Source organism: Haliotis rubra, unplaced genomic scaffold (genome assembly GCF_003918875.1).
Source record: "Haliotis rubra isolate DU_JTF1 unplaced genomic scaffold, ASM391887v1 Scf242, whole genome shotgun sequence".
Classification (NCBI taxonomy): Eukaryota; Metazoa; Mollusca; class Gastropoda; order Lepetellida; family Haliotidae; genus Haliotis; species Haliotis rubra.
Window position 1 is genome coordinate 1,169,257 of NW_025766470.1, and position 252,875 is coordinate 1,422,131.

Genomic DNA, 252,875 nt, shown 5'->3' on the forward strand with positions numbered 1-252,875 from the left:
CGTGCCCAATTGCAAAGTTGCCAGTCAAAATCACATCACTTTTCAACTAATCCCAAAACACCAGTTGTTCTTTCTTTTGTACGTCAATTTACATGTCAGAACATCTTTCTTCATTCGAAGACTAATGAAATATATCCACAGAACGACATTCACAACAGTTGCAGGTTGAAAAAGCGACGCTCAGGTATATACTAGACGCCAAAAGAAACGTTACCCTCCTTTCTGAATGACGGAGGTACCTATCTTCAGCTGGCGTTGTGATGCGTGGACGTCCACTTCTTGGCCTGTCTACGGTGACACCACAATCTGTCTTAAGCCCTAAATAAGTCTTATAACCGTGATACCGTGGCATCCGAGGGCCTTGGTAACTGCATTGTATGTCGACCCCATCTGCACCATCCCAATGGTTCTTTCTGTCCCTTCAGCTGTTAATCGTCGCACATTTCTCGTACTTGTGTATCAGATCATGTATTCTAGGCTCTCTTTATACCCTATAGAATCATTCAACATGTGAAATGGATGGAAATACTGCTTGAATATTGCTGCGTTTTGGCGATTGATATTGCTACGTGTAAACAGAAAATGGAAAAGTGTTACTTTGCAAGCAAAAATATTAACAAAGATAATTTTATATGTTCCTAAACATTTTTTTTCAATATCAAAGACACGTTGTACTTGTTTTCACTAATGCAAATCAGCAGAAAATGTTTTAAAAGACTGAAATCATAGGAATGATTATTTTACAATTTTACACACACTACAACAGCTGTTTCTTGTTATAGTAGTTGAAAAATGGTGACTTTAAATGGTTTATCATTGTCCCAAGGCAGAAGATTATTTCAACCTTTCTTTTGGACATCACTATTATTGGTTTATTTCGGCATGGACGAATATAGGACAATTTAACTCTTCTGAAAAAGATGCATTTCACTTAAATATGAATGCATTTGAGAATTTCTTTTCGTGATTTGCATAAAGCTGTGTTGTTAAGCTTTCTTGTAAACTAAACCTTCTGACATATCTTTGATAGTTTTTCAGTAATTCATACAGGTAGGAGGGTAACGTTTCTTTTGGCGTCTAGTGTACATTTTTGAGACAAAATGAACTAAGATGCACGTAATGTAGTAACCATTAACATAGACGTTCATTACCACATACATACAATATATCACAGACATACAATATATCACAGACATACAATGTATCACAGACATACAATGTATCACAGACATACAATGTATCACAGACATACAATATATCACAGACATACAATATATCACAGACATGCAATGTATCACAGACATACAATGTTTCACAGACATACAATGTATCACAGACACATAATATATCACAGACATACAATATATCACAGACATACAATATATCACAGACATACAATATATCACAGACATACAATGTATCACAGACATACAATGTATCACAGACATACAATGTATCACAGACATACAATATATCACAGACATACAATGTATTACAGACATACAATGTATCACAGACATACAATGTTTCACAGACATACAATATATCACAGACATACAATATACCACAGACATACAATATATCACAGACATACAATATATCACAGACATACAATATATCAACCTATGATACTTTTTTTTAGTTTGTTTGTAACTCGCATATAGCAGTACTTTAGTTTCTCGGCAGATCAACGTAATATGGAAGGGAAGACCGAAGAGAGTCAATCCTAACAACATAATCGGCAAAATGGGTTTCGATCCACAGACATAGGTTTCTGTGGACCGCATAGTTTATTGCTACTCCTTACACAATAGGGCATGTTTGTTTAAACATTTTGTTACCTATTGTACTCCTAGAATTATAAACTGCTCACTATATTCTTTATATCCTTGTGAAAAGGATTGGAATTGCATGTATCTGAGCGACATGTTCGAAGTATCCTTTCTCTTAGTGAAAAAAGGCAAATTACCTTGTAGGCGTGGCATCTGTGTGCCTAGAATCACTCACCCTTTAACTGAAATACGATAGTGCCAATGCTAATCTTCATTGTACTGTCAGCCAACTTGATTAGCTTTGCAACTGTGTCACTCCTCGTTAAGTACTATAGTCTGTATTTACTAGAAGACGTCTTGGACCAGAGACAACATATATAGGTATGTTCACCTTCAGGCTAGGTTGTGTTAGACTACGTTGTAAATGCTGCTGCTGCTGATGCTGATGATGAGGCATATCAAAGTAAAGGTCACTCAAACACAAGTAAATCTTACAAACAGGACAAACCTCCTATTGCATATCTTTTACCCCAACGTATACTAAGCTTAAAAGATTAGAATGTATTGAATTTGTGGATATGTTTGGTGATGAAGGCTGAACAGTTAATTTCAAATAACATGATACATTTCCTCGTTTGTTCATCACTGTCAGTCTCATCAAGTTTGAGTGCACATGCACTTGCTGCACGAAATACTCAACACACTTGCAGGCACAGGGCAGCAGAAGCTTAGAGAAAGAAGCGATTCATTTTTGTGTTAGGTCGATACACTAACCATGACATTGTCTTTTAATGGGATATAATGAAAATAGCCACACTAAGCGAATTTTCTAAAATATTCATACTCTCTTATCAGTGAATAGCTTGACGTTAGATTCTTTGATATTTTTTACCCTTTTTAATCGACAGATACAAATCTGTTTTCTGATCGTCAACCATTACAACGGTATTTCATTATTATCAATTATTTACTTATAGATTGATAAAATAAAATAATTAGTGTAAAATAGATGTCATATATCTTTATATTTTTATTTTACATACATGCATCTTTCTTTATGTATTAATTATACACAAAATTATAACCGACCCGTTAAGATCCGGGTTAGAGATCTTCAGTAACCCATGCTTGTCGTAAGAGGTGACTAACGGGATTGGGTGGTCAGGCTCGCTGACATGGTTGACACATGTTATCGTATTCCAATTGCGTAGATCGATGCTCATGCTGTTGATCACTGGATTGTCTGGTCCAGACTCGATTGTTTATAGACCGCCGCCATATAGCTGGAATATTGCTGAGTGCGGCCTAAAACTAAACTCACTCACTCACATATTATAACCTTGAACATCTACAGTTACTGCACGTCGTCTTGAAGAAATAAAGATATGCTACTTTCCAAGTGGGTCAGATGTATTGGTTTAAACTTTAAATGTGCAGACACATGTGGGACAAGTAATATATATGTGTCAACGCGCTTCTTGTTTGAGGAACTCCTTTCTGTAGTGTATAATTAAATTAGTGACACAGAAGCTTGGCATTTCCAGAATGCATTGGAATACATATTCTTATTTGTCAGTAAAGTAGCTGTCACGACCATCATTAGTTTTAATCAGTTCTGCAGCAGGACAGAGTAGGGTTGAGCCCATTTTGAACAACACATCTTTATTGTGTATCAGGCCTGAGCAGTCCTGACAAACGAACTCTTTTACGATATTTCTGCTCTATCACTATCCGATAAATGTGCAATTGAGGTCATTCAGACCTCTTACAATAAGCTCCATACATCGATTACTTGATTGTTTGAAATAATTTTGCCTCAGAAATCATCTGGAAGTTAGGAAACAATTTGGTTCACTCCTATTCCAGCTCAGTTTTTAAAGTTACTTTTGTAAATGAAAACGAGGCTAAAAATGTCGCTATGTTTGAATAAGAGAATATATAATGTATGAGAATTTGACATATAGCGTCCATTTTCCAAACTCCATTTATATCAGAGGGATCACTTTGGTGTTTCTATTTTCAAAGAACTCATGTTGATAATACTGCTATGAACTCTTTCAATTTGCCAATTGGTCTAGTCACAGCAATGAAAAAGCCTTGAGTAAGAGTGACCTGCTAAAATCTGTTGACAGCGAAGGAGCAGTAATTCTCATTCTTTAAGACCTTTCAGCTGCCTTCATGATGTCCTGTTCAGAGTTCTAGAGAACAGAATCGGTGCCACCGGAGCTGCACTTGGGTGGATCAGGTCATACATGTCAGGTCATACATGTCAGGTAGACAGCGGCCAGTGTGTATCGACGGCCAGCTGTCAGAAAAGACTGAACTCTCATTTGGTGTACTCAAGGGATCTGTTTTAGGCCCTGTGTTATTCACCGTATATACAATCCTCTAGGTGACATTGCAAGAAAGCACAACCTCCAACATCATCTGTACGCTGATGACACGCAGATATACATTGCCTTTAAGCCTCTCCAAACACAGTCCGTTAAAGCATCGTTCCAGAAAGTCCAGGAATGTGTTGAACAAATGAGAAGTTGGATGACATGTAACTACCTCAAAATGAATGAAGACAAAACAAATGTTGATACTCTGTCCTAAACATCTTCGACCTAGAGTCTCACTGCCACAAGTCAAATTTCGCGATTGTGAGATCACACCAAGCTCTGAAGCACGTAACCTCGGTGTCATTTTTGACAGTCAGGTCAATTTTGAGTCACATGTCAACCTCAACTCCAAGCGAGCCTACCATCACATCCGCAGCATTGAACTTATCAGGCGATATCTCAACAACCACACAGTTGCATCACTGACCCAAGCACTGGTAACATTACGCCTCGACTATTGTAATTCTCTTGTCTTTGAAATCACAAATCAACAAGTGAAGAAACTGCAAAAGGTCCAGAACACTGCTGCCAGGGTGGTTATCAAAAAGAGGAAGTATGACCATATAACACCGGTCCTGCAGCACCTCCATTGGTTACCAGTGAAGTACCGTATTCATTATAAGATACTGGTACGGGTGTTCAAGTGCTCGGATATCGGCTTCGCGTTACCTGCCCAGTCTTATTCACAGATACCAGCCAAGTCGATCACTCACATCCAAAGAGGGACTCCAACTACAGGTACCAACATCACGCACAAATACCTTTGGTAAAAGAGCCTTTGAATATCCCGGACCATGCTTGTGGAATGAACTGCCAATCCATATCAAATCCCAGACCACTCTCACTGGATTCAAATCAAAACTCAGGACACACTTTTTCAACTTAGCTCATGATCAGTGAAATTCTTTTTCTCAGACATAACAGCGCTCTTGAGCAGTATTTTCCTGGATATCAACGCTTTACAATTTTAGCATAGTATAGTATAGTATAGTATAGTATAGTATAGTATAGTATAGTATAGTATAGTATAGTATAGTATAGTATTGTATAGTATAGTGTATAGTATAGTATAGTATAGTATAGTATAGTATAGTAGTAGTATAGTATAGTATAGTATAGTATAGTATAGTATAGTATAGTATAGTATAGTATAGTATAGTATAGTATAGTATAGTATAGTATAGTATAATTATAGTATAGTATAGTATAGTATAGTATAGTATAGTATAGTATAGTATAGTATAGTATAGTATAGTATAGTATAGTATAGTATAGTATAGTATAGTATAGTATAGTATAGTATAGTATAGTATAGTATAGTATAGTATATGTATAGTATAGTATAGTATAGTATAGTATAGTATAGTATAGTAGTATAGTATAGTATATAGTATAGTATAGTATAGTATGAGTATTTATATATAAATGTATAGTATAATATTGTATAGTATAGTATAGTAGTATAGTATAGTATAGATATATAGTATAACCATAGTATAGTATGGGTATAGTATAGTATAGTGTATGGTATAGTATAGTATAGTATAGTATAGTATAGTATAGTATAGTATTGTATAGTATGAGTATAGTATGGTATAGTATGTATAGCAAACATAGTATAGTATAGTATAGTATGGTATATGAGTATAGTATATGTATAGCATATATGGTATGGTATAGGTATGGTATATAGTATATATGTATAGTATAGTATAGTAGATAGTATGAAATGTATAAATGTACACGTTTTAATAGTATCTTATATAGTAAATGTAGAAAATATCAGGGCGATCCAAGTATCCGTAGGGCGTTCCCCTGAACCCCCAGTGGTGAAATGATTTGTGGTCTTATAAAGGCAGATAAGAGTGTGAGTACCTCCTAACCCCCATCTGGATCCATAATGAAGCATCAACAGAAATGTTTATCGGATCATTCCCTAATAGTTAAGCAATGAAGTTATATGTACTAATAGTACGTCCCCACACAAACATCTAACATCGATATCTGATAGTCAAACTCCTTGTTAGGCGATAAATAAGAAGGACGATTTAGAAATGTCAGATATCAATTACAACATTACCATAGCTAATGTGCAAGGAATATGGGCTGTTTTGAAAGTAATATCAATACTTTCCTAAAAGTCAAATTTTACAATGTTTTGGGGTTGGCATTAAAACATATGATGATTGATAGGCGATTGAGTGAACATCAAGTTCAAACGCATTATACAAGGCAAACATGAAAAGGCTTAATTCGCATAAGGTTCTGAGTGTATTTCTTGTGTATACATTCAACTGTGCAATCCTTTGTCTACATCAAGACGTGATAGCAGCCTGTAGACGCATTTCCTAGTTTGGCTCAAAATGGATTTGCTACAAGCTTGAAACATTAACAATTCTATGAACGGCATTTCAGCAGTAAAACGAGAAATAAAAGCACGACCGTCGAAGTTATTTGTTATGGGAAATCACTGTTACGTCATTCTTGAGAAGACCCGTGAAGATCCGGGGTAGAATAAGTCACAGAGGCCAAGATAAGCTGCGTATCCGGGTAAAATACGCATAGAAAATTTCCAAATTACGCATTGAAATTAATTTGTTGCGTACCAATTACGCATTTAAAATGTTAGATACGCAAAAAGTTTAAAACAAATGCGTACGGAATATATTTATAAAAATCGCTTGCGTAATGAAAACGACATCGATTGCTATCAAGTTGTACTGTTAGTATAGGACAAGTGTTGTACTGTCAATATAGGATGAGTGATTTTTTATGAAATCATTTCCATTATATTAAAGTTGGTTTTGATTAGGTATGACATAAGGCAGAACATACCTGCTTAGTAAACTTACTCAGTCACATAGTACTTAGGTGAGTAAAATGACTGAAATACGCACATATTTGAAAGCAGTGGGTAACGGAAAATGAAATACCCACTCAACATTCATAATACCTACTCCAAAAAAATACAGTGGGTACAGTACCCACATGAGCTAAATCTTATCTGGAGCTCTGTCAGGTCTTCAGCAACCTATGCTTGCCACAAAAGGCGACTATGTTTGTCGTAAGAGCCGACTAACGGGATCGGGTGGTCAGGCTCGCTGGCTTGGTTGACACGTCATCGGTTCCCAATTGCGCAGATCGATGCTCATGCTGTTGATCACTGGATTGTCTGGTGCAGACAATATTATATACAGACCGCCGCCATATAGCTGTAATATTGCTGAGTGCGGCCTAAAACTAAACTCACTCACTCACTCACTCTAACTTGCACTTTATGATAGGTTCTGGTTAGCAAGGTTCTCTTGTTTACTGGCTATTTGATGCAACACCAAATTCAAAAACACACTCCAACCATGAAACCTCTATGAGCTGACCATCATGGACATCACCAGTGACATTACTGCCGCACTATGGTCACTAACATGAAACTTCTATTCAGTGACAATAGTGGACATCACCAGTGACATTACTGCCGCACTATGGTCACTAACATGAAACTTCTATTCAGTGACAATAGTGGACATCACCAGTGACTATCGCACTATTGCCACTAACATGGAACTGCAATTATAAATATCAAAGATAATACACGAAAAGTAATCTATCCAATTCACACTTTTCATTAGAAGACTCGTCTTAAGAGACAAGAGAGATTGGAGAAGATTGTCCCCTGAAGAATGGGCTGTCGGCTGGCATGAGACTGACAGTTGGAACCCATCCTTCACCTTCCGATTTCATTATGGGCGATGATCAATCACTCAGCATTACACTTCATTGTCTATAAGAATACAGATGTTTGGAACCATATAACTACGTCAAAAGCCAGAGTCACGACAGTCTCTGTTCAAAAGCTCACCTCTCTACACTTTTTTCCAAGCGGATTACAGTTCCCTCTCATCGATCTTTCGTACTGCATCCGTGATGAAGGTATCCGCTAATGAGACTGTCTCTGGTTTCCACTATCATCAAGAGTTAAATAGTACATATGTGTGGGTTTTGTCGCACATTATTCTGCCCACGTGAGGTCTTATTGTTGTTGTTCAATTACAAACTAACCCGAGAAGGTCCGGGTTAGAATGAGCCTTCAGTAACCCATGCTTGTCGTAAGAGGGGACTAACGGGATCGGGTGGGCAGGCTCGCTGACTTGGTTGACACATGTCACCGGTTCCCATTTGCGCAGATCGATGCTCATGCTGTTGATCACTGGATTGTCTGGTCCAGACTCGATTATTTACAGACCGCCGCCATATGGTTGGAATACTGCTGAGTGCGGCGTAAAACTAAACTCACTCATTCACTCAATTACAAGCTTTTACAAAAAACAAACTGAACATTCAACTCGGTAAAGTAAATTTGTGACTGCACCTCATAACTCAGTCAACTATATCAGAGGTATTTTCATGATCGTTTTAACAAATGTTGCTTGCAAACAATGAACGAAGGAGACCATCTTTGAAAGAGTCCTTTTTAGCTTGTTCGTGAAACCTCTTACCCTCTCGCTATGTCTAGTACAGATTGTTCATCGAGAGGTATGGAAGAATAGTGTCCCTATTGACTTTGTATGGTTTCAGGTTAGATACTACCATAAGTATTAGCCTCTACATAATAATGAAACCATAGTATCCCTTAGCCATGTGTACAATATTTGCAATACTGCTTGTCATCGCCGGTGTTCAAGGTAAGAGGGTGTTGTGTTGAAGGTGCTCGTAATGAATTCAGGTATTAATAAGCTGACACAAGGCATTGGTCATCGACGATGATGTCTTTCTAAATATAGATGTATTCTTCTCAGAAATTACTAAAGCAATGATGCTGAAATGTCGCCAGCTTAAAACATCCAATACAACGATTTACGGCTATTACTCAGCCATTCTTTTCAAAAATATATCAATCTCTGAAAATGTACATTTAACGTTGTAAACACAAACATGAGTCTCATTAACCTATTCAGACAATAACCTACTTTTCAGCCGATCCGAATTGTCTCGTGTGAAAATAAAAAGAGACACCACAAACAACTATGGTTACACTGAATTCCAATTCCTTGTTTCATAAGAAAATGGTATTTACAAGGTAATTTTAATTTTAAACTTTAATAACATCGTATTTCTATATTTTATGGCGAGGTGCAGTCAGCATGACCTTAACTAAGACGTCACAGACTGCCCCTGTTTGATGAGATCGTAAAATGATTTACAATTCATCTGGCTCACTGGTTACACCTGTTATGTGTTTTGGCGCTTATTCAGTGTAGTTTTGGAACGCACAATGTGATTGATATAATATCAAGGCCGTACTAGACCGTCAAACTTTTCTAGCGGCAGAGCCTCGTTTTGAGATTTCCACGATTTCAAGATGTCCTTTTGTCAGAGCACGCTGTACGACAGAGCACGCTGCACGACGTGTTTGCAAGGGTTAGAAGGAGCGTAGTGTTGCAATATACAAGTAGTTAGTTGTATCAAATAATACTGATTAATATTTATGTATCCATTTCAATGAATTGGTCTCAAAATTCTGGACTGGTTATTGTACTAAGTTGCGCAATAGGACGGAACCCCGTGAGCAGGAAACGAGACTGTTGTGTAAACAATGTTTTGACTTGGATTTACATACAACCTATTCAGAATGAACTCTTATTAAACAGGGACTTATAAATACATGGCATGTGTCAGTTCTTGAGATGAAACTATTGATCGGCATTCCAAAGTGCTTAACGTATACAACTTTTGTTTCAGAAACGCATATATCACTTCAGAAATACAACGCCAAAGACACTCCTGTGTTAGAGGTGAGGTGAAATGGGATTTAACGTCGTTCTTAAGAATATTTCGCTCATATGACGACGTGCATGCGTGTGTATGTATGGCTGCTTGTACTATCCCAGACTGAAGCTGGTTTCATAGTGCTTGCTCACTGAGATACCATGCCGCAGTTAACCATGAATACCCCACTCAGACACATTTTATTGACTCCAAGTTCTTGCTGTACCCATAAATGCCGAGCACCAGGCAGGGACCAACTTGTACCATATTTGGTACCCGCAACCTACCGCTCTAACCACTACACCACGGAGGCGGTCCTCCCATGTTAGACAACAAAGCACTGCATACTGTTAAATATATAGCTGAAATGGTACACCATTTTTGTGTGTGTGTTGTCCATTTGTGACGTGCAGGTGGGTACTGAATCTTTAAAATCATTTTTGAAGTTTGGTTGAGCTGGACAAGATCATCCACAGAGATTATTCGTTTTCACAAATATGTGAATAAGAGAGTTGAAATGGAACTAAAGTCATGAAGCTTTATAGGAACAACGCTAAGCACGATATGATTATTTGAACCCTGTTATATGACCAAGAACGCATTATCCAGCGAATAACTTCAAGCAGAAAGGCGTGTATCTACATTTGATGTTCAACCGAGCATGCTCTTTCAACGCAGATTTTAAAAGAACGTCATACGACTCTGCTGAAGACTGACTGACTGACTGAGTTTGGTTTTACGCCGCTTTTAGCAATATTCCAGCAACATCACGGCGGGGGACACCAAAATGGGCTTCACACATTGTACCCATGTGGGAATTCGAACCCGGGTCTTCGGCGTGACGAGCCAACGCTTTAACCATTAGGCTACCCCACCGCCCCTCTGCTGAAGATATAGTCGGAATCGTGCAATGGACTCTGCTTTTATAATTATGGAAAAGTATTTATTGAATGTACTTCTACAACTGAGCCCTTCTACACACTTATATGTCTTGGTGGTAGTTTGCCCCCTCGGAGTAATATACATATGTGTCAGGTTTATGTCAGATGCTACATGTAGGCGATACGACTTACTACATCATTCCCATTGACACCATATTGCTGTTTCACTATGAAGCACTGGAACGAAACGCGCATATGTATATCTGAATTTCTTACTTGTATCATTCACAGATATAATTTGCTTATAAATATCCCTGCCATATGACGGTGGTCTGTGAATTATCGGATATGGACCAGACAATCTATTCACTGACATCATGAGCCTTAATCTTTAATTTCGGTTGTGATACCACACTTGCTGGCTTGACAAAATTGTTGTCATTGGCATGAGCTGCTAAAGCCCAATTCTAACCCGCATCTTGAACTAGGGGTGAAAAATGAATGTCCGTAAAGGAACTTACAGAACTACCTTAAAGACGTTTCAACCTGTATCTAAAATGGGTACATCTGTTATGATCAGTAATATCATGAAGCCCCGGAACACATTTCTGAGAAAGAATATGACAGATCTGTCAGAGACCGGAGGTCATTCAGGTAGTGGGATGTGTGGGACTAGGCCTTTTCAGGGAATAAACATTTTTGTCCCAAAACATCCGAAACGAAACAACAATTTGTCCCAGACCACAGCATACACGCTCCTTCCTTCCACCCTAAAATATTCTTGTTCTTAAATTGTCTATTATGTTGAGTAGCTTAGCACTATCCTCTGTACATCATAAGGCTTAGTATATTATTTATTTGTCATTGCTTATACCTGATACTTATACCTAAATTTCTTCTTCCAGATACGCACGTTTGTCCTACTTTCGGTCACCTTCACGCCCTCGTAATGGGTGGAACAATAGAAAAAGGGGACGTTACTCTAGGTGAGGATAGTTGGTGGTTACCTCCCTTTTCTCAGGAAAACAACGTTATATATTCCTGTTCGTGCAATGTCGTCTTGCTTCTTGAAAACGATTCTTCGTGTCATGTGGTAAACTCATGTCCAATATGCAATAATTCCAAATGGATGTTATTTGGTACGGACGTATTTGCATCTTCAAAAAAAAGAGTTTGTGTAGATGGAAACGCCACGGAACGATGCCAGTGCCAATTTTCATATCAACACTTAGCAGCACATTTTGAAGATTCTTTACCGCCACACATTTCAGGTCAAGAGGTTATGTTCATGACTATGGGTTATCTTCATAATTCATGTCCTAGATTGTTTTGTAATGACACACTATTACGATTGTCGTTTGTTACTTCGTCTACGCACTTTAAAAAGAGAGTTTTTTGCTATCTTATGGTCTTGTATTTGATACATACGTGATTTCAGATCTATCGTAACCCAAAGCTTGTTTGATCGACTCACTCTTCAGTTCATTTCGTTTCAAGACCAATCAAATGTCAAAAGCATTAATTTCCTTTCATGATTATTTACAGAAACAGAAAAATCATAACATCATTTCACATAGGGCATCAACTTTTCACATAAATAAACTGTAATTTGGGTTATACTGTATGTAATTTAACAGGCTTTTGAAGCAGATTATGGCGGTGGTATCGCTTGGATAATACTTGGACATGTAACTCTAGCCATACGGATTTAGGCTCAGTTTAATCAATACAGATATGGACCTGTAGTTTTCATACTGTGTATGACAATTCCCGACATCACCAGTTCCATAGAGTCTGCCTCTTTTAACTGAGCCATGTTTGACGTGAAGACCGAAGACCCAGGTTCGATTCCCAACATGGGTACAATGTGTAAATTCCATTTCTGGCGTCCCCTGCCGTGATAGTGTTCAATATTGTTAAAAGCGGCGTGAAACGAAACTCACTCACTCATTTATCTAAACTTGTAAGATGACACCCGGAGGTACCAATATATCGAACTTGAGAATGTAACAGAGGTTACTAAGTTACCAGGGTAACAAAAACTAAACACATGTACACGTCGGTTGTAGAAATGGAGGATTCAATAATTACATATATTACGTTACATACTAACATTTGTATAGCGCTGATATCCAGCTCAGCTCAGCTGCTCAAAGGCGCTAATTAGTTTTTCCCTCGTCCACTGGATGTCAATCTCAACGGCACATCGTATTGTCAATCTCAACTCCCTGGGGATCATACAACTCTTGCAGCCACTAGGCGCACCGAGTTATTGTGGCATTCCTATCCTTACGAGGTACCCATTCACAGCAGGGTGGAATGGGACACATAGTCACAGTACTTTGTCAAACTTTACTGCACGTTGCTGTACCCGCTACTAGGTGTTTGCACGTATTCATGTGGCCACCATCTGGTCATATACCAACGGATTCGTGGGTTCTTTTAAGTTCACAGGGTTGTGTACTATACACTAGGGGTTGTGACAACACTGAAAGAGTCTGCACACAAAGTTGACTCCAAGGTTTGTACACCCGGTCACAATTGTCTTCCAACATAGGTCATCTAAATTTACCCACATATGTAAGTATAAAAGGATTAGGTTGTCAGATGTCGCTGACTTCGCTGCTTGCGTTTCACTGTGCCCCGACGACGTGGGTTGTTGCTCCTAATATAAGTCACGGGGTGTAGTATTCAGCTGTATGCGAAGCTAGGCATATGGGACGGTTCATAAATTATAATATAATTTATAGGGGGAGGGGGGGATGATGATTTTCATGGAGACGCATGTACTATGTGAATGACCCACCCACCCCGACCCACCCTAAAGGTTACGTACAAATAAGTGACCCCGCCCTGCTTGCCATGTACAAAATCAATGAACCCCCTCCCTTCCCATAATTATCAAGCATATTAATTTCTATGTACAAAATTGCTGCCCTCCATAGTACATGTGTACAAAATTGATGACCCCCTGCCTCCCCAGAACAAAATCATCATCACCCCCACCCCTACCGTAGCCATACATTATGAACGGTCCCTAATATACTCATGCCAATAAGGGTTGTCACCCCCCCCCACCCCAACCCCTACACACTTCACCCCCCACCTCTCCAATTAAAAAATTGAAGGGGGTGACAACCATTATTGGCATGAGTATATTATTTAACAAAACTTACACCATGTAGCATTCCCAGGTGTATTATGGAAACATGCTGCAACTGCGTGGACCTGATGTTGTTCTGCCTGTCGCTTTACATGATCTTATACTTTGATATGTGTATCTTGGGTTAAGCTCTGGTGTCGCTCGCACTGATACTGCTCTAATGTCGCCCAAAGTGGCATAAAACATAATCACTTACAATATTCTTACAATTGTGATTATCTTACATCATACATTTTGTCACATAAAAAAGACACGAAATTGTTATTTCCTGAAATGGCAAACTTCACATGATCAAAACCTGTGCTGTTCCAACACGAGTGAGTGAGTTTAGTCTTACGTCGCACTCAGCAATATTCCAGCTATATGGAGGTGGTCTGTAAATAATCGCGTCTGGACCAGACAATCTAGTGATCAACAGCATGAGCATCGTTCTACGCAATTGGGAAACGATGACATGTGTCAACCAAGTCAGCGAGCCTGACCACCCGATCCCGTTAGTCGCCTCTTACGACAAGCATGGGTTACTGAAGACCAATTCGAACCCGGATCTTCACGGGTTGTTCCAACATGAACAGTGAGAACTTTGTCAGTCAATACCATCATAAACCGTTTCGAGGCAGGATACTTTATGTCTAGTCTGTCGTACAGACCCTGAAGTAAATATATCCAAGAAAAACCCACGCAAGTCTAGAAAATGTGGCAAGTCTAGATTTCCTCAGCTTCTGAAAATGAAGAAAGTCTCAGGGCTCCTTTTCATTATATATATATTTTTTTTATTATGAACTTTTTTTCAGTAAAATATGTTCATTTCAGAGACTAGTTGTTAGTCTACTTTATGTCTGCTCTTCCGAGGAACTAGGTACAGCCCCGGAGGCCATATCCCACAGTAAGGTTCCAAGTGTTCATGTCTGGTACATTTCTGACGTCATGATGTTTCCTCAAAGAAAGAAGTCAGTCATTCACTGTAGAAAATATTGTTAGCCATCAGTGATCGCTAGAAGTCCTCACCTGAATAACAATCAGCGTATACAAGATATTACAACTGGTACATGGCGATGGTTTCCGTAGCTAGCTTGCTGGTTCCACACGCTATACAAGTAACATTTACTTAACATTAACAATTTGGGTACTCTTCGTGAATAGCGTGTACTGGTTCTTGACACAACACTCTGAAAACTATCCGCCCAAAGTGGGACAGAATATATCGACCTGAATGAATTATTGCTCAGTGCACTGTACCGTACCCACAGCTTATCATTAAAACCACTCAATAATCTTCACATGGACCATATGAGTGAAGAATGGCTGTCGTGAAACCTCTTGTTCATTAATAATTGAAAGTGTAACCATAAACTGCAAGGCCTCCCGTTATCTGTGTGGCAATCTGGGGCAAACGAAAGAACTGTATCGTTCTCCGCCCCCCTGGGAGACAAGCCTATATACTAATCTCGCTACTGGGTTAGCGGGTTTTTTCCATATCGGTATGGTCGTATTCTCAAGTGCCAGTATTGATATAGGTCATTGTCAGGCAGACTGAAGTGCACCTAGAACTGTCAAACGAATGGGAGTAGCTGTTGGAGTATGACTGGTTGAAACCTGATGTAAACCCTCTAGAGACAAAGTTGTGCATAGTAATTATTGTTGTTGTTCTAACATTGAGAGTATATTAAAATCACGTTTTAATCATGATGTATTGCATTCTCTTCCCAAAGAGGTTCCCACGTTACGTAGGAGGATATGACTTGGGACACCTCTTCGGAAAGAGAATGGATCTTTTATTTCGGATTAATGTAGTTATCCTCAGCATATATGCTCATTATCACAAACAAAATATGACACTTTGATGCTCAACTGAGCGAGTTAGTGAGGTAGTTGGGTTTAAACTCTATTCTAGTTACATCACAGCTTGTCAGTGCAGTACGGGGAATAAGCCCGATGTGATGCAGGTCTCACTTTGTTGAACAACTTCTCTGGGTAGGGTTAGGCTAAATGGTTAGAGGACATTATGTTCAGGCATACTTTACTTACTTAGTCCTTGCACCCCTCGTGGGGCATAGGCCGTCTACTACAGATCTCCAGATCCCCTGTCCTAAGCTTTTCTCTCCAACTTGTTCCAAGTAAATCCATTTTTTTATCAAAGCAAAAAGCAATTATACACATACGCATCTTACAAACAGGCAAATCTTCCCTTGACGTATCTTTCACCTCAACATCTACTGAACAAAATCAGATTGGGATATTATGAATTTGTGGCTATATCTGGTTGTGCAGACTGAGCACTTACTTCTTTTTTACTATAAAGACATGTTCTCGTTGCTTGAACATAGGTTGTCTCATCCAATGAGAGTCGTGCGGTCGTGCACGCAAGTCAAAACATTGATTACACAACAGTCTCGTTTCCTGCTGACTGGGTTCCGTCCTATTGCGCATCTTAGTACAATAACCAGTCCAGAAGGTTGAGACCAATTCATTGAAATGGATACATAAATATTAATCAGTTTTATTTGATACATCTAACCACTTGTATATTGCAACAATATTGCAACACTACGCTCCTTCTAACCCTTGCAAACACGTCGTGCAGCGTGCTCTGTCGTACAGCGAGCTCTGACAAAAGGACATCTGGAAATGGTAGAAATCTCAAAACGAGGCTCTGCCGCTAGAAAAGTTTGGCGGTCTGGTACGAACTTGATATATTTTATCAATCACATTGTGCTTACATTACTACACTGAATAAGCACCAAAAACACATAACAGGTGTAACCAGTGAGCCAGATGAATTGTGAATCATTTTACGATCTCATCAAACAGGGTCAGTCTGTGACATCTTAGTTAAGGTCATGCTGCCTACACCTCGCCATAAAATATAGAAATACGATGTTATTGAAGTTTAAAATTAAAATTGACTTGTAAATACCATTTTCTTATGAAACAAGGAATTGGAATTCAGTGTAACCATAGTTGTTTGTGGTGTCTCTTTTTACTTTCACACGAGAAAATTCGGATCGGCTGAAAAGTAGGTCATTGTAAGAATAGGTTAATGAGACTCATGTTTCGGTTTGCACTGTAAGAGTGAGTGAGTGAGTTTAGTTTTACGCCGCTTTTAACAATTTTCCAGCAATATCACGGCGGGGGGACACTAGAAATGGGCTTCACACACTATACCCATGTGTGGAATGGAACCCGGGTCTTCGGCGTGACGAGCGAACGCCTTAACCACTTGGCTTCCCCACCAACCCCGCACTATACGAAATGCTCAAAACACTTGCAGGCACAGGGCAGCTTTACTTAAGAAGTGATTTATTTATTTCTAGATCGATACACTAACTCTGGCTTTTTCTTTTAAAAGGTTATGATGAAAACAGCCTCGCCAAACCAATATTCTAAAATATTCATCATCTCTTATCAGCGAATCTCTTGACGTCAGATTCATGTTTTCTTTACCTTGTTTATTCGAGATACGCAAAACTGCTTTCTCGTCAAATGATTACAGTTGTATTTCATTATCAATTTAATGTGTTAGTAATTTGATTATAAAATAATGTAATATATCCATATATATTTGGTTTCTTGTAAAACTTGTATATACCCGCTAGCCGTTGAGGTAAACCGTACATCGACCCCTCGCGTATGGAATATGGATAGTATAATTATATTGTTTCGAGTCTGTACAGATAACAAGATCCGGTTTAGAATTGGTCTTCAGTAGTGAGTGAGTGAGTGAATTTAGTTTTACGCCACACTCAGCAATATATTCCAGCTATACGGCGGCGGTCTGTAAATAATCGAGTCTGGACCAGACAATCCAGTGACCAACAGCATGAGCATCGATCTGCGTAATTGGGAAACGATGACATGTGTCAACCAAGCCAACGAGCCTGACCACCCGATCTCTTTAGTCGCCTCTTACGACAAGCATGGGTTACTGAAGGTTCATTCTAACCCGGACCTTCACGGGAGGTCTTCAGTAACCCATGCTTATCGTATGAGGCGACTGACGGGCTGACTTGGTTGACACATGTCATCGTATCCCATTTGTGTAGATTGATGTTCATGCTGTTGAGCACTGGATTGTCTGGTCCAGACTTATTTACAGACCACCGTCATATAGCTGGAATATTGTGCGGCGTTAAACAACAACCAAAACAAACAGAAAACTGAAGATTGGATACCTCCTATTTATACATTTGAAAACAAATATCAATTATGCCAGTGTAGAACCCCTACAACAGTACAAACTTCCTATTACATACCTTTCACCCCAAAAATATACTGAGGAAAATAAAATAAGGACATCTGTTTGTGGTGAAGACTAAAGACTTATTTTTATAAACACACACACATACCCATTTTTTGTTTGTTCATTCATGCCCACATTTGAAGCACACAGACGTGCGCGCTCGCACGCACACGCACACGCACACACTTACAGAAACAATTATATCGTTAAAAAGGCTGAAAACAGCCTCACCAAACGAATTATTTAAAATATTCAGGATCTCGTATCAGTGAAACCATTGACGTCAAGCTGGTTGACATGGTTACGTTCTTTAATCGACGGACGCAAATCTGGTTTCTGGTCGTCAAACCGTCACCAAACTGTATTGCACTTCTATTTTAATGACTAATTTATTTGATCAATCGATTAATACAGTATAATAAATAGCGATTTAAAAGAATAATGGTATATATACCCAGGTCAATTTATTATTTATACATATATTATTTAATATATGATATCAAATTTAAGAATGTAATGAATAAGCTGTTGAATTTTCAATCGAATTCTTGATAAGAGGACATAATTCGTATTAATACCTTTCACCGCTAAAAATATACAGAAAAAAATAGCATTGGGGTATTATGATTGGAACATGTGTTTGTGGTGAAGACTTTAGAATTAATTGATGTCACAAGTGTATTTGATGATTTTAACATACATGTGACATTAGAGATGACTGTCAAGGAGAACTTGTCATCAGCAACACAAGGGTTGACTCAGAAGGAGATTAACGGAATTGGGTATTATTATAGGATATTATATAGCGCACATATCCAGGCAACTAGTGCATGCTCAAAGGCGCTGATATTTTTTCCCTCGATCACTCGATGTCAGTCTCAAAGGCACATCGTATTATCAATCTCAACTCCCTGGGGAGTATAAAACTCTTGCAGCCACTAGGCGCACCGAGTTATTGTGGCTTTCTCATCCTAACGAGGTACCCATTCACAGCTGGGTGGACTGGGACACATAGTCACAGTACTTTGTCCAAGTTCACTGCACGTTGCTGTTCCCGCAACTAGGTGTTTGCACGTATTCATGTGGCCACCATCTGGTCATATACCAGGTATCTCACTGACTCTGTTGAGGCATATCATCGTATGTTAATTTCGTCGATCGATGCTCATGATGTCAATCACACGCCTCTCAGGGCCAGACTGGATAATTACTGACCAGCATTCATAACATTTGTTGGTGTCCCCCGCCGTGATATTGATGAAATATCCCTCCCTCCCTCCCTCCCCTCACTCACTCATTCACTCAAAACCCACGCATCCACCCACGTTTTTGGCTTTTTAGTTTGGGCTTTTACTTAAAAGCAGCGTAAAACCATACTCACTCACTCACTCACCCATTTACCCAGTCACTCACTCACCCAATCACTGATAACTTTTATTCATAAAAAGTGATAAAACAGTATAAATATCATAACAATTGTCTTCAAAGGTAGTTTGTAGTACTTATTTTTCGGAATGTTTTGGCTTTTTAGTTTTGGCCTGTACCTATGACAATGTCAAGTTTGTTTTTCTGGGAAAAAGATGACTTTTCCCATAAATTTCATTTTATTATTAATTTGTGTAAAGTATAGGGTCGGTAGATCAGTGAACGAAATTAAAAAGAACACCAGTTTCAAATACTTTGTCAAAGTGAATTAGTTTCATGTTTCCAGAGAATGTTATTCAAGTGAAAGAGGACAGATATAATTACGTTGTTTTTCCTCTGTGGAAGATATTACCATGTATCGAGTTGTCCAGTCAGGTCTAAGCTTCAGTGCATTGTATAGGAAGTTACTCGTCGGTTCTCTGGACAGAAGTAAATACTGCAGTTAGATTGTGAAGGGTGTCATTGGAATATATCCCAAAATGTACCTCCTCATAAGTGAATGAGACGCGTTTTACGCCGCTTTTAGCAATATTCCAACAATATCACGGCTGGAGACACCAGAACTTGGCTGCACGCATTGTCCCCATGTGAGGAATCGAACACGGGCCTTCGGCATGGCGGGCGAACGCTTTAACCACTTGGTTACCCCACCGATCCCTAGTATTGTGTGAGTGGTTGAGTGAGTGAGTGAGTTTACGAGTCACAGTTGTTGTGAGGAATAAAGCTCCGGACAAAGACCATATAACTGAATTATTGCAACCAACCTACCAACCGGCCACACACCCACCAACCCACCCAATCAACCAACCAACCAACATGACGATAGGTTGGTGGCACACCACAGGGGTATCCTTGTACGGGGACTAGGAAGCCTCACATGACCAGTCCTCTCACGCCTCCATCGTCTCGGTATGGTTGATACACATATTGTCGATGCGAGTCCAATAATGAAGCAGTAACGTTCACGTCGTCCACGTGGTAAAGAAGTAAGTCGTAAACGTGGTTGTTCCTGTAATACAATGAAATCAAACTTGTGTGGGTGATAGTAACAATAAATATTTTCATACTGGAGCTGTGAGGAGTCACAACGAGAAGGGTGAACAAGGGGAACGTCTTTATTACAGAGAACGGTGTTTATGGTCCAAAGAAGCATGCCTTTGTGTGTGGCAAGCTTACCCCGTCTGAACGACAACAACATTATGTACAGACACGATTGTTGTGTACACGGCGACGATGCTGTATATAGTGTGGCACTTCAAGGCATTGCAGATTATGAAGCTCTTGGAACTAAACATTATGCAACATTTTTATGAATAAAAAACTCTTTCAACATCCACAAGAAATCTTTGCAAAGAGCAGAGTTGATTGTACGGCTATATCCTGAACATATGTTTATGAATTACACTCAGATAGTTACGATACCAGGGCCCCGTTTCACACAGCTCTCGTAGCCCTACGAGTATCGTGTTCGTGCAGGTTGCACAACACCAAATGTTTCCCATAGGCTTATATAGTAACGTTATATTTTTTTAAAATTCACCCAGGCTGTCAACAGCCATTCCATGTACACATGGGTGCAGTCTGGCCTTTAAACTATTAAAATAAAAACACAAATTCCATCCAATTTTCCGAGCACAGGAAGCGGAACACATCAACACCAGTTCCGCACCAAACGTCACCTACTTGAAAATGTCTGTACATACATTAAGCATAAGTCATGGTGATAAAAATGACAGCACTAGATACTTAAAATTGTGGTCAGCTTTAATGAGTGGAATGATGTGCTTTTAAAAAATATATAAATCTTACACTATTTCATCCAATCACAGCTGTCACATGTCTCTGTCTCTTCAGATGTCTACATACGCTACTCGCTCAGGGGAGCATGTGATTCTGATTTAGTGTAGTGGAACCTGCCAGGGTTGAGCGTATCCTGCCCCACCAGTGGCGCCCGTCATAAACACACGCAAAGGCCACTCACTTGTTCACCTGGTAAAATAACCGAGAACGTATGGCACATGTCATTTACAAGTGTCTTCTACATGTCTTCCATAAAACGTTTTGAACGTTGTGACACCTTGAATGTTGTGACCTTGATGGAGCAGCTTCTGAGCCACAGTCGTATGAAGCCCTTTAGAATTTGGGTGAAAAGAATATGCTCGATAGTACCTCAAAAGTTGTGAAATATAAACACCAAAGACTGGAGATAAAGAGATAATATTGCTCGACATGACGAGAAAGATGACTAAAGACTGGAGATAAAGAGATAATATTGCTCGACATGACGAGAAAGATGACTAAAGACTGGAGATAAAGAGATAATATTGCTCGACATGACGAGAAAGATGACTAAAGACTGGAGACAAAGAGATAATGTTGCTCGACTGGAGATAAAGAGATAATATTGCTCGACATGACGAGAAAGATGACTAAAGACTGGAGATAAAGAGATAATATTGACATGACGAGAAAGATGACTAAAGAGATAATATTGCTCGACATGACGAGAAAGATGACTAAAGACTGGAGATAAAGAAATAATATTGGTCGACATGACGAGAAAGATGACTAGAGACTGGAGATAAAGAGATAATGTTGCTCGACTGGAGATAAAGAGATAATATTGTTCGACATGACGAGAAAGATGACTAAAGACTGGAGATAAAAAGATAATGTTGCTCGACATGACGAGAAAGATGACTAAAGTTTGGAGATAAAGGGATAATATTGGTCGACATGACGAGAAAGATGACTAAAGATAGGAGATAAAGAGATAATGTTGCTCGACTGGAGATAAAGAGATACTATTGTTCGACATGACGAGAAAGATGACTAGAGACTGGAGATAAAGAGATAATGTTGCTCGACTGGAGATAAAGAGATAATATTGGTCGACATGACGAGAAAGATGACTAAAGACTGGAGATAAAGAGATAATGTTGCTCGACATGACGAGAAAGATGACTAAAGATTGGAGATAAAGAGATTATATTGGTCGACATGACGAGAAAGATGACTAAAGACTGGAGATAAAGGGATAATGTTGCTCGACTGGAGATAAAGAGACACTATTGCTCGACATGACGAGAAAGATGACTAAAGACTGGAGATAAAGAGATAATGTTGCTCGACTGGAGATAAAGAGATACTATTGTTCGACATGACGAGAAAGATGACTAAAGACTGGAGATAAAGAGATAATGTTGCTCGACATGACGAGAAAGATGACTAAAGACTGGAGATAAAGAGATAATATTGCTCGACATGACGAGAAAGATGACTAAAGACTGGAGATAAAGAGATAATATTGCTCGACATGACGAGAAAGATGACTAAAGCGAAAATCCCTTTTATCATTCCTTATGCACATATCTAACTATGAAACACACGAGGTAGTTTCACTGGTCTACGGTATTTCAAGTTCATATGTGAAAATCAGAGGATGAGAATTGACTGTTTGATGGTTATAGGATGGTTTGTTTAACGCCGCACTCAACAACATTCCAGTCTAAGTAAACTTAGGCTCAGTTTTATTCGTTACACTGCTATACTGAGTCCAACAAAACCTAGTAGAAGGTCGCGTCAGCTAACCTTTGAGGAACCGTCCAATCAAACGCGAGACGGCCGAACGGATTTAACCAATCAGACAACGACTACTTGTTAGGGTTCGGCGGGACTTACAAAACGGTTTTTGGATTTTCTCTTCCCTGATCGCTGACACTGATCTATCAACAAACGAAAATCCGCATGAAACACAGATATTTGACCTGCAGTATATACGCTTAGGGGTTTCTTATGACATGGTTACTATTAGCTTATATTTCCGCAAGATGACATCCTGGAATATTGACAATCATTTTCAGCGATTGTTTACTCATTGCGTCCTCCATGTGTATCACTCGGAAGCGATCGTGCGGAAAATAGCATTCAGAATCGTTCGAGTTTTTGAGGTAAAGGTTCAAACGGTATGTGCGAATATGAACTTTCGCGATTTGGTAAGCTGTGTTCTGATTGGTCAGTCCAGAAAGTTAGCTGACGCGACCTTCTACTGGGTTTTGTTAGACTCAGTATAGGAGTGTAACGAATAATACTGAGCCTAAGTTTACTTAGACTGGCAATATTCCAGCTATATGGCTGCGGTCTGGACCAGACAAGCCAGTGATCAACATCATGAACATCGATCTACGCAACTGGGAACCGATGACATGTGTCAGCCAAGTCAGCGAGCTTGACCACCCGATCCCGTAAGTCGCCTCTTACGACAAGCATGGGTTACTGAAGATCAATTCTAACCCGGATCTTCACGGGCCGATGGTTATAGGTCGAAACCAGGCCATCGACATATCTGAACTTTTTTTATTTTGCCGAACCAAGCAGAAATTCAGATTCGTATACATCAAGAAACGGATCCGCAAGAATGGCACAATTGGTGCCCATTGGGACACCAACTGCTTCTAATGTACCTTCTATAACGAGGTCATCTTTTGTGCCAAAGCACTGCTGTTATTTAAGTGGTTCTCTACGTCCACCACCTCCCACACCGGCGACCACACCGGTGATAACAACAAACAAATTGCGCACCACTTAACCATAACTAGGTTACTGCCACTCTGTCAAAGTTGATTACCTGGAATAAACTTCCCAGAGCTACTTTTCTGTTGTCACAGAGAGAGAAAGAAATCCATCTAGAACTTATGATGATGTATTGCGCTCCTTTGAACACATCTGTTTTTAAAATCCTGCCAATTTCGGAAATTAATTCTTATTCAAGTTGTTGGTGATTAAATGTGGGGGACTATGTTCAGAAGCGTGTAACGGAAAAAGATATTCTGGTTAAGGCTCAAACAAAGGGAGGGCTCTCGCTGACATGTGTCGTCTTATAAGTAAGACCTTGAACGAGATGCTTTCAACAAAAATGGATAACCAAATGTCCCTGAGGACCTGTCCTTCTTTCATCCTGGATGGGGAGGAAGGACTCACATCCCGACTCTTGGAACCAACAATAATTGGTTCAGTGCCACAGTTCTGGCTGTTGATGGTGGGTTGTGGAGGTTCTTGAAAATAACCTTCCTGGTAGTTGTAAGTCAGGATCATGAGTGAGTGAGTTTAGTTTTACACTGCACTCCTCAATATTCCAGCTATATGGTGGCGATCTGTAAATAATCGAGTCTGGACCAGACAATCTAGTGATCAACATCATGAACATCGATCTAAGCAATTGTGATGCGATGACATTTGTCAAGCAAGTCAGTGAGCCTGACCACCCGATCCCGTTAGTCGCCTCTTACGCCAAGCATGGGTTACTGAAGACCAATTCTAACCTGGACCTTCACGGGTCTGTCAGGAGCAACATATTACACAGAATGCAGGCATTTCTCGCTCGATGTAATACATTTTATTTTAGGAGAGGGTTGGGGGTGTACCTGGATTTCCTCTGTCTCTTCTTCACAAGGTGTGCCTGTAACAGTTTTTATATTAGATTGTTCTCATTTTTCTTTCTTCAAATGATAAATATTGTCTTTTTACAATACAGTCTCGCTTCAACAAAGGAATACTTACCGAGATTATTTTCAAATTACATGCATATCCTTTCATATTTATTTTTGTTAGGTTACTGATAGGTCATTAAAGCCAAGCATGTTTCAGCGCCTGCTGTAAAGGCCCTATATCCCATAATGAGTGGAGCGTGTTGTGAATGTACTGCAGCCTTGTTCCCAGTTCCACTGATTTCCTGAAGGATAGATTCCTGGAGAAGGTAACAAAAACACAGTTTGCAGCTCACAATAATGACGATATTGATAACGATGGTGACAGCGTCCTTCGTCCTGACAATTCGTCTAAGCTGCTACGTGTTAGTGGAGACCGCGCGACCTTCTTGTGGTTTCGCGCGAAAGGTAAAATACATTAAGTCTAAATATGTGAAGAAAACCTAAACAATAGGTCTTTGATGCATGGCCGTGCGCAACTGACTAATCATTTTTATTTGCAAATCCAAATTCAGACGAGAGTTACCTTCCTAAAATAACATCTGTGGGTAATTAAAGACGTTCTTTGTGGTTTTATAACGCAGTGAATGAAGAATTATTATGCAATATTTTCTGACATGTTTGCATATTTAAAAGAAATTAATAATTGAATTTGTGTTTCTGTTTTGTGAAACGGCGAGCAGATTATGAGGTTGGAAGATAGTTTTTGCAACCAGTCGAGTTCAGCCTTGACTGCGTCCTGTTGTCATCAAAATGCAAATAGATACTTGTTCATCTATATATATTTGCTGATCTGGTGGTATGTGTGTTTGTACGTGCGTGCGTGTGCGTGCATGCGTATGTTTGCTTATTTGGGCATGTCGCTCATACAACAAGCATAGGTCGGTCATGGAACACACATTCTGAGTTGTCCAAATTCAATTTTCCCATGCTGTCCCTTCACCGACAGAACAGGACCTGGATAGCCAGCTGACTTTGGACACGATATCTAGCGAGGTATCGAATGGTATCGTCAGGATATGCGGTGGACTGTCGATGAGAGTCGTCTTGACATCTGGAATGTCACAAATATCATGCAAATGAATATTGCAGTCACTGCAACCGTCCTGTGTGACTAGATAAAATGGCTTTACAAGGGATTTACGTTACTTTGGCCACATTCGAATGAGAAACTGACAGACTGGTGGCTTACATTTTTCAAACGGCACATAGCGCGACAGACAGATCATATTATGATTGATGATAAATGTTTATCCAATATTCTACCATGAATCAAGAAAATACTAGATTCTGATTGGTTGTTCAGAAAAATCAGACGGCATCAATTGTGGATTGACGCTCATCTGATTGTAAGGCCGCTTCACCGCGCATTAACGAATCTTATTGTGAGAACTACTTCCGTTTGACCATAATGATGGCGGATCATAACAACAACTCCATGGATTTTGACGCTGACTTTCGAATTTTCCGCATAGGCAATTGGAAATTTTTGGATTAAAAATGCGTTTGATTTCATTGCGCTTCACTGCGCACGTATAGAACACCGCCGCACTACTTCAGCTTGACCACCAACATGACTAATATCAACACAAAAGACGTGATGGAAATGCTGATAAAACATTTATTTAAACTCGAAAAATACAATTATATGATTTCCCCCACACAATTATGAGGGAACCTCACTATCATATTACCTTCTATTATAAAAATATTCAAACTCAGTTACAATACACAGCCCCAAACATAAACAAAACAATATCTAACATATAAATCAGAAAGCCTTGTAAAAATACATCCCTATCTATACAAAATATGCAGCAAAACATTAGTAAACATTTACCTACCTGGTAAATGGTATATTTAATTCCGTTTAGAATGGGAAATTTACAAGATAGATCTAACGGTCTGGCGAAACACCACATTTATGCCACTCATAGTCATACTCCATCATATCCCGTTGGCGTTGCATCGTTCACAAAATAATTCTGCTCTCTGCCAGCTTCCCTGCAAGGTTGTCACTGTTATGTTCATCTACTTTGGAAATCGCTTGGACACAGTCCAGTCCCAAACGACGAAAACAAAGTTCCAAGGAATCACAAGTTAGTCGCATGTACACTAAGCAGCAGCACTGTCACTCTGTTGTCGCATGCCGGGGTGGAGGCAGTACGTGAAATCATGATCGGCCGGTCATAAAAATCAACAGTCTTTGATGAGTTACAGGTCGTAGGTTGATCAGGAAAGGATCTATTCTTCGATTCTGCAGGGTTCAGATTCGACAGTCAGTCAAGTATTGTCCACTGTCACTTCAAATTTCAACCTTTCGCAAATGTAAACACTGGCTCGTCCGCCATTTCAAACTGTTGCGTAACTGTCTACTTCGAAGAAAATAAGTAGGTCAGACGATTCCATTATAGTGTGGCCAGGGGCTACAGTTTCACGGCACACAAAACAATAGGCTGATTTTAGTCGTGGGAGATGGGATGAAAAACACAAGATCTTGGATATTACATAATTGCATTGAATAAACAGTAGTTTGATTTCTTTGGACAGAATATTGTTATGTTGTAATGTTAAAAAATACGAACGGCACCTACCGCTCCTTCACAGACGAGTTCAATTCGCCTCTCGTCCCATGCCGGATTACGCAGTGTCTTCCGCAGAGCGAGGAAATTCGATTTTAAAATGGGTCATAGAATGGAGATAACTCCAGGTGTTTGAGATCAGAGAGTTTATTGACTGATGGCGACTAAATATTTCAATTGAAACCTCACGCTACGCGTTCGGTTCCAATTGAAATTTAGTCGCCATCAATTCAGTAAAACATGTCTCTGATTTTCAAACACACTAGGGTTATCTCCTAAATATAATATTGAACTCGTGATCACACGATTAGCACAGACAATGTTTTCAAAACATACGAAAGATTGATAAAGTTCTGAAATTGTAGGGAACATTGTACCATGCATCGTAAGGACGGATTTAGATGCACGTGCACATTCTGCACAAAATTGCCTTGCACGTGTTTTCCAAGGCCAGTGACGGAGATCTGATAGCGCGTTGAGAACTGATGTTAATCCAACTTCTCCTCACAGATTGTACAATGTTTCATGATATTTAAGGCACTGTTGCTTCAGGTCTGTTAGCTATAAATCAATCACTCAACATAACAAATAGCGTTAGGGCCCCAATCAATACTATGCTGTTATCATCATTGCTTTCAGCGTCAAACATAATGGCTTTCATGAGAGAACCACATACATGGAGTGATATGTATTCTTAGAAATACTGGCGATGGGTGAGAATAGTGGTCACTCACTCACTCCAAAGCCCACACACTCACTCACTCAATCGGTCACTCGTTCATCAAAAGTGAAAGACAAATTCACCTTGTTGAAACATATACTTCAACAATATTCAAATATCCATACTTCGTAATATGACGTAGAAATTAAATTATAAATATACCCCCACCACCACCACCCCACAAAAGAAAGAAAACAACCGCCGCCCCCAACAACAAAACAAAAACCCAACCCAACCAAGAAAAAACACACAATAACAACGAACAAACAAAACAATGCAAAAGAGCAAAACAAAAGACAAACAAAAAGACGCAACACCCCAAACCCCCACCCCACCCCCACCCACAAAACCAAAACCCAGAAAACATACAAAACCCCAAATAGTAATAATAGAGAAGAATTAAACCAAACAAAAGCAAAGAAACACAAAGCGTTTGCACATGGTCAGTTGTGCCCGGATGCACTGCTCGTTCGCTTATGTCGAAGATGATTCATTGTTGCCAATCACTGACTAGTAGCACTGCTAAAAAAATGTGATTTTTCACTAACAGATATATGCTGCAGGGCGAAAGAAAATATATGCGTCAATATTTGATTTGCAAACATTTTATCAAACGGTACTTTGCAAAAATAAAAAACCCAAACAAACAAAGACCAAAAAATCCCACAAAAACAGGGTCCATGAATTTTTTGTTCATTTTGGCAATCATCAAACATGGGTGTATACTTTCTTTAAGATTTCAGCATGTAACTTTGATTGCCAAGATACGAACTCACGAAATTCTACACAAATCTCCTTCTAAGTCGAGCATTGTCAGTGGATTGTGTCTGACAGCAATAACACAGCTATATGACAGCCTATAAATAATCTCTGGAACCCGAGAAACCAAAGACTGATATTAAAAATTAAAACCAGCGTCAGCGTCACGTCGTAGGACAGCCTTCTGATGCATTGATACTAGAGGTTATCACTTTGGTGAAAACCACGAGTTTGCTGCTGACAAACCTAGACAAACATCAATTCGAATCCAAAATCACGGATTCCTGGCGTACCAAAGGGACGCAACTCTGCACATTGACTGAGACATCCGTGCCCCCAACTGCGACCAAGGGTTCTCTGATAATGAAATTACCATTAAATTCTTTTTTCTTGAGATGGTATCTTAATACCTTTAGAGGCCCCTGTTTCTGCCTTCTTAACATCCTCTCTCATGCTGAATTACGGAGCAGGTGAATTGGTTTTCACGTCGTGTTCCAGTCTTGTCACAACGCGTGCAGCTAAGGTGAGATGAAAGCCCGATAGATGAAGGTCTTAGATGTTTAACGTTTTTGGTGAAACCCATTTGGGTGAAACACACGAGTATGTTACTTCCAAACCGGACTTCCCCGACCGGGTCACCTCGCGGGTCCCTTTTCGTGTGGATAACAGATAAGTGTGATCCATTCTTCACGGATTTCCATAAAAATGAGATGATTGTCTCTGCACGGCATTGTATGTGCAACTCACGTTTACAGACCCTCGTGTATCACCGTCTTAACGTTCCTCCTCACACTATCTGATCTGGTCGTTCTCTTAAGAGAAGGTCTCTCTCGTCCATTACAGATTTACGCAACATTCAGTTAAGAGCTGACAGCCATTCCTACCACAGATCCACACTTGCGGACCGAATGAGGACTGGGTTCTGTATTCGGCTAGTCGTATTAATCAACACAAAAATTGCGGCATCGTCCCGTGAGGCTAAAACCTGTGTATAACGATCCATCATGAGCTTAGTGGCCAACATTTGACTGTAATGTACAGGCTGGCTGCAACAATCCGCACATACCTTTTTTACTGTTACAGCGCAGATATATTCGTTCTTTAGGGTAATTTTATATGTTTTACATGCGTCGTCTTTCAAGCTCTGAAACACGTTAAAGGGTGACAAAGTAGATACAGTTTTAATGTTATATATATTTCAACGTTTTGGTATAGATCCTGGGATCGCTGTCAAACAAGACTAAATAGTGTTATCATGGAACGGAATGAATCATGATTGGTGAAAGATGAACAGTAACACCAATGTACGTATTTAAATAACATGATTAGGTTGAATAATACTAACCTGGGCCTCGTTTCACAAAGCACTAAGGTGATCGTAAGTCACTAAGGTAACCTTAGAGCAATGTTAAAGAATGGGAGTTAAGGTTAACCTTAGTAAAGGTTGCTTCGTGAAAGGAGACCCTGATAATTATGTGTATACCAAATACGTTCTTAAGTCAACCACCAGAAATTGCATGCTTTTCTTTTATGATCTCTAGAAATGATACCGATATTTTGCACCTGTCCATATAGGCATCAATCTTAATACATGAGGTATTAATGAATATGGTATGTCCAAATTGATGCAATACTGCATGTAACATCAAATTATGTAAGTTATGTATACTTGGTTTACTCAGTGTAGTCCTAAAATAAATAAACTGTTTCTTGTTCTAATCACATGATGGACAGAGAACACATGACCAGGAACACGGATCAGAAGCTACTGCTTGATGAGTTAACAGGTGGAAGAAATACCGTTGATCTCTTTTGATGGATGGTATGGCGGCAATAGTGGACTGCTTCTAGATAGGATGTATAGGATTTTGAAAATACTGGACTCATGTAGCTGCGGCGTTAAACAATCAAAATATTTTATTTCTTTCCAAAACGTCATCTTTGTGTGATTGTAAACAGCTTCAGCGCCAAAACGCGGCAATTTTTACTTTTTTCTTTTGTGCGATATCCTGAACACAAAGATCTGATTTTGTGGTGGTTCAGGGGAATTTGACAGCAAATCGGTACATCAACGAAGTTCTTGCCCGTCACATGCTTCCGATTATGGACCGACAGAGGGATTTGTTCCAACATGACAGAGCTATTTCACATACAGCACGCGTAACGGTCCGCTACCTTGCCAATTCTAACATAAATGTCTTGCCAAGGCCTTCCCGATCACCAGATCTAAACCCGATAGAACACCTATGGGATGAACTCGATCGACGTGTACATCAACGTCAAAACACGCCTCAGACACTTCCACAACTGGCCATCGCATTGCATGAAGAGTGGGCAAGAATTCCGCAAGAGCGACTTCGTCGACTTATCCAGTCTGTGCTGAGTCGGTGCCGAGCAGTAATTGCTGCCAATGGAGGCCATACAAAGTACTGCCTTTGATGCCATCTTGTGGACTCACGTAATCAGAAACACAACAATACAGGCTGCTGTTGTGTTGGCGAACCCCTTGTGTATAGACGTGTGCATTTTAACCTTTTTACCATTGCATTGACATGAAATAATTGCTCTTAAACTAACGCAACAAATTCTTTTAAAAATGACTTATGCGTTTCTTTTTTGAAGGGTGTATATCACCGACCACTCATTTCAGTTACTTGTTTTGTGTCAGGTGTTTGATAATTACTCCATGGAGATGACCTAATGTCAGATTATGACGGACTATTTTGGAATTGTTATCTATTCACTTTCATCAATGTCGGAACGTTAAGATTCATACATTGTTTTGGGGCTGTGGGGTAGCCTAGTAGTTAAAGCGTTCGCTAATCATGCCGAAGACCCGGGTGCGATTCCCCACATGGGTACAATGTGTGAAGCCCATTTCTGGTGCCCCCCGCCCTGATATTGCTGGAATATTGCTAAAAAGCGGCGTAAAACCATACTCACTCACTCACTCATACATTTTCTTACGTCTTATATAGTTTTCTTGTCATCTTCACTGCGGTGATATTTGCAGGTCTTCAGACATCCGATACCACAATACATTTCGTTTTAATTCCTTTGTTACACGATATATGTATGGACACATGCGTGTACAGTCTGTTAGATAGACGTGTTGTTAATCTGAATAAAATATTCTGGTATAGTACGCTGTAGACCTACTGCAAATAACAGATGTTTGTTATTTTTTACGCAAACGGATATTTGATAAGAAGTATAAAACACATGAATTCTTTCAAAGAGCTCAATCAAGAATCGCAACGTGATGACGAAGAACGAAACCGTTTGTAATCACAATGACTTCAATGAAATTCTAGATTGCAACTTACGAAGAAATTGTTATGTCAGCCGTACGAGAACTGAAAAACATATGGCTTTGGGTTTACTTTCCTCCATGAAGTAATACATCAAAAGTTTTGTCCATGCTACCAGTCAATGTTAAATGTTTTTATGCGATCCTTGCCCCAACCCTTCACCAAAATCCTTGCTTGTAGAGTTAATCTGATCAATCTGTGAAACACATGCTGATACCGATTATAGTAGTTCTACTGAGTGTGTATGGGGTAAACTGTTCACGGTTGAATGTAATAATGTGCTGCAAACCTTCCCTGACCATTGTATTGCAAGCAAAGAGCGAGCCAGATCAAACATTGACAATATGTTTATTTTATAAGCGCTGAATATTCAAAAGAATTTTAAAAGAATATGCATTGCATGTTTGTTGATATTAGTAAAGTCTTTGCTTTGCTCGAAGACATGGTCCGTGGAACAATTTGATGAAAAAACCCCTCAAAGGAACATATCTTAATGTAACATAAATATGCTTTAGAATATTATGTATTTCTCACCATGGAGATGTCATGGAGTTTGTGACATTGGTGTACCACAAGGCGGACATTTCTTACCCCTCTAGTTTCGTGATCTGGAAACCTTTATTGTCACGTCGTCCACTAATTTTAGGCCTTGAGAATCAATGCTTTTTATAACGCGTGCATCTATAAAATTTTAAATAAATCAATATGCTAAAGCTGTTAACGTCAGAGTATTTGGCGTATGGTGAAGTGGAAAGAAATTCACTTTACATCCTCATAAAAGTGAGAATTTAATTATTTATCATCAGAATACTCTCTCAAGTAAACTTGTACAAATTGATGACATTTTTATCAAATCAACGCTACAACCTTTTACACTTCTGAATGAAATCAACGTTGTTCTGCACAATTTGTAAATTACATTTGGTTAGCCTAAAGGTTCTCTACTTCGCCATGGTTGGAACTAAAGTTTAATACAGTCCTGACCGATCAGTTGTTTAAACGTTATAGAGTTTTCAAAGCAATGTGTGATACATTTAGACCTTCTCAGAAATACTAGAATTCGTGACGTCTTCTTGTCACATATTTTGAAGGGAAAGATGAGATAACAGAATCAGAAAGCATCATCTCAAATTACAGCAACAGCAGACCCCAAATCATCTTGGGAACAGGCCTATTAAATATAGCTGAAATATCACGCCTGATAGCACTTACAATCCGAGCGAGTCTGTTGTCTGATCTTGTTCTAACGGTGGTGTCTGGGCTGTTGCGCACATTCGCTGTAGATTTCTTTGGTTGTCTGTTGAAGCATACTGTTGCATTAAAGCAGTCGTGGAAAGGCCGTCTCAGCATTTTAATCAGATCATTCAAAGACCACATTGCATGTCTGCTTATTCATGCCTGATGATAGTATTCAATAGGGAATAATCGAACGGCTGATCCTAGGTCAAGGGCGGCGCCATAATTCTTGAGTTGGTTGCCTTATTTACTGCTAGTAATGGTTTCAGGTTTCTCGTTATCCTTGGCCTGCCAGCCCTATTGTCCAGCTCGCTCAGCAGAGTTGTCTCCCTTACGTGTACCAGAAACCTATGAACATGGGTTCGAATCTGATAATTTTCGCATGGGCACATTGTGTGAAGCCCTTTTCTGGTGTCCTCGACGTGATATTGCCGGAATATTGCTAACAGCAGTAAAACTGAAGTCACTCATTCACTAATATTTTTCACTGATTATGTGTCTAGGTTCGACAGCTCTGCATACTTGTTCGTGGATATCATGAAAGTGGTAAACACCTGCAACCTGTATGCTCCATGAAGATCCGGGTTAGAATTGGTCTTCAGCAACCTATGCTCGGCGTAAGAGGCGACTAACGGGATCGAATGGTCAGGCTCGCTGACTTGGTTCATGCTGTAATCACTAGATTGTCTTGACCAGACCAGTTTATTTAGAAACCGCAATCATATAGATGGAAAGTGAGTGCAGACTTGACCTTAAATCCCGAGTGAGTCAGGCATACCATAAAGTGGCAGTTTAAGGGTGAGTGAGTGAATTAGGTTTAACGCCGCATTGAACAGTATTCCAGTTATATCACTGAGTGTCAGTTTGATATGGGGGAAAAGTCGGAAGTCGGTTGTTGGTTGGTTGTTTACCGCCGCACTCGACCTTACTACAGCTGTGTGTTCTAACTGACCACTGTTACATCTTGGACCCGTAAAGATCCGGATTAGAATTGATCTTCAGTAACCCATGCTTGTTGTAACAGGCTACTAACGGGATCTGGTGGTCAGTCGCTGACTTGGTTGATACATGTCACCGTGTCCCAATTGCGTTGATCGATGTTCATGCTGTTGATCACTGGATTGTCTGGTCCTGACTCGATTATTTACAGACCGACGCCATATAGCTGGAATATTGCTGAGTGTGACGTTAAACTAAACTTACTCACTCACTCATAGTACATTTTGAGTATGTTCCCAATAGTCGACCAGCTTTTTATCATTATTTCAAACTGTCTTTTAGGATTTCAATGGAACATGGAACCTGTTTTGTCTGTCGCACAGTTGTGAAGCATATATTTCTTCCTTAGCTTTGAATTTAAACAGACATTACTTAAGATCAGCGATGCGAGATGCCATGAACTGTTAATTAAGCTGATTAGGTTTTGTAATGTTGTAATACAATTTGAAAAATATAGAATTAGATTTGGAAATTTCAAATCTTATTTTAGCAGACCTGTTCGAGATTTTTTAAAATTTCACTCATCAATGACATTTATAAATCCCCTCGTTTGATTTGTATAGTGGTTTCGCTTTTTATTCAGGCGAATAAAAGACATGCCTTTGCAAGTGTTTGTGACAGGTTACACCGTTGAGACAGGATACGCTCACCTGTCGCGAAAACCTAATATCATCACTATTTGATGGTGATTAATAAACTCATGCATCGTTCCATCGACATATTTGGAAAGGTTCCAACATCGAGCCAGTTGTGCACTTTTTGCCCTGTTTACTGTTGTTGTCTCCGACACGATGTCGTCACAAACAAAGGGACGTTACTCTGATGTGGACACATGTGTAAGTGGGGAGACCGCCTTAGGCTGTTGACAGGGTCGGACGTGCTTGTCAGCCGCTCCGCTGCAAGGGCCTGTGTTGGGTCTAGAATTTCATATTCATAACTGCGTTTGGCTTATATTTCTGTATTATGATTAAGGTAAGTGATTGTAGGCTATCGAGGGTCAAATATTGGCTTATTTTGCCATATTTGTGTGTTTTGCTGTCTCGCTTTGACTTACCGCACCACGTGGCCTCGGTTTTCGCGTATTGTGTCTGCGTGAAATTTTTCATTTCGTCCTGGTCACAGGAATATTTGGGTATGGAGAGCGACACTGATGGAGATGGGGGTGATAATATTCACTCTACCTCATTTGAGGAAACCTCGACAGATGCTGAATTTGCAGAGAAATACGTGTCAATGATTTCCAAACGTTTGAAACGAAAACATGAGGATGACCGAGTTGTAAGTGATACGACTTCGTCATTACCTATCAAATATGTTGTCATTCTTACTTCGGTTGACCCAAGATTACGTTTGACAAACTTGAGTCCAATTGCTTTGGCTCGGGATATCCATATTGTGGAGTATATGAAAAAACTGGAAAAGGGAGATTTAGTGATACACTGCAGGTCTGCTGAGCAACTTAACCTTGCACTGAATGTAGCGTGTGTCTGTGACGTTCGTGTCAAGAGTTCTGTCCCAAAGAGTCTTAGTGAATCTAAACGAGTTATTTACAATTTTGACACAGATGTAAATGAGGATGAGATAGTTGAGCAATTGAAAAGTCAAAAGGTTAAAAGTGCCCAAAGACTTTTGCGTGGAAAAGAAAAGGAACTTACTACTTCCATTCTTCTTACTTTCTCAACCCCACATTTGCCTGAACGTGTTAGGATGTATTATGAGTCCTTTCGAGTGCGTCTGTATATCCCACCAGCCATTAGATGCTACAATTGCCAGAAATTTGGCCATGTTTCAACCCGATGTAAAAGTAAAAAGCCTGTATGTCCCAAGTCAGTGGTGAGCACAAAGTAGAAAATTGTTCGGAAACAGTATCGAAGTGTTGCAATTGTGGTGGTAGCCACAGTGCTGCCTACAAGGGATGTGAGAAATACAAGGAGGCAGTATCTGTGCAAAGGGAACGAGTAGAGAGTAGACTGTCTTATGCTGAAGCACCTCGTATTGTCAAGTCCACTCCAACTCCATCTTATGCAGTTACTGTAACCGCCGCTCAGAAATCACAATCAACAGTTGGAACCCGTCCTGTTCCTCTTGCAGCTACATCTGGGTCTAACCCTACCTGTATTTGTAAATGTCAGTCACGAGAGTCAAATTTAAGCCAGAGTGTATCAAATCCACCTGTTACAGCTCAAGTCAGCTCTCCACAGGTAGCCAATCCATTTCTTAGTACTTCTCCTCAAACCTTTTTAACGTTCTTGTTTGAGGTGATTTCAGGATGCTTTAATGCAACAACCAATGAGGAACAGATTAATCGTCTTGTGTCGGCGGCAAAAATACATCTTCACATCGATGTTCCTAGTGATCTGTTGACTGAGGTACATGTGGAGATGAATGATGGATAAAGCTTTAGTATTCCTGACCATAATGCAATGGAATGCACAAAGTCTTGTTGCACATGGGGATAATTTAAAGCATTTTCTATCAAATAGGTCACCACTGCCGGATATTATTTGTGTACAGGAAACTTTTCTTTGGCCAGAGAGTCATTTTAGAATTAATGGCTATTTTGGTCTACGTCAGGACAGACTAACCAGCAATCCGAATACTAAAAATCCTCGGAGAGGTGGTTGTGCTATATTTATTAAGACTGATATGTCGTATCAGGTTTAACAGTGTATGAGGCTAACGCAGTAAAAATTCATTTTGAGGAAGATAAAGCCATTACTATTGTTAATAATTATAATACAGGTAAGCCAAACGTAGATGAATATCTGAAATTAATTGATCCCAATGGAGGCCCATATTTTATATGTGGGGACTTTAACAGCCATAATATGTTTTGGGGAAGCAACAAGACGGATTATAATGGTCAGATTGTTGAACAATTTTTAGATGAAGCAGATCTTGTCCTTTTAAACGATGGTAAAATGACCCGCATGGATCTTGGCAAATGGACCTTTTCTCCTTTAGATATATCAGTGATATCATCACACATAGCCAGTAAGTGTAACTGGGATGTATTTCAGGAAGATGCGTTAGGTAGTGACCACTTTCCTGTTTTTACTGAAATTCAGGTTCGACCATATCGTGATTCTTGTGATAAAGTCCCTCGGTGGAAATTCAAGAAGGCTAATTGGGCACTTTTTTCTTGTCAGTGTACTGAACATATCACATCCGATCTTATAAATGGTGATGTTAATATGTCTAATGAAAATACCACAACACAATTAATAAGAATTGCAGAAGAGTCCATTGGAAAATCGTCTGTTAAGAAAGCTGCATTCCCGCCAAAGTCCTGGTGGAATGACACCTGGGAAAAAGCCAATATCGCAAGGAAAAAAGCATATAATAAGGTTCGCCACTCGTCATTGCCATGTGATTTGGCTGATTTTCGTAAGAAACGAGCTACGTTCCAACGTATTGTACGGAGTACGAAACGATTGAGCTGGAGGGAATATATTTCTAATATTAATAGATTTACATCATTAACTAGTATCTGGTCCAAGGTGAAAACGATCGGTGGAAATAATATTCGTTCACCTATGCCGGTAATGGGAGAAGCTGGAGAACTCGTATCAAAAAGTCAGAAAGTAAATGCTCTTGTTAAACAATTTAAATCTGTTAGCAGTTCTGAAAATTATTGTCATGAATTCAGAGAATATAAACAAGTCTTTGAAACAAACTTTATGCCTGAAATGTCTTCTGCCATGTTGGAAAGTAGCTTGGAAATCAATACAGCTATCACTCATGATGAACTTAAGGCAGCCATATCAAGAACACATAATTCGGCACCAGGCGCGGATGAGTTGTGCTATGAAATGTTTAAGCATATGCCAGATTCTACTCTAGCTGTTATTCGGGAACTGTTGAACTTAAGTTGGTGTTCTGGATCCTTGCCTAGGACATGGAGACATGCAATAATAGTTCCAGTGCCCAAACCAGGAAAAGATCCATCGCTTCCTGCATCGTATAGACCGATTGCTCTCACTTCTTATTTATGTAAAATCATGGAGAGAATAGTTACTAATCGCCTGAACTATTATCTTGAACGAAATGAGCTTCTTACCCACATCCAGTCAGGATTCAGAAAGGGGCGTTCATGTATAGATCAGCATGTTCGTCTGGAAACTGAAGCACAGAAAGCTTTATGCAACCAGGAATACATGTTGTGTGTATTCCTTGATATCGAAAAGGCTTATGACATGATTTGGAGAAATGGTTTGCTTTTTAAATTGTGGAAACTTGGAATTAGAGGCAACATGTTCAAGTGGATATGGTCATTTTTGTCCGAAAGAACCATTCAAGTTCGCATATGTCAAGAACTGTCAGGCGTGCATATGATTGAAAATGGTACCCCACAGGGAAGTGTAATAAGTCCAGTTTTATTTAATATTATGATCAATGACATTTTCGAGGACCTGCCTCTAAACATAAATGCAGCACAGTTTGCTGATGACGGATCGTTTTGGAGACGCTTTGGTAATTTTCAGTTTGTCATAGAATCTATACAAAACTGCTTAAGTAAAGTCAGTACATGGTGTTCAAAATGGGGTTTAAGATTTCAAAATCAAAATCAGTGGCAATGATGATCACAAGACGTAAGATCCCTCATGATATCAATTTAACTCTTGGACACCATAAACTGGAAATGGTGTCAGTGTTCAAATTTCTTGGTGTGTATTTTGATCAAAGATTAACATGGTCTCATCACATCACACATTTGTATAACACATGTAACAAGATCATCAATCTATTAAAGTGTATTTCAAAAACAAAGTGGGGTGCTGATAAGTCAACTATGTTATTGCTGTACAAGGCCCTTATCTTGTCCAGACTTGACTATGGTTGTCAGGTGTATATGTCGGCGGCTAAATGTCATCTTAATAAGCTTGATAGAATTCAGTCTAAAGCTTTGAGAATATGCACTGGGGCCTATTGTACAACTCCAACCTCAGCACTTCAAGTTGAGTGTTCAGAAATGCCCGTTCACCTTCGAAGACAACAGGTATCTTTGAAATATTTCTTGAAAATGAAAACCAAGAACAAACACCATGCAGTCACTGAGATTGTTAATGACTGTGTGGAATATGTCATGTGTGACTGGACTCATGGCAAATTACCCTTTGGCTTGAATATTCAGAGATTAGCTGATCAACATGGTGTTTACAACTGTAACCCAGTTGATCCTTCTGCTCCGCCTGTCACACCTCCGTGGCTTCTGCTGAAGCCTGGATTGAATTCTGAACTCAATTTAATCGTGAATAAGAGAATGGACCAAAACATAATAAAAGTGATAACTCAAGACTTTCTGTCTGAAAATTATTCTAATTTCACACATATATACACTGATGCATCGAAAGAACCATCCAATGATCGTACTGCTGGGGCTTTTTTGGATACCCAATTTATCGATCGCTAAGGTGTTCAGATTCCCTGATTATCTTTCTGTTTTTGCAGCTGAACTTTTGTCCATTTTGCAAGCATTGAGATGGGTAGATGAACATGACCATGAAGCCAGATTCCATGGCAGCAATCAAAGCTATAGAAGCTGGTGCAAATGGATCTAGAGATGACATTGTTCATGAGATATTAAAGTTGGATACATCTTTAAACATGAAGTACATTGCATGCGACATTGTGTGGGTCCCAGCACATGTTGGAATACATGGGAATGAGATTGCAGATAATTTGGCCAAATCCGGGTTACAGTTTCCTGAAGTTGATTTATTTAAATTTCAACCAATCCCTAAAGATTATGAAAATGTTTTATCGAAATCTGTTACAAGGAGTTGGCAACAGTTGTGGGATACAGGTACTACCGGCCGACATATGTACAAACTTAGACCATCACTAAAATCTGGTCATAAAATTCGTCGTCGTAAAAGGCGTGATGAGGTTATTCTTTCACGTCTCAGACTTGGACACTGTGGGCTAAATGCTTACAGGAGTATTATAGATAAGACGGTCTCTTCTAAATGTGGCCATTGCAATTTGGAGACGCCTGAAAACATCGAACATTATCTAATTACATGCCCTGGGCATAACAACATAAGACATAATCTCAGAAGTGCTGTACTTGAGGTTGATGATGTATTTTCATTAGAAACAGTTTTGGGCCCCAATATCATGTATGGGTCTGTGCAACGGGCAGTTTTAGATTTTGTCTCGTCATCTGGAAAATATGATGTAATCTAGACAGGCTCTCGAATGGCTTAGACAGATTTAGTTCTGTGGTTTTAAATCATTTTAACACTCTGTCATCTGAACCTACTGCTTTTTTATTGAATGAGTATTTCATGTTTCAGAAATGGAAGTGATTACTTAAGGTTTTTTAATCCGTAACACAAAGCAGAGGTTATTCGACATACGTATACATCTATCCAAATTAATAGTGTTGTCGTTTCTTTTATCTTAACTAAACGATTCCTTTTGGCAATGAAATTACCTATGATTGTTTATTAAATCAAGTTAATGTGTTGGGCGCAAATAGGCCTCTTATTGGCCCACGTCGCCCTAAAACTATAAAACCAACCAACCAACCATGTGTAAGTGATTTGACAGGTCAAGAGCCTGCGACTTACGGTACAAGTCTCATAACTCGACTGCACATTGTTATATGCGATTAAATATACTACAGCTATGTGACAACCACCCCACCCCCAAACAAAAGACAAAAAACCCAACAACAACAAGAACAACAAAAACCAAAACAAAAACAACAACACACAAAAAAAAAAACAAAACAAACAGTGAGCATGACGCCATGAGCATCGCCTTCTCGGTTAGGATACGATGAGAGTTGTCGGACGTTGGAACTGGGTTGCATGCTACGAGTTGTCACAACAAGCCGCACAATGAGAACGCACCCACTCTGCTACCCCTAGGTTTCACAATCTCAAGTAAACACATCGCCTCCGTCGAATTTAAAATTATCCTTGGACAAATTACGTGAGTGGTATTACCGATTGTTCATCCCTGCTTGGGAAAGTTCAAATACTATTTAACGTCTCGCTCCTCGTTGACGGAATGCCTGACGTCTACGTGAGGTATAATCACCTTAAAATACCCGCGATCAATTAATTAAATATATTTTGCGTTCTTTTGCCTTTCGGTGTTCACAATTTCAATGAAAATACCTTTCCTGTCAGATATATAACTGACAGTGTATACTTTGGAGATATATGTGAGTATGCAACTGAAAGTCTTAATATACCATTCAAAAAACGTAGGGGATATTCCATTTTGCGAGCATACCTCTAGCCAATGCATATGAGAAAAGTAATATATATCCATACAGATGAAACAATTCCAAAGGAATGGAATAAATTGTCACATTTTCCCTTAATGTTTCCTCCTTGGCTTCATCATTTGCATTTTATCAATCTTATAAATCCAATATCCCCTATTTTTTTTGAATGGTATAGCTTTAGGAAGACGACATAAGAAGTAAGGCTTGTAAATGTTAATGCATTTTGTCGGGTCTCGCATTTGATCACATAGCTTGATTTCATACAGTGAACTTCTGTCTAATCTCAAATTACATACTCAAGAGGATATATTACATTGAACAGCGTCTAAACAATTCCGAAATGATGAACAGTCTTTGTCAGGGTGATGACAACGAATGGACAAATTTTGGCTTAAGGAAAAACATTACGAGGGGTGCACAGATTTCGAATATCATGTGCCAGTTTTGTGAAAAAAAGTGTTTATCATTTAAAAATTCTATAAAAAGGTTCTTTTCAATATTCACAACTCTACATTTGAACAATCTCTTTAGGGCTGAACAGACCGATGCGCAATATTATTATCGGGCATATACGACCACTGTAGAAATCTTTGTCCAAAGGGTTTGTTTGTTTATTAATGTTTGTTACTTAACATTCCAGCAATACAATAATAATGAGTCAATTTCTATAGCGCAATATCCACGCTGAATGACACGCTCAAAGCGCTTTGAAGTAGTAGGAAAGAGTTTTAGAGATGTGCAACTCGGAAGAGATGGGTCTTGAGTAGAGTTTTCAAACTTGAGAAATTGTCACATGATTTCAGATTTTCTGGCAGTTAGTTCCATTTGACTGCTGCTGGGTGGGAGAAGGACCGTTCACCATAGGCCTTTGTTGTTGTTCTTGGGACTTGCAGCCAGTTGTTTGTATGGGATCTAGATGGAAAGTGTGGCTTGAGAAGCTCTTGTAGATAGACTGGTGCTGTACCCTGGATGCACTGGAATGTTATACACAAGGTTTTGTATATAATCCTCTCTCTTGTATAGGTAGCCAGTGCAGGCATCGGGGTATTGGTGTTATGTGTTCTCGTTTGGGGCACATGGTTACAATTCTTGGTGCTGTGTTTTGTACACGCTGTAGTTTGTTCAATATAGAACAAACTTTATGTTTGTTGATTAGTGTTCTCGTTTGTAGTTTGTTGATTAATCCCTTGGGAGATCCCGTTAGTAGAAAATTGCAGTAGTCCAGACAGGATAAATAAAGGATACTAAACGACCTTCCGTGTAATACCATTTTTATTAAACGAGTTAATGATTTGGTATCAAACGGGCGAAAGCGAGTTTGATGCTAAATCTTTCACGAGTTTAAGAAAAAATGGTATTTCACGGAAGCGAGTTTAGTATTCTGTTTATTACTCTCCAACATAAACTGATAGAAACTGCCTACGTAGTGTGATGACTCTCAGCTTTCCACGAGTCAAGCAAGTTCTAATACCATTGTGACAGAGGTATTAGCATTGTGACGTCATAACTGTGAACCATTATGACGTCATACGTCTAGCGGTATTACACTAGTGTAATATTGCCGTAAAAATATTACACTGCAGTATCTTCCACGGGCGAGTAAGAATATCAATGACCTTACCTCAATATGGTTGCAGTCAGTAAATATTAGCGTTTGGACCATACAGTCCAGTGATTGACATCATGAGCATCGATCTACCCAAATGGAATACGATGAAGCATAAAAAAATCAGCGAGTCTGACCACCTGATCCGATTGGTCAATTCTAACGCGTTCCTCAATAGTGCTTCCTCCTCAGATCGAACATCTTGTTGCACCAACACATCTAACAGTAACAAAGATTATTCTCAGTTATACCAGGGATTCTATATAAGAACGTTTCTTATATACATCTCTGGATTTAATCGTGCATATCGAATGCAAAATACGTAGACTGAGTTAATGGGTAACTTATGCTGCATTGGTGGCCTAATTCAAATGACTTCTTCTTATCCCAGAGTGCTCAATGGAACAGTTTACTATAAAAATTGGAAACATACTTACATGTGTACAATATTACAGTTTAACAGATGCTTTATTTTAAGAGCAGAAAGGCATTTAGTTAAACAGTGATCCTTAAAGGAACCCTGCCATCTCAAGCAACCCGCCCTTGATATTGGTTGTTGACATGTTCCCGACCAATCGGACGCTGAGGGAAAAGGTAAGGGCGGTGAGTGAGTTTAGTTTTATGCCGCACTCAGCAATATTCCAGTTGTATGGCGGCAGTCTGTAAATAATCGAGCCTGGACCAGACAATCCAGTGATCAACAGCATGAGCATCGATTAACGCAGATGGGAACCGATGAGTCAACCCGGATCTTCACGTGTCTATTCAGCATTGAAAAACTTCATGACACACGATGGAAAGCCCTAAAAATATAACTCTTGGAAAGGAGTCCTTCATGTCCACCGTACCCGTGAAGATCCGGGTTAGAATATTGATCTTCAGTAACCCATGCTTGTCGTAAGAGGCGACTAACGGGATCGGGTGGTCAGGCTCACTGACTTGGTTGACACATGTCATCGGTTCCCAATTGCGCAGATCCATGCTCATGATGTTGATCACTGGATTGTCTGGTCCAGACTCGATTATTTACAGATTGCTGAGTGCGACGTAAAACTAAACTCACTCACTTACTCACTCAGTGTTGGATATGTCGTAAACTGAGACTGGCTGCCACGTTGTTGATACTGGCAACTCAACATAGAGGCTGGTTTGTAAATTGCATTCCGATTGGTTCGTTAGACTGAGTAGCAGGGGCGGATACTCTGAGACAACAACAACAACAAAAATTAAAAAATCAGGATTGGATCCAGGGGTTAGTGTAGGTTTTCCAAAATGAGACACTGGGGATATAGAGGAGCACAATCTCCTGAATGCCTTGTCTGTAAACGAAAAAACCCCAAGTAAATCAACTTGTAAATCAACAAACCATCTTTTCTTTGACACGTACTCATTACGTCTGCCACGAGAAAAAGGCGGTATGTGTTTATGTGAATATATTTTCTTTTTATGTTGACGTTAAGTTCTTAAATTATCAAGTAATTTCTGTTAAAGTATCATTTTTCAGGCTTGTATTGCATTTCGAGTAGCTAAAACCTATGGCACAAGACTTTCTTTTGCGCGTCTCTAAATTTGATAATTTGAATCATGAATAACTCGCCAAACCGTAATATACTTGCACACAAAAATGATAACTGAAAACCAGTACTATTTGTGACGACAATAAATGGTTTGCGAAGAAGAGTAATGTGCGAAAAATATCAACAGCATGAACATCGATCAACGCAATTGGGATACGGTGACATGTCAGCGAGCCTGACCACCCAATCCTGTTAGTCGCCTCTTACGACAAACATGGGTTGCCCGAGATGGGTATCCAGTGGATAGAGCTGAGCACAAATGAGAAACGATGGTGGTACTGCATGTGCATGTTTGTTTGCCTGTTGCCCGGTGGTTCGGATTCAATATATTGTATCTGATATTGTCATCAATGTTATACTGCGACATTGAAGCCACTCTCCTACCCAGAGTTCCATGCGGCAAGCCAGCATAGTACCTCTGCCACAGGCCAGAAAAATGTGACGATTCGTCACATCTTGCACAGTCCATTCAATATAATGTACAGAATTCTTTTACTCTCTTATTTTTGACGAGACTACACATCTAACTAAACATCTTTAATAGAATGAATTAGTTTCACTGAGAAAATATCCCAAAATATGTAACACTATTTCGATTTGCGTAGCGATCCTTTGTTTACATAGGTTGTACGGCTCCACGTGCTGTCATCGAAGCCGACGGAGAGCAAACGATGAAGCCAGTTTGATGTCTAAATATGTACTGTCATAGACCTTACTGTCGCAGTTGTGGAAGAATATATATGTAACAATGTAAAACATTATGAAGAGAGCGCCGAAAAGCTTTCGTGAGTCCAGTCTCTTCTAATTATGAATTAGACTAAGGCTTAGTCTCTGAATATATATATATTATTTTGATAGGTAACAAACAAGCCAATTTATATTGAAAAGTAGCCCTAGGGAGACCAGAGATTCAGAACCTGAGGATATCTAGACTTGCTTTATTTAGGGCTTTAGCACTGCAGAGAGGGCTTGGCAGTAGGGAAATTAATGTGGTTCAGGGACTGTGAGACAGACTTATTATGAATATGCGCGTTTGATTACAAACAAGAGAAAAGTCCGGTCACGTGATATGCAGATTAGCCTGTGGAAGTGATGTTATGTTAAGTCATCGCTTTGCCGGAGTGTGCATTGAAGCTAGCTCCTTAAACTACTTCCGGTACTAAGTTGGCCCCCGGCTCCCCTTTGCGCGCGCCAACTTGCGATATGCGAGACGGGATCCGGTTTACTTACGGTACCAGATTTCCGGTGACCAGCGTATAATTCAAGAACCAGTTCTGGTTCCAAATTGCGCGACCGCCAAATATGACTTTACTAGACCGGACCAAGTCAAAACATTGATTACACAACAGTCTCGTTGCTGCCTACACCTCGACATAAAATATAGAAATACGATGTTATTAAAGTTTAAAATTAAAATTACCTTGTAAATACCATTTTCTTATGAAACTTATTGGAATTCAGTGTAACCATAGTTGTTTGTGGTGTCTCTTTTCACTTTCACACGAGAAACTTCTGATCTGCTGAAAAGTAGGTCATTGTCTGAATAGGTTAATGAGACTCATGTTTCGGTTTGAACCATGCTTGGCTGTCAAAGCTGTTGACAGTCGTAATAGTGTAACCGGGATGTGTATGGATAACTTTAGACAATCACAGATTTAAATAAACCAAATCTTACATGAATTCATACCAACCACATTAGTTAGCTAATTTGGGAATGGTTAGATCGGAAATTTATTGTTCCTGCAAGGATTATCGGTTCCATGAGACCATTCCAAAGGTATGAAACGTTGTTTGTCACCGGAAGTACTGAGGTCTAACGAAGTGCCGTGACCTAATTACTGGCCTTATGGTGTAATAACCTTGAACGCGACATTAAACCCTATATCGTCTCTTCTCAAACTAATTATCTCTTATGGGAAACAAACATAACCAGACTGTGTAAATAACACAAGAAATGAAGCAAATTAAATTTGACATTTAGATTCGTTTGAAGTCTGAAATTGGAATATCTTTAGATGTTAGCGGAGTTGATAAGCTGCCGTATTAAACAGAAGTACGCGTCCAATCTTTAGAACACATACAAGTAGAACTGTTGTCAGGTGCTTCTACATTACAGCAATGTTAAATGTGTTTGTTTGTTAACACAGCACGATATTCCAGTCATGATACGATGTCCTGTAAACAATGCGCATCGGACAATCCAATAATCAACAGCATGAGCATCCGTCGACATGTAGCAGGGCGTGGAGTCATCACAGATGACATCCTTACCGTGTCAGCTTGCTGACGGGGTTAACCTCTTTGATCATATGGACAAGGCGTCCTACTATGGATCAGAAGATCCGTGGTTCGAATCCCAGCACGGGACTCGGAAATGTTATGGCCGCTACAGGCACAAATGGGATACGATTACTACATCAGCCAAGTTTGCATGAATGATTAGAATTGTATCCCACCATTTGTCCTTTCGTTGAGAGCTAATGTGGTTCAGGAACTGTGAAACAGACTAGCTTTAGCATTGCAGGGAGGGCAAGGCAGTAGGGAAAACAATGTGGTTCAGGGACTATGAGGCAGACTATTTCTCTCCTTCAAAAGCTAGACTTTCCTGATACTTTCATTTGAAATTAGACGCTGTTTCACTGTTTAAAAAATGTGACTTAAACGTTTTTATAAATGCCAAGATTGTGAAATACAGAAGCATATCACCAGACAGAAAATAGTGAACAGACTGGCATTTCAACTTCTCATTTCATTAATGTATACTTTGCAAGTAGTCTGGAATTTTTCTGATAATGATGCAAAACCTTTTAACCAATGAAAAGGTATGAAGGTATTATCTTGTCATGAGAGCCACTGGAAGAGTGACCGGAAAAGGCTACCTGTGTCCACCCGATCACACAGGTCAACTTTCCTGAACAAGTTGCACAAGAACTGTCCTAAATGAGGAACGTGATAGCCAATAATCGTTTTAGGCACAGGTGAGGTGAGGTGAAATTGGGTTTAACGTCGTACTTGAGAATATTTCGCTCATATGACGACGTGCATGCGTGTGTATGTGTGTGTGCGGCTGCGCTTGTACTAACCCAGACTGAAGCTGGTTTTATAGTGCTAGCCCACTGAGATACCATGCCGCAGTGAAGCATGAATACCCCACTCAGACACATTATACTGACTCCGAACCGACCAGTCCTTGTTGTACCCATAAAGCCGAGCGCCAGGCAGGGACCAACAAGTACCATATTTTAACGTCTTTTGGTATGACGCGGTCGGGGATCAAACCCGCGGCCTTCCGCACTCCGGGCGGACGCTCTAACCACTACACCACGGAGGTGGTTGCCAGCTTAGGAGCATTTAGTAATTGTGGTCTTTATCCAGGTTCAACCTTTGCTCTTCTCTGTTGTGAGTTTAGTGTGACTGCAATTCGGCATATCCCTTAATATTGAATACAAGTGTCAAGTATTCTCTGTAGAATAGGGTCGAAGAATTCTGAGCCAACTCTAAACATACTGAAAAGGCAACTTTTCGCTCATTTTTCAACTTTTGTGGGTATCATTATGAGGCTTGTCTTGAACACAAATACCTCATAAGTTTGTGCACGTCATTTTTTAGCAATGCACACTGTTGTGCCTACCGAAGGTTTAATGGCAATCAAGATCAGCTCAATACCATGATTCTGCATTGCCAGTTGTTAGTTAATAAACTAAAATCATTCCCATCATAAATCAGGTGAGCTGCAGTGCATTGAGACTCTGTTTCATTGAACCATCGAGTAAAGACAGAGACTGACTGACTGAGTTTAGTTTTACGCCGCTTTTAGCAATATTCCAGTAACATCACGGCGGGGGACACCGGAAATGGGCTTAACACATTGTGCCCATGTGGGGAATCGAACCCGGGTCTTCGGCGTGACGAGCCAACGCTTTAACCACTTGGCTACCCCACCGCCCCTAAAGACAGAGAAGCGAGAGTGATTATACAATACCATTCTATGAAAGAATAGCAGTAATTACTGTCCTTTCATGTTAAACTGTAGTCCGTCGTGACGGAGTGGTTGCCCGGGGCACTGTCATAAGAACGCCTCTCAGACGTCCAGTGACGCGTCCGGTGCATAGGAATCCAATGGCAATATTGTGTGCTTTTGTAGCCGATCACGTCCACGCTGGTGTCTGATATTCGCAAAGCCGTCTTAGCGCTACGCTTGCTGAATGTTGATGTTAAATAGTGGAAGCGGCAATCGACTGGAGGACGCCTTATTGGAAGTTGGCAGGTCTTAAGCAGTCCCGAACTCGTCCAGTGAGAATGGCTGGAGTTTTATATTTGTCAAATGTTTTACATATAAAAATGCTAACTCGACATTCCGAATGTCTCGCAATTGCTTCTGTTTCAACTATTTGAGAAAATATGATTTAACGTCTTTCAACAAAAATCACAGGGCTCTCGAAAATACAGTTGGCAATGATTAGCTGTTGTGAGCTGAGACATATTTGGCCCTTTCAATGACAGGTATATTTAAATAATGATGCAAATGTACATGCTTGCAGGCAAAATCTGCACTTCTTGAACACAACCCACCTTTCCCTTGTGACAACTGCAAAGCCACCAATTAGAACAAAATATAACAAAGATATATTTTGATTTTTTATTCCATCTGTACAAACCAAGATTGACATCTTCTGGAGATGAGTCATTCTAACTACATATTATAATCAGTAGATTAAACCAAATAAACTAAAATCTTACGTTAAGGATACAAGCAAGATCTGCATGTTTTTAAGTCTTTCATTTTTAAACTTAGTATCACAATACAACTTAGGTACCTAACTGTGTTAGTGTTGTTTCAAAGACACAGGTTGGTCTCCACTGATAAGACTGTCTTTACAACACTGACACGTGTAACTGATATTGATGTCCAAATCTACTGCTATTTTATGTTCTTGAAAGTCATATTATGTCTCATCGTGGTACATGGAAAATACATGCAAATCCAATCGTGCACCTTTACAACAGTGTTTAACCATGTAGATATACACATATATACTGAACATCATTGAAAACGCACCACTTATAAAAGTTCAGATTATTAAAAACACGTAGTAAGGAACTGATATTATTTTAGTGGATAATAACAGATGGACGACTGACAAAAACAACAACACAGAAAAGACGATCATTCATTGAAATGTTCCACAGTCAGAAAGGATCAAACACACGTGGGGTCAAATCGAAAAGTCAATATCGCGTTTGACCGCCATTTGCATTGACACATGCAGTTCAACGTCTCCTCATTGAGTCAATAAGCGTCAGAATAGAGTTCTTGAGGATGGCATTCGACTTCTGCAGTAGTGTAGCCTCAAGTTCCCGGATGTTTCGCATCTGTTGTCGCCGCGAAAGACTTTGACAAATTTCGTCCCACAAGTGCTCCATGGGGGATACATCTGGTGACTGTACTTGCCAATGAATAACCTGGATGTGTTGCTGGGCCATATACTGCATGGAAAGTCTTGTTGTGTGTGCCCGTGCGTTGTCCTGTTGAAAGTATGGACATCTTGGTGGTGATTGAAGACAGATACGATGTGATTCTGAAGAATCTGCTCACGGTAATAAAGGGCATTAACTCTCCCTTGACAGACATGAAGGCAGTCCTGTGATTGTAATTTATTCCACCCCAGACCATGACACTCCCACCACCCAAAGGTCTGTCCGAACCAAACACTCATCAGCATAACGTTCACCAAGTCTACGCCAAACACGTAATCGGCCGTCAGCATTACGTAGATGAAGACGTGACTCGTCAGTGACTACCACACCATGCCATTGTTGTAACCTTTACTGAAAATGCCTGCTAGCCCATTGTATACTCTCATTACGGTGTCTGTCAGTCAGAATTGGTCCAACGTAAGGACGTCGAGCATGGAGCCCTGTAGCGTGTAGACGGCGTCGCATGGAATCAGCGCTGATGACCCCCACGTCAACCTTGAACTAGTGCAGCAGTCCTGGCAGTCGGCAGTGTTCAATCACTGATATGGTCAAGGTCAATATGGCGATCCTGATGGAGCGTCGTAACACGGTGTTGCCAAGGTCATTGAAGGTCACGGGTGCTGCCTGTCTACTGATGTCGTCTATGAAGCCTAACGATGGTGGAGTGGCCAAGTCCAAGTTGTCGAGCAATATCCCTGCTGCTGGTGACAACCTGAATCATGCCTAGTGCACGTTCTCTTCCGTGAGGTGTTAACCTCGGCATCTCTGTCCTCGTTTCACAATCGTTAGTGAAGCAATGAGAATCGGTTCTCATACACCTGCTTTTAATGTCACAGTCAGTATGATTTCCGAATGAAATTCGCGCTTTTTTCATGGCGTGGCTGCATGTTGATGCATTTTGGAATTAAGCGTCAAAGTGTGGACATGAATTTGTTTCTAAAGCATTTTTCAACTGGACATGGAATTCGACTTTATGTTAGTTATAGTCATTGATCTTTGTCATGCTGAAATCCACCTTGATAAAAATATGGACAATTTTAGACTGGTGCGTTTTCAGTGATGTTCAGTATATTTAACAATAATGGAATATACCCACAGGCACTTGTTGAAAAATATATATTATTGACTTTGGGTAAACTGGCACAAAAATAAATCACATTTAAAACTGGCTTTGGTCTTCTAAAATCAGACAATACACACAAAAGGACAATGGAACTTTCTCTGAACTAGTCAAGTGCATGGTGAAATCTGGTTTATGGCATTATAGAGAGTCTAGCATAGTGAGGTGAGGTGAGGTGGGGTGAAATTGGGTTTAACGTTGTGATTGAGAATATTTCGCTCATATGACGACGTGCATGCGTGTGTATGTGCATGTGCGGCTGCTTGTACTAGTCCAGACTTAAGCTGGTTTTATAGTGCTAGCCCACTGAGATACCATGCCGCAGTGAAGCATGAATACCCCACTCAGACACATTATACTGACTCCGAACCGACCAGTCCTTGTTGTACCCATTAATGCCGAGCGCCAAGCAGGGACCAACAAGTACCATATTTTCACGTCTTTTGGTATGACGCGGTCGGGGATCAAACCCGCGACCTTCCGTTCTCCGGGCGGACGCTCTAACCACTACACCACGGGTTGTCATTACAGAGGATTGGCATCACATAGGATTGGCATTACAGAGGGTTGGCATTACAGAGGGTTGACATTACAGAGGGTTGGCATTACAGAGGGTTGGCATTACACAGTATTGGCATTACAGAGGGTTGGCATTACACAGAATTGGCATTACAGAGGGTTGGCATTACACAGAATTGGCATTACAGAGGGTTGGCATTACACAGAATTGGCATTACAGAGGGTTTATTATACAGAATTGGCAATACAGAGGGTTGGCATTACAGATAGTTGGCATCACAGAGGGTTGGCATTACAGAAGGTTGGCATCACAGAGGGTTTGCATCACAGAGGGTTGGCATTACAGAGAGTTGGCATCACAGAAGGTTTGCATCACAGAAGGTTGGCATCATAGAAGGTTGGCATCACATAGGGTTGGCATTACAGAAGGTTGGCATCACGGAGGGTTGGCATTACAGAGGGATGGCATTGCAGCGGGTTGGCATTACAGAGGGTTGGTATTACAGAGGTTGGCATTACAGAGGGTTGGCAATACAGAGGGTTGGCATTACAGAGGGTTTGTATTACAGAGGTTGGCATCACAGATGGTAGGCATCACAGAGGGTTGGCATTACAGAGGGTTGGCATCACAGAGGGGTGGCATTGCAGAGGGTTGGCATCACAGACAGTTGGCATCACAGAGGGTTGGCATCACAGAGGGCTGGCATTGCAGAGGGCTGGCATTGCAGAGGGTTGGCATCACAGACAGTTGGCATCAGAGAGGGTTGACATTACAGAGGGTTTGACATTATAGCATGTCTGGTACTGTAGAGGGTTTGACATTGTAGCATGTCTGGTACTGTAGAGGGTTTGACATTATAGCATGTCAGGTACTGTAGAGGGTTTGACATTATGGCATGTCTGGTATTGTAGAGGGTTTGACATTATAGCATGTCTGGTATTGTAGAGGGTTTGACATTATAGCATGTCTAGTACTGTAGAGGGTTTGACATTATAGCATGTCTGGTACACAGAATTGGCATTACAGAGGGTTTATTATACAGAATTGGCAATACAGAGGGTTGGCATTACAGATAGTTGGCATCACAGAGGGTTGGCATTACAGAAGGTTGGCATCACAGAGGGTTGGCATCACAGAGGGTTGGCATTACAGAGAGTTGGCATCACAGAAGGTTTGCATCACAGAAGGTTGGCATCATAGAAGGTTGGCATCACATAGGGTTGGCATTACAGAAGGTTGGCATCACAGAGGGTTGGCATTACAGAGGGATGGCATTGCAGCGGGTTGGCATTACAGAGGGTTGGTATTACAGAGGTTGGCATTACAGAGGGTTGGCAATACAGAGGGTTGGCATTACAGAGGGTTTGTATTACAGAGGTTGGCATCACAGATGGTAGGCATCACAGAGGGTTGGCATTACAGAGGGGTGGCATCACAGAGGGGTGGCATTGCAGAGGGTTGGCATCACAGATGGTAGGCATCACAGAGGGTTGGCATTACAGAGGGTTGGCATCACAGGGGTGGCATTGCAGAGGGTTGGCATCACAGACAGTTGGCATCACAGAGGGTTGGCATCACAGAGGGCTGGCATTGCAGAGGGCTGGCATTGCAGAGGGTTGGCATCACAGACAGTTGGCATCACAGAGGGTTGGCATCACAGAGGGCTGGCATTGCAGAGGGCTGGCATTGCAGAGGGTTGGCATCACAGACAGTTGGCATCAGAGAGGGTTGACATTACAGAGGGTTTGACATTATAGCATGTCTGGTACTGTAGAGGGTTTGACATTGTAGCATGTCTGGTACTGTAGAGGATTTGACATTATAGCATGTCAGGTACTGTAGAGGGTTTGACATTATGGCATGTCTGGTATTGTAGAGGGTTTGACATTATAGCATGTCTGGTATTGTAGAGGGTTTGACATTATAGCATGTCTAGTACTGTAGAGGGTTTGACATTATAGCATGTCTGGTACTGTAGAGGGTTTGACATTATAGCATGTCTGGTACTGTAGAGGGTTTGACATTATAGCATGTCTGGTACTGTAGAGGGTTTGACATTATGGCATGTCTGGTATTGTAGAGGGTTTGACATTATAGCATGTCTAGTACTGTAGAGGGTTTGACATTATAGCATGTCTGGTACTGTAGAGGGTTTGACATCATACCATGTCTGGTACTGTAGAGGGTTTGACATTATAGCATGTCTGGTATTGTAGAGGGTTTGACATCATAGCATGTCTGGTACTGTAGAGGGTTTGACATCATAGCATGTCTGGTACTGTAGAGGGGTTTGACATTATAGCATGTCTGGTATTGTAGAGGGTTTCACATTACAGCATGTCTGGTATTGTAGAGGGTTTGACATTACAGCATGTCTGGTATTGTAGAGGGTTTGACATTATAGCATGTCTGGTATTGTAGAGGGTTTGACATTGTAGCACGTCTGGTACTGTAGAGGGTTTGACATTATAGCATGTCTGGTACTGTAGAGGGTTTGACATTATAGCATGTCTGGTATTGTAGAAGGTTTGACATTATAGCATGTCTGGTACTGTAGAGGGTTTGACATTATAGCATGTCTGGTACTGTAGAGGGTTTGACATTATAGCATGTCTGGTATTGTAGATGCATAGAGTCTCTAGGGGTACAAAGCATAATGCTGCAATAAGACAGGATATCAGTTATATAAATAATTATGTATATCATTTGATCTTCATAATAGTTTTGGATGAACTGAAAGGCTACTATTTAACACATTATATAGTTGATAATGCTGTATGGTAAAAAAATCTGGTTATCAAGGCAACAGAATTTTACAAACTAGTTGCTACAACAACAATACATATTATTTACATAAATCTCAGTCTGGATCAGATCATTTTGGTCAAATGAAGTGGTTATATCAAAAGGAAGCACTACGATCTGATTTTAATCAGATTATCAGGTGCTAGACATTTACTGAAACTGGCATTCATATGTTACCATGGCTACCAGTACCAACCATTCCATGCAGAAATATCTCAAATAATGGCATCAATTTGCCCCTGGAAATACCAGTCAAATTACACCAGTTAATTTCCGTATGCAAAATAAGCATTATGTTGGAAACCGCACATAAAATTCCCAAATCACCATCATCATCATCATCATCATCATCATCATCACAAGTTAAAATATTTCCATCCGTCACTGATGCCACTCAGTCAGAGCAGCAAGCTTCTCATCTTATTCAATATTCCATCATCATCTCTCGGTGAAGTTGCAATTTCTTCCGGCTGTCAAAACCTATATTAAATTTATCTCTCACAACTCAGCACTGCACATATTAAAATCTCCAAGATGAAATCTAATGCCAACCTTATTCTACTTGAAGATCCAAAGTTAATATCTGCTCACGAAATGAAAATTTGATTCCAAAGAGATTTTTATTGCGTGAGGCCTCCATACATAATCAGTCACATGTTGTTGGCAGTGTCACGGGGGTAATTAGGTATTTGAGACACGTATTGGGGTTCAAACGGCACAGTGAAATATGGAGACCCAAAAAATTGGAGAATACAGACACAAATTCATTACGTCTTGATTATGGAGGACCATTTTAGCAATAAATGCCAGATTCCTTACTGTGCAGTGCAAGAGACAGCTTCACATTGTTAAATTCAAATATATTAACCTTTGTAAAATAGGTAACAAAAACCATATCATCAAATCAATCACAATCAACTGATAAATACAACCCACAACAATGGATTAAGGCTTTTGTGCAATATCACACAGAATGTTTGCTTTAATCATCACTGTTACAATGAAACCATTCCCATTGCACAACATGCTGAGGAACTGTAGCTCACCTTCCTTCACATTTGTTTCTACTATAACCTCTGTTTCACCACTAAGGTACACAAATATATGTCTTCTTTTAAATATGCAAAAAATTATAATTTTTTTAACAAATTTTTAAAAAGTAATACAAAGTGGTAATCTAAAAACACTGTTAGTTTGTAAGAGGAAATGTTTGAAAATTTCATGTTTGTTTCCAACTGTAGTTGCATAAGGATCAGGATGGATTTACAAGAGACTCAAATACTATTTTGATTTTCCCAGGAGAAGCTGTTGCTTGCAAATACAGTTTGAATTATTGTGTTGGATATGAGATCATGTTTACATTTTGACATTTACTCAAAGTTTATGCATTCATTTTGACAAAATATAAACTGAAAAATATCTATTATTTTATTTAATTAAGATTCGATATACAAATGTATATTTCCTTACAAAGGCTACAATGTCGGACTATGGCAGATTTCTACTGATACCTGCTGTAGACCAGTTTCCCCACAAACCACTTCCAGGGATCACTGGTTTAATTAGGGCATTGGTCTCACAACCGTCCTATGCTATGAATTTTGGTCCTACTAACTATATCCCATTCAAAGGTAGGTAATTATCAGTGGTTGGCGACTGACAAAGTAATGGCTCTCAGTGGTTCAGTCTGGCTCTGTATTAATTTCTATATCACAGTAGGGGACATGAAGTAGAGTTAGACATTACAAAGTAACTACAGCGCCAAGACGTAGTGTAGTGATTTGACCTTGAAACTCTTTCAAAATGAAGGGCGATTTCCAAAAGTAATCTGAATTTTTATATTTGGGATTACATTTTCTTCGAAAAAAAAGTATAATTTCCTACATTTGACCATTATTTAAAAGGCACTGTGTGTTTTAGAGGCATTTGAGTAATCATTGGATCAACTGAAAGTGAATGTCTTTTTTATTATGACATAGTACTACACATAATCATACAGATTGATAAAAACTACTATAGTTTGCTTACATCTACCAACCATCACGTCGGCCATTGTTTGGAAAGGGAAGTAACTCTGAATCAGTATCGTCGCAGGAATGTAGCCACGCCTACTTGTGTAGTTGTAGTTGCAACTGACACATGGGATCTGGAGTTTACATTATGTGTTTGCCATTCCTTTTTCCAGCTGAGTGGGGACTGTGGATTGTTATTTCAACGTCACGTGAGGATAACATAACGTTGTGTCAAGCTGTCCAAGTGACAATTCACCCACATGAAAGGAAATTTAGTAGTCATATAATAAATATCTTAATCATTTGTGATTTAACCACTGTTACATAAACAAATACTGTTAACACAGCTAGAATGACTCATCTTGTACTCCATCACGCAAACACATCATTTACCTTTGAAATATCACAGCCGTCAACAAAGAGCAAAATATCATATAGCGGTGTAATTGAGTTTCTCAAACAGCCTGATCACTCCAACAATATGTCAGCAAACTGATACTGAGCTGATGCAGATCAAAGCCATCTGAAGACACGATTTCAATGTGGTTGTCAGGTTATTGATTGTCTTTGATAAATCATAGAGTCTACAATGTGAGTGTGTTTGTCATACTGATGATTTGACAAAGAGCTTTTGTATTCAATCACGTGGGAATGGTGAGTTTGGTTGCTTTGAACAGTATTTCAGCCAGTGTGTCAGCTTAATATGGAAGGAAATCCCAAAGTGATGCTGGTCTCAGACGTTTACCATTTTGGTGAAACCTAGGAATACAATCATTTTGAATCAGGATTTGTAAGTGTGATCATAGGTTTATGGCATGTCTGACCCGTGAAGGTCCGGGTTAGAATATTGATCTTCAGTACCCCATGCTTGTCGTAAGAGGCAACTAACAGGATCGGGTGGTCAGGTTCGCTGACTTGGTTGACACATGTCATCGGTTCCCAATTGTGGAGATTGATGCTCATGCTGTTGATGACTGGATTGTCTGGTCCAGATTCGATTATTTACAGACCGCCGCCATATAGCTGGAATATTGCTGAGTGCGGCATAAAACTAAACTCACTCACTCACTATCGCATGTCTAGCATATGAAACTCAAATTGCTGTGGTGTTGACAAACAGACTCCCATGTGCTCACCAATGGAACGGAGGGAAACGATGTTTAATTTCACAGTCAGCATTATTCTTGTTGTGTCACAAACGACTGTAAATATTTGCGTCTGGACCAGACAAAACAATGCTTGAAAAACTAAGCAACAGTCAATGCCATTGGGGCAAAAACTGCATCCAATCAGTCAAGTCCCAAAGTCTGACCACCTGATCCAATTAAGCGGCCTCGCACAACCAGCCATGGGCTGACAGGGATCAATTCCAGCCACAGTCCTGTGAGCATTGAGAATCGTAGACAATACAACAAGGGTGTGTTTGTATGTTGCTGACTTTATGTAGCATGCAGTATTTTCCTGCGTGACATTATATATAGGACGCATACTTCCTCAATAGTTATGGAAAAAACTATGACTTTTGACAAAATACAAACAATCTGTTTTGAGGTAATGAATTTGTAAGCAAAAAGCTTTTGATGAAGAACTTAAGGCATTCATTCATGAAGGACAGATAATATGTAATTCTGAGGAAGAAAATAAACAGAGGTTGTCAACCCTACACAGAAAGTTCACTGAAATCTGAGTGTATTGTTTTGATGAGAGAGTATGGTTTTACGCCAATTCCGCTAAAGCAATATTCCAGCAATATCATGGTGGAAGACACCAGAAATGGGCTTCACACATTGTACCCACATCGGGAATCGATCCCAGGTTTTTAGTGTGATGAGCGAACGCTCTATCTACTAGGCCATGCATCAGTTCATGATGCCAGTAGCTCTTACTACATTCTGCTGAGAAACAACCAAGCAATGTGACATTATATCACTTCAACTGACAAGTCACCACAAACATCCCCAAAGCATACATGCGCAAATATCAGTTATTACAAATGATCTTTCCACCCAAAATATTGATACTGTGTAACACTGCATCCAGAAACAGTTAATCATAACACTGTTTTTCAAACATCGGAGAATATAATGTCATCACAACATACATCCTGACACCGAAGACAGGAACACACACCAATTGCAAATCACTTCAAAAAGATATTACATATTTAATTTTCATTTACTTAGAAAATATTAATATGGAAATCTTAGAAACTATATATATACATACAGATATAATGGGACAAAATATATTGGACATATACTGTAACTTTGTTTCATTACATTGGAAATTTCAAAATCATGAAACATTTGGAAGCCAGTTTAACTGTAGATTCCTGAATATTTGACATAAAGCATTTAACAGCAGCGACAATGCAATGTTAAAGGCATACATAAAATGTTTTGAAAGTAGATATGGTTTTATGGTATTTCATATAATATACATGCAAAATATGTATATATACTCTAGATATAAAAAATACCATTTGTTTGTCTTTGCCAAAACTATGAATTCCTGTTCACATAAAATTATAATTAAAATAATACAGAACACACTGTTCATCATAAACACTTACAGTCATTTCCTGATAACATATTAAAATTGTAATAAAATCACTGTACACAAAACAATCTAATAGTATCTACAAATACAATCATACATTTTCCCCATAAAACTGTTTTTATCACAAACTGCACAAAAACCACACATTCCCATTTTAAATATCCTTATCATCTTCAGGCGTCTCGCCGGATTTAATGATCTCATCCACATTTGCTTCAGCTGTTTCTATCACAGACTTCACTATCTGGATGGCTGTATTCGTGCGTGTGACCGGAGCTGGGATGCTCGCGTCATCTGCAACTGATGCGTCTTCCTCAGCATCTGACTTCTCTGATCCAAAAGTTGGAGCATCTTGGTAGGTATTCTCTTCCTCTTTGTTTACCTGATTAGAATCATCACAACTGGACTCGTCAACTGGCAGTTCATCATGTGGGTATTCAGACTCTCCACCTCTCTCTTTGTCAGATTCTTCATCTTCAGGAGGTGGTGCAGTTGCATCTACAGGTGGCTGCTGATCCAGGGATCCTGCTTCTGAGTCATTGTCTTCAGTATCAATATATGTTTCCTCCATATCTGGGGTTTCTAATGGAAGCACAGTGGACTCTTGTTCCATTTCAGGTTCTTCTGGAGGTGGAGCTGATGCCCCTACAGAATATTCTGCCTGATTGTCAGCAGGTTCTGTTGATGAGGTGTCCTGTTCACTCCCTTGAGCAGTGTTGTAATCAACTGGGTCAACATCCATAATGCCGGAAAGATTCAAAGGATCTACCTCTTTACTGAAACCAGTAGTTTGCCTTGACACCTGTACTTCATTCTTGTCTTGAGCATCTCTATCTTCTCCTACTCTCTGATCTGAATCCTCAGCATCTGATCTCTCTGTCCCAGGCCGAGATGAAGCCTCTGACGTGTATGTATCCTTACCATCAGGTTTGATAGCATTCCTGTCAGCCTGGATATCAACATTAACAAATGTGTCTACAGAAATAACCCGCTTTCCACTCTTTGGCTTAGGAATGACCTCACAGACAGTTTTCATCACTCCAGGGTCATGAGAGCCATCAAGACCATGTGACTCTCCAAACTCACTCTCTTCATAGAGTGGTGCCATGGACAGAGACTCCCTGGACTTAACATCCTGCAGCCTTTTCTCCTCCAGAGTCCTCTTCATGTCCTTGGGTTCAGGAGATGGAGGAGGAGGTCCTGGAGACTCTGTCTTCACACTCTCATCCATAAGCAACCTGACCACAGAGCTCTTATCAGATTCCCGACTTTCCAAATTTGATCTTGACTTCGAGGCTGGAGTCTTAGAGCTCCTTTCGGCTGAACTCAGTCCAAGGCGATCGGAGTCTGATCTCAAGCCAGTGGAGTGAGGATAGGGAGCCGCTTCAAATGCAGCTTCATTCACATTTGGCCATTCTTCATTGGATGAAGCAGAAGCAGGGGACGTGATGCCTGCTCTGGAACGTGTTTCATGACCTCCTCGTCTTTCAGCAGCACTGTTGTTGGACCTGTCCTGCTTAGAGTCCTGCTTAGAGTCCTGCCTACAGTCCTGCTTAGTGTCACTGGAAGAATGGTCTGGATTGCTCAGAAAGACTGTGTAGCTGTGTCTCTCATCAAGAGAGCCAGGAGGTGGTGGTGGTACCTCTCCGACAAAGCTGACCATCTTGCCCCGAGATGACAGACCAATTCGTATTGCACCATTCTCCATCATCGTCTCGGGGATGGTGCCAAGACCTGAAAAACACAAAGAAAATTACCATCTACTTTATCATGCTTAATGTCAAATCATCGGATAATGGCAGTGGGTTCAGGATTACCATTTTGCATGGCTTCAGCTGTTTCCTTTGTATATTGATAAGTAATGCCAGCAACTCATAAGGGTGAGAAGAATGATTGCAATGCAGACAAAGAACATACCTCGTGAGTGAGTGAGTGAGGTTTTATGCCACTTTGAGCAATATTCCAGCAATATCACAGAGAGGGACACCAGAAATGGGCTTCACACATTGTACCTGGGTCTTCGGCGTTACAAATGGATGCTTTAATCACTAGGCTTCCCCACTGCTCTCATATACCTTAGAGCGTCCGCCCAGAGAGCGGAAGGTCATGGGTTCATCCCCGACTGCGTCATACCAAAAGACGTTAAAATATGGTACTTGTTGGTCCCTGCCTGGCGATCGGCATTAATGGGTACAACAAGGACTGGTCGGCTCGGAGTCAGTATAATGTGTCTCAGTGGGCTAGCACAATAAAACCAGCTTAAGTGTGGGATAGTACAATCAGCCACAGATACACACGCATGCACATCATCATATGAGCGAAATATTCTCAAGCACAACGTTAAACCCAATTTCACTTCACCTCATCTCATATACCTCAGGAAATGCAGCAGAAACAAATTCACTTGTGATGCACCACAGATACACCATTAAATGTCTTCATGATAATGTCAGGTTAGTATATATACTTGCGTGTGACCTAACAATTAAAAGTTCATCACAGTAATGAACTAATGATGTTCAAAAGTTTCTTCCATTATGCCATATTGTTTTAAATTTTCGTTAACAGATTCACCTGACTGAAAGGATTTGGGGTTTTCCCTTAATCACGTCCAACCAATCAATTTTAACATTATATTATTTAAATTTGACTTAAACTGGTTGGAATTCCTTGAGAAGGACAGCACATCACTGCAGTCAGTTTACATTATGAAGTCCCTTAGAGTGAATCAGCATGTGGAGGGTTAAATTCTTCCTTCAACATCAAAATGAACTATACTGTCAGGTAATCAGACAAAATTAATCTCTGTAGCATGTGCGTGTTTGGGTTTTTAGGCTGCCATCAACAATATTCCTTCCACATCACAGCAATTTCCTCATGCCATATGCCTGGTTTGTTTCAGGGGAAATACAACATGGCATCGCAGTTCAATTTATATTCATGAAGTGAATATACAAGAAACTTAACGTGAAATTAATTTGGAGCTTTCACTGATTTTGAAAGGGTAGCAAATTTGATTTTGTTACATGCTCACACAGGACTTCATGGCTCCAGAGACACAGATGAAAGTCAGGGGAAAAAAATGAATATGAAGTATTGTATGTGAAATATGGCTGAAATCCAAAGATTACTGGAGCTGAAAGTAATGTTGAAAGGCACCGTATTTCAGATATTGATGTGATGAGATAAAGTCATAACAAAATAATTTGAAAATGAACACAACAGCAGATATAAATGGAGTAAGATAAAGTCATGACAAATCAGACCTGATTTTAGGGATGTTTATCAGAATATTTAGGAGGAATATGCTTTTTTTTCACTTTTGCTGGAATATTTTACGCTGAGATTAATAGCTACATTTAACAAAGTTTCCTCTTTTATTCTGAAACATTTTTAATGAAAGGAGAACTTGTACAAGTAGACAAATATATGTCAGGAAAGTTGATGATATTTCTGTGATAATGAATATAAATCTTGATTTTTAATTGGTTCTGGACAGTAAATTTTCAGTATTGCTCAGATCACTGGACCAGCTGAATTCCCTTTTAAACTGGGAACTGGTCCTACAAATTTAGTCTTTGTAAACACAAAATATTTTCAATTAGTATAAAGTTAATTTATCCTCTCAAAAATAAAATCCTAATGTTTTATTGGTCAAACATGTAAATTTACAAGAAAATCTTTTTTAGATTGTGTTTTGCCCCATATACACTTCATAAATTGCCAAAAGTAAAATACTTTTAGTATTTATTTATTTTTGTAAAAGTTTTTTTCCCTCCTGCCTTTAGGTTTTCTGAGGACAAAAATCCATAAAACAAAAAATAAAATTGATCTGGCCTTAGAAGAAGTGTCTTTCATTATGCCACACTGTTTCAATAGAACTAATCGTCCAATCACAGACAGTTTCCAGTGTTAACCTGAGTTTATGTATTTTATTCCATCTACATGACAACCCTGGACCTGACAAACCAGTGACCGACATCATGAGCATACATCAACCAAGTCAGCAAGCCTGACCACCTGATTCCTCTAGATACAAGCATGTCTCCCTGAAGACAGTTGCTGTCCAGATCTTCATGACAAAGAATTACTGTCATCCATTTGTAGCTCTTGTGGCCAGGGAGTTATATCTTTGGGGAATCAGAGGAACTAACCATTTTTTTCTTTTGTATCTAAAGTGCAAGCATAGTCCGGTGATCCAAGCTGCTACATCTCTTACTCACCATGTAGTGAGTGAGTGAGTGAGTGAGTGAGTGAGTGAGTGAGTGAGTGAGTGAGTGAGTGAGTGAGTGAGTGAGTGAGTGAGTGAGTGAGTGAGTGAGTGAGAGTGAGTGTGTGTGTGAGTGAGTGAGTGAGTGAGTGAGTGAGTGAGTGAAACACAACCACATGAACTATAATACAAGCATGTTGTCATATTCACGATTTACAACAAAGGCCAATGTACATCATATATTTCCAGTCAGTTTGGATAAACAGCTGGACAAACAATCACCATGCATTTGTTTTGAATCTCATTCACATGAAACAATGCTGAAACTATCTCCATCAAATGACCCTGTTCTTTTGTGACTGTTTTGAGCATCAACGCACCAAAGCTCGATATGGCTGTTTATTAAAGTGCCACCTCTTGAACACATTCAGCTGGCATCAAAAATCGGAGATTGCATGGGAAACTTCAGGTTTATTATACAATTGGTTTCTGAGACAACCACTGTAACAGGCATTTAGAAGCTGTTATGATGACCGACTGACTGACTGTGTTTTGGTTTTACGCCGCTTTTAGCAATATTCCAGCAACATCACGGCGGGGGACACCAGAAATGGGCTTCACACATTGTACCCATGTGGGGATTCGAACCCGGGTCTCCCGTGACAAGCCAACGCTTTAACCACTAGGCTACCCCACCGCCCCCTGTTATGATGAAGAACTATTTATGGATAGACAACTTCTTTATATATGCGACGTTTTGGTGTAGATGCTAACACTGCTGGATATCATCTATTGCAATATAAAGAAGTCTGTCCATAACAAGTGTTTTTCTTCATGGGTTACGAGATGTTTGAAAAGGTTGCCATACACCAAACACACTTCCCAACCCTGCCATGGCCTGACATTTTTGTAAGGCAAGACCTCTAATATTTCTTTATTTAATTAATAGGAATGTGTGGCACCAAGGGAGTATTAACTCTTGGTTTTATGCATAAATATCTTCAGATGACTTAATGTCAGTTTGAATTTCACCATCTTTGTTTTTGACAATATTAAAATCTGATTAAAATGTGCCACTACACCTCGATGTGGGAACATCCTATTAGAGGTCATGGCCTTTTATTCAACCAATCCGAGTGTCACAAGGTTGTGGCGGGAAACTTTTAATGTGTTGTATAATCATGCTAGTTCTGTAAGGTTAACACAAGCTGGCATAAACGACATTTACAGCTGGTGTCTGATTCCATCAACATCATTGTCTGTGTATTGTTTCAATTGGATTAACATTTGAAATGGATGAGATTTTCCATTGCCCAGGGGAAGTACTGCCACACAAAGTCAGTCATTAATTTGACATTCCAGAATTCTGTCAAAATCTCTTTCAGAGCCTAGTCTGGATTGAAGTCACCTAGATTGAAACTGATAAAACTCAAGAAAGTTGCTTTCTGATTGGTAAATCTTGACTTCTTGAAGTCCTTCATTTGTCTGTAAATACTGTTTAGCGATCGTTCTCACATGACCTACAATGGGAGATTTTCAGATCTGTATGTAGTGGTAGCAAACAGTCACATCTGATTTCGTGGCTGTACCCTCAAAGGGGGTTGAAGTAGCGTAAAATTATTGTCCTCCTGAGAGGGTACGTAAGTCCCAAAACATTTAGTCAAAGAGATCAAGTGTTTGATGGTGCAGGAACCCTTTGGTACATGGCCATCTCACTGAGAACAGACTGTAGGATTCGCTTGTTTAAAGCAATACTACACCACACAGATGCAACAACCAGCATATCCTGGTAAAGTCAAAGGATGCACCTCTCCAGAGCAATTGGTTGGTCACATGAAAGGTTTTCATGAAGAAGGTTAAATTAATTCATAAGAAACTAAGTAAGTTGGCAAGGCTAGTTGACCTGCCTTAGATCACTATTTGGCTATATTGTGCCATGCCATACTCATATGATACACCTGTGAAGATCAGGGTTAGAATTGATCTTCAGTAACCCAGGCTTGTCGTAAGAGGCAAGTAACGGGGCCGGGTGGTCAGGCTCGCTGACTTGGTTGACCCACATGTCATCATTCCCAGTCTTATCTCAATTGCATAGAATGATGCTCATGAAGTTGATCACTGGATTGTCTGGTCCAGTCTCAATTATTTACAGCCACCGTCATATAGTTGGAATATTGCTGAATGTGATGTAAAACAACAAACCAACCAACCAGTACTGAATCTCTGACAAAGACATAGACCCGTGAAGATCCGGGGTACAATAGGTCTTCAGCAACCCATGCTTGCCACAAAAGGCGACTATGCTTGTCGTAAGAGGCGACTAACGGGATCGGGTGGTCAGGCTCGCTGACTTGGTTGACACATGTCATTGGTTCCCAATTGCGCATATCGATGCTCATGCTGTTGATGACTGGATTGTCTGGTCAGAACTCGATTATTTACAGACCGCCGCCATATAGCTGGAATATTGCTGAGTGCGGCATAAAACTAAACTCACTCACTCACTGACAAAGACATAAGGTTACTGTGGATATTTACCTCTAGTTCCAGGTTCCGGGGAGGCTGCAGGAGACTGGTTTGGGGAGTTGGCTGGGGCAATCATCTTCTGTATGGGTGACATAGAGATGTCCCGTGATGGAGGCGGACTCTGGGAAGCATTGGGAGCAGACATGTTGGTTCTGTCTCTTTGGAAGGAAGTTTTGGTTGGCGAGGGATGAGTTACTGGCGTGGCCATTGGTGTTCTAGGTAGTTTGGCTGAAGTTGATGGGGAGATGCCTTGAAGAGCAATACTGTTTTCGGTCTGTAAACATAAAGTCATCAGTGTGGCCTGTATACATGCTGCACATAGACTAGTCTATAAAAACTTTGAAGAATTGTTTAGAAAAGTTATTTGTTTATGTTCATGTGTTTGACAACTGGGCAACTACCACACATCTTATATTTATACCTCTTGTAACTTTTGAAATAATATCATGATATTCTGTAACTAACACAGAAACACACAGGACTGTACTGAAACACCTACTGCTACCTGCCACTGTGTCGCTGTCTGGTGGATGAACCACAGATCAGAAACACACAGGACTGTACTGAAACACCTACTGCTACCTGCCTCTGTGCTGCTGGCCGGTGGATGAACCACAGATCAGAAACACACAGGACTGTACTGAAACACCTACTGCTACCTGCCTCTGTGCTGCTGGCCGGTGGATGAACCACAGATCAGAAACACACAGGACTGTACTGAAACACCTACTGCTACCTGCCTCTGTGCTGCTGGCCGGTGGATGAACCACAGATCAGAAACACACAGGACTGTACTGAAACACCTACAGCTACCTGCCTCTGTGTCGCTGTCTGGTGGATGAACCACAGATCAGAAACACACAGGACTGTACTGAAACACCTACTGCTACCTGCCTCGGTGCTGCTGGCCGGTGGATGAACCACAGATCAGAAATACACAGGACTGTACTGAAACACCTACTGCTACCTGCCACTGTGTCGCTGTCTGGTGGATGAACCACAGATCAGAAACACACAGGACTGTACTGAAACACCTACTGCTACCTGCCTCTGTGCTGCTGGCCGGTGGATGAACCACAGATCAGAAACACACAGGACTGTACTGAAACACCTACTGCTACCTGCCTCGGTGCTGCTGGCCGGTGGATGAACCACAGATCAGAAACACACAGGACTGTACTGAAACACCTACTGCTACCTGCCTCTGTGCTGCTGGCCGGTGGATGAACCACAGATCAGAAACACACAGACTGTACTGAAACACCTACTGCTACCTGCCTCTGTGCTGCTGGCCGGTGGATGAACCACAGATCAGAAACACACAGACTGTACTGAAACACCTACTGCTACCTGCCTCTGTGCTGCTGGCTGGTGGATGAACCACAAATCAGAAAATACACAGACTGTACTGAAACACCTACTGCTACCTGCCACTGTGTCGCTGTCTGGTGGATGAACCACAGATCAGAAACACACAGGACTGTACTGAAACACCTACTGCTACCTGCCTCTATGCTGCTGTCTGGTGGATGAACCACAGATCAGAAATACATGGACTGTATTGAAACACCTACTGCTACCTGCCTCTGTGCTGCTGGCTGGTGGATGAACCACAAATCAGAAAATACACAGACTGTACTGAAACACCTACTGCTACCTGCCACTGTGTCGCTGTCTGGTGGATGAACCACAGATCAGAAACACACAGACTGTACTGAAACACGCACTGCTACCTGCCTCTGTGCTGCTGACTGGTGGATGAACCACAAATCAGAAAATACACAGGACTGTACTGAAACACCTACTGCTACCTGCCACTGTGTCGCTGTCTGGTGGATGAACCACAGATCAGAAACACACAGACTGTACTGAAACACCTACTGCTACCTGCCTCTATGCTGCTGTCTGGTGGATGAACCACAGATCAGAAACACACAGACTGTACTGAAACACCTACTGTTACCTGCCTCTATGCTGCTGTCTGGTGGATGAGCCACAGATCAGAAATACATGGACTGTACTGAAACACCTACTGCTACCTGCCCCTGTGCTGCTGGCCGGTGGATGAGCCACAGATCAGAAATACATGGACTGTACTGAAACACCTACTGCTACCTGCCACTGTGTCGCTGTCTGGTGGATGAACCACAGATCAGAAACACACAGACTGTACTGAAACACCTACTGCTACCTGCCTCTATGCTGCTGTCTGGTGGATGAGCCACAGATCAGAAATACATGGACTGTACTGAAACACCTACTGCTACCTGCCTCTGTGCTGCTGGCTGGTGGATGAACCACAAATCAGAAAATACACAGACTGTACTGAAACACCTACTGCTACCTGCCACTGTGTCGCTGTCTGGTGGATGAACCACAGATCAGAAACACACAGACTGTACTGAAACACGCACTGCTACCTGCCTCTGTGCTGCTGACTGGTGGATGAACCACAAATCAGAAAATACACAGACTGTACTGAAACACCTACTGCTACCTGCCTCTGTGCTGCTGGCTGGTGGATGAACCACAGATCAGAAACACACAGACTGTACTGAAACACCTACTGCTACCTGCCTCTGTGCTGCTGGCTGGTGGATGAACCACAAATCAGAAAATACACAGACTGTACTGAAACACCTACTGCTACCTGCCACTGTGTCGCTGTCTGGTGGATGAACCACAGATCAGAAACACACAGACTGTACTGAAACACCTACTGCTACCTGCCTCTATGCTGCTGTCTGGTGGATGAACCACAGATCAGAAACACACAGACTGTACTGAAACACCTACTGTTACCTGCCTCTGTGCTGCTGGCTGGTGGATGAACCACAGATCAGAAACACACAGACTGTACTGAAACACCTACTGCTACCTGCCTCTGTGCTGCTGGCTGGTGGATGAACCACAGATCAGAAACACACAGATGGTACTGAAACACCTACTGCTACCTGCCTCTGTGCTGCTGGCTGGTGGATGAACCACAAATCAGAAAATACACAGATTGTACTGAAACACCTACTGCTACCTGCCACTGTGTCGCTGTCTGGTGGATGAACCACAGATCAGAAACACACAGGACTGTACTGAAACACCTACTGCTACCTGCCTCTGTGCTGCTGTCTGGTGGATGAACCACAGATCAGAAATACACAGGACTGTACTGAAACACCTACTGCTACCTGCCTCTGTGCTGCTGACTGGTGGATGAACCACAGATCAGAAACACACAGGACTGTACTGAAACACCTACTGCTACCTGCCTCTGTGCTGCTGTCTGGTGGATGAACCACAGATCAGAAATACACAGGACTGTACTGAAACACCTACTGCTACCTGCCTCTGTGCTGCTGGCCGGTGGATGAACCACAGATCAGAAACACACAGATGGTACTGAAACACCTACTGCTACCTGCCTCTGTGCTGCTGTCTGGTGGATGAACCACAGATCAGAAACACACAGGACTGTACTGAAACACCTACTGCTACCTGCCTCTGTGCTGCTGGCTGGTGGATGAACCACAGATCAGAAACACACAGATGGTACTGAAACACCTACTGCTACCTGCCTCTGTGCTGCTGTCTGGTGGATGAACCACAGATCAGAAACACACAGGACTGTACTGAAACACCTACTGCTACCTGCCTCTGTGCTGCTGTCTGGTGGATGAACCACAGATCAGAAATACACGGACTGTATTGAAACACCTACTGCTACCTGCCTCTATGCTGCTGTCTGGTGGATGAACCACAGATCAGAAATACACGGACTGTATTGAAACACCTACTGCTACCTGCCTCTGTGCTGCTGTCTGGTGGATGAACCACAAATCAGAAAATACACGGACTGTATTGAAACACCTACTGCTACCTGCCTCTGTGCTGCTGTCTGGTGGATGAACCACAAATCAGAAACACACAGGACTGTACTGAAACACCTACTGCTACCTGCCTCTGTGCTGCTGGCTGGTGGATGAACCACAGATCAGAAACACACAGGACTGTACTGAAACACCTACTGCTACCTGCCTCTGTGCTGCTGACTGGTGGATGAACCACAGATCAGAAACACACAGACTGTACTGAAACACCTACTGCTACCTGCCTCTATGCTGCTGTCTGGTGGATGAGCCACAGATCAGAAATACACAGGACTGTATTGAAACACCTACTGCTACCTGCCTCTGTGCTGCTGGCCGGTGGATGAACCACATATCAGAAACACACAGGACTGTACTGGAACACCTACCATGGGTGTCCCTTCTCTGCTGTACCTCTTGTCATACTGATACAGATCTCTGTCCTGTAGTCTGGTTGATGCTGAAGCCAAGTTAGCCCTCACTGTGGTGCCATGGTCAGACCCCGGGGTATCTGAGCTGCGTTCAGTGGACATTGGGGTGAAGACTGGACCTGTATGTAGTGGATGAAGATGAGGTACATTATCACAAATATATTCCTAAATATGATAACTAAAAATGCTCAAATTATTCTTAATTTGAGATTCAAAACTTCTTCTACAGATAACTGTTACAGTCTATTATGGACTGGTCTCATTTGTCCGGATTGTAAAGCAGTCCGGATTAGACAACTTTTGTCCATTACCGTACACACTGCCACAATGAGTTACCATATATTACTGTAGATAGGACGAATTTTGAGGACCCAAAAAACAAAACAGTCTGTAGCAGGTGGTTGGCTTATCTATGGGCTACACTTTCCAACTCACTATAACTTGAAACTTGTAACCAATAGGAGCTTGTTCTGTATTTAATTTCTTTTAAGAACTATTATGTGGAAATATGTAATACAAACTGAAATAAAAGTAAAAAAAGTGAAACCTGATATTGATGTATTGTTTCTTTCCCCAAAGTTTACGATTCTTGAATCTGTATTTTATTTCATAAAAAAACTCTGGTGTCAACTCTAAAGACAATTTTAAAGGACCAGGGTTCAGTCTCACAGAGAGTTTGTAGTGCTAAGTCTCTTGTGACTGTGAAAAGCTTGGGTTTGCAATTGTCTTAGAGCTATGATACTGTAAGAAGCAGGATTTAGGGTGAGTATAGTTTTACGCCGCTTTTAGCAATATTCCAGCAATATCACGGCGGGGGACACCAGAAATGGGCTTCACACATTGTACCCATGTGCGGAATTGAACTGGGGTCTTCAGTGTCCCAAGCGATCGCTTTAACCACTAGCCTACCCCAACGCCCCAGGATTTAGGGAACAAATGAATGGTCTTGTTTCCAGTGAATTGCTTAACCATCCCTTCAGGGCCATGTACACAAACTCATCTTACCACTAAACAGTGTGGGAAATAGTTTCCAAATTGTGCTAACAAGTCAGGCTAGCTGTGCCTGAAGTTATTAGCACACAAAATAATTCAATAGCCCGAAATTTGAATGTAGAAACTAAGCAAAAGATTACGAAAATAGATGAGAATAAGATACTGTCGACATGACACAGGTTTCATCATTAAACCGCTAATATGAGGAACATATTTATTAGGCCATAATCTTGCATGATTTAAAAGTATATTATAACTTAAAAAGTCAGAGAGTGATATATTTACAAAATGACCCCATGAAAATTCACTAGCCAGTCGGGCCAGTGAGTGTGGAGATTTACTGGCCCGAATGTATTTTTACGAGCCACGGGCTAGCGGGCCAGAGGCTATTTTGCACACTGCCACTAAAACAGTCATAAGTCTATGATAGAATATGTGAGCAATGACAGTCATGGAACTAAAATCACGTTGTGGAACAAAACATTGTGTGTCTTCTGAAAAAGTCAGTCTTTCAGTCTTTTAGTGGGTATATTCATGTCCAAGGAGTTTTACTTTCATCTGCTCACATTAGTGACAGTGTCCGTTTAGTTAATACAGTCACAGTTTGGGACGTGTCCGACTGTCATCCAAGCATGTGTAAGGAAATATTGGAACCCCTAAACTTGTACCTTTAAATTAACATGCAGAGGCAGGAAACAAAAAATATCAAGTCTGTGGAATTAAAGTCAAACTGAAAAGTATGGCACATTTTTTTGCACTATTGAAACATTTTTTGGACAGGATTTTTGTGATTGCTGGACTGCTTTTTACTTTGTCTCACAAATAAATTGTTTAATCAATTTGACCAGGTCAAAATTCTTGACTGACCTAAACTGAAGTCCATGTACTGCTGCTTCTTGTAGGCGAAAGGTCGAGTCTGTCTGATGCCGGTGGGCAGCTCAGGGAGACCCAGCGAGATCGAGGGGATTTTGCTTAGTCCTTCGTACTTTGGTGCAGCTGCAAAAAAGCACATATTAACACAATTATTTGGTTCAGAGAAGAGCAGATCTTTAACAAAGGGACTGTAATAAAATCTGAAGCACTATTTTATTTACAATCAGGTTATATGTTTCATGTAAACAAAGGGAACAAATTGTGAAAACTTTAGCACTGACAAGAAGAGCTGACAGACATTACCAGGTACACAGCTTGACAGACATTACCAGGTACACATATTGACAGACATTACCAGGTACACAGCTTGACAGACATTACCAGGTACACATATTGACAGACATTACCAGGTACACAGCTTGACAGACATTACCAGGTACAGATATTGACAGACATTACCAGGTACACATATTAAGAAACAGACATTACCAGGTACAGATATTGACAGACATTACCAGGTACACAGCTTGACAGACATTACCAGGTACACATATTGACAGACATTACCAGGTACACAGCTTGACAGACATTACCAGGTACAGATATTGACAGACATTACCAGGTACACATATTAAGAAACAGACATTACCAGGTACAGATATTGACAGACATTACCAGGTACAGATATTGACAGACATTACCAGGTACACATATTGACAGACATTACCAGGTACACATATCGACAGACATTACCAGGTACACATATTGACAGACATTACCAGGTACACATATTGACAGACAGTACACATATTGACAGACATTACCAGGTACACATATTGACAGACATTACCAGGTACACATATTAAGGAACAGACATTACCAGGTACAGATATTGACAGACATTACCATTAACTGTTTTCAAGAACAGACCAAAAGTCTAGACATGTTTTTTATCTTCTGTTTTTACCAACTGACAAAAGAATTGAATGTATACAAAAATCGGTTTACATGTAATATTTGATCACGACTCCTATGTTAGATCAAAGTACATTTGACCAAACAGTTGCAATAACGACATGATGCTAGGGTACTGTTGCTCACCTGCTACAAACGTGATGAAAGTTACATGAAGTAGACTATTTGGTTACCAACAAAGAAAACTGTTGTCCAGTTACAGGTGTAATATTTGTCGTATTGACTGGTTGTGTAACAAGGTCTGTTTGTATGACAGGACAGTTGGAAAACCAGGAATCAATGATTTTAGTCAGACATGGGTTCAATTACTTTGAAATGTAATTAATTAAATTACAATTACTTTGATTTTCCTCAATTACAATTACAATTACACTTTAAATTAAAATGTGATTAATTAAATTACAATTACATAACCAATGTAATTAATTACATTACAAATTACATTTTTTTAAAACACAACAAAAAACAAAACTGATATATTTCTGTATTCCTTTAATCAACAAGATCAAAATCCAGCTTGTCATCCAAATACCAGGACAAAACAAGCTAGTCATGCCTTTTCTGTCTCTGCCCCAACCCTCTGGAACTCCTTCCCCCTGAAGATGAGATGTGCGGAAACAATTGACTCCTTCCGCAGACTGCAGAAAACCTATCTCTTTTCAGAAGCCTGTCCGTGCTAGACTTTGTAATGTGCCATTGAACAGCTTCGAGTTGGATACCAGGCGCCATATAAATCCATTATTATTATTTATTAGCTGGAATATTAGTGAGTACGGCATTAAACAACAAACACATGCTATAAAACAATAAGAATGCCTCTACAAACCTTTAATATTTGGTAATGGCTTTTTTGAACTTAGGGAGGCCTCTAAGGGATTCTTCATCTCGTGATGAACCCACATCACTGGCCAGGTCCTTCATGGGTGTGACCACCTCACTTGACCTCTCAACACCACTGTCCAGCTGGAATACTGGCTTCACCATCATCAGATCCGGATTGCGCATATTCTTTTCCTTGTTTCCTAGGAGACGGAGCTTCTTCTGTTGCAGGAGTTCTGATGTTTCTATAGAGACGGGACTAGGAGGAGGGTGGAACTGCCGGATGATGTCATGAATTCTTTCTTTGGATGTGAAGTCGCTGTAAAAGATTGAGATGTTCACTTGGGCTGTTTAATGTTGAAATTACTCACATCTTAATATTCTAACAAGTTGGTCCACAAAACAAGGACAGAAAAAGAAATTGCTGAAAAGTAAATAGATGTTTTTAAAGAAAGCAACTGTTTTATAATTAGATTTAACACACTCTTTCTATCTCATTTGTACTCACAATTTAGGATAACATCACACAGTGAAACAATAGTCATTTTCATGTCATATAAAAACATTTAAACTGAAAATTTAATTAATTTACATTCCAGTTCTTTTTGGGTCTGCAGCAATAAATGGGGGGGGAAAAATCAAACCTATTCCAACCTGGAATCCCACAGAACAGTATGATTGGTGCATTGTGGGTAGAAACACTGTACATTTTATATACTGTATCACGACAATACACTTGCTAAAATATTAACTACTTGTTTAATTGACACAACCCATCAATATTTTGTGAGTAAAAACTTGCAAGAAAAGTTGGTATTAGCGTTTCAAGTATATTACTTACTAAGAATTAGCTGCAACAAACATGGACCTGCTTTGAAATATTTATAGTCAATAAGTTCATAATATTCATATGTGTTTAATGATATTTATCATGATCTATGCATCATCATATGTACGGTCTGGCAACTTTTCTGTATCGCCTCACCCCCATAATTTCGTCTGTGATAGCCATGAGAATGTTGTTTATTTCAGAAGGCATAATCTCGATATTTTGTTACTGTGAACAGGAATGTATTCAAACCTGAGATATATACTACAATGTAAACACAGATTGATGAAATACAATAGTAGATAAAAAGTTCACATGAAAACACAGTGAAAGAACAAAGCATAACATATGTAATCAATACTAGCTTGTTACTGTTTCAGGTAAATCATCTTGGAGGTTTCCTGATTCGAAGATATTTGATCTATAGTGGAATTTATAACAGACGATTGACATAAAATCTGATCTAAAAAACAGCATGAAATCATACCAGTTCTTAAAAGTACCGTATATTACCATAGATAAGCCAACACCCCTAACTTGACCCTTAAAATCAGTGTCAAAATGGTATGTTTCGTGCATAAACCGACCCGTGATGGGTGTCCTAATCGCTGTATATCAACTCAGACACAAGACAACTGACAGTTACTGTCTTGGATGTAAAAGGTAAGTATGTTTGGTGAGAATAGTATCTAATAAAGATTTTACTGACCCATAATGTGGGAACCTGTGTTTGTTATATTTTTAATATCAATCTGATCACTGTTGGTATGAACAACAAGACAGTAAATTTGTACTCATAATGGAGTGCAGTTTTGATTAGCTTTTCAGCTTAAAGTCGTCTTGGATGTTTAACTGAAACCCACATGCATGGGTATGAAGATGTAAAGCCATGATTTATTCACTGCATACCTGTATGAGAAAAACCTCCAGTTAGATGAAAAATACTTTATTCTTGTCTAACATATATCAGTGGATGAAGTGAACATTACAAAAACAATTCATGCTATCTCACATGCTAACAACTATATACCTAGTTGGAAAACATTTTGCATTAATATGGGGTTTACCAGAAACACGGAGCACATGGCGAACTACAAAATGTTTTATTCTTTGATTAACACAGCTTTCTTGTATTCCTAAAATGTCAGTCATGGCTTTTAAAAGGCATGGAGTGGTGTTCTTTTAATCTTTAACAAAGATATTGTCAATTTAAGACATTTATATTTGTGTAGAAAGTAATGAATTTGAATTGTTCATGAAAATATGGGAATATTTCATGGAGTGTCCTGTATAGGCCCCATGGGGTGTCTGGATTAAGCAATGTGTGAACTTCTGGTGATGAAGATTTAATTGAACTGATACAAGTTTACAACTGAAGAAACCCCCTCAGTTGATCCATGCATAGAGAATACTACACGAGGTCTCATTACACACGAATTATACGAAACGAGTGTCCTTCCTATGGTATCTGACCGAGCGAAAGCGCGGGCAGAAACCATAGGAAGGTCACTAGTTTCGTATAATTCGTATGCTATGAGACCGAGTGTGGTATTATATTTATTACCCATGTCTTACATGCATTAAATTGACAAAATAGTGTATTTTTGTTACTGTTATGGTTTCAAACCGAAACCGGTTTCGAAAAGAGGTTGCGGAAGAATTTTGTTCTGTAGTACACTGTTTGCATGACGTCACACTGTAATGACGTCACTACGCCTTGCTCGTCTGCCCCATTGGTAACCGACGTCACGATGCATGTCAGTTGTCATCGCCTCAGACAGCCTCCTACATTAAACTACTCCGTAGCACCCCGTTTCTTAGTTTGCAGTTGCTTCACTCGGCTAACATCACTGGTGGAAACATTGCGTTTACGTTTTTTGACGGGTATAATGTCTCAGTTCCACTCACAATTAAACAGCGACACGGCAACGTTCGCGATGTTTACATTCCCACAATGCATATAAGTTGTAGAATGAATGAATTCATGTGTTTGTTATGAATGAAAAAATAGTTACGTCAGAATGTGACCTAATTGAGAGGTCATCGGTTATCCAATCAAATCGCTAAAATCTCAGGTCAAATCATTACGACACAGGTCAACGCGACACGACACTCGTGTGACGTACGAGATTAGAATGCAACTACCCATACGTTGACCACGTGGGAGACAAAGGAGAGTTTTACATGAAGAACTGTGAGTCATGTCTTTCTGCTTCACACAAACTGAATGTAGTGGTTATAGATGTATACTAAATTACTCATGGCCGTCCATTCTGCTCTAATCCTAATATATATAAAAAACAGGTACATGACGGCTCTGTTGTGCATCATCGACCACCAGTTAGTTAGCATGAAGTTAATGGTGCATCTATGACAACCAGTAAGTGAGTGAATTTAGTTTTACGCCGATTTTAGCAATATTCCAGCAATATCATGGTGAGGGACACCAGAAATGGGCTTCACACATTGTACCCATGTGGAGAACCAAACCCGGATCATCGGCGTGAGGAGTGAAATCTTTAACCACCGTCCCATAACAACCAGTGAATATGAATTGTACCCATGTGGGGAATCGAACCCAGGTCATCAGCGTGACGAGCGAATGCTTTAACCGGTGTCCTCCCATTACACAGACAGCCAGTTAGCAGACCCTTTATAACAACATTTACGGTTCAGTGAACAGATTAGCTACTACCTGTTACCTACACATTATAATGGAATAGTCCAAATAAAAACACAAGAAAAATACTGAAACTATAACATTTACTTTGAAAGACGGCCCAAAAGATGTTAATTTAAATTTTGATTGAAGCAATATTTAATAACAGTTGATTTTCATAAACATTTCGGTTTAACCTTCTCGTCTAACGGGAGATGGCATCATCATATTGAAAACATTGTCAAAAAGACATCTAAAATAATTGGAGCATTTCAGAAATTTTAGAAGTTGCTACTAAACAGAACAACGCCAGTTGTTCTACAGGATTTACTCCCACCTGTAGCAGTCAACCGAACAATCTATGAGTTAAGAAACTCTGATAATTTTAGCCAACCATGTACAAGACTGAGGTACTCAACATCATCTTTTATTCCATCAGCAGTTAAAATGTGGAATAATATTCCCTTAGCTATTAGAAATTGCAACTCTGTTGCATCATTTAAATCTTATATCCACGTGAAAGAAAAATGTGCACCTAAATATTATTCATATGGAATAAAGAAGTTAAATGTTTTGCACACCAGATTAAGATATATGACGAGTACACTTAATTATGATTTATTTAGAATAAATATTTACAAAATGACGCATCATGTCAATGTGGCCATGGATGTGAGACTATTCTTTGTTACTTCCTGGAATGTCCATTCAAATCTATAAACTGTTACAATCTTTAGAAAATATTGTTAAAATTAGAAGATTGATATACTATTATTGGGAGAGAGCTTTTTTTTTAGTTGGATAACTTGTGCCCAATCATTTTCTTGAATGAATAAAATATATTGCAATCAATAAAAAAATCAAACCTCTCAGTGACAAACCTGTTTTTATATTCGATAGTAATTGATAGTTAAAGAATTCTGAGAAGAGAAGACAGATTATCATTTAATCACAACAAAGTTCTATTTACACACAATCAAACTTCTCAGTAACGAACCTGTTTCAGACTCACCCTACTCTATTCACTAGCCAGTGGACTGTTCCATTATACCCCCGTAGGTGTTACCCTAATTAACCTTCTAGTTCAGTGTCTGTCAAATGGGTGTCTGTCAAATGGGAGATAACCCTTTAACCAGTAGGCTACCCCTCCGTCCCATAACAACCAGTGAGTATGGTGAAGTCTTCAGCCATCAGGATAAGGAGCATCTGTGACAACCCACGAATGTGGAAAAACAGGTGAGTGTGGACAATTTGGTTTGTTGACAGTGAGACAATATCATCATCACTTCACTTTCATAGTTTCAGTCATTCATGGACAGTTGTCACATTTGGTAATGAGATGAAAGATACTTTTGCATCACCCCTGAAGCTGAGTACAGATGATGAAGCCCCAAAGAGACATATAATCAGGATGTTTCAGGGATTATAAAGGGAAAAAGCACCAAACACTTTAATCATTACACTTGCATGACCAAACCTGAATCCCGCTGCGCTGCTTTACATCACATCAATGTTTCACATTGCTTAAGACAATATGGTTTCTTAAAAGATTACTTCTGAATTTATTTTCTTTCTCCCTTTTTTAAAAGTCGTGAAAATATTTAACCAATAAGAAAAACCTAAACCAATTTATTTATGTAAATAAAAGAAAATAACCTATATTAAAGATTTTATAACCAAATGTTTATCCTTTAGAGAAAACATTCAACAAAACCATTTACACCTATAATGAAACTTTCAAATGCTTTATTGAAAATTCTCTGTTGAATGTTTAGAGAATTCTAAATCTTTTGGAATGGTCATAAGACTTTGCCATGAGATGACATGTGTTATTATGTATTGTAATGAGGTATCCTTCCCATTTTTTCTCCACATTGTCGATCTATACAACTTAAAGGCACAATGTCACACATTTTCGACAATATTTTAGCCTATATTATACATATTGGGGTCTATGCACACACTTTAGCTTTCTATTGATGCAATAAAAGACTAATTATCCTTTACAACTTGCCTGAAACTGATAATTGAAACAAATAGCTTCCAAACAGAGAACACTTGCCAAATAAGGAATGTAAACAATTGCTCCGTACATCAAAAACTGTCGCACGTGGTGTTATCGGTGTTTGCTGAACTGGTCTCAATACAAGTTAAGTGTAGGATAATCGTAAAGAACGCTCCAAGGGACATATGGAGTTCGCTTGAAATAATGTTCAGCCGGTAGAGGGCGCGAGAATCGATTTAATGCAACGTTTCATTAATTCATTCATTAATTTGTTCACTAATTTTTTTTTAAATCAATTATGTTGTAGCTTCCCTGAGGGCTGATAGTTAGTCTTATTGAGTGAAATGCATTATTTATTTTTAAAGAAGTGTGGCGTGATACAGTGCCTTCAAATATCCAAATATATAATAAAGCATCAACCTCGATTATGGAGTGGAATGTCCAGTCATTTGAGATAAATACCCCTGAACATACCCAAAAAGACAATGATATTATTACAAGTATTTTAAGTTATTCTAACACAGCATTATATTTTTTGCTGTTTGCTGATTGGCTAGTTTGTTCCAGCTGTCCAGTTCTTTTCCTTGTTGGTGAAGAGGTTCTTCTAAAGCAGCATCATTTGAGTGCATTGTCGCAAATAATTGAAGATGACATTATTCATTGTTTATGATATCACAAGTGATTTTATGTGAAACCATTCTAACACTGAGCTGGAGTCTCTACATGAAATCAGAAAATCTACATTTTTACATTTTCACAGAATAAAAATGCTGAACAATTTACATAATTACCCACTCGCAACACAAAATCACAGATGATTTGAAACTCATTAATTAATGTTAAAAGTTTGCCAAGAGTTGGAACTAACAACATTACTTCCCTTCAGACATAACAATCTGTAGTATGTAGGTTACTGTGTAAGTGTATCTCAGAGGAAGCAAATTTATGTCAGTTTGAATCAAACTAATTCAGTTGCAGCCTGTACATTACATTTTACTGACAATTATATTCTCACTAGAATTTCTGCCTATTCATATCTTATTCAATTCACTCTAAACATTAGTAATGACTTTTGTTTCCAACTTGTGAATTACCTAAATATATTAATGCAAGATGTCACATGGTGGACATTTTTGATGATATTTTTTCAGCGGGATGTCTGATCTAACTGCTGGGATCTTCCAAAGGTAGTTTATAGTGTCAACAGGATTCATAATCGGATGAATAAAAACAAAACAAAAATTAAGAGATTCTGTGGCTTTTGATTGGATAACCGAGCAATTACATTTGCTTTTAGGCCACACCCACTAACAGAATACTGTTACTGTTACCTGACTGGCTGATACAGTGTGTAGGACTTGGGTGCATTATCGTTCAGTGTCACTAACATTGTTTCATTGTCTACAGTTTTTGTGTTAATTATCCCATGACTAGTTGTGATGTTATTATAGTTGACATATTTCCCAGCTAAAATTTACTTAGTGGTCTTCAGTAACCCATGCTCATCGTAAGAGGTGACTAACGGGATCGGGTGGTCAGGCTCACTGACTGGGTAGACACATGTCATCGGTCCCCAAATGCGCAGATCGATGCTCGTGATGTTGATCACTGGATTGTCTATTCCAGGCTCGATTATTTACAGAACTCTGCCATATAGTTGGAATATTGCTGAGTAAGGCGCAAAACTAAACTCACTCACTACTACCACACAGATTACCGGGAACATGTTTCAAGATGGAATCCTCAAGGAGCGCTTACACAAGCAGGTCAGGATATATGTACGTACATATGAATTTCAGTCAAGGTGAACAATTAGTCACATCAAAAAACACACTCATCTCATACATAATAACTTTGTTTTTTTGTGTTCAGAGATCCTACTTACATTGAACCTATCAACGCGAAAACTATGCAAGACAACATCTATTGTCAATACAGCGCATATTGATTTTCTTGACAGCGACATAACGTTAATGTCATGTATCGAATTTGAGCAGTGTGGAAAATAATCGATTGTTGTGCAACCATGTTTGTGTGGGTTGAATCTGAAACCTGCATTGCCATACAAATGTGAAAGCTTTACTCATGTTATTTGGACATGTAATTGGATATGCTTCAATATTGTCATGGTTTTTATTCTAGTTTTCTTTATGTTTTGTCACCACCATCATCATCATCATCATCATCATCATCATCATCATCATCATCATCATCATCACCACCAGCACCACCACCACCACCATCATCATCATCATAATCATGGCATCATCATCATCATTATCATCATAATCATGGCATCATCATCATCATCATCATCATCATCATCACCACCATCATCATCGTGGCATCATCATCATCATCATCATCATCACCACCACCACCACCATCATCATCATCATCATCATAATCGTGGGATTATTATCATCATCATCATCATCATCATCATCATCATCATCATCATCATTATCCAAAGTCATACAGGTCATAGATATTACCACTTTGATGAAACCTTACACAGGTGATACTGACAATCCAGAATAAGAATGAAGTGATCAAATCTGGGAGTCAGCAAACTGCAGCATCTTAGATAACTGAGTCTCCCACATCTCATGTCATTTCAATATGCCACATTTGAACATTATCAACAATGATAATAATTCTAAGAATACTACCACTAACACTTGATTGCCTTTATTCCTGAATCTTGTTTCTGAATCCACAAAATTTCCACACATCTGTGTTGGCTTTCTTCCTTGTGTTCCACCAAAACACTATGTGCTGGAGTAAATATCTCCCTATTGGAAGTGCAGGGAAACCTCATAATGTTTTCTTAATAGAAGGCACTCTAGGATTCCTGGGGGATGGACGTGTAGGCATTTACCTCAAGGATTAAAGGTTGTATCCTAGGAGTTGTTAATGATGTTCAAAATTCTTACGAATACATTTCTCTTACAGTTGATTGCCAAATACCACATAAGGCTTGGTGGGCCCAGAGTTCCCTTACATACTGAACACATTTTGGCTAAAGTGCTGCCTTCTCCAGATGTACTAGGAATCTGGAAGGTAGCGTCTTTGAAACTGGCTTCTTCGTCTGTATTTGGAGAAAGCAAGTCATATAGATATCCATGAAATCTTATGTGTTGTGGAGCTGTGATGACTGTGAACAGTCTGAGGGAGCTATGGATGTCCTGAAAGGAAGAACCCTGAACAGGAAGAATCACCTATTTATGCGAAGATGGAGGGGTCATCTCAGGTATTCTCCTGTTGAGTATCATAAGGTCTATGATCATCGAGAGCTCCGATGAGTCCTTTTGGGGACCAGGAATGCCAGAGAGTAAAACCCTGGTCCAAGAGTTCAACTTCATGATTTTCTTCATGTCCAAGAGCTGTTCTATGTCTGTCATTGCCCCTGAAAGCTTGTGGTTCTGGAGTTGAAGTCCTACTGGGTGTGTCATCAAAGGGGTCCTCTTGTTGAACTATAGGCAGTAACCTAACCCTTGATGACTGTGAGGATCCACTGGGTGGTCATGGCAATTGCTCAGTTGTCTGTGAATGCTTACAGATGGCCACCAGCTGGACCAAGAGATAACGGCATAACAAAAACTGGCAACCTTACAGCAACAAGAGTTTTGGACATAGCATGAGTTGTGTCCGAGAGTCTGAAGTAGGTGAATTTTGAATGCAGTCAGAAAGGCTTATGTAGGTTTCAGCTCCATCTTGTCCGGATATCCCTTGTCAAAGCCCTTGGAATAAAGTTTGGTCAGCTATCTTGTTGGAAATCAACAACCCAGAACTTCTTAGGGTGGATTTCAGGGAGGGATTGTGAGACTGAAGTCTGAGTTGCCAAGCTGTTTTAAAGTCCTCCTCTGAGACTTCAGTTCAGGGCTTCTTCGCATCTGCCTTTAAAAAGATGGTCAGATTATAGCCATGAGTAAAGCATATTCTGAGATCTCAAGGATATAGATGAGCAGAGCTTATGTAAGTAATGGTCTCATCTCAAAACTGTCCTGCTAGATTGTCCAGGAGTAACTGAGGGGCATAAATGGCCTTAGGCATCATAGCTGTCCAACTATCCATAGAGCATCTGCACTTTATTCCCAGATATTTCCATTTTCACAATAGAGGGATCCTCCACGGCATTATCATCTTTTGTAGATGGAAGCATCTCTCTGGAAACAAACCAGTAGTTGAACTCTTGGATATTATCAATCAGACACATCCTACCCTCATTTATAAATAAATACTCCAACTCATTTACAGGGAAGCCATGACCCCTTGTCTAAGGTTGGCAACTTGCCCAGTAAATTAGTGTTGCACATATGATATATGTCTCTCCCTTACAGCAATCAAGAGTGATAGGCTAGCATTCAGGTCCTTGGTTGAAAGAGTAACTGTGGAATCTTCGTTTTAGTCTGCACCTCAATAAGGTTGCAAGCTTGTCAGCAAATGTGTAGTAAGCAGAGTTATGGTCCGTAGATTCTGCCTTCAAGTTGAAACCATACAGTCAGAATTCTCATAGCGTAGATCTTTGAGGCCAATGCAGACCATGCTCTGACTACTACATCTGAGGTGGTAATCCTCAGTATGGCTTCTATGGTCTATATGGTCCGTATGGTCTGTGGTCTGATATTTTTCGAAAGGCAAAGGTGAAAGATGTTGACAGGCCTCACATCTGGAGACATGGGGAGTCCACACATTCCCAACAGTCAGCATGATGATCTTGAAAGGACATTTATTTACCACAAGCTGCACAATTTCTAGTGCCCAATGGAGATGATATGAATTTAGATCCTATGATTTACCCATGTTAGAGGAGAATAAATAGCCAAACCTTAGAATATTTACTTTTTTTAAAAGAACAATTAAACCTATGATCATGTGTGCCACAGGACAAAATTATGAGTGTATCATAGTGTATGATATGACTCCCACAGATACTGTTTGGTGGACAACGAGGAAGAAAGACAATGCACATCCTTGGACTTTAAATATTTATTTCACCCAAACCCCTGAATTTACAAACAAGTTTCAGGAAAAAAGGCAATCAAGTGTTCGAGGTAGTATTTCCAAAATTATTATCCTTGTTTATAAAGGCATCTTGAAATGACCCTTGAGACCTATTTATCTAAGATGCTGCAGTTTCCTATTTTTATTCTTGAATCATGCCTGTAGGGTTCACCTGTTCAGAAACAAGATTCAGGATAAAGGCAGTCAAGTGTTAAGAAGGACGTATATATAAATATTTGTTTCAGAAACACCTACACCAGAAAACAAGCACCATCTGTGTACATTAATATGTCTCCTCTATCAAAGACAATTACAAACCTAATTGATACAGAATGCTAGCAAAATATGATATTGAAATATAATATTGCAAAACAACTGGTTGAAAATGTTTTTATTCAAAGTGATAACAGACTTCATACAAGATAGTTCTAGAGTTTACAGCCAGTTTTAAATGTCATTAAATGTCTTTGTTTTTAGACTAAGTCTTGAAAGATTTCAGCATTCAATTTCAACTTGTTTACTGAAGGATTTACTTTTTAAAATTGTTTTCAAATTACATTTATTTTTCTAATGATATATTTATCAGATGTGAAAAAGTAACAAAACAGCCAGAAAGATCAAGATTCCAGTGCAGTGGTAAGGCGTCTGCCTATCAAGGTGATGGCCTGGGTTCGATCCACAGTGGAGGCACCTAGGTTCGGGTCACGAGGTGGGCACATTTGCGTAGTATCCTTGGACAAGATACTTAGATCCACAATGTCTCAGTTCACCCAGCTGTAAAATGGGTACCCGTGAGGATGTGCTGGCAATGTGAGTGTTAAGTTCATTGAGCCTAACAGGCAGCATGGCTGTATGTTCCCCAAGTATCGGAAAGTACGATAGTGTCCTATGACAGGGGATAGTAATGTACGTAGCACCGTAAGCAGGTAATTTGCCTGGATATGAGCGCCATATAAGTGGACTATTACTATTACTATTACAATTACTGTTTGAACATTGAACTGTTGTATCACAAGCTCGAAGCACTGCGCTGACATATATTATCACTAAAACAGCAACACCTATCAATGAGCGGAGTTCTGCAAACTGGAAACACTGCGTTGACATATATTATCACTAAAACAGCAACACCTATCAATGTGCGGAGTTCTGCAAACTGGAAGCACTGCGTTGACATATATTATCACTAAATCAGCAACACCTATCAATGCGCAGAGTTCTGCAAACAGGAAGCACTGCGTTGACATATATTATCACTAAATCAGCAACACCTATCAATGCGCAGAGTTCTGCAAACTGGAAGCACTGCGTTGACATATATTATCACTAAAACAGCAACACCTATCAATGTGCGGAGTTCTGCAAACAGGAAGCACTGCGTTGACATATATTATCACTACAACAGCAACACCTATCAATGTGCGGAGTTCTGCAAACAGGAAGCACTGCGTTGACATATATTATCACTACAACAGCAACACCTATCAATGCGCGGAGTTCTGCAAACTGGAAACACTGCGTTGACATATATTATCACTAAAACAGCAACACCTATCAATGCGCAGAGTTCTGCAAACTGGAAACACTGCGTTGACATATATTATCACTACAACAGCAACACCTATCAATCCGCGACAGTTCTGCAAACTGGAAACACTGCGCTGACATATATTATCACTAAAACAGCAACACCTATCAATGCGCGGAGTTCTGCAAACTGGAAACACTGCGTTGCGCTGACATATATTATCACTATCAAACAGCAACACCTATCAATGTGCGGAGTTCTGCAAACTGGAAACACTGCGTTGACATATATTATCACTAAATCAGCAACACCTATCAATGCGCAGAGTTCTGCAAACAGGAAGCACTGCGTTGACATATATTATCACTACAACAGCAACACCTATCAATCCGCGGAGTTCTGCAAACTGGAAACACTGCGTTGACATATATTATCACTAAAACAGCAACACCTATCAATGTGCGGAGTTCTGCAAACAGGAAGCACTGCGTTGACATATATTATCACTACAACAGCAACACCTATCAATGTGCGGAGTTCTGCAAACTGGAAACACTGCGTTGACATATATTATCACTAAATCAGCAACACCTATCAATGCGCAGAGTTCTGCAAACAGGAAGCACTGCGTTGACATATATTATCACTACAACAGCAACACCTATCAATGCGCGGAGTTCTGCAAACTGGAAACACTGCGTTGACATATATTATCACTAAAACAGCAACACCTATCAATGTGCGGAGTTCTGCAAACTGGAAACACTGCGTTGACATATATTATCACTAAAACAGCAACACCTATCAATGTGCTGGAGTTCTGCAAACTGGAAACACTGCGCTGACATATATTATCACTACAACAGCAACACCACCTATCAATGTGCGGGAGTTCTGCAAACTGGAAACACTGCGTTGACATATATTATCACTACAACAGCAACACCTATCAATGTGCGGAGTTCTGCAAACTGGAAACACTGCGTTGACATATATTATCACTACAACAGCAACACCTATCAATGTGCGGAGTTCTGCAAACTGGAAACACTGCGTTGACATATATTATCACTAAAACAGCAACACCTATCAATGTGCGGAGTTCTGCAAACTGGAAGCACTGCTTTGGCATATATTATCACTAAAACAGCAACACCTTTCAATGCGCGGAGTTCTGCTAACTGGAAGCACTGCGTTGACATATATTATCACTAAAACAGCAACACCTATCAATGTGCGGAGTTCTGCAAACTGGAAGCACTGCTTTGGCATATATTATCACTAAAACAGCAACACCTTTCAATGCGCGGAGTTCTGCTAACTGGAAGCACTGCGTTGACATATATTATCACTAAAACAGCAACACCTATCAATGCGCGGAGTTCTGCAAACTGGAAGCAAAAGCGTTCACTCAACATGGGTACAACATGTGAAGCCCATTTCTGGAGTCCCCTGTTGGAATATTGCTACACATGGCACAATGTCTCAGTGAGTGAGTGAGTTTGGTTTTACGCCGCTTTTAGCAATAGTTCAGCAATGTCACAGCGGGGGACACCAGAAATGGGCTTCACACATTGTACCCATGTGGGGGATGGAACCTGGGTCTTCGGCGTGATGAGTGAACACTTTAACCACTAGGCTACCCCACCACCCTAGAAGTGGCATAAAGCCAAACACACTCAATCATGATCCTGCACAGAATTTATTTTGCTTGTGAAGGTGAAATTTGATGGCTATCTTTAACTTTGTGTCACCGGAATAATGCTCAAAATGAAACTATTTGCAGCAAATAATTCATGGGTAAGTATCCTAACAGAATGGAGACAAAATTAATATATGCTTAAATTGCTATAGTTGTTTGACTGTTTAGTAGAATATTTGTGTAGTTACTACTGTTTCTAAGATGCTTCGGTGAAAGATCAAAGGCGCCGACAATACTTTATGAGACGATAATGTGCACTTTTTGCATTATGTCACAATGTAGTGGCGTCACTGCGCCATTCTAGTCTGCCCCCTCGCTCGTAATCGAACCATTTTACATTACGTCACAATATTAATGTAAGTGACATCACGATGCATGTCAGTTGTCATCGCCTCGTACGGCCTCCTACAGTAAACTACTCCGTTGCATCCCGTTTCTTGGTTTGCAGTTGCTTCACACAGATAACATCACTGGTGGAAACATTACATTTATGTTTTACGACGGTTAAAATGTCTCAATTGGACTCACAAGTTTTCAGCAACATGGTAACGTTCGCAATGTTTACATTCCCACAATGCAATCGTGGAATGTCGCTTGACTACTCAGCTTCATCTGGATGAACTGATCTAAACTTACGTTGGTAGTAGAAATGCGACGTTCATATTGCCCCATATGGTTTACGTTAATCACAGATGTAATTAAAATAATTAAGAGAAGATATTTAATCCGAACATAAACCGTCATCAAACTGTTATCATTTGTTTTTTTCTGGTAACGTTCGTCTTAATGTAGGGGGGCAGACACATCAATAGTACAGCACGCCAGTTAGCCCTGTGCGAGGATTCTTAATTTAGGTCACCGACACCGTCGTTTGTTTTCTGCCTTAAATTAATTGTAATTATCCTTAGAAAGTATTAAATTTGGCATCTTAGAAAAGAAATACAGTTCGCTCTACCACCATGTATAGTGTACTAAAGCACACTTTCGCCCTGAACTATTATAACGTTAAAGCACTTGGACGCAAGCGTCCTCGTACTTTAACTATAATAGTTCAGGGCGAAAGTGTGCTTTAGTACACTATACATGGTGGTAGAGCGTGGTGGTAGAGTGTAAAATTACCACAAAAATAGAACTGTTTCACTGCCGATAGGTGAATATGATTATGTTAGTATGAGTTTCCATGTCTACAAACAATTAAATGTAAATTAGATTAGTTTATCTGGGAAAGCAGACCAGTAGTAGTTCAGATAACAAGAGGTGAAATCCCTCTGGCAGAATGGTGATTGCATCTATCAATATCGTATCCTGCTGCAGGGCTCCAGATAATTTTTTCAACATCAGGAGTACGTACTCCTTATTTTTTCAATATAGGAGTACTGGATAAACTTAAGAGTACATTTTGAGTACTGAATGGAATTTAATGGCGTATCAGTAATCCTGTGTTTCGTTTCATATATACACCACAACATTGCTACTCTTGTGTAAACAGGTCAAGAAACAATAAAACAACACTCTTTCAGATAAATATACGTCTGTAAATGATTCCAAGACCGTACAGCATTTTTTTCGTGCGTATGTGCTACGTTTTCTAAATTATTTCCTACCGTATCGTGCATATTTTTTATACATACATACGCCCCTTATCTGGAGCCCTGCTGTTGCAATGAAGTTATCCCAAACAAACAAAACCAAACCAACATCCTAAGCAGGGTCCATGCCAGATCGTGGTTATTAAACAAACAAACAAATAAACAAAAATAAAGGGTCCATGCCAGATCCTGGGCCTAGATTTTTTAAGCTCTCTTAGCGCTCAGATAGTCGCAAGTGCCATACATTAACATAACTTACGACAATCTTAGCACTCAGAGAACTTCGAAAATCTAGGCCCTGGTTATCAATCAAACAAACAAACAAATGACAAAGTCAGTACATTACAAGAACCAAAGACAAGTGACTTTTTCAAAAGATAGCTTACACATCTGGATTTCTGGGCAAAAACATTTATACTGAAACATTTTTATAGCGAAAACGTGTTCTTGTGTTTCATCTTTATACGGCAAAGATTTGATCCTGCAGCTGGTAGAATTTCTTGTTCAGTTCATAAACTGGGCAGCAGAACTTTGCCTTGGTATCACTCTGTCTCATCTCATCCCTAAAATCCCACCTCCTCATACATCCCCCAAATCTGGCTGTACTTTATACATGAGAAAAAGTAAAAGACAAATTAAATACAACATAAACATTTTTATCATTTGAAGGTTTGTTTGCAGCACAAAAGAAATATTAAAAGTAAGAACTGACCTTTCCTTGGCATGTTCAAGAACGCTCATGAGAATCTCCCTCGGTAGTTCCAGAAGTTCTTGCAGGCTGCAAGAGTGACAGCATCAGTGAAAGAAAGTGGTAAGTAACAGTTGAGGAACCAAAGTACAAAGTAATGTAAGACTTGGTAACACTATGGGGAACTCAGACATGTTGTCAGTAACAAAAGAAATTAACTAAAGGGTTCAGTAACTATAGCAACTAAAGGGTCAGTTACTATGGAAACCAAGAGGTCCAAGTGAGTAACTGTAGTGACTACAGTCTGTTTGGGTAGAAAAGATACCGATAAATCACAATCTAGCTCCAAATTGGTTCATGATCAAACATTCATTTCATCGCACAATGTAATGAAAACATCAGAAAAAAGAGTCATAACGTCTGCCTCCAAAATCTAAGTTACTTAACAAACTATCATCATTTTGTTTTGATTTTCCGTGTGAAAAGTATACAAACCAAAACTGAAATTTAAATTCTCTGATGCATATCAGAATATATATAATACTATGCAATAACCAAAAGGAAAACTGGGATCAGGGGATCAGGCCCGCTGACTTAGTGACCCAAATTTAACAACAACAACTAAAAACCATATAATATTAACAATATTAAGTTAATTGTATTGATTGAAATGCTTGTTGAAGTGACTAATGCTTCCAAATGAATCACGAAATATAACTAATTTGCCTAAATGATGATGCCACTTGGGGACTGCTAACCAGAATATGGGATTCTGTGGAAGTCAGCTTGGGTTAACTGAAGTATGTTATAGGTTGGTTGGTTTTACGTCGCACTCAGCAATATTCCAGCTATATGGCAGCGGTCTGCAAATAATCCTGTCTGGACCAGAAATCCAGTGATCAACATCAAGAGCATCGTTCCATGCAATTAAGATACGATGACTTGTGTCAACCAAGTCAGCAAACCTGAACACCAGATCCTGTTAGTCGCCTCTTGCGACAAGCATGGGTTACTGAAGACCAGTTCTAACTTGGATCTTTATGGGTTCGCCTCTTACGATAAGCATGGGTTACTGAAGGCCAGTTCTAACCAGGATCTTCATGGGTAGATCCAGGTTAGAACTGGTCTTCAGTTACCCATGTTATAAATCTGTTAGTAAGACTACACTGTGAACCTAGGTTAACTTAGGCTATACCTTGATCAACACAGAATCATCCTGGGTTAGAGAATCAAACAGAAGCACTGTAATTATATAGGCCTGATGGTACTGGTTGCTTATTAGAGGGAGACAAAAGTAGTCTCCCTTTGTAAGGTTATATTCCTCTTTTCTCTAAATTAGTGTGGTGATTTTATCTCTTGCATGAAATGAGTGAGTGAGTTTAGTTTTACGCCACTTTTAGAAATATTCCAGCAATATCATAGCGGGTGACACCAGAAATAGGCATGTGGGGAATCGAACCCAGGTCCTCAGCGTGCCGAGCAAACACTTAACCTAGGCTACCTCGCCACCCCCTTGCATCAAATGGAATCCTGACAACTGGAACACAATTAAATGGTCAGACCCAATGGGCATTGGTCATTTGTGATAAAGCACTCAAGCCACTACACTCTGTACAACCGGTGCAGAAAGTGAGAGGTATTGAAAATATTTGGTGGATTTAACAAATCATTAAAACATTCTGTTCCAAATGATGTTTACACGTACTGAGTCTATGTTTAAACACCTCAAAAGAAAAAACTTGAAAATTTTACACTAATTGTATATTTATATACTTATCCTATCTCACGGTATGCACCTCTCTTCTTCTTCTATGAAGGCCAGGAAGTTTTGATTCAACTTAGCCTACAGCACGTTTCCACACATGGTCGTGGAAAAAGAAGAGAGGTGCAAAACGTGATATAGGATAAGTTTAAAAATACTATATTTATCTCCTTGGTGGAGAACAGGCCAGCAGGTGTATGTCAATATTGTCCATCATGTGAAATACAACTCAAGGTTCGCTTCATACATCTCTGCTATCAGTGAAAAACCCAAGTACTTGGCTGTCAGTGTGTCTGTTATGTGGTATATACCGGACTTTGACTGGTACAAAGTTAGAATGTCCAGTAATTTCAAAGGCTGTCGGCCATCGTGTTCGGCAAATTGTAAATTTTCTAATTACCTCTGTCAATTTTATTTCTCCTCGAAAAAGATTACGTTTTCACAATGTCATCAAGGTGTTGTCAAATAAAAAAATAGCAGTTTGGAAAACCCCAGGCTAAAGATAGTGGCATTGATGCATTGCAATACCCTCTACATTTTTGATTGGTTACTAGGGTGCAAGGTGTTGCACACGATGAAAAGCATGATCACTTGACCTGTAAAATTTACAAATGACCGGTATTTGAAATGCTAGCCGGTCACAATGTCCAGCTGTAAAAAATGCAAGTGGAAACACTGGCTGTGTCAAAAAACAGAGAACTTGTTGGACGGATTTGTTTTGTTTGGTACTTAACGCCACACCCAACGACATTCCAGCTATATAGTGACTGTCTGTAAATAGCTGACAATCCAGTGATCAACATCATAAGCATCGGGATACGACATCTGTCAGCCTGAGCAACTGATCCTGCTGTTAGAGCTTTATCAGAATGAAAAGAAACAGTTGCAAGAACAATAGGGCTCAGATCATTTCACACATTTGTAATTTTGCATACTGATGAAATAATGTGACCCATTCTTGATAATATATTACATTGATAACATTCCTTACTGTATGTCTGGGATAACTACTGTATCACTTGGAAATAACCTACACGTAGAGATGGGGAATAAAATGTGGGTCAGTGTCCATAAGAAATCTTCCACCTTTTGAGAAGAAAGCATTATATGTTCCTACAGTTCACATTAAGCAGTCACCCTTACTGGTGCGAAGACATCTAAAAAAAGTAAATAACATGTTTATGACAGTGAATAAATATCTAGGAACTTTTGACACATAAATGTCACAAGTGAGATTGTCCATGATTGCCTTGCTTCCATCTGGATTGTTTCCCCAATCTTTTTAACTTCACAACTTCTCACATTCGTCATCACTTGCCCCTTTCCATAACCTCCAAGAAGACTCGTCCCCATCTCTATGCTTGTTATATGCGAAAATACGACAAACCAATCAGAACGCACGTAATGAGTGCGATGCTTTGATAAAAATAATTCCCAGTACTTAAATCAATTATGGCATTATGTGTTTGTTTACAAAATCATGGAAAATATGTATTGTCATATTAAAAGTACAAAGAATGTAGCTAACAGAACTGTGTTGCGTCATGTAGATTTTAGTAAGGATAATGCACATGACGGTGAGAGATTCAAATACATGCACGTGCGTTTGTTGACACAACGACTCTCAAGGGTCCAATTGAGTGTATTTCTGATGATCTTGCGGGCTTGTTTTGGAGATTGTACGTGCGCTTCCATCAATTTTAGGAAATGTAAATCGCTATGAGATTCAAAACAATCATATTATATCTGTAACTAATGAACTTTAATCATTAACATTGGGCATATATTTTTTCACATCGGACACATATTTTAGTCTGACTTGTGTTTGGTCATTCATTTTTTTATTCAGCGAATTCATTTAAAATTCCACCATGGATATGACAGCAAGGTTACATGAATGTTCAGTCTGAGAAATATTTTAAAGGCGTTTTTGAGTATCTGCTTTGGGATTTAATGTACCTGAATCTTTTTATATTTTATTTGCACATTCAATAAAACAAATCTCATTTGTGATTATCACACCCTATTTAGAAATATATAATTGGAAATATAAGGTGAAAAGCTGGTAATAGTTACGTCAGAATATGTCTTTAAAAATATGTTTTTATCCTTCTTTTAGTTGTATCAAAGAGGTTTAGTACTTCAGAATAAATAAGCAAAAACAAAAAACAGCAATACAATGTACGAGTGCTTCGGTGATATTAAGTACCAGTGGAGGGTGAGGTGAAATTGGGTTTAACGTCGTGCTTGAGAATATTTCGCTCATATGACGACGTGCATGCATGTCTATGTGTATGTGCGGCTGCTTGTACTAGCCCAGACTGAAGCTGGTTTTATAGTGCTAGCCCACTGAGATACCATGCCGCAGTGAAGCATGAATACCCCACTCAGACACATTATACTGACTCCGAGCCGACCAGTCCTTGTTGTATCCATTAATGCCAAGCGCCAGGCAGGGACCAACAAGTACCATATTTTTAACGTCTTGTGGTATGACGCGGTCAGGGATCAAACCCGCGACTTTCCGCTCTCCAGGAGGACGCTCTAACCACTACACAGAAATGGTCAAGTACCAGTAGAATCAAACAGGGATAAAGTTATCGTGTTTAAAGTAGTTCTGATGTTCCTACGCCAATATGAAATCCTTCCATAGGGGCACGAGTCGCTATTTGGCTTGTCCCGGGAATCATTTAAACACAAGTTGGTCACGAATGCACTTCTCATGGACAATATGATTTTAAAATGCCTATTTAATATGAATGCACTATGTGTGATATGATTCCAGTACAAGGTGATCATTCCAAAACAGACAACATACTGTCAAAATTCCTGCCTGAGGGGTTTGCAAGTGCTTTAAAAAAATGAATATAGACCCTTCATCTCCATCTGTTTAATTTGCTTCAAACTTGTAAAATATAAATCAAAACAGCTTTACTTTCAGACTGTGACCATCACCAAGACCATTTGTTATGATCCAACAAGTCTCAGGTTTCTACTAGTAAACGTGCTGTAACTGGCTACTGGCGATACAACCATGTTTCAGGATACCCTCCAAGCTGACCATGACCTTATGTAGACACAGCTTTAACATGAGATGAGCTATGAAATGTAAAGCTACATGCAAATATTTCAAATCATGGGTACAAGGTACCATTGCTCAGTAACCAACATTAATACAATAATATCTTCACAAAACCCTGAACAGTGACAGTGATGTCTTACTAATCTAGGGGTTGTTTTCCATCTTGTTTATTTTTTTCACATGTGCCAAAACAATGACACATGACCATTTAGAAGAATGTCTCAGAAAGAATAACTTTTTGACATCAATAATTATATAATAATAATACCGTATAGTAAATGATGAGAAAAATCAAATATAAAGAGAACCTTAAAGGTCACATGCAACGTAAAACACAACTTTGCAGATTCTGATACCTTTCGGTATGGACTTACCGAAACAAATCGTCAAAAATGCAAATTCAACTTATAAAGTTGAAAAATAACGCGATGAAAAAAAACGCGCAAAATCGTGAGTTCAAACGTTTCACTAATTTTCCCCCGACTTTTCTGGGAAAACGGGTTTCAACAGCTGGGCTGCGCTCATAGCATGTGAGCAGTGAAATAGGTTCGCCCAGCTCGGAAGCGGGTTGTCCGGTGAATACTCGGTGAAGGCTTTGGTGTGAGCTATTTTTCTAATGTTTTGTTGATATCTCACAGGCGCGAGCTTTTTATATGTTATGACAGTAAATAAACTGTTTATATAATTTCATTTGTCTATTTCACAACACGTTCTTCTTACCAAGTCACTTTCTCAGTTCGATACTTAAAAGCAATGTCATTATTTAGCGTTGACAGAATTTCTAACTGTGATATAGATATGTCGTTGTCACAGACAAAACTCAATGTCTTGTTTTATTGACACCTGTGTGTCTGCCTGCCTGTCTGCTAATGACAATATTCAATACACAGCTGCTATCACTGACCACATGCAATTTGAACTAACACCAATCAGGCTATACACCATAAACAAAATGCATTGATTTATGGCCCGAGTTCGGTCTCTGTCACATTATGTAATTACACAGACAGGTAGGTGTGATACTTGAACACATGACATGTTATGATGTCTGTTGATTGCAAAATGTTATACACAAAAAATGAGCATGTATTTACAAAACCCAACATCTCTATATATACACACACAATAGCTGTGAGGACATCTGCAAATGAACCAGCGGTTACACTTGAGTACACACCCACTCGCTCTGACTGGGTTCGGTATCCCGGCTGCTTCGTTTCTTGGGAAGTAAACCGAAGTACACAATATTGCACTTTTGATTTGCGATTGTACGCTTATAATTTTGTTTATATGTTTTTTCATAACCAACAATGTATATTATATGTCATGAATAAGTGATAATTGTGTTTTAATTATGTTTGATTTTTTGGTTGCATGTGACCTTTAAAGCCTCAAACAAAATGCTAACCAACAACAAATAAGCAGTACATGTAGTCAGAAAGTCTATACACACACACCTGTCAGCATCAACATATGGTCTGGCGGATCTCTGATTACCGGTACCACCACGGCTGAAGCCAGTCCCACGACTAGTTCCCGAGTGAGCACTTGCATACTTTTTCTGCAAATACAAACATCAGTTTCCATAAATTATTTCTGAGGCAGATATCAATGATTGTTTATTCAGGTTACTTATCTAAAAAGTCAAAACATAACATAGCAGTCAACAGTGATGACAAGACTTAACAGAACAATTACAAAAGTAAAATTGATAGGATCTTATAAATGTTTTGTAAAACTTGTTAAAATTTTAGAAGATTAAAATATACAAATATTCCAAAATTATCTTGCTTTGCTTTAAGTTTGATGTAAAACGACTAACGCTACTTCGCTGTTAGAGATGTGGCAAAGATTTTGTGAATGAAATTCAAAACATATCTTGTAGAGGATTTTACTGCCCTATTCAGTCAGTTGATGAAGGGAGACAACTCATGTTAGCTTAAACCCATCCCTAACATCTGGAACCAGAGACCATATAATAGATCTATATGGTCTCTGCTGGAACCTATTATCTTCAACTGCAATTTTTACTGAAACTGGAACATAGGTTTAGGGAACTTTCATGGTTAAACTGGGCACTCTTAGTCATTAGTGTGATGAAATCCATAAACAGTGAAATGTTGTTAGTTTGTATCCTTTTCGACTAGAGACCAAACATTTTGGATAATGTTTTAAATGGAATATTGAAAATCTGGATGGAAGAAAATGACATGATATCGCTTCGCGTGAACGTCTTTGTGGCAACTGACTGGAGTAAAATTATGAAGAGTACAGTCAAATCCCGATGAGTCGAATCGCTGGGGACCAAGTAATAAATTCGACTTATCGATGTATTCGAGACATAAGTATGCTTATGAGGGTAGAAAAAAGATGATCCAGTCCTAATTTTTCCGCCTAAGCATTTGTTTATCTAATGATTTCCATATAACTAATAGGGGCACCTTATCAGTTCCAGTCTGATTAGCACTAATCTGCCTTTTGAACTCACCCGTCAATGACGGAAAGGTGTGAGCCGCGCTGGTTTTTTAATTGGATCAGTTTGCTACACCAATCAACTTCTCATTGACTGACTTCGGCTTATGTATACAAGATTGCTGTTGTTTGAATCTCATGGGACCAAATTTCCTTTTCGAGTCATCGTGTGTATTTATGAGACGAATTCGTGTAACCGGTATTCAAATGATGACAACTATAACAGGGAATGGTCGGGACCGACAGGTACTTCGAGTTATGCATAATATTCGAGACGCCGGCATTCGACTCATCGGGATTTGACTGTATGTTCAACAGAGGCAAGCAGTTTTTGAGGGACATTACCTCAGTGTAGTTTATACTTCTTTTAAATCTAGTGTTAAAACCAATAATAACGCATACCATAGGAACAACAACAGCCTGTTGTGGTGCAGTTTTGGGACTGTAAAATTATATTTGAATTCTGTGAGCAGAGTTTAGAAACATCCTTAGAAGGATATTTATGCATCAGTTTCAAAGGCAATGTTGATTAGAGGAGCTACTAATGATGTAAAACTTAACATTGAACAGATAGATGGAGCTTGCCACAACATAAATTCTCACTCGACTTTCAGTCAGGTGAGCTAAGAAAATTGTTACAGGTGGAGTCACTGAGAGAATGGACTGTTCGACATTGCTGTCAGTAATATACCAGCTACATCATCATTTCAACCCATCAATCATAGAGTCTCTGACTGAAAACCAGTGACTGACAGCATGAACAAACATTACTGCCATTAGCAGATTAGATCATAATCTTCATTTCATGTTTACAAGAATGGGGACAAAGTCCTATTCAGCACCAGTCACTCCCTACACAGGTTTCCAAATATTCAACATGACAACATTCAAATATAACTCTCCAGTAAATGTTCAAATAATATTTATCACATTCACATATTCATGAGAATATCCAAATACTTTAACCTGAGAATATTCAAATACACAGTTGAATATTCAAATATTGCTTATTGTGATTTTTGAAAACTTTTGTTTAAACATTTAAATACTAAAATACAGCACACAAACACAGCACAGACATGAAAATACAAACATAGCACCAATACAATGATAATATATAGTAATATATATGTATAGAAATCCAAGAATAAGGGGTTAATCTAGTTGGAAGATATGAAATGTGTTAAAAGTAATGAAGCTGCAGAATATTAAGAAAAGTTAGAAGGAAGCATGTACGCATTGATATGACAGTGTGGGATATGCTGGGGCTTGTACTATTGGTAATGTGCTTTATTATACATTAACTGAACATCTCCACTAACAAACTAGTGATTGATAGTATGAGCATGTGTCCATGCTTCCCACATGGTAACAAACACTGGATACTATAGGCGCATATTCTACCAAAGCTCCCCACAGGAGATCCAGCAAGGTATTATTGGGATATTTTCTGTCCAAAGAGTGTCATGGAGAAACAAATATAGCATATTTTAGACCTATTTTACCCCAAACTTCTCATGGAGAAAAAAACATAGCATATTGGGATTTATTCTACCCCAAACATCTCATGGAGAAACAAACATAGCATATTGGGATTTATTCTACCCCAAACATCTCATGGAGAAACAAACATAGCATATTTTAGAACTATTCTACCCCAAACTTCTCATGGAGAAGCAAACATAGCATATTTGGGACCTATTCTACCCCAATCTTCTCATGGAGAAACAAACCTAGCATGTTTGGGACCTATCTACCCCAATCTTCTCATGGAGAAACAAACATAGCATATTTGGGACCTATTCTACCCCAAACTTTTCATGGAGAAACAAACATAGCATATTGGGATTTATTCTACCCCAAATGTTTCATGGAGAAGCAAACATAGCATATTTGGGACCTATCTACCCCAAACATCTCATGGAGAAACAAACAGAGGATATTTGGGACCTATCTACCCCAAACATCTCATGGAGAAACAAACATAGCATATCTGGACATAATCTACCAATAACTTCCCACAGAGAAACAAACTGGGAATCCTTGGGACCTATTCATCTTAACAAAATTCCTCATGGAAACAAACATTGGATACTTAATAATTTAATTAGGAAAATCAAACATAGGAAACGTGGAACCACCTGTACTGGCCAAACTTTCCACAGAGAAACAAACATAGGGCACATGGAGCAACATTCTGCCCACAACATGACATGGAAAAACAAATACAGGCTACTAAAGATGAGACATATTCAACCAAAATATACCAGCTAAGCAAATAATAATACCATAAATGAGGACTTATTCTGCCCCAAAGTCACATGGAAAAACAAATACAGGATACTAAAATTGGGACACCTTCAACGAAAAAGAACCAACTGAACAAATATTTGGACGTACTCTGAAGTCCCAATCTGAAACAAACACAGGATCCCTAGAACAAACATCCAGAGAGATGCTGCATTGGTTGTTGGGGACTGAGGTCATTGGTATATAAAACTCTACAGAATCACCAGTCGTATATCCTGCAGCATGTGTTGCAACTTCAACCTAATGTTTAAGAATGAAAGGGATCTAGTATAGCAGCACTGATGATGATGATGATGATGACTGACTGACTGAGTATGGTTTTACGCCGCTTTTAGCTATCTTCCAGCAATATCATGGCGGAGGACACCAGAACTGGGCTTCACACATTGTGCCCATGTGGGGATTCGAACCCAGGCCTTCAGCGTGACGAGCGAACGCTTTCACCACTGGGCTACCCCACCGCCCCTATGATGATGATGATGATGATGATGATGATGATGATGATGATGATGGTGGTGGTGGTGGTGGTGGTGGTGGTGGTGATGATGATGATGATGATGATGATGATGATGATGATGATGATGATGATGATGGTGTTGATGATGATGATGATGATGATGATGATGGTGGTGGTGGTGGTGGTGGCGATGATGATGATGATGATGATGATGATGATGGTGTTGATGATGATGATGATGATGATGATGATGATGATGATGATGATGATGATGATGATGATGATGATGATGAAGAAGAAGTCCTCAGACATTAGATCATGCTTTATGACAGCTGTATAGGCATATGAGTTTGGTCCAATTATATATTCAGCAATTGTGTATATATCGTATTGATTTTCCACTTCAACAATCACTAACATCCAATATAAGGATGATTCATCACATTCCCAACACTGGACACTAACAGCTTGACTCGGTCAAACAGGACATTTCCCAGCACAGCAGGAGTCCATATGAAGAGTGTATGTTACACTCTGATATGTTGCAAAATATCGTTAAACTGGATATGAATCATAGAAATCTTTTTATTTCCTATAAACACTTTTCTTGGAAGCATCCTCACTATCCAGAGTATTTTGTCTGATTTGCTGTTGTTAGCATCATGCTACATAAACTGGGCAATTGTGGTGACATATAATGTACTGTACAACACAATCAAGCAATGATGGAGGGGGTAGGGGAGAGGGAAAAGACCGTGTTCAAGAACTTGACTTCTGAGAGTTTCTAGGACTTCCATCATATCCTACTCTGCAGCACAAGTAGTGAGTCAGGGGTGGAAATAACCCATTGCCCGACGTCCGAGTCCAGTGTTGTTTTCTGTCGGGCAATCTAATTTGTATATCACGTTGTACCGGTGTCCAGTTGACTTTCCAATGTTACTTATGTTGTTTATTTAACAGATCAACAAGAAAATCGGCCGGTATAGTGGAAAAAATAACAGGGCAAGTGATTTTACATGTGCCACTGTACCAGAGTATACTAGCAATTTTAAAGTTATTTCCACCCCTGTGAGTGACTTAGCCTCTGCTTACCAAGTTGTGACTGGGTACCCGGTAGGATAAGATAGCATATCCCACCAATATCCCACCTAAATGTGGAAAGTACAATCCACCGATTGTTTGTTTGGCTGTTGCTTAATGCTGCACTCAGCAATATTCCTGCTGTATGGTGGCAGTCTGTAAATAAGGACCAGACAATCCAGTGATCAACACCATGAGTATTGATCTATGTCGTTGGGATACAATGACATGTGTCAACAACAATCCACATTTGTAGGCAATCGACGATTGACATTCAATCACAAAGTGAAAAAAACTGCCCCCCCACCATCCCTCAACGCCCTAGGGACCCCTCCTGAACTATACTACTCACACTTTGCTGAGGATCACAAATATTCACAACTTTACTTAAACATAGATTTATGATTTGAAATTGTATCCATTTAAAACTGAATAAATTTGGAAAATTTAACATAAATTGTATATGCACGCTTATGGAGATGATTGACAGGTGCTGCCATGGAGTGGGGGCAGAGGTCAGGGGTCAGAGGCCAGAAAGTTTGATTCAACTTAGCCTACAGTACGTTTCCACACATGGTCGTACAAGAACAAGAGAGGTGCATACCGTGAGATAGGATAAGTTTAAAAATAATAATATGGTAACCCTTCTTTTGGCAAACAGTCACTTTAATCTAACCTTATGCACTTGAGACATGAGTAACCATAAAAATGGTTGTCATGGTACCAATCAGCCATTTTGCAAATCATGGAACGAGTCATTGACAAGTACACAACACCTGTCAATAGCAGGTATGGGTTCCACAAGATGAAATGACATACTGAAACCTAGGATCCATGCTTACAATAAGCTTAAATATTTAAACCAAATTTGACCCCACATCATAACTTTCTGTTGAATCCATGATTTGATTCTTAGCAAAGTGTGAATAGTATAGTATACCAACATGCTGTTGACTGTAATTACAATTATGGGTACAGGTGCACTCCCCGGGATCTCCGTGATGTACTGTATCAAGGAAAGAGAAATGAAAGTGATATATCACAGGGTGTTCATTCTGAAATGTCTCCACTATGAAAGTGTGCCATCTGAAACTAGAATATTTGCGGAAGCAATGCATGACTCTGTGAGAGGATGTTAGTAAGTTTAGGACAGTTACGGAATCATTATAGATGAAGCTACAGAGCAAGGAGAACTGTGGACATAAAGCAGCTTAGAGCTTCAGTGGACCACCGAAGTGCCCTCTACCTTCAGAACAGGGAAATCATCAAACTGGAAGGTAAAAATTAGAACAATACACAGTCTATTGTCAAACATAATCAGATATCACGATTGTATGTACTCTAACTACACATACCACACCTCCGACAACCAATGTTTTTTTTTGTGTTGGTTTATTGACCATGTGAAAACCAGCAAAATGAAAACAAATTGAATACCTTTACTGATAAATAATATAAAACTAAAACATAACTCAACTAGGTCTGTGTTGAAAAGAGGATTTACTGTCAAATGATTAAGCTGAAATCAATGTGGATTATTTAAAGTGACCATTCCATATGACATATCCAGTAAACTTTATGTGCCTCATGACAATTTAAGTATCTGACCATCCACATTGTATGAACAAAGCAAAATTACGCAAACCAACTAAAAATAGTATTAATCGCCTGAAATGCCAAACTTATATCATATTGCATATTGCAGAATTTTTCACACATATTCAGATTAAAAATTAAAACTAAAATTTAAAATAACAATTTAGCTCAGGTTATTAACCATCACTTTCTAAATTACATCACATGAATAAAATGATATTTTGTCAGTAAAATTTCAAAGTATAGCTGTACTGATATTACGTAAAAACTGTACATTTATGTAAATAATTTCCTGCAATTCTTGAAATAACATTAATACCAAATAATTTTGATAAATCCTATCACTGTCAATTGGTTTCCTTTGTAAATTTTAAGATAGACATATCCTTATAAAACTTGAGCCTGACTTTAAGAATGTAAACCATTCTTAAAACATTTTGAAAGTGAGTGAATTGGTTTTAATGCTGCTTTCAACAGTATTCCAGATATATCATGACATATAAGTATGTGTGAAAAGAGTCTGAAGTTCAGATCTCAGACAATTACGACTTCGGTGTAACCTATGAGCACTGGCGCGATGATGACAAATCAGAAACATTATCAGGTTAAGTGTACTTCTACAGAACTACATGAAGTAGATTGAACTTACTAATACCAAGACAAGGAGTCACCGAACAAGAAGAGTACTAAGTAAAGGTCTCACACTCAGTTAAAGATGAGGCATATGGTATGTTAAACTATTCCTAATTAATCCACTTGAAGTGCAAATAAACATCAGTAGACACAATAAGAACACAATCAAGCTCTGGGAAAAAAGCTCTTAATTTTTTTTCTATTCATTAAAATGTCAGCATATTTATTGAAAAACTATCCTGATATTGGAATCTTGTCCAGTTTACTCAAAGTGCATATAACAACAGAGAACACTTCTCTCCCTTTCCCTCACTCACCACTCGGGCCTCCTCTCTCTGTCTCTCCATCTGCTCAGGGATTAACTGTTCAGTGACATCTTTAGATGGGATGGGTTGTGGTTGACCTGACAGTTTACTGATCGACATACTGAAATGATGGACACATGGAGTTCACATCACCAGAATGAAATATGGCGTCAGACAGATTGGAGTAGCATTTGAGCAGATGTCATCATGTCTTAACTATCAGGTTGAAGAAAGAATACACTTGAAACTTGAATCTGACCAAAACATTATGGATGCTGTAACTGTTACTACAATGAAATAATCGTTAAACACTGCAAATTTGAAGTTCAAAACTCATCTGTGATACCTGTATGAAATACATCCGTAATCATAACATTCCTCCCTGCCTCTGTGTGTGTGCATGTGTGTACGTGTGTTAAATGTCACACTCTCCAACACCAGTCTTCCAGCTATATTTCTGTAACTTATCAAGATCAGACAATCCTGTGATTGATATGGTGAGTAGCAATCCCTACAAATGGGGTGTGATAACAAGCCGTGAACCAAGTTATCAGCTTCAAGCCTCTTACAACCAGCATATGGTTGCCAAAATTCATGACTGATTCTAACGCGGCTTCCATGTGGGACACAAGCAAGTGAAGGTAAATTCACAACGAAACAGATGTGATACATGTGATCTCACATTAGGCAAGTGAGTTTGTTCAAACTTGCCTCTGTTCATCCATCAGAAAATTGGTACCCGGGTGGGATAAGGAACCATTCATAATTTATGGCTAGGGGGATGATGATAATTTTTATGGAAAAGCATGTACAATGTCAATGTCCTCCCCCTAAAATTTATGTACAAAATAAGTTACCCCACCCCCCTGCATATCATGTACAAAATCAATTACACCCTGCCCATTAATTTTTACCGTATATTACCGTCTATAAGACGACCCCCAAATTTGACCCTTAAAATCAGTGTCAAAATGGTATGTTTCGTGCATAAGTCGATCCCCCGCGATGGGGTCCTAATCGCGGCAAACACAGACCTTAGACAACTGGCAGTTACCAATAATTGTAAGCATTATTTTTTTTTATAGTTGGTTTGTTTGTTGTTTAACACTGTCTTCAGTGATGTTCCTGCTAAATGACAGTGGTCCACTAATACTTGAATCAAGACCATACAATCCAGTGATTCAAATCATGGGACTGATCTACATCAACCCAGTCAGTGAGTCAGACTACAGATTCAAGCATTGTGGCAGGGTTGATGACAATCAGTTCTTACCTGGATATAGGATATCTTTTCAGCTGACACAAGAGAGGGTCAGTTAAATTAGCGCAAATTTTGTCCACATCTAACTCTGGCTTGTTTATTTCAAAAGACGAAGGTCACATAATGGAGAAACATTTTGACACTTTCTTATAATTTTGGATGAGAGAAAATGAGTGCATTTTGAGAAATTTTGAAAGTAACTATTGAATTCTACCATTCATATAAGTCATTTTCGTGTGTACACTTCTGTTTCAGGAATGCATCTTGCAGCAAATCCTGGTATTTCAGATGTGCCCATCAACTCAAGATGAAGTTAATAAACAACAACATTGGGGCATTGCATAATTTTACTTTCTGTACATACTTGTCCAGTGGGTCAAGCGTCTTCTGCTTGTGTCCAGCTTTTTTCGGGTTCGGGACCCACACGTAATACTGACGGGTGAGGAAGGTCTCATCCCACTTGTTGTTGAGGTCGTCGACGTCAAACACCTCTTGCACCTCCACCACCCGTAACCTGGACTTCTTCTTTGACTCCAGACACTCACGGCTGTTGCTGGTGATGGCTGGGGTTGGGTCACATGTCTTCAAGCTGAAACAATACACAGGTGAACACAGACACCTTGACCTGATGACCTTGATGAATGACCGTGACTGGCATAATCCATGACTTTCCCAGTCGATGAGAACAGATTAGTTCACTGGCCTCAGTTTACATCTAACATTGCCCAGCTCAAGTATTACATCAACCAACTGGCACAGAATGTCAGTAAATGAGTACGTATGGTTTTACGTCGCTTTTAGCAATATTCCACCAATATCATGACTGGAGACACCAGAAATGGGCTTCACACACTGTACCCATGTGGGGAATCGAACTTGGTTCTTTGGCATGATGAGCAAATGCCTTAACCACTAAGAATGCAGTTTGATATTCCGCCGATATAGTCCCATAGGTCATAGCACCTCTCATATATTAGTGATGGGCAAATGCAGAAACAGAAGCAGAATGTGGCTATCAAATAGTCACCAATCCGTCTTCCATGCATATTCCAGCGTATTCCCTAAAACATATATGGGAGTTTGTGAGTCTGACCAAGCCTCAGGGTAGTTGCTGAATAGGCATAAATCCAGCCTTAGAAGGACAGTGACTTTGAACTGAATTTCAGTAAGATAATGAAATGTCAATATATGCTTTAGGGACAAAAGAAACTTCAAAAGATGCAAGTATTTCACTCTTTGTATATTTAAACAAGAATGGGCATGTGCTGACAAACCTAGTCATCTTTCCTCCATGACAAAATGTTCAGATCTGACTGGAGCTCATCATGTTGATAAAGTACTACATACAAGGAAAATACACTTAAACTTGGCCTTTATCCTGTGTTATACATAACACCGGTGTAGGGGTCATCCATTGTGGTGTTGAAAATATTGGTTTAAATCTCCATGGTATCATTACAACCGATCAATCATCAAAAATAATTGGTTAGCGACATTCATCAAATTTTATGTTTGTTAATGCTGAAAAAATAAAGATAAAAACATGTAGTTCTTTCGGTTTTTTCAAATTGCACAAAATGCACTTGCAATTTCACATACTTAAAGTATGACTAGTATGTTAGGAACATAAATTTCTTGGAGTCCATAAGACAAATTCAATCATGCCTTGGAACGAGCTTGTAGTGCTTATGAAATGTAACAGACAAAACCAACCTTGTGAGAAAATATTGTTAATGCAACCAAGTGTTCCATAACTTCCAAAATTGTTTGTCAAGTTGTGTTCGATTATGAAAAAACATAATAGATTGCTTGGTCGTTTAGTCATTGCGACCAATCTTCGATTATTTCAATTAATCGGACCACCACTAATCCATTGACCCCAAGACCCGCATTATGGCGAGGGATGACTGTATTTCACCTTGGAGAGAAATACGTTTCTTACACAAGAGAATAGATTCTTTACACCCCGCCACAAAGAAACCAAACTGCCCATCCATTTCTGACTTGGGACGATAAATCTCTCGTACCCTGCTGATGACTCATAAAATCTGAACAAAGGTATCTTATTTTTACCATGTTTGTGAGATGGATTTTGGCAGAGATGGCAGGGAAGATGTCACCCTCTCATGTGCTTGTTGGCCACTATATTTCGCTGGGAAACGATCACGGGGGTCATCTCCAAAATCCTCAAGAATGTTGTAGACTGTCTGTGTAGGCAACTCTGTAAAGATTGAGAAAAGACAAGTATAGATGAGTGTACACAACATAGCATGGATCAAGGAAGTGCAATTTATCTGAATCCAAACTCATAATCAAAATAATCTCATTACTGAAATGACATCATACAATTTCCTGAATACTTCAATGGATCAGTATCCTACACATATAAAACTCCATATCATCCTACCAAGATCTTTTCCAGGTGTAGATGGTTGGTCTTCCCTTCTTTTTGGAAATCCCTTTTCTTGTCTCTGGTTTGATTGCCAGCATGCAGGGTGCTGACACATTGGGCCACAAGATGTCTCGTCAACAACAAGGTTAGCCTGACCAGTCGTTCGTGACAATGTACCCATACTGTCGTCTAGGCTCTCCTCGTCACCTTATCACCTCAAGACCAGCCTGAAAGAAAAACTGATTTTTTTTTTAAACACCGTGGGTCATTCCACAAATAGAGGCCCAAACAACTTTTAGCAATGTTGAAAATTAAACATTCAGTTGTGGAATCTTTTTGGCAATATTATCATTTGTAAGTGTTTAATATTATCAGAACAAGTAGTGGTCGTATTCTTGACGCATTTTTATACTCTGTATCTTCAATTCAAAAATGTATGTTTTTGTCCCCTTTATAATGTGTCATTACCGTCACACAACCCTTTTGTCCATTAACAACAAAAATACTTCAGTTAAACCAAATCCTTCTTATTAAGGTCATAGGTCTTCAATGACAAAAGTGTGTCAACAAAAGAATACATTACCATTTTCTTCTATAGGTCCAAGTCTATGAAATTCATTTGTGACATTGACTTTGTCCATAAAATGTGACTTTCAGTAATTATGAAGTTAATAGCACAATCATTAAAACAAAGTGTATTTGAAAGTTAATTCTGTTAACTAATAAAACTGTTACCTTTCTTTTAGTACATTTAAGGTCTTTTCAATAACCTGATAATCTATCATATTTTTTTAACAATATCCTGGCATGTTACGGTAATGACGGACTGTTATGGTAATGACAGACTGTTATGGTAATGACAATTTGTTATGACATCTTTATCATTTTAGCGTTATTATTACACTTTCATGTTTCTGAACAAACTATAAAGAAACGTCAGTCATCAATCTTAATCATTTAATCAAAGGTTGATGGCTGTCTCCCTAAACATCGTTCAAACCATATTTACCAGGTACTATGAACCCTGAAACCTATAACATTTATTCTAACAGATAAACACAATGTGTGAAAAATGCAACTATGAATTGAACAGTTAAAGTCAAACCAACTTCAAATATATACCGTCCAAACACGCAAACTCTCAAAATAAAGCCTGAAGGAAGTTGATATGTACCGACTACAGACTTGAAACAATTCAACACTGTCTCTCACGGATAGGTTAAACAGTAACTCATTAATAGCTAACAAGAAATGTCACTGATTAAAGTTTTGTGGATGTGTAAGGATCCTTAGAGATCCAGTTTCTCAGTGATAGCTTTCCAAATAAGTTTGTCAATCTGGTGATGACGCTTGGTTACTGGTTCTGGTGGTGAGATGAGGGTTATTATATCATCACGTCTGTACCAGAGGATATCATCCATCAAAGATGGCCAGAAGAAACGGTTGTCTCCCACTCTGTGCATAACCATGACTTCGATTTCATTTTCGCCTGTATCCTGGATAATTCCTGGGTACGGCAACCCATCATAAGTAACTACACACCACTTTCCATGTAGATCAGCAGTAATATCCCCAATGTCCATGAGACCTGACCGTGTGTTCTTGTCATGAGAAGTACTGTCTAAAGCTTGAACACTAAAGTTTGGATCTTGATACTGCACCTGCACTGTTAATGGGCTGTGGCATACACACTGATCAGGATAGGAACAGAAACAGCTGAGGACTCTGTAGCTTAATGTTCCCTTCTCATTGGTAGACAATTGATGGATCTTCATTGTCCCAGGTATGACTGTTATGTCTGGAGGAATATATTTGTCTTCCTCCTCAATATCTGTGGGTGAGATGAAGAACATACAAACTGAGGTCTCTCCATGTATGCTGTCAAATAGAGTTTTGGCATCTGGAATATCCTTACCATGAGCTACCAGTCTGTCAGCTGTCCTTTTCACAACAGCACCTATGCCATCAGCTGGTCCTTTGCCGTGTCCGGCAGCCAGAAAGTTCCATGTTGATTTTACAAATCCATATGCATACAGTCTGTTCACAAACATAGAGAAATTTTTCTTCTGTTTATACTGAGTAGTAGGCCCATCACTTACAAAGTGGACAGTGTCAATGTCTGGGTATTTGCCCTTGATATGCATGAAGATTGGCCTCATATGAGCCCATATAGCAGGAGGATCATGTCTGAATGATGGCGAAATGGTACAGAAAGGCAGATTGTCATACTTTTCATGGGTATAGACAAGACCTGTGTGAAGAGAAGCTTGTTGATGAGATGCACCAAAGTGAACACTTTGAATTTCACTGGCATATTTACAGGCATAATTTTCTGAGAAGTCCAAGTGAATGATGCACTCATTCATGTTTAGGTTCTTTTTCAATTTGTGGATGGCAAGGTACTGGTGCGATACAGTATAAAGATGTCTGCAAGACACTTTCAGACTCTCCTCAAAGTCATCCACTAAGGTTGCCACAGTTCCCATTACTTTTTCTTTTCTTGTGAGTTGAACATTTATGGTCTCTTGCTTGCCAGCAGTTACCTTCTCTCTTGTCTCAACCCTTCTCTGCCACTCATACCAAAAGATCTGACTTCCCTCATCAAAACTGTGTTTCTGGATTTTCTTTCTGCAGCATTCATAGCATTCCCTAAACATACATTTCCTATCTTTAACTGAACAACAGATTTCTGCAGCAATCTTCATAAGATCACATGTTCCTAAAACGCCAAGCTGACACAGTTTATCTGCCTTCAATTGCAGGTTATCATGTGTTTTACAAATGCATGTTTCCCTGTCTGATGCTCCAGGTATTAGGACATAAAATGGTCTTAGGTTGGCAAAGAGTGAATAGGATACCTTTACTTCAGGGTTTTCTGACAGGAATTTTGAGTGAAGGTTTTTGAGAGTATCATTCAGGTATCTCTTTTGACGTTTCACTTTGAGCTTGGTTATCGTGTCCTTCTTCCCGGATGTTGGCCTGCTGTTGTCATCCCGCACAAAGAACTGTAAGATGGTGGCTTTCAGGGCTCCAGCAAAAGAGTTTGCACGTTTCTTTCGTTTGTATTTTATTGGTCCTTTTGTCCTATTGTTTTTGAAACGTTTTCTTGAGAATGAAAGAGATGCAGCAGCATTTGATTTGAACCTGTATTTATTGAGAATTGCTTCAGAAAACATTTGTGAAAACAATTGCTTCTGCTTTTCAGGACTTGTACTCTGATATTTAGTCCGTATGGCCTTGATGACGACATTATGGAATAGCAAGGTCTTTCTGACCTTACTTGAAACTTTCTGGCCTTTAAGGAGTTCTTGTGTTTTCTTCTGTGGCGAGTCCTTAAGTTTTGCTGCTGTTTTAAGCCTGTAAATCTGTTTCCTGTATTTTTCCTTTTGTCTCCTGGTATTTGATAACTGTACTTTCAGTTTCAAAATCTCTCTGTGTAAGCTGCACTCCTCATTCTATGCACCTTCTTACGACCTCGTGTCGTTCTTCCATCCTGATCACCTCCAGCTCTCCCTACAGCTTCATCCAGGGGAGACCCAGGCGGTGTCAACAGGTTCTGTGTGAGTCTCTCCTGTTTCCGCTGTTTTTCTCTCACTTTTTGTTGATTTTTCCTCCATCTCCTTCTTTGATTACGTTGACTCCGTGATGAATGTTCAGAAATTGGTTTGATTATGCCATTTTCCTTCTTTTTTTTATTTCTTAACTTTTCTTTGTTTAGATAGGCTGCTCTCTTTGCGGGGTCACCATTTATCCTTTCTCTATACTTCCTCGCCCTTTCTGCTGCATTCATAGCCATTTTCTCTGTCCTTCCTTTGTTCTTTCATAATCTGATGAATGTTTTCCTTAGTAATTTGTATTTTTTTCATACAAATCTACAATTCTTTTAGCCCAAGCTGCACGCACAGCACTATCTCTTGGATGGAAATGTAGGAAAAAGTCAAACCTCTCTGTAGTTTCAGTCAGGTCTTTTTCTAGGACCAATAAAAGTCTTTTTTCATGATTCAGTTCTCGCATCTGAAGATCAATAAAGAAACAAATAAGACCTAGAACCATATAGACTTTACAACACATCATTGTAGTAAAGACAATGTTATTATCATTATTGGTTTTATCACACATAATATGAAAATGTTTATTGAATGTGGATTTAAAACTTCCTTCTAAAGAAATGTCACTACCGTCACAACGTGTCATTACCATCACTTTTTTTCATGTGACAGTAATGACCTGTGACGGTAGTGACATTTCAATATTTGAAAAGAAGCTACAGTAAAATATAAATTCAAAATTGGTGTGTCTCATGAGCACATGGCAAATGATGATGTGGTTTTACTGACATATACTATTACTTTTGCAAAATAGTAGTTACTTTTGTCAATAAGTAGCGTTTGGTAATGACATGGAATAAAAATACTCGCCATATATGTGCAATGCATTTAATATTTGTTGCTATTTAGACAAAAACCTTACCTTCTAAGATTGTCTTGTCATGATGGTAGCCATGTTGCTTTTCCAGAGGATGAGGAGGCCAGTGAGAATGACCTCCCTTGTGTCAGGAATTTCTATATTTAGATGCTGTGACGGTAGTGACAGGGTTTCTCAGGACATTAAGTTTTAAATTGTGAAAATGTAAATTCTTTAATCAAATTTGTTTTTCTGCACCTAAAAACCAGTCAGTGCATAAACGGGGTATACAGAAATGTCCATATATCACTTTTTAAATTCTTTAACTTGATATGTTGATTTTATGGACTTGTGAAAATGCTTGAGCTGTGCTTGGGACATGAGAAATTATACATACTTCAATCAATAATTTTCAAAATATATCATTTTAAACCTTTTTCTCAATTACCTTTTGTATATACTATACTGAAGGATGTATAAACATCTTTCATTTCAGCAAAAACACAATTTTTTTATAAATTATTAAATTTTTACATAGTGCTTAACACCATGGACTGTGTTTGGGCCTCTATTTGTGGAATGACCCCGTGTGCAATTTGGTCCCCTAACATAATCAAATGAAGAATATTAGTGTGAATATGAATACATCACCAGCTAGATTTGCGTACTAAAATGGGTTATTCAGTGCGGATATCCCGGAAGTGCAGCTTTGACTGAGACGTCGACAGGTTTCATGTTGTGAGTCACATAGCCAATCTACCAGGATGGATTTAAATTCTATGAGCCAAAAATTTAAAAAGTTTGCAGGATCTGCGTCTACAACAATTAACAGAGCTGTTCAGGTAATTATACTGAGATACGTGTGATGACTACGTGTTTCTGTTTTGACGTTTATTTAGTGTGGGTCCACAAAGTTGGCCCGCCCACTCTACGTGAATGATTAGGCCTACTGTAGTGTGGCATAACGATACACCATTTAAACGACACATTTTTGCGTCTTTTTCTAGACCTTTCATTTTTCGCTCGGTATATACGCAGTGTGTCTGCATCGTACCTAAAGAGGTCATAGGATGAACATGACACAATCGGGAGAAAATCAGGAGGCGTGGAATCTATGCGTTTAGAAAGTCAATAAGGATAAACCTTGCTCCGAATCAGCGATTGACAGGAGAGAATATGGATCAGAACTTTCGTTCGGCACATCTGCTGAATGGCACTTCGCTCAGCGATTGATTGAATTGCCTCAGCTGGAGAATCGATAAAGAACACACAAAGTGTGAATTGGGGATAATTCACCCAAACTGTTATGTTCCATCTTCTACCTATGAAACTCCAATAAATAATATATTGCCTTGTTTCCCTCACAGTAGGGTGTCTATGAAACGACAGCTGTTTGTGATCATGTATCAATGTCTTGTGCCGGTACTTTCCTTGCACTTTAACATTTCTTGAATATTTCTTTTATTTAGAGAAACATGTTTTTCTCTGTTTAATGTGCTGTAGGTATGAAACTATTGACATTATTTCTATGTATAATATCCATGTCCCCATCTATATAGACAGTACATACCATGTCACATGTTTTTCTCTGTTTAATGTGCTGTAGGTATGAAACTATTGACATTATTTCTATGTATAATATCCATGTCCCCATCTAAGGGACCTGGAATGGTCTCGAAACGTTGTGAGAGAAATTTAAAAAGAAGTTTAATCCATAAAAAATATCTTGGACATCAATATACAACTTCTAAATGCCACTGAAAGACATATAATATCCATGTTTAAACCTGACATGATAATGCTTTATTTGTGAAGCATCAATGATGAAACTACATGTCTACCATTTTTATCTGAATTTTTTCAATTTTGTGTTGATAGTTTGGGGTAAACCACCTATATATTGGGAACCAGTCAATAATCAAGTCAGAAACCGAAAAACAATTAATTGTTATTGTTGTTTATGTATACAGTGATTACGCCATCAGCTTATAAGAACATGCTGTCAACCAAGTCATTGAACCTGTCCAACCAATCCATTCGTTGTGTCTTACAACGATCATAGGTTGCAGGGGTTCAAACTCGGAATCAACATAAATGTCTTCCACTTTAACTCTTTCAACACCAGTCAACCAGAGGCATTTACTGCCATGACACCGAGTTCCGAGAGACTCTGAGGTCATAGATGAAGCCTATGTTTATGAAGGAAATTATAAGCTTGTAAAACGTTATTGCTACTACATCCCATACACCATATGGGACATGTCATAAAATGCAAGTGCCTTTTTCTTTTATATTTTCATTTTTACGTAATCAGAAAATTATTATAAAAAGATTTCTTAAACAATATGTATGGTTGCCTATTTCCCGATATCTGTGGCTTTCCGCTCGGTAAAATGACATAACAACTGAAAATACCTCCGTTTTCGAAGCTTCGTATGAATAACATGCTCGGCAAATCGTTTGATGTCGGGCATCGTTCGAAAGCTCTGAACATCAACAATATCACTGTACCCTTGCCAAGAGTATTTTCACAGTTGTAAGAAGCGATTTTATTGGATAAAGATTGGTTTCTAATGACGCTTTTTCGCCACAGTCTGCTATAAGGGTCGTGATTGGTCAAAATCAGACACGTGACCTAAGGCAGCCAATCATATTACGGCAATGGATACTGTCCTCGTAAACGAAAACTTTTAGATTTGGACACAAGTTTTGGGTGAAATAATGCTATTGTGAACATATTAAGCAAGAAATAGCTACCTATACGTAAATTATGGAACCTATTGGACGTATCGTGCTAGGTTATGACCTATGACAAAAATGCTTCATGTATGTATTTTCGCATTAAACATCGTGTCCGAGTGTGAAGATTGAGTCGGCGAGAGCCGAGATGTCACTTGTTAGTGACTTGACTTGCATTACATGATCGCACAAAAAGATGGAAATAGTAATTTTATATGTACGTTTAACAACTTTTATGAATGCTGTTGTTGATTTTATTCATTAGTTTATTCAATTTATTTAATAATTTCCTCGAAACATCGTTACTTTGCTCTTTGACAATGTTATTGTGGACCCGCTGCCGAAGCATGTGTCCGAGAATCGTTGTTTTCAATAACATTGCGAGAAATAGTTTATAATTTGAATTCTGCTGATAATATATGATAAACTGAAATTTAATAAGTGTTTTCAGACATTGTGAAATGTGATAGATTTGATATATGAATCAAAAGTCAGGTAGGTTCCTAACATTATGTCTCATTTTGACGTGACTACTGCCTGGCCGATTAATCGGCCTCCGGTGTCTGGGGACTCATAAGGTTGTGGCCGATTATTCGGCCTGCGGTGTTGAATGGGTTAAACATGAACCATTAGAGTTACGTGCGAGACCCATTTGTCAGATAATTAAAAGTGGTGCACCTGAATCTTCGTCTCAGATATATGAAACATGATCTCAGTGTTCAGAATTAACAACATGAACATAAGCCTGCTTCTGCAAGAACAGTATTTCCAGCAGCATACTTATTAGCTGGGGGGTGGTGGGGTAGCCTAGTGGTTAAAGCTCTTGCTCGTCACGCCAAAGGTCCAGGTTCGATTCCCCACATGGGTACAATGTGTGAAGCCCATTTCTGGTGTCCCCCGCCCTGATATTGCTGGAATATTGCTAAAACTTCAAAAGCGATGTAAAACCATACTCACTCACTCACTCACTCACTCATTTTATTAGCTGTTCATGTGGGTCGGTAGCAATTATATGTGGTCTTTGATACCAAATATCGTAAACACTGAAATGTCGCAAAATTCTAGAAGAGATGATAATGACATGTGACATTTCCTTTCTTCCTTCCTTCTTTCTCTTCCTGTAAGTATCCACTTTCACCATTGTGTGAACAAGATAGATGTCAATTCTGTCATTTTTCGTCAAAATAAAAAATCAATTCTAACCCTGAACATGCACAGGACTGTATTAATTCTAGGACTACTTTCAGCATGGTAGTGATCAGCATCTTTTATAATCATAATTCATATCGAGTCTGATTCGTTATGTAATGTCTGATAATACATTGAAATGTCTCTGTGACCGAAATATGCGCACAGTAGTATTTACATGATGATGTCATTGCTAAAATAGTTAAAATTTATATATATTTTATCACCAACTCTGTTTTTATTGGATTTGAAAAATAAGGAATACAACTGCAATTAGTTCAAAGTAAAAAACGATAAAGTTATCTTTTTGAATATGTTTAAACAGCAAATTATCATATCCACTATGGCCCAACAGAATCTAACAACTGACTGTATGTTAAGCTCCAGTGGACAAACAATCTATTTTTTCATCAATTCCCTTGCTACTTGTGTGAGGTAAATTAATGATGAACTTGGCAGATTACATATATGTGTCCCAATGATTTAAATATTTATGAAACAGTAATGTCCTGCACTCATTCCATGTCATGACCTACTCTGTTGATGAACCTGACAGATCTCCATTCCATTATAATCTTAAATGATAATACATACATTATAGCTTCATTTTTAGTCTAATTCACTATGTTTAAATGACAAACTATTCTATGTAGATGTCGGATCAAATTACGCAATGTTTATTACACAAAGTCTTTTTGGCAGGGACAGTAGTGTAGTTTAGTGGTTAAAGCGTTCACTTGTCGCGCCAATAACCCTGGTTCGATTCCCCACATGGGTACATTACATGAAATATTGCTAGAAGTGGCATAAAAACCAACTCACTCACCCTATAGCATCTAAAGTGGACAAACCAATATCATTATGTTGTTAGAATTTCAAGTACAACTCAGAACTACGTGTAGAGTATGGACTTCATCCCTGCCTCAATACTGAAGAAAACTCATTTTCCAACTACAAACCTGTCAACTCTTATGTTTTTGCCTTGTCTCACGTTCTTTAAATGAAAATCATGTTCTTACGGCCAATTTACTAAATCTCACATTTTTGCATATAAATGCTTTATTTTAAACAAATTTTAAGAGTAATATGTATTAACTTGCCAGCTGATTATTGATACAGTCAAAATTACGAAGAAAAAAAAAATCGGCTGGGGGTGAGGGGGTGTGTGTTTTGCCCCATTGCTTGGACATCGCCCTAGACCCAACCAGGACATGCAGCCCCAGGACCCCAGCTTTTAATGTTTTCTCACTTCTTGGGCACATTTTGAGTTGACAGCTATGCAACTAGTGTATTGACATGTAAAAGAAAAGATTTTCGAGCCAGAAAATAGTTGTTATATAGAACAATAAATTCTTTAGTGTAAGTCCATGTTTTTTAAATATAGATCTTTGAAGCTACATTGGTATATGGTTTTGCTATATGTATGTCTTACTGAAGTTACCATACCCTGGGGCAGTCAGGGCCGGGGTTGTAGCATAGTGGTTAAAGCTCTTGCTTGTCACCCTGAAGGCACGGGTTCGATTCCCCACATTGGTACAATGTGTGAAGCCTCATTTCTGGTGTCCCCCGCCATGATATTGCTGGAATATTGCTCACTTCAAAGCGGCATAAAAACCATACTCACTCATAGAATTTACAGAGGTACAGACTGTTAGTAGTTTGATAACATTTTTGTGATGTAATATTACCTAACAAGCCTAATGAGGGACTCTGACCAACAGATTGTCTTGCCTGAAGCAAACAGTACTCTGATGATTTGTTATCAGGAAGAAGCTTGATTCACGGATAATTATCATCCTTAAGGACTGATTCATCCATTGAACATGTGATGTGAAGAATCATTTGTTGAACCTGTACCATGCCTGCTGATATCAATTGTTTATTCAGATATCGTTGCTATCATGGTTATCAGGGCTGCTGTTTCATGATGTCATAATTATTGTGATGGAGACAATCAGTATTGGTGTTGGTGTTCTTTCTGTTTCCATGTTTTCCTTGCTTGTATTGCAGTAAAGGTAGCAAGAAATTACAATGTAAATCAACTGATTTTGGTGATGAATTGTTTACATGTCCAATTTTTGAAAATCTCAGAAAACAGCTACGGTAATTTCAAAATAGTTTAACATGGACACTAACATGTTCAAAATAAATTTACTTTTTAATAGTTAAAAACTAGGAACTCCACGAAAATTATCCAAAATGTGTAAAATCATTGTTATTATGTAGCCCAAATAGCAGTATTATGCTCTGATATCTGTATTCACTACACAGTGAATTTATTCATGCATATTGTATCCATAACATATATATAATGTATATTAACATGTACATAATGATGTAAATGTTGTGCCTCTAATTTGCACATTGTTTATATGCTGAAGTGAAAGCTATGTTTAGCAAATATACATATATACAAATTATGCTGATTATCTAATACCGATAAAAAATCATCCACTTAACAGATGCAGATATTCTGCATCAGTCATACTAGTACTGTTATAGATTTTGAATTGATTTTCACTGCATGAAGTAGGTCAGATGAAAAGATAATCAGAATTATCATTGATGGGAAGAAATATTTGTGATAACTGATTTGAAAGTTGTGTCATTGATGATTGTCATAAACTATTGTGATCAACTAATGTTTTAATATAACAAGACAGACTTCATCATATTGTCAATTGCCATAAACAGAAACCTACTGTTTTTTATCAGTATGAAATGTCCACAAAGTAATCCATTCATTCCATTGATGTGAAATATGTTGTTTTCTTTCAGAGCTTTTTGCTTATTTGCTGAAAGTTACTTCTCTAATGTTTTTTGTTAAATGATCAATGTGTTGTTAATAATTATCGATCTCTCTGATCTTTATTGATAGCCTGATCTGCTTTTATCATTGTGGTTAAGTGTCACCATTGTGAAGCGGTGCCTTTTCCGATACCAACATGCTATTGACATGCTGATAGAAACAAACCTTTGCTTGAAGTGTCCCTTAAGCACATCACACTAGAGTGGCTTATTGTTTCCCAGCTGTGCAAGTACTGTAATGCCTGCATTGTGTAAGTAATACTCCTGAAGCACACTTAAGCATACAGCTGATCTGACTGTTGAAAGGACTGTATTGTTGGAAGGAAATCTTAGCGATTGATTCAGTCCATGGGGCGTAAAATCTGACGACCAAAAGTTTTGTGTATGGAGGAATGTCTGGCTGGGGTGGAGGTGTTAGGGTGCAGGCAGCTTTGTAGGCTATGGTTTGAAATGACGACAATGAGTAATAGCTGTGCGGGGGGTAAAGGGGGTTGTACCCAATGTGCAAAAAGAGCCACTGGCCTGCTTGCCCGTGGCTAGTAAAAATCAAGTTGGGCCAGTAAATCTCCACAGTCACTTGCCAGACTGGCTAATAAATTTTCATGGGGTCATTTTGTAAATATATCACTCTCTCTCTGACTTGTAAAGTTATAAATACACTTTTAAATCAGGCAAGATTGTGGATGAATATTATAATATTCATCATATTAGCAGCTTAATGATGAAATCCATGTCAACATTCAAATTTCGGCCTTGTGAAATATTTTGTGGGCTAGTAACTCTCAGGCGTACCTAGCCAGACTGGCCAGCAAAATGTGGAAACTATTTCGCACATTGATTGTATGTACCCTTTGCGTGCACTTTTAAGCACAGCAGTTGAAGCATGCACTTTTGAGCACAGCATGCATGAAGCATGCATAAAAATGCACATGTCAGTTACAGGAATTGCTGAGAGAGAGCAGGATAAAGAGGAAAATATATTTACTGCAGGAAACTCTCACTAGTGTCAGGGAACTTCTGCCAAAGTCACTTTCACTTGCTGTTTAGTAATGAAGGGGGGAAATTTGTTGACGTCAACTTCCACAATGTGTTGAACATGACGTTTCAGAGTATATTCTTACTCTATCACCTGATAAATATATAAGTACAATATTACCAAGCAAGACAGTTAAAATATAAAAGTACTAGGGTTTTACCTCAACACACAAACATGGGGTCGAGCCGACCAGTCCTTGATGTACCCATTAATACCGAGCACCAGGCAGGGACCAACAAGCACCATATTTTAACGTCTTTTGGTATGACGCGGTCGGGGATTAAACCCGCGACCTTCCGCTCTGCGGGCAGACGCTCTAACCACTACACCAAGGAGGCAGTCAGACAGTATAGAAGTACAATATATATTACCAAGCAAGACTTTTTCTCTTTGCCAATGACAGCCAGTAAAGACTGATAATGGACCGTTAAGGCAATCTGTTCTGTGTACGAGGTGCTGACTTTTAGGTAATCACATATCACTTTAAAGAACAATCTCCAATCAGCTGAAAGAGCAATTACAGCAGCTTGATGATATAATTGAAGGGACTGTGAATTACTCATGTAATCAAGTCAGGAAGTGCTTCCCACACCCTGCACTTGGACAATATGACACTCGCTGGGGGGCGTCAGATGTTTGTGTGTTTTAATGATGTTGTTACGTGGATGTTGATCTAACAGTCGAGTGATTACTGGTAATCATGCAGATAGATACTGGAGGGAAAAATGGGTGACATCAGAGAGAAGTGTCCAGCTAACATTCCCTAGAGTCCTCAATAATATAATACAGGTTTTATTCTAGTTCTGTTTCAAAGTCTCTGAACCACATTAATTCCCCTTCTGCCTAGCCTTCCTTGCTATGCTGACCTGTGAAGATGCATGTTAGAATTGATCTTCAGCAACCCATGATTGTCGTAAGAGGCGACTAATGGGATCAGTCGGTCAGACTCGCTGACTTGGTTGACACGTGTCATGGCAACCCAATTGTGTAGATTGATGCTCATGATGTTGATCACTGGATTGTCAGGTCCAGACTCGACTACTTAAAGGCCACTGCCATATAGCTGGAATATTGCTGAGTGCAGCATTAAACAACAACCAAACCAAACCTTGCAATGCTAAGTCCCAAAATGAAGCCAGTCTAGATTTCCTCTAAATCTCACATCTCTCAGGTTTCTTTTTCAATTTAAATGGCTTTTTTGTTTAGGTCTGAATTACATATATTCAGAGACTAAGCGTTAGTCTAGTGTTATTCCAACTAAGAAATAAAAGCTTTCAGTCAGTGTTTGAAGCCAAGAGTCACTTATAATATAAATTTATGTTTTTTTCATCCAATATGTTTAAACTGTTTTAAGCTGCCCCTGTCCACAGGGATTTTTTTGGTCCCATCATTCAGTATTGATGCATCTCATGTGCCATGATATTTTGATTCTTCAAACAGCCTTTTCTCTTGACATTTAAATGAGCTTACTATGCTATTTTCGTAGACTTGCCATTATAGTAGAGACATATTCCAATATGGATACACTTACAGCTGACCCTTTGTCATGAGCCTGAAGAGACCAACAGACACGTCTTCAAGTACTTGGAAGGCATTTAGAAGTTGGATGAAACATGGCGTCAAGTCTTCTTTCTCAACATTTCTTCCATGAAAATGACTAACCACCATTTTTTATACAATGCATTTGTCAAAACAAGAAATTCACATAAGGAAGAGAGTTTTATGAATGCCAACTTCTCTATTATGAGGTACACAAAGTTTCCGAGTATATCCTTACTCCTCCATCAGGTGAATGAATGCTATGAGGCAGAGAGCATGTATATGTACATGTAAGAATAAGAAAAGGACTTCACAGACGAACAAGTCAGTGATGGTAGATTACCTTTTTTGACTACCTGAACAGTCAGATGGCTCTTTCCAAATACAAAATCTAAAAGTCAACTGATAAATTTGGAATACATGCTTTTGGAAATCAGGATGGACTTAATGAATGTTTCATCAAAGCAAATTGTCCCTGGGTTAATTTAACCCAACTGTCAATGACAGCTTGAACCTGTTGTTGGTGAGTGGATGGTGAATTGCTTCTGCCCCAATCATGGACCTCAGCCAGTGATCAAAACTTTAAGTCAAGGGGCCCTTGGCACATCCGTTAATGTACCCATCCACGGACTCTATACATTGGAGAATACCTCAAGAGTGACCCCTGGACCCACTTGATGTAGGACACCAACACTGCAGTGGGTGATGCTGCCATCTTGTATAGTGAGGGTCCTGTTGGGGCTCGGGGTAAAAGTACTAATGTAAATGTAATATGAGGCAAATGTTTGTTGTTAGAAAGTAGCATTAGTAAAAAACTTAACTGTTTAGTGATTTAAACTTTGCTGGTTATCTTGATTGTGCCGAAGTCTTGTAATATTCATATCTTACTATCAAACATAACTCCATTTGTTATGTCCAAAACAGGAATTGCAGCAATGAAACGAAAGCAGAACTAACCTTACCAGTGTTTCCAACTGAAAGGCTGATGATCCACATCTCTATAAAGATGGGGGGCGGTGGGGTAGCATTGTGGTTTAACTTTTAAGCCTTCGCTTGTCACGCCAAAGACCCGGGTTCGATTCCCAACATGGGTACAATGTGAGAAGCCAATTTGTGGTGTCCCTCATCATGATATCGCTAGAATATTGGTAAAAGCGGCGTAAAACTCGCTCACTCACTCACTCACTCACATTATGAAGCTGATTTGGTACTTTAAAACCAACTTGATAACTAAAAACAATTAAAGCGCTGACTACAATAAAATCCACCTTTCATGTCATCACTTCTAAAGACCTTGACAGCTCATGTTTTCAAGTCTTTGTTTTTGCTAACTAAACATGCTAAAGGCCCACTTTTCAAGTACTGACTTGTAACCCCTCCCATGAAACCCCTCTATAATGTGTCTCATTTCATAATCACAGTCAATTGCATTCATGGCATGATGTGGTCACGATGATGTTTAATACTGAAGTGAGGACGTCCTGTTTGGTTTCCTTAGGTTGGTTTCCTTAGTGTGGTTCAGGATCTGTTATTTAATTATAATTCCCAATCCTAATTAGCTGGAATAGAAATAGGGAGTCGTTATACATGTTGTATACACTTCACAGGAAGCGTCAGCTTAAACAATCGTCTTGATGTAGAACTTTGAACAAGTTTGTTTAACCCAGGATATACACATACAGTCCATGACAAAAACAATTGTCTCATCTTCTATCACAAGTTTTGTGGAAAGAAATTTTTCTGGGTGTTATGCGACTGCTAGTAATAGTTGAGGGTGTCTGCAGAAATGCCAGCCCATACGATTTTATCGTATTCGTTACGCAAAAAACATACACAAAATACGCGACTACGATAGAAGTAAAAATATACGAATTTTTCAAAAAATACATTAGATTTAATTATGAAATAGTATACGTACCATACACAGTAAATTTCAAGCACATATTATTCAGTATCATGTGGATACTTGCTACTGATTTAGGTGAGTACAATGGTAGTAACAGCTTCCTAGAATATCCATATATATTTTTATTAAGTATGAAAAGTCTTTGGAAAAGTTGATACTAATTTTTGCACAAAAAATACTAATTTTTACATCAGTTTTTGGCCAAAATACTAACTGGGCTAAGTTTGGGTTGGCATCTATGTGTCTAGACCATCAAGTGAAATTAAGGCAGGAACACGTTGATTTAAGTCAAGGAATAGCTCCCTGGTATCATTTGTATCGGGATACAGATCGATGCTCATGCTGTTGATCACTGGATTGTCTGGCCCAGACTCGATTATTTACAGACCGTCGCCATGTAGCTGGGATATATCTGAGTGCGACGTACAACTAAACAAACTCATTCACTTGTTGGGGATATATATGTACGGTAATTTATTACTACCTGCCTGACTGACTGTTAAGGCTGTTATATTGGCTGTGTGAGTAGAAAATTTCATTGCAGAACCGAGATACATTTTTTAATCAGATGATTGACTCAATATGCAAGACCTGAGAGTAAGAGCTATCTTTGTGAACCTGTCTGTAAAACTGTTAAAGGCACAGATTAACTGTGTAGAAAAAATGATAGTGATTATCTAGCTACAATTGTTTTATGAAAGTGTGACTGCAACCTAGGGGCGGTGGGGTAGCCTAGTGGTTAAAGCGTTGGCTCGTCACGCCATTTTTTAATCAGAAGAGTAAGAGCTATCCGTTAAAGGCACAGAAAACTGATCTTGTTTTAATCCCTGTTGGTCATGGGGCCAATGTGTGAAGCCCATTTCTGGTGTCCCCCGCCGTGATGTTGCTGGAATATTGCTAAAAGCAGCGTAAAACCATACTCAGTCAGTCAGTCAGTGACTGCAACCTTCAAGACAGGCTAGTTACATTTATGCGTCACCAGCCTGTTTGACTTGTTTGGGGTAAAACTAAATTCTGACACTCCCAAAATGTTAAATGTTGAAGGTATAGGAAGTCATTTGCTTCAAATATACTACACAATGTTTCATAGGGATATTCTGGATGGGGCCCTCAATTTGTGATGGTCTGCTTGGACATTTGGTGGAAAAGTTGTCATACAAATAGTATCTTATATTGCCATGCACCTGCAGCATATTTTGTTACAAGCTACAAGTTACACAAGCTACTGCCTTATAGTTTATAAAGTATGAAGTAACCCAGTAATGTGGAACTCAAAGATCACCTTGATTTTGACAACTGTCTTACAACCAATTTCTCAAAGCAGTCTTAGCACCAAGGCCATTGTGTGTATGGAGACAGTGATAGAGGGCCTGATGTTTGCTGAGAAGTTGAAATATACATATAGTCCTAGACTGGATTAACGATGTACTCTAAGTTCATCATTAGAATTAGAACTGTTAGTGTTTACTACAGTGGTGTTGATATCAGCAAGTTGCAGGGGCGGTGGGGTAGCCTAATGGTTAAAGCGTTGGCTCGTCACGCCGAAGACCCGGGTTCGAATCCCCACATGGGTACAATGTGTGAAGCCCATTTCTGGTGTGCCCCGCCATGATGTTGCTGGAATATTGCTAAAAGCGGCGTAAAACCATACTCAGTCAGTCAGCAAGTTGCAACCATGTCTGTGTTGAATGTGCTAATTGACATGATGTTGTTGATGATGTAAACATTTATAATAAACAATAGTCTAATGAGGTTGTCAAGGCAACTGAACTGCATTACTTTGATAAACATAAAGAAAATGATAATGTGATAATCATCAGACATTAGCCATGTTAGGTTCAGGTTTATTGAAAATTTGTGTGGATGGAAAAGATTATAAGCTGGTTTCATACACTACCACAAATATCTGTCTATACTGATAATGTTGAAAAATTTGTATTATTTTTCTTGTTGTAAATTGGTCTATGATATATTGGATAGTATTGTTGTTGCTATATGATAAACCAGGCCAATAAACTATATTAATCCTGTAAATTAGGATTGCATTGCAGGAATTACTGCTATACTATTATGCCTTGCATCAACACAATGTCTACTTCCTTTTGTCCTACCTTGCTAGTGAGTTAGGGTTGTTTTATCTGAATTTATTGGTGTTTCTGTAAACAAATATAGCTCCAGTCATTTGGCACTCTGTAAGTGAAGTGGGCCAATCCACTGTAGTAATTCATATTCAGTTTCTAGTGATCAGTGGGTGTGATCATGTTTTAATATCAATAATGCTTGTTTAACACTGACAATAGCTCACAGAGATTATTCCTCTTGCATGTTTCAGTAAAAAAATATCAGTTATTATGATGTCAAGAATAAGAGTGAGTGAGTTAGTTAGGTTTACGTTGCCTTTAGCAATATTCCAGCGATACCATGGCACGGGACACCAGAAATGGGCTTCACACATTGTGACCATTTGGGGAATTGAACCCGGATCTTCGGCATTACGAGCAAACACTTTAACCACTAAATTACCCCACCATCCCTAGGAATATGTATTTACATGCTCATTATTGAAGGCTCACATAATGTAGTTTCTATTCTTTCTATTCCTTGTATCATGTGGGACGGTGGGGTAGCCTAATGGTTAAAGCGTTCGCTGGTCACCCCGAAGACCCGGGTTCGAATCCCCACATGGGTACATTGTGTGAAGCTCATTTCTGGTGTCCCCAGCCGTGATCTGATATTGCTGGAATATTGCTAAAAGCGGCGTAAAACCAAACTCACTCACTCACTCACTCCTTGTATCATGTGCATAATCCAGATATGGAAACACATGCTTCTAATCGTGCTTATGATAATCTCAATACCAAATCATTGCTACTTGATATACTGGTAGATGTTTCTAAGTGTTACTGCATGTTTAACTGTTAAAAATGTACAATGAAGAGTTGTCCACCCGGTACGTAGACAAACCAAACTTCATATGTTGCACCAGGTAGACAGGTTGCTGTGGTGATGTTGTGGCGACTAATTAGCCTCGTTAAGGTATAGCCTTTGATCCAAAGTTTTATCATCTTTTTTGTGTATTTAGTTTACACATGCAGTTGAGATTAGAGGAATTTAAGAAGTAATCTTTGCCTTGTTAGTTTTGATTGTTAAAACAGAAATAGGAATAAAAGATCTTAAAATGACACTGTGTCAAGCTAGTTAAGCTAGAGTCGATATCACATGACTATATTACTTTATTAGTGTAGTGCGAAATGAATTAAGACAATTTAACACGCAGATCACATTACACTAACTAGTGTTCGTATTTACTGGTAATTAACAATTTTCACCAGTAAATTGTGTAACTGTCAGTCCCAGGGATTGGCAGGAAACGTCTCTTGCAAATATAAATATGTGTGAACTGACATTAAAAAAGTATTAAAAAATATTCAGCGTGCTAATGATGTTTGCTTGTGACCTGTCATGTGACACTGTGGGGCTTTCCTGGTCTATATTTAGCCTGGATCCAAAGCATACATCGAAAACAAAAAAAATTATGTACATTTGGTTAGTCTGATTTCAATGGCTATTAGTATTACACAAAGAAAAATCTGAATGCAAACCTGAATCAAATTGTACTCAGGACTATCAAAAGTTTTGAGGGTTTGGTAATTTTTGTCACCAGTCCTTGGGAATAGTCGTTTCAAAAACTTGCGGGAGCACTGTCAGACAAGTAAGATTCTTTATGGATAACAACTTCTTTTATTATATATGATGCGACGTTTCGGTATGGATTCTTATACCATTGTCAAGCAGAATGTGTGCTCCAGCTATCATTGCTAATTATTCTCATCAGCCATGTATATTTTGTTTCTGCCTCTAGGACCATTGGCTTCCTCCTATCGACACTACATTATTACCACCGTGCCTTGTTGTTGTTGTTAATCCCCTTGATTCACTCCTACATGTTGTTATTACTTAATCCCTGTTCATGTATATAAGTCTGTTCTGTGCTGTAGTACTTCACTTTTGCTTGACAACGGTATAAGAATCGATACCAAAACGTCGCATCATATATAATATAAGAAGTTGTTAGCCATAAACAATCTTACTTTCTTATTAGTCACCAACTTCTAAATGCCAATCAAACAGACTGTCAGACAGACTTTTCTTACTCTGATAAAAATTACTCAACATATAATAACATTCAGATCATTGAATGTAATTTAAATGTAGCCAGCTTGGAATAGTCCTGCATTTATTCCAGGTCAGAATTTGTCCCTGTGATATATGTCATGATCATGAAGATAAACAGGAGTTTTAAAATCTGCTCATTGAGCGAAAAGCATTGAACATTAATTGAAAAGATGAGTGGTGGAGTAGCCTAGTGGGTAAAGTGTTCATCACACCTAAGGTGTGGTTTCTATTCCTGACATGGTACAGTTTGTAAAGCCTGTTTCTGGTTTCCCCGGCCATGATATTGTAAGGTTTAAAACAAACCTTTGTTGTTTAATGCCACAATCGGCAATATTCCAGCTACATGGTGACAGTCTGGAAATTATCAGTCTGGGTGCCGTTGTCCAAACAACCTTAGCACTAAGGCTTAGTAACCTTAAGTCTATGTTAAGGTATGGGAGATCAACACTTTATCAAGATCATTTCTCTGCACCCTGGGCCATACAATCTGATGATCAACATCATGATCATCAATCACTGCAACTGGGATATGATAACATGCCTCAACCTAGTCAGCGAGCCTGACGGTGACAGGCCGGGAAAGCCACATTTCAAATATGACTATTGCCGGGAAAGCCACATTTCAATTACATGTCTGTAGCCAGTAAATCCACATTCCAATAGATTCATTAATTAATGGATTACCGTAACCGGTAAAAGAGTGTCCCCATGTATTATATTGTGTGCAGGCCTGTAAAGGACATAGGATGTATTTACGGCCAATTTATGGAGGCTGGACAATGTATTGTGTTTGAGTTCTTACTTCATTAGAAAGTTTAATGCATTTACTAGCTAAGTTTTGCAAGGCAGATTTATTGGAATATCTAAACAGTGACATAAACTTGGTCTAACCCAATAGAAGCTTTTAATATATAACTTTCTAAACTGTGAATATTTAGGACAAATCAAAATAAAATGATACTCATCTTCAACAAAGATTTTACCCTGGCTATTGCAATAATCACAAATACAATCTTCCCCTGGAATATTACTGTATCTACCAATTTCTATCATAATGCAATGAGTAGATGTTCGCATTTGCGTGATTATTTTCCTATCACTAGGATTTCTAACTAGATCCAAATACAATTCAAAACAAACCAATTTCTTTTACATTTTTGTAAAGAAATAATTTACCATTTAACTCTAAGTCAGATCTCTATTTCTGAATATAGATATCAATGAGACGTTGCTTAACAACTTTACAAAAATTATTAACATTTACAATTAGAAATTCCCATAACCAATTTCATACAAAAACATTTTAACACTACGTAACCATGATTTATAACCATTATTTAGACCTTTTAAACAAAAACCATAAACAACCCGCTATATACAGTTTTCACTGTAGAATAACTTAAACCAACAACGTAACCAGGGGTGGAAATAACCCATTGCCCGACGTTCGAGTCCAGTGTTTTTCTGTCGGGCAAGCACATTTGTATATCACGATGTACCGGTGTCCAGTTGACATTCCAATGTTAATTATGTTGTTTGTTCAAAAAATCAGCAAGAAAATCGTCCGGTAGAGCGGAAAAATTATCAGGGCAAGTGATTTTACATGTGCCACTGTACCGGAATACACTAGCAATTTTAAAGTTATTTCCACACCTGTAACACACGGACATACCTATTTATATAAAGGGTACTTACCAAATTTGCCGTACACAGAAACTGTAGATGATTTGGCATTGATCTGCAAAATACGCCTGCAAAATTTTAAATGTATTCTTTGAAATTCAGAACATTTTACAGATTAATTTTTTTTATTATTATTATGTGATATTATTATTATATATAATATACCTATTAATATATTATATTGTGCTAATTATAGAAATAAAACCTGTTGTGATCTGAATAAAATTATGAGGAAACATGTCTTGTTTTGTTAAATACGGTAACGTGTTTGAATCACTAAGCATGTTTTGACAGCATAGCCAGGAGAGCCACATTCCATGTTCACGCAACCATAACTATTGCCGGGAGAGCCACATCAAGCCTGGCTGTCTGTTTCGGAAATGTGGCTCTCCCGGCCTGTAACCAGCCTGACTACCTGATCCCCGTTAGTCACCTCTTACCACAATTCCAATTCTAACTCTGATCTTCACAGATGTGATATTGTAAGGAGACATAGTATTGCTAAGGCTGCTTAAAACCATGCTCTCTCACTCCTATAGAAACCACCATTTTTTTTGTTCTTGAAATGGTGGAAGAATTCACCCAGAATTACTTGTTCTATAGAATTTGATTTCTTTTTAGTTCACAGAAGAAAAACTTGGATCAGCAGAGAAGACAGAACTTGATGCACACTTCGAGAACCTCCTCCAGAGGTCAGACAAAACAAGAATATGGACAGAGAGAGTCCTCAAGGGCACAGAATGTGTCATACAACCAAACCCAAGTAAGTGTTTCTGTTTAGTCAATTGTTTCGAATTATCCAGCATTTAAAGTGTGTGATCGGTGTTCAGAAGACATCAGTCAGTGCCAAAATCTTAGACTACAGTCGAAGATGGTTTCTGCATAATTTGCATAATTAGGATAGTTTTTAATTGTATCCTGCCTCATAGTCTGAGCGGAATTCCACTGAACTCAGGTCTTTAAATTGTGGTGTTTAGAGGATTGTCGTGTTTAGAGGATTGTGATGTTGATGGGGTTGTGATATTGATGGGGGTGTGATGTTGATGGGGTTGTGGTGTTGATGGGGTTGTGATGTTGATGGGGTTGTGATGATGATGGAGTTGTGATATGGATGGGGGTGTGATGTTGAGAGGGTTGTGGTGTTAAAAGGATTGTGAGAAGATTGTGGTGTTGAGAGGGTTGTGATGTTTATGGGGTTGTGATATTGAGAGTGTGTTGTGATGTTGAGAGGTTGTGATGTTGAGAGGTTGTGATGTTAAGAGGCTGTGATGTTGAGAGGTTGGGAGGTTGTGATGTTGAGAGGTTTGTGATGTTGAAGAGGTTTGTGATGTTAAGAGGTGTGAGAGGTACAGTGTGATGTTGAGAGGTTGTGATGTTGAGGAGCTTGTGATGTTGAGAGGTTGTGATGTTGAGGGGTTGTGATGTGTGAGGTGTTGTGAGGTTTGTGATGAGGAGGGTGATTGTGATGATGAGGGAGTTGTGATGTTGAGGAGTTGTGATGTTGAGGAGGTGATGTTGTGATGTTGGGAGGTTGTGATGTTGAGAGGATTGTGATGTTGAGAGGGTTGTGATGTTGAGGGGTTGTGATGTTGAGAGGTTGTGATGTTGAGAGTGATTGTGATGTTGAGGGGTGATGTTGGGAGGTTGTGATGTTGAGAGTGTTGTGATGTTGAGGGGGTTGTGATGTTGAGAGGTTGTGATGTTGAGGTTGTGATGTTGGGAGGTTGTGATGTTGAGAGGGTTGTGATGTTGAGAGGGTTGTGATGTTGAGAGGTTGTGATGTTGAGGGTGTTGTGATGTGTTGAGAGGTTGTGATGTTGAGGGTGTTGTGATGTTGAGAGGGTTGTGATGTTGAGAGGGTTGTGATGTTTAGGGGGTTGTGATGTTGAGAGGTTGTGATGTTGAGAGGGTTGTGATGTTGAGAGTGTTGTGATGTTCGGACGTTTGTGATGTTGCAGATCAGAGGATGGAGGACATGATGTATGAGAAGCTGGAGAAGAAGAAGAAGGACAGGATGACGTCAAGCGAGTCACTTGGCCAGCACATGGTGGACGCCGGCAACGACTTCGGCCCAGGAACATCTTATGGTGAGTTCACCTGTCACATGAATGTATTGGGGATAGCTTGTGTAGGAAGGGAATATTTTCGAAGACAAGGGCACAAGAAAGTCATTGCATGAGCAAGGGAGGAAGTTTACAGGAACTGCCTAACACAGAACATTTCTGTTGTATCTTTACATGAACACAGAATCATAGTACAGTATATCTTGAGCACATTCCTTCAGTGGTTTGTGCAGTTGTTTCCTTTGGAGGTCAGCCCGCTACACAAGCTGCAGCTGTGACGACATGGACAGCTGTGACTACATGGACGTCAGCAATCTACAATAGCTGCAGTATAGGAAAGACACTTTCTGTATCGTGAACAGCGTATCACATAGTGTTATGCTTGGCCAATCAGTCAAAGTGGTGTGTTTGTGTGGTGTTTTGAAGTGATTTTGTGCTAGAATTCAACCTGTTTAATACAGCAGAAAGATTAGGGGTGGGTATTGCAGAGAATTTTCATATTGCGATGTATTGCGATGCGAAAGCATGTATTGTGATATGTATTGCAATATATTGCATGAAGTATTTTTAAACAAAAAACTACTTATAATCGAGGTAATGCTTGATTTATAGAGCAAATACACAGCAAAATAACTATGCTTGATTAAGCTTTAATAACAACTTTTATTCATGATTAACAATAAAAATGTGAGTAATATTTGGCACAAATGAAAAAAGGAAATATCCGAAGATTTCCGAGTGGTACGAAGTTTTCCGAATGCAAGTCAAAATACCGGTTTTCGATCAGCGTATCGCAATACGTATCGTTTTTATGTCTGAACCGGTAAATACTGGTAAACCGGTTATATTGCGCAGCCCTAATAAACATTGACTATAGTGTCTTCACCTTGAAAGGCTGTGTTCAGCACCGCCTATCACTTGTTGAGTGGGCTAAAATGGACTGCTTCCATTTTAGTTATTTGCTATGTTCACACATGTGTAATTATCAGTGATCATGGCTCAGATAGCTACTGAAGGTGTTACGATTTACACATCCAGTGAAGTGATCATTATCAACTCTTGAAGTGTTTTTTTTATTCTAAACCACATATTTTCCATTATGTATGTGTTTTGCAATGTTGGTCTTATGAAATACAAAGCTCTTCACCATTTGGGTGGTGGGATAGCATAGTGGTTAAAGTGTTCGTTTGTAAACACTGAAGACCTGGGTTCGATTCGCCTCATGGGGACAATAGGTGAAACCATTTCTGGTGTCCCCTGACGTGATATTGCTGGAATATTGCTAAAAGTGGTTTAAAACTAAACTCACTCACTGTTCACCATTTGAGATCAGCCAGCATTGAATGACCCAGGTTTCCCAAGGATATGATAGATAAATAACAACAGATTGACCATATTTTTCTGGTGGTCTTGCACAATGGAATACTGGTATATCCAAGTTAGGCAATATAATAATAGTCATCATTTATGTATTACATTTGACAGTAATGTGGTCACTGGTCACTGGTCATTGTCTTAGTAAAATCAAAACCGTCAACAGGGTCAAGACATGTCAAAGAATTTATTTGGTTATTGTTTCACTGAAAACAATCAATGTATTCGTTACCAATACTCATATCCATTACCCAGGTATGTTGTGAAAAAATTGCCATGATAACAGGAAGTATTAACTTTTTGTGTTTCGTCTTGCGTAGATTGTTAATCGGATGTGATGTTTGGTGAAATGATCAAGTTTCTGTGAAAAAAACATCATTGGGGTTTCACAAGTGTATCTTTTTATCTCAGATTAGCTGACATGAGTCATGTTGTTAATGATTGATGATAGAGTACAACTAGTAATGGATTCAGTTGACGTTGGTATCTTGTTGCACAATTAGTCTATCAGTAAAAAGGAGAGGCAATTTTGGCCATTATGTATTTTGTTTGAAAACAGATTTTCAAATGTTAGTCGATGGAAGAAAGATTAAGACATGCTGGTTAGAAAACTATGCCGCATAGATCACCTGTTTTCATACTAGTAATAGCTGTGTCGTAGCAACTGTTTGACATGGAGCAACTATTGGCAGCAAGGCCTCAGCTTTTCTGTGAAGTCTAAAGGGTTTAGGTACAGCAAAATCTGCTTTAAAAAAACATAGAGAGAACCCTAAGATTTATTATTGTAGTAAGCAGTCAATTGATTTGGCAAAATATGAATGTCAGATTCAACATCATATAAGTGGTGTTGATGAATTTTAAAAATGGCTTACCGGTAATCACAAAATATGTCCGGAGGTTAATGTATGTATGTTATTTTTCCTTTATTGACAATGAAGTCGTGATCTGTTATGTGACAAAATTATAATTTGCCTCAGTTACAGTTTCGATCATACCTGTAAATGTTGTTCCTAAAGCACTGACCATGCGTTATTGACAACTTCTCCAGTTGATGTATGGACGAAAAATGTCAGGCTGCCCATAGTCTGAAATGTGGAATTATCAATAGCCCTTTCCCCTGTATGGCATGACAGTGTAACTGCAGACCACCTGTTCCAGGTGTACAGCTGAGGCTGGACAGGTAATCAATACTGGCATCACGACGGACTGGCTGCCAGCTCATGACATCACAGCTGTCATGCTGAGTAGCTTCTCATGACGCTTCAGTTAACATGTGTCTGGCATGACTGACTGTTTCCATGACCACATCCATCATCATACAGGGCAGGAAATGGCAATGCCCAGCTAAGAAAGTGTAATCCCAGACTTATTACATGTTAAAACAAGTTTAAGCTCATGAAAATTTTGTGGGGTGTTTTTTTTTAACTCACTTTGTTTCTCTCACACTTTTTGCTCATTTGCTCACTCACTCACTCCTTTGCTAACTCACTCACTCCTTTGCTCACTCACTCACTCCTTTGCTCACTCACTCACTCCTTTGCTCGCTCACTCACGCCTTTGTTCACTCACTCACTCCTTTGCTCGCTCACTCAATCCTTTGCTCACTCCTTTTCTCACTCACTCCTTTGCTCACTCACTCAATCCTTTGCTCACTCCTTTTCTCACTCACTCACTCCTTTGCTCACTCACTCACTCCTTTGCTCTCACTCTCTCCTTTGCTCACTTCTTTGCTCACTCACTCCTTTGCTCACTTTGCTCACTCACTCACTCCTTTGCTCACTTCTTTGCTCACTCACTCACTCCTTTGCTCACTTCTTTGCTCACTCACTCACTCCTTTGCTCACTCCTTTTCTCACTCACTCACTCCTTTGCTCACTCCTTTTCTCACTCACTCACTCCTTTGCTCACTCACTCACTCCTTTGCTCACTCCTTTTCTCACTCACTCAATCCTTTGCTCACTCCTTTTCTCACTCACTCACTCCTTTGCTCACCTCCTCACCACTCCTTGCTCTCCTCTCCTCTCTCCTTTGCTCACTTCTTTGCTCACTCACACCTTTGCTCACTTCTTTGCTCACCCTTGCAACACCTCACCCTTGCTCACTCCACTCACCCTTTGCTCACCTTCTTTGCTCACTCACTCCTCACCCTTTGCTCACTTCTTTGCTCACTCACTCAATCCCTTTGCTCCTCCTTTTCTCTCACTCACTCTTTGCTCACTCACTCACTCCTTTGCTGCTCACTCTCCTTTGCTCACTTCTTTTGCTCACTCACCCTTTGCTCACTTCTTTGCTCACTCTCACTCCCTTTGCTCACTTCTTTGCTCACTCACCTCCTTTGCTCACTTCTTTTTGCTCACTCACCACTCCTTTGCTCACTCACTCACTCCTTTGCTCACTTCTTTGCTCACTCACTCTCACCCTTTGCTCACTCACTCACCACTTCTTCACCTTTTTGCTCACCCTTTGCTCACTCTTTGCTCACTTTGCTCACTCACCCTTGCTCACTCACTCACCCTTTGCTCACTGCTCACTCCTTTGCTTGCTCACTCACCCTTTGCTCACTCATTTGCTTGCTCACTCACTTTGCTTGCTCACTGCCCTTTGCTCACTCACTTTGCACTCACTCCTTTGCTCACTCACTCACCCTTTGCTCACTCACTCACTCCTTTGCTTGCTCACTCACTTCTTTGCTCACTCCTTTTGCTTGCTCACTCCTTTCGCCCTTTGCTTGCTCACTCACTCCCTTTGCTTGCTCACTCATTCCTTTGCTCACTAACTCACTCCTTTGCTCACTCCTTTTTCGCTCACTCATTCCTTTGCTCACTCATTCCTTTGCTCTTCACCCACTCCTTTGCTCACTCACCCTTTGCTTACTCATTCCTTTGCTCACTCATTCCTTTGCTCGGGCTCACTCATTCCTTTGCTCACTCACTCACTCCTTGCTGCTCACTCATTCCTTTGCTCACTCATTCCTTTGCTCAAGCTCACTCACTCCTTTGCTCACTCCCTTTGCTTTGCTCACTCACCTTTGCTCACTCACCCTTTGCTCACTCACTTGCTCTTTTGCTTGCTCACTCATTCCTTTGCTTGCTCACTCCTTTGCTCGAACATTTGCTTACTCACTCCTTTGCTCGTTCACTCACGCCTTTGTTCACTCACTCATTCCTTTGCTCGCTCACTCACTCCTTTGCTCACTGCTTTGCTTGCTCACTCACTCCTTTACTCACTCCTTTGCTCACTCACTTGCTCTTTTGCTTGCTCACTCATTCCTTTGCTTGCTCACTCCTTTGCTCTCTTACTCACTCCTTTGCTCACTCACTCACTCCTATGCTCGCTTACTCACTCCTTTGCTTGCTCACTCACACGTTTGAATGCTTGCTCACTCACTCCATTGCTTGCTCACTCTCTTTCTCTTTCTCTCATTCACTCACTCACCCAACCCCACCACTCACTCACTCACATGTCAAGATGACTTCCAGTGTACATGCTACAGCATTATGACCTGGATCTGTGCATGTTAAACCAACATAGCCCGACACTATGCCAACATTATCTGCAGTTATACTTGGGTTTGCTCAGCCTGTATATGTCATAGCTCTCTCAATATGTCCTATGTAATTGGCATGTCTCATTTGACATGCCATTGTTGGGCGTGACGTTGAGAAAGTATTGATAGATATGACTGTATTCAATTATGCAGAATGGCAGTGCTCACACTACATGCTATGTGGAGACAGCTGTGTCAGTAATTTCAATTTCCTGCAACAATTGGATAATTGGATAGTATCTCGTACAGGCCAGTGTACATTTGTTGAGGATTTTGTTGGAGTCAATCATGATAGAACCAAACTGTTTAGGAATCAATTATTAGAGACAGATAAATCATTAGAATCAATCATTAGAGACAAATAAATTGCTGGAATCAATCATTAGAGGCAGATAAATTGTTGGGATCAATCATTAGACAGATAAATTGTTGGAATCAATCATTAGAGACAGATAAATCATTATAATAAATCATTAGAGACAGATAAATCATTAGAATAAATCATGAGAGACAGATAAATCAAAGAGTTTAGGAATCAGCCAGGAGAAACAGCTACAACAAACTGTACAGTAATCAATCAGGCGAGACAACTAAATCATTAGAATCAATCATTAGAGACATAAATCATTAGAATCAATCATTAGCGAGAGCTGAATCAAACTGTACAGTAATCAATCCGGCGAGACAACCAAATCATTAGAATCAATCATTAGAGACATAAATCATTAGAATCAATCAGGAGAGACAACCAAATCATTAGAATCAATCATTAGCGAGACCTGAATCAAACTGTACAGTAATCAATCAGGCGAGACAACCAAATCATTAGAATCAATCATTAGAGACATAAATCATTAGAATCAATCAGGAGAGACAACCAAATCATTAGAATCAATCATTAGCGAGAGCTGAATCAAACTGTACAGTAATCAATCAGGAGAGACAACCAAATCATTAGAATCAATCGTTAGAGAGGGCTAAGTCAAACTGTACAATAATCAATCAGGCGAGACAACCAAATCATTAGAATCAATCATTAGAGAGAGCTAAGTCAAACTGTACAGTAATCAATCAGGCGAGACAACCAAATCATTAGAATCAATCATTAGAGAGAGCTAAGTCAAACTGTACAGTAATCAATCAGATAAATCATTAGAATCAATCAGAGCTAAGTCAAACTCTCTATGAATCATTCAGGAAAGACAACTAAATCAAACCTTTTATTATTCAAATACGATAGCCAGCTAAATCAAACACTGAAAACTGCCATGAAACTAAAAATGAGAAAGAATCAGTTAATGCTGATGTGCACAGTTTTGGATTCTCACAACAGAAGTTCCAAGCTATATACAAACAATTCATTCCAAATAGCTCTATTAGTGGATCGATCATAGCAAAATTCAAATTCTGTTGTCCTCCAAGTCTGTAATTCTGTAGACAAGAGGAGAATCTACATAAATACTGACTGTCTGGTCGTGGACAGAAGCTTCAGCCTGACCCAAGCCCGTCCTGCAGTTGGAGCCAAAATACGTGAACACAATGAAAATAAAGCTGAAAAGATATAAAAAGGAATTCTGTTATAGATTTGGTATTATTCTGGTTGAAGTCCTCGATCATTAATGCCCCATCTCGTGTATCAAAACAGACCACTTACTCTGTCTCTTGCAAGGCCTCACTCTTTATTTCATTTGGTTCGTGGATCCACTTCCCTTAAAGCAGTACGAGTATTGTAAGTTTATTAATTCTGCTTACAGTAAAATTTAGTTTTGTATGATTATATTTATTATTTGAAATGCTGAAATGAAACTGTAATTCCGGCATTTTTTAATTCTTGATAATAAAAAGAATTATTATTTAAAGTTACCCTTGAATTTAGGGATCTGAATTAGTAACATCAGAATTTTGTATGGATCAGAAATTTGTATTTTAACCTGGTTAAAAGCAATATTTTTTATGTTTTCATTTCAACCTGCTGATGTTCTTTTTCAGTCGTATGATCTGTAATTTGTGTAAAACAAAAATTACAGCCTGGGTTTGAGAGTATATTACATGATCTCATTTGAGCCATTCAATCTCTGTATATTCATCTTGAAAGAAAATTCAGTTGATTTCTTATGTTTGTGGTCATTTTGGTTCATTCAATGGTCAAAAATCAATGTAGAAAATCACTTCTCTGAAGAAAATTCTTCATTTTTATAGCCTCTGATCCTGTTATCAACATAACCTCACTGAATTAATATATTAACCTCTAATTCTTGTTTTTTACAATATTGAGCAAACAACAGATTTGCTTCAGATTTCAAACCGTGTTTTTTCAGTCGTTTCATGCAAAATCATTTGAAAATAGCTCATGAACCTGTACGCGAAAGTGAGAACAATTCGCCTTAGAAATGTTCTCTAATCCGCCACTTAACCCACACCGTTGGAATTTATTTAACCTGACTGCCGTGGCAGTGATCGCTGATCAGGCCTCAGAAACCAAAACTCTTTATTGATTGGCCAGTTTTACAGTTTCTCACGGAGCAAAGCAAGGAAAGTCCGAACCACAGCTAGGCAGATGCCCACAGTGGATTAATCACAACCTGTTGGGAATGGCTCAGTTCCGATTGTAATTAAATAGCTTTTCCTATGCACTGGCTGTTTGGGTTGGTTCACAATCAGGAGAAGAAAACTGTATGCATGGCTAATGCTGTTATTAGGCAGAAATGTTTTTTTCATATGCCTGCAATTACCTGATCTAGAGACCCAGAGCGTTCATTAAACCTCTCATCAACTATTATGTGGCTGAGATGTTTTGGGAATGGTTTTGTGGGGAATAGATGATGCTCCTTAAAAGTATATTTTCATCAGTAACCCTTAACAAGTTTCTTACTTTAATTCAATTTGTGACTGTCTGTCAATGGATCATCAAAAATCACTCACGTCACTGATGATACTTTCCTCATGACCATAGACGTAGTCATTCTTCTAAACACTAAACATAACTGTATGTTTCCTTCTAAACACTAAACATAACTGTATATTTTCTTCTAAACACTAAACGTAACTGTATATTTTCTTCTGAACACTAAACATAACTGTATATTTTCTTCTAAACACTAAACATGACTGTATATTTTCTTCTAAACACTAAACAACTGTATATTTTCTTCTAAACACTAAACATAACTGTATATTTTCTTCTAAACACTAAACATAACTGTATGTTTCCTTCAAAACACTAAACATAACTATGTTTCCTTCTAAACACTAAACATAATTGTATATTTTCTTCTAAACACTAAACATAACTGTATGTTTCCTTCAAAACACTAACCATAACTGTATATTTCCTTCTAGACAATAAACATAACTGTATGTTTCCTTCAAAACACTAAACATAACTGTATGTTTTCTTCTAAACACTAAACAACTGTTTCCTTCTAGACACTAAACATAACTGTATGTTTCCTTCAAAACACTAAACATAACTGTATGTTTTCTTGTAAACACTAAACATAACTGTTTCCTTCTAGACACTAAACATAACTGTATGTTTCCTTCAAAACACTAAACATAACTATATTTTCTTCTAAACACTAAACATAACTGTATGTTTCCTTCAAAACACTAAACATAACTGTATATTTTCTTCTAAACACTAAACATAACTGTATATTTTCTTCTAAACACTAAACATAACTATGTTTCCTTCAAAACACTAAACATAACTGTATGTTTCCTTCTAGACACTAAACATAACTGTATGTTTCCTTCAAAACATGAAACATAACTCAGGGCTCAATTAATTTAAAAATCTGCACTGGCCCTGCAGGGCGGGTAATATGAAATTTCCACTCGTCCTTCTAAAATTGTACTTGCCCTATGAAACATAATGAAAGTAAATTTATATTATTTTATTTCAAAATGTTTGCTTGGAATAAAACTACAATAAACATTACTGCTAATTTGCCCACCTTTCATATTAAATAAACAGAAGTATTAGACCTTTCCAATTGTGTATAATATGTAGTAGCAGTAATGTTTTACAAGCTGATATTTTCTTTGGTAAACACAGGCTTCCTCTAAGATCTCAGGGTCTCTAGGAACTCTGTGTCATGGCAGTAAATGCCTTTGGTTGACTGATGTTGAAAGAGTTAAACAGATGAGGTGGAAATTTTAATTTAATCTAATGTTATAAAAATCCTGTCATTTATTAAACGGACTTGCCAAGTGTCATTGATATTTTCAACAAGGTAATATAGTTCACTATTTCATGCTTTGTTGGGTTTACAATATCCACTACGTTGATTTGTAATCCGCTAGTTTTCTAAAATATTTCAAATCTGAACTGCGTATCGTCTTACAAAGCTAAGTGAAGTAACATTTTTCTCTTTCTTTGAAGCTATCTTAAATTATATTTTTTATCATATTATTCAAATAATACAACTACAACGTAAATAAGTTAATATTTAATGAAAATGCAAGCTTACTTTCCAGATAAACCACGAAGGGAGCAAAAATGCGGCGATTTTTTTTCATTTGTAACATGTCATACTATCCCCTTGCCTCGTCTTTTATATGTTCATTTTTACGTAATCGGAAAATTATTATAAAAGATTTCTCAAATAATATGCATGGTCTTCTATTTCCGATATCAGTAGCTTTCCGCCGGTAACGGATACAACGGATAACATGTGAGGCAATTCGTTTGATGGTGGATATTGCTCGAAAGCTCTGAACATCAACACTATCACTGCACCCTTGCCAAGAGTATTTTCACAGATGTAAGAAGCGATTATATTGGATAAAGATTGGTTTCTAATGACGCTTTTCTGCCCACAGTATGAGGATCGTGATTGGACAAAATTATGCATGTGACCTAAGGCAGCCAAACATATTGCAGCAATGGATAGTATCCTCGTAAACGAAAACTTTTAGATTCAGACGAAAGTTTTGGGTAAAAGCATGCTATTCTGAACGTGTTAGGCAAAAAATCACCACCTATACGTATATTATGGAACTTAGTGGACGTATCGTGCTAGGCTATAACCATTGACAAAAATGCTTCATGCATATATTTTAGCATTAAACATCATGTCCAAGCGCGAATTTCGAGGCGACGAAAGCCGAGATGTCACTTGATATAATTAAATTACACGATCGCTCAAATAAGATGGAAATTGTAAGTTATAATGTACATTTGACAACTTTTCTGAGTATTGTTATTGATTTTATTCTTCGGTTTATTTAATTTGTTTAATTATTATCACGAAACATCGTTACTTTGATTACGATCGGTAATAACAAGTAGGGAATTCCCATTTCAAGCTGATCCGGGACGGACGAGTGGAATTTTCGAGCCCTGATAACTGTATATTTTATTCAAAACACTAAACATAACACTTTATTTTATTCAAAACATTAAACATAACTTAGAATTTGGATTGTCTGGTGCAGACTCGATGCAGCCATACAGCTGGAATATTGCTGAATGCGGCGTACAACTAAGCTCACTCACAAGAATTTTCTACAAAACATGAAATACGTATCTATTTTCTAATGACCGAATTGCTTATTTCCTGGCAACATAAAGCTCAGTCCATGGTTTCCTTGTTCAATCATCACTTCAGTGTTCTGGTGATGAAGCTGCCATACCTTGAGTTGCCGGAAACCTGTGTTTGTATGTTCAAATCACAGATTCAGGGGATGTTTACAGGTTTACAAGCACCATGCATTCCACAACAGTTCACTGATGCAGAGTTGTACCCCTTGGCATGCCAAAAAATGTCTTTGTTCAAATCCTACTGCTATATAACTGCAATATTGTTCTGTGTGCAGTTAACTCAAATTCGCTGTCCCTGTTTTCCTCATCACTCTGGAAACAGTTATACTGAGATGAGGCATCCTGTGAGCACAAGTTTACAGTATTCATGTTCCTGTGACAGCTGCACCATTGTAGTGCTTATTGTGTACAGGAACAACGAACGAGGGTTCTCACTAAAGCTTCATCAATTGATTCATGTTTCTATTAACTCAGTAAATTGTTTTGTTCAACAAGCTGGAGAAGTGGGTTGTCTGGTTTTTTTTCTTACATGCTGCAACCTTTGAGTTACCTAACGATATGTGTAACATCTATGTTTCATCGTACACTTATTTGTGGATTATCTAAGTTATCTGAAACCCCCTTTGAGTTACTGAACACCATCTATGAGTCATCAAGTCAATATCTAGGTTATCCAGAATCCCCTACGAGTTATCCAACTCTACATTTGGGTTATCCAGAATCCCCCTACGAGTTATCCAACTCTATATTTGGGTTATCCAGAATCCCCTACGAGGAGGTACCCAACTCTATATTTGGGTTATCCAGAATCCCCTACGAGGAGGTACCCAACTCTATATTTGGGTTATCCAGAATCCCCTACGAGGAGGTACCCAACTCTATATTTGGGTTATCCAGAATCCCCCAACGGGTTAGGAGGAGGTACCCAACTCTATATTTGGGTTATCCAGAATCCCCTACTGAGGAGGTACCCAACTCTATATTTGGGTTATCCAGAATCCCCATCTGAGGAGGTACCCAACTCTATATTTGGGTTATCCAGAATCCCCTCACTTAGGAGGTACCCAACTCTATATTTGGGTTATCCAGAATCCCCTACGAGGAGGTACCCAACTCTATATTTGGGTTATCCAGAATCCCCTACGAGGAGGTACCCAACTCTATATTTGGGTTATCCAGAATCCCCTACGAGGAGGTACCCAACTCTATATTTGGGTTATCCAGAATCCCCTACGAGGAGGTACCCAACTCTATATTTGGGTTATCCAGAATCCCCTACGAGGAGGTACCCAACTCTATATTTGGGTTATCCAGAATCCCCTACGAGGAGGTACCCAACTCTATATTTGGGTTATCCAGAACCCTGTACAAGTCATCCAACTCTATATTTGGGTTATCCAGAACCAGTGATCATCAGTGCAATATATTCATTTCTTTCAGATGTTTTTGGCATTTTTAATCAAACTTAGTTCTCCGATATTTATTGATAATCGATTGCTATTTTGTTAATGATTATCGATCCCTATCACCCATATCGATAGTCAGCCTACAAATCACAGGTGGATCTTTGGGTGTTTCTGGACAGCCACTGTGGTGGAGATAAGGGCCATTTTCATTATTTACTTTTTGTTTGGATATTCCTCTATATCATTGCCAAATTTTAAAATAAAAATTGATGTTTGGCAAGACAGACAGACAGTGCATATCTTAGAAATTGAAATACAACTTAAAATTGTCAAAAAAACAAAACAACTTTAGACCCAAATCACTTATTCAGTAATTGATTCTTTTGTGCCCAAACCCCTGAATAAATAAAAATAAATGCTTACTTGTGTAATCAAAGCATGCGTGGTTGTGAAGCGTAAGCAAGGCATCTTGTTGCCTTCACCCAGATAACTATCTCTAAGCTTAATTACTCGAGTTTAGGATCACAGAAAGTGAGGGCACACTGATGTTTATGTCTAATTAAATACTGATGTAATGTTTTGGGTAGTCATGAAACTGGGTTAAGAGTCCTTAATGAGCTAATTGGCTCACTGTAAAGGATGCCCAATCGATAGGGACATGTTTTCTTAGTATTTCATAAGATCAATGAAATGCTTGGTGCTCGCAGCTTCAGAGCTGAGGGAATTGGTTTAAGGGTACTTGTGAAGTGTCGAGTCTTGATGGAATTAACAACAGGCATTTTTGTCAGGATTGAGGATTTTGCAATTCAGCATAATAGTTTGAAAAGGTTTGGGATGCAAGAAGCAAAGAAATGTTCTAGAAAAGCATTATCAAGCTGATTTATCTTATTGATTTACCACTGATCAATAATTGGCCAAGTGTGATCTATTGGAAGTTAACAATTTGTTTTAATTGCTCTAATGCAACTCTGAAAAGAGTCTTCAGTGAAATGGAAAGTATTGTATGTAAGTGATATACATGATTCAATCAGGGGGGGTGGGGTAGCCCAGTTGTTAAAGCGTTCACTCGTCACACAGAAGATCCGGGTTCGATTCCCCACATGGGTACAATGTGTGAACCCATTTCTGATGTCCCCAGCTGTGATATTGCTGGAATATTGCTAAAAAGTGGCATAAAACTAAGCTCACTCACTCTCTCATGATTCAATTCATGTCATCTAGTATGCAGCAAGGTGAGACCATGTCCACTTAAAGGGTGGGGGAATAGAACCCGTTGTTGCTCATAATAACACTCACTGGATGGTTTGTGCCAAACTTCATTACAAGCCTCTTATAGCTGGAAATATAGCGTTAAATAACAGCAACCGCTTTTCAATGTTAGTTCCTTGGTCTGATACCCATGAAGATCTGCGTTAGAATTCAGCAACCCATGCTCATCATAGAAGGTGACTAACGGCATTGGGTGGACAGGCTCGCTGACTTAGTTGACACATGTCATCGTATCCAAATTGTGTAGATCGATGCTCATGGTGTTGATCACTGGATTGACTCGATTGACTCGATTACTTACAGACTGCCGCCATATAGCTGGAATATTGCTGAGTGTTGTGCTAAACAGCAAACCAACCAATTCTTTGTCTGAAATGTTTTTAGCTGGATTAAAGGGTTGAATTGGTGTATTTAATTACTGTTGCAACACATGTTCGGATGTAGTACCGAAACATTGGTATGACTGCAAGCTCCACAGTTCAGTGTGTTGGTGTAGTGGATAGTGGGTCGCCGGAGAGAGGAAAGCTGGTGTTGCGATTCCTAGATGCATCATACTGTAGATGCTAAAACATGTTGTTTCCCTGTCTGACTTGTGGCATTAATGGGGGAACACAAGGACTTGTCAGCTCCGCATCATTATACTGTTTCTGTATACTGTTTCATTATACTGTAAACCGTGAAGATGCGGGTTAGAATTGGTCTTCATATTAGTATACAGCGTGGTATCTCTGTGGGTAACTGCTATGAAGCTAGAGCAATCAAAGACACACACACATCACAAAATATACAATAGTCTTGGGGGCGGTGGGATAGCCTTGTGGTTGAAGCAGTGACCCACAAGGTGCAATGTGTGACCGTTGGTGTGCCACACAAAGATATAAGATGCCCTTGATAGTCACTTCTATGTTTTTGTCTTCAGGTAATGCCTTGATCAAGTCCGGCCAGGCTCAGATGCGTATCGGCAATGCAGAGAGAGAGTATGTCCAGTCGACAGTGAACAACTTCCTCACACCACTCAAGAACTTCCTGGAAGGCGACATGAAGACCATAATGGTAGGAGTTCTGTCAGGGATGCTGTAGGAGCTCTGTAGAACATCTGTAGGAGCTCTGTAGGAGCTCTGTTGATGTCTGTAGATTTGTAGGAGCGCTAAAGATCTGTCAGACCTCTATTGGAGATCCATTTGAGCTCTTTAGGAGTCCTTTGTACATAGGAGGGAGATCTGTTGGTGTTGTGTAGGAGACGCGTGGGAGTTTGGTGAGATCTGTAGGTGTAGATCTCTAGATCTATAGATCTCGGTCAATGATTTGTGGATCTATACAAGCTCTGTTGATGTTTTATAGATCTATAGAAGCTCTGGGTATGTTTTTTTGAACTCTGAAGGAGTTCTGTGGAGTCCTGTTGATCTGTAGGAAGGAAATCTGGGGGAGTTCTTGTGGAGATGCTTAGGAGCTCTGTAGATGTTCTGTATATTAGTAGGAGTCCTGTGCGAGGTGGGGTTTTGTAAATATGTTCAGATGCTGAAAGATATTTGAGAAAAGCATTTTGCCTCTCATTTTTCCATAGAGATTTATCAATAACACCTTTTCATTAAATTAGTATTGGGACATTCCTCTATACAATCAGTTAACGTACCATGATCAGGACCAGTGAAGATTCGGGTTAGAATTGATCTTCAGTAACCCATGCTTGTCGTAAGAAATGACTAACGAATGGTCAGGCTCACTGACTTGGTTGACACATGTCATCAGTTCCCAATTGCGTAGATCGATGTTCATGCTGTTGATCACTGGATTGTCTGGTCCAGACTCGATATTTACAGACCGCCGCCATATAGCTGTCATATTGCTGAGTGCGGTGTAAAAGTAAACTCACTCACTCACTAAAATGAACAAATCTTAAAACCCTTTGTCATCTGAAGGAGTCACTTCTTTGTTACTAAAATCTTCTAATCTTCAACTCATTTTTTAATCCCTCACTGTGCATTTTGTAGAAAGAGCGTAAGCTCCTGGAGAACAAACGCCTTGACCTTGATGCTTGCAAGAGTCGACTGAGGAAAGCCAAGTCTACCACTGCCCAGCAACAGGTGAGGGTATATATGTCATGTGACCTGATCACATGACATGTCACATGATGTATCAAGGACTGCTCAGTTTTTGTCCCACTTTCTGACATTGACAGAGAATGTATAATCCTGAAAATGCTGTCAAGGAGGATTAGGCCAGGTCAGTTTTATGTTTTACAGGAATAAGTAGCCTCGGTATATGTAGGCAGAATAGAAAAAAGAAGAAACAAGCGACTGAATTTACTACTATGTATTACTCGTTACCATGTTTTCTTGTGTATAACTGCCGTGATGTTGCTGGAATATTGCTAAAAGCGGCGTAAAACCAAACTCAGTCAGTCAGTCAGTCTTGTGTATAATACACACGGTGTATTATTTGTCATAAAAAATGCTGTTGTTTCTTGCTGGAATGACTGGAATGAGAGAAGGAACAATTTGGTCCGAATGTCAAGTAACTTTCATGTATTTACTGACTGACCCTGGGGCCGTGGGGTAGCCTCATGGTTAAAGCGTTCGTTCGTCACGCTGAAGACCCGGGTTCAATTACCCACATGGGTACAATGTGTGAAGCCCATTTCTGGTGTCCCCGGCCGTGATATTGCTGTAATATTGCTAAAATCGGTGTAAAACTAAACTCCTTCACTCACTACTGACTGACCAACGACTGTTGAAACGGCTGTTTGTTTCTCTGAATCATGCACATCCGATACACAAACTGGAAAAGTCAGAAAAGAGGAAACAAAAAACAACATCTTTGAAACATCACGTGACAGCATTCCTTTCGGTATTTATGCATCCATGTGGCTTGCTTCAATATATATGTGATTAACTGTGTCTGATCTTCTCATGAATAATAGCCATATTTTCAAGTATACTATTGTCTTTTCCACAATGGGATGTTTCCAAGGGAAGATGATAGATTTTGTATGCCCTGAAAGTCTAACATATCTTCTATATAGCCTGTTTAGTATTGATATATTAGTAGACTAATGCAGATCTGCATCTGACATTGTCATCTCTCATGATTTGTTACAGTTGCAATTACTCATTTGACAAGTGTATATTCCACAGCATTGTTCAGTATAGATTAGATTCTTTGTATATTGTAATGACAATCTTTCTGCTTATAACCCTTCTCTCTTCCAATTACACGATACATGGTAAGCATGTGATGTTGCTGAAATGGTCTGATATTTTATATTACTACCCCCATGTCGTTTGTTCATCCTACATTGTAACATTTAACTCTCATTGAATTAATCATTTGATTTACAAGACTTCTCCTGAGGCTTCCTATGTAAGTTATCATCTAATTTGCATATATTTGCATAATTTATGAATATGCAACAGTTCCAGTTTAAATGCATGTCATTGTACATGTATGTGCTTCCACTGTTTCTTTCTTGTGGAATTAAGATTTCTCTTGTAAAGACATTCCAACTGAGTTTTTGACAAGAAAATACTTATTGGGTATGGCGTGTACAAAAAATAAATAGTTGCTGTATTTCATGCTTTTTTTTCTTGTTTCATTTTCACCCTATTTCAATATATTTTATGATATTGGGTACTGGACATGCTCAAATCTGTTAGTCTTGTCTTGCAGTACTGAAAAAATATCAGTGGACTCATGTCATTTTGATTTTATTTTTTACAAGTATAACTTTCAAAATGTTTATGTATTTCCTTTTAAAAGAACACAAAAGATAATCCAGTGCTACTTATCCTCTAGAAATGGTGTCTTCGTCCCCTATAATCTTTGATAATTGGAATTATATTTATTACGCATGTTAAACTACAGGAAACGTTTTTCTGATTTATATTTTGTCACATTTTCCCAGAATTTATTTCCTGCATTTGCTTTGAAAGCATTTTAGTATGCATGATTCAAATTAGAGTGGGTTGTTCATCTTAAATAAAATCCCATTTTTTTTCATTTTGTTGATGTTTTGAAGATGGAAGGGCATTTCCATACAACGTCATGTCAGATGAACTTTCAAATTAGTCAATCAGTGTTGAGGGTTATGACTTTGTGGTACACGTGAGTGGAACATTCAAACCAACATCTGAATTCTGTATTCGGCTTTAAACAGTTCCTGATGTGAATAACGAAGGCTGTGCCATTATAATATTGAGAACATTTCAAATGTCTTATCATTTCTAGGGGTCATAGCATCAACAGAATATCTGTGGTCTATGTGGGTATCGTTATGTTGAAAAGAGAATTTTGGATTCGAGGCTATAATGGATCCAAATTATTGTAGAAAGCTGTCGTCTGATTGGCATGAAATCCATGTAAACTTCATTCAGATTATGCTATCAAAGTTCACTGAAAGTTCACCTGATGTGACCTGTGGAGGGGTTGTCAGATTTCCATAGAGACGTGACTGTTGTCGAACTCAAGTACACGATCTGATTTCATTATGTTGAAGCGTGATTCATGTTTGGACCATAATAGGGTCACCCCTACTCTAAATATAATCTTATTAAGTTTTTCCAGTACTCCTATATTGAAAAAATAAGGAGTACATACTCTTCATGTTGAAAAATTATCTGGAGCCCTGATCCCAAAACACACAAGAACAATAACATAGGTGATATGAGCCCACTGAAAATAGATGCTAAATGTACTCTGACAGGTATGGTTTTATATTAGTATTTCAAAATCCAGTAAACAACTCTTGTATCAAGTGCTTGTTCATTGACGAGGGGCACGTTTCACAAAGGGATTGTTATGTAAGTCCATGTGAACACATTGGAGCTACTACAATAGCCTCTTTGTGAAATGGGGCCCTATTATTTCGAGACTGATGTCATTTTTTGAGAAGAAATCATGAAATTGAAACTGTTTTTCTTTTGCGAACAAGGCCAACCCGTATCAGTCGTTTGAGACTGAGGTTTGATAATTCTGAGATTCTCGTGTTTTGTGTTGTCATAGTTACAGCATGGATGCCCTAAGGGGTAGAACCCTGTAGTTTTTGCCACACGTTAAGCTAGTTCTAAATTGTAGCACTTTATTTTATATTCTAGAGACACATGCAATTTATCTTAGTCAGAACGTCTAAGTTCTTTGATTTGGCAAATTCATTTTCTGTTTTGTTTTATAGTTGCAAATACACCAGGCCCCCGTTCCACAAAGCGTTCTTGGCAGTAAGACAATCGTAAATCCGATGCTTCAAGAAAGACTTACTACAGTCGTAGAACTGCAGTCGCTTTGTGGAATGGGGACCAATTTGTAGGTCATCACAATGAATGCATGTGATATGTAGTTCAAGGTAAAAATAGTCCATATATGTTTGTTAATTGAACATGCTGAAAGTAAAATCTGTCTGAGAAAAATGTTACCTGTGTGTTTGTTGCGAAAAACCTGCATGAAATGAATTTGACTTAAAAAATAATAATGTAAATATCTGATAGGTCAAAAAATTGCCTGAAATGGGAATCTGGTGGTCAAAATGGTGGCTCAATATGAATATGGTACTCTGGACCAGCATGATAGACAACCATTAAACAGTCACTTGTTGGACTGTGTACCATTATATAAAAGTATACCGAAGATGCATTGTTGCAGCAGCATCCTTTGGTTTGTCTGGTCCAGTCAATGGCAACAAGTTTGGATTGGGTGTTCAGACTGGCGGTGGGGTAGCGTAATGGTTAAAGCCTCACGCCGAAGACCCGGGTTCGATTTCCCACATGGGTACAATCTGTGAAGCCCATTTCTGGTGTCCCCCACCTTGATATTGATGGAATGTTGCTAAAACGGCGTAAAACCATACTTACTCACTCACTCAGACTGGTGTTCTGACTTGGCTGATTGGGTGTCCTCGTGCCCTGGTGCTCATAATTTCAGCCACTGGTTCTCCAGATCCATATTCACGTATTTACAGGACACTGGATGTAGCTGAAATATTGCTGATCTCAGCATAAAACAACAGTCCTTGGTTACACAGCCATAAAACTCGGGTTATAATAATTTGACATTTTTATCAATGGTTGCATAATAGAAAATGCAAAAACTAAGTTGGCTGGATTCTACACAATCAGGCTACCCTTGTAATGCACCAATAGCATGATAGTTGTCACTGTGTTAGTAGTATATAATTACATGTTTGTCAAGTTTCTGAAATAATAACACGTATGTATCATCATGATTCTTGTTTTAATGTTTGCCATGAAACTTATAATGGTAAATATTTTCATAAAAGCAATTAGTTTTCAAATGAAGATCAACATATATCATGTCAGTGTTCAGTAATGCCTAAATATGTATCTTCTCTAAAGAATATGGTATTATATCAGCTCTTGAACAAGTTGCGAAAATAAGAATGATTACTAATTTAAGCAAGAACGAGACACTTTCAACTTTTGGCCAATGGGATTCCAGGGCATTTAAGCAACCCAATATTGCTCCACCCTCATGCTGTTTGCCCCCCAGAAACGAGGATTTTTAAGTCACAGTATCTGATTTGTGCCAGTGTTGCCCTGTGGGTCAAACCCCTGATTTACCAGGGCCCTGTTCAGAAAGCAATCTCAGCACTAAGTTTATGTTAGAATATAGGAGAATGATCACCTTCATGCTCAGATTGCTTTGGGCAATGGGACCCTGGTCCAGACCTGATTATTTTCTGGCTGTCGGGATGTAGCTGGAATATGGCTACAGTTTAGCATTCACTAGCTTGTTCAACATACTGAAGATACAGTGTATTTGTTTGACTGCATGCTCATTGTTCCTACTCCTCAGTGACCACCCTTGCCAAACCCCAGCCACCCCCAACCACCCCCAACCCCAATCCATTGGCCACCCCCCAACCCCCAAGCCACCCTACACGGCCCTAAAGCTTCCCAAAATATATAATTTGTACTGAAACTCCCCTTTATGTCACAGTATAATATTTCCTAATTTATTGGTATATGGATTGAGGTTTCAAAACTTTTGTTTCATATTTAATCATTTTATTTTGTTAGGCATGACAAGTTATCTCCCTTACCAAAATGGCCGCCTTTGAAGTTTGTGTAACTACTGAAATTAGTCATGAAGGCAAATATATTTCCTTTATTTGCCAGATTGTGTAAGGCAAATAACTGAACATGTCAACTGAGATATGATCAATGAAAGTGTCCTATTTTCCAAGTTAAATACAAACAGCTCCAGTAGAAACGATGTTGATGTGATCATGTACAAATGGCTTCTTTTAACAATCAATATAATCAGACGTATGTTATACGCAATGTTGTGGTGCATATATATGAAATGAAACACAAGATTACTGATACTCCATTAATTTCCATTCAGTACTCCTATATTGAACAAATAAGGAGTATGTACTCCTGATGTTGAAAAATTATCTGGAGCCCTGTTATTACACTGAACTGATTATTTTATTCATATTTCTCAAAATTGTCACTTTTTCTATTTTCTATCCTTTATTCCATTAAGACCTTTTCAAGTTATTAGATACTTGATTGTTTTAAAATCCATCCATGGTATCTGCATGCGTTATTTGAGCAGGACCTTGTTGGGACTGTCCGCCTCCATCAACCTGGTTAATTCATAAATGCCTGGTCAGGTGGTCAAGCTTAAATGGGTGACACGGTTTTCCAGTTTCCGTTTGATCATGTTGATGTTGAATTATTAGCACTGCAAACCTGAAATCTTTTTTTCCTACGTTTCTTTGCTTCAATAAGTCTTTGGATTTTGTGAAGGGGTAGCTTGTTAAAGTCTTCCCAGTTTAGTCAATCTCTTATATGACATTTGCTTTAAATCCACTCTACATGTCAATTAGAACAGGCTAGTACTCTATGTTGGTGGAGACAAACGTTTGGATCCCAGCCAAAATATCAGCTGATTTCAAAATATCAGCTTATTTCAAAAACAATTTATATAATATTCATGTGTGTTTTCTGCCGTCCTTACTTGTCTGGAACACTATCTTTGTTTCATTTGCTTAAGTTACATATCCAGTGAGACCATCACATTGGCATCTTACATTGAATAGCTACATCTGTTTGGTCAATATCTAGAATAACATGTCAGCTACAAGAAAATAGATGTCAAGGATATGTGTTTACAAGATCATGATTTTTGGACGTATGATTTCTATCTCATCTTTAGTTCCATCCAGTGCAGGTGGCCCCAGGGTATCAGATCCCTGTGATTCTGGGTTCAAATCCTGGTTACCCCAGGTTATATTTCTAGGTTTGTAGGCATCATACCATTACTCGTGGATTTCAAGAATGTGGTCCACGTCTGTGACGTGCAACCCTTCTGGTTTTCCTGGAACAATAAGTAGGAATGCCTTCATATTGAAGTTCTTCCCTTCTGCAGTCTAATCCAGACAATCAGGTGGCTGATCATATGGAAAGGAATATTTCTGTCACTACAGTATGAATCAACTTTCACTTTTGTTATTTGTGGTCAGTTTAGGTGATAAAAGTTGCATCAACAACCTTGATGAATTTCCTTACATGTTTGGATTTTCGTTTGATGATAAAACCTTTTCAACTCGTTTCTGGGGATGTCCTTGGCCTCAGAAAGACAGCAATACTCCCTCAATTCTATCTTCAATTCTACCGTCTTCTGCTATACAATTTTACTGCTACAAACATAGCATGCAGAGGTTGCGGACATCTTACTGCTAAGATAACTTTGTGCTTGAGGGTAGTGATGCGTAGTGATGTTCATATGTTCATACTGAAGTACATGAATCACATTGACACTTCCGGAACTTAGGATTACAAGAAGGGAGAGAACTGCTGTGATATTGCTGACTGTCCTCCAAAGTGATCAGTCACTTATGATTCAAACTGACTGTTCCATATATGGTGTTCCTTCAATTTTCCTCCCATCCCACTTGCATGGTCCTGATGGCCTGATGGTCTCTGCCGAACAATAATCTCTGTGGGCAAAACATATCATATATTCCTACTGAACGTGTTTTTAAGAGTAGTGTTGAATCAGTTTGCATTTGAATTAGTTTCTTTCATCTTATTTTCTTATTACTGTCAAATATGATCAACTGACATTGAGGATGAATTAGGAGTAACACTAAATATATATTTTGATGAAACTAGTAAAAGTCGGACAATGTTGTGGGCCAGTATTGTACCATTGTGACGTTGTCTGCTGCTTATGAGCTTAATTTTCTCGATGTGTGACCTGGAATCCCATTGGTAACCATGGTAACACATGCCTCAAACTAATTGTCTCAGGCTCTGATTTCTTTTTGCTCTCTGCCTAACCAGGATGATGTCATCGCCAAAGTAAGTGACAGTGTCGCCTTGACATTCCTACTTTCTGTTTCGTTGTATGGGGCATCTCAAAAGTTCTCATGGCATTTTGCTAGATATCAACAGCATACCGTTATCATTTTATGTGTTGTGTGTTTAAAATCTTTTTGCATTGATGGAACAAGATTTTCATGAAGACTTGTAATACAAAGAAACTGAAGAATGTTTGATTTACATGTGAAATTTTGAGAATGACTTTTGTGATATTTGGTGTTTGCGATATGTATTAACTTTTGAGAAACTTTGATATGAATTTTAACTTTTTTTAAAAGCGTCAATATTGTCTATAAATAATTCTTGTATTTTCACAAAGCAACACGTCTGACACAAACATAAAATCTCTTGAGACAGTCCCTATTAACTGAAGACTTACCAGTACAAAACAGTCATTTCTTTTGAGGGAAGATAAAAGAAGGCTCCTGAGAGATTCTAAGGACATTCAGCTCTTGAGACACAAGATATGATTACGGTGCTGACAATATATTGCCAGGGCTATGAGAACTTTTGTCATGTTCTGTGTAGAATATGCTTACTTTCCTTGTTGGTGTCTGATATGGCAGATCGTAAACTATGATCAGTTATTATATCATGATGTGGCATGCTTCTGATTCTGTTACCATGGTAACATATATAATGTGATGATATCAAATCTATCTTTCATTCTTTATATGATATCGCTTGTCCCATCAGTCCCACCATATCCAGGTGACAGATTGTGGTTTTGTGTTTTACAATATTCTATATATGCGTAGCCAGGTATCAGGTGTGGCATTGTAATAAGACAAGACTGTTGTTTACATGTAATATCTCTCTTACTGGGATTAACTAAAGTCCAGGGGTATCCTCTGTTGTAAGCTTTAAAATATCGGCTCAAATCTCCATCACCTGAAGTATACACATTGTCTAGTCAAGATACACTAAGGGATCTGTGTAGGAACTGCAATTGTATATTGTCTTCAGTAACCCATGCTTGTCGTAATAGGCGACTAACGGGATCGGGTGGTCAGGCTCGCTGACTTGGTTGACACATGTCATTGTATCCCAGTTGCGTAGATCGATGCTCCTGCTGTTGATCACTGGATTGTCTCCTCCAGATTTGATTATTTACAGAGCGCGGTGGTATAGCTAGAGTATTGCTGAGTGTGGCGTAAAACTAAACTCACTCACTCACTATTACTTTTTTGCCAAAGTCATCCTTGAGGCCCCACCCTAAGAGGACAAAGCAGTTAAACTACAAGAAAGCCATGTGTGTTTCAATAACCAAGGTCTCCAACTAATGAATACAAGAAAGTTGTATTAATTAAGAACACACTATCTCCTGGGGGGTATTGTTCTTCACTATTTAGTGTATAGCTGGAGTTCCCCCATATTAATGCAAAATGTTTTCCTATCTACCGCATGGGAAAGAGCATGAATTTGTTTGGTCATTCCATCTACAGCCATTGATATATATCGTTACACATGTATGAATTATGTTTAAGTTGCAAGTATTGATAGACATATGTAGTGAATACAATCTTGGTTTGCCACCACCAGACCTTATGATGCTCGTGGATTCGCCCAAAGTGGTAAACATCTCTGACCTGTGAGATTTAGGGCTTTGCTCCCAATAATGCTGACACGCTGTGGTATTACTGAATTACGATGATTACACAATGCCATTTTAGAAAGTGGTCACATGTAACATATGTTATATTTGGGATTACACTTTCTTAGCAAAGTGCAGATTCTTGTACTTTTGTTGGGCTGAGTCCCATCCGGGATTCGAACCCACGCCGGACCCTGAGGTGCCTGATTCTGGGGGCGTGGGTTCGAATCCCGGATGGGACTCAGCCCAACAAAAGTACAAGAATCTGCACTTTACTAAGAAAGTGTAATCCCAAATATAACATATATTACTGAAATATTGTTCATGGTGTTAAACTAAACTCGCTCACTTACAGTAAAAACTGAAAGTATTGATTGCCACTGCAAACATGCTGTCACATGGTCAAGGGTTTGGGGCTTATATACTACTCAACATTTCATAGGGATAAACTGAGTATCAAGACAGGTCCTGAATGTGACTGATTGCTGGAAGAAGTTGTCATGCAAATAGTATTTAAATTGCTTTGGAACCACTCATTTTCAGCATAATTGACCAATAATAAGTAATTTGTAAAAATAATCCCCTTCAGCTGTTTTTTAGTTTTGTAACAGAATCCAATATGCCAGTGTCCCTATCAAAAGTTGAGTTGTATAGTTGGCATGGTGAGGTAAACTTTATACTGGAGGTTGCTGTAGCTTTAGGAAGAGCAATAATATCAGTAAATGGTATTCAGCTATCAGGGTTGGTTATCATATTTATTCCATGTTTTGTAATAATGTTCTGTTTTTGTATATCTATACTTATAATGCTATATTCATCACCAGATGACTCTGAAATGGTTGATATTCTAATGATGTATAAGCTGCTTCCAGCTTTGATACAGAAGTTTAATGTTTGTTCATATGTCTGTAATATTGATGAACTGACCAACATCGTCATAAGCGTATGCTATTATTCTGTTTTAAATTAGATCATTTAGAACACGACCTCGATAGTTATCAGAGAATTCTGTTATTTGTTTGCCGCCATGGCTGCATGCTGATCTGTCAAGTAATCTGATCCTGATATTCATTTTTATGAACATGTGACAATGTGAACATTGCCTGGTTTAGTTTCAATAATTGTTTCATTTTCTCCTCCCTGGCATATATATTATATATATTATTCATATATAAAAATCAACATGTAATGCGAGTTTGAATACTGTTAAGATGTAACATCCAAGTCAGCGACATAATTTTTGGTGTATTTTAATGTTTTATATTCATCATCATAAACAATATTGTGTCCAAGCATGAGAAGCATGACAAGTCTATCAGATCTTTCTCATTCTACACTTTGAATAATCCTGAATAGTGATGTGCACGGAGTAAGGTGCTGATGGTCAAAGGGAGACAACTCCGAAGCTCCTATTCTGTGTTCTCCTCATGTGTGACAAATAACTGTATATCTGTGGAAAATGTCTTAAAGTAAGGGGACAAGCAGATGATATTTGAGTCATAGGATTTTGCTGGAGATAAGTAGCTTCAGGACATTTTCATGTTTTTATCACTGTTATGGAACAAATTTTAGCAAAATAGCAACTTTTTGTGACAGTCATTGTCCTAGGAAATAGGTTGATCTGAAAACTTTGGGTTCAAAAAGTAATGTTAACAATAAGTCCTACCTTAAGTCATACATGTACATAGTTAGCATCGTACTGAGACTAGTTCCTGTAAGCTGGCCCTGGAATTTGATGTATGCCCTAGATTTGATATCTCTCTTCTATGTTTTACAAAGTTAACATAGAGCTGTGGGCCATTCCCTTACTTGTCTTAGTCTCACCTTAGTACTAAGATGAGCAGGCCTGATCCGTATTCCACAAGCAGTCTTAGCACTATTGTTAGCCTATGTAGAGTAAGAGAATTCCAATCAACTTGGCACTGAGATCACTCTGTGGGCCATTCCCTCACTTGTCCTAGTCTCACCTTAGTACTAAGATGAGCAGGCCTGATCCGTATTCCACAAGCAGTCTTAGCACTATTGTTAGCCTATGTAGAGTAAGAGAATTCCATTCAACTTGGCACTGAGATCACTCTGTGGGCCATCCCCTTACTTGTCTTAGTTTCACCTTAGTACTAAGATGAGCAGGCCTGATCCGCATTCCACAAGCAGTCTTAGCACTATTGTTAGCCTATGTAGAGTAAGAGAATTCCATTCTACTTGGCACTGAGATCACTCTGTGGGCCATATTGTCTTAGTTTCACCTTAGTACTAAGAGAGCATTCCATTCCACAAGCATAGCTCTATTGTTAGCCTATGTAAAGTAAGAGAATTCCATGCTACTTGGCACTGAGATCACTCTGTGGAACCCTGCCATCGACCTTCCTGGTCAGAGGGTCAAATGTGGCGCTGCCATGTCCACCTTCAGGAGTTCACACTGACCGCACTTCAGTCTGTGTCCGTCTCAGTAATCAGCCAACAGTTGACTGACACTGACTTGTGTTTCTTTGTATTCCAGGCGGAGGCTGACCTTCGTGTTGCCCAGTCCGAGTTCGACAGACAAGCTGAGATCACCAAGATTCTCCTTGAGGGAGTCAACAGCACCCATGTAAGTGATTAACAAATGGAGTTATCAGTGATTGTTGACATGAAAACTGTGTCATCAATAATATCTTACAAACACAATCGGATATCGGAAATATCGTTATTGGGAAGAGTTATCAGTGATTATTGACATGAAAACTGTGTCATCAATAAAATCTTATAAACACAATTGTAGTTTAAATTTACACACACAGTACACAAAGTCATGTCATTATTCATGGGCTGCTAAATTATGTTCAGAATACTGTTTTTGTTGGTTGATTTTTGGAGACTTTTTTATTTATTTTGCTAAAAGTTACTTCTCCAGTATTTATCAATCATCAATCAATATTTGAATAACGATAATTGATCTCTATGATCCATGTCTAAAGGCAACACTACTATTGGCGTGGTTAATGGATCAGGGTACACTACATTCTCAGCTTCCTTGGGAGTGAGAACATGGTAGGCTGCTATTGACTGTACAGAGTTGCATGCCTTGATTGCATCAGGAAACTGTAAACATGGGCTTGAGTCCTGGTTCATCCCAATTATGTTTCCAGGTTGTCAATGCCCTACCAATGCTTGAAGGTTTCTCAAAAAGTGGTAAAACTCTAAGACCTGGTTTTTTTAAGAACTAAGACTTTTGTTATACTACTCACATTTAGTTGACACACCCTAATATAACTGGAATACTCTTAAAGTAGCAATAGGCCAAACTCACTCACTTATACAAGTATACATGCCAAGTTGTGGTTAAGCTTCACAAGTAAAGCTGAAAGAGCAAAGTAAGTAGAATTTTCTTGGCAATAAGAGATCTTTGTGGAATAAGGACTACCACAAAGACTGTTGTATGCCTGGGTTGAAGTGTGGGACTTGGTGTTATGATGGTCTTTAAGCAAAGATCACCCTGTGGAATGGAATCCTTGACCCTGTGATGGACTAACCACCCTGTTATTGCCTCATCAATGTTTCTTCCATATGTGCAGGCCCATCATCTCCGCTGTCTGAACGACTTCATCGAGGCCCAGGGCAACTTCTACGCTCAGTGCTCCCAGTACATCAGGGACCTTCAGAGCCAGCTGGGGAGGTAGGTGTCACACAGTGTCCTGACATCCTTGCTTGGGGGTGGGGCTTGTAAGGTCCGGGCTGGTTGCAGTCAAGCACCCTCTTTGTTGTTGCTAGTTCATGGACAAGCCTACTGTCTGCAAAGATTATGCTAAAAGCCAAGTTTGGTCCAGTAGACTCAAATGCACACAGACTTTGAATCCTCAAAGAAAGTCATCAGTGCCATAAGAGAAGGGTAACACAAGTAAATACTGAATGGCTCCCAAACTATGGCACTGAGACAGTAGGCTTGTTTGTGGTGAGGGAGAGGACTGTAGAAACTGTACAAGGGTTTGTTGTGGCAAGGTAAGTGGTAAGATGTACAGAGCTGTCTTAGTTCCTCTCCCTCAGGACTTTATCGGGAGCAAGGGACACAAACAATATGACATTCTTCAATTGTTATTACAGATCTGCAGATGTTAAAAATCAAGATATGATTCAAAATAAAACTTGAGTTTTTTTACTAACTACCTGGTTTACCAGATATATATGAAGCATGTTCCTTGTAATTCTGAATTATCTTCACAGCTTCACTAGGAATGTGTTTCTTGTTGAAAATTCTTGTTGCTGTTTAATTTTCAAGTCACTTTTCACAATGAAGCCAAGTGAAAAATAGAAAACTCGACATATTTAATCTAATCCTGAAGCTATTTCAAAGAAAATGATATTGATTTTGAATTTTGAGTTTTATATATATTTTCTTGTTTGCCCACAACCCACTAAAAGGTTTTGAGACAATATTCCATAAACCAACTTAGAATAAAGAAGGTCCTGAGTCAGGTCACATGTTCCCCAAACTGTCATGTGTCATGTTCCTGGTGGTGTGGGAGGAAGACCTGGGTGCCATGTCATATGACGAGCATTGCTTCATACACTATCAAGTTTTAAGTGGAATTGATATTTGATCTGGATAATTCCAATGTTACCTTTCAGGAAGAAAAATAATTAGTAGATTCTGTGTGTCAAATTTGTCAAATGAAATCTTACGCCCAACAGCAGGACAGAAGGGTATTGAAAAACAATGATCCCATTCATCTCCACCAATCGAGGCTAATTTACTGATTCCGCATGGGCAATAACTACTCCTGCCATTTGAAGAAGCAATATTCAAGCAGCACCTGTCACTCTACAGAACTTTCCAATAGAACTACATGTATTGGCCCCATATCTCCCAATTTTGAGGAAAACCTTATTGACAAAATATTTAGAATAGTAGTGTACAATTTTTTACAAGCATAAGGTTACACAAAGTTTTAGATCCATTAGCCCTGAGATATGTCTGTATAACACCAACTGCTGTGTTAGGGTGTTGGTTCACCGAGCAATGCACTTGCTAAACATTCACCAAAACACAGCCATGTGTTAGTGGATTACGCCAGCACCGAGCCTGTGCTGCACTGTGTATGTGACTGTACATGTTTTGCCCATGTTTTCAGTGTGTCAGCTGCCACCCCACCTAGTGGTGATATGGAGTAAGCAGAGCCGACTTACATCTTTGCATTAGTGTTATTGCCAACTTATTGGTAGGAGTGCATCAGTCAGTTACCGTCAACAGCTTCGAGTACGCAGAGAACATCCTTCAAGAGCTCAATTATCACAACAAAAGTTTCTTTCAATATACCCCAAAAACATTTCCTGAGCAGTTTTCAGAAATGATCTGTGTATAATGAATGCCATGGGGAAATATGATTCTTTTTTAAAAGAATAAATTTTAGTGCGATTGTTGAGGTTGTCGATATTGAGCATTGACGGACTTCTTTGATATTAGTGCTCCTATGCTAATTAATTTTTACTTGTTTTTTTCCTCAGTGTTGAGGTCCGAGCAAGGGCCCAGCCTCTGCTTGCTTGTGTTGTCTTAGATTAGAAACCTGTCATCTTGCATAGTGGGTCGGATTCTGACATATGTTCCAGATCACTTCAACTTTGTATGGAGCTTGCAAACTGCTCTTCAGGAACAGTTCTTGATAAAACTGGAAGAGTCTTCACCTGACTTGAAGAAAATATACCATGTGTTCAGGTGTAGACTTTAGCAACTAGTCCCAAGCCAGAGTCTAATAAAATGTTGTTCGGCTTAGCACTAATTGTACAGAAAAAGATGCGAAGAGCCAAATTTGGGTAGTAGCCATAAAGTACACTGTGTATGCATCACCAATCTGATGAAATAGTAACTGGATTTCAAGATTCTACATCAGTTTGTAGGTGTCAGAGATACACTTTGAAAATCTTACTTCATCAATCTACATCTTCATCGATGGGATAACCATCACTTCAGAAACTGAGCTACCTCAGAAAAGTTTACTTCATCAATCGATAGAAATCCTGGAAAAATCGCCTAACATCCAGAAAAGACATCCAACCGTCAGCGATGTGTAAATGTAGTATAATATGGGGTGCTGCTGAAGTTGAGAATATTGCCAATTTTATTGTGCTGGCCCCTTTGAGATACTGTGCCACAGTTTCACATGAACAGTATACTGACTGAGAGCCAAGAGTTTTTGTCTTTATCCCCAAACTTCCACTGGCCGACAGAGGTAGTCCTGAAGCAGACGACAGTTTTCATGGAGATATCTGGAACATTTGTCTTTATCAGACCTGTCATGGTGTCATTTTCATTCAGCTGTCAGAAAGAAATGGGGAAGAGTAAGAAATAATTAGAACAGAAATTGGCTACAGATTCCATAATGAAGAAATGTCACATTTCTCTCTGACAGCCATATCATTAGTATGAACTTTTATGAATATTATTATTTTTTTTGTAGAACATTTTTAAATATTATCTAGATCATTTTTGCACCTTTATTTAATGTCCAAGTTTCTTTTTGGTATCGTATAATTTTCTTGATTTGTAGAAATAGTTTGAACCAGAGGCACGGACAAGGTGGATAACTCTTCTCTGTAGAGAAGCTGCAGTTGTCTCCCTTTGAATTGTACAGTTTCTGCACATAGATGCATAAATTGCAGTTTTAGATCACACTGCTTAATTTTCCCTGTAGAAAAATGTCTGCCTTACTAACATTGGCCCATTTTGTAAAAACAAAATATGTTTTAATGATTGGATGTGTCGTTCATTTTAAAAGATATCTGGTGAATGAAATTTCTAAGGCACGGTTTGTTTCTTATTCTCAGCATCTTGAAAACCTCTGAAAACAACACAAATTATACTCTAAAATTTCAAATTTGAATTTAACAATTTTTTAGAGAAAGTATGTATCTAATGCATAAACACATCCAATGGGGTTATTCTCAGATGTACATGTTTCATGAAAATAGTTTTCCAAAATATTTTTTGTTTTGGTTTACAGTTGACTATATTGGCACACCCTTCTGTAGCTTATCAACCTGCATAAGTTCCTCATAACATTTCATCTGCTATTCAAGCAACACCACCTATGCTTCTTGGAAAAGGCATTCAAAGACATGAAAGTATAACAAGCTGGTGGCACTCATGAGCATTGCTTTCTATTAACAAGTTTACATCACGTCCCAAAGAAAACTCTCGAAAGGTTGCAATCCTGAAAAAAGTCCCAGATGCTGGATTTGTACAAAAAGATCACAGTGAGCAATTGCTGCTCATTTGTGGAAATATAAGACTTTCTTTCTCTTTGGCATTCTGGACATCTTCGAAAGTTCTGGGAAAAGATGTTTCCACTGTTTGTAGAATGTAAGAAATTCTGTTTCAAAGCAACGGATTCAAAAGATGGTACCATGGAATTTCCCTTGAACCAATTAAGAAGTTGTGAAGTCATCTGTCACCTAAAAATTGTGAAGAATTTTGATTAGTAGGGAGTGTGTGGCTGGCCTCACAGGACAAAGGTTGTTCCTTTCACAAAGTCAGCTTCTCTAGCAGGTTCTGCTATTCCAATAGGGGCACTCTTCTTACAAATTGCATCCAATAGTTCTACACCTAAACGGTATAACAAGCATGGTTATAGGAGGTGGACTGCTACCACAGTGCTATGTTTTGATCATTTCACTGCACAATGTATGTTTCTTTAATGCATTCCTCAACACCAAATTTATGTTTCTCCAAACTGAATGACACACCCAATCCATCAAAATTCATCTTGTTTAACATGCGGAAATCACAACAAAACCATCAGTGATCATCCATCTTCCTGGGACTGCGGAGCATTCATCGGCCTGTCTCTGGTCTGCTTGTTATGTTTGGTTTTGTCTATCTTTCAGTTATTCTGTTGGGTCAGCCACAAGCATGGGTGGTGGGGCGCCCTCTAATATGCATTCCTCCAGTGTCCCAAATTCCAACAGCCCCTTGATGCCCTCTGCACCCCCTGCAATACAAGTCACAGCACCCACTCCAACTGAGAAAAAACAGGCCCGAGTATTATATGACTACGATGCGGCAGATAGTACTGAGTTGTCATTATTGGCAGATGAGGTATGACTGTGTGTTCGATAAGTTTCTTGTTTGGGTTATCTCCCCTTGACAGGTAGTAAGACTGGGTGAATGGGCTTGTAAGAGACCATTCAACTAAGAAAGAGTTATGTCCGATTTTTATGAAAGATTAGATCTAAAAACAGGTTTGGATAAGCAATATGGCCCATTCAATAAAAACTATAAATATTTTGGTGTTGCTGTGAATCAAGAAGTAGTATTTCAAACATTGATTGGGTCTGTACAGGTTACTCGAGCCAAACATTAAATTCTAAATATGGCAGCTTGGGACAAAGGCGAGCTTGATCCTCATCTTGAGCAAGGATGCTCTGTAAAGGGCTGAGGATGTTTTCACATTTCATTTATTTGTTTACATGAAATTCAGTATGAAATTTTAAATATTCTTCCAAAACATAATGCTTTGATAAGCAGGCAGTGGTGAATGTAGATTTCATTTGGTTTGTATCAGTAGAGGATAATTGTGAATTTATCATCAATCTGGAATGTTGAGTACAAATGCAATCTTGTCTATGTATTTGATTGTCTGCAATTCACAACAGAGTTGTGTGATCCAGACCAGTGTATGAAACTCCCAAAAATTTCAGCCAGGTTAGATGTAAAACTTGCCAGCCCTGACCAAAACTTACCTGCCCACAAAATATCTTCCAATACATGTCTAAATTTACACCCGACTGTCGGGCAGGTGAATTTGAGAATCTGGCAGCCCGTGTTGAAAATAACCAGTCCCGGGTTGTCGGGCAGGCAGGTATTTCGAATGCTGATCTAGACTTGTGAGAAACCTGTGATACTGGATACTTGGTTTGTCCTGATTATGTTTGTGGTTTGCCAGCGCCGTTGTCATGGGTTTCACCAAAGTGGAAATGTCAGTTCTAAGTCTTGAGTCACTTCAATCTTTCCTCCCACAGTAAGCAGATATGTTACGATATTCCAAAATGGCGGGTGACCAAACTCCTTCACTGCCACTACCCTCTGACTGTGGCAAAAAGCAATTTAAAAGGAGACAAAGATGGCAATGGTTTTTGACATCATTCATTGCTGTACCTTAGCAAGAATATCTTCTTTCGAATCTCAAATTAAAGTTTAGACACCAGTCAAAATGTAACCATACTGTTCAAGGGGAGATAACTCATCTTAGTTCAGTATCATTCTAAGTATTTCTAAATGTTCAACTTTACTGAAATTCATGATTGCTTTTTGTCAGGTGTTTGCTCTCATGAGTATTTATTCCACCTTTTCAGAGAATATTCCAATGTGATCAGCAAATAAATGTTAAAATCTGCATTCAGATGCTAAGACAAAAGAAGAGGTGAAATAATTTGTATACAATCATGTAAATCTGAATGTGTCACGCAGCTGTTGTTGATATTTATCTAGAGGCTGTTTAATTTGTTTCATTTTAATGTTTTTCTGTTTCTCGATGGTTAGTTCATGTTGCATTGGTGTTTCTGTGGCTGTCACCTTCTTTGATATTGTCTTTTTCCTTCCAGGCTTAGAGATAGGGCCACTTCTCATATTTAAAGGGAGATAACTAAACATTCTGATAAAGGGAGATCACTTTTGAGATGTTGAAAGGGTTATGTAAAATCTCTGAAACATTGTCCATCAAATCAATTATATAATCTCAAGAAATGTTTTAATATGGTAGTACATACATTTCTGTTATATAGAGATACTATTCCTTTGAATATAGTTAATGATACGAACATTTCTATACCATTCTATCACATACATAATTTTGTATTCCACATAATGTCTGATGATATATTTTGTAATTGCCAAAATTTTGTCTTTCTTGTTCAGAACTGATTCTATGCATACTGTGATCGTAGTTAATGGATTAAGGTGGAGGGGATCTTTGACTTATTTGATGGCGTATCATCGTACCTAATGCTGTTGATTGTTGATCATTATATCAATCACTGGATTGTCCGGTCCATGCCCAGTTATTTCAGGCTGCTGTTATTAAGTTGGAATACTGTAAAGCGTTGCATTACACAATAATCAATCAAAACAAAACAATAACCGTAAGCAGTTATCAAAAGCATATCAAACTGTTCATCCTACTTAAAGTTGAATGTCCAGGAATTGGGATAGAGAACTTTGACAATGTGCCATTTTCAGGATTATTAGCCATCTTCAGAATTCAGAATGGGCCACTGCTCTTGTATCAATAGTAAACTTCAGAATTTTAATGGGCCATTTTATATTCTAATGTGCAAAATGGCCCATGGCCCCTGCCTTTCCCAATCCCTGGATGTCAATCACAGGATTGTCTGGTTCAGACTCGATTATTAACAGACTGTCACCATATAGCTTGAAAATTGCTGATTGCAAACAAACAAACCAAACTTGAAGTAACTGTAAAAGATAATGGTGTTTGTGTAAGTAGTGGATATAATTGTGATGTAGACACCGATAGCAGACATTACAATCAATGAACGCCTTTAACATTCTGGGTTAGGAATTGTCCCAAGTAACATTTCCTGGTTATAGCGTCATGCTGAAGACCCAGATTCGATTCCCCACATTCTTACAATGTGTGATGCTGAAATATTGCTAAAGTTGGCGTAAAAACATACTCACTCTCTCACTCTTTGTCATTGGAGGTGACTGAAAGGATTGGGAGGGCCTTTTGACATTGCTGTGTCATTGGATACCTGCTCCTAAACCCTGTCTCTGGATTGGCAGCCATCAAAGAGCAGGAATACTGCAGAGTGTTGCCTAAAATAACAAACACACAACCACTCACCACATTGAAATAGGAGTGAGTGATTGAGTTTAGTTTTACGCCACACTCAGCAATATTCCAGCGGTCTGTAAATAATCGAGTCTGGACCAGACAATCCAGTGATCAACAGCATGAGCATCGATCTGCACAATTGGGAACCGATGACATGTGTCAACCAAGTCAGTGAGACTGACCACCCAATCCAGTTAATCGCCTCTTACGACAAGCATGGGTTACTGAAGATCAATATTCTAAGCCGAACCTTCACGGGTCCATTGAAACAGGAGCATTCTTATGTTTTGGTAAAGTTTGTAAGAAACATGTTTTCTGTTACTGTGGAAGTACACAACTGTTGATAATCCAACCTGCACGTCTATGACCACTAACCTCTTCTTTTCCCACTTGCAGCTAATTATGGTGTACAAAGTTGCTGGTCTTGACGATGATTGGCTGATGGCGGAGCGGGGTTCTCAACGAGGGAAGGTGCCTGTCACATACCTGGAGGTGTTGGAGTGACGACGCCACACACATCTACCTTCTTCTGTATTTAGATATTGATCTTAGTCTTACTACTTACCAGAGTTGCCATGGTTACATGCTCGTAGCACGGATCCTTAGCGTTACCATGGTATCTAGTGATGCGGATCTTTAGTATTACCATTATTACTTTGAGTAAAGTAACAAGGATCCTTAGCGTTACCATGGTTACTTCTAGTAAAGTAATAAGGATCCTTATTGTTACCATGGTTACTTCTAGTAGTGTAACAGGGATGCTTAATGTTTCCTTGGTTACATTCAAGTAGTAAGGACACCTAATGTTGTCATGGTTACTGTCCAAATATGGATACTAAGGCTGATTTAGCTTGGATATATTTTGAATAGACAGTAATCTGGTGCAATTGTTTTTCTGAAATACTCGGTGAGAGTGCTGGTCATCTGATCGAAGGAGGGTCTGGACCCCTGGTCTGATGGTCTGTCTGTTGTTGGCTTAATGCATTCAGTTTCTTGTTAAGGGTCTTGTTCTACACAGGATTGCAAAATCTTGTTAAAGATGTTCACAAATTACATCTTAATAATGTATTTTCTCAGTAAATGATTTTCAATGTCTCTGCTCGTAGACGCCGTTATCCATAATGATGAACTGTTTCAGGTTCAACAGTTCATGATTTAGCTTGAGTTCATGATTAGCTCACTGCTTTTTGTAAGTGTAGAAGGCTCTGAGTTAGTTGCAGTAAATATCAAGGCCCAATGATTAATACAAGAACGATAGGTGAGTTGGTTTGTCACACGCTTGCTAATTAATGGAGTAAAGTGTTTAATGGCAATATTCTCAGTTGGCATTTGCACTGAAATCTTCACCACTTTGCAGTTATACACATTTCTAAATTTTACATACAAGTCAGTAAAGGAATATTTCATAATTTAATGTTTTCATTCCATGTGATAATATTTCAGTTGTTCTTTGTTTCTTTTACTGATAACCACATCTTTCAAAGTAATGTTTGCATTTTTGTTGAGAAATCATTATTAGTCTGTTTGACTTAAGCGTTGTTTTTAAATTCTGCAATTATTGATCCTCGTATAGCTAGTAGGATGAACTTAGGATATAACACAGGGCTGGTGTACATAGAACTTACATATACATGTATTATGTTTCCACATTTTGTGCTATGCAAAACCGGACAGTCTTCATTGAGACAAGATATATGCATACAAGTATTTGCCTACAATTTAAGTCTTGATTTCTCTCTAATAAGGCCATGACAAGCTGGACACATAGGTGTCTCATTCATATACACTAAGATTGGTTTGGTACATAATATGGTTAAAGTACAAGTTGCATGTATTAATAGATTGTCCAGGATTCAGGAGTTATCTTTCCTTGACCAAAATATCTCATATGTCTCAAAAGGCTTTTACTGAAAATAAAGGAAAATCTAGGTGACACAGACTGTTTTGAAAATAATCATTTGATCAGAAACACTTTTAACATTTCATGGCCAGATGCTTCACTGTGGAGGTCTATAGTGTTTTCCTAGAAATAGTTGAAATATCCAATGTTTTCCTGCAGTTGTGATAAAGAGTTTTAGTAGCAGAGAGGTAGTTCATATGTGGATGAATCTGTTCATTGTAGATATGCATGAACCCTATTGTCACTTGTGAACATATACTCATGGAAACAAATAAGGGAACACACGAAAGTACAAGTGATCCTTTATTCTTTTCCAGGTTTCTTCACAAGGTATGTATAGCACTGTGAGTGACATTCTGGAAATAAGGAAGGAACACTTGTACTTTCATGTGTTCCCTTATTTGTTTCTATGAGTATATATGTATTAATATGTGTAAGACTGGCATCTGTAATGATTCACTGGGGTCTTTGTCCATAGTATGGATATAACATGCTACTTTCAATGTTACAAGAACAGGTTATGATCGTGATAGTCATAATTGATGCACCAGTATCACTTGGTGTAAGACTTGCCAGGAACATGTGATCGTGGGTTTGAATTCCATACTGTTTCTAGGTCTGTCTGTCTGCTTCTTAAAATGCTCATGGACAGGTCCAAGTAGTCAGCATGTAAGAGGTGCATGTCGTCAGGATTTCCTCATGCATCAGGCTGTGTGGTGGCTGAAGTACAGGGTGACGTTCAACCCATTTCACTCCAAGAACATACTGATGTATAAACAACACAAAACCTCAAGAATAACTAACAGCATCACTTGACTTTGAATGACGATATCTCAAATGACTCTGACACTGAGATGGTACATTTCAGACAAAATCGAAATCGGCTTCATACCCATCATAGATCTCAGTCTTACATCTATATGCATGTTCCCAGTTTCTCAACCAACCTTTGTACATCATAACTGCCAAACTTGCCTTCTTCAAACACTGTAACAAAGACCATGTAATCAGTGTTCCAAGACTGGAAGCCAGGGGTGCTTGTGATGATCCTGGTTGTGAAGACTTGGGGGCTTCTCAGATTCCATAGCAGCCTACCCACAGGACCCCTGGACTCCCATTAATTATAAACACTGTAATGCCAAATAATGTATTCTGTATTCTGTGTCTGTGTATTGGCTCCTACTGTCTGGCTGAATTTGAATCGGCAGTTCATCAATTTTGTATGTCTCCTCCCTGATTGTATGACAGACTCAAATTCTGAAGACTTGGAAAAGTTCTTCAGATGCTTGTAACTCCTGAAAATATTTGTTGATGGATTTGGACTCGACATCAGTTTTGTTTTACACTCCAGGTTCTATCATGGAACAATTGATTCCCATGCATACCTGGCTGCACTGGTGTAAGTTCAAACCCCTATTTCACCTACACTGAGCACGAAACTGAAAGGTTGCTGAATTTTGATCCATAAACCACATTTGAGATACCTTTGGAATGTGTCCTCGGAACCAAACTGATGTTTATTGCCTGCAGGTTCAGAAAGTTCTGTGAAGTTTGAAGGAAATGAGTACACTGGTTGCCTAGTTACAACCTCACATCAATATGTCAGATCTCTTAGCAAAGTTTGTAAATATTTGTAAAGTATTTTTGTCCACCATTAGTAACAGAAATTAGAGCCTCTGCTAATAGTCTAGATTGTACTGTATAGTCTTGAATAGACAAGTGAAAAGACTTCACATCTAGGCTTCAACAAAAAGAATATTATTCCTGAGAATACACTTGAACATATTTTACCAAGAAATTGAAAAGAAACAGGCAGCGTCCATCCTAAATGCAGTGTGTAGTGGTCAGATAATCTGTAGAACTTCTACAGATATACCAAATAAAAATGTTTTGGATCATAGACATATTGGGGATATGAGGTCATTGCATTTAGCTTCCTAAAGTCATAAATGGTTTTAGGTGAGCTGCTGTGAAGAGAACATATGTTGATATTTATGCAAATATTTCTTGTTACATATTCAAGAAAAAGAAAAATTTGAGAAGAAAAATAAGAATAATGAAAAGTTCATTTGTTCAAACAGTAAGCCTTGTGTTCAATATTGAACTAGCTAGGATTGCAGGATGTGTTGATCATTGAACAAGCTAGGATTGCAGGATGTGTTGATCATTGAACTAGCTAGGATTGCAGGATGTGTTGATCATTGAACTAGCTAGGATTGCAGGATGTGTTGATCATTGAACAAGCTAGGATTGCAGGATGTGTTGATCATTGAACAAGCTAGGATTGCATTGCAGGATGTGTTGTTGATCATTGAACAAGCTAGGATTGCAGGATGTGTTGATCATTGAACTAGCTAGGATTGCAGGATGTGTTGATCATTGAACTAGCTAGGATTGCAGGATGTGTTGATCATTGAACAAGCTAGGATTGCAGGATGTGTTGATCATTGAACAAGCTAGGATTGCAGGATGTGTTGATCATTGAACTAGCTAGGATTGCAGGATGTGTTGATCATTGAACAAGCTAGGATTGCAGGATGTGTTGTTGATCATTGAACAAGCTAGGATTGCAGGATGTGTTGATCATTGAACTAGCTAGGATTGCAGGATGTGTTGATCATTGAACATTGGATTGCAGGATGTGTTGATCATTGAACAAGCTAGGATTGCAGGATGTGTTGATCATTGAACAAGCTAGGATTGATGTGTTGATCATTGAACTAGGGATTGCAGGATGTGTTGATCATTGAACAAGCTAGGATGTGTTGATCATTGAACAGGAGGATGTGTTGATCATTGAACTAGCTAGGATTGCAGGATGTGTTGATCATTGAACTAGCTAGGATTGCAGGATGTGTTGATCATTGAACTAGCTAGGATTGCAGGATGTGTTGATCATTGAACTAGCTAGGATTGCAGGATGTGTTGATCATTGAACTAGCTAGGATTGCAGGATGTGTTGATCATTGAACTAGCTAGGATTGCAGGATGAACTAGCTAGGATTGCAGGATGTGTTGATCATTGAACTAGCTAGGATTGCAGGATGTGTTGATCATTGAACTAGCTAGGATTGCAGGATGTGTTGATCATTGAACTAGCTAGGATTGCAGGATGTGTTGATCATTGAACAAGCTAGGATTGCAGGATGTGTTCATCATTGAACAAGCTAGGATTGCAGGATGTGTTCATCAAGCTAGGATTGAAGTACTGTAGTGCATGCTGGTATCACAGTACCTACTCTTGGTCTCATAGTAGTAGTTCCATAATCTAGGGTCTGCCAGTGAAAGTTGGAATGGTGGTAATGACAACCTGTATCTGACTTGTTGGACTGACAGCTGTGGCACAAATGAAAACAAAAGTATGACAGTCCTAGTTGGAGACATTTTGTTTAAAATGTTGATGTCCAACTGAAGTGTCCATTCTTCAGGTGTGAAGCTCACTGTACAGAATGACGTCTGCCAGGATCCAACCTGGTTATGATCCTCAGTTTCTGTGCACTTTGTTCACCAAGGTCAAGGACGGACCTGCATCAGTTTGGACTTTCTCCCCTTCAATTTGATGGTTCTGTGTTTGGATCGATGACCTATTGTGTTTTCATCTGCACAAGGTTGGATTATCAGGGTACTATAAACTGACAATGTGTGGAAGTGTGATCCATACATCGAACAGTTTCATGTCAACTTGCACTTTGAAAGCTGACCAGCCTGTATGTTTAAAGGGGAGAATCTTCCAATGGGTTGTTTTTATAAACAAGAACATTTGCATGAGTAAGATGTTCAAAATTATTTCAAAACATCAAATCTATTTCAAACTAATGGTCCTTGTTCTTCAACTTTTCTCTGCTTTGGCATAAACTCATGTCATCAAAAACAAATGCTAGCTTTTATGCTACTGAGGTGTCAATATCTAAGTTTAAAATATTTGAGCCACAATTTAGATAGAATTAATTTATGGTCAGTAAGCAATTTACAACAGAGCCAGAGAAATGACATAATTGTACAGATTTCTTTAAAAGCACCTGTAAAAGCAGTCAGGTTGTCTTGGATGTATATAGATCTATCTTATGCACTTCATGCCAAAACTTTCCAAGTTCTGCCAAAAGAATTGTCTTATTCAAGGCAATTTTTTTGTCAGCAATGATGAGAAATACTTGGCTTAAAATGTCTGTGGCTTTTGTGTACCTCCACTTGAACCCTTTCACTCCCTAACTGTTGTGTGTGTGCAGTTCCCGAGTTGATATAGAACCCCAGCAAACTAGGGTGTTTGGTAGTATTGTGTTATTCCTTGTATAGCTTCATGATGGTTCGCTGAAAGTATTTTTGGAGGAGGATAATGGGTATTTTTGGTTCATTTTTTATCAAAATGTATTTTTTAGCATCCTTGTGTTTGGTTTGTAATAATAATGCAAATGAGTGAAGAATTTGATGGTGAACTTAAAGCAATATGAAACGAAGTTCATTGGGTAAAGAATTTGTTCAAGAGAAGAAGAAAATGAAAGTACTGTTTTTGGACAGAAAGTCATCCGGGTCTCACATCACCACCTTGTCTTCACGAGTGAGATTTGATAATAAGCACTGACTTCTGGAGACCTTTTTTTTCTCAGAATTCATAAAAGGTTTAAAGTAAGGGCAATTTTTTAAGAGGTGATACATTCTTTTTATGGTAGGCAAAAACAAATTGTCCTGATTATTCCTCTTCATGAGGTGGTCCTATTTATGAAAATAATGTTGATGTAATTCAGTTTCTTCTCTGTTTATTTCTCCATGTTGATGAGAACAAACTGTCGAGCCTTGAGAACACTTACCAGGCTAGATACAAGGTTCTCTATTTTGTCTTCACATATTGCTGTTGATTACAGTCCTCGCAATGTCTGACAATTCTAGATCTGCTAACAGTAAAACTGACTGCTTATGTTGCTCAACACTGTAATTGTAGATATCATTTGTGGAAGTATTATCGCAGTATGCTTTAAAGGGTTTATTGGTATTTGTGTGTTTATCAAATGCTTGTATATAGTCAAAACTTATTTCCATGTATATTCTTTCATTTATTATGAATTTAAATATGTTATTCTTTTTATAAAAGTAGCATCACTTTAATTTGTTCACCATGAAAGTCTCCAGTTTGATACAGTGTGATTTTGAGTTAAACTCTCTACAAAGTCTCTATGCATTGAAATCTTCAAATGATCATTCCACTGTTTATATCACTGATGTGTTCAGGTATGATTCAAATGGAGTTCACATATTAATTCTGCTGAAGTTATAATGGTACTGAGAGCATAATTCTAATTTCAGTTCAACAGAACATGGTCCGACAATATGCTGTTATATGAAAAATGAATTTAATTTTCCGTGATTTAACTGAGATTCAAGTTTTAAGATATTGCTGATGAATATTTGTAAACGTTGTCAGGTATATTCATTGATCAGCCACTCTGCTTTTTAAACTCATTAGGTAGAACTGAACTGAACATGCAGAATTGTTTTATGAAAGACAGTTTCAAGGAATACAGTTTTTCGAAACCTCAATTATCCAGTCAGTATAGACCAGATAATCAGATATTTTTCCTTAAAAAGGTGTCAAACCTACAATGTCTAGAATGAAGGTGCATGATCTTTGAATTAAATCTGCATTTTATTTCCATGAAACAGTGTTTTCATCTTTGTTTTCATGCCTTTTTCATTTGTTTTCTCATTGCTTAAGTTGTTTATGTTTTCATTTTGAATCGTCTTTTAGGTAATGTTTTCATTCATGTCTTAGAATGAATTTTATGCATTGTCAGATGTAAGTATTAAATTCATTTTTATTGTACTTGGGAAAGGAATGCTTTTAAGTGGAATGCTTTGTATATACCAGGTATGTTATCAATATTGTATGATACAGCTCACTGTATATTGCACTGCAGAATATAGCTAGTCACTCTTGACATGTGTTTACCAGGTTGTACATTACAACCACCAACTATTAGATATAAATGTATATAGAATATAAGTAAAGTATTCAAATTATCTTCATGTCATAGAATATTTAGAAAAATACAGTTGAGATTTTAGGCTTTGTTGAAGAAATTTAGATTACACTGTAAATCTAATGACTTCATGCCAAGCTCAACTGCTAAAGAAAATGTTTTAGAAATGTCCTTTTTGTGATCCTGAAATATGTGTAACAAATGAATTGGTGATGCAGTTATTTTACTTGGATTGGCCTGAAAAATGCTTGTTTTGCATATAAGACATTTTGACAAATTCTGACAAAAGTTTCTGTGTAATATGTTTTCTGAAGTGTTGAGCTGTTGGTATGAATGTCTGGAGCAGTGAAACAATAACTATGCTTGTCAGCACATTATCTGATTGTATTTGTAGGGGAATAAAGTCTTTCTTCATTCATAAACTATATGTTGTTTTAGTCTCTGTTGTTTGACAGGGTCTGTTTCTTTGTATTTGTGTTTTTTAACTCTGCACTCGGCTATATTCCAGCTATATGATGTTGGTCTGTGAATATTAACATCTGGACTAGACGATCCAGTGATTGACATCATGAGCACTGACCATGACATTATGATATGACATTCATCAACCAAGTCAGCGAGTCTCCCAATCGTCACATGGGGCGGTGTTAGGTAGCCTAGTGGTTAAAGCGTTCTCGCGTTCGCTCGTCCCGCTGAAGGCCCGGGTTCGATTCCCAAGATGGGTACAATGTGTGAAGCCCATTTCTGGTGTCCCCCACCATGATATTGCTGGAAGATTGCTAAAAGCGGGGTAAAACTAAAACTCACTCACCCCAATCGTCACAGGTTCATTGGTGTGTTTCTTAGTCGACTAACAGTAGTTTACTGCCGTGCTGAAGTCTTGAAATATTCATAACTGCGTTTGAAACTCAAATTCACTGTCACGATAACGTGAGCTTCGTTTGAGGTCAAGGTCACCTGAATGGTGTTGGCGAGAAGGTGCAGCATTTCCTTCACCAATCGACCTCTCACGCAAAGTAGGAAAACACAGGATATGAAAGTACGTTTGTTGATACGCAGTAAAATCAATACCGCTCACGCCCGAGTGTGGACAGTTAAAGTGCATTCAAACATGTCGTAAATATCATACCAAGACTAGTGTTTGTGATAAACACGTTGTTGATTTCCAGGCCTCGCCTGTGTGGCAAGTATATTTTCAATTGCCAGTTGCCGATAACTTAATGTTTGGGAAAAAATTTTATGGGAATTTATATAAAGCCGAGTAAGTTACATTGTAGGTATCAAATATAAAGAGGGTAGTTTATATTTAAAACTACAAAACAGCAGTTCGGTTTACAAAGACAGTTCATTTCTTCATGTGTTGACACGCGTGTTTGAGTCGACCCCATTTGGTTGAATGGTAGTTTGCCTTTGCACGTTGGACATGTATTAATAACAAGCTCTTAGAAATCTATATATTTTTATTTGATATTAAAACCCTTTGGAGAAGTTAATAATAATTTTTGCATCACTTTTTGGCCAAAATACTAATTGGGCTAAATTGGGGTTGGCATCTCTGAACATGTGATCGTGGGTTTGAATTCGATACTGTTTTAGTTTTTTTGCGTTGGGCACGTATGAAACACATCTGGCTTGATACAGCACCACTTCCATCCATTGGAGACAATTTGGGACCCGAGAAAAGACAAGGAATAGAATTGGTCTTCAGCAACCTATCTGTGCGTAAGAGGTGCGGGATCTTAGGTTCGCTGTAGCAGAGGTAGCCTCGTGGTTAAAGGCCTGGGTTCAAACCTATACACAAATGGGGTGTGGCCTCCTTGCCTTGTGACAGCTGTCTTTCGATGCCAAGCAATGCTGTATTCAAGTACATTCCATGAAATATCACAAAATTGACTTACCTGTTCATGATGAAATTAAGCCAAATTGTAAAGAGGTATGTTATGAAGGCTCACTATAACATGTATGTATGCAGACAGCCTACAAATTACCAAATTATACATTTTGAAAATATATTTCTCTATTTCAAATCCAGATTTGAATTTCCCACTGTGTTAGTCAGATGGCCAGAGGAGGTGCGTTTCCATAGAAACAAGCCTGTGAGTTGTCTAAAAGTTTTATTCAGGGTTTCATATTTCAGACAGGCTGTGAAAATGACATCCTCCCCACTCCCCTGGCCCCATGCTGTGGAGGGTTAGGGCTGACATCACCATGTTGATCTCTTTAGTCATCAAAATATGTAGTGAAAGGGTTGACATCGCCAGGCTCTTGCCAGGCACCCATAGCCTTTACAGATAACCTCTACACTGCTGAGGAGTGGCCAATGGAAGACTAATCGGAAACCCATGGGGTTTTGGGAGGTTTGCACCCCGGCCTTTTTAAAGCGTTTGCTCGTCACGCCGAAGACCCGGGTTCGATTGACCACATGGGTACAATGTGTGAAGTCCATTTCTGGTGTCTATTTTCGTACATCACACAATTTTAGACCACAATGCAAGGTTTTGCTCGCCATGTATAGATTGCACAATACGAAATATACTGACCTTTCGTAAAGAAAATACATACCTGTCGGTTATATGATTGATCCCGTAATAACTACTGCAGATCTGTAATTTGTGCAGAAAATGTGCGATATTAAGAAAGTGTTGCTATCCTGGAATATTGCACGACAAACAGTCAAAGTTTACCTTTTGTATTATTAGCTATTAATATGTTCATTATTTTTCATATGAACCCAGTTTGGCGTGAGATTGTTTAGTTTTGTCGCTAGAGTAATGAGTCATGAAAGCCCGTAAGAGTTTGCAGGTGTGGCGGAATATTGCACCACAAACAGGCAAAGTTGATTATAAAACCGTTGAGGCTGCCGATTTTCTCATACATCCATGTGCATACGCTGGTGTCACATTTAATCTTAAGGCGAAGGTTTCTTATTTCACTGGACCCCTGAAGATCCGGGTTAGAATTGCTCTTCAGTTACCGATACTTGTCCTAAGAGGCGACTGAAGGGAACGGACGGTCAGGTTCGCTGACTCAGTTGACATATGTCGTTGTATCCCAGTTGCGTAGATCGATGCTGAGTGCGGCGTAAAACTAAACTCAAAGTGGACAAAGAAGGAACTGACTACTGCACAAAATCATCGATATTATTGATATAAATATACATCGATATAAATAACTTGGGGAATCCCGTATTTGGCAATCGAGTTGAAGTACTGTTTAATAAAGAAACACACCAACAAGGAAGATAGCACAGTTGGTGGCCATGGACATGATTACTTCTTGCCTTAATGTCTTACCACCAAATTGTCCGAAGATGTTATCAGCATTTTCAGAAATAAACACATCCTCATGCCTCACGGATGCTGAAGGTCCTTCTCTTATCGTATCCGGGATGGAATAATTAAGGTCATGTTTTATTCACTAACCAGTGACTTCTATACTTTCAATTTAGTCATACCAGCTGAGAGCACTGAACTGATCTGAATTACCTTCAACGGTGAATCATGGACATATTTTTGTAAATGCAATCAATGTAGGCACACACGTATTTTTCTTTTTAGTGCTCTTATGTCATATCTTTCATGTTCAAATCTCTTGTAGATTGGTATTCTGGTTTATGCTTGCTAAACTAAACATAGAAAATGATTTGCACGTATCGTCCATTACATGCAATGTTGCAATACGGGACTTTTATGATGACTTTTATGGAGAAGCATGTACAATGTGAATGGAAACCCCAGCCCACCCCAACCCCCCTAAATTTTATGTTCAAACGCCCCGCATGCCATGTACAACTCAGTGACCCCGCCCCCCTTTCTTCCCATAATTGTTAAGCATAATTTTTAACAATAATATTTATATGTACAAAAATTGCTGCCCTCCCCCCGGCCCTGCTACCAGTTCATGTGTAGAAAATTGATGACCCCACTACCTCCCCAGAACAAAATGGGTGACCCCCCATAAAATCATCATCACCCCCACCCACACCCACACCCCACCAACAGCCATAAAGTATGAACGGTCTCTAACGATGATTCTTTCAGTGACTGTGAATTGGTTTCAAGAATGTAGTCAACATTGAATGTTTGTTTTCTGCAGCCATTGACCCTATGGTATCAGGCAGTGTATCGTTTGATAGTTCATAATTGTTCAATATATATTATGACCTTATCTTTATCATTGCCACCCGTTGTTTTAGTGTTATAATATCATCTCTGTCTTTATATTAGTATTGGGCGCTTCCTCTCCCTGGAGGCGGTGGGGTAGCCTAGTGGTTAAAGCGTTCGCTCGTCACGCCGAAGACCCAGGTTCGATTCCCCCCATGGGTACAATTTGTGAAGCCCATTTCTGGTGTCCCCGCCGTGATATTGCTGGAATATTGCTAAAAACGGGGGTAAAACCTAACTCAGTTAGTCAGTCCTCTCCTGGAAGGTGTCTGCTTGGTAACTACTCTATGATAAGTGTTTCATCCTTGTCCAATAATTTACAGGCGTTTTGATGCTTAAAATGTTTGAATCTTAAACTTGTTTAAAATTGGACTGAAAACGTTTTAAACTGAGCTTATCAAAGAATATTGATATAATATTCAGGTAATGAAGTACAATGTGTGTCTACATTTGTACAGGATGGGCAACTCTTTGTGTTTATCAAATACAAATATATGATAGATCGCTTAAAGACTATAACACAACGAACGACATTTCATGAATTGCTTGAGTTAAATTTGGTACACCGATTGTTAGAACAGCAGATCTGCTTGAAAACTACGGATCTCTTACTGACGCTCGAACAGGACGGGGCAATTGAGAAATTACGCTATTAACTATATCCCATAGTTTTCATAGAAATATTTATGTTCATATATTTATGAAAGGAGATATTGAAGCAAATTACAATGTAGTTTATGTATAATGTAATGTGATGTAATAGATTTCCAGTGACTGGGATTATACAAAGTTTCATTTGAATCTGAAGGGTAATATGTTCAAATGAAAGATTATATTCTTGTACGTACATGCAGAACACAATAACTGACAGTAGGGATATTGGGAACATTTCTTGTACGTACATGCAGAACACAATAACTGACAGTAGGGATATCGGGAACATTTCTTGTACGTACATAACTGACAGTAGGGATATCGGGAACATTTCTTGAACACAATAACTGACAGTAGGGATATCGGGAACATTTCTTGCACGTACATGCAGAACACAATAACTGACAGTAGGGATATCGGGAACATTTCTTGTACGTACATGCAGAACACAATAACTGACAGTAGGGATATCGGGAACATTTCTTGTACGTACATGCAGAACACAATAACTGACAGTAGGGATATCGGGAACATTTCTTGTACGTACATGCAGAACACAATAACTGACAGTACATCAAACAACTGACAGTAGGGATATCGGGAACATGTCTTGTACGTACGTACATAAACATATACACATTCTACAATAGGATGATATATATTATATAAACATATACACATTCTAGGAAGGATGATATATATCATATAAACATATACACATTCTAGGAAGGATGATATATATTATATAAACATATTTCCATTTGGAACCAGGAAAACAAAGACTAAAACTATGACTATTGTCATAACAATAACCCATTACATCATATATGAGATTGATGTAAGATGTTTTAGCAATACCAACTCTGCCACTGAATGTTCCCACAATGTAGGATCGTCACCGGGTTCTAGTGGCAAGAGGGTCTTCTTGGAGAGCTGTGGTCGGTGGTTCGAACACGATACTTGCTGTCGGCGTTGTCAATGTGTGCTGGCATTACAAACCTGGCATTTGTGAGTGAGTGAGTGAGTGAGTGACATTAGTTTTACGCCGCGCTCAGCAATATTCCAGCTATATGGCGCGATCTGTAAATAATCGAGTCTGGACCAGACAATGTAATGATCATCAGCATGAGCATCGATCTACGCAATTGGGATACAATGACATGTGTCAACCAAGTCAGCGAGCCTGACCACCCGATCTCGTTAGACGCCTCTTACGACAAGCATGGGTTACTGAAGACCACCAATTCTAACCTGGATCGTAGTCATGAGGCTTAACCGTGATGAAAAGGATCGCCACAATAGTCTCGGTTAGAAAAGTAATCTTATTTTGTAACATGATCATGAACTCGCTGGTCTGTGCCTACTGCCTCTTTCATTATTTGTACCAGATATAGCACACACCTCAAACCCGTATAGCGTGGCTCTGCTGTTCGTCAAAATCTAAAACAAATTGTTTATTCTACATTGTTGGTTGAATATACGGCAATGAAAAGTTCACATGAATTGGGTGTCACATGAGTATAATTATAATGACAATATCTAGAATGTTCAGCCGTTAACAAAAGATGAAAAATCGTTTCAATAATCACAATAGATATATGTCTTCCAGACTGCACGTTGTCAACGTCGCAGGACAATGACAAGCCAATTGTGTACCCAAAGGAATATCCACGAGGACACTTGGTTCAACTTACAAGGGGGAACTGCATTTGGCATCGTAATCGTAGCTGGTACGTTCAATCTGGAAATGCGGTCATCGCGTCTTAAACAAAACCTTATGAAATCCCCACCCAGGCTCCGAATGCTCACGGGCCGGTGGGGTAGCCTAGTGGTTAAAGCGTTCGCTCGTCACGCCGAAGACCCGGGTTCGATTCCCTACATGGGTACAATGTGTGAAGCCCATTTCTGGTGTCCCCAGCCGTGATATTGCTAAAAGTGGCGTAAAACCAAACTCACTCACTCACTCCGAATGCTCACAACCCAAACTAACTATTCCCGAGGGTGGATGCAGGACGCTTGCCGAAATCCTGATAATTACAGACATTTTACCCCAACCAAGACTTGAGAGGATGCAATCCATAACAGATGTGGGGTAAATCGTATAAGGACATGTTAATGCAGTCGTGCAATCTGAACCGTCTAGGATATTAATTGCAAGCTACAGGTGCTACAACAACCACACTTTCTTTAAGTAATGTGTGTCATGACCCGAACCTATTTTCGTATTGTTGCTTGTAGCATGTCCAAGGATATTTGATTGGTACATACACCAGATTGGTACATACACCAGATTGGTACATACACCAGATTGGTACATACACCAGATTGGTACATAGGTACATCACCAGATTGGTACATACACCAGATTGGTACAAACACCAGATTGGTACATACACCAGATTGGTACATACACCAGATTGGTACATACACCAGATTGGTACATACACCAGATTGGTACATACACCAGATTGGTACATACACCAGATTGGTACATACACCAGATTGGTACATACACCAGATTGGTACATACACCAGATTGGTACATACACCAGATTGGTACATACACCAGATTGGTACATACACCAGATTGGTTGATACATACCAGATTGGTACATACACCAGATTGGTACATACACCAGATTGGTACATACACCAGATTGGTACATACACCAGATTGGTACATACACCAGATTGGTACATACACCAGATTGGTACATACACCAGATTGGTACATACACCAGATTGGTACATACAGATTGGTACACACAGATTGGTACATACACCAGATTGGTACATACATACACCAGATTTGGTACATACACCAGATTGGTACATACACCAGATTGGTACATACACCAGATTGGTACATACACCAGATTGGTACATACACCAGATTGGTACATACACCAGATTGGTACATACACCAGATTGGTACATACACCAGATTGGTACATACACCAGATTGGTACATACACCAGATTGGTACATACACCAGATTGGTACATACACCAGATTGGTACATACACCAGATTGGTACATACACCAGATTGGTACATACACCAGATTGGTACATACACCAGATTGGTACATACACCAGATTGGTACATACACCAGATTGGTACATACACCAGATTGGTACATACACCAGATTGGTACATACACCAGATTGGTACATACACCAGATTGGTACATACACCAGATTGGTACATACACCAGATTGGTACATACACCACCAGATTGATTGGTACATACACCAGATTGGTACATACACCAGATTGGTACATACACCAGATTGGTACATACACCAGATTGGTACATACACCAGATTGGTACATACACCAGATTGGTACATACACCAGATTGGTACATACACCAGATTGGTACATACACCAGATTGGTACATACACCAGATTGGTACATACACCAGATTGGTACAAACACCAGATTCAGCACAAAGCAGCTGTTAACTAAAAACATCAGTACCCTCAAATCACCACCATTACTCCCTCTCCACATCCTGGCGGACCACTTGTGTAATGTGAGATAAACTCAGCACTGGGGTTAGATATCAGCTTACACTGTACACATAGTCAATAATATGAAGTATGTAACACATATTTCAACCGTCTAGAACTCATGGGGTATGGTGTATGACAGACAAACATCCCCAATGCCATTTGTGTGAAATATGTGTAAGTAATCCTGTCATTTGCATCACGTTCAAACCCCGTTGAAACAGTTGTGGCACGGTCGTGTCTAGTTTTGATTTCAGATCTGTATGAGTGAGTGAGTTTAGTTTTACACCACTTTTAGCAATATTCCAGCAATATCACGGCGGGGGACACCAGCAGATCTGTATGAAACTACACACATAAAATACATTCATTCCTTTATGAATACATGGACATACTTCATGTGGTGACCACACTTTCTATATAGCTAAATATTTTCATACATGGAAATGTACTATTCCATGCAACGACACAGAGCGACCTGTAATATTCTGTCTCATCTTGACGGCACTTACAGTGACAATGCCATGTGTTTGTGAAACTCGTTATATTACACATAATCAGTATAAGGTATATTTCGCTATGTATATATAACACAACGTGCCTACTTAAACACAAAGCGGCCTCCGTGGTAAAGTGGTTAGAGCGTCTGCCCGGAGAGCGGAAGGTCGCGGGTTCGATCCCCGGCAGCCTCATACCAAAAGACGTTAAAATATGGCACTTGTTGGTCCCTGCCTGGCGCTCGGCATTAATGGGTTTAAGGACTGGTCGGCTCGGAGTCAGTATAGTGTGTCTGAGTGGGATATTCATGCTTCACTGCGGCATGGTGTCTCAGTGGGCTAGCTCTACGAAACCAGCTTAAGTCTGGGCTAGTACAAGCAGTCACACATACACACGTATGCACATCGTCATATGAGCGAAATAAAAGTGCGACGTTAAACCCCATTTCACCTCACCTCACCTACATACAAACAACAGTCTTTATGCAGTCACTCATTGTACATCCGGGTTGGAATTGATCTTCAGTAACCCATGCTGGTCGTAAAAAGAGGACGGGATCGGGTGGTCTGGGTCGCTGACTTGGTTCATACATGTCTTGGTATCCTAAATCATGTAGATTGTCTAGTTCAGACTCAATTATTTACCGACCGCCGCTATGTGGCTGGAATGTTGCTGTGTGCGGCGTTAAACAACAAACCAAGCAACCAACCCATGATTCACTTTTCCTCTGGGAATAATACTCGGTCAACTCTTGCTGATCTTAACACGGATGTGGAAAATTACCCGGATATGTGCACTCGTGCGTACGTAAATCAGTGGAATAAAACTGTGGCGTTATTTTCATGTAGAGTAAATCAGATTTCTTGAAGAATATTAATGTATTATCTCTTAAAAATATCAGTCACATTGACAGGGTTGATTCAAAACAGGGAGGGGAAGAGTCACAGGCAAACATCATACCCTTTAAAATATAGTTCAAATGAACGTTTTGTTTGAACATAAACTATCTCTTTGGACAATGCGTTACATAGTGAATCAACATGCGTGTATATTATCGGACAAGGATGAAATACGTACCATAGAGTAGTTACCAAGCAGACATCTTCTAGGGAGAGGAAGTGCCCGATTCTAATACAAAAAGCGATGATAGTATCTTACGACTAATTAGCTGTGTCAAAGATGAAGACTAGGTCAGAATACATTTTGGGTGAGTAAGTGATAGAGTGAGTTTTACGCCACACTCAGCAGTATTCCAGCTCTATGGCGTCCGTCTGTAAATAATTGAGTCTGGACAACACAATCCAGTGATCAAAAAGCATGAATATCGATCTGTGCAATTGGTATACGACGACATGTGTCAACCTGGTCAGTAAGCCTGACCACCCGATACCATTAGTCGCCTTTTACGACAGGCATCGGTTACCGAAGACCCATTCTACCATGACTTCAGTAAACACTGGATTGTGATTGGTTAATTAAAGCCATTCAGAGGTATATAATCACTTTATACAGGTATCTGTTTTCCGTGCGCAATCATACATGGTTTACGGTAATGCACTATTTTTGTCTGCCCACTAACATGGCGGTGACCAAACAACCTACCGATGCATCGATAAATTACGGCGATTTTACTGTCGGAAATTACACATATGTCTTTAAAGATGGATTTAGCGATGACGGGATCGACTCACTACTTGCGTAAATCACAGCAATAGGTGTTTATACATACAAAAGTACTTCGAAAGCATGGAAAAAAGTATTCAGTCGAACAAGATCAAAACATCGTCTGCTTTCCGAATAAAAATTCAGCAAAAATAAAATATGTTTACGTTGATTCTATGTAATATCAGAATAGATCCAGCAATGGACTGCTACATAATTTCCGTGTTAAATTCATTATCAGCTTTCGTCAACGATATCCCCACTGATCTTCATCCGGTAACGGAGGATGCATTAACATCGAACGCCTAAGAAATTTTAATGCTTTCCGTCCACATAAAGAAACAGTTAGGTCATCAATTCAAACAAAATGATATTTTGAAATTTGTACTGTTTCAAATTTAGCGGTAGTAAAACACAATATTACAGAATCTGCAAACCGTTCTGTTTAGCCTTTTTTTTTTAGATCTGAAAGTATAATATCGTTGAAAATGTTATTTAGCTTAGTCATGATCCCTCTTATCCATTACACTGCTTGATCTAAAGTAGTCTATTAAAGTATAATTAATTACCTTACCGTGTTAATGCCAGAGGTACACCCTCATGTCCTGATCCATACTTTCGGAAATATCACCACAAATCTGTCTTTGTCAACACACTCGGGAACATGCCAGCAAATCCGATTCAATTTGAATTCACTACACTTTGAAGCCACTAGGTCACAAAACACTTTCCAAAACGTAGAAAATAATATCCGTAGAATAGAATTTGAGCACAAAGTACACACATGAGTGTGTAAGAGTCACCACAGCTGTCGCACGCAGACGTAGAGGTGCGTGAAATCGTCAAGTTGACAGGGCGCAAAATTCAACAGTATCTAAATTTGGTACAACGGACTTCTCGTTACAGCAAAAGCGCCTCCACTCTTAAATTTTGTACCAGTACCAGTAATTAGATATCAAAGACTATCTCAGTCATACAATCAGGTTAACCTTGCGTAAACTGTCAGACGCTCTCCTGTCGCATCTTTCCAAATTTGCACGTAAATGTAAACAATGACTTCCGAGAAAAGGTCAAGGCCATGAGGTTGCTGCCATTATTCTGGTGGGGTAAGGGTCTACGGTGGAATTTTCAAATGTGAACCAAGCCTTTTAAACTTATTTGATAAATGTGTTTCAACTTATCAGTTAATGATTGGTAATTGATGCATTGAAAAACAAAACGTGATTTGTTATTACTGAATTTGGAGTTTGTTAGTCATTGACGGTTTGCCACCAATCACCCCGTTTCGGGCGATGCCACTTGAGATTGGAATGCGAGGCCGCTTCACGTATTGACTCGTAACCAAAGAAAGAGCTCCACCTGAAATTGTTCATAAAATTGTCATGGCAGAACGGAGATAAACCTCCTGTGTTGGAAAATCAGAGGTATATAACGAAATTATAATAGCTCTAAATTGTCCGGTTTTAAATGAAATTTAGAGCTATTATAATTTCGTTATATACCTCTGATTTTCCCACACAGTAGGTTTATCTCCTAAATATATGAACATGCCATTACCTTGATAACATGTTATTCATGACAACATGATGCTATCATATGAATAAATTATATACATACATTGTACATATGTGGTTGTGTTCCCTTTCTCAATTGAAATACTCGCCTATTTCAAATGACATCAGCATCGCATGCAGTTGTCACAGCTGGTACAGTGAGAGTTGAGTTTTTAGCAACATTCCAGCTTTATGGCGGCCTTCTGTAAATAATCGAGTCTGGACCAGACGCTCAAGTGATCAACGACATGAGCATCGACCTACACCAAGTCAGCGATCCTGACCACCCGATCCCGGTAGTCGCCTCGACACGACAAGCATGGGTTGTCAAATATTTTGTCTTCTGATTTTTATCATTATGTGGTTAGGAATGGCGATTTTAGATTTATTTTACCTTAAGGACAGTGTCTTGGAACTATTTACAAACGTAATGTTGATAAATAACAAAACTTTTTAAGACTTTTCTGAAAGATATCTGATTTAACTTGCAAACGTGTTTCACGAAAGAATGATTAAACAATAGATAGCTTTATCTAAACTTTTAAATTGTACCGATAAATCTTGCAAAATGTGTTATGTGTGCTATGTATGGCCCGTCCCAAAAAGAAACGATGGATAGAAAAACATCCTATTTATGTTTCAAGTTTAGGTTTAAATAAAAAGGCAGGATATTTTTACCATATAATTACGGCGGTGTAGAATACTGTACTTTAAAAAAAGTCGAGGTATTAATTTTAAATCAAGAGCAATATAAATACTAGTAGCCCTCGATATTTCAGTCTATTCATATCACCTTTCTGTTATTCACTTCAGGGCAGTGGGGTAGCCTAGTGGTAAAAGCGTTCGCTCGTCACGCCGAAGACCCGGGTTCGATTCCACACATGGGCACAATGTGTAAAGCCCCATATCTTGTGTCACTACCATATTGCAGGAATATTGCTAAAAGCGGCGTAAAACATACTCACTCACTATAATTTACAACCCCAGAAATCAGACACGAAACATTCCAGTGTACATGGTACATAATTATAAACAGGATTGAACAATACAATACCTCGTAAATGTGATAAAAGTAATTCGGTATTAAAACAGCAAAATCTAAATGATGTTCAAGTCATGATAAGCGAGCTACCAGCCCCGATAGTGTGTTTTCGTTCTATAACAGAGAGGTGTATATTTCACTTCCGCATACCCATGTCACGGGCCATGAGATGCGGTCGATCGGCCAAGTGAAATCAGGTGAAATTGAGAGGTGCAGTACTGTTACTGCCATTGTCATACATGACTGCCACACCCATGTGTCAACAAAGGCATGCGTTATCTCGCATGGTCTAGGGAACAAGTGTTTATGCGGGCTTCTTAGAAAGCCATTGAGACAAGTGCGCACCGGAACAGCTATTCCGGGCGTTCAGTAATCTGAAGAGGCCCTGTTTGGGTTTTATAGTTTTGTCGGATGTGTGTGGCTTTTTACACCGCTGTGAAATATCAGTTTTCCTGGGTCCTGTTTTCGAATATGATAACCGTGCTTGAATGATCGTATCCCCTATACGTAACAGACTTACAATGGCTGTATCGTTAATAGACGTTTTGTGAAACGACCCGCGGCGTCTGTGAGTCATAGCAGACATATTTGTAACCATGTGAGGAGTAGAACCCGGTCCTTTTGTCGGAGGTGCAAGCGCTGTAATCACAACGCCAGCCCACCGACTCCTTACCACACCGTGTGACCTTAGATTACAGGGGGCTTTTTTCACAATTTTTAATTTTTTAGAAAAATAATTCACTGAGCACTTGATTATGCAGAAAATAATAACCGAGTTCCCTAACATTAAAAAATATAATGTTCATCTCAAACCAAAGTTCCACAAGAGTTAACTCAAATGGATCGGTTGTCATAGACAAGGATCGATGCTCATGTCTTCAGTCACTAGTTACGTGGTACAGCTGGAACTTTTGTTGACGGGCGTTTATACATTCACTCACTCATTCAAATAATAACTATAAGATACAACGGAAAAACGGTATCGCAGAAACACAAATCATATAAAGTATTAAATTTTGTTAAGCGCAGGTTTTCTTGTACTGTAAAAATGAAAATGATGAACGTCGAACAGCACGAAATGCACGAACTGGCTTTATCATTGGTCATTATATCAACCACTGGTTCAGCGGGTTCAGATTCGAACATTTACAGACCTCCCTGGCAAAGCTGAATCCAGCGGGTGATACGTCACAACCCAAAACGGGCCTCACTGATTTCTCGTCTGTAAGACTCATTGTCTCTGTTGTCAAAGGAAAGGCTATGTTGAAATTCAGGATATATTACATTATCTGTCTGGATGATGTTGACAACAATTGAAATAATGACGTCACAGAGACCCGGATGTGTTCATCTATATATACCAAGTCGTCTATTCATTCAATCTACAGTCTTCTATAGGCGTATTTCAATCATCACTCAACGATGCTTGCATTTCAACACACCTGGAAAGGCCTACTTTTGTTAGCCTGTTTGTATACATGCTCAGGTAAGTTTTGTAATTTACACATAGGTACAAGTGTTCATTTTTTTCTAAATAATCCATTGTAACATGAACTCGCTCAATCCTCCACCTATGACAAAAAATGAGTGAGATCAGATTGATAGTCACTTAGGCCATACCGTGACTAAAACAAATCATATATTGATAACATATAAAGTTATAAAGGAAATATCTGTCGACAAGGGACGGTTAAGCAACTACAATATCACAGTTGGAGATTTAAAACTGGCATGTAACTTAGAAATTATATCACTATTTACCGTTAACATTAATAATCAACTATTATATTAATTAGCTCTGTTAACATAATAATCAACTATAATATTAATTAGCTCTAGTCCTAATATTTACGACATTATCATATAGGAAATAAAACAATGCAAAACAACCAATTCCCAAATTTCATCTGTTTCGGTTTCAAACATAACTTACTGATCTTAGCTTATCTGTGCATGTTCTGGTCTGTCAACCAAGTGCCCCCTTTCAGTATGCAACAGAATTTTGACAATAGCTCTTTGTGCGGTTTAAGGTGCTCGCTGTGATAAATGCAACGACATTCCTAAACACAGAGTCACAAATATTCCTTTTATGGTGATGTTTTCTATCTTGTCTACCCTTTTATTGCCCTATTCATCGCTTCTTTGTTACACCTAAATAACATGCATTGGTTCCAATTTCGACTTGAAGTAATGAAGACTAGAAATGCAGATTAATAAACATATTTATATTTTAGAGGCAAAGTTAGAAATACACAATCACAGGTATAATATCAAATAATATTTTGATACGATTGTAACATATTTTTGATGCCATAATATTACAATATTCTGATAAAATGAAATTACATATTTGCACACAGGTTTTTTTGGGGTTAGATGTGGTGTCCCTTGTCGGAAGGGATGACCAAACAGATCGAATGGTCAGTCCCGATATAATCGATATCAGTATAGCATCAGTACTCAGTATGGCTATTAGGGGCGATTGGGTAGCCTAGTGGTTAAATCGTTCGCTCGTGACGGTGAAGACTCGGGTTCGATTCCCCACATGGGTACAATGTGTGAAGCCCATTACTGGTGTCCCCCGCCTGATGCTGCTGGAATATTGCTAAAAGCGGCGTAAAACCATACTCACTCACTCTTCCCACATGTGTTTGCCATTACTAACGTTTGTATTTTCTAGGTGCGCCATTGTCGTGCGACCCCGAAGGAAGCGCAGCGTGTTTCTCCAGCTTTAGTCAAGGGATTCTGAGGGTGGCCTTGCCCCATCTGACACAGAATATCAGCGTCCAAAACGCAAACTTGTCCTTCGTCAGTCAGATCTGCAGGTAAATAAACACAACAAAACTTAGACTCTAGTCGCTAAATATATATATAATTTTGATAGATAACAAACAATAATTTTTAAATTGGAAAGAAGCTCCAGTGAAATCTAGACTTGCTTCATTTACATTTTAGCATCGCGGTTCAGGGACTGTGAGACCGACTATACAAAACTCTGAGTATAACACTATAGAGACACCAACTGTTGTGTGTATAACAGGCGCCCACGTTACCAGTGGGGATGAAGTCGAATTTAGCATGTCTTATGTATTTTTCACATCTCACATCTCTTTTAACTTTTGAACCAATTTTTGAACTCGTCCTTGATTATATATACTGAGAGAAACAAATAAGGAATCACAGGAAACTTCAAGCGTTCCTTTATTATTTTCCAGTTTCCATCGCCACAGCGCTATTCAAAACTGGTGATGAAAACTGGAATATATTAAAGGAACTCTAGAATTTTCCTGTGATCCTTTATTTGTTTCTCTCAGTATATAAATGAGAATGAGGGTTTTCTTGTATTGCTATAAAACCATTTTTTTATGAGCCACAATATTACCGATACCATCTTAGATAATATTATAATAATTTCTGTGAAACTGTAACATTTGATCGTGTGAAATTTCTAAATTTTGAGCTATTAAACCTAAATTTTCTTTTTTACTGAACTGATGTTTTCGGGGAAGATATGATATTTTTGGTATTGTGAGATGGTAAAACTGATATAGTTTCCTCGGATAGCGGGAACTTACAATTTATGTGAAACAGTAAGTTTGTAAATGATTTTTACTGTAAAGCACTCCAGCTAATATTTCTTTGACTCAGTGAGTACAACCGCACCTACTTGCCCTGCATTTCTCCAACCCTCGTCGGCTGCCCTGCATGGAGCTATATTACCTACGAGATGACCAGCGCTGCCGTGGAGTACATCTGTCGAAGCAATGAAACGAGTAAGCAGCACATAAGCACAAACTAACTTTTAAAATACGTCACTTATTTTATTCATTGGTATTAGAATGTGTCTGAAACTCATCGCCAAAAATATATACATGTACCTTGTGTACTTATTATGCGTTGAATCGATGCATGTCAGGGCTCACTTGCACAAAGCGATCTTAGCGCTACAATGATTGTAACTCCCATTCTCCAATATAGGTTTAAGATAGTCGTAGCGCTAAGATCGCTTCGTGCAAGTGGGCCCAGATCATCTTGCGTGGTCTTGTGGTGTTAGCTTTGACTTGTCACACTGACTGTCCGGGTTTGGATCCAGCGTGTTGTTGATGTCTCCTGCTGTGATATTTCTGGAATATTGCTAAAAGCGGCGTAAAACTAACTCACTCACTGTTATTGATTATTTACTGCTTAAACGGGCTGAACAATTCTACCTCACTGTGTAACTTTGCCAGGTTCAGCCTGAGAGTGAATGAATTGTATGTTGCGCCAATGATTTGCTTATTGATGATGAGAGTGAGTGAGTGAGTTAGACGAGTTTAACTCCGCTTTAAGCAAAATTCGTTTTATATATTGGTCGGGATTGGGAGTTATTAGCAAAACACATTTACTTCTTTACTTACGTACGGAACAGAACCCGAATATTCGTGAAGAGCCGACGCTTTAACCACTGGGCCATTCATGAATAATCTACGTCAAAATTCATACAGTTCTTATCCACCACCCGTACATCATGCTCGAAATTGGATTCGAACCGGTCTTTAGACTACGTGAAACTCTAGTAAGATTCCCACTGATCGGTCATATTGGCCACCCGTTACTCATATTAGCCTCCCTCCGATAGGAAATGGGTACATGAGTTCCAAGAAGTGTTTATCATTGTTTTCAGTGGTACGGGATGTGCTAGCGTGTGTGTCAGTGCCGTCAGTCGCTCCTGCAATCATGGCCTGCAACGAGGCTGCCCTGGCGGCAACCAAACCGTGCCAGTAAGTACACCTGCTCAGCCCAACCAATAAACTTGACAAAACAAACGTTCCTAACTGATGTCATTGAAAAAGTTGAAGTTTCTTCTTTGTACGTTCTATTATTTCAAAATTCATGTATAATAATATATTTAATCATACTTATGTGATGGATACTTTGGATAACGACTCAAAAGTCATTGATGGCAACTAGGTCCGCATGCACAAAGCGACTTCAGCATTAGGATGATCGTAACTCACATGCTCTAACACTGACTAAAGATGAGCGTAGTACTAAGATCGCTTTGTGCAAGTGGGCCCTGAATCGTTCCATTTACTAATTAGTCTCTGAATATATACTCGAGAACAAGGGACAAGTCTTTTTAAGATAACCAGTTTTGGTCGTTTATTGTTTTAGTTTGTACAGATATCTTTGTTGATGGTGATGAAGAATGCTTCATATTAACTTCAAATGTAAACAATCGGTCCAATTCCCTTTCCTCTTTTCCCAATTGCGTAGATCGTTACTCATGTTGTTGATCACTGGGTTGTCTGGTCCAGACTCGATTATTTACAGACAGCCGCCATATAGCTAGGATATTGCTGAGTGCTGTGTAAAACTAAACTCACTCACTCACTCACTTACCTTTACTCTTTCCTTTCAGCCCAGCTTATACTTGGCAGAGATGCGTAGCTGACATCACCTCCAACGTTTGTTCCGTGTCTTCTAATGCTGCTTTAAACGATGTCATTGCTCACAGTCTGCAGCCCATGTTTGACTTGTATCCTTGTCAAGACAACTATACTTCTGTAACGTCAGAACCTGAACCTGAGATCACGAGAGAAACAGGTACCCCTGAACCAGAACCTGAGATCACGAGAGAAACAGGTACCCCTGAACCTGGACCTGAGATTACGAGAGAAACAGGTACCCCTGAACCTGGACCTGAGATTACGAGAGAAACAGAACCGGAACCGGAAGTGACAAGTGGTGAGCTAACTTATAGTTAACAATTGAATTTCACCCTCTGTCATGCCACTGTGGTTAGACAGGATGAAAGATGTATGAAAGAACGCGTCCAATCATTTATTTTTTCAAGTTAAAAAATATTGGAGGCTCTTATTTTCCAGCTCCAAGTGCTGTGTGTGACTTGATGTCCTTCAGCATGTGCAGCGCAGAACTGAACCAGGACCTGCAGGTGTGGGTGGCGAACCTTATCGTCTCTGGACGCTTCAACGACTCAGACCTCGATACACTTTGCAGGTACATATAATTCTCTTTGATCCTTTTATTGATTCCCGTCTGTGAATCATTTGCTTAAAACCAGGGCCTAGATTTTCGAAGCTCTTTTAGCGCTAAGACAGTCGTAAGTTAATGTTAATGTATGGCACTTACGACTATCGTAGCGCTGAGAGAGCTTCGAAAATCTAGGCCCAGGGCCCGTTTCACAAAGCTATCGTAGCACTACGACTGTCGTACCTCATGTACTATAAGTAACATACTACTGTCGTACCTCATGTACTATAAGTAACATAGACTTACGACAGTCGTAGCACTACGACAGCTTTGTAAAACGGGGCCCAGGCCGTATATTCCAGCCCTTTAGTCTCTATTCATGCCCCGCAATCGCTGCGCAGAGTGGCGTCCCTTTGGAATGCTAAAATCTGTGACTGTGGGTTCGAATCCCAATTTGACTATTTATGGTTCTTGGTTTGGTACGGCCTGCATCACTTTGGGCTCTTTTCCAATGATGATGATATAAAACCATAAATGAAACGATGTTTGAAGCATTAAAACAAATTCACTCACATTTACAAACAACAATCGGCGTTATTTTGTGCTTCAACAAATGTTTATCTGACAGGTCCAATTACACTGAAACAAGTGTGCAAAGCACCGTCAAACGCCACCTAACTATTTTGTAATTTTTCTGATTTGATCACTGTTTCAGAGTTCACTACAGGAAATACCAACAATGTGTTTGGCCGTTGACCTCGGGATGTCGCAAAGACACGATGTTAGTGCGTGACATAATGGTTGCTGCTTTCGACTTCATCTGCTCTGCCGACATAGAAGGTACTGTTGGGTTTGCATGATATCATGCTTATCCGTGTGACGTCAGACCGCGTGACGTTATAATCGTTTCACAGCCTCGTGGCCTAGTTTAGTTAAATCTACTATGAAATGGATTTTATATGTTAGTTTGTTATCAAACAATAATCAAATTAGGAAAACTACTGCTATCAGAGTATGTTGCGTGATGTGATTATCATATGAGATGGTAAAACTAGTAAATACAGTTGCAATACGGACTCCCCATAATGATGGCCGAGCAGTACTGTTTGTATGAGTGAGTGAGTGAGTAAGTAAGGTTTTACACCACTTTGAGCAATATTCCAGCAATATCACAGCGGGGGGACATCAGAAATTGTTCTTCACACATTGTACTCCTGTGGGGAATAGAATCCAGGGCGAACGAACTCTTTAACCAGTAGGCTACCCCACAGCGCCTGTCCTGTTTGAGTTGATTGAGAAGTTGTATTAGATTCCGGCATGTCGTAACGAAGTTTAAGCGACACGTGGCCTTTACCTCTTCGTTTTGCAGCATAGTGTTTCATACACTTTATTTTTCACAACAGCAAAATTACTGCCCTTCCAAACCAGAAAATAATACTGATAGTGTTCAGTCTAAACTGTTTATATGTCAGTTTGTGCCGGGTGCAAAGTTTCCAACAGTAGACTTTGTTTAAAGTAATGCATATTTCATGCATCACTTAAGGCTGCATACGGCAGAGCTGGATTGTCCTGAATACGTTGAATTAAGCTGTATTCGATTATATCTATTTGCATTTGATGTCTATGGCTTATGTTTTGTATTAACTAGTCTGGGATAGTTTCAATAAGGTACATGTCCCCAAGTAAAATATATCCTATGTTTGGAAATAGAGTGGTTTAATTTGACTGACTGACTGACTGAGTATGGTTTTACGCCGCTTTTAGCAATATTCCAGCAACATCACGGCGGGGGACACCAGAAATGGGCTTCACACATTGTGCCCATGTGGGGATTCGAACCCGGGTCTTCGGCGTGACGACCCAACGCTTTAACCATTAGGCTACCCCACCGCCCCGGTTTAATTTGAAACTCATTCTTTATGTTACAGATCTGAGAAGCACAATTCCCTGCATATCCCAGCCTGGCTTTACACAAGAGCTGCGGACATGTGCTCTGGCATCATCTACTTCAGGAATGTGCAGGTTAGTGTCACTAGGACAGTGCGGTGTATTTTCTGGTTAATCATAAGAAATCAGTCATCCACAGTTCCGAAACAGTGATCAGTCCTCAAATCAAGTTGTGAATATAAAAATCAGTGACTATGGTTTTACTCCGCTTTTAGCAATATTCTAGCAATATCACGACGGGAGACACCAGAAATGGGCTGCAAACATTGTACACCTGTTGGGAATCGAACGGCGTGACGAGCGAACGCTTTTACCACTTTGCTACCCCACTGCCCCGAATATAAAAAGATATATAACTCAAAACGTGAACACTTACAGACACTCTGTTCCTTTCAGTTTTGCAACGAACTACAAAACGTGTGTGTCTAACGTCACTTCCGGTTGCACCGACCCTGCGCAACAGGTCATCAGTGACCTCGTGGACAACCTACTGAAGCCACTGGAAGAGATCTTCCCCTGTGACGTCGACGTTACCACTGTCGTATCAACGCTTTTCACCTCAACAACACCCAAGACACCGGTCACGTCAACGTTCAAGACAACAACCTATATTACCCCAACACCGGAAGTGGTCACTGGTGGCGTTGTCATTGGGGAAGGTGAGAAACCTTTGTTCATGTTGGGTATACTAGAATGTGGTGTCATTCACGAGCTGTGGATGAGTGAATGGATGAATATGGTTTAATGTCGCTTTGAACAGTATTTCTGTCGGCCTAAGCTTGATTGAGGAGGAAATGTTAGACGTTCACCTCTTTCGTGAAACGGGGATAGCCTAATGGTTAAAGCGTCCGTTCGTCACGCCGAAGACCCGGGTTCGATTCCCCACATGGGTACTATGTGTGAAGCCCATTTCCCCTGCCGTGATATTGCTGGAATATTGCTAAAAGTGGCATAAAACTAAACTCACCCACTCACTTACTCATGATTTCAAACCCTGAATTGTCTTCTCCAGACTTATTTACAGACCACTTTCATTTTTTTTCGCAAACTAACAAACCACTCAGACCTCATCTGAAATGTGAGAGAGTATAAGAAAATGGAATAGTTTCTATAATGTACAGACGTAAAACCATACTCGCTCACCCACTCTTTCGTACAACCCACGAAACAATAGTGATGACTAACCAGGAATAATATGGCGACTCAACGATCATGCGACACTCTTTCCAAAACCAAATAACCAAAACGTTCATGTGAATGCGAATGTGAATTGTTAAGTGTTATCATGCAACCACTGATTTATATAACCTGCCAGATTTCGTGGTTATCATTAGAGACGACCAAACTTGGAGTCGATATGTTTTCTGCCTGGGTGAAATTTTTAATTATAAGCAATAACCTATCATCATTAGCTGCCAAACAATGGTCTGTCGACCCATGAAGATCCGGATAAGAACTGGTCTTCAGCAACCCATGCTTGTCGTAAGAGGCGACTAACGGGATCGGGTGGTCAGGCTCGCTGACTTGGTTGGCACATGTCATCGGTTCCCAATTGTGCAGATCGATGCTCATGCTATTGATCACTGGATTGTCTGGTCCAGACTCGATTACATACAGACCGCCGCTATATAGCTGGAATATTACTGAGTGCGGCGTAAAACATCAAACGATCTAACAAACAATGAAAAATGCCTGCCTATAACATATAGATTTGTCTTCAGAAGTAGATGTATGTTCTAAATGACACTCCTCATTAGAAGTTAGCATTATTGCAAGGCTATGCATTCTTCCAGGAACCTGTGGACGCAAGTGCCAGGAGCTACTGAACGTGCCGCTTTCACGTGTTGCAACTGCATCGCTGGCTGGCAATTTTACCCTCACTATCTACACAGACGCATGCCCGTGAGTAGAACTGTCTTACTGAAAACAATATGTTATCTCCTTGAAATGAGATTGCATACTCTTGACGTTGCTTTTGGTGTGTGATATGTCAACCACCATCGGACCTGTGAAGGTCCGGGTTAGAATATTGATCTTCAGTAACCAATGCTTGTCGTAAGAGGCGACTATCGGGATCGGGTGGTCAGGCTTTCTGACTTGGTTGACACACGTCATCGGTTCCCAATTGCGCAGATCGATGCCCATGCTGTTGATCACTGGATTGTCTGGTTCAAACTCGATTATTTACAGACCGCCGCCATATAGCTGGAATATTGCTGAGTGCGGCGTAAAACTAAACTCACTCACTCAACCATCATCGTCATTCACTGAAGTCGGTTCTAGGGCCTGTCGTCGTACCCCGACGGCGTGAATAGTTACTCATGACATCAATCACTGGATTGTCTGGTCCAGACTCGATTGTATCCTGGAGCATTGCTGAGTGCGATGTTTAACAAACGCACATATACTCCCAAGATTTTGTATTCAGCAGCAACTTTTTAAGAAAATATGTTTATCGGAATATTTCCATCTTTTTCAGTATTTTTGACAGTTTCCGCGAGTGCATGGCTTCTCTTTCTGAGCCATGTGTAATTCCTGCTCTGCAGTATGGTATCGTCTCTCAGTTTGAGTTCGCCTGTGGAAAAGCTTATAGTGGTAGGTATATGGCTGTGTGGGGCTGGCAATGTCAGGGGAGCGGCGGGGTAGCCTAGGGGTTAAAGCTTCCGACCGACAAGGGAGATCGCATCTAACCCAACACCCCCTGTGTACCAATGGGGGCGGCGGGGTAGCCAAGTGGGTAAAGCGTTCGTTCGTCACGCCCGAAGACCCGGGTTCGATTCCCAATATGGGTACAATGTGTGAAGCCTATTTCTAGTGTCCACTGCCGTGATATTGCTGGAATATTGCTAAAAGCGGCGTAAAACTAAAGTCACTCACTGTAATGTCTTTTTTCATTAGTATACTTATTGCACGAGTAAAAATGAATTTATTTACAAGGACTTTGATCAATTAAATAATGCATTTAAATGTGCAAAAGACAAGAATACCTTTGATCCTTCTTCGAACTGGGTGAAGGCAATGAGCTAAACATTATGCAAGTTAATTAGCAAGTTAACTCCCCTTTTCTACTAATGTCTTTTAGACTCCCAAGTATATAACGTGTAAGTGGTTTCTCTTCTAACGGGGACACTTTTGTTGATGTATTTTAACCAGTGGGTGTAACAAATGGAACTGGTGTTTTCAGCTATTATTGAATACGAGGACTGCTGGGAGAGGGACGACATCCAAGCCTCGTGGAATTCATGTATTACCGAGTTCACCACTGGGATTTCCAATGGGACGCAAAATGGCATATGCAGGTAGGCACACCTTCAAATGCCGGAATGGTTTGGTTTCCATGGAAACTGAACCGATTCAAGAATCACTGGCTCTGTGAGACGCAGCTTGTTATAAAATTTACAAATGTCATATTTCGTTTCATATAAATATTAACTTCATTAATATGGACACCTGAATAACTATAATTCCGCCATAACGATGTACGATGGATCTGGACGATTCCTCGATACCATGGCCGATGACCTCCACTACATGTACTTACATGTCGACACATGTTTCATATCTTCGAGTTAAACATATATATATTTACTGTCCTAATGGATGCGTAAAACACAGGATACTTTGTAAATTGGCAAAATAACCAAATGGAGAACTTTCATTTCATACATCGATAATCAATTAAGGATCAATGAAAAGTTAAAAGGCCCGTAAATCGAACTGTTGAAATACATATGTTCAGACGAAATGTTGCTCATAAGATCAAGCGCCTGTACAAGTTTGCAAATAATACGAAGACAAATGAAAAAAACGTTTCTTCATCCAGTGGATGAGGTTACAGATTTAAATGTGTCAACGGTATTAGATTTAAGAATAAAATGCATACATATTTTCTTCTTCAGACACCTGGACGCCTTTTCCATCTGCATAAGGGAGAAGGTCGCAACCTGTGGACAGGTCCCACTTGCTATAGTGACGGATTACATAAACGCCTCAACATATAGTGTTAGGAGGCTCTCCAACTGTTCTCTGGGACAGCCGACCACCGGACAAACGACGACTACTACGGCTACTACTACGACTACTACGGCTGTCCCAACTTCATCCTCCAGCTCCACCACCACCACCACCTCTGCAACAACTACACCCACCTCAACGACTACCTCAGCCGCCCCCAATTCAACCACGTCTTCACAGCAAAACCAGACAGGTGAGTCCGTAGGCATCAAATCTAAAGAAAACGCTGCATATCTTATCAAATATATATACAGCTCAAGTTAGAGTAGGGATAATATTTATTGATACACAGGTGTGTTCAGCTGCAAGCAACTCCAATTTAAACACACTGTTAATCATGAGACTGACCACATAATCTACTTACTAAGCCTCTAACAATAGAATGTTAGCAAGTTGCGTGCCTGCCCGAGGTAACTCGGGGTCATGTTAGTTATGGCCGAATGTTGTCGGAAAGTAATAATAGTCTATTTATGTTGCGCATTTATCCATGCACATTGCATGTTCAAAGCGCTGACATATTACCCCTGGTCAACGAGTACAGTACACTCCATGTGGAGAACACAACCGGTCGCCCAAGGTTCAAATTCAGACCATCATCGTGGTATCATCCCAGGTACCCAATTTACTGTTGGGTGGGCAGAGGCAATTTTGAAGGAACTCACTGGCCTAAGGTGAGACCACGTGTGCTTCGTTGTGGGGCAGGGCTGAAGTCCTAGAAACTCTCAAGAGTCAAGCTACCAAACACGGTCACCCATCCAAGGACTCTCCGCGCCCAACGTTGCTTAACTTCACCTGATTGTGGCCTGAGCTCTAAGCAACTACACAGTAGAGGGTACATGTTCATACCATCGTCCACTGGTTTAGATGTCTGTGACCACGTAATGGCACACTTATACTTCGTAAAGGAAGACTCCTGAATACGCCCGTTCAATGTCGTTAGTTCTGTTTCCAAAGACTTAGCTATGAATAAGTTCGAAGGTTGTACGTTACTGTCGCTAGTCTACTAGACAGTAGACGGACACCGATAACGACTCCGTGTACCCTCGTGGTTACCAGAACACCCTCCATTCCGCTATCCCGCCCGAGAGTTATATGAACATAGAATTGGTGGATGCATTGATGCTTTGAAGGCACTAGTTCTGATAATGTGCATGTATATTTTTTGCAGTGACCATTCCTAAGCTTCCAATCACCTGCTTCGACTGCAACAGCGGCACCAAAAGCTGGCCTAACCCGCAGTGCACCATCGACGGCCACATCGAAGAAGACCTTGTCGGCAAGACCACCTGCATGGACCGGTGCTTTGCTAAAACCAACAAATGGAATAAGGGAGGTAAGAGTCGAATGTCAAGTTCAAGGTCACCATCTCACAATCACATTGTCACACTATTTCCGTCACCGCTGTCAACTTTACGAAACAACAACTACTACATCAACTGACCACTGTACAAAAACACATCATCCACTACTGTTGTATGTATTCACACAGACATTAATTATTACTATTGCAAGATGACCTAACTCTACGCTCATAATATCAGTCACTAGAATGGTCAACTGGCATTTAGTGGAAACATTCTAACCAACAAACAAAATAGATGATACAGTGATCTAGGGGTGCATCAATTCACTGTGCAGGGTTATGTCCCTTACTCGTGCTAGGATCCGCTCATCGATCGAATCAAAGATTTGCGAAATGGTGTATTCTCTGTGTCATTTGGTATGTGGGTTCCTCTCACAACCCTGTTAAGATCCCAGGTAGAACTGGCCTTCAGTGACCCATGCTTGTTGTAATCTAGTCCGATGGTGAAGACGATAAATGTCATCGTATCCCAATCGCACAGGTCGATGCTCATCATGTCAATCACCGGATCTTCAGATCAACACTCGCTACACAGATCGCTATCAGACAGCTGAAATATTGCGTGCGGCGTTAAGTAGCAAACAAACCACCACATTAACCAAACACGCAGCGATGCAACTGATTTCAATTTTCACCCAAAATAAATCAATATGCCTCTGTTTCCGTTTCAGTAATTTTCCGCGGCTGCGCAGCAGGATTCTGGATGCCGGAAGCCCGTCCCTTGCCTCGTTCTGGATGTCAAATGATCCGTGACGAAATGTGGTGTTTCTGCGACCATGACAACTGCAATGAAATGTCCATGGCGCGCTTTGTTTAAAACACGGGTTTACCCGTATCCGATCTCAGATGCCAATTTTGGCTCGTGTCAGATAAGTGCCACAGCGGTATTATGTATCAGTATTGTACATATCGGCGTGACCTCTCTGTATCATTTAGATAATACCATTTGCCGTAGTCGTAGGTACCATTTCGTTTGACAACAAACTGTGATGATGTTTCCTGTATGCTCAAATAATCCGCCTTTTGATTCGTAATTAACAAATTAAACGTTAGAGAGATTGACATAATAAAATGTGTTCTTATAAGAAGCCCGTACAGACTGAAGCAGAGCGTGATCATGCTGGAACACCTGAGAGATATATGTGTTCAAACACCCGTGAAGGAAATCCTTATGCAATTCATGTATGTACAAATATTTGTATTTACGATATTTTGTGAGATTTATTTTTATTGATGTTTTACAATAAAACACCTGTTTTACATATATGTTTTTATTGTTTAATTTTTTATAACAATGTGTCGCTCATTTTTACTACCAGGTTCTCCTAGGACAGCTTTGTCCCTCCTGGCACTCTGACCGTTACACGTTGGTTAAAATCTACGCTACAATAAACATGGACATGTGCACATACTCCTGGGCCCTGGGGCCTTATTCTCGAAACGTTCGTAGCCCTAAGAATTCTTAACTTTGATCACAGCCAATGCGTTAAGAATGGGCTTAAGAAGTTCGTAGGGCTACGAACGTTTGAGAATAGCTAGCCAGATCCTCATACCAATCGTAGGCTTACGACCCATCAACTCTATACTTTTGTGTCAACTGGGCTTCACAAATATGTGAATCTTTTTGGGGCGCTTCTTCCAGTATTTTGCTGCACGATGATCGAGCGTACAAATAAAATATAATATAAACAAGAAATAGGCTTTCTTCTACACGTGCACAAAAGTACACATAATGTGAAACGCAAGCATTTGTTACTTTTGTGATTGAAATAAAGAGAAATAATAGATGCAACGATAAAATGTGGAAATTGTAATGTTTTTGGAAGATACGTGAAAAGAACATTGAAAACAATTATATAGCTATTTGAAACAAGAGGGTTGTTTGTATTAGAAGTGTGGCAGCCAACATGGCACCTTTAGGCTTTCGTAATATCGCAATCAGTGAGTACATTCATAAATTATATATAAGATGGAAGTCACTGACTATTGGAACTACGTCTGTTTTCCCTATAGCACTAGCATCTATGGAGCCATTTCTACAGCCATGTATCATTTGTCCTTAAGATAATTTGTTTCAACTTATCTCCATGCTTCAATCAAATATTTTGTGGAAAATGTTCGATTTTTGTTGTTGAGATCAGTGTTTCCCTCCATAATTCCAACACTGTTTTGACTCATGTATTACGTGAGACGTGCGACTGACAACAGGAACAGCCAGGCTAATATCCACCGTAGTCGACTGTTATCGCCATGTGCTCAAACTTCATTTCCTAAGGGTTTTTTTACGATAATGTCAAGTATAATTTTTGGAAACGTAATCTTCATGAAAATCAATACTTTAGCTATGTCCGAAATAATCTGATGATATATTATACTGACGAACAAAATAGAGTACACGCCTGGCTACTTTCTTTTGCACGTCAGTGTATAACAGAAGTGTTGAATATGTGTAGTCAATGTGGAAACGCATTGGCCTTTTTTCATGATTTATTTGGATTATGATTTTGTATTTTTGTTTTTTGTTGTCTAAATTAAAGGTAACTAAATGTTAAATATCTCAATCTGTACATGATCTTTTCTCTACTGATATTGTATGAACTCCATTGGCATACACGATTTGTGTTGAAGTGTTCAAGTCAATATTTTCACAGCAGAAAGTGATAAGCAGGTAAAATCCGCTTAATGAATACCAGTGAACTGACGTTGACCGGGCATAATGATCTCTTGACTTTGTTTTAAGTCGAATAGCACGTTGGATAGGCCAAATACCATATGGCGGCGAACAGAATAGTATGTATGCATGAGTCGAACATCACGTTGATGGGTCGAACATTTAAGCGGATGAACCCACTATCGCCGGGATTGCTCGAATATCATGAGGGTGTGTGCAGAATATCACGCGAATGAGTCGAATGTCTAAACCGGATGAAACCATTATCACGTGGATCGTCTTAAATATTGTTGGATGAACCAGAAATCATGTTCCCACTCAACAATACCTCCATTCTTCAACTTTGAAGGGATTAAATGTTTAACTCACTCTTTCTATTTTGCCAGAAAGAATATGTAGATCGTAACGTTATCAGTACAAACTTCTCCTCCTCTCCTCCTCCTTCTTCTCCTCCCAATATCTTCTCTCCTCTTCCTACTCCCCCTCCTCCCCATATCTTCTCCTCTTCTCTTCTCCACGTTCTATAAAGCAAGTAACCTCGGCTGTTGTAACGAGGAAGAAAGGAGCAGCCACAGAATATGTCTCCTGGACAATTACGATCAAACGAACATGTCTAAGTTAAAGCCTTGTCTCACTGAAAAACGTCGCCTGGACTGAACAAAGAATTTCTAGACTTAACAAACGAGGTACTTGACTCGCAACAATGAAAAAGAAGTCATAAATATCGCACCACCCATTTTTTCACTAAGTAAAACTGGATCTTCAACCTCATAAAAACGGTACTTAGAAAAGCACATTAAACTGTTTATATGGCCTCATGTGAGCGTTCAGTGAGAAAACTGACAACACAAGACCGACTTTGAACGCTAATTGGGGGTTTAATTGTAGCAAATTTAAGTTCACTAAAATCATCGTAAAGTAAGGTGAAGTAACTATGGCTGCCGGGGTCGTTACAGCAGACACACAACACAATTCACATTTCATTAATGTTGAACACACCAGTAAGGTCCACAATGACTGACTAACTCAGTTTCTGGTGTAACCGCCTCGCACTTGGATAACATTTTCTACACGCCGTCTCATGCTGGCCACCAGACGTCTGGTTCTCTGTTGGGGGATCTGCTGCCACTCATCATGCAATACATGGGTCAATTCATGAAGGTTCGGAACTGAAGGATCCCTTGTTCTCACCCTACGTCCCAAAATGTCACACACATGCTCAATAGGATTCATGTCTGGACTTCTGGCTGACCTTGGTAGTGTATCAATGGCATTGTGTTGGAGATGCTGAACAACAGCTCGAGCACAATGTGGTCTGGCATTACAGTCCATAAAGACTGGACATGAGCATGGTTATCGAAATGAGGCACTACAGTACCGTCCAGGATCAAGTTCTGGTACCTCTGTCCATTTAGTGTCCCTGGAACTGTGATGAGGTCAATTTTACAGTCATAGGAACATGACGGATCCACCCCCAATTGGAACATCAGCTTGAATGTTCCTCTGATCATATGCTGTGCCTTTCTGTCTCCAAACTCGTGCCCTCCCGTCTGCATGTGGATTCTCCATGTCCTCAGGTTCCAGCGAGGACGTGCTGGGCACGATGCTGAAAAGGCAAGGCGGTGTTGATTTGTGCGGAATGGTCGTCTGATTAGTCGTCTTGCGCTGAATCGTGCAGAATTTAGGCGTCGTCGGATGGTGCTGATGGACACTCTGTTGTATTGTTTTAAACATACTTTGTTCATTAAGAAAAGGATTGGGCACAAGTTATCCAACTTAGAAAAGCCCTCTGTTGTATGGATGCCATCCATGTCGCAGCTGTGTACAAGTAGACTTTGGGCTTCGTCTGGCTTCCCTGTCATTGGTTTTTCTGGGACGTCCAGACCTCGGTGCATCCTTCACTTCGCAGGAAGCAGTATGCTTCCGTATGAGCCTGCTGATAATAGTGAGATTAAAGTTCAGTTGTGCTCCAAACACACGACATGACATACCAGTCTGGTGCATACCCATAATTTGCCATCTATGGTTCCGAGGCACTTAACGCTTGGGCATTTAACTGGTTGGTCAAAATAAAGCTTAATTTATGCCTCAAATCAAACTTTAGCTGTGTGTGCCGACAGAACATACGCCAAAAGAGGCTATGTGCATACTGCAGTCTTAGCAAACCGACCCCCGGAACAAGCATGCTCAACGCAAGCATGCACGTGCAGCTCGGAACAGGGTGTTTGTGATATTATGTTCACGGATGGTGTAGTATATCAAATATGTACCTGTAGTTTCAAAAACCGAAAATTATATTTTCTAATTTGACTTTAAAATGTATGGTGCGATACTTTTGACGAGGTGTATATTTAGCTCAGCAACACCAGAAGTAGTCAGGACAAGATCAAATCGTCAATTTAATGCCTACTACAAAGTTTCCACCTGACAGTAAGAGTACGACCCTGTCCAGCAATGGCTGACGACGATTTGGGTTGAAAACCCCCCAAGGTTTTTATGTACCCGACGCAAATACTGACAAGCAGGGACCCTAAAGGCCAAAAAGGATTAATCAAAATTGTGTTGGATAAAATATGGAAAACAGGATTAGAAAACTAACTACTAAACAACAGGGGAACATACGCTACCTAAAGGCAACTATAAACATTTACAACTAAACTTGTACAATTCTTAGGGTGTCAAGCTCCGTGATACCAGGTCATGCTAACACAGGGTCCCGATCATGGTCACACTGGAGCCGCGTCATGCTCACACTCAGTAAGTCAGTGACACATTGTTAACACACAGCTCACACATGGGGTATTGGCGACCTACTCTTCGCACAAACTCCTATCAACAGTTTTGCAGATGCTGTAATAAATGCGCGTCATCTGCTGAGTCCACACAGTTGCTAGTGAGACAGTAGCAGTCCCCTGGTGTCCCAGTAAATGACTTGCAGTTCCAAGGAGGTACAAGGACAAGCTGAAGTATTAGCAGCAAGAAAATGCCAGGTTAAAAAACTGTGCACAGTCCAAGGTTGAAATGACAAGACAATCCTCGGAAAAGTTTCCTTGCGTATCAACTCTAAGAATAGTATGTACCTTTACTAAAAGATGACCTACCAATGTTGTGACTGGTGGTGTGATGAAGGGATCCAAGGTTGAGATGACAAGACAAAATTTTGAAAGGTTTGTTTGCGTATCATTTCTAAGAATAGTTCGTACTTTTACTAAGAGTTGGTCTAACATTGTTGGAACCAGTGATGTGATAACGATTTAATCATATTTTCTTCAATCGCACTGAAAAGATCAATACTATTACAGACAAAATAAGTGAGTGAGTGAGTTTAGTTTTACGCCGCTTTTAGCAATATTCCAGCAATATCAAGGTGGGTGACACCAGAAAGGAGCTCTGCACATTGTACCTATGTTGGGACTCGAACCCGGGTGTTCGGCGTGACGAGTGAACGCTTTAACCACTAGGCTACCCCACCACCCCATTACGGACAATGCAGAATCTATATTTTTCTACACTCTTTGAATAGATAAATAGTCTAAGTATAGTATGCGATTTCCGGTTCGAATCCCAGGTTTGTCCCGGTTGCAATCCTTGAATTGTCGTACCCGTGCCCATGCAGTGAACGACCTGGCCTAATTCTTTTTCAAATTAAAGCTGGCAATCCATGTACAAAGGAACTTTTGTTTAAGTGGGTGAGTTTAGTTTCAGCAATATTCCGAGGACACCCGAAATGGGCTTGACACATTGTACTCATTTGGGGAATCGAAATTTTGTTAATTGCATCTTCAAACTCAACTAATTCGCTTCAAAACGAATATGTTAAATTTGCATATTATATTTTATTGTAGACATTACATTTTCAACCAAATTTGAGAAGTGCTTTCTCTGAGCTACTCCCCGTCGACACAGCATTTATCAATATTTAATTGTATTACAAACACCCTTGTGTCGAACTTTGATGTGTCGACCTTAAGATTTGTGTGGACGACAATGTGCCGTATTCTTTCGTTATTCTTTAATTTCTTTTTTCTCGAACTTTGGATAATTCGAAGTATTTACGTAGTTTTCTTCAACTTCGACACAAAGGTATTTGACTGAGTGTACAGATGAGTGTTACGAGAGTGTAAAGAATGCTTGTCAAATATATATCACCAGGAAATACATGCTAAATTATCACATCACGTGACCCACCAATATTCACTCAGCTCTGGTCAGGAGGCTTGTAGCTAGTTTCCCATATTCTTATAATCGATTTCAGAAGAGATATTGCTATCAACAGGTGTGGAGTCTTCGCAAGGAATAGTATAGTTCAATGCCCCAGAGGTAATGGAACGACGGCGCATTCAATGTGAAAAGTGCTGAGAAGTTTGCTTTACCCTGTAAACATATTGAACAGTGAAACACGCCCTCGATGCATATGAAAAACAACGCGTAAAATAGACAGTCACTCTATTTAGACATCCTCTGAACGTGTTTGGTATTACATTACCAAGAACTACGATGGCGTTCAAGAAGTTTTGCAACTTGGGTATTTGTGTTTACACAAACAATGTCAACTTGTGGCAGGTGTGACACTAGTCATAACATCAGGTTGACACGTGTCATAACTAGTACCAGACACAACAACAAGTTAGATATGATGGCTTCATTCACTTAAGGATGGTCACATGGATTCTCTCAAACATGAACAACGCGCTGTAATAAAGTTCCTTACCAAGGAGGGATGCAAAACAAAAGAAATCCATGATCGTAACTGTAAAAGTGATGGGTAAAGATGCTCCTGACTATTCCACAGTTTGCCGTTGTCTCCACAATTTAAAAGGGGGAGGGATTCCATAGACGATGACCCAAGGTCAGGGAGGCCTTCACATGCTACCCAACCGGAACCCATAGCGGCTATAGAAGGAAACATTTTGTCTGACCAACGAATAAAAGTATCTGAACTTTCTAAGGAATTCCAAATATCAGTTGGGACTGTTGAAACCATTATTCATGAGCACCCTGGTATGTCCAAGGTATCTGCAAGAAGGGTACCTAGGAACCTCAGATCTTAGATCGCCATCAGAGAACTGAAAGTTGTCGAGAGCTCCTGATTCCCTATACTGCTGATGAAGCCGGATTTCTTTCTCGTCTAGAGACGGGTGATGAAACATGGATCCACCACTGGGACCCAGGAACTAAATTGGAATCCAATGGAAGAACCCCACTTCTCCGCCTCCTAAGAAGTTGCTCACTCACCCATCCACCATATTTCGCAACCATTTTTTGTGATGCAAGGGGCATATTGCTAACTGAGTATATGCCAGCAAAAGCTACAATCAGTGGACAGTGTTATGCTCATTTAAAGAAAGATTTGCCAAAACCTATTCTCCAGAAACGCCGTGGGATGTTAACACGTGGTGTTTTACTTTTCCATGACACCGCTCCGATTCACAAGGCAAGAATTGCACAGGCCGCCATACATTCCTGCCCGCAAAACGTTGTCGATTTACAGTATGTTGAAAAGTAAAGGTGCCAAAATTTTCTGCGACTTGGTCTTATATTGAGGTTGTAAAATAAATTGAACACCTCTCGTGATTTCTTATCTTACTCTGTCGAAATTTGATGGCGACACACTTTGAGGATGCAATGTTCATGACTGTTATTTGTTTTTCATCACTTGTTTCAAGAGTCACATGAGTGAGTGAGTTCAAATTTAACGTCTCATGAACAATATAACAGCTCTACAGTCACCTGACTACCTTCATAGGCAATCTGTTAGCCCAAATGTGTGTGCACGCGTGTTGTCACAAAGTTATAGTGTAGACCAGACCGACAAATAACTTTGTTTTGGAGGTTGTTTACGGAACTTGTGATTTCATCACATTGACATTGAAATACTTTGAGATGTCAATACTTTCTTTGAATTATTCCACGCTTTTTGCTGTTAGGAATTGACTTGACATAATGTGTATTTGAAAATAACAATACATTTTCCCGATACTTTCACTTTAAGTATGTTTGGATTTGTGTAGATTATTATCCAACTTGTGGTATGAGTGCATAAGTGTTAATTTCGAGTTTCAGCTTTGTCTAGATTTATCGACCGTTACCAGTGAATGATTGAGAAACTATGGTTTTACCGGTTTGGGGAATATTGAAATAACCCTAAACCTCTAGGTTGCCTTACCACCTGTCAGACATCACCATAAAAAACAACCTAAAACTAAACAAAACAAAAACAAAAGTAGAGGAAGAAGAAGAACAACAACAAAACACCCCCAAACCACACCAAGGAAACTGGACGACGATGGAGTACAAAGCAGTTGCAATTACCAACAGTTTTATTGCCGTTACTGCATTACAGGTGAATGAAGATTCTTCTTATGTACACTTGATGTCCGCTGGCATCAGTTTGTCGACCTCGTCACACTGGAACATGTCAAGGGGGGCTCTCCCTGTTCTTAGGGTCACCGCAGTAGGCGTTCTTGAAACGCTGTGGACAGGAGAGGGAGTGACATGGAAATATATATTGTAATCAAATGTGAAAGTTACACTGGATATCGACGTATAATGAAGGTGACTAATGGGATAATGCAGAGTGAGTGAATGCTGTTTTACGCCACTGTAAGAATATCCATGTCCAACTGGAACGGGGTACACCAACAAAGGTCTTTTTATAAATAACGTGGACCGAAATTGTAAGTGAACGCTTTAACATTTGGCCTATGGGCACTTGGGAGTGCTATGGACGTTTCTGATAATCAAATCTGTAACATTATCACACATCATGAAAATGCAACAAGTATAGGAGAGGGGTGTTGACAAGAAGCGTCAGTATCAGCCTTAACGGACTACATGTAATGACCTTTGTAACTTTACTGGGATCGTTGGAGATGTATTCGCATTATTGTCTTATGGACTACATGTAATGACCTTTGTAACTTAACTGGGATCGTTGGAGATGTATTCGCATTATGGTCTGATTGACTTTCGTAATAGCAAGACTTGTCTGGTTATTTACTTACACTGTATTGCGCCATTAAGAAGTCGGCATTGGTAAAATCTGAAAAGAGATACAAATGTAAGATGATGTTGGTATACCCTTTAATCCCAGATATTCCATTCAGCAATTTCTCTATAGTCATGTTATTGCGATGAGCATTCCATGATTGATAAATTAGTTAAACGGTACATCAAATGTTCCCCTCTGACACCCCTAATATCTTCCGAGGGCAAGGAAATTAACTGCCTGCTAAAGGGGAAACTGGGCTTATCTCCCTTGTCTCGGCAAACGGAAGGACACACAATTTGAAAGTTCTTCTTACTGAATGTAACGAAGTCGTCTGGAGTTGCACGGCCATCTTGGTTGACGTCAAAGGTCCCGTACATGTATCTGCCATACTCTTCGGAGAAGCCGTACCGACACGTCCACCTATTCACGACCTCCCATTCTTCCATGAGACAAAGGTCACCTGTAAGTTAAAAATGAAAAATACACTGTTTTTCAGAAAAATGTATGCCACAGACGTTTGGTTCTTCAGATTTTCTTTATCACCATCAAGATCAAACACACACACCCCCACACCCCCCCCCCCCACACACACACACACACATCACCATTAGCATCAAACTTCATATTCATTAGATTATCAAATATACAATAAAGAAATCCTATAATAGATCTTTACAATCTTTACAACGCAAGATCTTTTCAAAAGGAAATATACTCAATATATTCGGTGGCTAAACGAAACTTACCGTCGTAATTGTAATTCAGGACATCTTTGCCGATGTCACTCCCGTCCACTCTGCCGTCACCGTTGTCGTCGTTGTCTAGCACAGCAGCACAGAATTTCCCCACCAGCTCCTCAGGAGGGTTGCAGTCGTTAAGCAGGTAAAATAAGAACCTTCAAGAAAAGAGATAGTGAATGAATGAGAGAGCCACAATAGGTATCAACTTGGGTATCTTTAGTATCACTAGAAGAAATTGTAGTAGTTTGTTTTGTTTGTTTGTTGTTTAAGGCCGCACTCAGCAATATTCCAGCTGTATGGCGGCTGTCTGTAAATGATCGAGTCTGGACCAGGCAATCCAGTGATCAACAGCATGAACATCGATCTACCCAACTTGGATACGCAATGATCCTGAGCACCCGATCCCGTTAGTCCCCTATAAGACAAGCCTAATTATAACCCGGATCGTGTCTGGTGAATGTCTTGATATACCTGGAGAAACCACAGGTCCCACAGAAGAGGATGGCGAACACGGCAAGTCGAAGGGCAAGCATTCTGAAATAGAAAACCAGACTCATGAAATGGCAGTCGAATTTGTCATCAGAATTTCAAAATATCACAAGTGTCATTGCGCATGCGATAAACGACAAAGTAGTGGTTGATGACACGAATATAAGTCAAATCAGTACACACTACATCTATCTGGAAGCATATTCAGCGGACAGTAAGGGTGGAAAATGTACATGTCCTACGACTGAAAACGAAAAGAGTCATTAATCAGCACTGATAATGGATGGATTGATTGTTGTTCAGCGCCGCGCTCAGCAATATTCCAGCTATATGGCGGCGGCCTGTATATAATCGGGTATAGACCAGATAATCCAGTGATCAACATCGTGAGCATCTATAGAAGCTATTTGGATAGGATGACGTGTGTCAGCTAAGTCAGCGAGCCTGGTCACCCGATGACGTTAATCGCCTCTTACAAGCATGGGTTGCTGAAGATTTCAGATCGAATCTTCACGGGTCCAACACTGAGGAATGAAAACCAAATTAAATATTGTAGTAAAACTCGGGAGAGTACGAACCTGTCTCAATGCACTGGATATCGACTCGAGATGTGGCCAGATATGTTTCCCACTGGTATGTCTGTTATAGCTCCGCCCCATGGGGAGGCGGACACAAGGAGTTTTGGTAGGTGAGGGTGCCGACGAGGGGTATCCATATTTTAATAACTGAATTTTAGAATCGTCTCCGTTTGTGGATACTGCACGTGAATGGTACAGGTAACAATATACTCAATCAGTATTTAGTCTAGATGTACAAGGTATTGCCTGACTGCCACGTTATTAAATATTGCAAATACGTACAGGTATGCGTCCTGTCTAGAGCCCCACTTTGAGTGACAGACTGAGATTGCTGACTCTGCAAGCAATTTCAATTATCTATATGATCCGAGAAACAAAGCCACCCGGCGAAGTTGTGTAGTTGAGCTGTAGAAGAGACGACAGTGAACTTCAAGGTAAGCTGTTGGCGGTAGTCTGAATGTAGGAGCACACGTCAAGTAAACATCTTATTGAATGTTATTTAACATAAAATGCTCATTAGTGTTAGCTATGAATAATTTCTTATGTTTTGCTATTAATGTTTGTTGGTTGACTTTAACTCTTTTTTTAGTAGAAAGACCTGTTTGTGAATGGTCTCTGGCCCCATTCTGTGCATGTTCGGGGAAACTATGCACAGATTCCTTACATTATCTATATCATCAACACTTTGTTTTTGTTGTGAACACTGTTAATATTTGTTGTTGTGCTGTTAAAGGAACAGTCACTTGGAGTATATAACTAGGTTCGTGTAAATCTATTCACACCTATCTTCCCACAGATGATGTACAGAGCGTTGTTGTGTCTGGCCCTATTCGTGGGCTCTGCATCTGCCCAGGGAAGGGGGTTCAGCAACAACAAGAATACAGAATGCGGTTCCTTCCAAATTAAACAGGCTGGCCGGTGAGAACTACATATATAGTATTTCTATCTTGAAATCTCTACCTGCGCTGACGCAGTCGCACATTCATAACTTAACAAACAATACCTTAATAAGTCCAGCTACTTCAAGCTTTAAGTACAACACCTTTAATAATTGCAACTACCACAACCTGTAAGTAGAACAATACCTTAATCAGAGCAACTATTGCAGCCTGTAAGTCCAACAATATCTCAACAATTACAACTACTAGAAACTGACTGACTGACTGACTGACTGAGTTTGGTTTTACGCCGCTTTTAGCAATATTCCAGCAACATCACGGCGGGGGATACCAGAAATGGGCTTCACACATTGTACCCATATGGGGATTCGAACCCGGGTCTTCGGCGTGACGAGCCAATGCTTTAACCATTAGGCTACCCCACCGCCCCTCTACTAGAAACTGTTAGTACAACATTACCTTAATAAGTATAAGTACTTCAGCCTTTAAGTACAACAACACCTCAATACGTACAACTACTACAGTCTTTTAGTACAACTATACCGAAAGTAATATTTCTACGTCAGCGTAATGGTAAAGGAACAAGGCCATGCACACGTTCGTCTTTTTCACTGTGGAACAACCCTGGAATATTGGTATAGAAACCAGTGGTGACGCCTCATTCAGCAATATTCCAGCTATTAGCTATATGGCGACGGTCTGTAAATGATCGAGCTACCAATCCAGTGATTGACATCATGTGCATCGAACTACGAAACTGGGATTCGCTAGCATCTGGCAACTACCAAGTCAGCGAGCTTGACCACCCAATCCCGTGGGTCGCCTCTTACGACAAGCATGGGTTGCTGAGGACCAGTTCTAACCCGGATCTTCACGGATTTCCGTGATAAGACTTCTGTTAAAGGTGGCGTTAAATCATATTCAGTCCGGCATAACTAACTCTTAAATGAAGATTCAGGAAAGTTTGGACCGGCAATATTTAGCATTAACTCGATTATTTATGAGGGATCTGTTGTGTGTATTACAGGGCAATATTAGATGTGATGTCTGACTCTTTGACTCTGTATTCACTCAGGCCCACCAACGAGTCTATGACTGATGTTGACACACGTCAAGTTCTGGATGACCTCAAAGCTCTCGACACCGACAAAGATGGCAGCCTCAGTTCCGCCGAAATGGACGACCGGACATTTGGAGCCACGTTCGACAGTTCCCTCACACGTAAGCTAACCCTGGAGAGGATGGTTCCACCTACATCTGGGATGTTTTTATTTGGTACTTTTAACACTGGAATTGCACACTCATTTCTCATGCTCTTGTCCTGTACAGTTAACGCTGGAGTCGATGGTTGCACCTACATCTGGGATGTTTTTATTGGGTACTTTTAACACTGGAATTGCACACTCATTTCTCATGTTCTTGTCCTGTAAGATTAACGATGGAGTCGATGGCTGCAGTTACATTTGTGATGTTTTTGGTCTTGGCACTAAACGCCATTGTTGATTGTTGCACACTCATTTCTCATGTTTTTATCCTGCACAGTTAACGCTGGAGTCGATGGTTGCACCAAAATTTGGGCTCTTCTTGTCCTGTATAGTTTATAGGTCGATGGTTGCAAATACATTTATCATGTTCTTGTTTTGTGCAGAAAACGCTGGGGTTGACCGTTGCACCTACGTGATGATGGGGAAGAAGCGGTATGACATCGGCAGGGGCGTCTCAGGCCGCGTCTTCGACGTTGTCGACGTCAACAAAGACCTCAAGCTCAGCGCTGCGGACAAGGACGACGCTGCATTCAAGCTGCTCGATAAGGATGGTAGGATATACGATACCTTGCATAGATTTTCTTGTACAAGATTAAACAACCCAAAAGATTTCAGCTTCTGCTGTTGGTAGTCATATTGTTTAAACAACATTATTGCACGATCCGGTAACCTGATGTGCATTAGTTCTTGAAGAGACGATCTGTCTCTTAGGGGTACAAGAATTACATGATCGTTGTCATTCTTGGCTATCAGTCCCACATCCAAACTCCTGCATTTCACAAAACAGCATCGACAATTTGTTTCTTTGACTTTCACCAAAGATTTGAATGTAGAAAATGCATAATTCATATAAGTCAGTTATACTAGCCTTTCTTTCTAGTCATTATTTGTAATAGTTTGGAGTGTGCCGTTAAAACAAGTAAACAAACACAACGACGAGAAGTCACAACATAATGAATGATTTTTATCTGAAGGTAATGGCAAAGTGTCTGTGTGTGAAGCTTTCGAGGGCTTCATGGCCGTGTTGCAAGATGCAGAAGAAAAGGCATACATGCAAGAGGTATTTATGACGTTTCAACAATATTTAACCAAGTTAGGAAACTGTAGCAATGTACTGCTCTGCAGTGACTATCCCACATTCATTGATCTCTAATACATAGCATGGATTTGCTCTAAACACTCTATGGCAAAGCTTACTGAGAGCACACGGAAATCCCCGGTCTGGGCGTCGTATTAAATGAGTTAACGGAAACCAGAATAGTGGATTTTATAGAACTGACAGGATTGACGTCCGTATAACGTCCTACCGCATTCTGATGCTACATTTCAGTGTGTGATACAGCTGCTGATCGCCTTGTTTCGATAGGTATCGAGTTTGCTACCTCGCCAAAGAGTTATAAAAGTAAACTCAACACAAACGTATTAACATGTTCATTGGTCTTATAGAATACTCGAAAAAGAATACGGTTTGCTTATTCAAAAGTACATATTAACTCCACGGTAACAATGGGGTATAAAATTTCAATTTCCATAAGGTTTCTGTGTGATTTGCTTTCTGATAGAGATCGTAGAGTTCGGTGCAAAAATAAGTACCGGACGTAACTTGAACGATATAAGGGCATGGGTCGTAGCTATGTGTTGTGGGTAATGGATGTCAGGATGTAAAAGTGGAGCAATACCTCTACGATGTTTTTAACTCTGGTCTTACAGCACACTCACAACAGAATCCATGGATCTGCAATAATCAGTGATGGCGATGACACAAGTGGGATGGGGTTTGGGGTGTAGGGTGTTGGGGTTGAGGATGTGGGCTACAGTGCAATAATCAGTGATGGCGATGACACCAGTGGGATGGGGTTTGGGGTGTAAGGTGTTGGGTGTTGGGGTTGAGGATGTGGGCTACAGTGCAATAATCAGTGATGGCGATGACACCAGTGGGATGGGGTATGGGGTGTAAGGTGTTTGGTGTCGGGGTTGATGATGTGGGCTACAGTGCAATAATCAGTGATGGCGATGACACCAGTGGGATGGGGTTTGGGGTGTAGGGTGTAGGGGGCTGGGTGTAGGGTATTGGGGTTGAAGATGTGGGCTACAGTGCAATAATCAGTGATGGAAATGACACCAGTTGGATGAGGTTTGGGGTGTAGGGTGTAGGATGTAGCGTGTAGGGTGTAGGGTGTTGGGTATTGGGGTTGATGATGTGGGCTACAGTGCAATAATCAGTGATGGCGATGACACAAGTGGGATGGGGTTTGGGATGTAGGCTGTAGGGTGTTGGGTGTTGGGGTTGATGATGTGGGCTACAGTGCAATAATCAGTGATGGCGATGACACCAGTGGGATGGGGTTCGTGATGTAGGGTGTAGGATGTAGCGTGTAGGGTGCAGAGTGTAGGGTGTAGGGTGTTGGGTGTTGAGGTTGAGGATGTGGGCTACAGTGCAATAATCAGTGATGGCGATGACACCAGTGGGATAGGGTTTGGGGTGTAGGGTGTAGGGTGTAGCGTGTTGGGGTTGAGGATGTGGGTTACAGTGCAATAATCAGTTATAGCAATTACACCAGTGGGATGAGGTTTGGGGTGTAGGGTGTAGGATGTAGCGTGTAGGGTGTTGGGTGTTGGGTGTTGGGGTTACAGTGCGTGGCAAAAGAAAGATTTGTCATCTGACAAAACGAACTATTCAGGCACACTGCTCTGTTTCTCATGCTTTGAAGGTTTTGTCTCACCACAGGACAGTTGTTACCCAAAGGTTTTGTGACAAAAGTTTGCATCTCCTTGTAAAATGTTTGGGCAATGTGTGTTGAAAGACTTTCTCCTAGAGGTAGTTTGGCCTTTGAATATATTTGGGACTAAAACATCTATTTTTATCATTTGCATGTTAGATGTGTCAGTATAAATCCCGTATGCAGATTGTATTCTGTACACTCGGAGATCCTCTGTATACGTCTGTTAACGAAAACCAGAATTACTGGATTTTGTAGAACTAAAAACCCAACCTTTGCCTCTTTTCTCAGGTGAAGTATACGGACATCGTCTACAAGTACAGAAAACGCTCACCCATATATTTCCCTGGGTCCGACTAAAGTACCATGTTTGTCCTGGCAAGACAAGGGGCAACGATCACCTGACTGCAAGGACGATAACCGTAATGCTTTGTCAATAAAATAGTGGAAATACTGATCTTGTCTCTTTCATGGTTATTGGTTAAGTACACTGTCTAGGGTGGATTGTACGGACACGACCAGAGTTGATTTACATATTCGTACTAGGACCCTGTGATGGTAGGTTCGAATCCTACTTGGTTGGTTGGTTTGTTGTTTAACGCCCCACTCGGCTATATACCTGGGCCTCCTTTCACAAAGCACTAAGGTGATCGTAAATCACTAAGGTAACCTTAGTGTAATGTTAAAGAATGGGAGTTAACCTTAGTGAAGGTTGCTTCGTGAAAGGAGCCCCGGACTGCAAGGACGATAATGCTTTGTCAATAACGTGGTACATGCTGTTTGGAAAAGTCGAATATCATGTTGATGAGTCGAATATTTAATCGGGTGAAACGAATATCGCAAGGATGGACTTATATACCGTTTTTGTTATACACACTCAACAATTACCTTCATTCTTCTACTTTGAAAGGATCAAATATTTAGCTACAAGACAATTGCCTCTTTCTAACATACCAGAACATGTTTGTAGTTCATGACGTTATCAGTACAAAATTTTCCTCCCTTTCTCTTCTCTTATCTTCCTTCTTCTTCTCCTTCTCTTCTCCAAATCCCCCTCCTCCTCCTTCTATAGAGCAACTAACCTCGGCTATTGTAATGAGGAAGAAAGGAGCACCCCTCAAATATGTCTCCTAGACAACTGCCTCTTTCTAACATACCAGAACGTGTTTGTAGGTCATGACGTTATCAGTACAAAATTCCCCTCCTCCTTCTCTACTTTTTTCTTTCTTTCTTCTTTCCTTCTCCTTCTCCACCTACTTCTGCAGAGAGGAAGAAGTGAGCACCCCTAAATTATGGCTCCCGGACAATTAAGATCAAGCGAACAGGCCTAAGAAGGAGTCTTGTCTCACTGAAAAAATCGTTTCGAGTGAACAAAGTAATTCTATACTTAACAATAAAGATACTAGACTCGCAACAATGAAAAGGAATTGCTTGTTAACACACAGCTCAAACATGGGGTGTTGGTGACCTACTCTTTGCGGGAATACCTATCAACATTTTTGCAAGTGTTGTAATAAATGCGCGCTATCTGCTGAGTGCACATTTATAAGGTTATGATAAGACAGTTGCAGTCCCTTGCAGCTTCAAGAAAGTAGAAGGACAAGCTTACGTATTGGTAGCAAGGAAAGGTCAGGTTGAAAACTGTGCACATTCCAAGGTGGAGCACCAAGGAAAGGTCAGGTTGAAAACTGTGCACATTCAAGGTCGAGCACCTTCCCACATTCCCAAAATGAGATGATAGGGCAATATTTTGAATGTTTTTTTCGTTGCATATCGTTTCTAAGAATAGTACGTACTTTTACTAATGATATGATATGACAGTTATGGTAAGACAGTTGCAGCCCCTGGGTGTCCTGAATGACTTGCAGCTTCAAGAAGGTACAAGGACAAGCTTAAGTATTAGCGGCAAGGAAATGTCGGGTTAAAAAACTGTCCACATTCCAAGGTCGAGATGACAAGACAATCTTCGGAAAAGTTCCGTTGTAGAGAATAGTACGTACTTTTACTTAGCGCTTGACATTGCTGGGACCTGTGGCGTGATGAAGGGTTTAATTATATTCTTTTCAGATCAATACCATTGCGACAAAGTGAGTGAGTGAGTTTAGTATGACGCCGCTTCTAGCAACATTCCAGCAATATCATGACGGGGTACACCAGAAATGGGCTTCACACATTGCACCCATGCTGGGAATCGAATCCGGGAACAAATTCGCTTCAAAACGATGATGTTACATTTACATAGGTTTTATTGTTGTCATTACATTTTCGAACAAAGCTGAGAAGTGCTTTCTCTGAGCTACACACCGTCGACACAGCATTTATCAATGTTTAATTATATTACAGTCAAACACCCTTGTGTCGAACTTTGATGTGTCGATAAATGTGCCGTATTCTTTCGTTATTCTTTCATTTTGTTTTCTCGAAGTTTAGATAACTCGAAACATGTACATAGTTCTCTTCAACTTCGACACAAAGGCGTTTGATTGAATGTTCAGATGCTAGTTACGAGAGTGTAAAGAAATGCTTGTAAAATATATCTCATCAGGAAATACATACTGCGTAAGGAATTGTCGTGAACCATCAATTTACAAGTGCTGAGAAGTGTGAAAAGTGCTGAGAAGTTTGCTTTACCCTGTAAACATACTGAGCAGTGGAACACGCCCTGGATGATACATTTAAAAAACAAAGTTAACGCTTAAAGTTAACGCTCCATTTAGACATCTCCTGAACGGCCAAGTCAGCGTCGTGTATGGTATTACATAACCAACAACTATCCGGTTGGTTCTGAAGTCAACTTTCTCTGTCCTAATTTGATTGCGACACATTTTGAGGATGTTATTTTCATGTTTGTTATGTAGGTTTTCCATCACTTGGTTCAAGAGTCACATGAGTGAGTGAGTGAGTTCAAAGTTAACGTATCATCGGTATTATATCAGCTATACAGGCACCTGACCAACTGTAGGCATGTTTGTATATATGTATATGTGAGTGTGTGTGTGTGTGCGTGCGTGCGTGCGTGCGTGCGTGTGTGTGTGTGTGTGTGTGTGTGTGTGCGTGCATGTATGTGTGTGCGTGCATGTATGTGTGTGCGTGCGTTTTGCTTTTGGTTTTGCTTTTTGTTCATGTTTAGACTTAAAACAAATTTACAAACTTAAATTGTTTTATATCTGCTGGGGTTGTAGTGTGTTCCCAGTGTGGCCTCTCTGTGTATTACGTAATAACCAAATTCAGGGTCCACACTGGGACCATTACTGGAAGTTTATGTAAATATGTATCTTTAATTTTCTTGTTTTCCGATGTTGTTAGCTGATTTCTCAGTGAGTTGAGGAGGAAGATGGTGTAATAATTTATCTTTATTTTTGTGTGTTTATCCTTTCTCGTATTTTGCTATAAGTAGGCTTCTGCATGAATGTTGGTCATATCAGCCTCGGTACTAAAGGGAGAGATTGTACTAATGGTTCTCGTCATATACGTGAGTGAGTGAGTATGGTGTTACGCCGTTTTAAGCAATATTCTAGCAATATCACGGCGGGGGACACCAGAAATGGGCTTCACACATTTTACCCATGTGTGGAATCGAACCCGGGTCCTCGGCGTGACGAGCGAACGCTTTACCCATTAGGTTACACACCGGCCTCTTCATCATAAGAGGAAGGGCCACACCCATCAGTCTGATACGGGAATGACTGCTGCCCACCTCATCACAACTTCTATGAAGAAAAGACCCAGAGAGGAACTCAGCAGCATCCCATAGATATATGAACACGAACGAGAGAAGCTATTGACAGATTCAGCAGACACAACACCACTATAGTCTGTTTGCATTGAAAACGTACCGATCAATTTCACTTTAAACAAATAAGTACATCAAATAAAGTGAAATTAAGATTATTTGTAATTCAAACCAGTAATAGCGATTTGAAAGTATGATCCTTTGTTAAACAACTTTTATTCTAAGTTGAATAAAATTTTGAGATTTAAATGTTCACTTGGCAAGGTAAAATTATCAGGATTCGCAACCTTAATTTCACTTTATTTGATTTACATGTTTGTTTAAAGTGAAATTCATCAGTACGTTTTCACTCCAAACAGACTATAGAAGTTGCTAAAAATCTCAAGTTCTTTCACAGTGTGAAGTCTTGGACTTGAATTTGTGATGTGCGAGAGGGAGGATGTATTGATATTTCTATTTCTATGTGAAAGTTAAGTCTAAATATTTAATGAGCCAGTGTTAATTTGCAATATCATGAGCATGAATAATGTAAATATATGTATCGAAAAGCTTTTTTTTTGTTGTGCTTCTTCTTCAAAATGGCATTCAAAGCTATTTCAAAGAATCACGATCTGTAATTAGTCCAACACTGTTGGTAGTTAAGCTTATTGGATTAAGAGAGGCCTGTGCGCAAACACTAAGTGTCCAGGGGCCATTCTGGGATGAGTTGTTGACAAGGCGTCTAAACTCAGGGACCACTGTGGGGAAAGGTCACTCTGGGCATAAATCTGGGGATGTGTATAACCCAAACCTCTAGGCTGCCTTACCGCACGTCAGTCATCACCATAAACACACAACACAAACAAGAAGATATAGAGGAGGAGGAGGAAGAAGAAGAAGAAGAACAACAACAACAAAAGACCCCAAAATCACTGCCAGGAAACTATGGTACGAAGGTAACCACTTACAGCTTCCCCAATGAGAACAAAACTCTTGCTATTACCAACAGTTTTATTGATGTTTCTACATCACAGGTGAATGCAGATTCTGCTTATGCACACTTGATGTCCGCTGGCATCATTTTGTCCACCTCGTCACACTGGCGTTTGTCCACAGGACTCACCCTGTTCTTAGGGTCACCGCAGTAGGTGTTCTTGAAACGCTGTGGACAGGAGAGTGAGTGAGTGAAATGGATATCCAGTGTTATTTGGGTAGTAATCAAATGTATAATACATATATATTATAATGTAATCAAATCTGAAAGTCACACAGGTTATCAGCGTTTAATAAGAGATTCCAACCCACGACTAAAGGGATAAAGCAGAGTGAGTGGATATTGCTTTACGCCACTTTAAGAACAGTCACGTTCACCCGGGACGGGGTAGACGAACAGATGGCTTTTCACAAAGGAAGTGGACCGATGTGGTGAGTGAGCACTTCAACTTTTGGCCCGTGGGAAAGTTTTCGATATGGACGTTTGTGTTCATAAAATTTGTGACAGTATCAGGCATCATGAAAATACAGCTCTAGTACTGGAGAGGGATGTTGACAGGAAGCGTGAGCATCACTCTGGTTTTAATGGACTACATGTAATGACTTCCGATATCAATTCATAATAACTAGATTTGTAAATTAACTGAACTTTGTTTGAAGTATTCACGATATCGAATAGCAAGACTTGTCTGTTTAGATACTTACAGTGTACTGCATCATTAGGAAGTCGGAATCGCTAATATCTGAAAAGAGATACAAATGTAAGAGAATGCTGTTGTACGTTTTAATCCCAGTAATAATTCCATTCTTCCTTTTCTCTACAGAAATGTTATTGTGATTAGCATCCCATGATTCAAATGTCAATGTCCCCCGCTGGATCATCAACATCGTCACGAGGCAAGGAGGTTGACTGAGTGTTAAAGTGGAAACTAGACATTTATAGTCAGTCATCATCTTGTCTCGGGTACATCAAACTACCAACATCTTCCTGAGGCAAGGAGGTTGACTGAGTGTTAAAGTGGAAACTAGACATTTATAGTCAGTCATCATCTTGTCTCGGGTACATCAAACCACCAACATTTGTCTGAGGCAAGTTGACTGAGTGTTAAAGTGGAAACTAGACATTTATAGTCAGTCATCATCTTGACTCGGGTACATCAAACCACCAACATCTTCCTGAGGCAAGGAGGTTGACTGAGTGTTAAAGTGGAAACTAGACATTTATAGTCAGTCATCATCTTGTCACGGGTACATCAAACCACCAACATCTTCCTGAGGCAAGGAGGTTGACTGACTGTTTAAGTGGAAACTAGACATTTATAGTCAGTCATCATCTTGACTCGGGTACATCAAACCACCGACATCTTCCTGAGGCAAGGAGGTTGACTGAGTGTTAAAGTGGAAACTAGACATTTATAGTCAGTCATCATCTTGTCTCGGATACATCAAACCACCAACATCTGTCTGATGCAAGAAGGTTGACTGAGTGTTCAAGTGGAAACTAGACATTTATAGTCAGTCATCACCTTGTCTCGGATACATCAAACCACCAACATCTTCATGAGGCAAGGAGGTTGACTGAGTGTTAAAGTGGAAACTAGACATTTATAGTCAGTCATCATCTTGTCTCGGGTACATCAAACCACCGACATCTTCCTGAGGCAAGGAGGTTGACTGACTGTTTAAGTGGAAACTAGACATTTATAGTCAGTCATCATCTTGACTCGGGTACATCAAACCACCGACATCTTCCTGAGGCAAGGAGGTTGACTGAGTGTTAAAGTGGAAACTAGACATTTATAGTCAGTCATCATCTTGTCTCGGATACATCAAACCACCAACATCTGTCTGATGCAAGAAGGTTGACTGAGTGTTCAAGTGGAAACTAGACATTTATAGTCAGTCATCACCTTGTCTCGGATACATCAAACCACCAACATCTTCATGAGGCAAGGAGGTTGACTGAGTGTTAAAGTGGAAACTAGACATTTATAGTCAGTCATCACCTTGTCTCGGATACATCAAACCACCAACATCTTCAAGAGGCAAGGAGGTTGACTGAGTGTTAAAGTGGAAACTAGACATTTATAGTCAGTCATCATCTTGTCTCGGGTACATCAAACCACCAACATCTTCCTGAGGCAAGGAGGTTGACTGAGTGTTAAAGTGGAAACTAGACATGTATAGTCAGTCATCATCTTGTCTCGGGTACATCAAACCACCATCATCTTCCTGAGGCAAGGAGGTTGACTGAGTGTTAAAGTGGAAACTAGACATTTATAGTCAGTCATCACCTTGTTTCAGATACATCAAACTACCAACATCTTTCTGAGGCAAGGAGGTTGACTGAGTGTTAAAGTCGGAACTAGACATTTATAGCCAGTCATCATCTTGTATCGGGTACATCAAACCACCAACATCTTTCTGAGGCAAGAAGGTTGACTGAGTGTTAAAGTGGAAACTAGACATTTATAGTCAGTCATCATCTTGTCTCGGGTACATCAAACCACCAACATCTGTCTGAGGCAAGGAGGTTGACTGAGTGTTAAAGTGGAAACTAGACATTTATAACCAGTCATCATCTTGTCTCGGATACATCAAACCACCAACATCTGTCTGAGGCAAGGAGGTTGACTGAGTGTTAAAGTGGAAACTAGACATTTATAGTCAGTCATCATCTTGTCTCGGGTACATCAAACCACCAACATCTTTCTGAGGCAAGGAGGTTGACTGAGTGTTAAAGTGGAAACTAGACATTTATCGTCAGTTATCTCGGGAAGTGAACTACAAACGGAAGGATACACATTTTGAAAATATATCTTACTGAATGAAGCAAATCCGCCTTGGCTGCCGCCAAAAGATGTGGCCATGTATCTGCCGTACTCTTCGGAGTAGCCGTACCGACACGAGAACCTGGTCACGAACTCCCATTGTTTACTGACACAAAGGTCATCTGTAGGTTAAAACGAAAAATATAATGTTTTTCACAAAAACGTATGCCACAGTTGTTTGGTTCTTCAAGTTCTCTTATCACCATCAAGATCACCGCTGCCATCAGCATTAGCATCAAACCTTACATTCTTAAGATTATCAAATATGAAATAAAGACATGTTATAATAGATACATGAAATACTGATATTAAATCTGTTCTTGAGCTATCAAGATGCGCTAAAAGGTTAATCTTTACAACGCAAGATCTTATGAAAATGAAATGAAACGCAAAATCGAACTCAGTATATTTTGAAAACAGATTCGCAAACGGTACATTATCAAATCGTTTGTTGTATTTGGTCATAGATGAAATACAAATCTTGTCATACCCCTTTTCAGGATGTTATTTTATGTTATGTTATCTTTGAAAATCTCTGGACTGGTCTGATTATTTTCATTTTCTTTGTACAACCTGTTGAGAACCTGAGGAATATGATATTTAAGATGTGACAATATTTTTAGCCGAACTATATAATGAAATACTATGAAAATGCACGTTGTCTGTCTCAACGAAAGACTATATATTGACCAGTAAATCATGTCTTCCTCTAAAGGCGGGATTCATTCACAAGGTCTGTACAATTTGAGAAAGTATAGCAATATCTATACCAAACACAAAATGTAGAAGTAACGGTAAACATGTTATCAGACTTATTTCAGACGTTTCAAGGAATGTTTTCATGATTATTTTACATGAGTGAGTGAGTAAGTGAATGAGTGAGTTTAGTTTTACTCCAGAAATGAACTTCATACATTGTACCCATGTGGGGAATTAAACTGGGGTCTTCGGGATGACTTTGCTACCCTATTTAACACGAGCTTTCATAATATATTAGACGGTACAAAGTAAAGGTAAAACATCAACATGGTTAGATATCAGCCTAAAATGACTTCACCATTGTTTCATATTTTTGCCATCTTTGGTTCTTGATCACGTCATAAGTCACGTCATATCCGGTAACATTCTCACTTTCCGGAGAGCTAAAAGATACACTGATATACAGTTATTTTACGGAGTGATTTTATTCAAAGGGGTCCCCTTCCCCCCATCCTTTCCCTTTCGGTTTCCGTCGGTGGCTAAACGAAACTTACCGTCGTAGTTGTAATTCAGAAGATCTTTGCCGATGTCACTGCCGTCCACTCTGCCGTCAGCGTTGACATCGTTGTCCATCGTAGCAGCACAGAATTTCCCCAACAGCTCCTCGGGAGGGTTGCAGCGGATAAGGAAAGGATTAATAAGGCTCCTTCAAGAAGAGACAAATAGTGAATGAATAAGAGAGTCAAATACGTTTCTGGGGTTCTAACTGGGATGTTTAGTATCATTAAAAGAAATTGTAACAGTTTGTTTTCCTTGTTTGTTTGTTGTTTAAGGCCGCACTGAGCAATATTCCAGCTGTATGGCGGCGGTCTGTAAATAATCGAGACTGGACCAGACAATCCAGTGATCAACAGCATGAGCATCGATCTACCCAACTTGGATACGCAATGATCCTGCTCACCCGATCCCGTTAGTCGCCTATAAGACAAGCCTAATTAGAACCCTGATCGTGTCTGGTGAATCTCTTGACATACCTGGCAAAACCACAGGTCCCACAGAAGAAGATGGCGAACACGGCAAGACGAAGGGCAAGCATTCTGCAAAAGAAAACCAGACATAGGTAATGACGGTTGAATTTGCCATTAGAATTTCAAAATATCAAAAGTGTCATTGCGCATGCGCTAAACGACAAAATAGTGGTTGATAACACGAACTACAGTCAAATAAATACACACTACATCTATCAGGAAGCATATTCAACGTCCAGTGAGGGTGGCAGATTTACATGTCCCACCACTGAAAACGAAAATAGTAATTAATCAGCACTGATGAATAAAGACCAAGTTAAATGTTGTAGTAAAATTCGGAAAAGTACGAACCTGTCTGAATGTGCTGGATAACGACTCGAGATGTGGCCAGATCTGTCTCTGACTGTTCAGTATGTGCTATAGCTCCGCCCCATGGGGAGGCGGACGCAAGGAGCTTTGGCAGGTGAGGGTGCCGACGAGGGGTAACCATATTTTGTAAACTGAATTTTAGAATCGTCTCCGTTTGTGGAGACTGTAAGTGAATGGTACAGGTAACACTATTATCAATCTTTTGTAATATTTTTGTGATTTTAAATGGAACATTCAAGTAACTGATTAAGTAAGGTGCGTGCGCGTGTGTGGGTGAGTGAGTGTGTGATCCTACCCTGAAGGCGCCAGTCGCTGCTCACAATATCAATCACTGGATGATCTGACCAAGACTCATTATTTACCAGCAGTCGCTGTACTGCTGGAGTATTGTTGAGTGCGACATTAGCCAACAATGCAATCTTAAACATGAAAACCGTCTAGACCAAAGAATAGTTGTGATTTCTATGAATTTACCCTTTGACAATGTGTCAATCCAAAACACTATACAGCAGGGCGCTCGAACATCTGTACATCCCTGCTCGTCGTGGTTTTAGATATCTGTGTGTGAGAAGTTGTAAACACATACATGGTCAGAGGAAACGAGATTTCCTGGCGCATCCCTGACAAAATCTGTTTCTAGACTGGTTCTGCATCAGATGACATCGTCGTAATAGAGAGCAGTAACCACAACCGTCCGCCTGTTCAGAATGACGTGAACGCAGTGTCAATAAAAAAAAATTCACTGAGTGAGTGAGTTTAGTTTGACGCCGTTTTAGCAATATTTCAGCAATATCATGGCGCGGGAAACAAGAAATGGGCTGCACACATTGTCTTGGCATGACAAGCGAATGCTTAAACCACAAGGCTACCCCATCGCCCATAAAATGTACAACTAGTTGCGGGTACAGCAGCGTGCAGTAAACTTGGACAACGTACTGTGACTATGTGTCCCAGTCCACCCAGCTGTGAATGGGTGCCTCGTAAGGATGCGAAATCCGCATTAACTCGGTGCGCCTAGTGGCTGCAAGAGTTGTATGATGCCCCGGGAGTTGACATTGATAATACGATGTGCCGTTGATGGAGGGAAAGAATACCAGAGCCTTGAGCATGTACTAGTTGCGTGGATATGTGCGCTATATAAATATCCTGTAATAAAAAAATAATTCAGTGTTATAATGTAAATGATCTCAAGTGTTATTGCGTAATTGTAATTTATTCATTTAAGATAAGTAGGCTGTGACGAGCACCAAAATCAATAGCACCAAGTGTTCTCAGATTGCAGTATTTGAAAGGCACTGAACCACTCTCTTCCGGACATCCTTCCATTCTTCCAAGGTGATCGACCAGCAAGACCTTGTTATGCAGGATAACGTGTACCCATGGCTCTCAGGCTGACTGACAGACTGACTGAATGTTCGTCTATATGACTGAACAAATGTCTATATGGCTTCATAGTTGTCTGTATTACTGCATAGGTGTCCTGCATGACTGAATGGTTGTCTGTATGACTGAACAAATGTCTATAAGGCTTCATAGTTGTCTCTATTACTGCACGGTGTCCTGCATGACTGAATGGTTGTCTGTATGACTGAATGGTTGTCTGTATGACTGAATGGTTGTATGTATGACTGAATGGTCGTCTGTATGACTGAATGGTTGTCTGCATGACTGAATGGTTGTCTGAATGGTTGTCTGTATGACTGAATGGTTGTCTGTATGACTGAACAAATGTCGATATGGCTTCATAGTTGTCTCTATTACTGCACGGTGTCCTGCATGACTGAATGGTTGTCTGTATGACTGAATGGTTGTCTGTATGATTGAATGGTTGTCTGTATGACTGAATGGTTGTCTGTATGACTGAATGGTTGTCTGTATTACTGCATGGTTGTCTGTATGATTGAATGGTTGTCTGCATGACTGAATGGTTGTCTGTATGACTGAACAAATGTCTATATGGCTTCATAGTTGTCTGTATTACTGCACGGTGTCCTGCATGACTGAATGGTTGTCTGTATGACTGAACAAATGTCTATATGGCTTCATAGTTGTCTGTATTACTGCACGGTGTCCTGCATGACTGAATGGTTGTCTGTATGACTGAATGGTTGTCTGCATGACTGAATGGTCGTCTGTATGACTGACTGGTTGTCTGCGTGACTGAATGGTTGTCTGTATGACTGAATGGTTGTCTGTATGACTGAACAAATGTCTATATGGCTTCATAGTTGTCTGTATTACTGCACGGTGTCCTGCATGACTGAATGGTTGTCTGTATGACTGAATGGTTGTCTGTATGACTGAATGGTTGTCTGTATGACTGAATGGTTGTCTGTATGACTGAACAAATGTCTATATGGCTTCATAGTTGTCTGTATTACTGCACGGTGTCCTGCATGACTGAATGGTTGTCTGTATGACTGAATGGTTGTCTGTATGACTGAATGGTTGTCTGTATTACTGCATGGTTGTCTGTATGACTGAATGGTTGTCTGTATGACTGAATGGTTGTCTGTATGACTGAATGGTTGTCTGTATTACTGCATGGATGTCTGTGAGAATGCATGTATGTCTGACTAACTGCATTGTTATACTGATTTCTTGTACGACTGCATGCTTGTTTATTTAACCAACTGTTTGTCTGCTTGGATGTGTGGGTTCTTCCATGTGTTATGTGACGCTAAGTGAAAATGCAAAGAATGCATTGGTTGTATATAGAGACATTGTCACACAAGTAAATGTGTCATATGACTTGTATGAAACGAGTGTGAAATTCTGAAAGCGAGAGCAAGGGCAATACATAATTTGGCACGTGTCTCCTATAAGTCGTATGGCACACTTGCGAGTGTAATGAATTCTTTATTATAAATTTTATTCATGCACATTTGTGCACAGTTTTCACTGTAAGCTAGTCTGACGGCCCTCTTCATTGACGTCACGTTCAATTGTTTAATGATGTCACACACGCAGAAATACAGAAACAATGGTTCCTTGGCATGACACTGGTTATGTTTCACCATATGGGTAATAAATATAAATATTTATTTTACACAAGGTAACGTGTGATGTAATGACTCATATTACATTGCAATCATCTCTCAATAAAGCAGTTCAGAAACAAGCATGAGTGTCCCTAACTGATCCAAATAGTGAATATTAACGTGCGTTACATATTGTGATACCGACGGAAGGCTCTTGTACAATTTGTCATATTTTCCACACATGATTCATGCATGTCACTAAACATGTCATCATGTTCCATATCTACTCACAGGACGCTATGCACATAAATATTTACGCTGATAGGGAGACGGACCCAGTGTCCTCGTGCTCTGAAGGACTTGCAGCTTAAATTAATCAGGAAGGTCGAACAGAAAATACAGGTTAAAATCTGGTGACAATGCATTTTTTTGCACTTCGTTTCTAAGAATAAAATACGTTTTCACGAAGAGTGCAACTGACTTTGCTAATTGCAATTTGCAAATTTGTTATGTCAATTGCCTTTATTAAATGTTCCTTCAGATCAAAAGTGGTACACGTGTTACGAAAAGTTGAAAAGTGGCTTTGAAAAGTGGAATGGTGATACATGTAATACACAAAAATGTCTGCCTTAAAAGCCCCCAAAACCGAAAGCGAAATAATGAGTTTCTCTTTACTGTTTGAATAAGTTGAATTGATTTTTTCAATAACCTAATGCGCCTTGAATACTTGCAGACTACTGCAGCAGGGTTCGAATCTGAGGTTTGTATCGATTATAATGTTTGGTTTTTCAACGTCGTACATAATGCCCTGCGAGGCTAATTCATAAATAATTTTAATATTAAGCTGACCCTCCATTAAATTACTTTCAAAGCGGTTGAATTAAATTCACTCAATATGAACAGAACATGTTAAATTCACGCATAATATATTAATGACATGCACATTTTCTTATAATCTCATGTCACCTCCAATATATAGGAATTTTGCTAAATAGGACGCAGGAACCACACAAGATCACCACTACAGACGGTACACTTAACGAATGTCAGTAGTTAGTCCAGCTGTACAAGGTCTTGCCTGACTACCACGGCATTAAATATTGCAAATACGTACAGGAGTGAGTCCTGTCTAGAGCCCCATTTTGAGTGACAAGCAGAGTTTGCTGACAAGGCGAGAGATTTCAATTAGCTATTTGCTCCGAGAAACAAAACCACCCGGCGAAGTTGTGTAGTTGAGAGGTAGACGTGTCGACAGTGAACTTCAAGGTAAGCTGTTCCCGATAGTCTAAACGTAGAAGGAGCACACCTCGCATAAACGCTTTATTGAATGTTATTAAGCATGAAATACTCATTAGTGTGAGTTATACAAATGGTATGTGAACTCATTCTCATTATGTACTTCTGTCAGAGTGTATATTAGTAATTTTAAATCATCGATATCATCAACCTTTTAACGTTAAGAATTTGTTTGTTGACGAAAATAATGTGTTCGATATTTGCGTGATTATTATTTTCGCGATAGAGTTATTGTTCTTACCTCTTTTGTGTTATTATGCTAGAAAAGAAATAGCCATTTAGAGTAAATAAATAAGTTCGTGTAAATCTATTCACACCTATCTACCCACAGATGATGTACAGAGCATTATTATGTCTGGCCCTATTCGTGGGCTCTGCATCAGCCTTCAGCAACAACAAGAATACAGAATGCGGTTCCTTCCAAATTAAACAGGCTGGCCGGTGAGAACTACATATATAGTATTTTAAATCCATACCTGCGCTGACGTAGTCGCACATTCATAATTACTTCAGCTTATAGGTACAATACCTTAATAAGTATACATACTACAGCTTATAAGTACAACAATACCTTAATAAGTATTACTACTACAGCTTATAAGTACAACAATACCTTAATAAGTATTACTACTACAGATTATAAGTACAACAATACCTTAATAAGTATTACTACTACAGATTATAAGTACAACAATACCTTAATAAGTATTACTACTACAGATTATAAGTACAACGATACCTTAATAAGTATTACTACTACAGCTTATAAGTACAACAATACCTTAATAAGTATAACTACTACAGTTTTAAAGGCACTATGTCACACATTTTCGACAATATTATGGCCTATATTATACATATATTGGGGCATATGCACTCACTTTAGTTTCCTATTGATGCAATTAAAAGACTTATTATCCCTTACGACTTGCCTGAAATCGGTAAGTGAAACTTCGAGGCGAACAGCTTCCAAACAGAGAACACTTGCCATATATGGAATGTAAACATTTGCTCGGTACATCGAAAACTGTCGCACGCGGTGTTGTCGGCGTTTGTCGAACTGGTTTCAATCACAAGTTGTGCGCAGGACATTCGTAAAGAGCGCTCCATGGGACATAACTCTATGGGGTTATGGAAATATGAACAAAGTGACATATTACATGTTTTCACTCTGGAATAACACTGGAACATTGGTATAGTGCTGAGAAACCAATGGTGATGATTAAGGGGAAGCTGGGATTCGAACCCAGGGTGATGAGTTCCAGACACAAAGATGAGATTGATACATAACTGGATGTGGGAGGCATCCACTGGAAAACCACTCGAGCCCTGATCCCACGTAGATGTAATCGTGTATTTAGATCTGTTTGTTGCATAACGCCTCACTCAGCAATATTCCAGCTATATGACGGCGTCTGTAAATAATCCAGTTACAAACCCAGTGGCTGACATCAAGAGCATCGAAGTACGCAACTGGCCACCACCAAGTCAACGAGTCTGATCCCCAGTCTGGTTAGTCGATTCTCTTACAAGCATGGGTTTCTCAGGGTCAATTTTAACCCGGATCTCCAAGGGTCCGGACATGTTAGTCAAACACAGCGCCGTGACAGTTTTACTTGCGTGTGTACGGACTCAAATGTATATATGAAGAAATAAAACCACATGTTATGGGTGCTTAGTCGAGCCAATATACGCTGGTCGGATTATGCGAGCACCGAGTGCGTGCTAATGGAATTCTGCCAAATTCAGCATTTAGTTGATTTCTTGATAACGTTGTTCTTTGATGTTTATGACTGGTGGCGTTAAATCATATTAACCATAGCTAAGTTAGGACATGCCTGTTGATTAATTACTCCAACTCTGAAATGAAGATTCAGGAAAGTTTGGAATAGCAAAATTCAGCATTTAGTCGATGTTTTATGTTGTGCTATGATGTTTATGACGGGTTTGTTGTGTGTATCAAATAAGCAATATTAGATGTGACGTCTGACTCTGTGACTCTGTATTCACCCAGGCCCACCAACGAGTCCATGACTGATGTTGACACACGTCAAGTTCTGGATGACCTCAAAGCTCTCGACACCGACAAAGACGGCAGCCTCACTTCCGCCGAGATGGACAAGCGTACTTTTGCAGCCACCTTCGACAGTTCCCCACACGTAAATAATCATTTTAGTATTTGATGCAGTGGTTATTAAGAACCACCTTGTCGACCTTGTATCACAACTAATTCTGTTGTATGTTCTTATCTTGAGCAGCTATCAGTTTGGTCCACCGTTGCACCTAACCTTTGGTTTGTACTTGCCCTGTACAGTTAACGCTGGAGTCGATGGCTGCTCCTTCATTTCACATGTTCTTGTCCTGTACAGTTAACGCTGGAGTTGATGGCTGCACCTTCATTTCACATGTTCTTGTCCTGTACAGTTAACGCTGGAGTCGATGGCTGCTCCTTCTTCATTTCTTGTCCTGTACAGTTAACGCTTCGATGGCTGTCACATGTTCTTGTCCTGTACAGTTAACGCTGGAGCTCGTCTGGTACAATGAGTCGATGGCTGCACCTTCATTTCACATGTTCTTGTCCTGCAGTTAACGCTGGAGTCGATGGCTGCACCTTCATTTCACACATTCTTGTCACAGTTAACACTGGAGTCGATGGCTGCACCTTCATTTCACATGTTCTGTCGTCCTGTACAGTTAACGCTGGAGTCGATGGCTGCACCTTCATTTCACATGTTCTTGTCGCAGTTAACACTGGAGTCGATGGCTGCACCTTCATTTAACATATTCTTGTCCTGTACAGTTAACGCTGGAGTTGATGGCTGCACCTTCATTTCACATGTTCTTGTCGCAGTTAACACTGGAGTCGATGGCTGCACCTTCATTTAACATATTCTTGTCCTGTACAGTTAACGCTGGAGTTGATGGCTGCACCTTCATTTCACATGTTCTTGTCGCAGTTAACACTGGAGTCGATGGCTGCACCTTCATTTAACATATTCTTGTCACAGTTAACGCTGGAGACGATGGCTGCAATAACATTTTAGATGTTCTTGTTCTTTGCAGTGAACACTGGAGTCGATGGTTGAATCCTAAATTTGGGATGTTCCGGTAGGTCGTTGTTGCAAATACATTTATCAAGTTCCTGTTTTGTACAGAAACCGCTGGGGTCGACCGTTGCACCTACGTGATGATGGGGAAGAAGCGGTATGACATCGGGAGGGGCGTCTCAGGCCGCGTCTTCGATGTTGTCGACGTCAACAAAGACCTCAAGCTCAGCGCTGCGGACCAGGACGAGGCTGCATTCAAACTGCTCGATAAAGATGGTGGGTATCGGATGAAGGATATACGCTACCTTGCAAAGAGTTTGTTGCACACAACCCAAAAGTATTCAGCTTCTGCTTTTTGGTCGTCATATTGTTTGAAGATTATTGCACAATCCAGTCAAAACATCGAAAGGTGGTTTCTTTGAGCTTCACCAAAGATTTGAATGTAGAAAACGCATAATTGATAGTCAGTTATACTATCCTTTCTTTCTGGTCATTATTTGTGATAGTTTGGAGTGTGCCAAGTTAAAAACAAATAAACAACACAAAACTGAGAAGTCACAACATAATGAATGCTTTTTATCTGAAGGTAATGGCAAGGTGTCAGTGTGTGAAGCTTCCAGGGCTACATGGCCGTGCTGCAAGATGCGGGAAGAAAAGGCCTACATGCAAGAGGTATTTATGACGTTTTGACAATATTTAGCGAGTGAAAACTGTCGCAATGTCCCTGATGTGCACCCACATTCCTCAATCGCATGCATAGCAAGGATTTGTTCCACACACTGCAAGACAAAGTGTACTCAGAGCACTCGGAAATCCTCGGTATGGCTGTTGTATTAAATCAGTTTGCTACCTCAACAAACCTTCAACAAACTTCTGAAAAAATCCCAACCCTACAACAGAACACATGTGTTGGATTGGGGTGTCGGGGACGAGGTTTAGGTGTCGGATGGGGGTGGGTGTGAGGTGTGGGTGTCGGGATGTGGTTTGTAACGTGGGGTATGGGGTGTAGGGTGAAGGGTGTAGGGTTGGGTGTGGGGTGAAGGGTGTGGGGCCTCCAGGTGGGCACAGGGTTGCAGGAATGGACATGGAAGGAAGGCAGGGATGGACGGATGGATGGACGGATGCTGGAGTGGACAGGCTGGATGGATGGATGGATGGAACAGCAGTGGAGAGCCACGCACCAACCGATCCAAGGAAATAGCTTTAGGTGGCATGAGAATCGGAACGTGGATAAACAATGCGGAATGGAGAGTCACCTGGCACAAATACTGTGACCCAAGACCAGGCACAGGAAACTGGATGGTGGAAACTGGATAACATGGATGGAATAAACTGAGCCGGAGAACATGGAGAAAGAGGAGAACACAGAATGGAACACACTGGACAAGGTCTAGACACAGGCAAGGAAATGTGGAATAACGGATGAAGCCCATAACTTGAAATGCCTAACGGAATGGAACACTGCCCATGGTATAGGGAACAAACCAATGAGCCAGGGTCTGATTTAAACTACCATGAATGGAACTGGTGGACACAATGGACTTCTATGGACGATGACAAATAATAAGGAAAGGAATGGACTTAGCCCCAGAGCAGAAGATGGTATGGATGGAATAATGGATGAAAGGAAAGAATGGAACAGGGGATTTTGAAGATGGAAGAAAAGTATGGAAAGGAATAATTGGAATGGAACAGACAATGGATTGCACATGGAGAATAATGGAAGGACAATTAATGGACATATATAGGAACACAAAATAAAATGACATGACACACAGTGAAAGCTGGACTTCAAGGAAAGGACAAGGAAATGACAGAAGCACACACAATGGAATAATGGAAATAAATAGTGGAGGATAGGAAAGTGGATACACAAACTTAGTAAATTGACTTATAACTGAATGGGAACAAATGAAATTAATGGAGCGGAATGGACAGGAAAGGAATGCCTTTGGATGGACACTGTTTGGAGAATGGAAGGGATAAATTGAACCAATCGACCGGGTGGTATTTATTTGTTTGTTGTTTAGCACCTGACTCAACAGCTGGATATATAACTGGATGATAGACAACCGAATTGACTGAACCGGGTGGTGTTTATTTGAAAGTTGTTTAAGAAATGGACAATGGTCCAGCTGGATGGATGGAGTCTGAGTATAAGCGAGAACAAACCCAAATGATTGACATCATGAGCTAATCAAATTACGAAACACATGTGTCAACCACCAACTCAGCAAGCCTGACCACCTGATCCCCTTTGTCGCCTCTTTCGCCATGCAAGGGTTACTGAGGACCAATTCTAACCCGGATCTCCACGGCTAGTTCGAGTCCTAGATTAACCCCATGTTAATACTCCTGCATGACTACAGATTCCTCCTCATTATCATGCTGGCGCAAACTACTGAAAAATGTCCAACCGACGGTCTCAAACCCATCTCACTTATACTCCCGTGGTATTGCTGGAATTTTGTAAACGCGACGTTAAACATTTCTCACTCACTCACCCTTCACTCTTTGATTTCCATGCCCTCAACCAAAATACATATCAGTTGAAACGACCTGTGTATATACGTATGGGCTTTTCAACTTCCTCTCTCATTGGTAGCTCGACGTTCCTTATAGCATGGAGGCGGCTGGCCTAATGGTTAAAGCGTCCGCCCGTCGGGCCGAAGACCCGGGGTCGATTCCCCAAATGGGATCAATGAGTGAAGCTTATTTCTGGTGTCCCCTGCTGTGATATGACTGGAATATTGCTACAAGCGGCGAAAAATGATATACTTATATATAACATGCATGATGGACACTCGATGAATACCAAAGGAATTCGGTATCTGGCAGCCTTATAGCATGAAGTTTTCCCCTTTCTCTGTTGTCAGTTAGAGATGATGTTATCCAGAAATCTAACCTGAGTATTCACCATTATAATATTCTGTTTAGCGGTACTCCGATGATCAGTTGACATCTACTTTCACGTGCCCTGTCACGTGTTCTTTTTAAAGATACTCGTCTATATAAGCGACCATTGTCGAATTCACATGACCTTGCATTACGACCTTGCACATGAGCAGACAAGTACTATCTCGAGCAACGACTTGGAAGTAACTTTAGTCAACTTATATGTAGGAGTTCTTATCGTGTTTACTGACCATTAACGTGTTCCTCTCGGTAAAATACGAAAACAAACGCCAAAGGTTAAGCCATGTAAAGCGAGTTGCCACAGTGAAGCATTATATGACATCGAAAACTGCGCTATCTCATGTAGAAAATCCTGGAATGAGTGAGTTTAGTTTTACGCCGCCATATTTTAGCAATATTCCAGCAACATCACGACGGGGCACACCAGAAATTGGGCTTCACACATTGTACCCATGTAGGGAATCGAACCCGGTCTTCGGCGTGACGAGCTAACGCTTAACCACTAGGCTACCCCACCGCCCGAAAAATCGTAGATAGAATAGAAGAACAGAATAGTGAATAATACTTTAATGCCTTTTCAGGAATTGGAACTTTGTAGCGGCGGCCTGAAGGAGGAGGTTGTATTCCTGAATTTATGTAGTGAGTAATGGTCAGATATGATTTTGACAGCTTGATTCACGCTTGCCGCTCATATATTGATGATGAACATTCAAATCCGACTCCAGTGATTTTACTTGCAGTGTTAAAGTTTTTGTCTTATTCTAGATTTGAGATAATATGTTATGAATCTAAAAGAATAGGAGTGGTCACTCGTTAAAGGCGTAAGTATTGAAGTCTTAGACATCTACGGATTTTGGCCTGGCTCTTTTCGGGAAACAACAATATACAGAAGGGTGCTACTTTCTCTTGGACCTGTGAAGATCCGGGTTAGAGTATTGATCTTCAGTAACCCATGCTTGCCGTAAGAGGTGACAAACAGGATCCGGTGGCTGACTCGCTGACTTTGGTTGACACATGTCATCGTTCCCTAATTGCGTAGATGGATGCTCATGATGTTGACCACTGGATTGTTTGGTCACAATTCTTTCTTTACAATTATTCGCCGTCATGTAGCAAAGAAATATTGCTGAGTGCGGCGTTAAACAACAATCAAACAAATTGTGATGGAGAAATCACTCGATACAGATGACACCATTGTGGTCGTGTTAGGGCGCTGTGTTTAACACCACTTGAACACTTTTGAACGACATCAATGCATGATGTCAGCTGATGGGTTTCAGATGGTTACCGCATCAAACATAACGGGGAACCCTGGACTCGAACCCTCGATGTTTGAAATCAGGCGCGTGTGCAAGGGACGCAACTCTGAACAGCTAATTGCGCTCAACAGCGAGGCGTTAAACAACTAACAAACACCGAAGCGAACGTAAAAGGTTACAAAACAGCCATTTTACCCCCATTGCGAAATTCTTTTGTTTGTATATTGACTACAGGAACTTACCACCGTTAATTCAAAGTGTAATCTGATTTGCATAATTAGCCAGCATGTACAGAATACACATGTTATCACGCGAATGCTTATTGGTTTTATAAATAATACTGTTATGAGGATGTGTTTTGTTAATTAAAAATGTCACATTAATTAAGTTGCTATTATGGGTCACAAAAGTTTAAAGCGCTGAGTATGATTTGAACTCACATCCTGATCTTAGTATAGTCTATGCATTTTCACCCGTTTAGTAAATTAGAGTTACCTGTCTTTGTTGATGTTTTGCCCGCTGTAAGACTGTGGATTCATTCCAGTAATTGCTATATAATTGTGTTGTGGGTAGATTTTGCTGGATTTCTCCAGAACTGTATAATGCATGGGCATATATGCGGTGGTTTTGAGATGTACGGGGTGAATACTACTTTCGGATTTACGCTTACATCGACGTTTCAAGGCCCTGGCTACATTGGTCTGACCTACCGCTCATCTACATGGAATTCAACGGCTGTCAACAATCGTCATGTGATCGTCAATCGTCATTCAGCGGCCGTACATCTGTTTGTTTACATGAAATACCAATTGGTGAGTTAATTAGAGATAAACATCATCTGTTGGCCAATTTCCGGGTGTTATTGAGCATTTGAAGCACGGAATTCATTTGGGAACCGACGGAGTAAACACAAAGTAAACCAAAAGGCCCATTATGTCTTTTTCTGTCTGCATTCATTTACATCGAGTACGGGTACAGCAGTATGAAGTTTCATCAGCTGGCCGTTTCCAGCTGGTTCCAATGGTAGCATCTGAACTGCTCATTTGTGACGTCATGTCAACTTTTATGTCACAATATGATTTAAATGACGTCACCACTGCTGACGACGCAACAATACATTTGAGTGAAGATATTTGTACGTGTCAATACGCAGTGAATAGTCTTGCACTCCGGGAATCGAATACCATTTGATCACGTTTTTCAACCGTTAACAGAAACATGAATGGTGGCAGGATTGGCGTATGCATAAAGTCCCATCAGCATTCCAGCGCTACATTCTCCTTCAGTCATAGAGACGATTATCGTCTTGTCCACGTATAACAGCATGGATCGTAGCTATGTATTGTGATTACCGCACGTCGGATTATAAAAGTGGAGCAATATGGAGTTATGATTCCATCTAATCCTTTATCGTTCGATCCTTCAACACACCCATAACAGAACCCACGCATCCGCAATAAAAAATTGACGGCGATGACAACCAGAGGGATGGGAACGGCACCGAGTATGGGTAACGGACACGAGGTAGGGATATGTCAGCGTATCATATGGACGTTGGACGTGAAGTGGATCTAGGGCATAGGACGTTTAGGGCATGGGGTATGGTGGACGTGGTAGACTTAGGAAAGTGGCAGCCATGGACGTAGGTATAGGCGACGGCGTTTAGGGTAGGTATGGCACGGGTGGACGACGTTTAGGCGATGACGAAGCGTGGCACGATGGATAGGCGTGCAGAGGGTGGAGGACGGTAGCGGGTACGTGGCGTGGTCGCCCAGGGTGGACGACGGTGGGCGGGTGGACGACGGACGACGTAGTGGAGGGCATGGGCGGCATGACGGGTGTGGACGCAGGGCACAGGGTGGACAAGTGGATGTAGTGGATGGACGGACGACGTGCATGGACACGATGGATGGTAATATGGAGGACGCACGGATGGAAGGATGGCAGCGGATCGACGGAAAGCATACATCCCGTAAGGAAAGAGCCCGACCTCTGTTCACGCCCTGTTTCGTCAACCTTCTGCAGAGAGGAAGAAGTGGAGCACCCTAAAATAAAACTCTGGTCCCGATTTATCGAAACACCCTTAAGCCCGAGTTTTGACTCAAAGTTTCAGGAAACAGGAGGAAGATGCATTTCCCCATAATGGACTGAAATCAATAAAGCAAACTCAAACACAGTACACAGTTTGAGTGCGGGTGGATACATTACTTAAAATTGTTTGGGCTTTTTATTTTAAAATGCAGTTGAGTTACAAATTCAGCTGTTTCAATTGTCAAACTCAGTTTGAAATTTGTGTAAAACACAAAGTTTCGAGAAATCGGGCCCGACAATTAAGATCAATGAACATGTCTAAGTAAGAGCCTACTCTCACGAAAAAGTCGTTTGACTGAACAAAAGAATTTCTAGACATAACAAAAATATACATTCTGACTCGCAACGATGAAAAAGGATTACTTGTTACCACAAAGCTCTCACACATGGATATTGGAGACCTTACTCTTCGCAGGAAAGTCCTGATCAACAGTTTTGTACAAAAGCTGTAATAAATGCGTGCAATCTGCTGAGTATTGTGTAAACATTTTAAGGTGACAGTAAGGCAGTGAACCCTTGGTGTCCAGAATAACGGTGCAGTTTCAAAAGTACGAGGGACAAGCCCAGATATTGGCAGCAAGGAAAGGCCAGGTTAAAAAGCTGGTTCACGTTGTAAGGTTGTGATGACAAGGCACTATTCTGAAAAACATCGAATTAAGAATAATATGTACTTTTACTAAGAGTGTGCTTGACATTGATGGGGCGAGTGGTTTGACGAAGGGACCCAAGGTTGACAGTTTTGTACCGTACTGTAATAAATGCGCGCCATCTGCTGAGCAATAATACATTTTAAAGTTGATAGTAAGTTGCTGTCCCTTTTGGTTTCCTTGAATGACTTGCAGCTTCAAGAAAGTACAATGACAAGCTGAAGTATGAGCAGCAAGGAAAGGTCAGGTTGAAAACTGTGCACATTCCAAGGTCGAGATGACAAGACGATCTTCGGAAAAGTTCCGTTGCGTATAATTTCTACGAATAGTACGTTTGCAAAGTTAACTAGGAGTGCGTCTGACCAGTGATGAAGGGTTTAATTATATGTTATCAGTCGCACTGGAAAGATCAATACCATTACGGACATTGTGTGTGAGTTTAGTTTTTACGCCGCTTTAGCAATATTCCATTAATATCAAGGCGGGAACACCAGAAATGGGCATCGCACATAGTTACCGCTGGGACTTCGATCCGGTCTTCGGCGTGAAGAGTGGACGCGTTAACCACAAGGATACCCCACCGCCCAATTACGGACAAAGCAGAATGTTTATTTCTACACTCTTTAAATAGGTAAACAGTCTAAGTACACTATACAATTGCCGGTTCGAATCCCAGGTTTGTCCCGATTGTAATCCTTGAATTGTCGTACCCGTACCCGGAATGACCTGGCCTAATTTCAACATTCTTTTCAAATTGAAGCTGACAATCCGTGTTCTACTGAACTTTTGTTAAAGTGAGTGAATTTAGTTTTATGCCGCTTCTAGCAATACTCTGAGGACAATTCAGAAATGGACTTTGACACATAGAACCCAGTTTGGGGAATCGAAATTTTGTTGATGGCATCTTCAAACTCAACTACATCCCTTCAAAACGAATATGTTAAATATATTTTATTGTAGACATTACATTTTCCACCAAATCTGAGAAGTGCTTTCTTCTGGGCTACGACTTACGATATTCATTTAATTTCTGTTATCTCGAACTTTGATAACGCGAAGTATTTACGTAGTTCTCTTCTTCAACTTCGACACAAGGGTATTTGAGTCAATGTACAGATGTGGGTTACGCGAGTGTAAAGAAGTGCTTGTACATATCTCACAAGCAGATACATGCTACACCACCAATTTTCACTCAGCTCTGGTCATACTCATCAGGAGGTTTGTGCTTAGATTCCGCTAAAAATATGTATAAAAACCATCTCAATTCTTATATTCGATTTTAGAAAAGCTCTTGCTATTAACAGATGTGGAGCAAGGAATAGTGTAGTTCAATGTCCCAGAGGTGAGTGAGTGAGTTTAGTTTTACGCCACACTCTGCAATATTCCAGTTATATGGCGGCGGTCTGTAAATAATCGAGTCTGGTACAGACAATCCAGTGATCAATAGCATGAGCATCGATCTGCACATTGGGGAACCTGATGACATGTGTCAACCAAGTCAGCGAGCCTGACCATCCGATCCCGTTAGTCGACTCTTACGACTCTTATGGCTTGCTTGAAGATCAATTCTAACCGGATCTTCACGGGTCCCCCAGAGGTCACCGTGCGTCGTCACGATATGGTTGAGATATTGCCGTGGACGTTAAATATTAACTCACTAACCCACTCACTCATTGTGCGTCAGCGTATTCAATGTGAAAACTGCTGAGATGTTTGCTGTAACTCTGTAAACATACTGAGCAGTGGAACACGCTCTGATACATATATAAAAGAAACAACGCTTAAAATTGACTCCAATAAAACATCATCTGAACGGTCTAGTAGTCAGCGACGGGTTTGGTAATACATAACCAACAACTACGATGGCGTTCAATAAGTTTTGCAACTTGGGCATTTGTGCTTTACACAAACAATGTCAACTTTGTGGCAGGTGTGACACTAGTGATAACATCAGGCTGACACGTGTCATGACTAGTACCAGACACAACAACAAGTTAGATATGATGGCTTCATTCAACTAAGGTTGGTCAATAATCATGGATTTTCTCAAACATGATCAACGCGCTGTAATAAAGTTCCTTACAATGGAGGGATACAAAACAAAGAAATCCATGACCGCATGTGTTAAGTGATGGTAGGGATGCTCCTTTGACGATTCCACAGTTAACCGTTGTCTCTACAGTTTAAAAAGGGTAGGGAGACCATAGACGATGACCCAAGGTCAGGAAGGCCCCTCACATGCCACCCAACCGGAACCCATAGCAGCTATAGAAAGAAAACATTTTGTCAGGCCAACGAATACAAGTATTCTGAGCTTTCTAAGGAATTCCAAATATCAGTTGGGACTGTTACGATCATAATTAATGAGCATCTTGGTTTGTCCAAGGTATCTGCAAGATGGGTACCTAGAAACCTCAGAGCTCAAGATCAGAGAACTGAAAGTTGTCGAGAGCTCCTGATTCTCTATACTGGGGATGACATATTTCCCCGATACTTTCACATTTAGTATGTTTGGTTGTTTGTAGATATCTTAACACTTTGTTGTATGAGTGTTTGAGTGTTAATCAAGACTTTCTGTATTGCCCAGATTTATCAAACTCGAGCCATTGAAAACTATGGTTAAATCCTGGTTTGGGGAATACTGGAATAACCTCGAACTCAAAGGTTGCCTGACCACCAGTCAGTCATCACAATAAAACAACCCTAAAACAAAACAAAACAAAAACAAGAAGGAGAAGAAGAACAACAACAACAAAACACCCCAAAACCACACCAAGGAAACTGAACGACGATGGAGTACAAAACATTTGCAATTACCAACAGTTTTATTGCCGTTACTACATTTCAGGTGAATGAAGATTCTTCTTATGTACACTTGATGTCCGCTGGCTTCAGTTTGTCGACTCCCTCGTCACACTGGCGTATGTCAAGGGGGCTCTCCTATTCTTAGGGTCACCGCAGTAGGTTCTTGAAACCCTGTGGACAGGAGAGGGAGTGACATGGAGATATATATTGTAATCAAATGTGAAAGCTACAAACGATATCGACGTATAATGAAAGTGACTAACGGGATAATGCAGAGTGAGTGAATGCTGTTTTACGCCACTGTAAGAATATCCATGTCCAACTGAACGGGGTACACCAACAAAGGTCTTTTACAAATAACGTGGACCGAAATTGTAAGTGAATGCTTTAACATTTGGCCTATGGGCACTTTGGGAGTGCTATGGACGTTTCTGATAATCAAATCTGTGACATTATCACACATCATGAAAATGCAACCAGTATTGAGAGGGTGTTGACAAGAAGGGTCAGTATCAGTCTTTAACGGACTACATATAATGACCTTTGTAACTTAACTGGGATCGTTGGAGATGTATGCGCATTATGGTCTTATGGACTACATGTAATGACCTTTGTAACTTAACTGGGATCGTTGGAGATGTATTCGCATTATGGTTTAATGGACTACATGTAATGGTCTTCTTTGTAACTTAACTGGGATCGTTGGAGATGTATTCGCATTATGGTCTTATGGACCTTCGTAATAGCAAGACTTGGCTGGTTATTTACTTACAGTTATTTACTATTGCGCCATTAAGAAGTCGGCATTGGTAAAATCTGAAAAGAGATACAAATGTAAGATAATGTTGGTATACCCTTTAATCCCAGATATTCCATTCCAGCAATTCTCTATGAACATGTTATTGCTATGAGCTTTCCATGATTGATAAATTGATAACTGACTGTTAAAGGGGAAACTGGGCTTTTATGGACAGTTATCTCCCTTTGCCTCGGCAAAGAGAGTTCTGGCGGAAGGGATACAATAATTTGAAAGTTCCTCTTACTGAATGTAACGAAGTCGTCTGCAGTTGTGACGGCCATCTTGGTTGACGTCAAGGGTCCCGTACATGTATCTGCCATACTCTTCGGAGAAGCCGTACCGACACGTAAACCAATTCACGATCTCCCATTCTTCCATGAGACAAAGGTCACCTGTAAGTTAAAATGAAAAATACACCGTTTTTCAGAAAAAATGTATGCCACAGACGTTTGGTTCTTCAGGTTTCTTTATCACCATCAAGATCACCACTGCCATCATCATTAGCATCAAACTTCATATTCATTAGATTATCAAATATACAATAAAGAAATGCTATAATAGATCTTTTACAATCTTTACAACGCAAGATACTCAATATATTCGGTGGCTAAATGAAACTTACCGTCGTAGTTGTAATTCAGGATATCTTTGCCGATGTCACCCCAACCACTCTGCCGTCACCGTTGTCGTCGTTGTTCAGCACAGCAGCACAGAATTTCCCCACCAGCCCTCAGGAGGGTTGCAGTCGTTAAGCAGGTAAAATAAGAACCTTCAAGAAGAGAGATAGTGAATGAATGAGAGAGCCACAATAGGTATCAACTTGTGTATCTTTAGTATCACTAGAAGAAATTGTAACAGTTTGTTTTGTTTGTTTGTTGTTTAAGGCCGCACTCAGCAATATTCCAGCTGTATGGCGGCGGTCTGTAAATGATCGAGTCTGACCCAGGCAATCCAGTGATCAACAGCATGAACATCGATCTGCCCAACTTGAATACGCAATGGTCCTGATCACCCGATCCCGTTAGTCTCCCATAACGACAAACATTGGTGGCTGAATTATAAACCTGGTCGTGTCTGGTGAATGTCTTGATATACCTTTGGGAAACCACAGGTCCCACAGAAGAGGATGGCGAACACGGCAAGTCGAAGGGCAAGCATTCTGAAATAGAAAACCAGACTCAAGGAAATGGCAGTCGAATTTGTCATCAGAATTTCAAAAATATCACAAGTGTCATTGCGTATGCGATAAACGACAAAGTAGTGGTTGATGACACGAACATCAGTCAAATCAGTACACACTACATCTATCAGGAGCATATTCAGCGGACAGTAAGGGAGGTAAATGTACATGTTCTACGACTGAAATCGAAAAGAGTCATTAATCAGCAGTGATAATTGATTGATTGATTGTTGTTCGGCGTCGCACTCAGCAATATTCCAGCTATATGGCGGCGGTCTGTAAATAATCGAGTCTCAACCAGATAATCCAGTGATCACCATCGTGAACATCTATATATGCTATTTGGATAGGGATGACGGTATCAGTTAAGTCAGCGAGCCTGGCAACCCGATGACGTTAATCGCCTCTCTTACAAGCATGGGTTGCAGGAAGACCAATTCCAGATCGAATCTTCACGGGTCCAGCACTGATCAATAAAGACCAAATTAAATATTGTAGTAAAACTCGGAGAGAGTACGAACCTGTCTCAGTGCTCTGATAACGACTTGAGATGTGGCCAGATATGTTTCCCACTGGTATGTTCATGTTATAGCTCCGCCCCATGAGGAGGCGGACACAGGAGTTTTGGTAGGTGAGGAGCTGCCGACGAGGGGTATCCATATTTTGTTAACTGAATTTTAGAATCGTCCCGTTTGTGGATACCTGCACGTGAATGGTACAGGTAACAATATACTCAATCAGTATTTAGTCTAGATGTACAAGGTATTGCCTGACTGTCACGTTATTAAATATTGCAAATACGTACAGGTATGTCCTGTCTAGAGCCCCACTTTCAGTGACAGACTGAGATTGCTGACTCCGCAAGCAATTTCAATTATCTATATGATCCGAGAAACAAAAGCCACCCGGCGAAGTTGTGTAGTTGAGCTGTAGAAGAGACGACAGTGAACTTCAAGGTAAGCTGTTGGCGGTAGTCTAAATGTAGGAGCACACGTCAAGTAAACATCTTATTGAATGTTATTTAACATAAAATGCCTATTAGTGTAAGCTATGAATAATTTCTTATGTTTTGCTATTAATGTTTGTTGGTTGACTTTAACTCTTTTTAGTAGAAAGCCCTGTTTATGAATGGTCTAAAGTCCCATTCTGTGCATGTCGGGGAAACATGCACAGATTCCTTACATTATCTATATCATCAACACTTTGTTTTGTTGTGAACACTGTTAATATTTGTTGTTGTGCTGTTAAAGGAACAGTCACTTGGAGTATATAACTAGGTTCGTGTAAATCTATTCACACCTATCTTCCCACAGATGATGTACAGAGCGCTGTTATGTCTGGCCCTATTCGTGGGCTCTGCATCTGCCCAGGGAAGGGGGTTCAGCAACAACAAGAATACAGAATGCGGTTCCTTCCAAATTAAACAGGCTGGCCGGTGAGAACTACATATATAGTATTTCTATCTTTAAATCTCTACCTGCGCTGACGCAGTCGCACATTCATAACTTAACAAACAATACCTTAATAAGTCCAACTACTTCAAACTTTAAGTACAACACCTTTAATAATTGCAACTACCACAACCTGTAAGTAGAACAATACCTTAATCAGAGCAACTATTGCAGCCTGTAAGTCCAACAATATCTCAACAATTACAACTACTAGAAACTGACTGACTGATTGAGTTTGGTTTTACGCCGCTTTTAGCAATATTCCAGCAACATCACGGCGGGGGACACCAGAAATGGGCTTCACACATTGTACCCATGTGGGGATTCGAACCCGGGTCTTCGGCGTGACGAGCCAATGCTTTAACCATTAGGCTACCCCACCGCCCCTCTACTAGAAACTGTTAGTACAACATTACCTTAATAAGTATAAGTACTTCAGCCTTTAAGTACAAACAATACCCTCAATACGTACAACTACTACAGCCTTTTAGTACAACTATACCGAAAGTAATATTTCTACGTCAGCGTAATGGAAAAGGAACAAGGCCATGCATCATCGTTCGTCTTTTTCACTGTGGAACAACCCTGGAATATTGGTATGGCACATAGAAACCAGTGGTGACGCCTCATTCAGCAATATTCCAGATATTACCTATATGGCGACGGTCTGTAAATGATCGAGCTACCAATCCAGTGATTGACATCATGTGCATCGAACTACGAAACTGGGATTCGCTAGCATCTGGCAACTACCAAGTCAGCGAGCTTGACCACCCAATCCCCTGGGTCGCCTCTTACGACAAGTATGGGTTACTGAGGATCAATTCGAACCCGGATCTTCACGGATTTCCGTGATAAGACCTCTGTTAAAGGTGGCGTTAAATCATATACAGTCCGGCATAGCTAAGTTAGGAAATGCATTTTCATACCTCCAACTCTTAAATGAAGATTCAGGAAAGTTTGGACCGGCAATATTTAGCATTAACTCGATTATTTATGTTGTCCTCAGTTTATGAGGGATCTGTTGTGTGTATTACAAGGCAATAATAGATGTGATGTCTGACTCTTTGACTCTGTATTCACTCAGACCCACCAACGAGTCCATGACTGATGTTGACACACGTCAAGTTCTGGATGACCTCAAAGCTCTCGACACCGACAAAGATGGCAGCCTCACTTCCGCCGAAATGGACGACCGGACATTTGGAGCCACGTTCGACAGTTCCCTCAAACGTAAGTAATAGGTTTAATATTGACACAGAAGTTATTCAGAATCACCCTGTAGAACTTGTACGACAACTATGTTTGTGGTAAGTTCTTGTCCTTCACAGCTATCAGTTTGGTCGATCGTTCCGTCTGACCCTGGAGAGGATGGTTTCACCTACATCTGGGATGTTTTATTGGGTACTTTTAACACTGGAATTGCACACTCATTTCGCATGCTCTTGTCCTGTACAGTTAACGCTTGAGTCGATCATTGCACCTTTATTCCCCATGTTCTTGTCCTGTAAGATTAACGATGGAGTCGATGGCTGCAGTTACATTTGTGATGTTTTTGGTCTTGGCACTAAACGCCATAGTTGATGGTTGCACACTCATTTATCATGTTTTTTATCCTGCACAGTTAACGCTTGAGCCGATCATTGCATCTTTATTCCCCATGTTCTTGTGCGGTAAGATTTCAACCATGGAGTCGATGGCTGCAGTTACATTTGTGATGTTTTTGGTCTTGGCACTAAACGCCATAGTTGATGGTTGCACACTCATTTCTCATGTTTTATCCTGCACAGTTAACGCTTGAGTCGATGGTTGCAACCAACATTTGGGCTCTTCTTGTGCTGTATAGTTTATAGGTCGATGGTTGCAAATACATTTATCATGTTCTTGTTTTGTGCAGAAAAAACGCTGGGGTCGACCGTTGTACCTACGTGATGATGGGGAAGAAGCGGTATGACATCGGCAGGGGTCGTCTCAGGCCGCGTCTTCGACGTTGTCGACGTCAACAAAGACCTCAAGCTCAGCGCTGCGGACAAAGGACGACGCTGCATTCAAGCTGCTCGATAAGGATGGTAGGATATACGATACCTTGCATAGATTTTCTTGTACAAGATTAAACAACCCAAAAGATTTCCAGCTTCTGCTGTTGGTAGTCATATTGTTTAAACAACATTATTGCACGATCCAGTAGCCTGATGTGCATTAGTTCTTGAAGAGACGATCTGTCTCTTAGGGGTACAAGAATTACATGATCGTTGTCATTCTTGGCTATCAGTCCCACATCCAAACTCCTGCATTTTCACAAAACAGCATCGACAATTTCTTTCTTTGACTTTCACCAAAGATTTGAATGTAGAAAATGCATAATTCATATAAGTCAAGCTATAATTATCCTTTCTAGTCATTATTTGTAATAGTTTGGAGGTGCCGTTAAAAACAAGTAAACAAACACAACGACGAGAAGTCACAACATAATGAATGATTTTTATCTGAAGGTAATGGCAAAGTGTCTGTGTGTGAAGCTTTCAAGGGCTACATGGCCGTGTTGTAAGATGCAGAAGAAAAGGCATACATGCAAGAGGTATTTATGACGTTTCAACAATATTTAACCAAGTTAGGAAACTGTAGCAATGTACTGTTGTGCAGTGACTATCCCACATTCATTGATCTCTCTAATACATAGCATGGATTTGCTCTAAAACACGCTATGGCAAAGCTTACTCAGAGCACACGGAAACTCCCGTTCTGGGCGTCGTATTAAATGAGTTAACGGAAACCAGAATAGTGGATTTTATAGAACTGACAGGATTGACGTCCATATAACGTCCTACCGCATTCTGATGCTACATTTCAGTGTGTGATACAGATGCTGATCGTCTTGTTTTTCGATAGGTATCGAGTTTGCTACCTCGCCAAAGAGTTATAAAAGTAAACTCAACACAAACGTATTAACATGTTCATTGGTCTTATAGAATACTCGAAAAGAATACGGTTGGCTATTTATTCAAAAGTACATATTAACTCCATGGTAACAATGGGGTATAAAAATTTCAATTTCCATAAGGTTTCTGTGTGATTTGCTTTCTGATAGAGATCGTAGAGTTCGGTGCAAAAAAATAAGTACCGGACGTAACTTGAACGATATAAGGGCATGGAGTCGCAGCTATGTGTTGTGGGCAATGGATGTCAGGATGTAAAGTGGAGCAATACCTCTACGATGTTTTAACTCTGGTCTTACAGCACACTCACAACAGAATCCATGGATCTGCAATAATCAGTGATGGCAGCATGACACCAGTGGGATGAGGTTTGGGGTGTAGGGAGATGTAGGGTGTAGGGTGTAGGATTGTAGCGTGTAGGGTGTAGGGTGTAGGGTGTTGGGGTTGAGGATGTGGGCTACAGTGCAATAATCAGTGATGGCGATGACACCAGTGGGATGGGGTTTGGGGTGTAGGGTGTAGCCTGTAGGTGTAGGGTGTTGGGGTTGAGGATGTGGGCTACAGTGAAATAATCAGTGATGGCGATGACACCAGTGGGATGGGGTTTGGGGTGTAGGGTGTAGGATGTAGGGTGCAGAGTGGCGGGTGTCGGGTGGTGGATGGTGGGGTTGAGGATGTGGGCTACAGTGCAATAATCCAGTGATAGCGATGACACCAGTGGGATGGGGTTTGGGGTGTAGGGTGTTGGGTGTTGGGGTTGAGGATGTGGGCTACAGTGCAATAATCCAGTGATGGCGATGACACCAGTGGGATGGGGTTTGTGGTGTAGGGTGTAGGATGTAGCGTGTAGGGTGTTGGGTGTTGGGGTGTTGGGGTTACAGTGCGTCGACGTGGCAAAAGAAAGATTTGTCATCTGACAAAACGAACTATTCAGGCACACTGCTCTGTTTCTCATGCTTTGAAGGGTTTGTCTCACCACAGGACAGTTGTTACCCAAAAGGTTTTGTGACAAAGTTTTGCATCTCCTTGTAAAATGTTTGGGCAATGTGTGTTGAAAGACTTTCTCCTAGAGGTAGTTTCGCCTTTGAATATATTTGGGACTAAAACATCTATTTTTATCATTTGCATGTTAGATGTGTCAGTATAAATCCATTATGCAGATTGTATTCTGTACACTCGGAGATCCTCTGTATAAGTCTGTTAACAAAGAGCCAGAATTACTGGATTTTTGTAGAACTGAAAACCCAACCTTTGCCTCTTTTCTCAGGTGAAGTATACGGACATCGTCTACAAGTACAGGAAACGCTCACCCATATATTTCCTGGGTCCGACTAAAGTACCATGTTTGTCCTGGCAAGACAAGGGCAACGATCACCTGACTGCAAGGACGATAACCGTAATGCTTTGTCAATAAAAGTGGAAATACTGATCTTGTCTCTTTCATGGTTATTGGTTAAGTACACTGTCTAGGTTGGATTGCACGGACACGACCAGAGTTGATTTACATATTCGTACTAGGACCCTGTGATGGTAGGTTCGAATCCTACTTGGTTGGTTGGTTTGTTGTTTAACGCCCCACTCGGCTATATACCTGGGCCTCCTTTCACAAAGCACTAAGGTGATCGTAAATCACCGAAAGTAATCTTAGTGTAATGTTAAAGAATGGGAGTTAACTCCAGTAAAGGTTGCTTCGTGAAAGTAGCTCCTGACTGCAAGGACGATAATGCTTTGTCAATAAAGTGGTACATACTGTTTGGTAAAAGTCGAATATCATGTTGATGAGTCGAATATTCAATCGGGTGAAACGAATATCACACGGATGGACTTATATACCGTTGGATTAATTGAAAATCATGTCACACTCAACAATTACCTTCATTCTTCTACTTTGAAAGGATCAAATATTTAGCTACAAGACAATTGCCTCTTTCTGTTCCGTTAGAGCGAGTTTGTAGGTCATGACGTTATCAATACAAAATTTTTCCTCCCTTTCTCTTCTCTTCTTCTTCTTCTCCTTCTCCTTCTCCAAATCCCCTCCTCCTTCTTCTATAGAGCAACTAACCTCGGCTATTGTAACGAGGAAGAAAAGGAGCACCCCTCAAAATATGTCTCCTAGACAACTGCCCTCTTTCTAACATACCAGAACATGTTTGTAGGTCATGACGTTATCAGTACAAATTATTCCTCCCTTTCTCTTCTTATCTTCCTTCTTCTCCTTCTCTTCTCCAAATCCGGTCTCCTTCTTCTATAGAGCAACTAACCTCGGCTATTGTAACGCAGGAAGAAAGGAGCACCCCTAAAATATGTCTCCTAGGCAACTGCCTCTTTCTTAACATACCAGAACGTGTTTGTAGGTCATGACGTTATCAGTACAAAATTCCCTCCTCCTTCTCTACTTTTTTTTTTCTTTCTTCTTTCCTTCTCCTTCTCCACCTTCTTCTGCAGAGAGAAAGAAGTGAGGCACCCCCTAAATTATGGCTCCTGACAATTAAGATCAAGCGAACAGGCCTAAGTAGGAGTCTTGTCTCACTGAAAAAAATCGTTTGGAGGAACAAAGAAATTCTATACTTAACAATAAAGATACTAGACTCCGCAACAATGAAAAGGAATTGCTTGTTAACACACAGCTCAAACATGGGGTGTTGGGTGACCTACTCTTTGCGGGAATACCTATCAACATTTTTAGCAAGTGTTGTAATAAATGCGCGCTATCTGCTGAGTGCACATTTATAAGGTTATGATAAGACAGTTGCAGTCCCTTGCAGCTTCAAAGAAAGTAGAAGGACAAGCTTACGTATTGGTAGCAAGGAAAGGTCAGGTTGAAAACTGTGCACATTCCAAGGTGGAGCACCAAGGAAAGGTCAGGGTTGAAAACTGTGCACATTCAAGGTCGAGCACCTTCCCACATTCCCAAAAAATGAGATGATAGTGCAAAATATTTTGAATGTTTTTCGTTGCATATCGTTTCTAAGAATAGTACGTACTTTTACTAATGATATGATATATTTACAGTTATGGTAAGACATTTGCAGCCCCGGGTGTCCTGAATGACTTGCAGCTTCAAGAAGGTACAAGGATCGTGCTTTGCCA

The 252,875-nt window shown here is 39.7% G+C and overlaps 6 protein-coding genes and 1 long non-coding RNA gene across 12 annotated transcripts; 4 read left to right on the plus strand and 3 right to left on the minus strand.

Moving 5' to 3' along the window:
* Positions 1-58,630: 58,630 nt before the first annotated feature.
* Positions 58,631-107,921, minus strand: LOC124278846 (flocculation protein FLO11-like). Its single transcript, XM_046714624.1, is given in 13 exon segments — positions 58,631-61,379; positions 66,394-66,655; positions 70,634-70,794; positions 72,536-72,664; positions 74,343-74,380; positions 74,382-74,654; positions 90,367-90,432; positions 96,644-96,747; positions 102,752-102,775; positions 104,052-104,160; positions 105,665-105,889; positions 107,374-107,521; positions 107,708-107,921. Coding segments are annotated over 13 exon segments (3,285 nt in total). The 5' UTR covers positions 107,874-107,921; the 3' UTR covers positions 58,631-59,799.
* A 4,876-nt stretch (positions 107,922-112,797) lies between these two features.
* On the plus strand, positions 112,798-169,784 carry LOC124278847 (endophilin-B1-like). 3 transcript variants are annotated; one of them, XM_046714625.1, is made up of 11 exons: positions 112,798-112,938; positions 129,793-129,934; positions 131,130-131,258; positions 145,295-145,428; positions 146,367-146,459; positions 147,715-147,735; positions 153,678-153,695; positions 157,811-157,900; positions 158,865-158,965; positions 163,168-163,378; positions 166,533-169,784. In XM_046714625.1, exons 1-11 carry the CDS (start codon positions 112,861-112,863, stop codon positions 166,638-166,640), a joined length of 1,125 nt encoding a protein of 374 aa, XP_046570581.1. In that variant the 5' UTR covers positions 112,798-112,860; the 3' UTR covers positions 166,641-169,784. The 3 variants fall into 3 exon arrangements, with proteins under 3 accessions (XP_046570581.1, XP_046570582.1, XP_046570583.1); XM_046714626.1 differs by lacking the exon at positions 147,715-147,735; XM_046714627.1 differs by lacking the exons at positions 147,715-147,735; positions 153,678-153,695.
* Positions 169,785-188,465: 18,681 nt separating this feature from the next.
* LOC124278848 (mucin-5AC-like) lies at positions 188,466-201,654 on the plus strand. 3 transcript variants are annotated; one of them, XM_046714630.1, is made up of 16 exons: positions 188,466-188,581; positions 189,776-189,920; positions 190,744-190,868; positions 191,759-191,855; positions 192,497-192,759; positions 192,799-192,822; positions 192,963-193,095; positions 193,784-193,908; positions 194,997-195,090; positions 195,412-195,674; positions 196,809-196,917; positions 197,495-197,610; positions 198,200-198,314; positions 198,915-199,222; positions 200,198-200,362; positions 201,064-201,654. In XM_046714630.1, exons 1-16 carry the CDS (start codon positions 188,518-188,520, stop codon positions 201,207-201,209), a joined length of 2,292 nt encoding a protein of 763 aa, XP_046570586.1. In that variant the 5' UTR covers positions 188,466-188,517; the 3' UTR covers positions 201,210-201,654. The 3 variants fall into 3 exon arrangements, with proteins under 3 accessions (XP_046570586.1, XP_046570587.1, XP_046570585.1); XM_046714631.1 differs by having other exon boundaries at positions 192,497-192,725; positions 192,777-192,822; XM_046714629.1 differs by having other exon boundaries at positions 192,497-192,822.
* A 7,711-nt stretch (positions 201,655-209,365) lies between these two features.
* LOC124278851 lies at positions 209,366-211,927 on the minus strand. Its single transcript, XM_046714635.1, has 6 exons — positions 211,862-211,927; positions 211,266-211,328; positions 210,801-210,949; positions 210,368-210,514; positions 210,068-210,105; positions 209,366-209,535 (listed from the first exon to the last, which is right to left on the minus strand). The coding sequence occupies exons 2-6, from the start codon at positions 211,325-211,327 to the stop codon at positions 209,482-209,484; spliced, it is 450 nt and encodes a 149-aa protein (XP_046570591.1). The 5' UTR covers position 211,328; positions 211,862-211,927; the 3' UTR covers positions 209,366-209,481.
* Positions 211,928-212,169: 242 nt separating this feature from the next.
* On the plus strand, positions 212,170-251,214 carry LOC124278849. 2 transcript variants are annotated; one of them, XM_046714632.1, is made up of 6 exons: positions 212,170-212,295; positions 212,658-212,779; positions 213,836-213,981; positions 214,409-214,576; positions 234,288-234,373; positions 251,053-251,214. In XM_046714632.1, exons 2-6 carry the CDS (start codon positions 212,658-212,660, stop codon positions 251,197-251,199), a joined length of 669 nt encoding a protein of 222 aa, XP_046570588.1. In that variant the 5' UTR covers positions 212,170-212,295; the 3' UTR covers positions 251,200-251,214. The 2 variants fall into 2 exon arrangements, with proteins under 2 accessions (XP_046570588.1, XP_046570589.1); XM_046714633.1 differs by lacking the exons at positions 234,288-234,373; positions 251,053-251,214 and adding exons at positions 215,000-215,085; positions 217,037-217,202.
* Positions 221,455-226,450, minus strand: LOC124278850. The gene is made up of 6 exons (XM_046714634.1): positions 226,360-226,450; positions 226,015-226,077; positions 225,535-225,686; positions 224,275-224,403; positions 222,156-222,193; positions 221,455-221,619 (listed from the first exon to the last, which is right to left on the minus strand). The coding sequence occupies exons 2-6, from the start codon at positions 226,074-226,076 to the stop codon at positions 221,509-221,511; spliced, it is 492 nt and encodes a 163-aa protein (XP_046570590.1). The 5' UTR covers position 226,077; positions 226,360-226,450; the 3' UTR covers positions 221,455-221,508.
* On the plus strand, positions 246,296-248,076 carry LOC124278852. Its single transcript, XR_006899198.1, has 3 exons — positions 246,296-246,354; positions 246,712-246,833; positions 247,937-248,076. It is a non-coding gene; the product is annotated as an uncharacterized LOC124278852 (long non-coding RNA).
* Positions 251,215-252,875: the final 1,661 nt, after the last annotated feature.

What these genes read in the sequence shown, in the direction of transcription:
- LOC124278849 (XM_046714632.1), top strand. Translation starts at nt 212,658, where the DNA reads ATGATGTACAGAGCGTTGTTGTGTCTGGCCCTATTCGTGGGCTCTGCA. An exon ending in CAAGCTGCTCGATAAGGATG is followed by an intron (nt 214,577 to 234,287) that starts GTAGGATATACG and finishes TTTTATCTGAAG; the next exon opens with GTAATGGCAAGGTGTCAGTG. An exon ending in AAAAGGCCTACATGCAAGAG is followed by an intron (nt 234,374 to 251,052) that starts GTATTTATGACG and finishes CTCTTTTCTCAG; the next exon opens with GTGAAGTATACGGACATCGT.
- LOC124278848 (XM_046714629.1), top strand. Translation starts at nt 188,518, where the DNA reads ATGCTTGCATTTCAACACACCTGGAAAGGCCTACTTTTGTTAGCCTGT. An exon ending in CTGTTTGTATACATGCTCAG is followed by an intron (nt 188,582 to 189,775) that starts GTAAGTTTTGTA and finishes TGTATTTTCTAG; the next exon opens with GTGCGCCATTGTCGTGCGAC. An exon ending in TGGCGTTGTCATTGGGGAAG is followed by an intron (nt 195,675 to 196,808) that starts GTGAGAAACCTT and finishes GCATTCTTCCAG; the next exon opens with GAACCTGTGGACGCAAGTGC.
- LOC124278847 (XM_046714625.1), top strand. Translation starts at nt 112,861, where the DNA reads ATGGATTTAAATTCTATGAGCCAAAAATTTAAAAAGTTTGCAGGATCT. An exon ending in CAATTAACAGAGCTGTTCAG is followed by an intron (nt 112,939 to 129,792) that starts GTAATTATACTG and finishes ATTTCTTTTTAG; the next exon opens with TTCACAGAAGAAAAACTTGG. An exon ending in CTACCACTGCCCAGCAACAG is followed by an intron (nt 146,460 to 147,714) that starts GTGAGGGTATAT and finishes TTGATTTACAAG; the next exon opens with ACTTCTCCTGAGGCTTCCTA.
- LOC124278851 (XM_046714635.1), bottom strand. Translation starts at nt 211,327, where the DNA reads ATGCTTGCCCTTCGACTTGCCGTGTTCGCCATCCTCTTCTGTGGGACC. An exon ending in AGACGACTTCGTTACATTCA is followed by an intron (nt 210,106 to 210,367) that starts GTAAGAAGAACT and finishes ATCTCTTTTCAG; the next exon opens with ATTTTACCAATGCCGACTTC. An exon ending in TCTTAATGGCGCAATACAGT is followed by an intron (nt 209,536 to 210,067) that starts GTAAGTAAATAA and finishes TCCTGTCCACAG; the next exon opens with CGTTTCAAGAACGCCTACTG.
- LOC124278850 (XM_046714634.1), bottom strand. Translation starts at nt 226,076, where the DNA reads ATGCTTGCCCTTCGTCTTGCCGTGTTCGCCATCTTCTTCTGTGGGACC. An exon ending in AGGCGGATTTGCTTCATTCA is followed by an intron (nt 222,194 to 224,274) that starts GTAAGATATATT and finishes ATCTCTTTTCAG; the next exon opens with ATATTAGCGATTCCGACTTC. An exon ending in TCCTAATGATGCAGTACACT is followed by an intron (nt 221,620 to 222,155) that starts GTAAGTATCTAA and finishes TCCTGTCCACAG; the next exon opens with CGTTTCAAGAACACCTACTG.